The sequence below is a fragment of the Dromaius novaehollandiae genome, chromosome 4, assembly GCF_036370855.1.
Source record: "Dromaius novaehollandiae isolate bDroNov1 chromosome 4, bDroNov1.hap1, whole genome shotgun sequence".
Taxonomy (NCBI): Eukaryota; Metazoa; Chordata; class Aves; order Casuariiformes; family Dromaiidae; genus Dromaius; species Dromaius novaehollandiae.
In genome coordinates, this window is record NC_088101.1 from 13,078,822 (window position 1) to 13,361,703 (window position 282,882).

General features: G+C 48.8%; 3 protein-coding genes across 3 annotated transcripts; 1 reads left to right on the top strand and 2 right to left on the bottom strand.

The window, feature by feature from the left end:
• Nucleotides 1–9,228: 9,228 nt before the first annotated feature.
• On the top strand, nt 9,229–203,515 carry FRAS1 (Fraser extracellular matrix complex subunit 1). Its single transcript, XM_064510451.1, has 73 exons — nt 9,229–9,407; nt 13,525–13,556; nt 78,165–78,272; nt 81,511–81,603; nt 83,431–83,590; nt 84,500–84,633; nt 87,626–87,709; nt 88,348–88,449; nt 88,553–88,744; nt 92,833–92,922; nt 94,695–94,842; nt 97,140–97,283; nt 97,722–97,856; nt 103,048–103,191; nt 105,494–105,634; nt 106,064–106,204; nt 107,130–107,300; nt 110,101–110,241; nt 112,305–112,448; nt 120,001–120,153; nt 123,175–123,321; nt 126,850–126,996; nt 128,529–128,669; nt 128,897–129,037; nt 129,635–129,775; nt 130,441–130,711; nt 131,922–132,006; nt 134,631–134,957; nt 147,011–147,164; nt 150,964–151,142; nt 153,830–153,946; nt 157,903–158,017; nt 158,554–158,691; nt 159,337–159,369; nt 160,114–160,245; nt 161,020–161,145; nt 162,009–162,256; nt 165,325–165,473; nt 165,929–166,091; nt 166,775–166,910; nt 167,898–168,088; nt 168,498–168,651; nt 169,218–169,481; nt 170,355–170,543; nt 170,893–171,012; nt 171,464–171,643; nt 173,928–174,052; nt 174,754–174,894; nt 175,846–176,073; nt 176,345–176,458; nt 178,058–178,208; nt 178,816–178,975; nt 179,555–179,717; nt 180,769–181,015; nt 181,993–182,337; nt 182,634–182,794; nt 183,400–183,547; nt 184,477–184,682; nt 185,145–185,301; nt 186,040–186,240; nt 187,612–187,799; nt 188,005–188,280; nt 189,336–189,568; nt 189,972–190,132; nt 190,630–190,844; nt 193,056–193,206; nt 193,991–194,098; nt 195,537–195,696; nt 196,663–196,779; nt 197,215–197,381; nt 197,733–197,938; nt 199,750–199,896; nt 200,193–203,515. Exons 1-73 carry the CDS (start codon nt 9,329–9,331, stop codon nt 200,760–200,762), a joined length of 11,970 nt encoding a protein of 3,989 aa, XP_064366521.1. The 5' UTR covers nt 9,229–9,328; the 3' UTR covers nt 200,763–203,515.
• A 5,841-nt stretch (nt 203,516–209,356) lies between these two features.
• LOC135328295 (maestro heat-like repeat-containing protein family member 2B) lies at nt 209,357–226,438 on the bottom strand. Its single transcript, XM_064511358.1, has 42 exons — nt 226,414–226,438; nt 225,005–225,144; nt 224,677–224,799; nt 224,053–224,218; nt 223,575–223,673; nt 222,920–223,071; nt 222,563–222,706; nt 222,054–222,146; nt 221,708–221,777; nt 221,502–221,615; nt 220,972–221,042; nt 220,575–220,694; nt 219,868–219,975; nt 219,519–219,678; nt 219,328–219,368; nt 218,897–219,038; nt 218,273–218,325; nt 217,892–217,999; nt 217,614–217,733; nt 217,288–217,410; nt 216,954–217,106; nt 216,683–216,709; nt 216,208–216,330; nt 215,943–216,022; nt 215,709–215,844; nt 215,486–215,581; nt 215,102–215,206; nt 214,745–214,868; nt 214,477–214,586; nt 214,038–214,190; nt 213,370–213,524; nt 213,070–213,229; nt 212,619–212,812; nt 212,110–212,247; nt 211,804–211,915; nt 211,290–211,436; nt 210,803–210,985; nt 210,382–210,537; nt 210,076–210,198; nt 209,832–209,934; nt 209,630–209,695; nt 209,357–209,480 (listed from the first exon to the last, which is right to left on the bottom strand). Exons 1-42 carry the CDS (start codon nt 226,436–226,438, stop codon nt 209,380–209,382), a joined length of 4,917 nt encoding a protein of 1,638 aa, XP_064367428.1. The 3' UTR covers nt 209,357–209,379.
• Nucleotides 226,439–260,710: 34,272 nt separating this feature from the next.
• LOC135328296 (maestro heat-like repeat-containing protein family member 2B) lies at nt 260,711–277,680 on the bottom strand. The gene is made up of 40 exons (XM_064511372.1): nt 277,656–277,680; nt 276,243–276,382; nt 275,912–276,034; nt 275,286–275,451; nt 274,898–274,996; nt 274,167–274,318; nt 273,810–273,953; nt 273,381–273,473; nt 272,829–272,942; nt 271,902–272,021; nt 271,195–271,302; nt 270,846–271,005; nt 270,655–270,695; nt 270,224–270,365; nt 269,600–269,652; nt 269,219–269,326; nt 268,941–269,060; nt 268,615–268,737; nt 268,281–268,433; nt 268,010–268,036; nt 267,535–267,657; nt 267,270–267,349; nt 267,036–267,171; nt 266,813–266,908; nt 266,429–266,533; nt 266,072–266,195; nt 265,804–265,913; nt 265,365–265,517; nt 264,697–264,851; nt 264,394–264,556; nt 263,943–264,136; nt 263,426–263,563; nt 263,120–263,231; nt 262,606–262,752; nt 262,119–262,301; nt 261,698–261,853; nt 261,430–261,552; nt 261,186–261,288; nt 260,984–261,049; nt 260,711–260,834 (listed from the first exon to the last, which is right to left on the bottom strand). Exons 1-40 carry the CDS (start codon nt 277,678–277,680, stop codon nt 260,734–260,736), a joined length of 4,779 nt encoding a protein of 1,592 aa, XP_064367442.1. The 3' UTR covers nt 260,711–260,733.
• Between the last annotated feature and the right edge of the window lie 5,202 nt (nt 277,681–282,882).

The window sequence follows — 282,882 nt, forward strand, 5'->3', positions numbered from 1 at the left end:
ATCTGCTACAAACAGAAAGGTGTCCCCTAACAAGGAAGAAATTATTAATTAGAGGCCCGCAGTAGTGTGAGATAAAGGGATCTGATGCTCAACCTAAACCTGAGCATGCACAGGAATTACTTGCATTCAGAAAAACTTCAATCTGTGTAGGTCAAACTAAGTGCGGAGCTTAAATTACAGCACTGAGGACAACTTAGAAGATGTGGATAGGGATGTTGCAAATTCCCCATACAAAATGAAGCTGGCAAGACTAGCCTCTCTATATAGCTTTTTTTTCCCAGGGGTGTTTTCCGGGTTGCTAGCTATTACAATTAGCATTGGTCCCAGCATAGCTGTTCTGCAGTACTGTAACTGAACATAGTCTCCAAAGTAGGACCAGACTCATGTACCTCCTGAATTTGACTTGTCACATACAAACCATCTTTTGTTGGTTTTTTTTTTTCTTTTTCCCCCAAGGACAGAGCTGCAAAGTTCTGCTTGCGTGCACACTCTGCTCTAAAATTAAGCTAGTTTAGTATGTCAGGTTGAGCGATTAGTTTTGAGGCGGACAAAACTGCTGGGAAAAATCTTGGCCTGATGCAAAGCCTGTCCACGTGATTGCGCTTGTATGGAGCGTGATGTTTCTGAATGCTGAGACAGGCTACATCTGTAAGTGCCTTGAGATACATAGGAATGGTAAGAAGGTGAGTGTTGTGCTTGGTGAGGTACCATTTACAGCACACAAGGGGTCAATGTGGGGAAATAAGGCTGTTCTGAGCACCATGTGTTCCAAGAGGTCCGCCTTCATTTACAATGCTGATGAGAAAAACAGCATGTTTAAAAACTAAAAAGAAAGAGGTGGTGGAAGGGAGATCTGGCTGGCATGGTTGCATTCCTATCCTGAAGAACCATTGCTCTTGTCAGGCTGGGTTGTGGCCCCCATATTTTGGGTGAAGCTATTCTGTGGTCTAATTTTGTCAGTGTGGGACAACTTCAGTTGATCTAAATAGGAGAAAAATGAAGCCAGTCATAACTGACTGAAAATCATGTTAGGGATACACTTTTCCCCCAAGTTGTCATTTCTGTTAGCACCTAAGCCTGCAGATGGCTATGGACTTAATCCTGCAACCACTTAAAGGTTGAATTGTCAGAGTGAATTCTTAGTGCTGCTTTTCGCAGCAGTAATGTTTAGTGCATATGCAAAGAGTTTCAGAGTTGAGGGGAGCGCTACCTTGTCCAGGTGGGAAGCCAGTTTGGGAGGAGGGCTGTCCTTTATTTCCTATTGCAGTTCTTCCAAAACAGGCCTTTTTCTGCCTTGTGGATGAGCAGCATGGGAATCAATCCATCAGGGATTTGCATTACCAGCCTAATGTGAGGAGAAGGCTTGGTGAGAGACTTGACAACTGAAGTCAGCAAGTGTATCCAAGTTACTTAGCACCCTCTTCTCAGTGGCCTTCAGTATAAGCTGTTGGTTTTAGGTTTACCTTTACCTATGGTGGGTGGTGTTCCTCCACCTTATAGCAGAGGCAAGTTCTTGTCCATGAGGGTTTTCGGAACAAAGATCAGTCCTTCTGCTGAAATTGCCCATGAAAAATGTAAAAGCAATTAAGGCAGCAGCTCAGTGCTGCTCATTCTCCTTCTGAGCATTCAATTTCCTATTGTCAGATCCTGTTAAGCTGAGAAACAGGAAATGAAAGTCTTCCCTAGACCCAAGTGTACTAGGGAAAAAAAAAGAATAAACCCTGGCTTCCCAAATTGCTGGAAATTGGGAAAAGCTGAGTTAAGCTAAATTACTGCACAGGGTGACTGCAATGATGCGTTGTCTTAATCACTGGTAGAGCTAGACAGAGTTGCAACAGGAGCTGTGGTGCTTGCAAATTTTGTCTGGTGTGATCCTAATTTGGGCAGCAGGTTTCTTTTATGCCCTGTACATTATGCCAGGGGGCATCTTTGTTACAAACTTGTTCTGATGGTTTTTGTTTATGACTGGAGATGTGAAGGTCTTTCCATCTGTGTTGCTATTGTTTAAGTAGAGAAACATTTGGAGGACTGTTCTTTAAGGCTAAAGAAGGGTTTAAAAAACCTACAACAAAAACCTAACCCCCCCCCCCCCCCAAACTGCCTTGATAAGAAGGGTGGTGGTTAACACATACCTTCTCTCCTGAAAGCTTCATCTTCCCAGCAGGAGCAGTCCTAAGATTACAGTGCTACTCATGTGGCCTCTGTGAATCTTTAGGAGGGAAACACAGGAGTGGAAATAAGAGTAATAAGGTAAAGTGTATTTTTAAACCCTTCCCATCCTCCTGTAAGAAGCCAGTTAACTCATTTTCCAGCAGTAGAAAACTAAATCTGGTTATAATTGAGTTTGGATGTGCCCTGCATGCAAGCTAGCTACTATTCAAGATGGCATACATTTTGGACTGGGGCAGTGAGATATCCGGGCAAGGTCTCAGCTGGAGCTAAGTAGACATGTGTGTCGTCCAGTCGAAAGCAGCATCCTTGTTCTGATGTTTTTGGGAAGCACTTTCAGACTTGCTTCCTGTGGGCTGCCTGGTGGATGCTTCCCCTGGATTTTTGGCTAGGGGTATGTGTGCACACCAAGTCATGTGTATGTGCACATCTGTCTGGGCTATCCCAGACTGAAATGCAGGCACCCCTGTAAACAGAAGTCCAGTAACATTGTGCAGTACTGTCAGTGTGGAAAATTGTCACTTTTCTTTTTCCCCAAGGCCTTTAAACAGGGTTGGATGTAGATGAGGTAAGGAAAGATAGGTTATTTCAAGAGAATTCTTAATCATTTTCCAAATCCTTATCAGAACCCAGTATCAACCTATAGTGGCTTGAAAGATGTATGTTACATTTAATAGACTAATCCTGTGCATTTTAAAACTGCTAATGAATAAAACCTTTTAATACTGTACATTGTGCAAAGAAGTTTTTTTATCCCTAGTCTGTGTACAGAGAAACTGTCTCTTACGTTTCTGTAGTTTGTCATCTCAGATGTTATGTTAAGGGGCAAGACGTGTATGAAGTACAGAGCTTCTAGCCTCTGAAATGCAGACCTGTGTTAAAGCATGTCAAACTGGCCTTCGTATCATTATCACCTTTCAAAAGCCTTTGGCAAAAGGAATTGCAAAAGACTACCTAGCAAGTCAGTAAACTTGGAACTAAAATCAAGGATAGACCATGTTTTCTGGAGTATTAGGCTACAGGCAGCTATGTTTAAAAATGGTGCTGTTTCTCAGGAAAAGATAGCAAGTGGGGGGAGATGGTGCAGTGAATAATCTAGAAAGAGTAACTTCAAGTCATCATGTTAAAAATACAGCTGTTCTCTGCAAATATATGTATTTATAAATGAAGCAGTTCTGCTTACCTTTGACAGAAGTCTGACTGAAATACAATACTGAGCACTGCAGCATGGCTCGGGTGTGTCGGGCTTCTTGCTGCAGGAGAAAATGTAACCTCCTAGCTTTATCACTGCATCAGAGTGTTATGAGAGGAAGTTGTTTCCCCTGGTCAGATAAAACCCATTCTTGCTTTATCACACTTCTTACCTTTAGAATCCTTTCTTATAATTAAAGACACAACAGATCCTTGGGCCTTCTGGGTAAAACTATACTATCTATAAACAACTGAACACATTAATGTCAGGCCAAGCTCATATTCAATGGCAGTGTCTCAACATGCTGGGAAATGAGTTTAAGCACTTTCCAAAAAAAAAAAAAAAAACCAAAAACTTTGTGCCATTCCATACCACTTTTGTTTACTTTATAAATATGAAAACTGTGAACTACTTAAGGTGCAATTGCAGCCTCTGGCACATAATTGTTCTGTGCCAAGTAAAATATTCATCAGTAGAGATTTGAATTTGGCTTTGACAGGATTTGCTGCTCGGAGTTCAGCACAGAGCTGTTGTCAAAGCTGAATTGTCCCTGCTGTTTAATATTTGTTAGGAGACTTGAGCCTGGCATGCGGCTTTGCTTTTCTAGCAGAAGGGAGGAGGTACAGTGTAACTCCATTCTCTGTGGATCATTTGTACCCATCATAGCTATCGGTTCTTTCATCCACAATTGCTCTATGGAAAAAACCATCTGGGTTTTTCAGATGCTAAAAAGCTCTTGTCTCTTCAAGTACAGTGATGACATACTATTACTCATTGAAGAAAAGGTCTCTCCTGCTGTTCCCCCCCCCCAAACACCCCCCCCCCTTTTTTTTTTCCTTAATATCTCCTTTACCATTTCATTATACCAGTCTCTTACTTGACCAGGTCAGCTTATCTTCAGAGAAGACAGAGCTGAAACACACTGAGATGACAAAAACAATTCAGGTATGGCGAAAGGCTCCTCACAAGGCAGGCTGAGACTGTTAACGATCAGTGAAGGCAGGAGAGAGGTGTGTAAATTGTTGCCTTCTGCTCACTTTTTCAAGAAGAGCAATGACCAGTTTGACCAGGGGTTACAAAATGAATGTGGTTAAATGTAATAAATGTGTACATTTTTGCCTAATGCAGTTCTGTGGAACATGCTATGAAGCTTTCTTTAAGACGATAAGATTTAGCAGCATTTAAGGAATGCATATTTATATAAGGTAAGATTTTTTGGAGTTTTTTAACTGTAAGAGAAAAAAGTATAAGGGTTTCTGTAACTGCAGAACTTGGAAAACTATTTCTTAATTGTCTATTCAGCAGTGTTTTAGTTGTCCCAGAGAGCAGCTGGCTTGATACAGGTATTGGACTAAATCTGTGCCTATCTCTTTCTGAGAAGCTCCTACATAAAGGTCACAGCCCTCTTTGGCAGGCCTAACCCACAGATTTCTGAGCATAAGTCATGAAGGCTAAATTCCAAAGAATTCAGAACAGCCTAAGAAGAACCATCAGCCTTTATAGTTGGAAAGAGATCCTTTTCAGGAATGTGTTTCTTTTTCTGTTCTCTGTATATGTGTGCCAGCACATGCCCAGCTTTCAATGGATGTAAGCCATGACCGATTTTAATCACTCCAACTAGTGACTTGCATGCCAAATTGAGAGACAGTACCTTAATGTGAATGCGTGGAAAACTGACCTCAACTGAGAGATTCGATTAAAAAGATGCTTTAAAAACCACTTCTACGAAGTCTGACTTGTCATCCTTCTGGTTCTGAGGTGTGTGGTGTGTGTTCAAAGTGGTTAACCCTTGAAAAGCACACAGGTTCCTTCTCCACACAGGTTGGACTTCTGTGGAGGACTGCAGACTGGTACAGTGCTCCGAATATGTGAAGTATCTTAGCTGAGAGTTCTGTGGGTGGGGAAAAAAACGGTCTATTTGTGCAACACCTACCATAGTAGGTTCTTGATTTGGTATCTGAGTTTCTTGAATGTCATCAATGTGGGAATGAAGTAATAGCAACACTGCAGGTGACAGATCATTGGAAGAGCACATCTTGCAAGGCAAGCTTCCAGTCCTATTACTATCTCATGGCTCTCCAGATAGTCTGGAACTTGCTGTGAAACTTGGTTGCTGTCAAAAGCTCAGGTGGACTTGAAACAAAAATACTGCTCTTGCATTGAATTAGGGGTTAAAAAAAGACTTAAGACTTCATGAAACTTAAGTTCTGAAACACCATGGAAGCTTTGGTGCAGAATTTCAGAATTGTCTTTTAAATGTGTATTTTCTTTTCTAGAGGGAAAGGCTCTTGATTCAGGTCCTGAAGTGGACACATTTCTAACATCTAAACTATGGATCCTGATATCTTCTGTTGCTGACTTCAATAGCTGCTTTGGGGCACACTTTAATATTAATGTAAGTTATTTTCATGGTAGTCTCAAACTGTTTTAAAACTGTTACAGTCTCTGCCTTGACAGTTAAATGGTGAAGTAATTCTTATCTCCATGTGATGGTTAATCCTTTCGGGTTTTGTGGGAGTGTAACAGTGTGGACTCTTAACAAAAACCTCTTTGCTTCTCTGCGTAGACCTATTGCTGAGACAGGAAGGAATAGGCTCAAGTTTCTGCTGCCCTCCTGCATTGCATCAGGATTCCCCGAAGACCATATTCCCTTTGCTCAGCTTGGGCCTGCAGCTTGTCTTGCCTGCTGACTTGTCACGCTCATGTTAAGGAGCTGTCTTGACATCTTGCTCCTCAGCTTCTTCCTTATATCCCTTTGTCTTCTAAAGGGACTTAGAGATTGTGTGGTAGGACCCAGAAGATGTCATTTAGCAGAGGTGCCACAATGGGATAACTGGAGCTTGTGGGCATAGGCAATAGCTGGGATAAGGTGTTAGAGAGCGGATGACTCTTTGTGACAGATGCTGCTGAGACCATCCTGGATGGGTAGATGTGACTGTAAACAACACATGGAGTGTGAGCAAATATATTCAGACAGATGGGATGAAAGCTCACAGGTCTGAACTCTTCCTCAGCCTGATTTCTTCTGTTATGACAGTTTGAGCACGGAGACTGCGTCCTTTCTGAAGCAGTTTGCTGGCAGTGTATGTGCTCTCTTCTCCCACAAAGCAGAACATTACTGCTCTACAGCTGTTGAAGCAGCAGCAATTGCAACATGTGCTGCAGGATCTGTTGGATGAAAGATGCAAAGATGACAAAAGCCAGGTAGTGGTGTGGGAGGGCTGAGCAGGTCAGCACTTGCAAGATGGAGAGGAAGGGAAGGGGAAAGGTGAACCAAGCTCAGGACAGCAGAAAGCAAGGTGAGAGACAGGCTGCAGCTGAAAAAGGAAAAAAAACTGTAGAAGACAGAATGGTAGAAGAAAAATGGACAAAAATGTGAAATAGACCAAGAAAGAGCAGGTAAATCTTTCTCTGCAGGTATACCCCATCCCTGGGAAAACAGTGCAGGGAGAACAAAGCAGACTAGCATGGAAATGAACCCAGCAATTAAATATATATCAAAGACTAACAAAACTGACTTTCCAAATGGCGCTGCCATTGCTTAGTAACTTTTTTTATTCTGTCCACTTCTATGTTATACAGTAAGGAAGGACTCATTTTGCTCATGTTAATCCACTGATTTGAATCTAAATGTCATGGAGAGGATGAGCAGGTGGTAAATTCTTGTTTTTAGCTGATATACAGAGTGATCCTAATAAAATGCTTTACATATTACTAGATCACACTGTCCCTTGGGGCTTGTCTATCTCTTTCAGGCAGAGCAAGAGAAATGTCAGAGTTGGTGTTTCTGCATGTCTCTATGATCCAAAGCTAAGAGCCAGACTGGTCTGCAGCAGTAATTGAAAAGCAGATGTGCATTTGGGCAAGGTGGTTATATGGCAAGAAAACATGAGTGGTGTTCATACCATTGGTTAACAGAAAATGAGGGCAGCAAACAATCAGAAGTTTTCCTCTCCATTGCTGTGCTGTTGAATGTGCACCTGGTATAAAAGTGTTGGTATGCGGCAGGCATCTCTTCAGCTTTACACATTTATTAAATTAATGAATACTGTGTGCCTGACTCAGTTCTCACTCTTTATGCCTGCTCCATCCTGCTAGTGTGCCTTAGAGTTCAATAGAGTTGCCCTGACTTTCACCTGAGTACTTAAGAGGAGATTAAAGCCAATATTCATTCCCTTAATTGTTTCTAGTGTATTTTAAATTAACATAAAATATTTGTTTGGTTAGAAATTAAGTGCACACTGCAAGTTATGTGTCTCTGCTCCTATCTTTATAGGGAGTACCTCTGGCTCTCAGCTAATGAGTAATAACTTGGTAAAGCAGTGAGAAGCTCATGTGGATTGCTACTCAAATCTTGGATCAATGCTGTGCTGTACATATTTCTCACGTTTGTTGTAGGAATTATAGTACAACAATTAATGGCATTTACAATGCTGGAAAACTTTGGCCTCCTGCTCTGGGTTCAAGTATGTAGAAACTGATTGCAGTTGAACAGATGAAATTACCATGAAGAATTGCTATTAGATTTGCTGGTGTAGTTGTATTTGAACAGACTGACTTTGTTAAAAGCAAGTGGGAGGAAAAGACTTCACCAGTCCAGTGTTGTACAAATGATCAGCTGATTCTGCTAGATGGTAGGTGGGGTTTTTCTGCAAAATGTGTGTGCTGAACTTAACTGCAAAGTGAACTCCATTCGTAGACTAGTGGAACTATGATTTTTTTTTTTTCAGTTCACTTCTATTTCACTCTTAATGTTTAAATGACCAAGGTCTTGAGACCTGTGCTGGTTTTCTTTATCCCACCTTGGATGTGACTTAGAGACACAGTTTTCATACTGCCGAGGCACTTGAAAAAGTCAGCTCCAGTGTCTCCAGTTGAGTGCAAATGCTGGAGACCCCAAGTTATGAGGAGTTTTTTTGAGGGGACAGGAAATGGGGAAGTGGGATATGTGCTCAGGGGAGGGAGGGTGTAGGAAGAAGAGTGCCTAAACAAAGACAGCTATTGTACCAGGAGGAGCTGAACTCAAACTACCAAGGCAGTCTGTGTAGACTGAGTTCTTGGGGTTGACTTCTATGGTTTTCTGATCACTTTCTAGAAGCAAATTTTATTACAGATAAATAGCAAAGTGGATGGAGTTGTTGACTTGGCAGTGTTAAAATTCCTTGATTGTGTACCTATGCAACAGTGAGGTCTTTGTAGTAAACAGTGTGTCCCTTTCAGTTATGTCTCCCAGGCAGAAGTGGCATCCAAATAGTACTTAAGAGCTTCAAAAGGAAGCAAAGCTTCAGCAATGATGGTTTCTTAATTCCAGCCTGTGAATTTTGTTGGCTGCCTGACCAGAGTCAAGCCACCAAAAGGCTACCCAAACATGTTTGCTTGGCCAACCTTAAACTATGACAATGTGGTGGTTTTGATGCAGGTGGAAGGGCTTGCGGATGGACCGCAGTCCACACTGAGCGACACCACGGCAGGCAGAAGCTGAGGGCGAAGAGGAGAGGCCCGACTCGGCTGCGGCTGTGCTGAGGGGCACGGGCAGTTGGTGGTGCTCCTCGTCGCTGCAAGACGGGACGCTGGAGATGCGAGACGATCCAAGTGGATGGCCGCTCGGGTAAGCGCCTGTGTGCTGCAAGAGCGTTTTTGGTGGGGTCTGGACCCCAAACGCACTGCGGTCGAGCTCGCTGGGGTATGCGGGGGGAGAAGCGAGGCGGAGGGGGTGGGCGGGAGCCCCCGCCGCGGCGGGAGGCAGCCGGCGGTGTGCGGCCGGGGGCGGGCTGGGCTCGGTGGGCGGGCGGGGGACGGCGCTTTGCGGCGCCGAGCCGAGCCGAGCAGAGGGGAGCCCCCGCCGCCGGCGCTTTGTCCGCCCGAGCGGCGGCGGCGGCGGAGGGGAAAGTTTCTGGCGGCGGAAGGGGCCGGCGGCACCTGCCCGCCCGCCGCCGGGGTTCGGCTGCTCTCCCTCGCCGCGGGGCCATGGGCGCCCCGGCCGCCGCCTGGGTGCCGCTGTGCCTCCTCTGCGCGGCGCTGGCCGCCGCGCCGCCGCCAGCCGCAGGTGAGTCCCGCGCCGGGCCCCGTCCCGCCGGCGCGGAGGGAGGAGAAGCCGCCCCGGGGTTTCGGCCCCGGCGTGGGGGGTGGGGTGGGGTGGGGGCGCCCCCCGCCATTTTGGCGGCTTGGCCACAGGCGGGCGCGCCTCGCGGCGGGGGCGCGCGCCGACCGTTGGCGACCGTTGGGGGGGGGGGGGGGGCTCGCGTGCCCCCCGCGCGCTGCTCTGAGGGACGGAGCCGCCGCTGAGGGGAAGCGGCCGGGCTGTGCCGGGCCGGGCCGTCCCTCCCCGGCCGGGGCCCAGGGCCCCGGCGCTGCGAGGGGAGGGGAGGGGGCTGCCGTGGGGTTGTTTCTCGCCCCCGCGCCGCGGCGCTTGGGCACCTGCGGGTGCTCGAGGGCGAGGCGGTGTTCAACACCCAGGACGGGGCGGCGGGAGTTGAGGCGGCTGTAAGGAGCGCGTCCTGTTCGCGGCACGCCGGCGCTGCTGCGGCGTGGACGGACGGGGGCTTTGGGGAGAGGGGAGCGAGGACAGCCGAAGGTCGGGGAGCTGGGGTTACGGGGGTGTTGGGTGATGGGCTTTGCCTAGCGCGTGGGACCCGCTCTCAGGAATGGAAGGGGTGAGGGGGAGGCTTGGGACAGCGGTCAGCCCCCTGGGAAGCTGAGAGTAGGGTTTTCAGAAGAGGCTTTTTGTCTTGGATCCTTTTTTCTGGAGAAATGCTGAGCTTCTGGTGCCTGCACTTCATATCGGCTGGGATGAGCTCTGCTGCTGACTGAGCTCAGCCCCTCTCTTGTTTCCCTGGCCCTTTCCCATCCTGTGCTATTTGATGCAGCTGTGCTGCTCTTTTACCCTTTAATGCCACTGTTGATTTCCCCACCTTGTGCTGGTGGTCATGAGGGTGAGGCTGCTTGCCCATGAGACCTCTAGATGAAAAATGGGGTACAAGCTTGTACTCTGCCTGCTGAAGCAGCCCTGGTGGTGATAGCAGCAGTTTTGGGAAGTGGAGGGTAGGTAGCAGTCATCACCTTGCACCTCTGAAGAGAGCCGAGAGTTAAAACTTCATGTTGTGTGTATGTTGTGCTAAGTATAGCTAAGCTGTAGAGCATAATTCTTTTGTTACTAAAAAAAAAAAAAACCCTTATGGACAGACTTGTAAAAGGTGCCAAGTTTTATATGGTCTTGCACTGACTGTCAGAGAGCATGGGGTAAGATTATCAAATGTGTGAATTAGGGGGTAGGCTTGTGGCTGGACTTGTGCTCTTAGGGGCTTTACTTAAGTTTCATTTTGACAATATAATGCTTGGTGGTTAGGACCTTATGTGATGGGCTCCCCAAATACTGCCCCTGCTGTAACTCCGTGTGTGTCTCTTGCTATAGTTTTGGTGAATAAAAGTAGTTATTAGTTAGAAATAGCCATGTGGGAGTCGAGGCATTGTCAGATATGAATTTAGGAGATTTACTCGTGGGGCTGTTGCTTATGAGACTCGTCGTCATCTTTAAAAGAAGCCAACCCAAAATTGGGGAAAGCACCCCGCCAAGCTCCTGCGTCCAGGATGGACACCACAAAATAACAAGGCGAAAGGTTTGAGGATTTCTCCCCAAGCTTGTTCAATATGTGGAAGGGAATGTTTTGTTTTGAGGAAATCTCTTTCAGGTGGGCTTTGCAAACGATGGCTCATCACCCAAGTGCCTTGGAACTGCATGCAATGCCTGCTAACTAGAATGGAAAGCAAGGCTGTGTTAATGTGCACTGCGTGATGTCTTGGGGCTCACTCAGAACAAAGCCTTTGTGTGTGATGGTTCAGCACTAGGAATGATGGCGGGGAGCTAAAATGTACTTGAAAATGAGGATTTTGAGTTGTACAGAGCGAGGTTAGATCCTAGTATCCCGCTTAATTTGTGAGAGTTAACCACATCTTTGCTTTAAAGAAGAGAGGAAGAAGGAGACTTTCTGCTTGCCTTGTAGTTATGTAGAGGTTGGGGTGAGCCTGTCCCTACAGAGTGCAGTGCTGGGAGCAGGTTGTAGAGCTGAGAAAGATTTGGAGGTTTCTCACCCCTGTTGCTGCCTGGGCCATCTGTGGTGGCCTGGTCCCTGCTCTGTGCTGCACTGTGGAGGTGAGGGGCTTGTTGGCACAGGACACTGATCATTTTGAGTTGTTTCTTGCAATGTGTTACAATGCCTAGTGCAAAGGAGCTGTAGATTTAATGATAGCCTCTTGAAGTAAAGGTAGGAAGTGCTAGTTTTTATTGTTAATTTTTCCGTTAGCTTTTTGAGGTCTCTAAATATGGAGGGCTTAGATACAGTAATTCACTTCAAGATCTCAAATAATTGTTTTGGCACTTCTAAGGGACTGCAGGTGTTAAAGTTGGAAGAAAAATGGCAGTGAGCTGTTTTCAAGAGTAAAACCGTTGAGCTGTTTGCTTTTCTTAATCCACTGATGTTAAGTGCTGTTTTCTGATGTTTCTCAGAACAGTGTAGGATATATTGTGTTTTGCACTGGATTATGAGGTGCAACTGTATGATGACCCTTGAAGCTGTTGTGCCTTCTCAAAAGAAGGGTGTGGGAGATGGAAGGAGAAGGTGTGTGTGACAAAATAAGTGCAGTAACTTTAAGTCAGGAAAAGGTACTGTAAAATTCCCCCCTCCCCCAACATAATTGTCTTGAAAAACCAAGGAAATAAATGAATGGGCAGTTACTGACTCTGACTCTCAGTTGCATTCAAATCCCTTTGCACTGCCATTAAAACGAAGAGCTCCCTTGCCAAGTATGAAGTGGTTAACTTTATGGTTGAGACCCACTGGGGGTGCTACGAAGGGACCTGTTCAGAAGTCAGAATGAAACCCACTGTTTGGGCATTTAGCCCCTCCCCTGTACTCAGACTGCATGAGCAGGGCTTAACTAGTTTCCTGTCAATGATGGGAAAGGCACCTGCTGAGTTTGAAGGAAGCTTGTCTGGGATGTGGTCCCTTACCTTCTCAGCAAGGGAAAGTAGTTCCTGATGGTGTCTGCAGTCTCCTGTAGCTGAACTAAAGATGAGCTTGAAGGAGGAGCTCTTGATTCGAAGCAGTGTAGTTGCAAGGCTTTCTGTACGAATTTGTCTAGTCTGCTTCCATGGGAAATGCCACTTTTCTCAACAAGGAGCTTCTCTTAGTTCTCTGGGTGGTCCCTTAAGGTTACTTTTCCTGTGTTCTTTACTTTTCATTTTTGAGTTTCTTGGGTTGCTTTTGATTTCACATTCTTGTCACATTTTCAGTGGACAGATATATAAGGTTCTTAGAGAAGAGCTGTTTCCCAGAAAATCAATGAAGGAACTGTCATTGAACTTATTCATGTTTTAGTTCCAACCTTTTATTTGATTTATTGAAGTAGAATATATAAATCATGTTTGAATGGATGTACAGCTCTGTCACTTGCTTGGAGAACCTTTCCCTCAGCTGGCAGTGTCAATGATTAGGCTTGGATGTCATATGGGGGAGTCTTGTGAACCCGTCAGTGGGTGAAATGTGACTCGTTTGCACATACTGTGATTTAGGAGCAGGAATGCATGCTGGCTTTTCTCCTAGTGATTACTTTTTATGTGGGTATTCATGCACTTATTTGTTTCTCGTGTTAATGGTAGAAGGATTTATAGGAGTTTGGAGAAGAGACTACTCTCTAGCAGGCAGTTTAAATGCTGTGTAATCTTGCCTTTTTTAAGTGTCATTTTGCCCTTGAATAGCTGTGGCTTCCCTTTATTTCAGTGAGAGCTTGCTGCATGAATCGAAGTTGAAACACAATTGTAAGCTATGTCTTACATGTGTGTTGTAAGAATTGCTATCTTATCAAGAGGTAGCCTTTGTGGCACTGCAGGGGGAGAATGCAGGTGGCACCAGGTGTCTAAATTCTTCACCCACCTGAGAGGCTGTTTAGAGAGTGTGTAAGATGATTGTAGGTTGATATTTCACCTCTTCAGAGTGTACCTTTCTGCCTTCTTCATGCCACTCTGCAAGCATTTGCCTATTTCAGACAGTCCCTGACAATGCAGTCTGAAGGCTGCCAAACATCACCCTGCTGCATGAAAAATGCATTTGTTGTGTCACTGGCAGGTGTATTGCTACTAACCACCCGTTTTCTGTTTTGTCCCACAGGTGCCTGTGTCTACCAAGGCCTGTTGTTTGAGGTAGGTAAGCTTGAAGAGGGTGTGCTGGGGAAAGTGTTTGACCAAGAAGGTGCTCCTGAGCTTTCAAGCTTGACCTCGAGAGCTGGGTTCCTAGCTTCGTCACCTCAGCCACCAGGGGCCATCAATTCAGAGCAGGGTATGTTGCTGCAAGCCTTCAGCCCACCAGGAAACAGCAGCAGCATACTTCTGTTGCCTTCAGGGGGGTCAGCAATTCTCCTTGGACCTTTGACCCAACCACTGCCCTACTTGGTACAACTCTGCCTGCTTCTCAGTGGGGCTCCTTTGTTGTCCAGTGTCCAAAAAGGCATGTGGGGTTTTAAGGTTCCTGGAAGCCATGTGAATCATGAGTGCACAGTCCTTGGCTGGGTAGGTAGTGTTTTGTAAAATGTCTTAGCAATACTGTGGCATGTCCTGCAGTTTTGACCTAAACTAACAAGATAAGGTATTGATGACAAGAATTTAACACTTTCAGTTGATTATAGCAAAACTGTTGTGCCTTGACTCTCTTTTTAAACCCAATGTAATTTCTTCCATAGTCTTCCTGTTTTCATGCCTGTATTCTGAGTATTTTTTTAAATTGGAAAAACCTGTCTCTTCTGTAAGCTGTGTTTTGTTCTGTAACACTTCCCTGCCTTGGTTAAGTACTCTGGGGTAAAAGGAAATGGCTGAGCAACTTGCTCTTCTGCAGTGCTTTTGTACCTGACTCCTATTTGGGAGCAGGTTTTCTCTGTTATTCATTACTGTAGTCTGGAAAGCAACATGCAGCATCTGTCTGAAAGAGCCTAGGATTTTTGTTTCCCTTAGAGCTCCAACCTAAACATTAGATCTTGAAGTTTTTCTACCCAAAGGAGGGAATGCAGAGGATAGCTGGAGGTGCATGTCTTTGGAGGATGGTGTAGGGGGAAGGTGGGCCAAGACTGAATGTGTTAGTTTCCATTAATAAAGCATCACAATATTTTAAAGGAGTTGGAAAGCTTTGTCTTTGCAGTTTATTACAGTTGATGAAGCCATGTAGGTAGTTCTCTCAGTAAGGGCAGTAACACTGCTGAAGGGTTATCAAGTGAGGCGATACATCTGTGTCACTACTTGATATTGGCATGTTGTATGTGCTAATTTTTTTGGCCTTCTGTGGTTTCTTTGTGTTCTGTTCTTTTTTCCCCTTTCCGTGCTTCTGTGTGTTTGAACTGCTAGTGCAGATCTAAATGATACCTTTCAGCAACATCTGTATTTAAAGACTATGCGAATATCTGGATTAGATGTATCCTGTTCAAAGAATTTGCTTGCAGTATCCTTGATTTCCTCTTTATCTCCATATTCAGTAAGATTAAGTTTTTATTAAGAAACCACTTCTGTAACTGTACTAGTTATCAGCTGTACAAAAGAACTTACCTGCTGTGAAATGAGAGCAAATGCAATATTAATGCAGGTATATAGTTGATACTTTCAGTGGAATTAGTTTTAACAATTCAAGCTTGTCACTCTTATAACAAGCTCCTGTCCTATCTTTTGTTAATTATAATGCCTGAAGATTTGCCTGCTTTCTGATCTCTATGATATTTGCTGTGGGAATGGGCCTTCCATTGCTCTCTCTGGGAGTATTTCAGCATTTCTTTGTGTTTCATGTGCACTAATGTACCAGCTTTGGTCTTGATTACTCTTCAGAGTTGAATATACTTCAAAGGATGGGCTCTGCAGCTTGGGCTAGCAATCTCAGGACAGATACTAAATTCCTGTCCTTGCGACTCTGGTGGAGGGGAGGAAAAAATCCACATGCAGTGCACTAAACCTTTGGGCTAGGTACATCTGCTGTAATGCTGCTTCACTGTTTTTTTGACTGTTTTCCCTTAAAAAAAAAAAACTACACAGAAACATGGAAATTACAGACAGAAAAGAGCCTTTGTGTTTCATCCTTTGGCTGTGGTCCCTACAGTGGTACTGGAGCTGGCTTGATTAAGCATGGTAGAAACCACACATTAGAGGTAGCACATTAGTGAGTTAAAGCTGCTTAATGCTCGTAGCTTGGTGCATTTGGCTGTGATAGAGCTTAAGAACTCACATTACCTTTGCAGAAAGCCACTGTCTCAAAGGTCAGTTCTGAAGGGAAAGATGACAAAAAGAGCAGTCCTGCCCCCATCTTGGTCTCAGTTTTTTGGGAGAAGATGGGAGTTTAGGTGGAAAGAAAGTTTTCAGAGTGACTAATGTGGAGTGAGTTGTGAAGAACTGGAAAATAGTATGAAACTGAGATGGAGTTGATCGTGGGAGTGATGTTTAGGGGCCAAACTTCTGGTATGTGAACCAGTGCTGACTTTAAGGGGGTGGGCAACACTTACCAAGAGAAAATAAGCAGTTGGCAGGGCATGGCTACAGAGGGCTGTTGTCATGCCACTCATTTGGGCATTGTCTGAGATCTTTTATTTCTGGTCTAAAGGGAGGTTAATTAAAGTATGAGTGTTCAGTGTGTATTTTATTACTGTAAGTTGCAGGCAGGGGTCTTGGCCATTTGTGCTGCTGAATTGCCTCCCTGTGGAGCTGCATTGCGGCGTGCCTCCTCAGAGCTGGGTGCTACAATGCAAAACAGCACTTTTGAGATCAGCAGAAGTACTCATAGGCCCTCACTTAAGGGTCTTTGGATTGGGGCTTTGAAGTGTCAGGAATGATTAACAGCTTTTGCCAGGGATTATTTTGGTGTAGCTTTGACTTTAAAAATACTTATGTGGAAAAAGACATAAGACGTTTCTGTTAGATAGTGATGTTCCCATACAGTTACAGTGCAGAAGAACTAGGAAGAGAACAAGTGTCAGCTTCTGTGCTGGCATTTGGTTTTGTTTGCATCATCCTCCCTGCCTGTGGCAGTTCAGGTGCATGCTCACAAAGAGAAGAGCTTGGCAGCATCAGTGCAGAAGGGAAACTTTAGAAGATGAAGAGCAGTGGTTTGCTCTTCTGCATTCCTCCAGAACCTCAGTTCACTGTGAGACAAAGGAGGTGTGTTATTTCTTCAACAGCAGAATGAATGTGGTGTTAGTGGTCACTGAACTCAGATGGTGATAGCAATAATTTGCATATGTCTGGTGGTAGCAAGAAAGAGAGACCACTTCTCTAAAGGCAAAGAGTGGGGGAGAGCCAAGTGGTGTCATCAGGATGTTGCTGGGCTCTTGTCCTCTGTGTTTTGTTTCCTTGTTCTGTGTGAAAGGTTGGCAGCAGTCTTGCTATCTGCTCTGTTTGCTTGGAGCCTTGTGCCCAGCCTGTGCCCAACTGCTTGTGATGTAGATCACCAATAACATCTATGAGCCACTACAGACTTCAGCCTGCTGTGGGAGTGCAAATATAAATTTCTGCCCACCTTTTCCAGGCAGCTTAGGTCTTAGCATCATTTTTCTTCTCCAGTGGAGGGAGTGAACAGAGCTGAATGGGTTGGAATGGATTTGTGACCAGCCTTTTTGAAGCTGGTAGCCAGGAGGCCCAGGGGACGTAAGATCCCAGGGTGTACTCTGTTGAACAAGTCATCTAGATGTATTGAGATTTCTGTCTGAGCACTTGTAACAGGAAACTTTCAGGAATGTAAGGTAACCAGTAAATGAGGAAATGTAATGTATGTGCCGGTTTCTTATCTGCCTAGTGGCAGTGAACCCACTTAGTGCTATGTTAATGCGTAAGCCATTTGCAGTTTCCTTGGCCTCAGGATGAATGTTGTAATCAACAAACACAAAATCTGAAGATGCAGAGGGAGAAAAAATACATGTGAATCAGTCTGTTACATTAATCTTGGTGCTAGTAAAGCATTACTGCAGCCACCTGACAAATCAAGATTGGGAGCTATTGCCTGATGGCTTCCATCCTGGTACAGTTGCCTGCTGGAGCTGAGGAGAAGGTTCTTATTGCATCACTGGTTTGGGATTCTAGAGGTGTGAGTTGAAATGTCATGTCTGCTACAGTGTCCTCTTGAACACATTTTCCTCTCCTTTCTTTTTAATCCCAGATCAGGAGAAAAGTGGAAGTCTGTTATACCTGTAAGTTCTGTCTGTGTCTTGGTACTTAGCCCCCAGCAGTCTTACCAGAGAGACTGTCTTCACTGGTGGCCTCTTTGCACTTCCTCTGTGTACAGGTGGTGATGGATATGGTGTAGCATCAGTGGTGTGCTCAGAAGGATAATGGTTCAAGGTAGCTCTGGTGGCACTTGTAGCTGGCCTTGTGGGGGGCTTCTGGGTCATTCTTGTAACAGGAGGCCTTTGGGTGTGTGTGTTGAGCTGATGGATGTTTCTGTCTTTGCAAAATTTTCCAAACAGAGGCTGGATTGTTTATGGAATGGGGCAGAAATGATGCTGCTGTGACAAGTTCAGTCCCTTGCAGTTGGGTTTCTTTACCTGTTTGGTAATGTGAAGGCGGCCGCCTTTACTAGAGCCAGGGTTCCCTCCCCAAACCACCACTTAGCCTCCTAGTGCAGCTGATCTTGAACCTGAGCTTTTTGTTGCCTGGGATTTTACTGAAATTTTCTTTGTAAGCCTTTAGTCAAGGTGAGGGATGAGAAGCTGGGTAGGGGAGAGAGAGGAGCAGATGAACAATTATTCCTTCAGAAGACACAAGCTTCTTGCAGATGCAGCAGCTGCAAAAATGACATTTATGACTTGATAGTAGCACCGACAGGAGGAAGCTGTGGTGGTAGCATGGAACAGCGCCACTATCTATGAGTGAGTGTGATAATGATGTTACTTACCAGCTAAATGAAAAAGACAAGATGAAGATGGCTTCATGTTGTGGCTTGACAAAATTGGGCTGCTAAGGTGGCATGGGAGCAGGCTTAGTATTTTTTTTTCCCTAGCCTTCTTCCACTTAGCACTGTGCCAGAACAGTACATGATGACTTTGCTTTGGCTGGGAGTGACAGACCTGAATGGCTGCATCTGTAACCCAGATGTTACCTACACTAGCCTTGTAAGCTTGATTTTTGCTGCAAAAAGCCAGCATGCAAAGGGAGGCTCTGCCCTGGCCCGGGGATGTGTGGGCTCACAAGTATTGCAGCATGATTGAAGGGAAACAGAACTAGGCTCTATGTGGCTGTACATAGCAGTGCTCTAGTTGTTGGGGCTGCCTTTGCCAGACCCCTCTCTGCCATTGACTGTGGTGTGGGTTCAGCTGAGGGTTACAAGATGGAGTAGGGCCCTGATACAGAGCAGCATGGATGTATCTGACTGCAGAATTTGCTGTGAGATTGTTCACTATTGGTACTGGTATGTGCCCAGAGGAGAGCGTGGATGCGGATGCAGGGGGTAATTTTGCTGGGTTAGTGTTTGTATGTGACTTTGAAGTTGCATGTAAAAATTGTCAGTGAACAAATCCCAGTGGTAGGACAAACCTGCAAAATAAGAGTATCATCTCTACAGTCTGTTCCGGAGAGGGAATGTGCCTTCTGGTTGCATTTGCTTACAAACCATTCCCTTGCTGGAAGGGGGAGCGAGATGGCTCTTCTGAATGGCAAGGAGGCATTGAGCTGAAGCTTGCAGCCTCACCTGATGGGTCTTGCCTGGAGTGGCAGCACTGCAGTGTGCCTGTGGCACTAAACACTGCTCACCCTCCCCTCCACCCACTTGAGACATCTGTGGAAACTTCCTCGTCTTAAGGCTTAGAAATGGCTTGTTGCCTTTGTGTTCTGTGCTGTTCAGGGGTTTTCTTAGCATTGCAAGTAGTTGTAGGTGAGCTGTTCCTAGGTTCGTGTAGGAATGCTGGATGCTGAAAGTCTTGCTTTGTGGTACTTGGTTGTCTTGCTTGCTTCTGATGCAAATGGGAGCTCTTAAGTCACTTGAAAAACACTTGGAGCAGAAACCAAACATTGAAGTGCAGTCTATTCAACTGCAACCAAACTGTTTCTTTAACACTGAGGAGAACACTCTACGTCTTGCTTGACTGACTTAGCAGCTCACATATCAAGAGTCAACTTCTGTTCATATATGTCCTGTGAGAGGGGGGGAAAAAACATCGTTTGACTCCTAGCTGTGCTGAGAAGGCTTGCATTCTCCTCTCCTTCACCTCTGAGGGAGTTTTCAGCTTCACACAGCCAGCATAGCTGCTTCCTTTGTTTAGCAAAGGACAAAACAGACTCTTTTAACCTGGATGGTAGTGTAGGTGGGGACGAGACATTCATGCCATAGTGAAGGTGAATGTTTGGGGGAGGTGTTGATGAAGTCTGTCTCTGCCAGCTTGCTTGTGCCAAGAAGAGTTTTCAGCCCTAGGAGAAAGAGAGGAGAATGGGGCTGTGAAATGAGGAGGGACTTGGTTTAAATGGAAGATACGGTTTGATAAATGACAGTAAATGTCTGATGGACGCTCCAGTTAGGAAGGACAAGTTCAGCTGAGCAATCTCCAGTGAACTATTTTATTTTGGCTGTGTTAAAACATGAGTCTAGTTTGCTGCAACAGCTGCTGGTAGCACATGTAGGATGAATTTATGGACTGGGGGACTCTTCGAAGTTTAACAAGACAAATATGGGTCTCTTGTAACGAAATCAAGTGCTGAACAAACCCAGCAGCTTTTTTAAAAGGAAATACATTTTTTTGTGTTGGAGTTTGAATGTAGGCTATAGAGGTAATTAAAAGCTCTAATCTAACTGACAGTAAAGGGTACTGTACTTACACTTCTATGAAATTTTTTTCCTTTTGAAACTGCCTGAAAAAGCTTTGAAGGCAGTTGAAGTGTTTAATTGACTTGAACGTCTTAAAAGAAGAGACCTAGGTTTAGCAATCTGTCAAAAGAGCAGCATACTTGGCAGAAAAGGAAAAACAAATTGACTGTTACAGCTTTTCGGTAGTTATGCTTTTCATCTTTGTGATTCTGCTCTGCAATTAGTTTGTGGTAGGGCTCACAGAAATAAACATCAGATTGACAAATGTGATCTGTTGTATAAATGACTTCCATCAGCTGTATTTCCATCAGACCGTTGATTTCTTGTGTGCATTAATCATGCAACTTAAATAGCTTTCTGTAAACACTTTCAAGGAGCTGAGCAAATGGAGAACACCAGCAAAAGATGGAAAAAACAAAATCAGAAGCATGAAGCTATCTTATGCTGGAGGTAGCCTTTTGCTCAGCTCCAGGAACCTTTCTTACTGAGCCCTGTTTCCATTATTCAGTTAGCTTATTTCAGTGGCTAGTGTATTTGGAGTAGAGAGAAAAAGTGCCAGCTGACAGTTCTGGCGGCAGGACCAGACCTGTTGCTTGGTGTTTTTCTCCCATCTTCTAGTCTGTCTGAAGAAAATGTGGTAGGATTAAAGTATTACTTCTAAAACTTGAAGTTCATGACAATAAACAATTTGAAAAAATCTGATATCACTAACTGCATATAACTTGTTTCATAGAGCAGTGTCTCTGTAAATTAAACAATTATTTTGATTAGCTTAGACATCTTGAAGCTACATGTATGCATTTAATGTTGTTTGAATTCAAAAGGAAGTTTGGTTTTATGCATTTTGAATGGCATTGCTGTTTCTATGTGATGTTATTTGTGCTGAGTCATATGTAAAAGGATAAATGTAATTAGAGAAAGCATTTTTTTCCCAAACTTAAAAAGTAACTCCCACTGGATAGCTTCAATGCTGAGTAAATGAAGTGGCTACTTACAGTAAATGTGAGCAGGCACAGGACACTGTTCTTATTAGGGAAAATATTAAATTAGGGTAACAGAGAACCAACTTTTTTTAAGGGTACAAAGTTAACACTGCAAAATGAGATGACAATCAATGATTTGAAAATTAGCAGGCAAAATCTTCAATTTATGATGGCAAAAATGGATTTTGTAAAACACATGATTTATGTTTCTACTTAGCAAGGGTACATCCTCAGCTCCTCCAGGGAGCAAACCTATGAACTCCTCTTTGTATACGTTGTATGTGTATATAAATCAAACTTTGTAACTGTAAAACTCATAGCACAAATCAGCTTTCTGTACGATGTTCAAATGGATGTTTTACAGAACAGTACATCTTGCCACAAGGGTTCCTCTTTGAGTGCTCTGCAGTCCATGCTTGATTTGCTCTTCTGCTGTCTCCCACTTTCATATGAGTATTAGGGAGCTAATGAGTTACCTGTACTAGAGGTTTGCAAAATCCAGTAGTTTTTTCTGCTGGTACTTGGTGAATATATTCTTATAGCAGTATCAGTCAGATCTCATATCTACATACGATTTTTATTTTTTTGAACAAATGTAGTTAGATGCCTTGACTCTCCTAGGACTTTGTGGTAACTTTTGGTTTCAAGAGTAGTGATGGAAGAACACAAGGGGATCTTAGTGTAGCAGGGGCCTCATTCTGCAGTGCTGTTGGATCATTTACAGCTGCTTAAAGCAAGTGCATGACACTGTATTGTTCTTTCATACAGTGTGTAGGGCTTAATACCCACTTTTTGCTTTGCATGGATATGAATGGAACTGCAGGGTCATAGAAGATAGACCTCACTTCCTATAATTTGTGTGCAGCTAGGGGTTATTAATATTATGAAACATTTCACATAGGAAATACCATTCATTTGAGGCTTTCAGAAAGCTGAGAGAAACTGAAGATCAAAAATTAAAAGAAATCTATTTGCATGATAATTTTTTGAATAAAGCATGGGTTGTATGTGTGTTCCTTTTGTTTCTTTAAATGTGTCAGCATAACTTAGAGGTTTGGGAATAGGCTCTCTCTATCTTTTTTTTTTTTTTTTTGTGGTACCAGGTGAAAGAAGCTTAGAAGTATGATGAAGATTCATCTCCTGAAGATCTAGTGTAATCTTGTCTGTTAATCAGTAAAATTATATCTTTATGGATCAAGGCATACATTTTAATATCATGTAATTCTGCTTTTATCTTCTGTTTTTCATATGGAAAACTTAATGTCACTTTTATGGATTAAAACTATTAAAAATTTTATCAGCAAACACCATGCTAATACTACTGTTGAGGTTTGATATAGTCCAGGCTTTCTCTATTTCGTTATTTAGGGCAACCCTAAAAACAAACTTGTTTTGAATACCAAGTAACACAAAGTTAAAAACCTCAGCACTAGCATCTATTACAATTTTACATCTCAATCTAATATGTTTGACATAGGCTGATTGTCTTCCATATTCTAACTTGCACACTCTCTTTTTTAAGTTGTTTTGTTTTTGCCATTTTTAAAAAGTTCTTTGGCACCCTGGCCTCCTTCCATGACTACTGTTTTTATTTCTAACCTCTGTAACGAGGGTGCGGAGGTTAGCTATTGTCCCTTTCCTTAAATGTTTAGAAGGATCTGCTTAAAGGACTGTACCCCATCAAAGTTGCAGCAGTGCTAAATTATTTTTTACTTAGGCTTTGGACCTGCTGCAAAGCTTGTTGATAGCTGAGCCAGTGACTTTAGATTTTCCTGTTTCAGGGAAGTTCCCACATCACAAATGATCTGAGGGCAGGCAGAAGGGCAAATGCATGGCTACATGCATTTCAATGGCTACATGCTCATTTCAATGAAAAATCCAGAAAATGGCAGAAGTCTTATGCACAAAGGAAGGACATTCATAAAATACAAACAGGTTAGGTAACAGGTGCTTGTACATATGCCATGTGTTCTGTGTTTGATAGCCATGGAGCCAGTAGAGAGGAGCAGGGGTGGGAGTGCAGGCAGAGTGGTTGGGGATGGGCAGCAGTTGAGGTAGGGGGTGCTGAGCTGCTCCTATGTTTGGGGGCAGCTGCTTGTGTCCTACCAGTCTGAGTGAAGCAGCATCTCTCAATTCCCACCATGCTCAGAGCTTGGCAGGAGTTTAGGCTCCAGAGCCCTTGCCTCTAGGAGCAGCAAGTTGCATCTGCTGGGCAGCTTCTAGCCACTGTGAGTGGTGGTACCAACTCCTTTTCTTCAGGTACTGCTCTCTGGCAGTGGTGATGTCCCTTTCTGCAAAACATCTAAGCACTGATGGGGCAAGCTTCTCTGTGTCTAACACTGTACCTTAACACTTAACCTGGAGCAGCTGAAGAGCTGAGCTTCCATCTTTGTTTGCCCTGGGATGACTTGTTTATCTGCCATACCTACTTGTGAGATATGTTTCAAGCTTTGGATTGCTCCGCAGTGGGCTGCCAATACATTAAACTTTTCCGCCTCCATTTTCTTCCCTTCCTGCATGTGTGTGTAAGTGTGTAATTTTTTTCTTCATCCTATGCTCAGTTTCCATGAGCTGTCATTCTATTTTTCCTCTGTTCTAGCAGTCTAGGGCCCCACCATGGAGTTGCACACTCCTCCTCCCTTGTATATGTTTGTTTAGAAACAGCCTTTGACTGGGGACTTCAGCGGATGGGGTGCTCTTTCTAAGTACTTGGGCACACTTGGTGTTTGTGATGAAAAGGGGTTTTGAAATGACTTTTTTTTTTTACTCCAGGTAGCACAAAAGAAACATGGACAAATTAATAAATCAAAAGACACAACTCTGAGGTTTTTGAATTTAGATCAGAAAACTGCAGCCTGTTTGCAATCACTCTCTGCATCTTTTTTTTTCCTTGAAGTTATTAGCTTCTGCCAGTCACAGTATTTTGCTTCTGGTCTCTTTCCTCTCCCTGCTCCATCTTGGCTAGTGCAGGACTTGTGCTTTAATCCTCACTTGTGCCATGGGAGGTGATCTCAGATCAGCCTTATTTGGAGATGGGGGTGCTTACAAGAGCTGCACCATTGCATATTTTCCGTTTCGGTGGTCTTCCTGCAGGATAGCTATTCATCCACGAACACTGCCTTAAGTAGATGTTTAACATTTAATACCACATTCACAGGAGCTATGTGCCAAAACCTTGGCAGGAGATGTTGGACTTCTCGTAGGTTCATTCAGCAGTACAACAATTTGACAATTACCTAGCATTTATAAATTTCACAAATCATTGTGCTTTTCCTCTTTCTGGATACATTTGAAGAACCCTGTATAGGAGATAATCCCTTGTAATTTGCCGTTTACTTTTCCTCCTTAAATTCCCAGCATGAAAAATTCCTTTTTTCTTTGCTAAGCCACTAATTTAGATTGTGTTTCCTAATTCTTTCCCTTTCTTAAACCCCATCCAAACTTCTATCAGTTCCAGTTTCAATTTCCCCTTTAGAGTTGGGGCTGTGATGTCTAGTTAATTGGTAAAAGAAATGAAGAAATCAGTTTTTGCTAATGGAAAAAGCATATAATACATTAAAGGAAGAGGTCTGTGGTCAGTGCAAACAAACATAGCTATAGAAAGGTGACAGCTTTCATCACCTGAGGGCCTGCCTCAGATGTAGTTTCTGATGAGGTGAAATTGGCAATAAACCCTTGTCATGTTAAAGCACGTGCTTAACTTGGACTCTGCGTTGAAAAGTCTCTTGTTCTTTGGTGTGGGGGTGCAAGTGCCAGCTGTGGAGTTCGAAGCAGTGTCCCGCTGGGTGATGAAAATGGGATAAAATAAAGCAGCTATCTCCCTAGTGGGTTATATGATAAACCTGTGAGTAGAAAGTGGTAGTCAGCAGATCTGTGACTTTATTAATAAAACTGTAAGCCAATACTGTTCTGTATGGAATAGTGGAGTACATCTACAGTTTAGGTGAGAGGCAGGTTTGTTCAGTAGGGTTAGTACGGATAGGTTTATGTGGCTATAAATGAGTATGGGACTTGGTCCTTTTGTTTCTGTACTTCTTTCAGTTGTGCCTGGCAATGAGAGTGCCAAAGGCAGAAGAGGCAAGAGCTTATTCCGGTTGGGAATCACTGCCAGGTTTTCCAGTAGGGATTTCATCGTATCTTTCTGCGGGCAAACGTGGCATCATGTGGTTTTAGTTTTAAATAATGAACACTTGCTTTTCTTTTTTCTTTCTTGCATGTGTCTTAAATGACAACTCACTCGAAAACTGATTTCCCATCTCTTCTGTGCAGTAATTCTGAACTGCAAAAATCACCCAGTAGGGCATAGTTCTGAAGACAATCATCTTAAAATTTTTATGGTATAATGAAAAATATGTCATTGTGTTCCTGGGTCATAGCGTTAATGTTCATCGAATGACTTTTTAGGGTCTTTGAACTTAACAAGAATGTCAATATAGATTTAATTAGCCCCAGACATAAGATTTTGCAGAAGTGGAGCTTAGGCTATGAATATGCATATGTATCAGTAGCTTTAAGAGAGAAAAAATGAGACTAGAACGTTGTAGCAAAAAAAGTCAAAGGATTTTATGATTCAGATTTTGTGTTAGAAAAGAAATGAAAAGATCTTGCATTAGAAAGAAATATGAAAGTGCGTTGTCAAAAAAAGGATTCTGCAGAGGGTGATTTAAGCTCATTTGCTTGTACCTGAAAGGGGGAAAGGAGTATAACTTCTGGCTAGAGGCATAAGAGGAAATCTTTCTGTTTTCATCTCACTTTGCTGCTAGCACCCCCTGCGCACATGCACGCTTGCCAGCATCATCTTTGCATACATCTTTCTCATTGGCATATACAGGATTGTCGTGTTACTGTGACTGCAGCATATGCAGCGATGACATGTATGCACATATTGTACCCAGCAGATGGTATGGAGAAGTTCTCCACTCTGTGAATGGAGAAAAGAGTTTTGTCTGGCAGTTTTTGTGCTTTGAGAACACATCACTTTAGCAAAAGATCCTGAGATTTTTGTTTCCTTTATTTGCTACAGCCCTACTGGAGCAAGCAATTGCCTTAATGTGTGTGTCTGAGATGTACTTTCAACTTTATAAATATACACATACCCTCTTGCTATGTATCCCTTTGCACACGTGGGGGTAGGTCCCATTGAAGTCTGTTAAGATCCAGGAACTTAGGCTGTCGTCTTCTACCGTTCATGTCCTGCTGGAGGGCAGCTGTCAAGATATGGACGAGATACCACAAACACTGATGGCATTTTCAGATGAGTAGTGCTTTGCAGCCTGATATCTCCTAGTGGGAAAGCAACCTTACTTTTGACCGTTTCATTTGATCCAATGAGTAAAAACTGAAGTGATGCTAAGAGGAGAAAACCTGCAACACCTTCTCTGTGGCAGAGAAGGCTGGGTTATAAAAAAACAAGTAATGTAACGTCTCCTTCATCTGAGTGAGTGCTTGCTAGGGCTGAGCAGTGCATTGCTTAACTTCTGTGGGCAGCTGAAATTCCACCCTAATGCTTTTGCTGCAGGGCACCTTAGAAGATAAACACAGTATTTCTTTGCTTTGCAAGAGGGCTTCTTTTATCAGCAGCTCTGGATTCTGACAGTGCTTTTAATTTCCACTGTAATCCTAGTTTCAGAGGTTTATATCTCAACCCTGAAAGCTTTCTTTGGGATGATACTTCTTATATGAACAGTTTTCTGTCTATTTGCAGTACAGTATCTGTCAATTGACTTGAAAATCAGTCTGGACAGATGAAACAGCCTGGATTAGATGAGTCTGTGTATCACCAAATTACTAATGCCTAATGTTTTAAAAACAGTTTAGATTTGATCTTTTAAGCTGACTCTGAAAGCACTGGGCACCTATTAGGGCCGAGCTTTGCATCTAGGTAGCTGAATGGTCACGTAGATGGCAAAAATAAGTGTTTACTTTTGAAAAACCAGAATTCACCGCTCTGGTTCAGGAATGGAGGTAGAACTCTTTGGACTGGCATAGCCTAGAGAGGATTATCCTATACACTGTATCTTTAGGTGTACTTTCAGGGAGACACTTGAGAGAAAGGGCAACAGCGATGGAGAAAAGCTGCTGATAGGGAAACTGTGGGAATTAGGTCTGCTTTTGCATGTTATATTCCAGAGAGCTCCAAGAGAAAGGCAGCTTTGCACTGTCCCAGTGCCAAGCTGCACTTGCATATATCATAACCCAAAGATGTATTCGAGACCTTGTTCTTCTACCTCAAAAGATCTTGGGCTTACAAATTATGAGGAACTGGGGAATATCTGCTTGGCCTTTTGAAGTAGTCTAGGATATTCCTAGGTGTTCTCAGAAGCACATGTAATAGATGGAAAGATTCCCAAATATAAAAATCTTCCAGATGGTTGCATTGATTTTATATCACCTTCAGATCTGTCAGCCTTGAAAGTGGCTTTAAAGGGAGCAAAATGATGTTGTGATGCACTGAAGTTTATGATGCTAGGCTATCCGTATTTCTGCCATGCATATTAAATGGCTTGTAGTGTGAATATATACAGTCGACTTCTATTGAAGGAGCACTGTAATTCTCCTAATGCTGTGATTTACTGCTGAGCCATAAAGATGAGGGAGGCCTCTTAGAATAAAATACTTAGTGCTTACTTGATTTTTTAATCATTATAGGTACTTCAGAATCATTCAGTAATTAATCCTCTAATTAACCCTGCGAGCTTGGCATCAGAGGTATTTTTTTTATTACCAGCTGGAATACTATGGTTTAGTCATGGAGAGTAATAGGTATTTTCAGAGAATCTTAGCTGTGCTTTTCTGAAGATCAATGAGAAGAAATTCTCCCTTCCCCCAAATGAAAAATTGTGAACGTGACTTTTTTCCTCCTGTATTTGAATTTGAAGAATTTTAAACCAGATGTTTCCTTGGTTGAAAAAATTTAGAAGTTTCATAAACTACTTCCTGTGTTTTATGAAGATCAAAACTAAAAATTTTGCAGACTCAAATTGGGAAAAAAATCAGTGCAAGTTTGATACTGAATGTATATTTTTACTTACATCCGGGAGATGTGTTAGAAGGTTAGAGTACTGTAGTGAAATGATAAAGATGAGAAGTTTTGAAACGTACAGCTGTGTACCTATTTCTTTATCTTAGTCATCATAATAGAAATCTCATTGTTTCTAATGGAAATGTAGTCTCCCTGGAAAGTTTTTAACCCTTTCATTTCATGAGAATTCATCTGTTGGCCTACATTAAGAGATTTGGACATAGTCATGTTGAAATAATTATTTTTGGTTGTTGAGCCAGCATAAGACCAGAATTATAACTTACACAATATGGTATGAATCTTGACTTCTTTTGTGGTTCAGGGATGTCCTTGTTTTCAGAGGAAGTACAGGGGCAGTTGTTCAGTTACGAACTTGCAAACTTCTGCTGACTTAGGCAGAGCTATCAGTATTTACACACTAATGGCCAGTTCTGAGCTATTGGATGCAGTAAATCCTTTCATGCGTTGAGCCTGATAGAATGGTTTCAGGTGAAAACATGAGCAAACTTGCTAGCAATTTCTTTCCCACGTTTTTTGCAGTTTTATAGATTCTTATGTGTGTGTAGAAGACCTAATTTTCTTTCATCTTGAGTTAATTTACAGTTAACCTCTCAATATTAGAGAGTAAATGTAGCTTGCTGCATTTTTATTATAGTGGGTTTTTTGTTTTAAAGAATCAGAATTTTAGCGCTCTTCTACTTGGAAAGCATACATTTGGTTTTAAATTGGGTGCACTTAAAAATTGTGTCTATTCTTTTCTATCTCAGTTCCTCAGTGAGAGTGAGGGATCATCAAGCTTATGAAAAGGAAGCTGGAAGTGCCGAATTCCATCCGCTGTTGTGGGAAACCTTCCAAAACAATAGTGAATTGTGTGCTTCCACTGACTGATCTGAGGAGTAATTTTCAAGTCCCTTTTCCATGTTTCATTTAAAACATAGACTTCCCAAAATGAAACGATAAACTTAATGAACATCTGTTTAAAACTTAAAGAAGTCCTTAGGACAAAGCAGAGGCTAAAATGTACTTTCAAAGAAATCTGGAAACATCATATTCAATAACATGCAACCATCTGAGATACAATCAAATATAAATTGAGCAGAATTTGTTCCAGAATTAACTTTTAAGTTACATAGGTAAGTGAAACCAAGTGAAATGTATTTACAACGAAGCTTGGCTACAATCCAGGGAACTACTGAGATGTAATGTTCCAGAGCAAGAGAGACTTAAACATTCAGGTCCGTAACGTGTTCTCTCTGCAGATGAGGACTGTGTATGCATATTCTATGCATGTGGCTTTGTCTGTCATCGCAAATGAACTATGTTTGCTTTAGGGAAATTCAATGCTGTCAGACTGATTTAGTGAGGAATCTTACATTACAAACTTTCCTTTGAGAATGTAAACATCATCAGGAACATCTTGGTTTTTCTGCTAGAAATTATGCACAAAGCATTTGAATGGAATAGTAAGGCACTGTGCTGGAAGCAAAGCTACATGGCTGAAGAGTGTTGTACCGCAGGGAGCTGTGTTTTGGCTTACCAGATTTAAATAAAAAGGCAGTTCTGCTTCCTGTAAGAGGGAAAACACAGGGGTGGTATGTCGGAGGGCTGCAGACCTTTATCTTCTGTTTATGTTAATGTCTCATCAAAAGTGTGTTCCTTACTTGAATGCTGTATCCTGGCACAATTCTGTACAGTGGTTGGTTTAAGCAGAAGACTATCGTTGCCATCCAGTTTATATTGGGCAAATAGAAGGTGACACCAAGGTATTAACATCACGAGGAAGTTTCTTATTAAGACTCTTGATTCTGAAGCCATAACAAATGTGACTGTAAACCGCGTTATTATTATGCGAATCTGACAGCAGACTGCAGCTGCAGAAGTTTGGGTATGACTGTGATGCACTGTCTTGCTATATGTTTTTAAAATGCTTTGATTTTACTTCCTAAGAGGTTTTTGGATGCTTGAGTGTAATCTGGTAAGTGATCACATGTATGCAATGTGTGAGTGACGGGGTAAAATGAGGGCACATCCATGATCACTCAGGATAGCTGAGACGTGTTGAGATAACCAAAAGTGTAACTGAGTTTAATGTAATTATCTCTAACGTTGTTGGGTTTTTGTCTGTCTGGTCCATTAATACTTTGATTCAGGAGAGCAGACTTAATTAGGACAACACTATTCCTGCTGTTTCCTTTTGAAGAGGATGTGGCTTCAGCCCAGTCTGTCTTCCTTTGGCAGTGGAGCATAGGGTTTATATTTGTCCTGTCCAGTCCTCTTCGTCATTTTAGCAACCCAGTCCCAGAAGGTCATGGGATCCTTTCCGGTGAGTTTCAGAGGGATTCGCTGGCTGTAGAAGGATGGTGAGACCTCAGGATCTTAGGCTTTGGAGAGGAGTGTGCTGGAGTTGCTATGGATACTTCCATCTCCTCTGACCTGTCCTTATTGCAGCATATACTGTCTTACTCGTGTGGGGAAGATCTGAGCTGTTGATATCCTCCATCTTGCTTCAGAAAGAGAAAAATCTGTGAGATCAGAGGCAGGCCTCTTGGAATCCCTAGGAAAAGGCATCTTCTATTGTATTTTGCATCCTAGATGTGGGCTGTGTAGTTAAGCTGCTTTTTCTGCTGTGGTTAGCATCTAGATCCCTATGGCTTATCCAGGTATCTGTTTGGCATGGCATTTCTGTCTAGCACTAGTCAGCTTTGGGTGCCCACGTGTCACGCTGTCAGGATCCGGTTGCGTTGTCAGAAGCGTTGATTTTTAATGTGGAACCCTCTTCTTGGTGTTTTTAATTATTATTTTTATGCAAATAAAATATGAAATCTTGAATATTAAATATAAATTAGGGATGGTTCCTTCTAAGCAGAATATTTTTGCTGGACTGCCACTGCTTAAATGTCAGCAAGCAGTGCTTGATGCTTTTTTGTGTGTGGCTGTGTTAGGATAGACAAGATACAGGCAGCTCTGATTTAGAAACTGGACTCAGCCTATCTGTTATTAGGCTTGTTTCAATTTAGAAACTTGACATTTCTTTAATAGGTGAAGTGTGGATTAATTTTTTAGACGCTTTGCTTGTACAAAAGCCTAGCACAGTGGACCACAACAATCTGTTAATTAAGGATCATTTCCCTCATCTTAGTCTTGCATATGAATTTGTATTCTGCTTTGGAAGCACCAGCAAGAGGGCTGAGCTGATCTTCAAGGTCGTGTCTTTTACTCAGCCTCATGTTTTCCTAGATGCCTTTTTTATCCTTCAGAACTAGCTTATAAATCCACATGTTCAGACTGAGCAGATCCAGGGAGGAGCTGGTCATTTCTCTTGTCGCAGCATCAATAAGTAACTTCCTTGTTAAAATTGTCAGTAGTGTTGTCTATGTAAGAGCTGCTATGAGGTCTCTAAATATATTATTTTCAGTGCTTTCTGTGTGATGTCAGCAAATTTTTAACTTTACTGAAGTCATTTCATGCTCCTGTAATTCATTGTTTTTTTACCATATTTATAGAAGCTATTTTTTTCAAGCACCGCAGTAGAAATAATGAGAGCATCTGGTTAAATCCATCACATTTTGTAAAACAATCTCTTAACATTTATTCTCTGTTAGATGAAACAGTTATTCTCAGTTAGGGGAAGGAGAAAAAATAGTCTTGGTAATTGAGCCTTTCCCCCTTATATGGCTGCACCAATATTTTAAACGCTTTAGATATTTAATATAATTAGAGTGCCATAAGTGTCACCACGGTGCTTTTCTGTGATGGAGACAGCATAAGTTAGCTATGAGAGCTGTAAAAAAAGGCGTGTGTTTCAGTTTACACTTAGTTCCTTCTGTCTTGGCTCCAGGGACCTCTGTTTATAATCTCTTGTTTTATTATAACATGCTAAAAGAATGTGTGTGGGAGCTTTAATTTTTCTAAAAATATTCTTGTAAATTATTGCCGTGGCACTTTCTTTTGGGGAGTCCCGTAACTTTTGTGTCATTCCAGACCAGTGTGTACAAGCAAATCCACAAGTGGACTGAATTCAGCATCTTAGTCCAAATATATGACAAGATTATAAGTAAAGGAAAGCAGATTTGTAGAAGAAGACAGTGCCTCACCTGCATTTAGGTTAAAGCCTCCTAAGAGCCCTGAACTCAGCTGAGAGTTGAATAAGGATGTCATTCCTCTGGCTACATTATGCCTTTTCCCTCTACTGCCTCAGCTAAGAATGGGTCCATGTGGATGCTGCCTTGACACTTCAGAAGCTGCTTCCTCCAGAAGAAATCCCAGCTGTTTATTGGTGGCTGGATGCTGTAATTGTGTCACTCGCGAGGCATGTTGGGGACTGTCTGTGTAGGCTGCAAAGAGGGGTGGGGAGAAAATATCCTGCCAGCTATGGGAGGAAGGAATGTGTTGGCAACAGTGATTCACCAGGAATGTGGCCCTTCTGTGTTATCTCAGAAGGAGTTCCCAAATGTCCATGGTGTAGGCTGATGGTTGTTAGGGGAGTTGGAGTGACTGATGCTGCACTGCTGGAGATTTCTGACATGCAAAGCGTTCTCTTTTTCTGTGAACCTTTCCCTATGCTCCTCTGTAGTTTGGGATGAGTGATAATGCCGGTCTCCGGTGATCTTCCCTGGTGTTTCCATTTCTGTACAGTCCGTGGAGGGAGTGCGTTCCTTTGTTCTCGTCAGGGCTTTTAGTGTTATGTGCCTGTGATATTTTCAGACATTCACTCTCCCAGCAACATGGAAATGGTCTATTTTTGTTGGACTTATGTTATGGACTTAACCTGACCCTTGACTGAAAGATGATGTGGAAATGAGAAAGCTATGATTTGTTGGCCTTCATATTTGGAAACCTTCTTGAGACCATATTGACAGCAGCATCTGTCTGGAGTGACCGAGTGGGGTTTTATGAGGATTGCTGGGCAGGTCAGAAAGCTAAGAAATATCTGCTGCCTTGCTGGCATGGAGAGTTGATCTCTCTCTCCTAATCTTTCGCTCTCTGGAAAGTGATGCCAGGGTGATTTAGATGGCAATTGTGGACTTGCCAGTTTGCAGTGTTGCAGAGAAACTGGAGGTGAGGCCTGAGTCACGTATGGAAATGTGATCAATATTTCTATTTGGGAAGCCCATATTCCCCTTGTCTTCAGCTTTAGATGGCTGCGTCCTCAGCTACTGTAAATGACTGTAGCTGCTTTGATGTCAGTGGAACTGGGCATTTTACCAGCTGAGCATTTGACCCTAAAACTGGCAGTCAGCCTTCAAGCCATTGAGCTTATTTAATACTCAGAGCAAGGCTGTAAAGTGGGAACTGTTTTATCAGTTAGTGTTTTCTAAAGTGAGCATGAGTTTACCTTTTAATTCGACTTAAGAGATTTGCACCAGCCTCAGCCACTGCTCTGTCTCACGTTCTTTCCTCATCCTGTCCCTACCCTTGAAGTTTTGGTCCTTCCTTAGAGTCCAACTCACACATGTTCATACAAAGAAATGATTTAGCATTGGATACAAGTAAGTGGTTACAGAGGGAGCTGTCCTTGGGGAACATGTTAAAGCAGATAGCCAATGGCGGAATGAAGATTTCCTTCACTTGGCCATCTTCAGATGCCCTCCCCTCAGCTAGCCCTGCTGGGAACAGCCGTTTCCTCTGTTTCTTTTGTGCTGATTTAACCGTTTGTGTGGGCCACCGTTCTGACGTGAGGGGTGGTGATAGCTCTTTTGTGTTCTGGTTCTCTTTTTTAATTATAGGATCAAGATTACTCTGCTGGCCTCAGAGCTTGAACCAAAAGAGGGTTTCTGTTGCTGCTGGAGCAGGGTTCAAGTGCCTTCTAGAGAGTGACAGTCCTTCGGCTTTCCAGAACGCTGCTCTTTGGGGGAAAAGAGGCTGTTTTGCACACAGTCATTTACAGCATGTCTTCCCTGTGCGAGTATGCCTCTGGCCAGTCACTAGCTCCATGGGGTCTCCTAATTTAAACCTGCTGCTCCTACTTGTAGGCTGAGCCAGTAGCATGGCCTGGTGCATGGAAAGTCATTGGCTTCCCTGTGAAGTCTGCGGAATGTTTTGCAGCGTGTGCAATAACTTGTTTGTGTGGTTTCACGTGTACGGACATGACCAGGGGAAGGAGCCTTCCTGGGGGATGCTTGGAGCTGGGTGTGGAACAGACCCTTTGGGGCTGTTCCTCCCCAGCCACATGCCAGGTCTGCCCTAGTCTGTAGTGGCGGGGGGGAGAAGTCATTCATTCATTCATTTGTCCCTCCTCTCGCTGTGCTGTGCGCTGTCCCTGTGCGTATGAAGATACCAGCTCTAAAGCTTGACTCGTGGTTTTGGGCAACTTATTTTGTTCAGCCAGTCAGTGCTGTGTTTTCTGTGTACGTCATTAAAAGTCCCTCTCTCAGGGTGATGCTTTGTTGTCCCAGCTTCTGAGTACAAAAAATGGTTAAGTTGTGTGGGTTTTAACAAACTAATGAACAAAACAGTAAAGATCACATCCTGTGACATTTTGTGGGCATTGCCGAGTATTCAGGGCAGCCGAAGGCTCGAGGTTGAGCCAGCTGGAGCAATATAGTTGTGTTATATTAGGGGTGTTGGGGGTTGTATGTAGATGAAGCATTGTGGGCTGGCCTCCCTGCAACAGATGCCTTGGTGTTATCCTGCTGTCACGTATAGAGTCATCCCTGAGTTACTGTTGCAGACTGAGATGTGGATGACTCCATACTCTGTGTAAGCACTGATGAAGGCTCTATGTGTGATGAGGCAAAGCAGTGTCCCCTGCTCAGAGTGCAGGACTTCGCTACCAGTTTTTGCATGTGGTGGAGTGATCGATCTTCTATAATAGAGCATGATTATCCTTGCCTTCTCAGGCAGTTGTAGCATTGGAAATCTATTGGTGCTTTGCCTCTGGCTTCCTTGGGAACAGCTCTTTGCTCTGCTTTGTGTTCTTGTCTCTCTTTTCTGGCAAGGCAGTCACTGTGTCTGCTGAGCAGTCAAATGAGGTCTTTTACTGTAATTTTTTTCTTGGCATAGTCAGTGTGTGCACTAGGAAGTGATGATCTCCATGTGTCTAAAGGAATTGGAAGATGATGTTTTAGGAATTCAAAGGAAACTACATTTCTGTCTCCCTTCCCCTTCATTTCCTCTTTCTCTTAATCATCATTTTATGTAGGCTTCCAGAGGATTTTCTGATGAGTTTTTGGTCTCCTTGTGTTCCATTTGCTAGTTCATCGACTGCATTGACCATAGGGTGACCTTGAAATGAAAGCAATGCAGCGTAACTGGTGTGCTGGAGTCTCCTCCTATTCTTAGCACAGAAGAAAAAGCAAAAAACTGATCAGCGACGAGGGCTTTTTTTGCAGGAAGGTTCTTGGGGTCCTTTCCTTCTCCCACTCTCTTTCTTCTCATGTTTTCTCTGGCCTTTTAACACAAGGATATACATAAATAAATAAAAGTTCCTGCAGGCATTATGTTTGCTTGCACAGTGCATCTAAAGAACTACTATTATGGGAACTTGTTGCCAATTTTATCAGATTTCCTTACAGATGTAAGAAATGGAAAAGCCTCTCCACTGTTAGCTGCGGACTTTCACTGGGGGCCAGAGTTTAATTCTAGTAGGAGAAGATAGCTCCAAAAAGGGCATTGCAGTAGCACTTTTTCTGAATTCCTCTAGGAAGAGTGTCTGAGTTAGCAGCAGTTCATCTGCAGAGTCATGGGTATTTTCTGTCTATCGATGCTGAAGTGCCACCTCAGTGAGCTGATTTTGGGGAAGGAGGCATGTGCAATTGCACTTCAAACATCTGTTACGTGACTGAAAAAACAGTTAGGTTGAATTGTCCTCCAACCGTCTGTTCCACTGAGTGATGCAGAGTGTACAAATCTATGCAATGTGGTGGTCCTTGGAAGGTGCTAGCAGACAGGAATTCAAAGGCACCGAAGTTGATTTCTGTCCCCAGAGCCCTTCTCTGTAGTGCAGAATTAATCTGAGACAAGCCCTGTCAAAGAGAAGGAGGCGGGATGTTCAGCCCTGATAAGCTGTTGACAGGATGTTTTTTGCAAAAACTGCTGCTATGTCTGGAATCTGTGAAAGAGTTCACAAGGAGTGTGCTGCACACCCTGAACATGCTGAAAAATAAATGCCTGGGTGCTGAATCTGTTTCTGCAGGTAGGATGCAAGTGAACAGTATGAGTAAGGGGCTGGAGTGGAGGAGTGCTTGGGGGATTGCATTGCTCAGTCATGACCTTCCTTTCCAAATGCTCAGGAAAAACTCTAAGGAAAGATGTCCCAAAGGTTCGCTTGGTAAAGAACAGAGCAATTTTTTAAAACCTGCTGTGGATGTGAATTGTGAGGAGATGTGAAAGCTGAATAGGAATATAAAACAAAATTTCCCCCTTGGGATGTGCCACTGGGAAAGATTGTGGTGTATATGTGAAAAACAAGGTAACACTTTGAAATTGGAAGTACTTGTGGGACAGTAAAATGGGTTTAGTTGAGGGACTTCAGCAGGTGCAAGGTTATGATCTTTAGGCTTATTTCAGGTGAAACAGGTGAAAGGAAGTAACTTGCAGGGAAAAGTGCTGAAAGAGGCAAGCTGTCCTAACAGGGAAGTGCAAGTGAGGGTTTATGGTGTGCTGCAGGTTGCTGAGTGATCTGTGTACCCAAAGTTAATTGTGACTGAACAGTTTCTGAAAACTCTGCTATGACTTTGCTGCTATGCAGAAATGAAAAAGTTCAGAGATTAAAAGAACAGTTTTTGTTCAGCTGTTCTTTAAGTTAAGCAAATATTTGGTGTCTTTCCTGAAGAAATTTCTTTTAAGCTTTTATCTAAATTTCTCTCTTGAATCAAGACTATTCATTGATGTATTTTATAAGCCAGATTGCACTCAATTCAAAGCACATTTCCACAGAGATGTGCTGTACATCTTGGTTTGAAAAGCCCACCCTTAAGTTGTACACAAACTCGTATCAGTCAGAATGAAGTCTAACATGAGGAGAGAGAAATTCAGTGCTTAAAATCTATCCTTCATGCTTTGTGTTTTGTGTTTCATAGTTGCAATTCACCGTTAGTGGGGAGCCAAAGAAAGTAGGGAAAAAATTGGTTATGTGCTTTTAGAAGCTTTTTAAAAGATAAAGCATGAGTGCCTCCCTGGATTGCATCTCGTTGTTTGCTGCAGTAGAGATGATTTAGGGCATATCTGTATGGCATTTTAGTACAGCTCAGGAGACAACTTTCAAAACACATCTCCCAGTTGTGCCCCTCAGCTGTTCTTCGGTTCGCACTGTGGGGTGGTCTCAGCATGTGTGAGCTGGCTTCCTTTCCATCGAAAGGGAAAGAGGCGCTCCGTGAACTCAGCCTGCTGTGCTTCCATGGGACCTGACCCGAGCCAGCCTGACATGCGCTCCCTCTCCCCCGAATGCAAGCGGTGTGGGCATCAGCCTCTCTCAGTGGTGTGCTGTTAAGGGCCAAGTTGTAACGGTTTCAAAGCAGCTTGTATTCCCTTAGCACAGCTTTTTGAATTGGTCCAGGTGTTGCCATCCAGCTCCGCACCTCATTTTCCACAGTTAGTGAGGATGCCTAGTTTCAACTTGTATCACTTTGATCAAGAGGTTGTTGCAGTGTCCTTTTGTAAATTGCATGCCTGTGCTTGATACTAAATTTCTAGGGGGGGAAAAAACAGCTAAAAACTTTAAAAGGAAAACCTAGCAACAACAAACCCAAAACAAAATAAAACCCCCAAACAGAACTCTCTCAGTGAAAGGAATTTGAGTGCTGATGTGGTAGGTAAAGACCACCTGCGAAGCTCAGCTCCATGCTCACCTTTTAGTTCCTTGGGAGATATTTTAGGCTATATGTCTGCACTGGGAAGTGGTGTGGTACGGTAGGAGTGGACCTGTGGATCAAATGGTTGATGCAGAGATCCCAGCGTCCATCCTGTACACCTTGTGGAGGAGCGGAGGGTGGCTTACTCTCCTCTAGCTCCAATTCTTGATCTTCACTGCAGACCCAAGCAAAATCCTGCTAAGTACACTGAAAAGGTGTTCACTCCTCAGCTGTTATGTCACGACTGGCGTATATATGTGTATGCAGTGGTTTGGGAGGTTTTATGGCATCCATCTCTTTTTTGTGATTCTGGAGAGTAGAGTCTTTTGATTGTATAAAGCTGTTCTGTAGCAGCGCAATGATGAAATTCTCCTCTGTGCGGAAGCTGAACCTGAGGCCCGTGTGTCATTTAGGTCCCACTTGAACCCTCTTCTGCAGATGGGGAAGGGGACCAAACTGGGCTGTCTGTGTGGCACCGCGCTGGGTGGGTCTGCTGTGAAGAAAAGCCGGTGCTCAGGGATATCCACACCGGGGCATAGACCCAAACCTTTGAAGTGTAAAAAATAGGTATGCATTTCATGTGCCAGGTTTCTGAGAAAGGCATGTGTACCCTTTAAAAGAACAGCTTGGAAGCTGATCAGAAAACTTGTTCATTATATTTTTGTGCTTTTAGGTTTACTAGAGATTTCTTTTTTTCCCCAGAGGTTTTGCTGAGCTTATTTTGTGCACACAAAATCTGAAATGTGATTTTTGGTGAATGATATATTTTTGGTAGCTTTTGGGGATAACATTTTAAACTAAACCCATGAAATAAAACCGCAAGAATGTATCAGCCCAAACAAAAGAGATTGTGTTTAGAAACTTTTGTTTGTTTGTTTCCAAATTGTTTTTTTATTTGAAAGCTTTTGGTTCAGTGTCTTGACCAGCTCTGGTGAACATGGAACCAGCCTTTGCTATGGGACATGCAACTGAGGGGCTGTGAACGAATGTACTGCGGAGAAAAAGAAACACTTCTGCTGTCACTCTGGCTCTGTCACTGACCTCCCGAGTGACCAAGGGAAGGTCCCTACCCCTCTCCTAGCAGAACTGTCCTTCTTCCTTTCCGCTTTTTGGTTAGCTCTGTGGTGATAATGTGAAATGGCGCTTGCTGTGTGTGCAGATCACCTAAGCAGAGGGGACCTTGATCCTGCCTGGTTCTCCCAAACTCTGTAACACAGCTAAGAATTATTAGTAGAAGTTGTTGATGGCGTCCTTTGAGCAGAGGAGCTCATTTCTGTTGTTCTCATTTTGATAGTTTTATCAGTGCCGAGGTCTTCTTGCACATTTCTTTGGACAGCTGTGTCAGTCTCTTCAGATCAGGAAACATGTTTTTCTCCCCTTTGATTCTTTATCTATGTGTCCCTGTGTGACAGGAAAGGCCAAGGTACTGATCTGGCAAAGCCCCTTACTCAGATATCTGCCAGCATTTCTGCATCTCTCAGTGGTTTCAGAGGGCAGTAATTGTCCCTTTGAAGTGGATAAGGTGGGAGGCCTGTTTGTCTGTTTAAAAATGACCATGTAAATGAAAGCAGCTTGTCTCCGAGATTTCATGTGTCATTCACGTTTATCTAGCATGGGATCATTTGACAGCCCCAAGGAGAGGAAATTTCACTCATTAAAGTGAGCAAACTATAGAGAGGTTCAAAAGGTTAGGGGTTGCTCTGCATTGTTTGTGTCAACCAAGTTTGTGAACTAGAAATGTAAAGCTGAATTTGCCTTGGAAAGCAGTGATTTATTGTGTGGAGTCAATAAATGCATTTGCACATGACTTCTTTGAGCATGGTAATAGTTTATATCGGGAACCTGCCCCCAAAGCATTCATTTCTTCTTATCTTGCACCAGAGGCCAGGGCCAATTGCACATTTTTGTTTCTGTTGCCAAGGAAATAGCTGCAGGCAGAGATGAATTAGGGTGGAGAGGAGAAGCATTCAGGGCCTTTGGACATTCAGCATTTGACCTGTTTCCTCTACCTGGTTACCCGTCACGTTTCTCAAAGAGCAAAATCCTCCATCTCTTTTGCTTTATTTGTTCCCCAGTGAGGGAATGTAACACGCTTCACGGACACTTTCATAGTTCTTTTTTTGTATAAGAAATTAATGTGTGCTGCTAAAGAGAAACATCTATGAGCACTGTCTTGATAAATTTGGGCCCTAGCATATAGGAGAGGTTTGGTTTGAGAATGCCAGTTTTGGGGTGCATAGCTCAAGGCACCTTGAATGTGCCTTGCTTGTTTTTCAGCGTGTATTGAGCCTCCAGCTTGTAAAACGCATGCCTTGCAGGTCCATCCGTTGGAATGATCTTCCGTTCATGGAAGAGTAGCATTCAGTTTCCAGTCACAGAGCTGCTTTTAGATTTGTTTCTTCAGTGCATTTCACTGCAGAACTTCATTAAGGAGGAAACCTAGACAGAGCAGTCAAAGATGGAGAGGCCCTGATTCCACAGGGTTTTTTGTAGAAGTTTGCCTTTTGTTATACCAAATGGCTTAGTTACAATAAAAGGGACAGCTCTGTCAGCACCTGTATAAGACACTGCCTGTAGTCTGAAATTCAGGTTGTGACAGAGTAATTAAAAAAAAAAATAGAATGGTTTCAATTTGAAATTCTTTTTGAATATTTTTTGAATTTTTTTTCTCATAATAGAAATGATATTGAAATGGTCATTTAATGCCCAATAGGTAAGAATAGTCCCCACTAGTAAATGAGGGAAGAAGGATGGAGGTTATCAAGACCAAAGAAAACATAGGCTATTCTACTTCCAGGAGGAGTTGGCTCACCTTTTCTGCCTTCAACCCCTGTAGCCTCTCAGGCACTTCTGTCAAGTAGCTGGCTGGCTCTTATACTTGAAAACCACTGATTAATGTCAAGGTTTCAAGGTATCTAAGGTACAAGGCACCACAATGAGGTGGATGCATGGTTGTTTAACTTAGCCTCTGATAAACAATTGTATGGATCCATTTACTGCAGTATCTTTGCATGAAGCAATCCTTTAACACTATAAGAGCATCATTCTCATTCTGAGCAGTGGAACTCATTTGGGGTTAATTGCTCGTTGCTGTGGCTTGTGGCAAATAGGTCTTGTTTTACCTCTTTCTTCTCCTCATCCATATCCTCCCTCAGGTTGCAAGGCAGGTTCACGAAGTTGACAGTACTAGGGTGGCTGATTTCTGTAGATGATTTGACTCTCTCACTTCAGGAACCAGACTGATGTAAAGCTAACATGGCCTCTGTTGGATGGATTAAGATCTAGTTGGTGGGTTTAGGGAACTGCTCGCTTGCCTGAACCGATCAGCTCATCTTCCTAGTGAGCCAGCCCCACAGAAGTTAATTTTTTAGCATGTGAGCACTGAACATTTTATCAGTGACTTGGAAGAGGCCTGCCTGATACAGAGTCTAAGAAGGAGGGTAGGAACGCTATAGACAAATTAATAGGTGTGCTGCAGTATGGCCAGAGGCAAGGCAATGCATTTAGGAAGAGCAACTGTGGCTTTGCTGAAGTGGTGGGTGTCTCTGAGCCAGGCTGGAGTGCCTGTGGAAACATCTCAGGGCTCCTGGTGCGTTACCACCTGAGTCTGTAACGGGTGATGTAATCCGTTTGTGAATATTAGGGACTTTACAGTTCATGACAAAAGACTTGAGCTCAGTCTGAATCATTTCTCAAGGAGAACATCAAGGGGTGGCTTGGTCCCTGACTATAAAAGACTACAGAGGGCAGAAATTCTTACAAATAAAACGGTGTCCATCAGAAAATGGCGTAGCCAGAAACTGAAAGCTAGATGAATTCAGTTTAGAAATTAGGTAGATCAATTGTGAAGATACAGAATCACTGGAACAGTTCCCTGAGGTGTGCTATGAATTATTCTGTATCACTAGAAATCTTCAAGTCACGGTTGGCTTCTTTTACTTAAAGTTATGCTATGCTTAAATTGCAGCTTTTGGACCTGAATCGGGAATTCATTTATACAGTGAAGTTAAATAACACAAGTCTCCTTGTGTTAAAAAGCAGGCGAGCTCCCTTTTGGTATAAAATTTATGAGAGAAAGTATGGTAGTATAGGCAGTGTCATGAAGAGGTGTAGTATTCACCTCAGCTACTTTTTATTGTAACGTTAAAGGGGAGGCTGGAGTGCTGTAATTTCATTGTCTTTTTATTTCAGTAATACTCATGTACGTTGGGACAAGGTAAAAGCCTCACCTGTTTCAGCATTAAAGACTATGCCTTGAGCATGTGTAACTCTTGCTGAGGAAGCTGTATGCAAAATGTTATACAGAAATGGTCTCCAAACATAGAGTGCCAAAGCATTTACTTGCTCCCTTATTTCCTGCTCCATGAAAAAAGAAGAGCAAAGAAAAATGGGAAGAGAAAAAGACCATTCCTACGCATATGCAGCTCCACAACTTTTTCCTGCGGGCCTTGTTCTCCACTGGCTGGTATGAATAGGGAGTAGGCCAAATAAATGAAGCTAAAGAAGTTATGATTGCATAAAACTGATACGAGGTCAGAATTATGGAAGTTATAAGCTTGTACCACATTAGAAACACAGCTTGCAGTAACAAGCTGTGCAGCGTTCTAACTCCTGGGAGGATTAATTACAGATGGTAGCTGTGACAGCTAAATCAAGTACCTATAATGTTGTGTAAACCTCATTAAGCAAACTCGATAGCAGTGCTGTAATCTGTGAGAAATAGGTAGGATGACAAGGCAAGAAAAGGAAAATACTCTGTAGGAAGTTTTAAAATCTCTTCTGTGTCTAAATCTGTTGAAGCAATTTCTTCTACCTCTTATACTGTAATGATGGAGTCTTAAACCACAAGCTTTTAAACTTCTTATCTGGTAAAGCCTTGGTAGCCTGAATTAAGGATCACTTTTTGCTAATGCCCAAGTTCCTTGTAATCAGCAACTCCTGCTTTATCTGATAAGCTAAATCCTTCCTGATATTCTGCAACTGAGTGGATTTGATCAGTTCTTTCTTGCTCTTGGAAACCTGAGAGGAAAAAACATGGAAGACCAAATTTGTTGTTGCTGCTACAGTTGATTATGATACAGAGTTTACAGGAAGCTTTGATTCTAGCTTTAGCTCCAAGCTTATGTTTTAATGTAAAAGTTAGGCATTTGTGTACATTGATGTCATAAGTGACAGTTTCTAATTTAATTAAAAATCCAACAAATACAAGTACAGGCACATGCCAGCTATCACTGGTAATGTGAGGGTGTCATTTAACATTGCACCCAGCCTTAGGTAACTGTGCTGTTGCTGAAAGGGTTGGTCACATTTTCCCCTGCCTCCCTCAGAGGCAGAAAACTAAATCAGGAAAAAATGAGTAATTCTCTGCTGATTTAGCAAGTTGAATCTGTTCAGCCGAGGGTCCCCTGAATGCCAGAGCTGGTGCTGCAAAGTAAGTCATCCGGGAGGATGGGTCAGGGAGAGAGTTCACGACAGAGGCCACAGTTGGATTAGTTCATCTGTAACTCGGAATTTCACCCTTACCAGCTCAGTTATTGAGGTAGTAAGGAACTGAAAGGCCAGTTAAGTTAACTGAGCTTTTACTTTCAGAACGGAGAGAATTAAAGGATGAAAAAATGTCAAGCTTGTATTTCGAAGTGCTTCCACTTTACTGCGCTGTGCGATTGTTGCCAGTGCAGGAAGTTTGTTTGTTTGCGGACACAATGTATCAGGTAGACGTTTCTGAGTATACACTGCACATCTGTGTCCCTTTCTCAGTTCTGAAGGATTGCATGCTTAGTGACTTGTCCTTAAAGAAACCATGATAATAGCCAAGGGGAGATTTTTTTTTTAAATGTCCTCAGAAATAGCCCTATCTTCCCTCCCTCCTCCTGCAAAACCTTGCCTGTGTACAGCTGAAGGAAAGAATGACGACTTTTGTAGTTCCTCAAGATCAGGAGGCAGCTTGGAATTGCTTCTGGATCCCCATGGTTTAGATGCAGCTGAAGAGAGATGGTGGCCTTTGGGCCTCGTCAGATAACATGATATAGTCTCTGTGTTCAGCCGGTCAAGCACATGTTTTGGGGGGAATTGTTGGGATTTTTATAACTTTCTAATTTATCGTAAAGTGCTGCAAAATTCCCTTTTCTTTGCCTCGTGCAACTGTTTCACTAAAGAAAATGCTCAGTCCTGCTTTAAAAATGCTTTATAACTGATTATGCTTGCTTCTTTCGGTATGAAACACAACCGTGTTTGTACAATGTGTCATGTGTTAGAAGAACCAGCCCTTGCTTGTTCCTCCCCTCCCTTGTTCTCCTCTCCTCAGGTGCAGCACAGGAGGTCCGTGTGTGTTTTGTTCCCCATGTATCATTAAACTTGAGTAGTTTTACAAAGCTGATGAGTGGAGTATCAATGGGATCTCTGTTAGCTCGTTTTTCAGCAGGAAGAGACGTGGCTTTCCTAAGGCTGAGTTAGGCAAGCTGCCAAACCACCAGAGTACCAAAGATAATAAATTAATGAAAGTCCAAACCCAGACGAATTTCAAACAACTTTGAATGGTTGAGCTTTAGCCAAAGTGATGATGGATTTTTTGAGGATTTTATCACTTTTTTCCCATGGCTGTTACTGTGCCACATTTAATATTATTGTCTACAGATCCTGTTTTGGGATAGGCATTATCCGTTCACAGGTTAAGAATTTAACATTGATATTGGAGAGATAGGGCAGAGACATTTTTGCAGATAGGAAGGTAGGGCATGTTTGCCACTCCTATAAAATGGAGTACCTTTATTGTCAATATTCACATTATCATCACAATACAAAGCTGACATTCACCCTGTTTTACAGGTGAAATTCTGAGATGCTAAATAGTTTGCCCAAAGCCACTTTGTAGTTTGTGACAGAGCTGAAAACTTGTCTCCTGTAACTTCTGCTCTGTTGTGCAGCCTTCACGTTTATTTCCTTGAACTTTTCCACTCAGACTTGCTATGGCTGTGTGATTTTTGTGCATGCATGCATGAAATGATAAGCTGCTCTGTGTCTCTTTTCCCAAAGAGATGGGACATTTTACGTTTCTCCTGGCTCTTTTGCTGTTTTGTTGGTTTAAAAAGCTTCTATTTGTTTTTGTAGCATATGGCACTGTGGAGTTCTTCAGTACTAGCGTGTGGTCTCTAGGCACAATTGTAGGACAGATTGCTCTTAAAAGGAGCTCTTGCCTGGCAGAGATTGTTTCTTTGTTCATTGTTCATTACTTCTCCTAAAGTTGAGATAAAATGGTATATTTCTGAGATGAAGAAAAAGTAAAATCCTTGGTTGCCAGTGCAGGAGATAATACAGTTTGAAATTATTGTCTTTCCTATAAACACTAGCTAATACTTGACTTCAGTAAGCGTCAAGGACAGAGACTGTTTTATGTGAGAAAAGTAATTTTAAATAGTCCTAAAATCACAAATTACAGGAGATTGCAGTGGTCAGAGCAAGGCTCCTGTTGCAGTAAATACAGCGATACTTTTAAAACTGTGGCTGCCGTTTTTCTTTGGTCTGGGTGTTGGGCAGTGTATGCGCAGGTGTTGCTTTCAAATTCTAAGCTATTTGGAGACTGTAATGACCGAGAGGTTTTTATGCCATTTGCTTTTATAAGAAATATATCTTTCTGTTCCTTAGGGGAACAGTATGTTGTTTGATGAAATTTCAGCAAAGAGATCACCCCTTGTATTGGTGTAGCCTAAATTATGATTGCCCAAGAAAGGTGTACCCCCAAGCAGGGCTCTCTTTGCAGAGCGGTTGTTAAAAATGACTTTGCCGACAGTTCGCTGTTGCTGCTGCTGCCTTCTCCTGTGGCTCAAACCTGTAGTTACAACTGTTGGAGTGAGGCCTGTGGTGAATGGAACCGGACTGGGGGATATGCAAGTGCAAAGTAGGTGCTTTCAATAAAAACTGAGTCTGTGCAACTCTGAATGGTTCTTGAATAGGGAGGAATTCTTGGGCACACTATGGATGTGAATCAGCAGGAAAAAGACAAGAAGTCGGACTTTCCACAAGGGAAGGCACATATTATTTACAAGTTTGGGGACTGTAAAATACATCACTTTTTGGCTGCTTTTTTCCTGAGCGTACTGGCAGAGGTGGGAGATGCAATTGCAAAGCTGAAGCCAATTAAAATGGGTTTAAAGTCATTGCGAGGAAAAACCTTAGCATTTTATATGCACTTAGGCAAAATAATGTGTGTTCCAGTCTGGATCAAGTTATGTGCGATTTTAAGTTTTGTTTTAGGAGTTTTAGGAAGCAGACGTGAAAAAGCAAATCGATGAAAGATGTTCTGATAGAACAACAGGAAGGAAGGACACAATTCTGACAGTTTAGAAGGCCAGGTGGATAGAGATGACAGGAGGTTAGAGTGGCACATGTGAACTTTTTGTCCCTTTCACTTTTTTAATTGAGTTTTTTATACCTAAAATGAGATGAGGACTGTAAGGAGAAAGAGGAAATGTTTAGAAATTAAAAGCTAGTTTAGACATTGATGATAAGTCTAGTGAGAATGAATGGCGAATACGGGAATCTTTTTGGTAAGTGTTAGTGGCTGGGCTGTAAGAGACCTGGATTTAAATCCTGCTTCTTACTTGGTCTGTTGCACAGTTGGATAATGCCAGTTGGATGAACCATTTGCTGTTGAAGTTGTTCTACTGCCACGAGGGTTGACACATTATGTGGGGCTTTGTGATTGACTTGCCTGCTAAATGCTGCCACTGAAGCACCGGCCCTATTCCTAATTGTATAGGTGATAAACGGTCTTTAGCTAGCTGGGAAATGTTCAGGTTGGCTCCTTTCCAGTGCCAGCCCAGTGAACTTTACATCCAGCATAGTTTTCCCAACCTACACTTGCATTGCAACCCTATTATATGATTTATTTTGTGACTTGCAGAATTTCTGTCTGTATCTGCGGTGCAGGCTGCTGGAGATCAAGGCCATTCACTTTGGTGGCTGAAAACACCTGAGAGTTTAGTAGCTGTAACAATTGGCAAAAAAGGTACAACATCTAGGGATCAAGAGCCAAATTCCATGACTGGCTAAAAAGCCCAGATTCCTCTGAGAAAAATTAACCATTAATTACTGTATGACAAATATGTCACTTTTTTCACAGGATGCTTGCTTTGTTACTCTCTTACAGAGAGATTTGCGGGAGCAGGCCCCCATGCTCTACTGTGAAAGCGTGGTACAGGTATTTTGAACTACAAGCCCAGTTCAGAAGTAGTCCTTGTGTACATGGTTTGTGATAATTTCTATAACATTTCTTGTGCATCGTGCCTATACAAGAGAAGTAGAAATCTGTCAGTCCAGCTGTCCCTTGAATATTAAAGATACATCCAGAATAAAAATTTTGGTTAGTTTCCTTTAAATACCAAAGGATCCTCAGAGGGCATTCACAAACAGTCTTCTCCTCATCTGTCAAAGTGAAATCAAAAGATATGACCTGCAACAGGCTAACTGGATAGCTAAGACTTCATAGCTCCTTGTCTCCCACCTGATCCAGCAACTGGCTGTGCACTTGGCCTTTGTTCTGAAGTTTTAAACTTCCTCTCAGTTTTAAACTATAACTACGCCTTGTTGCACATGCTGTTAGAAATCGCGAACATAGGCCAGGAGAGTTTTATATGAACTGCGCTTGTGCAAATGGATGTTATGCAGTCTAACAGTATGCGACGGCACAGTTATATCTACTGTGTTTTTTAATAGGATTACATTAATTCCTGCTAAATCCTGCAAAGACCAAACTCGTGTCACTATTCCTATCCCTATTATCATACCTCAGTCATTAAGCTAGGGACATGTGTAGATCTTTGCCAGATCAAGGACTCTTTCTGTCAGAGCTAATCTTCCTTACAGCTGACCATCTAGGAGTGAGTGTGTCATGCTGTAGCACTGATTCTCATTTGAAGTGGTCAGTTCCCAAGGTACATATCTTGCGTGTGAGGTCTATGTCAAGCCCAATGTAAAGAGTTTTCTGCAGATTCCCCGAAAGAAGCCTCCTGGAGAAATTTTGGGTTTGCTGTCACCTATTTAACACCTTTCATTCCTGTTTCTCAGAGTCATCTGTATCACTGTGAATTCTGTCTGCTCAGGAAAGGTATCTTCCAGGAAGAGCATTTTCTTGTATTGAAGTTAATTATTCATAAGAATAGCACAGCTTATTCTGTCTTTTTGTTCTCATTCAAGTGCTTCATCTTAGGGGCATAGATGGCAATAGAAAAATCTTGTGTAGACCTTAGTTTTTTGCCAGTTGCTAAATACAGTCTTTTCCCTTGAAGTGGGAAATGGTTGTGTCTTGTGAAATCTGAGTGGCCCATTTGTTTTGTGTTGAGAACTGGTTCTGTGATTGAGAGACAGGAACATCGCTAAATTATTTTTTTGAGACTCCCCTTTGTGTAGAGCCATTGTGCCTAATAAATTCTGCTCATTGCTTGCTCTTTGTGAAGGTACTTTGTGTGGAATATGTCTAGCGCAATTAACGGATGACAGAATAAACTGAAGGATGTAGGGTCAGCTTACAAATATTGGCATCTCTTCAATGGAAAGCTGAGACACAAATCATGGTCTGGGTCAGACTGCAGTGTGCTCTTATTAAGAGCTGTGAATGGGATCACAGGTAAAGCTCTCTCATCCAAGCAAAGATACCAAAAAGGGCAGGCTGCCATGCATAGCTGATTTCGGTGAAACATCTAGGGATAGCTTGCCTTATCTTTTTCAGTCATGACTTACTGCATTTCCCTGCGGAAGATAACCCTGTGAGCCTTAAAAGAAGACCTAGCTAAAAGAACTGGTTTACTGGATTGTAAAGTGCAAAATCTGATGTTCTTCTGCTTATGATCAGGGAAACAATTATCTCACGTGACTGAAGAAGAGATCAGACTTACAGAACTCATGATAATACTTTTGCATTGAATCAAATTGTGCTGTCTTGTATTTTGAGACTGCTCTTGGCTATGGGAGAATGTTTATCGGAGGCATTTCAGATTCAGAGACCTCTTTTGCATTTGTTATTGGGCAGCAGGCAAGAAAGCTTCTGAGAAGGCTTCGGTATTTCATGACTGCCATCTTTTAGGGGAAAGCTGTATAAATGCTAGGAGACTTTGATTCATTCTGCTCATTAGCCATCCTTTTTGTTTATTTGGGTACTGTTGTAGACTTTTTCCTATGGCAGGGCTAGCAGTGAAAGATAATCTAGGCATTAGTAATTGGTAATAATAACCTTTACTTATTGTTGTCATTAGTCTTTGTTCCCCAGCCTGTCATTTTGTTAACAGCCGCTATGTGTGTTTCTCATGAGGTACCTTATACATCCAAATTTAAAGAATACGTATTTTAAATTTTTTTCTTTTTGAGATATCTGTTAAATTTATTGTTTTGTTTTTTATTTCTTGAGTCTTTCTAGAGCTGCAGACAGGCCTGTTGTAGTGCACTGTTGGGAACTGTTTCTCCCTGGAGTTCATTTGGTTTCTCAGTGGAGAAGACTCTGCACACCTATAGCTCCAAATCCCCAACTCAGCTTCTATTTTAGAACCTGCGTTGTGAAATGGGCATAACTGTCTGCCTCTGGCCAGCATAAATGGATATAGAGAAGGCAAATCAGTGGGTTGAAAAATGTCTGTTTATTGCATGTGTGCAACTGAGTTCTTCTGCTTGGTGGCAACTAGTAAGCTCTTTTGAAATGGCTGCAGTTTAAAACCAAAGATTTTCTGGTGCTGAAGAAAGTGTCCCAGAGGACATCTGTCCAAAAGAGACATAACTGATGGTAAAAAATCAGAGGAATAAAAAAAAAAAACTATTAGAAATGTTTTATGTGAGGTGGGTCCTGGAGTGACAATACAGGATGAGAAAAGGCTGTTGCTAGTGGGATAGGAGCTGATACAGACTGGAATGTGCAGGGTTAGATTTCAGTGGGAGAAGAGGTTCCTCCCTTTTTTATTTTTAGCTCCTCTTCGTCCAGAGTGAAAAGTAATTTGTGAGTCAGGAGGTTCTGTAGCAAGAGACATACGTTAGCAGAGGTTACACTTGAGAGCCAGCTGTGGCTTGGATGTTGCTGCATTCAGATCTGGTGTTTCCACTTCATCATTTCCTCTGGTCATTCTTGTTTTGGGTCAGTTTATTTGACAAAATAGCTGTTGGTACCATGCACATGCAGGTACTGCACAGTACTGAAATCTTCTAGGTGTAGACTTAAAGGTGTAATATTATTGTATGATCCTTTTCAAAGGGATGGGTGCCAGAGAAACTTCAAGTTTATAATCCCACTAGAAGCAGATCTGTAAAGACCATACCTCTGACTTCAGCAATGTTCAGTGGTCCTGTCTGTTAAAAATATCCTGTCATTACTTCCCTTAGGGAAACCTGCTGTGCTGAGAGTTAAGGTCTTTCCTCTGCCTTGAAAATACAAGGCAGTAGAATCTATGCAGTGTGCTGCTGTGTGGGTTGTGTGTGACCACCAGCCTGTCTTCCTTTCTACCTGAAAAATCCTGCTGAAGCTTGAAAGGCAAGAGGACAGCAGTGAATGTAGATAACCATTTCACAAATACAGAGAAGGGAAGAATTTGATGTGCAGACTTTTACATATCGGTAGTGAGGCAGGTGCTGAGAATCCAGCCTGAAATTGAGATTGTAGCCAGAAATAAAATCCCATTTACTTATGACAAAATGCTCCCTCAGCCTCAGAAGAACTGTAAAACGTGGAATTCTTGGAGAGCGTTTCCAAAAGTCTCTTGTCATGACAGGTACTTTGGAGTCAGTTTTATTCTTCTTGCTTTGAGAAGACTGAACTAGGTTTTCTGGTATTCTAGGTAAACCTTGTCTTAGTTTGCCTCCCTATTACCTGCCTTTGTTCACGGGAACCTTCAAAATGTCCCTGTGGTTAATTAGGGGAAACATTTAAAGGAAAAGGATTCAAAGAAGGATTGGTTCTGATAAGATTTTGACACTAGCGCTCATATGCTGGGAGTGTGGATTAAAGGAGGGGGTTACTGTATATATTTAGTATACATGGCTACATAAGTAGAGGGGCATGGTGGTTCTGGTCAGGAGCTGGAATATGTGTTGCTGCTTTGGGCAACAGTGAAATTACAGTTGGCTCTGCCCTATGTTTAAAGCTCTGCTTGGTGGGAGGTAACAAGCCGTACCTGCTGCACAGGAATGGAGGGGAAAGCGGCCCAGGGAGTTGCATCCGGGAATTGCTGCGTGGCTTAGAATAAAGCACTGGCTGCAGAACAAACCCCTCCGCTGGGCTCTCGCTTTAGGTAACTCCTCACCCATAACCACGGGATTTGCAAGGAGGAGTCAAGTTGTTTGGAGGACCTTGCAGGTAGTATGGGAAGCCGCTTTAGGGAGCCTTTGGGTAGAAGTGTTCAGTTGTCTCTCAGTAGCGGATGGTGTTGCAAAATGTCTTACTGGTTACATCTGCGCTGTTTGCAGTTTTACCAGCCTCAGATGAAAACTGACCTGTGTCTTTTCCTGGAATAAATTGCTGAGCTCTTACTCGAATGGTTGCCTGTTTCAGCACTGACAAACATATACGATAATGAATGTTGCATCTTGTACAACTGTGGTTGATGTCGTTCATTTAATTGCAAGTTCCTACAAGTAAGCAAGTAAATGATGCTTAGATATGATATAAAGGAATTAAATCCTAATGGCCTGACTGTATGATACAAAGCCCCATGACAACTAGATGGATGATAACGGTTCCCTCAGTTGCTGGAGACATAAACAGACACTTCACACACCATTTTCCCTGCAATTGTGCTTTAACTCAGCTTCTAATTGAAGGTAGTTGTCCTGAATTTAACCAGATGTGAGGAGGAGGAGAGAGAAGAAAAGAGAGAAAGCCTGTACTTGCTCATCTGTCTGCAAAACGCTGAGCACACAAAGATCAAGTAATTAAGACAAGCAAAGTGTTTGTACAAGGCCATTTTTAGTGTCCCCATCCTGAGCAGTACTGAAGTAAAGTTTGCCTGGGGGATAGGATGAAATGAGATGACTGTGGATTGGAGACTAGGCTTGTTTTATTTTGTTTATCTGGGGGAGAATCAAAGCAAGGCAAGGTACAGCTTTGATGCAGGGTCAAAAGTGGGTTTTGTTAACCGCAGCTTTTGCTTTTGATTCATTAGCTGGAAAATGAGGGAGGAGAACCTGCCCAGATGAACAGCAGCAGGAAATAATTGTTCTGCTAGGAGAAAAAGACAATCTGCCCATGGAGTATAGGGTGCATTTCTGCTGACTTTGTTGGATTCCAGTATTTAAAAAATGAGGGGTTATGACAGGTTCTTTATTTCTGCATTGCTCACTGAGAGATGCTAAAATGGCCCTCAGAAGGGCAGCTGTCCCTCATTACCCAGTCCTTTTTAAAGAATTTCTGGTGGAGCACCTTTTCTTCTTCCTCTTTACCATCTTTGCTCAAAGGTTTATTCTGGTTTGGGATGATGGAGAGTCCCTTTCGAGGGAGGTGTTTTTGGTCACTTTTATAATTTACCTCATATGGATAAGCACATTAATGTGTTTTGGAAAAGCTTGGATTTCTTTACTCCCCTTGAAAGTTAAGCTCTATGCCATAAAGAAGCACGTGTATTTAACAGTATAGTGTTTTGACCTCACTGGGAGCTGCTGAGTTCTCAGCAGTTGTGGGGATTGGGCAGCCTCTTTACGTGTTGAATTTGGATCAGGAATCCTGATTTCAGAAACAGAGTTGGTAGACTTTCACCTTTTGTGCTGTCTCCCCATTCAGACCAAGCGCTGTCTTTGGCCTCGTTCCCTCTTTCTGCTCCTGTTTCAGCACAGAGTAGTTCTGGCGCTGTAAAAAAGCAAGTAGGGTCCAGCCACCTTGTGATTGATTAGGAAGTCAGTCAGTGCTGGAGAGTGTCTGCATTTTAGTCAAGAGATGTCTATCAGTTGGCATTGAATGATAGGAAAGAGCTTCACTGCTGGAGTGATGAAATACCCTGATTTTTCCTATCCTATAAATATCAGTCAGGATCTTAACAGGAGCATGGAGGAAAGACAGTGGGGAATCCTGGTGAGTTTTCCATGCTTCACATTTGCGTTTTCCTTCTTCCTTCTCCAGAGCTGTTGACACCTTCCGAGCACCCTTCCGCTATGCAGAAAATGAAGTTTAGGTCTAGTTATTCACAAGGGAACAGAGTAATATCAGTTCTGGTCCTACAGCTAGGCTTTATCAGAATACACCCTTAAAAATGTAAGGAAGGAACAGAAACATGGAACATGAAAATGGAGACAAATAGACTATGCAAGTGAGGGTCGATATAATAACCTGAAGACAGGTTATTAGGAGAAAGAAAAAGTCTCATGTGATCTTTACAGGCTGATGTTGTTAGTGAGTTATTTGAAATGGAAGAGGAAAAACTCCCTGTTTTTAAGAGTGTTGGAGAAAGTTGGATGTGTGCTGGACTGTCTTGCTTTTAAATTGCTTTGGCTTGTTTCGGAGTTCATACAGTATCTGTCCAGTTTCCAGTGTGTATCTCTTTGAACTCTTCATATATTGACATAAGAGATGGCTTATATCTCACTGAAGTCAACTGGTAAATTTTCGAAATACTTGTTGTATCTCTAATTTTACAGGAATGTTGCTCATGTTTTTAGTGTGATAATCAAGAAAGCCTATTTTTTGAAAACAGCATGTATTATCAGAGATGTGAATAAAGTGGAAAAATGTTTCTGCTAGATACCAGCTCAGAAATACATTTTATTTTGAGTGTAAATGTTGTCAAATACTGGGGAAAATGAGACCAAATATGAGGCTTTATGGTGAATTTAATTGTTCCTCCTTCAAAACAAATGCTCTTGCTTAGGAGAAGCAATTTGCGGTAATTTGACTAGATGGCTGTTCACAATGAATCGTGCTTTTGTTAGAATAAACCTTATCTGTTGCATTAGTGAGATAATTTCCATGTTATGTGGCATATTGGTGATGCCCTACTGGAAGGAGTTTCCCATGACAGCCTTCTCTAAAATGAATACTGGGAAAGGATCTCATACCCCTTAAATCGAGGTGATGGAAGTTTGGAGCTGGAGTTGGAGAGTTAATAAAAATGCAAAGGCAAGCAAAGTACACAGAAGATAAATAGGAGTATTCTTTTCACATTTGCTCGTGATATAAAAAGACATGGGGATACTCAGGAAAATAAAAATAAAAACAAGTAAATGCTGTTTTCCGCCTTTTGTAAATGGTCTTTGGTGGTGTCTGTCACAAAGTATTGTTTGGACAAGAAAATTGTCATTTTTTGTCTGTTTTCCTGGAGCTGTCATTTAGTGGGCAATGAATTCCAGTTCTGATTTAGATATTTGACCATGTAGGAGTTAAGCTGATGCTAACGGCTTGTTTTAAGACGACCACCAAACAGGAATGACCGTCCTTCATTACCAGCTTGCTGACATAGAAGTGAAAAGCTCTACTTTTCTGCCCGTTCCCTAAGAGGTATAGTTCCTTGCTGTCTCCTTCCTTTGAATTTGTGCAATTTGCCATTACGTTGGAGCAATGGATGAAGTATGAGAATTGTGTGTGACAGGCTGCTTCTCCTAGGACTTCCATCTTGCATAAATCACTTTTCTTATCCCTCTCTATAAAATTTAAATGACATGTTGAAGGAAGGGGCTTGCCGGACCCATCCGTCTGAAATATTAAAGTTGTTTTGCATTACATTGGCATTGCACAAATCACAATCTCAGCTCTTGGGACGGGATGTGTGACCAGCTGAAAATTAGGGCACAATATCCATGGGAGACATTTTGGAGAGAAAAGGTAAAAATATTTTGCCTGGCTGCTAAGAGGGTTTGAGATTTTCCTCTGTCTTTCACTGGCAGCTGACTTGTTCATTCAGAGAGATGACTAGCTGCAGTCCTTGGTTTTTGGGTCAGCATGACTGGCAGGTTTGGGTCTGCCTGACATTTTGGTCCTTTAAGAAAGAATCGCGATTGCCAGCTTTGGCAGCTTGTGTGACAGGGGTGGTTACCTTCTGACTGCTTGCATTTTTTCCAGTGCTGTTTGAACAATTGGTTGCACTGAAACTGTAAAAGGATTTCAAACTCGGAACTGAGGAGAACAGCAAGTATTTTGCCATTGCATTACTGTTAGGTGTTGATGAAGTTGCATAAAACAATGTCAGAAATGGTTTCCCTTTGAAGAGTTAGATTTTGGAAACAAATTTTTCATCAGAAGAGACATTTCACTGGAATACTTCACCTTCTTTTTCTTGAGAGCTATTTCAAATCACCACCAAAAGGTGATCTCCTTTCAGAATGTTTTTGCATTCTGGTTTAAGAAAATTAAAAATTGCAAGACTCAAAAACTTTGTCATCTGATATTTTTGAAGACATTTGAGTAATGAGAGTGCAGCAGGATGGCAAAATGCAAATTCTCCTTTTGTCACAACAGCCAGTAAAGTTTTGAGAAGTTACAGAAAGGAGCAGAGTTGAACAACGAAACAAAGCCAGTGTAGGGGCAAACGGGAAAGGGCAGATGAAGTAAAATGGCCTGGATATTAATTGATTGTATGATGGCAGTAAGAAATGAAAAAATAGCAGGAAGAAGAAAGGAAGAAGAATGATGCAACAGGAAGAAATTACAGGAAGCTTTGGAAAATGTTTGTTTCAGTTTCAAACGCTTTGAAACTGAAATAACTCGGCCATTTTCAATTTTCTGAAGAGGTTTTCCATTTTTCCAAACCAGCACGTCGTCAGGCATCTGAATTACAGTTCGGTTCCTTGAGTGTGCATAGTGTGGCTTATTGGGGTCACAGCGTAAGGCAGGATTAACATTCTTTGCAGTCTCTCATTTTTGGGCAGTCTCGGTGATCTTTTCTTATCGCCTAGCGTATGTTTGGAACCATGTGCTGATGACTCCTAGCAGGTGACATAGCTGGAAGAGATTATCAGACGAGCCAGTCCATTTCGTTTACCCTGGCCGCGGCTTGGAGAGCTGACAGGGAGCCTGGGGGGCTGTCTGCTCTCCTCCTGCCCCAGGCATTCTTTCTTTTTGCTGGGATGATGCTCTTGTAGCGGGATAGGTCCACTTTAGCACGGCAACATGAGCAAAGGTCCTTCCTTTTCCGTCATCCTGGATGACATATTTTTCATTATACCTGTGGAGTCCTGAGTGTAAATGCAGCTATAAGAATGCATCAGTCATGCTGCTCTAAAATTTAGGTTGGGGTAACTTAGTCTCTTTCTAGAGAGGAATCTCTCTGCTTTGTGAATCTGTCTTTCCACAGTGGAAATTGCAGGGTGGGGAGGGGTGGGGGGACGCGATACAACTTGTGTGTGTACACAAGCTCATGAGCACTTTCATCTTGGTGTGACTGTGTCTACAGACATGGGAGTGGTACCCAGATTAATCATACTGCTAAGAGTTGCACAAAAACCTTTGTACTGGCTTGCGATTAGGCCAAGTATGCGCTGAGCTAGGCCCTGAAATTTTGTATCTTTTTGCCCCTCCTCAGGGGATAGGAAAGCTCTGCAGATTGCTAATGGGGTAAGGAGGAAGTTTTTATACCTCTTTAGACTCCTGTTTTCAAGTGCAGTGTGGTGTGGCTGTCTTAGTGTCTCAGTCCAGTGAGGGTGGGAGGGGAGCATGGGGAATGTGGGGTTTCCCTTGTGCAGTCTGCTTTTGCATGGAGAGCCCTTGCTTTCTTTAGGCTTTCCTCAGGCATCTTTCGTTGACTGAAAGAAGTGACACTGCATGCAAGCATCCGCTGGCAGCTACACGCTGCGCTTTGTAGGCTTTGCAAAGACTGTTGCCCTTGGTAGGTGGTGGTGGTAGGATGCTTTTAGCATATTGTGCTGAGGAGGGTTGCTGGTTGGCAGGTTTTCTTTCTGTAACCCTCCATGTTTTGAGGAGTCTGGTCTCGATTTGAAGATGCCTAGTGAATGTTTTCAAGGGGAAGGTTCTAAGTGGCTGCGCTCAGCCTTCACTGGTTCAATTCCCGCTTGGTCTAGGTGCTGTTTTAATAAGTTAGTCCTGGAAGGTGCTAATGTAACCACTTTCATCTGTCACTGCCTTACCTCTGTTCAACATTTCAGTGCTTGTGCAAGGACAGTTGTGTATCCCTTTAGGTATGAGATACCCTTAAAATGCACTGGTAAGACAGCAGTGCCAATTATGGGTGTTAAAATCTTTTGTACCAATAATGCCAAACCCTGCTGTATGATTGCAGCTGATTCTAAACTTGCATGGTATGGAGGCACAGATGCTTAAGGTAAATGCAACTCTAGGATAATAATTGGTGAGCTGTGAATATCTCCTTGTCAGAGGAGATTGCTTGAACTCTTTGGCAAAGGAAAGGTGACAGTGAAACTGTATATGGGTGCTCTACAAAGCGGTGTTCTCATTTAGGCTGTTGCTCAGTAATTGATGAGTTACATTTACGATAGCTTCTTTCAGGCTTTCTCAGCCTGCAGAACAAACCTATAAACCTGTACTTTGGGTCCCGGAACTTGAAAGTAAGATTAATAGCAAGACTTAAACACCTTATCAGTTGGATTTAAAGTGCAATATTTACTACAGTACAGGAGAAAGTACTGAAATACTTAATGTTCCCAAGCCACTAAAGAACAAACTGTCAGGCCATGACTGTGCATTATGATAGTTTCTTTCCAGAACCTTAAACAACATTTCTCACGGTGTTGAGCGGGAAGCATTAGGCACAAGTTCACAGCTGTGATAGGCACAAGTTCAAGGCGGTGATAGGGGCTGCATTTTCCACAGATTGTCCATTTAATCTGGGCAGCTCCAGAGAAGCTTGGGTGCATGCCCCTGCTCTGCTTCATTTCTGCAGCAGTTCTGCTGTCTTAATTACAGTCCCTCACAGATGCTTCCAGGTGTCGCATGGCAGTAGAGATTGTTGATTATATGTTTCTCTCCTTCCAGGATTCCTTGCATTCTCAAGTGTAATTTGTTATGCCGTCTCTACAGTGTGCCTCAGTGAAACCTTCAGTATGTTCTGTTTTAACATTGTTCAGTGTAATAAGCTTGTGAATCTGTGGTCTCTTCAAGGTCAAATCAATGCTTGCTTGCGTGGTGGTGCTTTATTTCTCCCCTTCCGCATTATCAGGCGGCCCCAGGGAAATATCCAACAGAAAGTGAATTCACTACACTTGCACCTCCCAGGTTAGTTTTATTTCTTTGGTAGAAAAAAAGAAATGGGGAAGAAGAGGAAGGAAAAATCCCCCACCTTTTTGGGCACGGGTCCCCTCTGTGTGCATGCCAGAGTGGGGAGGAGAGGAAATGAGTGGAAAACCTTGCTCTGGAAATCCTTGCTGGGGGTGATGCTGCTTGACTGATTCCTCTCTTGCCTGCTGATGCAGGAGTTTTTCTATGCAGCTGGCATTTGCCTGGAAAGGGCACCCACAAGCTTGGGTTTGTTTGGTCTGGGAAGAGAAGGATGGTTCAGTGGTAAGGCCAATTTTTTGCCCTTTACGAGGCACCTGAGGCATTTTAAGGCTCCTCTGTACGACCACAGGCATTGTGGGTGCAGACTGTGTCGGCCTAGCCTAGTTTGCCCTGGGCTGGATGCTGTTAACATGCAGCTGCCTGGGCTGATGTGTCTCATCATGTGGACTTAGTGTGGGCTCATGCCCAGTGCAGACTGCCTGCACTGTGTGTGGTAGAGCAAGCATGTGACTGCAGTTGGCTGCGGAGATGAGCCAATGGTCTCTTTCCAACCTCTCAGAAAGAGGGAGTATCATTATTTCTCCATCTGTGGGTACAAATACACTTTGGATTGATTACCACTACTGCAGTAATGGGAGCTACCTAGGCACAGGAGACAGACCAGGACACATGGTTGAGCTGTTGAGCAGTCATCCAGTGTGTGTGTTGCCTTCAAGTTGAGAGTCCGTGGAGATGTTAATGTTGATTTCATGAGTGACAGCTCTGCTTCATGCTTTCCTTCTCTCCTTTAGGAAGGGAAGTAGAGGATCTGGTAAAGAAGGAAACAAAAATTAGCCAAACACTGATCTGGAAGTTAAAACAACCTAAAAATATCAAGATTATTAAAACCTGTTCAGGAGTCTTTTGGACCTGTAGCATACAGAGCTATTAAAGGAGAATATTTTTCTACATCCCCTACCCTTTTACTGTCAGGTTGTGCTGTATGTTACTCATTTGAAAAACATGGAAAGTAAGATGTAGACAGACACTTGGAAGCATCAGAAGCACCAAGGCCTTAGTAGTGGGAACTCTCATCATCAAGGTCTGTGGAAGTGATGGTTGCACCGAGACAAGGCTTGTGATTCAAGCTGCTGAAAGTACTTGTCAGGTCGTGTAGTTCTGCAAATGCTCCTTTCTGTTTTGCCGCAGTGTTCTGAGAAATAGGTCTTGTGGAGTATTAGCCTACTTTTCCCTTGAAGATCTTCTGTCTTATAATTAAGTTCATCTAAGTAATCAGATAGGTCACATTCGTACCTCTTGTGGGATTCCTCTAGGAAGCCTCCAGGCTGCCGGTTCCATCAGCTGCATTTGTGGCGCAATGTTAATCGGGCAGATGAAAGTGGGGAATTGAGGGTGTGAAATATTCTTTTGAGGCATAGCTGTGTGACCGGAGACCTCTCCTCCCTCTGACTGTAGTTCAGACTGGCCAGACCAGCAATAGAACCCAGAGAGTTTTTCATGGTACGCTTTATTCAAAGAGTATTTAAGCGCCTCTAGGAAATGTGTTACTCAAACATTACAGAGGAATAGTGCCACGTTCACCCAACCTATTTCACACACCTGTAGTTGGAAATCATTGCTGTAGGAAGTCTTTGAAGCCAACCAGGTGCCAGGTTTTGAGGAAGGGGTTAGATTCTATATGTAGCTATTGAACTATTGCAGTTAGTGTGGGCAACGTTTTTGTAATGGTTATGAAACCTTGTGTCTGTGGGTTTAATGCAGTTTTGGGCTACAAGGCACCCAAGTGGACTTTTGTGAGAGGCAGATGTCTACCTGCTGCAGGGTTTTTTGTACTTTCCTCTGGACCATCTGGTGCTGTTCACTGTCTCTGGGTTAGACTGAGCTCTGGCTTGATCTGGTTCTCTGTTTTTCAGTTGCAGTTGATGATGTTGAAGGATTAACCCTTCCTAAAGACGTACTGTTGGCCAGACCATATTGCTCACATCAGTCAGCAGAGGCACCTTGCCTGTTTGTCGAGGGCTAGGAATAGACAATGCACGCCCTGTTATGGTGTTACTGCTTGGCTGTTCTGCACAAATCAGAGTTAGCAGAAACCTGCATGAGGGAAAAATTGGGCTAAACTTGAAAGAAGGAGGAAAAAAATGCAAATAGATTTTTAATGTGTATTGGGACAATACTTCGGGATTTCTTACTCTGTGTAACCGAGTAGTGCAAAGTGAACGCAATGCTGTGGCAGTCATCTATGCAGAAAGGGGGTAAATCCACTTTTGTCTTGGCACTTGAAATGGTGTTACTCATCCATCCGTTTGGCAAAGACTGAAGTGAAGCATCTGCCCACCATAACCTTTTCTCAGCAGATTGTCATTGTTGGCAGCCTGCGTGTTTACTTGCAGGATCCTATCTCCCCCCCCCCCCCCCCCCCCAAAGAAAGGATGAGCGTGGCAGCTCTTCTGCTTTGTGACTTTGTCACAGCCTGTAGTTGGCTGTGGTAGAGGTGTAAGGTAGATTTAATGTGTTGCTTTCCCTACAGCTGTACTCACCACAACTCTGGACTGTAGTCCTCCCTTTGAGCAGGTGGGTAAGGCAGGAGTGGAGCAGGAAATGCGTTCTCCATGCTGTGCTTGTCGTTCCTAATGTATTCATTCACTAGAGAGGACAATTCCCTAAAGCGATTTTCCTGTGTCACTTTTCCTAGGTCACTTTTCCTAAATTTCTTTGTTATTCAGGGAAACTGTGGATCTTTCAGGGCACAGGCAGGCCTCAAACACGTGATTCTTCCCAGACCATTTCGCAGCAGATGCAGATGGAGGAAAACTATAAGCCTTAGCAGAATCCTGCAGGGACCTGGCATCCAAGGTATTGTGTAGATGTTTCTAAAGCCCTGTTAAAACTATCTGAGCAAATTTACCTATCTTGGAAAATGGGATTTCCTCCTTCGAGGGAAAAATTAATTAAAAATCCCTGGACTTTGTAGCAGTTAATCTGTTTCATATCTTCTTAAAAAAAAAAAAAAGAAAAAAAATGACAGAGAAGAAAATTGCAAAGAAGAGTTACACCATATCACAGTGTCATTATTAAATTTGTAATGAGACAGCAATTATTTCTAGCCAAGCGTGAAGTAGCATGACAAGAATTAACTCACACCATGTCAGTGAATGATCTTCAAACTGGCAAATATCCACAGCAGCACTGAAAGTGATGTGATGAAAGCTCGCTGTTAGTGTCTTGTCTCTGAATGCTTGTGGACATTGATGCCTGGAGCTTTATATACCCAAGAGATGTGCTTTGAAAAATATATTAGCAAGCACTCATTTAAGCTTATTAAGGAAACAGAATTTAAATGATTCTAGCAGAAGTATAACAAAAGCAATTTTTCAGGTGTTACTTTCAGTAATACTCAGCCCATTCTGGAGTGACTGAGGATGGAGGGAAGATACCTGTTCCTCTTCGACGTGAAGTTGGAGGCATGCATATGTTTTGCCATTGCTAAATATTTAATAGAGCAGCTCCTGTAGGTTAAGACAGCACTGTAGTAAAGGTGATATATAAAGCGATATAAAGTGATCTGATAGAAAACTGTCCATTTTCTAAACCATGAGCATCAAAAAGATTGAAGGACCACCAGGTCTGTTTTCAAGAGTCTAGATAAGTGCATATGCGTGTACTTTTTCTCACACTTACTACTCTAGTCACCATTATAGGTTTGCTGTATAAATTCTTCCCAAGCTTTTATCACACATTTATTCTGAGCAAGGTGTTAAGTGCTGAAAAAGGGGTGAGAGAGAAAAATTTGTGTGCGTGAGCCTTAGAGGTTATGGTAATCTTTGTCTCTTATGCTGCTTCTATCCTGGAAAGTCAAGTTTTGTAAAATTGGCTTTTCTATGGAAGAAAATCTGTAGTAAAGGGAGCAAATTGGAGAGCTGTGTAAAGTGCATGTTGTATTTATTTTTAGAACAACTCCTGACATCACTCTGGCATTACATTGGAAGAACAGTTCATAGAATCATGGTGTTACACATTTTTATGCATCAAAAATAAATATGCTTTAGATAGGATTACAAGGCTTTAATTTTAAATAAATATTTTTTTTGCCATGACCTTTTATGCAGTGCTTCTGAATAATGAAAGCAAAATGAACTGTTCCAGCACGAGCCTAAGAAAGCCTGCAATTTATTTCCCATTGAATGCTGCCAGTTTTCAGTGTAAAATATGATTTATTTCTGGGTGATGGCCAATCATGCCAGTTAACATAACCATACTCCTTCTGCTGAGACCAATGGCACCGTGTTTTTGCTTATGTCTTATCTGACTCATAAGAGGGAGTTTAAATGCCTTACACAACTGTTTCTCATCCCTACCTCCCCCAAAAGCAATGGATCATGATTCGTCTGACTGCCCCTTCCAGGCCTGTAGTTCTTCCCTCCGTTGCAGCCGCTGATAGTGACTGCCTCCCTGGAGGCATTCGTAACCACTTCTTGCATGTGCTCCCTCGCTCCTCCTGAGCCCTTGTGGCTCTTTCTGATGCTGGCTACCTGGTGCCACCCTGAAATTCAGGGTGTAGACCAGGTCTAGCAGGATCTTGTCCGTATTTTCAGTCCCGTGAGACAGTCTCTCTCGATTTCTTTCAGAGAAAATGCTGATGGATAGCAATTTTGGCATTGCAGAGCTTCTGTGTTTGTTTCAGAAAAATGATGCTTGGCTTTGGCTTTGGGCGAGTTTGTAACCTTAACAAAGAACAGAGTGCCGGGTTTGACATCTGAGAGTAGCCTCTCAGACTGGAGTACAGCAGTGCCGAATGCTCAGCTGAGGTAGTAAAAGGTGGCTCTTACCCTGCTGTGAACTCATTATTTCAGAGGGAAGCTGCAGGGCAGTGAAGTATTTCCCTGCGTTACCACGAGGTCTGCGTGTTCCTTTCTAGGAACGCCTGCTAGTGCTGGTGACTGATCGCTCGCAGGAGCAGTTGCCCCTGGCAGTTGGAAATCCAAGAATTAAAGCTTAGTGGTCAGGTCGAACTTTTTTGCTGTCTCTTGCAACTCAGAGACAGCAAGGAAAATTAGGCTGAATCTTGTCCTGTCAGGAGACTTAAAGCTAAGTAAAAATTACCAGTAATATTAGTTCTATTTCTTAGGTCTTCAATGATCTATTTGTCATTCGCCATCTCGTTTTTTTGCCTTCACCGTCTCCCATCTTCCGCTCTGTTTCTGGCTGACTTCTGAGGCTGTCATGTAGAGTGAGTGTTGTTACTTTCTCTGCTGCTGAATATGTCCTCCATCAGAAAGGGATATTTTGGTTTCTGTAGCTCGAATGACAGATTTCATAATGAATGGTTGGCAGCGGACTTGGAATTCAGTGGCTTTTCTCAGGATAAGTGACATCTTGTTCATTAATCATGCTGTCACAGTTCAAGGCAGTTTACCATACAGTGTTCGCCTTTCTCTTCAGCTCCAGCTAGCCATGAGTGCGAGGCTGTGCAAGGCTATTTAATGGTGCAATAGAGAGAAAAAAGTTCATAAAAGCTGAATAATCAATAAAGAGGAAGGAAGGAATCTAAAGAGAATAAAAAATGCATTAAAAAAAATTCCCCAAGCAGGGTCTGGTGCTGCCTTCGTTACAGTTCAGTAGCAAAATCTCCCGTTAATGAAGGCGTGCACAGAAAGGTAAGACAACAAAGTGAGTAGGGTAACCTTAAACTCACGGAATTTCTTCTGTATTAGAGCAAGAGATAATCAACTGTAGTTTTCTTCAGCTTGTTTTGAATGGGGTACACTTTGTTGTAACTGTAAAAAACCATCAGTTTCCGAGAGTGCGGCACCCAGTGAACAGTAGGGACACGTTGCTTAGCTCAGTGGTTTCTTCTCTGCTTCCTCGCCCACTGCGAGAGGACCTGTCACTCTTGATCTGCACTGGCAATCAGTCGCAGCCCTGCTGCTGTAGACCTGCCTTTGAAACAGTTTGGACAACAATTTCAGGCCCGTGTAATTTTTCCTTTAGGCAGCTACGTGCTGGAGGAGATTATTGCTTTCATTGTGGTACGCACAGATGGAGGGAAAGAGGACAGAAAAATCTTTCTTTGTGTCTTCCTTTCTTGTCCAGTGATAATCTTGCTGGGAGTTACAATCTGAAATTACAGTGGGAGGTTCTGTTTTTTAAAATACTTGTCACTACTTGAGTGCTTCCCCCCCCACCCCCCCTTAAGGCAGCTGGGAAAGATAAGCCAGTTCTGGCATATTTCAAGGTGAAACGTGTGTGTGATGTTTTTCTGCACACTCGCTAGACAGTAGAATGTGCTGATAATGCAGATAACAACTGGACAGATGTAATCTCTAAATCAAACAGTAACAAGGAAAAATGTACTGCTGAAGGAGTCACTGTTTTTCAGATGTGCATATTGAGTGTTGGTATTAAGCTGTCGTAAGCTAGTACTCCCTCCTGCCCCAATATTTCACTCCAGTTGTTCTTTCCATTCCTTCTGGTCACTTGATAGAGTAACTTGTTTCATTGTTTTTAGGATGCCTAGACTGATCTTTTGGGAAAACTATATTTCTACGTTTGCTGGGGCCTTGAGATTTGTTCTGCTCGTACACATGCGCTATACCTGCTGTTGCAGCCTACTACCAATAGTACCCTTCAATGCAAACGTTGTTGTTGGACCTACTGTTTGATAGAAAATCCTTTCTTGCCAGAAATGCTAAGTGCATTCACTCAGTGCAGTCGCGTTTGCAGATGAACAGTCTTTTTCTGCCTGCTCTATCATCTCAGACTAGCCTCTAGCCAGATGCCAGTAGTTCATTTTCTCTTGGGGGCTGAACCGCTCAGTTTGAATTGCCCAGTGATGACCTACAGGGCATGTGTGTGCGAGAAAGTTAGCTAGCAGCATATTACACAACCTAATTTTATGAGGCAGTGCTTGGACCAAGTGCCCGTCCTCACAGAGCGCTTCAGGGCCGGGGCTGAGACAGACCAGCGCTTTGTCTGGGCTCTGTGGCCTGACTCCCCAGCTAGTGGCAGATGCTCAGGACAAGTGGATAGAAAACCAGGGAAGGTGTAAGTGTGAGCCTTCTCTCCGTTTCTGTTAATAAGCACTTCAGGGCATTAAGGAGCTGGAGTTTGAATCTGGGTAGTCGTATTTCATAGAGATGGATGAGCCTGTTTTTCACACAATGTATTGTCTTTGTTAATCTAGTTACACTTTTTTGGTTCAGAGAGAGACTATAGGGGTGGAGGGGGATTAATGCCTGGGGAGTTGATGAGGAGGAATGCTAGACACTGGCTCTGCAGAAAGTTTGTTATAAAATAGAGGAAATAAGGCAAAAGCTGGGTGGTGTGAAACATAAGTAGAACCAGTTATCTTCTGTTACATCTTATCTATCAAAAAATGTCAGAGACTTCTTTCCTTTGCAGAAGCACACAAATGCGTATGTCATCTTGCCCTTTTTAGGATGTTTTAAGTCTAATTTTTATTTCTGAGCCATGTGCTAAAGTCAGTTAATTTAATCATTTGTAACAGATGACAACGTTGAGCCCACATTTTCAAATAAAATACTAGGCTGTTACACACCTTTTGCTGACATTTATTTCAATTTGTTTGGCCATAAAATTACTACCTTGTTAAATCTTGACAGCTACCAATGAACCAGAGGCTCTTGAAACAATACTAGAGCACATGAAGACAGCCCACAAAATCCGTTTTTCTACAGGCCTTTCCTAATCATTTTTATTCAGTAATGAAACAAAGATTAATGACTCTGCAGGACTTTTGCAGGGGTCCCCTTCCCTCTTTGAAGGAAAAAGAGAGCCAGTTTATTAATCTGCTGCATAGGGAGCTCAGATTAAAGATAAGGACATAAAGGGCTGTATTTTCTGGGAGCTGTATGAGAGATTATTGTGCTTGGATCCACAGTAACAACAGTAGGATTCCAGGTACGTAATTCCTTGCTTTGTGCTTTCAAAGTATACCTCCTAAATATCCAGCTTGGAATTGGAAATATATATATATATTTGTTAAAGTGGCCTGCAGAATTGCTCTACGGTCTATTATTGCCTTCAAGAAACAGAAATAGAGTTACCTTTCCCCCAGTACAGTATTTGGAGGATCTGTTACAAATGACTTACTGAAAGATATTTTCTTTTTCTACTGAGTCAGCTGGTGGAGTTGCAATGATTTTCATGCCCTGATGTTTTTTGTTAGAGACGGGATAAAAGGCTCAGCCAATCTTGCTTGTTCTGCCCTGGCTAGATAAAGTTGAGATTGAAGCTTTTGGCCCAGCGTTGCCTGCATTTCAGCAGCACAACAGCATGAATCTGAAGTTATGCATCCTGCTGGGAATATTACTTCATCTTTTGATATAGTGATGTTGGGACTACAGAGGGTATTCCCTCCTCCCTTCGAAAACGTGAACTAATGCTCAGAAAGCCAACACTATTTTCTAGAAAGTATAGTCAGGCTCTGCTCCGCAGGGCATCCCTTATAATATATGCACTGGATTAAGTTAGTTTAATAGCCAGTTTCAAATCTGTGATAACTTTTTCAAGCTGTGGTTCTGTGCACAGTTGTTGACAGTGGTTGCCTGCAGCTTTACAGCCTTCAGCATTCAATGTTGGCTACTTACATCCTGGCAGCTTTCACGTGTTCAGTTCTCTTAACAAGCGGCGTCATTTTAAGGGAATAGAATATAACCCTTTTGGTGCTCTTGGACAGGTGAAGATGCCCTTTGCCTTAGCTGGACTTGCGTGCTGTGCACATATTCCATTGCACACCAGAGACTCTGACTCTTGCTGCTCCAAAGAAAACCATTATGTCACAATAAATTCTGTAATTAAAGCTGTGATCAAGTTTAGGTTAAATTAATCCCTTACCTCCCTTATTTTCGACAGCTGTTCAATCAAACGCTCCCAGTTTGATATCCTTTCAGAAGTCATTTTTGGGGAGGATATTTGAAATTTGTCGGTTGGCAGGTTATGAAATGTTTGAGTAAAGGGGTAGAAAAACAACAGAAGGAGAATTAAGGAGAATTGCTGGTGCGTCTGGCTTGTCAAACTTGGGCAAACGCAATTTGGCATGAAAAAATCCATGGCAAAAGAAGAAGAAAGCTTGTGAACTGGAGCCTTTTCTCGTTTCATGATCATCTCCCCTGTGGGCCGTTTGCAAGCTCAAAGGGACACGCACCAGGTGCTTGTTCAGGGCCCGATGGCACCGGCGGGCTGAGGCATGAATTAGCAGCGCTGCCGCTTCTCGGTCGGGCCAGTGTAGCTGCCAGGTCACCAGCTCCTTTTCAGTGAAAGGCAGAAGCGGACTCACGGGTCACAGAGCCGGTTGCTGAAAGACAAGAGCGTGAGGCTGTTTCCCATCAGGGGATGGAGGTCGGGTCGGATTGTGCTGCGAAGTCCACTGAGGTGTCAGCAGAGTGAAATGGCTGGTTGTCACAGACTTATTCAGAGATTACTTTTTCTTTGATTTATTCAAAACTGCCTGTCAGCATTAATTTGTCAAGGTTCCTTGCATTTTGGGAAGGCAGTTTGTCTCTCAAGAGTGGGATTTTTTATTTTGTGCCAGGCAGGAGCCGGAGAGCAGATATTTTTATTCTTTCAGCCTATGCTCTTGATAATTGCTACAATTCATTCTCTGCAACAGAGCACAAGACAGCCTCCTGTGCCCTAATACTGATTCCTGATACTCTCTGCGGCTGAAAATGGTGCGGGGAGCTGGAGCTGCTGCCCCACTGGTTAATGTTCAGAGGAAGGAGGGGACACCAGGGAGAGAGTCCTGTCCTTCTTGGTGTTAGAGCCATTGCGCTCTTCCTCTGTAGTACTTTTTAATTGTGGCTCATGGAGGCCTTGAGATCTGGGGCAAACCATGCTAAGGGCAGGAGAGGGGTGTAAGAAAGGCTAGTCCGAGTGCCAGGAAACTTGCAATCCGGATAGGCACAGGATGGGGAGGGCAGTGGAAACACAGAGCAGAGAAGCATCTTGCTGAGGTCTCACAGTAGTCAGCTGTAGCATTAGGAATTCAACCTAGGTCTCCTAGGTTTGTCCCTTTATCCTTTCCCCGCTCCCCAAGCTGTTCTCAGGTGCTGTCCTGGGGCACTACCTGCTCTCAGCAAGGATCCAGTGTTTTATTCTACCATTTGCCTGACGCCCTCTTTTGTCCCTGTTTCAGAACGTCTTTTAGGTCCCCACAAGGGAGACATTTTCTCACGCCATGTGTGGTTAAGCTCTGGAACTGTGCTGCAAGATGTTGTCGATGCTTAAAGTTTACTTGAGTTCAAGGGGAGACTAGACAAATTCACAAATGCAGAAATACTGCTTCTGACTTAGGAAGTCTCTGAGCTGTAAACCGAATGGGAAGTGTTTTGGGAAGAAGTATCATTTTCTGTATTTCTGTGTTTCTAGTCTCGTCTGTCTGATTTTGGCTGTTGTCAGAAGCAAGCTCCTGGGCCAGATGGAGCTTTTGCTCTCACTGAGCGCAGTGGTATTGGTATCGTAACCCCTTCCCTGTAATAATTGTTTTTACTATTAGCTGTTGTCTGCATCCTTTTATGGATGGTCCCAATGCGTGAAGAAAGTGCACAAGGGAACTGCGAGCTGTTTTGGGCAAACTTGTCCTTATCCTGCCATATCGTTGGTGCTTAAGAAAATGTTTTTAAAAGAAGTCAAGCTGTGAAAAAATGGAGTTAGGCAAGAATGACTCACTATAAGCATTCATACCTTTCATTTCTTAACTGCTGCAATGCAGTTTCAGGAGTAGAGTGTGCTGTTTGTGGTTAGGTGGGCAGAGCCTCTGCGTGCTTCCCTATGGCTGTGCTCTATGGCACTGGGCGGAGGGCTTTCTCACCTGGGCCTGCATGTTCTTATCTCAGTGTAAAGCAACCCTGTGTTGCCAGCTTTCGTTATTTTCTGGGAAGTCCTTGTGTTTGATTAGATAAGAGGCGTCCGGTTACTGACGTCTTGAAAATAGGAAATAATTTATGATTGAAGTCCGAAAAAACCCTGAGAAAAAGAAAACCAAATTCCTACTTGTGTGGCTGTGGATAAAAGCTTAAAAAAGGGACCACTTTGTACCATCCAGGCCTCAAGAGAACCTCATCATCTCATGACTTTAAAGTCAATTTTCTAGTTTGGGGGATGTTGTTAAAAATTGTGGGTTTGAATCTGTATTTTTTTAAAAAAATCTCTACTGATTTATGGAAAGGTGTAGAATACTAATTACATTTTAATTCAAGAGGGAAAGAGAGCTTGATTCTATGGAAGAAGATACAGTCTTCAGGCTCTCTCTTGCTGGGACAATGTTTTCTATGCACCTTTTTTATTGTATGCAGCATGATTTTCTCATGACTGGGCAAGGATGTTGTGTGTGTTCCCAGATTAATGAAGTCAAACTCAGTGCTTTCTGTCAGAGATTGTCAGATTTTGTACCTCAGCTTTCAGTAACATGTTTGCATGGAAAGCAGCTTCATCTCTGGAAATACCTCTCTCAGGGCACTTGGCTTTTGCTACTTTGTCAGGAAACTGGTGTTCTTCTTCCTCTGCACTGCCTGAAAAAATTGGAACATAAAACACACTGTTTTACACAACAGACTTTTACCGAATGAAAAGAGAGGAACTCAAACTTTTTCTCTTCCCATCTCCTTTCGCCTCCACTTCCTCTGGTGCTGATTTTATAATCCAGTTAAGTTCCTGGTTTTTACAACATAACTATAAACATCATGTAAAATTACTGCTCCCACAGAAGAGATCAAATACAGAATATGACAACTGGAAAAGTTAAGTCCTTGGATGTCGCTCAGATTCTGGACGTGTGTGCAGAAGAGTGTGTGCGTGAGAGCATGCGTTACAGTGGTCTTCCAAATATCCATTATTTATTGGTGTTTATGCTGAACACATGCTTATTTATGTATTGGTGCTAATACTGAACACCTGCTTAACATACTCTGTGACATTTTCAAATTTATGCCAGATATCTGCGTACATAGATGTAGAAGGAAGAAAGCATTAGAGTAGAAAACCTGTAAATGAAAAGATACAAAATTTGAACAGGTTTCTTTATTTAAATTGCATTTGTTTTGAAGAAATACATTTGAAATTATGACAAGCAGAAGGCATAAGCTTATTATAGTTTGTTAAAATCTTTCACATTAATGATAAAAAAAAAAACCAAATAGCATATGTTTACAGCCAGTTTTTTTTTTTAAAGTCAAACTGTCAAGGTTCTGGAGTTTTTTCAGTAAATGTACAGGAGGAGTACACTGCTAAACCAATTTCTGGCAATAGTAGCCCTTTTTGCAGGGGCCAAGCAAATAATTATTAGTTTCAGTCTATTCAACTAATTTATCCTTTTTCCTTCAAAACGAAGAAATTAACAGTTAAAAAGGAAGGAAAAAAATATTCTTTCAGGAGTAAAAGCTAGGCATGTAAAGCTGAAATCTGCTAGTTCGAAATCTCACAGTGGGGTACAACTATGTTGCTTGTAATTAATCGCTTTTAAATGCAAAACATTCTCCTGATTTTTTTTTTCTTTCGTACTCATCACAGAGAAAGTTACTTAGCTAATTAAGAGTACTTCAAAAGCAGTACTTGTGTTAATTTTTCATTTTACAAGTACTGATGTGAATTGATTAGAAAGGGAGAGGAAAGCATAAGAATCAGCATACATCTGTGTTGAGCTACACCGTAACTTAAATCATTGTACGTAGCAGTGTTGTTTCTTCCAGTCAAGGAAAAATGTGCAGTGGTTAGTGCAAAGGCTATATTTGAATACAGATGAATGCATTTTAATGGTGACCAGCCAGGGAGCACTAACCTTTGCAGAGGAACACAGCTGCAGAAAAATAATTGAACCTGTAGGTTTAAATCAAGATTTCTGTATGCTGATTCAAACCAGGATTATGACCAATGATTTAAAACTTCTGGTTTTAGTTCACGTACCCTGTTTCTTCACCTAGAATTCAGTTCATCTGAGCTCTTTCCTAGTGACTGCTTTTGTGTCTGTGTGAAAGATAGGATGAAGTATGCAAAAGCATGTAAGTGATTTAAGAATACCCATTTTGTAGTCTTCCTGCCTCTGAAATCCATTAGGACTGCTATGAAATTTTACTTGTAGCCTCTTTTTTTCCTGTAAAAGGCCCGGACAACTGGTAAAAGGCGTAATTAGAAAATCTAGAAAAGCAACAGAGTAATGAACCACATTTGGTACCTTGTTTTAATTTGTGTAACTTTTAAATTCTCTCATTTGAGGATGGGAATTAATAGTTCTCAGTTCCTGAAACAATATGTTAATATGAATGTGTTGTTAATCAAATTGTATGTTCTGCCTTAACTGCACTGCTCTGTCGTAGGAGCGTTAGGCTAAATATATTTCCATTGAGGTCAGCTGGATTTCGATTTGGTTTTAGGGACTAGGCCATTCCCATGTTGTTCTGCTAATAGGCCTGCTGTAATAAACCCATTAAAAGACCATTTTCAACAGGGTTTCATTACATGTGAGCACGTATCAGATTTGAAAACATACTCAGCATTGGCAACAATTTCCTCTTACAAAAGATAAAGTCTAAAGCTGAATGGGTACTAGGAATCATTTATATGTCTCTGAATTACTTAATGACTATCACAGCAGACCACATAGCACTCTCTCAGCTTCCTTAGGTTTGGGTTTATTCTGCCAATTGCCTAGTATTGTCAGCTAATTGGAGTGGAAATGATAAATGAAAGCAGTATTATTGAGCTGCCAAGTCTCCTCACTTGGCAGCTGGTGGGTGATGCTGGTAGTTGTTACCAAAAACGTGATTGCTCTGGGTTCTGCCTATGGTTGCAACAAAGCAACCTAATATTCTTCCTCCGAGACATCGAGGCATCGGATACCTGCCTTTCTGTAATTGTCTCTGGCGGAGAACAACATTTGAAGTAGATCCAACCCTGCATTCTTGGGCTTTTGGAGACTCCAGCTGCTGTGCGGACTGCTGCCCTCGGAGAGGGCTCGGTCCGGCTGCTTCGTTGGTGCGTCCTTCCCGGCAGAGCCGGCAGCTCCTCTGCCTGGGGTTTGCAGTGGTGTGGCTTCCCCCTTCCCCAAAGGCAAGGTGCCACCCTCACGTGCATCTCGTGGCCTGGAGACAGGGCAGCTGCTTTGAAAGTTAAAGACATCGAGTTTTACCGATTTCTCTTAAAAGCAGGAAGTGTAATCAGTAGGGCACATGATGAGCAATGGCAACTATGTTGTTTTCAGCAGGAAAGTAAAAGTTTCAAGTTTGATTCCTGGCTAATATTAGGCTCTTCAGCTGTAGATTCCTGTTTTCACCCTGCTTGGTAATCCCAGCAACGCCATCAACCAGATGACCAGTGCTACAAGTCTTGCATGTTACAGTGGAGAATCCAACATCCGGTGACATTTTATGGATTGGCTGAATATTTTCATGAAGCCGTAAGAAATGTGGAGGGGACAAAACAGCTGTTGCGCGCTTCGTGTTTCCCCAGTCACTGCACCAGAATAGAGCACAGATTGTTATTTAGTGCAACAGTATCCCATGTTAAGCTCCATTTGATCAAATTACTGAGGCTTTTTTTGTATTAGTAGCAGGGTCCCATTAGTTTTAATTTGATGTTTTTCATTCCTGAGGTAGAGGAAGAACAGATGCAGCCATATGAATTTGTGATATTGAGTCAAAAAAGCCATGTTCATAAAGATTTAGGTCTTTCTGTGCTCCAGTTAATATGATGGTGTGACAACAGCAAGCCGTGAGGGCTTGCAGCTGTGCTGGGTTCCCTCTTCTGCTCTGTCTCTGCCCTTTTTCTCTCTAGCTTACTCTTTGCTTCAAGCCTCTTTTGCAGTGACTGTCACTGTCTTGCTTTTCCTTTCTTCTCTTCTTAGTCTATCCTTAATGTCTCCCACCTTTTTCTCCTCATCAGTATTCTCCAAACCTCCCATGTACTTGTGCTGTGTTTTGGATTTTATTTTGTCTCATCTCTGGGTGACTGTAAGGTCTAAAGGCATGGGAATATATTTTGGTTTGTTGGCCCATGTTGTGCAAACCAAACAACTAATTCAGATATCTCTCTGCTTGCAGCTTGGCATTATAAACTTCAGTTGAATTAGATATCTTTTGCTCTTTTGATGTAGAAAATTCAGAGAATTTATTAATTATACTTGGACTATTTGGCATGTAAAGACTGCTTCCTATCTTCAAAGTGCTCTGCACGGTATTTCATTATTTATACTGTTAATTATATTAGTACTGTAAGGAAGAAGCTCTTTAAATACTCATTGATAAAAGTAGACTCTTAACAGGATAGGAATTCCACACTTCAATTGTAGCAGATAATTTATCCACTGAGGTATAGTGCCTTAGAGAAGATGTAAGGAGGATTTACAGCAGTTCTTTTGAGTGTCTGCTGAAGAGTCTTGCTTTGTCTCAGAAACAGTCATAATTGGGAGCTTTCAAGTTCCTTTGTGAGTGCTATGCAACTGCTAACGAAGCCTCACACTGCAGGAAGGGTAAGTAGGATCCTCATTTTGCAGCTAGGTGTTTGACATCTCCATTCCCATTGGTAAAGTGACTTAGGAACCTTTCTTATGTGACTGAGGCTTCTGTATCACTTTCAAGCATGTTATCCTAGCTCGAGTTGTCCAAGATCTCATAGTTAGGGAGGGGCAAAACAGGGAAGAACATTCACAAGCTTTTGGCCTATGTTTGGTTGCCTTAGCAATAGAGTCACGTTTGAAATGAAAAGGAAAAAAAAAAAGAATAATTAAAATACTAGTAATGAAAGATAGCAGTCTGTGTTCTCCAGGTCCTAACGATTCTACATACATGCCCATAAATCTTTCTATGCTTTTCCATGTGAACATTGTTAGATGCAATGTAAACAGGGAACACATTAAAATTAATTTGGAATTTGATCCTGCATTTGTCTGCACCCAGCCAGACCACCACAAGTAATTGTTGCAATAACTTCCTAGTTCTTTTAAGCATTTCCACCTTGTTTATGAGGACGTGTTATGATTTTCTGCGCCATCTCAAAGGAATTAAAAGGCTTTGCGCTTTAAATGGCCCATAGCCTGAGAGTTGCTTTTTGCTTGGTTTAGTGTAGCTATAACATTATGACATTTGGTAGTATTATAGAGACTAGAATGCTCGCCTTTCTGTAGATAAATCAGTAAAATTACTGTAGTCAGGAGTCTGACTTTTCCAACCTGAGTGTAGGTCTGTAGCTCCATGGCTAGGAACCTTAAAGTAAAGGTTTGACTGTCAAAAAAGCTGAACACGGAGGTCTGTCAAACCAGACGGAGGATTATCACATCTGAAAAATCAGATGGTAGTTTCCTGACTATCAGCTGGAGTCTGAATTCTTGAATCTTCTGAAGCGATGTGCAGATTTTGTCCATGTTATCCATTTGCCAAGTAACAGAGAAGTGCAGATGATTCCAAGACTACCCCACGATGTTTTTAGAAAAAGCTAATCAGAGCCCACAAACAGTTGCCAGCCTGCTTGGGCTATAATAGAAAATGGAGGAGGGAGAAGACTAAACAGAACGTTGTTTTATCAGAAACTTCAGCATTTGGGTCTCAGAATGTGACTGTGCTGCTCGCTTTCCATATGAACCCTTTGGCTGTTATTCCATTTCCGATTCCAATAAATATTTGTATTATAAATATTTTCACTATGGAAATATTTCTTGTTTTATAAAGCAGAGAGACCACAGGGTGAAGGCTTGGAGGAGCTACAACTGTCCCTTGCAGACAGCCATACGTACATCCCCGTGTGATTACGCTTGCAAAACGAGGAGGCACTAAATCTGCTCTCTTCCTTTCCCCTCTCCCTGTATCCAGTGGTTATCCAGTAGCTGACAACTTCCTTCTTCTGAGCCTTTAGCCTTATCTTCCAATTAACTTAAAAATGCAGAATGCTCTTCAATGTTGGTACCATTTTGGCCCAGATTTCCTTCTTTGCCACCCACTATTTTGGGATTCTCCTTCCAGCAGGAAGCAAACAAGTGAATGAATAAATCAATAGGTAAATCAAATGGTTTAATTAGAAATGAAACATCACTTTTTGCTGGTGGCAAGCTGTTTGGAGCTCTTGGTATTATCATGAGCCTTAGAATGGAGCTGAGTATGATAAAGCTTTGTTAAAAAGAACAGAATGAATTAACTACAGTGCATGTGTGTTAGCTAAAGCTTGATGCACATACAACTTACTCTGAATTGATTCTGTAAGTATACAGCAAAGCTGCTAGCAAAACCAGTTTCTATGTTTCTGTTCTACAGCCATAGCCGGGCATTTGTGAGAGGAGAACCAGCTGTATTATCTGAGTAGAAATGACCATCTCTCTGTCATGTCGATTCCTTGCATCACGAGCTGTGCAGTTACTGCCGTCTCTGACTGTACTTAGGATTAATGTTGCAACTCTCTGTAATAGAGAATCTGCCAAAATTTGTGATGCTGCTGGAGCGCTCGTTGGTCATGCATGAAGTTTTCCATGTAGGAAGAATACAGTTTGATATAAGCAAAATGCTTTTGTAAAGCAGTGAACAGAAATAATGGTTTATTAGTATCAGTTCTGGTTATCCTACTGTATGCGGATTTGGACCGTTGATTCAGCGTCGTAGAGCAAGCCATTTTGTTTCGACACAGAGCACGGGAGGGAATTGGGCTTTTCTGCCTGTCTGTCTGCACTGCATGCAGGATGGGTCAAATAAGAGAGAGCCTCCACCGGTGCCCTCTCTCAGTCGTGCAGGTGGGACAAAACCTCCTAAGACAGCTATGAGTTGACTGTCCCCATCCTTTGCACGGGTTGGTTTGTGGCACATTAAGTGTGGCTTTTAGAGTAGCCCAGCACCTGGCAGTTTCTGTGTAAGCACCTGAACAACTGGCCAGATTTTTTGAGATATTTTTGGTCTTGTTTAGCTGTTTAATGGGCCTTTAGGGCACATCTCAGTGTTTTATCAGTGCGCTTCACAGTTTTAGTAGTTAGCCCAAAATGTGTTCTTACTAGTGAAAGGTTGATCGTGTTTTCCGATCTTAATTTGGCTAAGTAGCACTTTACACTGTGAGTAAATTGGCTTATTGGAGTAAATCACTAAAGCATGTAAATGAGTGGCAAAATCTGGTCTTCTTTCAAATCAAGTTAAAATAAGGTTTAACAGCTTGGATAGTGATTATCTGGGTGGCATAAATTTAGCCTGGTGCCTGCAGAGTAGTTGTCTAATGGAGAAGAGCTGTTCAGATAAGAAACTGATCTTTCCCTTTCCATTTTCTTAACGTGGAATTAACTGAAGGCTTTTAAAAACAGATAATTAACTATGGGTGTAGCAAATATATCATTCTTAATGTACCAGTTGCTTTTTTTGAACTGCTGGAGAAGGTACCTAGTTGCCATGGACGAACTGACAACTGCAGAGGAGCTGAGTGCAGGCAAGAAAAGAAATTTCTGCAACAGAGGCAGTAAATCACTAGTCTTTTGGTTTAGCTGGTAAACATCACACTAGCAAACTATTGCTTAGGTGAGTTGTCCTATTGAGTCAGTAAGACTCTTTCGGGAAGAACAGGCAAATTTGGCTATTGAGCTTCTAGGTTTACTCCTGGTGAATGGAAGATGGGCTCCTTTCCTGGTTTCTTGCCTTCTCCTCAGAGCAAGCCTGGGTGATGCGTTTCCACTGGTGTTACCATGGTCTTCTGAGAAAGCTTATGCATGACATTTATGCCAATGACTTCCCGCTCAAAGCAAGGCAAAGCAGCATTAGCAGGAGATCGTCTTTTTGTGCTCAGTTCCTAAGCTTACATATTTTGCTAGGCTGAATCATCTTGCCAGGCAAATCTGACCCAGCAGCTAATCCAGCCCAGCTGTGTCCCGCTCCTGGCATACCCGTTGCTCATAATATGGTGATTATATTGGCTAGCACTGTAGGAAGATTGCCTGACATCCCTGTATGCATTGCATTTCACTCTCTATTTATCTGCGCCATGCTTTGGGGTGTGTCCGCGGTGCAAGCCTTGTGTTTCGGAGGCTGTCATCTCCTTGAGGAAGAATCCCCAAGCTCCGTCAGACAGACTGTTCACGCTGACCTGGTGCCAGGACACACTGCCGTTTTCTCTGCGTGTCGCACATTTGGCTGTGGCAGTGGTTGCCCTAAGTAGACGCTGGCACGGGGCACGTGTGAAGCTTCCCTTGTGCTCAGAGCAGTTTTTCGTTCATCGTGCCCATTTTCACAGGAAGAGGGGCGGCAGGCAGGCTTGGCTGCTTTTCTGGGATGCTGCTGATGCTGTTTGCTGTCAGCATGGCTGGAAGTCCGTGTTCAGGAGTAAAGGGAAGGAAGGCTTTGTTTTGCAAAAATCCTACCAAAAGTAAGGAGGCCCAGGCAAATGCTCGGGCCTTGCAGAAACTGGCAGGAGGCAAGGAAAAGTTCTAGTCTGGCAACTGTCCAAGCAACTGGATGAGGCCCGAGCTGGCTTATGAAAGCATGGTGGTGGCGTCGGATTGTGACCTCAGTGCTGAAGGAATGGAAAGGGGTCAAGAAGGGGTCGTGAAAAACCTTGCAAATTAGCTGTGGGTTTCCAGTCGGGTGCACTGATCGAGTGATGACGACAGCCATTTCCAAATCTGCTGGACCGTCTGCTCGGTCAGAGTTCCCTCCATGACATTTTGAAACAAAAGTGATTGCATAGAGCCTGTTTATACCTGGCCATGCATTCAGCTTTTTTTTTGACAACACCAGTTTAATTGTATGATACGTTCTTTAGACCTTTTCTTCCATCTCACAGCCTAAAGTAATGAGCAGTTTCTTTTGTGGTTTTGACACGAGAACTTTTTCTTTCCGTGTTCCCGCAGGCTCAAAGTTTTGAATATTGCGTTCAACAGCTGGGAGCTCTTTGGCTGCCAAGGGTGTCAGTCTTTACTTGTATTCTCACACAGTGCTGTTTGCTGCCACAGCTGTGTGTCCAGGTGTGAGATGGCCTCAAAGCTGGCTCAGGTGCCTTAGTACAAGCTGTGATCATAGCTGCAGCTTGGACAGCCTAAACCTTTTTTTATAGAAAACTGGTCTAATTTAAGAACTTATGTTTGTTTGCAGAACAACACAATTTGGAAGCCAGATTCTTGCCAAGACTGCAGTTGCCGTAATGATATTGTCACCTGTGAGCCTACAGTCTGCAAACACCCTCCATGTGACTTTCAGAAGGTAAGGGGCTGAAACTGCCCAAACACCTACTGGTCTGTTTTGTATAGTGGGAGAAATGTCAGGTTGCTCTGGACTTCCCTGCTTTCCCCATCCCGTGACCCTTGGAATAATTATGGGCTTGTCAAAATGCTTGTGTTGGAACACACACAGTGTGTGACGTGTAAAGGTATGGCATGGGCGGTTGGGGTAGGGGGTTCTACAGTCCCCATGGAGGCAAAGCTCTTGTATTAATTGGGACGCAAGAAGAGGATGCAGCATGAGGAGTTTCCCCGGTGGAGCTGGCAGAGGTGAGCTGGTTGCGTATCTCTGCACGCCACTGTGTCAGCGTTCTGTGCTCGGCTTCCTCTGTGCAGCTCCCTTTGAACCTGAGGGGCTGATTCACAGCGGGATTTGGGGGAAGCAAAAGGGACCAGTGAAATCACACTTTGTCTCCCAGAGTGAGTGTGACTGCCAAAGGTCAGGCATGTTCCCTGTGTCCTTTCACTTCTCATTGATGCAAGCCCATGGAATAAAAACACAGGCGAAGCCCAGCGTGTGAAGCCTTTGTCTCCTTGCTGGCACTACAGCCAGAGCTTGGTGCTGGAGCAGCTTGCAGGCTGCCTGTGCTCCAAGGGCAGTCTGGTCCCCGAGGAAGACCCTGAGCTGGGTTTGGACCTCCCAGCATGAGCCCAGCTTCTAATCACCCTTCATTTGAACGTGTAGCCAGGTCACTGTCAAACAAGCAGATGGACGCTTTCCACTCTGATGAACAACAACAGAGCTGAGATCGTCTGTCTTTTAGTTTCTTGTGCCTTGTGGTGCTTGTTAAGCTTTCATTGTTTCTTGTTTATCTTTCTCTGTCAGAGCCTTCATTAATGGTTATAGCTAATTGGCCACAGAAGTGGTGTTGCATTAGCATCTGGATTACTGGGGTAGTGCACATGAATGACAATGAAAATTAGTGTTTTAAAGAGGGACTGCCAATACAATAATTATATAGCTTTATGAAGCAGGTTAAAATGTTTTCCAGTATGACAGTATTAACAGTGAAATAATTTTTGATCCTTACTATTTTTCTCCTTTATTAAGACTGTATATTGATTAAAGGACAACTGAAATATTAGGACTTTTTGTGCTAAAGAGGAGAGAGGAAAAAAAGAGTGCTGTCATTGGACAGCTAATAATGAGTGGGCTAGAGAAGATACTGTCATTCATAACAAACAGTGTGGTTAAGTGAAAATGAAAAGGTAGCAACTATAAGGCTTATAAAGAGAAAAAGGTTTACATAGTGTAAAACAAAACTGTAAACTCCTTGACATGGGAAATCATCAAGGTCAAGAGTTTAGTGTTTCAAAAAGGTTTGGCCACTCCAATGATGAGAATTATTATCAAGGGTCTCAGAAGAAAAAATCTGATCATCCTTCAAGCATAAACCGATCACAGATCAGTGAGGCCAGAGGCTCTGTCGTTTATTTCTTATTTGCTCATTGTGAGATTTCTGCAAACTTCGCCTATCTTGTTTACAACAACAAGGCATAAGCAGAAACTGGCAGTCTCTCCAAAAAGCATAACAAGTGGTGTTTTAAACATTTGTTTATAAAACCTAATGCCATGTGTGCATATATTCTTTGTACACAGGCAGACTGAAAAAAAGAATGTATTAGGTAGGTGGCAAATCAGCAAAAACTATTTCTCTTGTGTGAATTAAGAAAAAAAAACCAGAATGGTTTCTTCTCCTACCAACTTCACAGTTGAATGAGGTTTAATGGTTTAATCTAAATGAAACATTTAATTTTGTATTCGGCCTCCTAAAAATATGACATTGAAGGAAACCTTGAAGTGAGAAGCTTTTTTCAGTTTGAAAAATTAAAATGTTTCTTTTAGAAAATATAGAAAGAAAACTTCTGTGCTTTTATCACACCAATAAACAGGTGACAGGTAAGATGATGTTTTTGTATTACACGGTCTTCATTTTTTATTATGTTACAGCAAATAATTGCTCCCTCTTGGTCAAGAGCAATGCCTTAGAAGTTGGCCATACCCTTTCAAAGGGGCAAGGATGAAATATTTCTCCTGAGAAGCACCTTTGCAGTATTTTAAAGGTGACGACTTTATGGGTAGAATTTTTCTTCATTTCGCTTCCTGAACCTGTGATGTTCTTCCCTGCTTTTGTTTTTCTGTTTCAGTTTTTTCCTTCTCCAGCTGCTGTGCTCAGATAACTAAAATTGGCTGGTCTTTCTTTTTCTTTTTTTTTTTTTTAATTAGCTCTAGGGGAAAAACACTGAGAGATCCATGGTACCTCCCAGGTGGTGCCAAGGGCTCTTGGTGCCGTTGCCCTCAATGGCACCCCTGCAAAATAAGATCCTGCCACAGCTTATGCCGTTGTGTCCATGGGGCACTGTGCCAGGCCTGAGATATTTAACACACAGCTGTGAGCGCTGGAAGGAATGTGGGAGCTTTGTTTGCAGAGTCCATGGAGACGTTTCAAGGAAGGGAGGCCCCAAGGTCCTTCCTGGTGTTGGCTGATGTCTTTACTGATGTGTTTTGCCCTTGGTCTGGTGTGGTACCCTGAACAGTTGCTTCCATCAGCATCATCTGTTTCCCTGCTGCCAACATAATGTAGCAGGCAGGCAGCTTGCTAAGTCCCATGAACATGCAAAGCAAAGTGTTAGCAGTATCATCAGAGTGTGCTGTAGTTGGAAGTGGTCGATAGTTAATTTTTAAATACCATTGTTCAAAAAAGTGGTGGTTATTAAACCTAAGAAGTACAGCGGTTGGATGCATATTCTTTCTGCTTGTCAGAAAAATTATTCTTTCTGCGTTTCTGATGTAGAGAAACATTAGAATGAGGTCCATCCCGTACATGTAGAAAACATTATTTAATAAAAAACATTATGGCTGTAATGCATTCTTCAGAGAATCTTCACTGAGTAATTCTTATTTTTGTCCTGAATAAGTGTTTTCCAGCTATTCTTTATCCTATCTCGAAAGCTAGTCTTGCTGGGGACTTTCTAATTACATGGTTAGGGGTGCAAATTCTCCTACTGTAGTTTTGACCATAAAATACCAAATTTAACATCCCAAGATAACGTGAAATCTCTTGGCAAAGGGATCTTCTGTAACAGCATTACATATTTCCCTTTGCGCATTAGGTCCTTAAACTGAAAGCAATGGCATCTGTCAAAGTCCCCTGTCTGTCCCTTCTGGTTAAGCTTCCTATTTTGTGTGCACTGCTTATCGGATTCTTGTATCTGTCTAGGGAGAAGTGCTCCAAATAGCCCCCAACAAGTGCTGCCCGGAGTGTGCCTCGCGAGCTGAAGGATTTTGCCAGCATGAAGGACAGATCCATGGCGTGAGTGCTCTGTCACGTTCCTCGACAGGGGCATTCCTTTCCAGTTTTTAGCTCTCTGACTGTTTGCTTCATGTCAGTGAAGGCTGCTTAGCTGACATGAGGAAAAAAGATCGTTCGTTGTCACTGTTTCCATCTCAGCTATATTCTGTCACTATCAGATAATGTAATATATAGGGAGTTTAGTCTGCAGGGTTTGTGAAAAGGTAATGTGTCATTGAGCAATCGTGTCCTGTTTGGCTTAAGGGGAGAAGTTTTCTATCCATTCATTCACTTTGCTGTTGCTGTGGGTGTCTGAGACTATATAGTAATGTTAGGAGAAGCAAAATACATTGAACTTGACACATTAGCTGTCCTGAAAGCAGGTTCTTCTATCAGCAGCAATCTGTGCTGGTAGAAATTGATTGCTCTCATGCGGCCTGGGATTATGATACCCTGAATTATTCAAGAAGCACGTTACAGGATGCGGTTTCACCTAGGGGACCTGAAAGGCCAAAACAGTAAGACTAAGTGTCTACAGGAAAGAAAATGTGGTGATTCATGGCTAGTAGTTAATGACATATATCAAACAATAGGCAGATGGAGAAGTATGTCCTAACTGTGAGTCCAGGGTCTAAGCCTCTGGTCTCTTACGGACTTCTCTGTCAGACAAGAAGCAAGTCAGGTCTAAATCTTCAGAAATCTGCTGAAATGCCAAACACTTTTGAATATCTGGTATGCTCTGCATCTCAGATGGATATTGTAGCTCTCTCCTTTAGCGAGGTGGCATGACCAGCACAAATCTGTTATGAGCCGGATAGAAAAGACTGGAATAGGAGGGATAGCCCATCCATCCACTTCTCATCTTTATTTGTACATGTGATTTGGGTGATACTATATTATATCATATTACATTCTATCTCTTGTTGTTACTGTTACTGTGTTCCAGCTCTTGCCTTTGACTCTTTATAAGCCTGTTTTTGAGACACAACTCAGGGGAATAAGTATCGCCCTGTGCGATGTGTAGCACCCAAATTCCAGAGTGAAGTGGACATGAAACAATTTTTTGGCAACAGAAAGCCTCATCCTGATGGTCAGCACAGATTAGACAGGAAAGATGTTTTTTCTTTTGTCAGTAAGCCAGAGTAATGCTTTGTCACTTAAACTTCATTCTAGAGGTATCTAGGTAGCAGCCCTAGTGGTAGCTCCATCAAGAAAACCAGTATACTCCATCTGACAAGAGCTTTTTCCTCCAAGCTTGATAATATTGCATGTTTTGTAAAAGTTAACATTCACCATTTTTTGGAGAGCATTGCAATACATCAACACGTTTTTTGGGGGACCAAATTTTTTTCACCCTGCCTCAGAAGAGGAGTGCTGTTACTTCATTAATTCATTGACTAGATTTTACTCACAGTGAAGTATTTAACTATATGGGGCTCAATGTTGCGGTCAGGTGTGCGTTGGGGCTCCTTTTGAACAGTTCAATGGAAAACATGCAGGGACAGCCGAAGCACGTCTCTAAAGAGTCCACCCGACAGAGACTGTGGTGGAGAGGGTATACCCATTAGACTGTGACTTCAGAGGTGGGGTGTTACTGGTTTCCCCCCTGCAGCAGGAAGGCAAATTAGGCTGATCTATGAGTTTGCTACTGTCACAGTTTTAGCTTCTTTTTTGCCCCAACAGCGCAGCCAGGAGTAAGGGCTACAATGTACAGTGCTTGGCTACTCCTGCAAAAGAGGAAAGTTAAACAGTGGTGTGGGGTGGCTCAGCCAGGAGAAGACAATTTGCAGGTCTCAGCAGTTAGATGCATGCATGTTTTTCTTGTGTGTTTTTTGTTGTGCATTGCAGCATGGCACGCAGTGGGCCAGCTCTGGATGTGTCCTGTGCTCCTGTGTCCATGGGAAGGTGAACTGCACCCCCAAGGTCTGCCCAACCCTCACCTGTGAAAGAGGGGAGCTGCAATACACTGCTCAGGGAGCCTGCTGTCCCAAATGTGTGGGCTTTGGCGGTGAGTATCTTGTGAGAGTGGGACACCATCTGGTTTCAGTGATCCGAGCAGCAGGTAACTAGCTGGAAATCTCCTTTGAGTCCCAAAATATGTCAAGTTTTCTTTTCTTGCTCAATTCTGTTGGGAAAACACCTAGGTCAAGTGCGTCTCTTAATTCTCTTTCTATCCTGTTACTGTATTTACATTTGTAAGGGCTTCACCCATAGGCCAAAGGCAAGTAATAAACCTTCAGCAGTGAGAAAATGCGCCTAATGCTCTATGTTTGTTTTGAGACTATGATTTAGGGAAAAGAATGCAAATATTTCCTGTGTGGTGAGGGTACTCTTGGCACTTGCAGATTTATGCTGCAAGTTCCAAAAGTGCCGGAGCTGTTGGATACTTCTCATTCAAATCCAATGGGAGCAGTACATCCAGAGCTCTTAATTCACGAGTCTAAAGCCCTTGAAAACAGTTGGAATTGTTACAATTATTTGCTACTTTGAGAAACCAGGATTTTGAATTCTAAGATGTACAAAATCTGTTTTAATTATTCTAATCACTCTGGCTTGTTTTCAAAGATATCATTGTGCCTTAGGCGTATTCATGAATAAAGACTCCTGATGTACATTCTTTTTTCTTTCCCCAAAGTACTGAGGAACATAATATCCCCATATTGCTGTAGTTCCTTTCTGTATGCAACAGCTGCACCTGCTAACACACAACAGACTTTAACAATGTGAAATTTTTGCAGCAAGTGAGAAGCTGCAGTGACTGTGCCAGCAAACACAGTGCATTGTGCAGCAAGCCCGTACAGAACCTGATATCCCCTTGGGAACAGCATGTATGCTTGCAATGAAGGGGAATGGGCAACGGAAAGGGATTAAAGGACATGTGAGAAGAGAATTACGCAATGTCTTAAATTTCTCTTAGAGTCGTGCTCTTTTGATGGCCGCTTGTTCCGGGATGGGGAAGACTGGCATCTCGGTCAGTGCTCCAAATGCATCTGCAGGGATGGCGTGACTCAGTGCTTCGTGGCTTCCTGCCAGCCTGTACTGTGCAGTCAGGTCAGGACCCATTGGCCTTCTGGGGACATTATTCTTGGCTGTTTTCTTTTCCTTGGCATGATGTACAAACTAGCAGGCAGATCTCCTATGTGGAAAGTGGGTGATTTGAAAAAGGGAGTTTTGATTTCTGGAAGTATGGAATGACAGATAAATCTGTTGGTATACACAAGTGCTGTCTCTCTCTTTCCCAACACATTCTCTCCCCACCATTTTACTCTTACCATGCGTTTGCTGGCTAACTAGGCAAAAATATTATCTAGAGAAACTGTGATTTTGGTTTTGTACTAAAACAATGATGCAGAGTTGATCAGGAAGTGTTTGTATTTCTCTGAGGGAAGGAATGAAAGAACAAGGGTTTTAATGGGGATTTGTCTTCACAGACTGCAGCTTTTCATTTCAACAGCTTTGTTTGCAGTTCTTGTTTATTTTGTTTGCAAGAACTGTAGAAATGCAGTTGAAAATAATCAAATGCTGATGAGATTCCCCTTTTGACTAAAAAGGCTTTAAAAATAAAAGACAGTTTCAGCTGGAAAAAAAGTCCCAGGCCACTATTCCTTACATGTGCTTGTATTTCAAAAGAGGTCCGCAGATCAGTGAAATTGGTAAGATAGCTTACCCAAGCTCGAGTAGTGACTTACTTTTCTAGCGCAAATGAGAGAACTGGGACATTTCTGTCTCAAAGGTCTTTGCCGTGGACAGTAATGATGAATTCTTAGCACTTGTGCAGTGATAAAACCAGCCAAAACACGATAGGATTATATACAGTGTTAACACAATGGTTAGTAAAGAAAGCAGACTGTATACAATACTCTGTGCTCTATACAAGTGACTAGATTCTTTAAATTCTCTTTATTATATTGCAAACCAGAAATGCTTGAGGGTGTGACTATGCTCTTTGGATTTCTTTCCATTCGGCCTGTTGTACCAGTTTTCTTGGGCTCCTCAGCATTCTCATTTTCAGCAGCATACCATGCCAACGACATCTCTGAAATGCAGGATCTGGCCCCCTGGGAGTTCCTCTTTTTTGTCTTGACTTCATGTCATAGAAATGCAGTTTCTCCAGCACTTTTATCTACTAAACTTACTCCAATGGTGAATCAAGAACTCTAGTTCCCTTGAAATGTGCGCTCTGGCTCAGCCTGACTGCCCTGTAGCCCTCAGTAAAACAAAAGCACTAGTCATAAACCTTTTTTCTTGTTGATGCTTACCCAACTTTCTATTACGAGACTAGACAGTTGCGTAATTAACAGTGTTTTTTTCTTGTTTGAAGGAAAGCTCACCTGTTACTCTGCATACTAATCATGTATTGTTTTGTCCTAAGATACTCAGTTAGTAAACCGCTGCAAATGCACCAATGTTGCCTGCTGACTGATTGCACTAATATTTAATCAGCTAATTGCTGGGATTTAATTTGTGGAAATGGAAATGACTTTGTTGTTGCTGTGATGAATGTGAGAATAATTGGCTGAAAACATCCAAGTTAATGCAGCAGAAAGCTAATTGTAATGGTGCTTCAGATATTTGCTGACAAGGTGCGCACTGGAAGGGGCATTGGCAGTACATGCAGGAGTTCTGCTTAATCATACCTGTCCTTGTTTTGCATGTGCCTTTATCCCTGTCTCTTCCTACTCCAGTCCCTGACAAAAGCAAATAAATAACTTCTCCCAACACAGTGACAACCAGTATTAAACTCATCTTACAGCTTTCAGATAAGTGTGCCCTTTCCTCGATGCTGAGGGGGCACAAGTTCAAAAATGCTTGTTGCAGGAGAGCACCTGAATGTGTCAGCCATAGGAGAAGAGGAATTGAGAGGCAGGGCAAGTGCTCACTTTTAACTCAGTGCCAAGATATCATGAAAAAAGCCAGGAGTGAAGAATGTGCTTTCTGGGGGTATGTTTTCTCTGAACATGCAAGCTTGTCAAGTCTGCCCAGCGTGCTTGCTGCTTCTACTGCAAAATTAAATGAATGTCTGGCAGTTTCAGCTCACTCTGCTTGCTTGTCTCTAGGGAGTTTTGCCGCCAGTTATCTCTGCCCAATAAGCAGTCACCAGAGCCAAAGGGAAGGTCTCCATTATGCTGTACCAACAAAATCCATGAAATAACTCTTTTAACTCTGCTGGGAAATCTATGGTTGATCACTTTTATACAAAGTCTTCCACTCTTTCTTTGAAAACTAGTGATTTGCACTAACAAAGCAGATGAGATAATAGTGGTTGGCATTTCTACATGATTTTCAGTCCACAAGTCAGTCTTCTGTTCATCTTGATGTGGCTGGAGGGAGGTGTTGGTGAATGATGCTATGCCCATTACAAATCAATAGATGTATGTGAAATTGCAGCAGTTAAATTACATACACATTTTGGACCAATGGAGCTGAGCCGTGCAGGAACTCCTATATTGATGTGAACTGCCAGGCTATTCCAGTGTAACTTGTATCAGTCATGAAAAAGTTTAAACTAAAATAATCCAGTTTTAAGCATAATTTAACATCTGTACAGACAGTTATGCTGCATGATTTTAACTTAGACAGTGCAAATGCCTGTGTACAGCACTCCTGAGATGGTGAGTGTAAATCACACATTCAAAGCCTGAAAATGTGGCAGTACCAGAAAAGAATCTCTCTCTCCACATTCTTATGCTTTAGCGTGCCTCTCTTTGTAGCTTTATGTATATATTCTCTGTATATCTGAATATATGTGTGTATATACTTTTTTTTCTGTGGTGTGTGTCTTTATCTGTGTCTATGTATCTGGGCCTCGATTGCCATCCGAAGAAGCATAGAGAAAGAAGTGTAGGGAATATCTTTGTTTCTAGCCTTCTACATTGATCTCTCAGTGAAAAGACGGCCCCAGATACTGGAGCCAAAATCAAGTCCTGAGTGACTGTGGGTTATCACACAGACGTAGAACGCCTGGAATTCCAGGCAGCGATGCTGAGCCCCATGTTAACTATTCCTACTCTTGTTCTGTTTGTTTCGCCTGCTTTCTATTTAGGATGACGTTATGGTAATGTCTCCTGGAAAATGCTGCCCTGAATGTGTTCCTAAACCCTGCTCCGCATCAGGAAGAGTGTACCAGGTAACCTTTGATAAGCTACACCAAAAGCCAGCTGTTCACAAGTTCTGGCACATCCTTCTCCCTTCTCCATAACATCTGACTTTCTGCCAGCACTGACAGCTTAGTACGACAGTTGACTTTTTCTTTCTGGAAAGCCAGAACAGTTGAAAGAAATTAAGACTAGATGAGAACTTACTGGCAAACACAAAGGAAGTTTGCAGGATGAAGCAGATGAGGCACTTTCTTTTCACACTTTTTTGGAGGAGAAAAGTAAAAAGCATTGGTGAAGGTCAAAGTATTCATAGCTTTCATTGTATCACCTGGAATTAATTTAATGTATTATTTAATGAATGTGTGTGTGTATGTGGGATTTACTGTTAATGATTATTTTTTGCTAATGATAACAGTCAGGGTTTTACCAATGTCACTAGCTAGCAGTTGATGAGAAATGCATACCTCTGTCATCTAGACCTCATATTTTTTCTTTGCGTTGCTGATCATGCAGTTATAAGCATTTTTTAAGAAAAGTTTGCTATTGCATACAGACCTGCGGAAGAAACGATTAGGTTCAATAGGAAGCACAGATTTCTGGAGATAATTTGGGTATCTGTGAAGGATGTTTAATGACTGTATACATCTCTCATGTTCTTTTTGAACAGCATGGCGAACAGTGGAAAAAAAATGCCTGTACTACATGTGCATGTCACCGAGGGGAAGTCAGATGTCTAAGAGAGACGTGTGACTCGATTGCATGTGAGAAGGTAGTTAAAAATCATTCAGCTCTGATACCCTGGCTGCATGTGTCACTCTGCCCTTGTGAAAGGGTTCAGAGAATCCTGCTCAATGGTTATTGACATTTTGTAGGGGGAGAAAAAAGTGCAGCGTTCTGGGAAGTGCTGTGAGGAGTGTGTCTCTGCCAAGGGAAACTGCTTTTATGATGGCACCATCAGGTACCACAGTGAGATGTGGAATAGTACTCGCTGTGACTTCTGCATGTGCGAAGGAGGGCAAGTCACTTGCCAGAAAGCAGAGTGTGCCAAAGTGGAGTGTGCCAAGGTAAGAAAGGTTTTTCCTTTCAAAATATATCCCTCAAGTCCTGTGATCCCCCTGTCCTCCTCCCCCTTTTTTTTTCTCCTTTCTTGACTGATGTCTTGAGACACTCAAAGAACCTGCTCTTCTCTAGTGGCCTGTTTTGTACGATTACCTTGAAACACTTCACAGAAAACAGGAGTAAGCTTGGGATTTTCCCATGCAAGCTTGGCTGCTCAGTTGGCTTGCACTATGAAGAAAGCCAGTGAGACTCAGTTACTAATTTAATTTGGATTGCCTCCCACACTGCTTCCACACTGTTGTGGAAGGCAGTGTTCCACTTTTCTCCATTTTTTCCATGCCTTTCTGAGCATGGAAGTGAAACTGCTAAGGCATTTTATTCCCGGTGTGGTTTACTCCAAAACAAAATCCCCTGACAGGTTATATTGTAGTTGCTCTATAATGAATATGGAAAAGGCATTAGATAGGGTTGAATGCTCTTCCCCCCACCATCCACACACACATGCGCACGCGTACACACACACACACACACACACACACACACACACACACACACACTTTTTTGCTGTACTTAACAATTAGTTTGGATTGCCTTCTTCCAGTGGGACAAAACTTCTGTGTTGTCTGTCACTGCATTTGTTTTAATCAGTAGGCTAATATCTGCTTTATCGCAACTACTCCACAGAATCAGTGAAGAGAAGGGAAGGAATTGTAGCTTTCTGAGGTTACTCTCTCACTGACCATGCTTTTCTGGTGACTCTGCCTGCATGGTAAATCTCGTGTACCAGGACCCTTGTGTTGTGCCTGAATTCCAGCCAAAATCTGCATGCTACACATAATGGCTTCACTGGATTAGATCGCTTCAGTGGCTGTTCCAGAAAGTTAGAATCCACATGCACGATCCCAAATGATAATACATCATGCAGAGGTGACATATGTAGGAATAAAAGTGTATGCTAGTTCATCTGAGGTTGTGCCTTCTAAATAACAAAAATGCATTCAGCATGGGATTCAAACTCTTGTCACTGAGTGTAGTACTGCTGATGATCATATAATCTTAAACTGCATGGAGAGATTTTGCTGGAATGGAAGTCATGATTATCATAAAATCTTGTGCACTTGCATCTGTTTCAGTCAGCTTCTTGCATGTTTATGGCTGTAAATTGGATCATTTGCACTAATGATGATGGCACGCTGTCATGGCTCAGTAGGGAAAATGATTTAATATTCATGTTCCTGCCTTGGGTTCTGATGAGGAATCCATTATTCAGAAAAGCTGGGAATACTTTACAGGACAACAGCTGAAGATGTTATCATATAGGGTTAAAAACAGAGTGGGATTCAAAAGCAGCTCTATCACATGTGCAGTTTTTTTTCAAACTTGGAGTGTCAAAGGTAACCAGCCCGTTTGAAGCCTGAGCATCTAAAAAAATGGTATTATTTCTCAGGGTACAAGTGGCTGCTATTCTGAATTCAGTGAAATGTGATTACCAGGAGGACAGCAGGAGGAAAGCACTTGATAAAAGATATTTGCCCAAGGATTTATAATCCTGCATGGCTTCCCTCAAGATAAACTGGCTTCCTCAAGACAGTTGCAGTCATAGTTTAGCTCAATAGTACAAGGTGCACATTAATTTAATGCAATAAAATATTTACTCAAAAAGCATATAAATTATTTTCTTTTTCCCTTCTCTTTTTCTCTTTGAGTTTCAGGTCTTGTTTGTAAGCACCTGCATCAATAAATCAGAGCTGAGATGAAGCTAGAAGCATTTGGATTCATCTCTTCATTAAGGCACTATTAGTTTTCTGGTCACATCGTCCTGTTTAAAGTGTAATGAGGCCACAGATTTAAACTGCAAATCCTGGACAGCTTGACATAGTATAGCAGTATTACATGAGGATAGGGCAAAGGCTTAGCTTTTAAACCCTTTCAAACAAACCAGTCCAGCAACTGCAGAATGAAAGTGTCTGTGGTGATTCTGAGCTAATCTTTAAAAAAAAAAAAAAAAATTTCAGGAGGTTCCTGGTGAGCTAGGAATGGAAGTTACATGGCAGGCTTGGGGTAGTTACGCATGTTGAAGTGGGTGCGCTCAACGAAGACTGCTTAAACTGCCAGAGCATCATGTAGTCCTGCTGGCGCCCTTCTCCAAACCCCTGCTAAGATAGCACCCTAGTGAGACTGTTCAGGTACGACTCTGAGGAGGACAGGTCCCGGGTGCGTGGAGCCTTGGTTGCCTACTCTGGATACAGCCCTGTCGACCCCAGCAACTGCAGGGTCCGTGAAACAGGTATTGCAGGATGCTGTGTGACTAACAGTCAGCAGCCTGCAGGAGTTACTCTGATATTTTGAAGAAGTGGAGCTAGGAAGTTGGGAGTTATGGATGGTGCCTGTGGATGTAGATGTGTGTGAGCATGAGAGATACTTATATAAACTGTTTTTTTCCCGTTTCTGCCTCCCAGCCCATCACTGCCTTTCAACATTCTCAGCTTGGTGTGATGAGTAATCTCTCTTCAGCACAGCCACGAGTGGCCTGGTTATCTCACATAGTCGCTCCCTCTCCTGAGTCTTGGCAGAGCAGTGCGGTTGCATTTCCTTCTGGCTAGGAGAGCCATGTTCCATGCCTAGCTGTTCTCGGTTTTCCTATAGTGTGTGTGCTTATGTGTGGGGATGGGGATGTGGGCAGGGGTGGGAATGGGAGAGTTTACAGTACATAGCAGTGATGTGAGATCCAACCACAGCCAACAGCATTTTGAAGTAGTGATTTAAGTAGCAAAAATGTATAGAACCAACAGGGAAGGATTTAGGCTGTGTGTGGTCCTAGGTGAGTAAAAACCATATGATCTCTGCTCTCTTACCCATTCCCAGAAACATATGAGAGTCGCCCAAGTGTGGCCTGGACTAGCTGTTCTGCCTTAGCTAAGCTAACAGCATCTGGGGATGTTACTGCACTGTATAGGTATAAAATAGTTTACATATACAGACTGCTAGATGTGCTAGAGTGGAATGGCAAAAAATATGCTGGAGTGACTGTATTGGAACAGATGTCCGGGTGGCGTAAATCAGCAAAGCGACTGGGTAAACTTGGTGCTCAGCTGCATTTTGTGAGCCCTCCAAAGAAGGTAGCTGCGTGCTGAAATGGAAACCAATAAAATGTGTGACTTCATTGGGTAATTGGGTCCCTTGCAGACAGTTAAGAAACAGTCATGTATTCTCTGCTTTGTGATAAATAAGTAATCGCCCTGATTGTAAAATTAGAGAGAGAATGCCCAGAGAGATTTGGGACAAGTATCAACACTGACATTTTTTGGGGAAAGATTTAACCGGTGTTCAGGGCACCAAAATATCTACTTTAGTCATTCATTTGTAACTTTTGTTATTGTGATGTTTTCTTGCCTGCATTTAGCATGCGTGAGAATCTTGTCAAGACATTGAAGCTGTTTCTTTTTGAGCTGTTTGTTAACACCTTAAGAGAAAGTCTCCCTTTCTCATAAATATTCAGCTTCCGCTTAGGAGCAAAAAGCTGTGACAGATCAGGGCACTTCATTCCCTTCCCCTGCTGTAAATTCTTATCTTCAAAGCAAAGTAATTTCAGTAAATTCTGTGGAGTTGTAACAAAGAACAGGCTTTTTCCATCTGGGATAAATAGAGCACGTGCTTTGAAATTTGCCTTGACCATTTTTGGCCTTTTGTCTTAGGAAAGAGTAGAATGTTGAAAATGTAGATAAGATTCTATGCAGTGACATAGTGATGGTGGCCTAAAAATCCTGGAAATTCACCATAAAAATAACACTCCTGTTCTCTGTATTTTCAGTGGACTGTTTCAGAGGGTTCTTTCTCTGCAGGATTTAGGGATGAAGCAATGGCCTTACCGCTGAATTCCCTGACCTTTTCTGAGGTTTGTTCTGCAACTGCAGTGTTCGTTAAGCACATTTTTTAGGCTGCACATATAGAGATGAAGTAGGATATAGAGGAGATAAGGTGAAATTAGATATCAAAGATTGCATTCCAGGGCAAGAGCGGTTCTGTCTCTGCATTCCACAGTATTTTGGTGGTGTTGATTCCATCTGAACTGGTGCAAACTTTCTCTTCACAGGGTGAAGAATTAATTCACTTAGATGGGAAGTGCTGTCCTGAATGTATTTCAAGTAATAGTTACTGTATTTACAGAGAACATACCAAAGATGTGAGTATCCTGGTACTTTGGAGCGCATAGAGAGTTCTGCTCGTAAAGTTTTGGAGAAGTGGCTCTCCCTCTCCAGTTCCGAGGATATTATTTGCAAGTGTAGTAGAAGAACAATCCACTAATATGATCTCCAGGCTGCTTTTAAAATTTACAAAACACACTTGTTTATAATGTGTATGTCTGCTTCAGAATTTAAGTTTGCCTTGCTTTCTTCTGTGTGGTATAATCAATCATTCCTCTTTAATAATTAATACACATACTCATTGGTTTCCTGTGCATCTCATGGGCGTTCAAGATGCCTGACTTTCATGCTATACATTGTAGGCTACAAAGCAAAGGCAATGTATAGCCTTCTGATAATGTGTTTCACTGATGATAATTTTCACTGCAGCAGGAGTGCCTTATTTTATGAACGTTTTCAAGGAACTTCCCTTCTCAAGTTAAAGAAAAAGGAAACCTTAGGTTTCTCAGTTGAAATACACCAGTAATGGACTTTTCATTGCTCTGACAGATGAGTACCCTACTGATGGCTGCTGTTTGCCAACATGTGTGGGAAATGGGAAGTTTAATGCTGGTTTTCTTTCTTTTTTTCCCCCCTTAATGCTAATACCTCCCTTTCCTTCTTTAGATCTCTCCCTCTCTGACCCAAGGGAGGTAAAACAGATTGAGGTGTCTGCTTTATTCCTGTTTGTCCTTTATCCTTTTTGAGAGAGGAACTGGCACGAAAGCTTCATGGGCATTTAAAACGCTTGCCGACTCTTTTCTGCCTTTTGACTTCCTCAGAAGGAACCAGCAGAGGCTCGGTGGTTGAGAGCTGGTTCTGTGTCCTTCGGAGCAGACCTGGGGATGCTGATTGCAGCAGGCAGCGGGGAGACAGTGGGTGGAAGATCTCTCCCCTCCACTAACTAGTAAAAGTAGAAAGGTGTCAGACGGGAGGGCTGGCTTTTGAAGAAAGCAGAGGGTACCTCTTCAGTCTGCTGGGGTTTGCATGGTGTGTCAGCCAGTCCTCAGTGATGGAAAACAAGGCAACAGAAGAAAGGAGGAGAGGATGCAAAATGCTGTCAAAAGTTAGAAAGAGATTTAAAGTTTGACAAATAGGTGGGATGAATCGTAAGGGAGGAGAAGGTTATAATGACCCAGTAGGTCATTATGCAAATATATAAATTCAGAACAGATAAAGGGTATCGTTCAGATACAAAGCAGATTTAAGCACTCGTTACTGGGCTGTAAAAAAGAAGCGGAAACAAGTGAGGCAGCAGAATTTCGAGATGTGAGAAAATGATTTGAGTCAGAGAAAATGAAAGTAGATGAAGAAGCAGAAGGTATGTGCTGCTACCTAAAAAAGCACCCCACTTTGGAGGGAATATTGTGAGGGAATGTATATTCAGGAGCCGCCACAGGCCAAGGACCCTTCGCAGTTGGCACTTTGCAGCCTGCCTGGTTTTGCAAGGCAAGAGGGTTAATCGTACGGAGGTGGGCAGTCCCGTGTCACTGGGCCTCAGTGCTGGAAAAGTCCCAGAAATGTTTACTTTACTACTAGTACTGATGTCTTTAAGTTTATCTGGAGATTTCTGTGCATGGGAAAAATACCTTGTCTGTGCAAAGGCTCTCCGTTAATGCTGAAGCGGTAAGCAATGGGGCATTCTTGCTGGTTGGCAAACCGGGTGTCTGTTGCCCAAAGCACAGTCTGGACTCAGCCTGATGGCAGAGCTTGGCAGCTGTGCTGGAGGAGCGGAGTACTAATGCTGGCCATTTGGTGTTGTCCTGCGCAGGATGGAGAGACGTGGAGAGAGGGGCCGTGCAGAGAATGTGAATGCCGGGATGCAGAGGTGATCTGCTTCCAGCGCTCCTGCCCGCCTTGCCCGCTGGGCAGCCTGGCTGTCGAGGTGGAGGGGGAGTGCTGCCCGCGCTGCGAGCCAGGTACAAACCCAGAGTCCGTCACCTCTTACTATCACTTGGGCTGGGTGGGAGCGTATTGCGTATGCCTCTGGCACGAGTGGTGGTCTGGGATCCTTGTGGCCTTTGTTTCCCCAGTTTGATCAGTGTTGTTCTGACACCTGCATTGAGTTTTAACTTGTCTTTACTTCATTCCCTTTGCAATTGCTCATTAACTGGTTTCCATATAATTTAATTAGGGTTTCAGGAGAGCTTTAGGACTCCATCCAAAGGCTGCGGCTGACTTCCCTTGGTTTAGATCGTACCCTTCATCGCTTTCCTTTGGCAAAAGAGTCTCTGGAAACCTTTTGTGTTGTTTTTTCCTCTTTTTCAACACAAGAAGTTTTCTAAGGCAGAAGGCTGCTATTTTCTGCATCTTAACAAGGGTTTTGGAGTTTATGAGTTCATGATTATTTCTTGGGAGGGGGGAGGAGAAGGAACCTGCTTACACTGTTTATGCCACAAGCTCACTGGGGCTGAATGACTGCCAGTTAATAATTGTTTGGAAAGATTAGAGTAGCCTTAGCTATATGTTAACTTTGCATATAAATTCATTTTTCTCCAGGATGTTGTCATTCTTCTTCATTTACATTTCATAGTTGGTAGGCTTTATCTGTGGTTTGCTAATTTTTCGTATTGGTAGCTGTTCTTGCTGCATTCATCTAACTTTGGTTTTATCAGAGTGCTCCAGTTAATGGTTTATCTCAGTAAAAAGAAAATAGCTCCACAGTCTAATTATGCTGTCATTTGCAGGAGTGGCTTGGAGCACTTGCCATATTAATGTTTTAAAGCTTGTTATTTACTGCATGCTAATAAAAATGCAAAGCATTACAAATTGAAAAGTGGGGAAAACGGGTTTTGGACAGTTCAGACAAAATCATTCTGGATTTTCAAAAGAGAACAGCTTCTGCACAGACCACTAAGCAGACGATAGATTATAAAGTGCTCTCAGCACCCATCTGTTCTCTTTCTTACCAAGAGATGCCACCACATACTGGTTACTCTTGAGAACCTGACCTCTTCTAGAATAGTAACACTTTGGAAAATATAAGCTTTGAAGTCATTGTATTGGACATATAGAGCTAAAACTGCATTTCTGGGTCTTAAAAGGTAAATGGAAATTTCTTTTACTGAAGCCCTGCAATTATCTCTCTCTCTCATCCCCTCCAATGCAAAACAGAGAAACAAATGCAAAATCCAGCCTGTTTAATCTGTAAGCCCAGAGCTTTCTAGGCTCTTTTGCAGAACTGACCTCCACTTTCTAAAATTATGGAAGGAGGGAGACATCAGTACCTAACGCATCTGTTTCCTTAAAGCCAGTATAAATTGGTTGCTTCTTCTCATAGATATGCTGAAAGAAGCATGCAGAAAGAACCCATTCATTCTCAATTGGTATAGAGCATCTAGCCCTAAACAAGCTGTAGTCAGTTGAAAACCAGCTACTGTGCCTTCTTGCTGGGAATGTTTGGATTGGAGAAGAGGGAATGTTTCCCTGCTTAGGGAAAAATTATCTATTCTGTACCTCTCTGAGCAGTCAGTTCATTGTCAGGCAGTAAGGATGGGCTGCAGGTATCTTTGGAAAGTTGTTGGAAAGAAATGGTTAGAGACAGAACCTCCTATTCATTTCTCTTGTTTTTCATTTTAGATTCATTGTTACCCTTAACTGTCTGTTTTCTGTAACTCCTGGTTTCCTCCCTTAGGATCAACTCCTTGGAAACTTGTAGGTTTAGTGTAAATGAAGGAGAGTTTTTAGAATCTGGACCCTTTTTTGCTGACTCTTCAGGGAGGAACAGACAGTTTTTCTTCCAGAAAACAAAAGTAACTCAGCATTAAAGAAGATTTAGTCCCTCTCTTGGCCTCTGCAGAGAGACCAGCCATGCTATCTTGTTACAGTGCTGTGACATAGAGCTTTTGGCTGGCGGGGGGAATCTGCCACCTGGACTCTGACCTGATGTGGGCATGCTCTTCTCTTCATTGCAGGATATGGCTGAAGGAAACTCAAATTCAGGTTGTTTTGGGCTGTTAATTCCTGATGACTTAAAATTTTTACTGCTGAGAACAATGTGAACAATGAATATACTTTTTATCACTAGTGTAGAAAACCTGAGTCTATACAATACCTTCCCAATATATTGGAATGCAGCAATGTAATATTTAAGTCTTTTCATGACATTTTGAAAGAAAAACACTCCAAAACCAATGTACCTTGAGCTGCCTACAGAAACCTTCCTGACTGAAAGCACTGCTGATGTTTTTGCCTTTGTATCTTTTCTTTGTGATAGTTGAGTGCCACCCGGACTGTTTGACCTGCTCTCAGTCCTTTGATCACTGTAACGTCTGCCGTGATGCAAGGAAGCAGCTGCAGAACGGACGCTGTGTGGAGACGTGTGAATCAGGCTTCTACCAGGATGCAGGGACTTGCTTAGGTAACCCCTGCAAGGGGTTTTTTCCTGTCAGATGACTGTCTTTCCACTGGCCTGCCATGCTTTTGTTTGTAGGATCTCACAGACTTACTGTCTGGGTTGCCCCGTGGTTTGCTTCCTACAGTCTCCCATTGATGTGAAGGCAGATCATTAGGCTCTGTTTGGAAAAGCATTCAGGCAAACACTGCATAGTAGCCATGGGCTTATGACTTTAAAAGTTTTCAGATGGAAAAGTTTTCACTGAAAATTGTAGATTCTCAAATTCTTTTGCCAAAATGAGACAAAGTACTTTATGAAAGGTAGCGGTGGGGAGACCAGACTGAGATGGACTGAATGGAGGTACTCCATGGACTGTCTCCTTTTATCGGAGCAGGACAGTCTTGCTGCCTCAAGACATTTGGTATTAATGCTTCTTTCTTTTTCTTTGCTTTCTGCCGAAAGCCTGCAACAAAACATGTTCAACCTGTACCAATGGATTTGAGTGCTCCTCATGCCAAGCATCCCTGCTGCTGAAGAACGGGCGGTGTGTGACTTCATGTGGGCAGGGGTTCTTTCAGGATCAGCTCTTCTGTGCAGGTAATGCAAAAAAACAAAAAGACTTTGTTTGTGATACTCTGTAATAGCAACAGAGCAGACAAAGCTGTAGCCAATCTCTTAGACATACTCTTGGTTGAGGGATCTGCCGTTGACATAGGTGTTAATGTTTACCATAGAGTAAAGCAAGGAGTGAACAGAGGAACGAAGTCATACTGTGTAAAATTGAATACTGGTTGGGGGAATATTCATTAAAATTCCTCAGTGGATCATTTCTACTGGTCTAAAACTCTCTGCTCTTTAACGACACAGTTTCAGTTTTTTCACCGCTGTCTTTCAATTCAAAATTCCCTTTTGGAAATGTGACCGTGTGTTTTGTGATGTTGAAGTGTCAGGTAGTGCAGGATGTATGCACTGATTTTACTACGAATATAACACCCTGAGCCAGGGCTGGCAATCTGATCCATTGGGGTTTTCTTTGAGTTCAGTGCAGACTAAGCTGCGGCTGCTAATGCCAAACCTCTCAAGAGGCAGTGCTTTGCCGTGTTCGGAGAATTACTAGGAGGGATAGGGGTTTGGAGCCAAAGAAAAATCACAGAAAATACTGTTTTGATGTTTTTCTCTTTGTTTTGCCATTTATTTCCTTCATACAGTCCTCTCTTCCCGAAAGTTCATTGGGCTAACTGTTCTCAGGAAAAATATTTACAATGTAAATTAGTAATTCCACACAATACTGAGATGTGCTTAAATCCTATATCTTTGTGATTTCAAAGATAAGAGATTGGGAACTGAGATTAAGATTGGGAAGTTACAGGGTTCTTTTTGATGGAACTATGACAGTGTTTTTATGAGCTTCCCCCACTCCTTTGGAATATTTGTACTTTGTCCAAACTGGTAGCTGCTTTTTCCTCCTGACAGTTTTATTGTTTTCTCTAAAGTTAATACTTTTCTCCTCTTGAAATTGGCCTTTTTAGAAGGCTTTTAGTTCCTTCTGCAGCCCTAATTCAACAAAGGACTGGAGCACAGGCTTAACTTTTTGAGCCATCACTTTAATTTCTTTGGAACTAGCCATCCTGCTTAAAATTAAATATAGGCTTAGGGCTTTTGGCAGATTTCAGGGGAAAGCACTTCAGATTCTAAATCCAGCTTCCTTTTCTAATACGGTTTGCCTTGAAGAGCTGACTATTTGTTTCAGGCTTTGAAACTTTGAAAAGCCTCTACCTTCCAGCAGTGACCATAGACTAGGGCCCCATTGTGCGTGTATAAGTACAAAAGAGAGACCTGGTCCAGAAAAATTTATAGTCTTAAGTATCAAATAATCTTCTACTTCATTTGGTTTTATTTTACCATTTCCCTTCCACCTGCTCCCGGTGTTTTAACTGGCAGTGCCCATGTACTGCTGAAGTAGTAGGGAAAGGCTAATATTTCATTTTATTACCGGTTTGTGGATTACTGATTGTACATTCCATCCAAATTTGCAGTCACGCATGCTTGTAGCTGAAAGTTGCTGGGAAAATTTGTTCCTGTTTCCTCAAGGGAATTAAACCAATTTGCTTTAGTTCTGCCTGGCTGCATTTTCTGCATAAAATAGAACCAGTCGAGAAAGCCTTAAATTTCAGACATAGACCATCATTCATTTCCATTCACCCTTTCTTTGTATGCTCTCCATTTTACAAATGTGTAATCTGTTTGTCCAAACTGGCTTTAAACTGTTCAGGAATATTTTTCTCATAATGGTTTTAACATTTGTGATAAGCATGTCCCAAAATCACAGAAAGGATGAATGAGATTGTGTTAATTGTTATAGTTCCAATAAAGTCTCTCTTGAGGAATTAGCTTTGGAGTTGAAAAAGACCTATAAGAACTGGTTACTTAATCCATCCTGTTGTTGAGACACTGTCGTCTGCATTGCAACAACAAAACGCAATGAATTCATCTTTTGTCCATTTTTTATAATGTCTAGTCCAATTGAATCTAATTTGAATTTTGGAATGAAGTTGTTTGATCTTTTCACGATTCTACTCTTACACCAGGGTTATTACTCTCCCCCACCCTCCATTCTGTAAAGTATTGAAACCATTAAGAGAAAGGAGATTTGAGAATAAAAGGTGGCAGGTTCAGGTATGTAGCAGTGCATTTAATAATCATGGGTCAGTTTGAATCCTGCGTAGGGCAGAGTGATAGATGAAGTCTTTGTGCTGGAAATGGGCCATGGAAACAGTTAAGAAAAAAATCCAAAAGCCAAAGCAAAGTGAAGGAGAAAAAAAGAAAAGAAATCTGCCCAGTAAAACAGAAGGGCTCAAAGGACTTGGAGTTTTCAGTGCTCTCACTGCATTTTTCCAACTTAATTATTTATGTTTTCAGGATTATTCAAAAGCCTAGGCAGAACTCAAGTGTTTCTGTTTTGATCTCCCAAAGTGCAAATATTGCAGTGTGTAACTTGACACTAACAGACCCAGCTCACTCTGTAGCAAAGCACTTGGATTTCTATTCATGTCCCGTTGTTTTTCTCTGCTGTGTCCTGGCTGCAGAGGCTTACCTTGAGAACAAATGATTGAATATGAGTAAGCTAAGCTTGCCCAGCTCACAGTGAGGACATGTTAGAGGTGGTTCCTGCTACCACACAGCACAGAGCTGTTGGAACCCACCTGTGCTTTCCAAAAGCCGGGCAACAACTTCTCGTTGTGTTCTTGGTGGGATGCCCTTTGCACTGGCCTGCCTCCTGCTTTCGTCAGGCCTGTGAATGTTGCACCTATGCTGATGCAAAAAAGAGACTGTTTGGTAAGTGGAGCTTTCAGTGATTTTGGTCAGCCATGATCGAACAGAAAGGCAGAGCATGGAAGGCAGTCATTGTTCATACCTGGCACTGCGCTTCGTGTCTGAGTGCTGTAATGAAATGTGTTGGTTATGCCAGAGTGACCAGTGATTTGGGGCACTCGGGGTAGTCTGGGATGCAGCAGAGTGCAGACACTGATGCCTGCATGTGCTGCTTTTGCTAAAGGGAACATGCCCTTGCAGAAAGTCCTGTCTTCTAAAAGCACTGGGCCTCTGTCACTTCTGTGCAACTCTTAGTTTTTATGCCTGGAACTCCTGAGTAACAGAGCAGAGAAAGAGGCCCTTTGGCTCATGAGCCTTGGGGTGTTCCTGCTTTAACCATAAATGAGACCCTGGAAGTTTAGTCTGTTTGCATTGATTTTCTGGAAAAACCTGTTACTGCAGCTTAGTGAATGCCCTCATGTCAGCTGAGGCAAAGTAACTGTGCATCCTGTTGAAACTGGAAGGCCAAATATATTATTTTGAACATCTTTCATTCAGCAGCAGTGTCTGGTTAAGCTGCAGGATCTTGCTTTTGTGGCCAGTATCCACGCTGAGGAGAGGAGAGAGTACAAAATGACCCTTCCCAAATCTGAACTGAAAATAACAAGAAAAGGTGAAAACAGTTTCCTGGCAATGCAGTCACTTCTGCTGATTTATTTACAGACATCCACTTAGTTGCTGCAGGCAAAGATATTTCAGCAATTTTTACCTCGGGATGGGATGTCTGGTATTGGTTGCATTCTGCTTCAGCCACAGTTACATGCACTTGATAGTGTTGACATTGTGCTAGTTCACCTTGCCCTGCTACATTAGACACGGTCCTGGAGCGGAAACATTTTCAATCTCACCTGCTATTGGGGAGAGGATGAACTGTCTCTCATTTAGGGATTTTTTTTATTGGAACGGGTTTGTTCGTGTAACTTCCATACGTAAATGTGTTCTGAGTTAAGTGCATTAAGCCTCCTAGAGAGCATGAGTTTTCTTTCCCCAGTGAGCTGCTGCTTTGTCTGCTGATTCCCTATTACGCTGAGACTACTTGCAGAAGAGTTTTTCTTGGGCAGCTGCAGCTTTAGACGTGTTCATGGATACAGGGCAAATGTCATAAAGTTCTGTTTTCTCCCACCTGCCATGGTCTGGGAACACAAACACATACATGTCTCATTGCAAAATAATAAATTTATGAATGTATTTAGAACCTATTTGAATGTAATCAAGAAAAAAATGTAATAGCTTAAAGAATTGTAATTTGCACAGTTTATGCAAGCAGTAGTAGCACATTTAACATATTTAACATATGTCTGCTGCACAAATTCCATAAACACTAGCCATGGTGTGGGAATTTCCCTCACAGCTCAACAGTTTTGTATAAGGCTGCTCATTCAACATTTTTTGGGGAGGCAGAACTGATCTCCATATAGTTATTAGTTTACTTGTAACATTTCACACCTTGAGTCACTGTGCTCGAGCATCACTCTCTTCTGCCTGTGTGTTCCTGTGCCAAGATGCCGGGGGGGGGGGGGGGGCGGAATTTCTACAGCCTGCGTCACAAAATGTGATATACTTTAGGAGTACGTAGAACATCACTGTGCACCAGCCATGATACATGGCTCACCCTGAGAGAAACGTATCTGACTTTAAACTCAGTAAAGAAATGTTCCTTCTCTTCCTCTGGCAATGTAAGGGATAAGACTTGCAGTCTTGCACTGGACTGTACCTGGAACCCACTGCCCGCCTGTCCCCAGGAATTTCGGAGCCTGAGTGTGTGAGGATTTCTGCCCTACTTGGCTGGCAGCAGCCAGCAGTCAGGGTCTTGTACTCCGGTGCAGAGTCTTGGAAGGGCAGAAGGAGGGATTTTCAGGAGGAGGCCGTCTTGCTTCAATTTTGCAAGATCTTGACTGCAGCCCTGCAGTCTGATGCTTTATTCATTCGTGAAGTGCTGTTCATGTCAGTAGTCACTCTGAGGATCCGACTGTAGCCTTATTTTTAAATAGTGCGCAACAGGGGCTCTTTACCCTTCCCTTCACTTTGTGCTCGTACAGCACCTAGCACCATGAGGAGAAGGACTTAATAGTGTTACCAGCCCTCCTCCTGTCTGGTTACCAACACATCCCTACAGCTACCTAACTGATGTTTATTGTATGTCATCTTGCAAGTACAAAATGAAGGTGTAAGATGTACCCACAAGATGGCTTGGATGAAAATAGTAACACAACAAAGCAGTGTTTTTTTGTTTTCTTTTTCTTTTCCTTTCCTGAAGTACTGAAAAGCCTTCAGTGTTCATTTACGCTGAAGCAGTGTAAACGCCTGTGAATATAAGGAAGAAAAATTGCAAAAAAGTGAATTCCTGCAAACTCTTTATTTTGAAAAGTCAATTGGAAGTTCATCATTCATTAATTCTTTGCTTTCTTTCCTGCAGCTTGTCACAAGTCCTGTTCCTCATGCTGGGGAGCCGCTGAGAACAATTGTTTGTCCTGTAAAGACACATCACACATGCTAAAAGCAGGGCTATGTGTGGCCAGCTGTGGACAGGGATTTTACTTGAAGGATGGAATCTGCAGCGGTAAATACCTGGTTTTTTTATTCTCCAATTGCAAGAAGTTTGAGAAATGCTCTGCAAAAAGGGAATCAATATTTCATTTAGCCAGGCAGCAGCTGTGATTTTATTCATGTGTAAGAAGCCAGATGCACCTTGTGCATAAATAATAGGATGGGGAAAGCTGCTGTTTGTAAGATTATTAATTCATTTAAGGTAATCAGATGCTGAAAGGTTTAAGGTTGTTTCCCTCACTGAACAGCATAAAAGCACAACTGACATGTTTCTGAGGGCATGACAAATCCATTTGTCTGCGGCAAGAGAAATGGCCCTTGCCAGCAGGTTTCTGTAAATTGTATTATAATTCAGCGTCACAGTAACTAATACCTGCACAACAGATGAGACTTGGGAACTGGAAAGGTTAGTTAAAAGAAGGGGAAAGGAAGGCTGGAGGAAATTAAGGACCAAGTCAAGCAGCTGATGAAGGAAAAAAATCTCAGATAAATAAAGAATCTAAATTTTGCCGCAACTATGCAGGCCAGGTCTCTGTTTCAGCCAGCTCCAGCTGCTTTGATGGAGTGTCCAACAGAGTCAGTAGTAGTGATGCAGGGGTTGCCTGTCTTCATGCAAGTCTGTCTAAGCTACAGCTAGTTAGAAAGGGCTTAAAACCTGGAGCCTGTTGAAAAAATTTTGCTATTATGGCCACTTCTGGCTGGATTTCACTTTTGACCAGGTTCCCTTTTGCTTTGGTTGATGTTTACACCAGTAAATTCTATAAGCATGTGTTCGAAGTGCACAGAGTTGAAATTTTACATCTTTAGCTGAAAATCATCTAAGCTGAGAAGGAAGTTCTGTTTAGATGCACCTTGCCCATATTTGCAGTTTTACTGCCAGTGATTTCTCAAAGCTGCATAGTTGCTGCTCAGAACCTCCAGAATTCAGGTTTTTCCACTTCTACCTACAACATGCATTTCAGTGCCCAAGTGGAGCCCTGTAAGCTGTTTTAAAGGGAGGCTCTCAACTGGAGAAAAGAAGCAAAAACTGTACAAGTAAAATGCTTGGCCCTTCTGAATATTCAGCAGCAGTAGTGCCACTGACTTAGAGAAGCCAGAGTTTCATACTGCTTCTCTCATTTAAAGGTCATCATATAACAGGTAACTTAACTTCAGAAGTGAATACCAGGGATAATATAGACCACAAAAATTGACTGAAAACATTATCATGGCTGATTTTTGATGCATTTTCACACTCAAAATTTTGATTTGAAGAAAAGAGGAAGAAGAGAAAAAATGATCAACTCTCAACTTCCCCCTATCTTTCAATTCCTGAACAGCTTGAGGACTGATGCTTGTTTTGCAAAAATCTGTAAAGATTTATGACATGATTTTCACACATGAAAGTGTTCATAATGATGCTCCCTGTTCACAGACCAGTGGTGAACAGAAAAAAACCACATTTACTGGAGCGGTTCTTCTGTATGTCCTAGGACATATATACCTGTCTCTAGATTCACTGGATAATTGTTAGAGATTTTAATTAGGAAAGAAAAAGAAGAGGGTTTAGTGTTTGGTCTACATGCAGATATCTATGGTACTTTTGCACCGTACAAAGCTGACGTGTACTCTCAGCCTGAAATGCCACTCAGAGGCAAAAATTACAGGCAAAGAGAGCCTTGTACATTGAGTTTCAGGATGTTGATATAATTATACCTCAACAGTCTAGCTGGTAGCATTGCTGGTGGAAAGAAAAGCCTTGCAGACTTGAAGGGTGTGCAGACCAAACGGAGAGCAAGTCTGCTGCAGACAGGGAAACAGAAGCTATAAGGCAGCCATGAGATCATCCGTGCCCCTTTGCACTCTTGTGCTCGGAAATGGAAATCTTTGGTGCTGTTAACAGTAGATCCAGGCACAGCCAGACACGGAGATGCAAACTTTTTTCTCCAAATGCCCCGTTACGGGAACAGGAGACTGGTGGGATTTGTAAGTCTTCCTCTCCCTAAGCTGCCCCAGGTATCTGGGCTGTAAGTGCCTGGGCGGCCTCACCTATGCCAGCGGGGAGGGGGTGCTGGTGTAGACCTGCTCCCGGTACCTGCGCTTTCTCAGAGTCCTAGACAGGATACAGGGCAGTGAATGCATGTCAGCGCTCGCACGTCTACCTCTGTGAATGTCACTACGTATTGCAGGGAAGTGCGAAAGGTTACTTGTGCTGGAGAAGACCATTTAAAGATATATTTCTGACAAAGAAAGAAGAAGGCGTGGTTTGCGTTACTTTATGTGTGTAGCCAGGTTTTGGTTAGTGCTTTTGGTTGATGAGATGTCCTCTTTGTCAGCTTGTGACCAGTCCTGTGAAACGTGCTATTCAGACCAACCAAAATGTTTAACCTGTGCTTCGGATAAGATGTTACACGATGGGAAATGCATTTCAGAGTGCCCAGATGGATATTTCCCAGACAGCAGTGGAAGATGCAGAGGTAACAGGCATTTTTGCATGATCTTTCTTATGGCTCTCAGGGCACCCTCCACATGTTGTCTTCTTTTCCCCAGATGTGTTCCTGTGGGGAGGGAACTTTAAGAGTGTGAAATTGAGGGTGGGAAAAGGAATTTCCATTTTCCATTTCTTTCGTTCACTTGTGATGGATTATTTTAAATAACCTCTTTGGTTTGTGAAGTGCATTGAGACATACTGAGATACATACTCAAAACACTGTGAGTGGGAGTTATTATTACTATGTTACTAGTTATTAATACTTGTGTGCTTCTACTCTCATTACTTCACATAGCTGAATGTCCTGCCAGTTCTGAGCTTTCATTGTTGGCTGGAGGATACTGTAGCCAGCTACACCACCTGCAAGCAGAATAAATGGAATATTTCAGTTCCATGTGCTCTTTCTCTTTTTCAGCTTGTCATGATTTGTGCTCCACCTGTGAGGGACCTTTGGCCACCCACTGTACCTCCTGTTCCCTTCCTCTGGCATTGCGTAAGGGACAGTGCCTGCAAGGCTGTGGAGAGGGTTTTTATCAGGATCAAAATGTCTGCAAGGGTAAGCCATGTAATTTGGGTAAGCTCCTTGGTTGCTGTAAATCAGTCTGTCTATATTGGCTGTTGGTGTGCTGTGCTTGGAGTATCCAGCTATGCTTCTAGTCCTTTTTCCTATGCCGAACTGGTCAAGGAATGAGTAATTTCCATGATTGTCTACTGATTGTTTTCCACTTTGAAGAAAAAAAAAAATTTATATTTGAGCTTTGTGGTTTCACCTGCTCAGGATTTCATGATCTTGGGGATATTTTATCCATGTGCTCTGGAAATAAATGTACATTCCTAGCACTTCAAAATTTTTCTTGACACAAGTTAAGAGGCAAATGACATTTTACACTTACCTAGTGAATTTGCTAAGGTTGAAGTCATTTTGCAGCAGTGAAAAAACTGAAAATTCAGGAGATGAATTTGTGCTACCCATGAACCCTTTCAGACTGTAATTTCTTGACGTCTATCCTAGTGAGGTTGTGTTCACCTTTGCAATTCTAGAAGTTAAAGGAAAAATTTGAATGCCTGCGGCATAGAACTGCAGGTTTTTTCCCTCCATTATTTGTCTATCTACTTTATTTATTGAAGAAAAGAGCCATTATTTTTTATTTAGGAAAAGATGGCAAAATATTATTTTAAAAATCCGGTTCCGTTATAGAAAATGCAGCATGCTGTCTGATTTTTGAACAGATTCTTTAGCGTACGAGTTGCTGCAAGGTAGTTGTGCACTCTTTGCTGGCTGTTTGACCGTTGGATTGTCTGCAATAATGCAGAACTGAAAAGTGGGATGACCAAGAAGGCCCAAATCAGTGTTTTCTTCCCCTTCTCTCTCATGTTTAGGACAAGATGCTCCCGTTTGCACAGCTGTTGTGCCTTGTCCATCTGTCTCAGAAAGCTGTTCTCAGAGCTGTGGCTCTAACTGTTCTCTTACCTGCGCACAGGTTGCCACCCATCCTGTCGCACCTGCGTCGGCCCAGAGGCCTTTCATTGCGTGCAGTGCAGGGTGCCGGATGTACTGCAGCCTGACCAGCACGTGGAAGGAGCCATACATGGCCTTTGCCTCTCTCACTGCCAAGCCCGGTTCTACCTGGATAGCACAGGAGTTTGCAGACGTGAGTAGAGATGTGAACAGTTGCTCAAGGCCTTCAGCACAGGGCTACACTGGGCTTTGGATGTTTGGGGTGGTCTCATACTGCGTTTGCTTTTTATGTGCTTTGAGCTCTAGTGTTTGCCTTGTGACAGTCATGAAAATTTAAGCTGAGTAACTCTCAGAATGGCATATGGTAGTACTTCTGAAGGAAAATATGCTCTACAATAGTTTGTAAGTAAAGGATTCAGTTCAACCTTTCTAAATAACTATGTTCAAGTCTACAGTAACAGCTTAGCCTTCTCTTCGCTGAAGTTGAGGATGCAGCTTTTACCACTGACTTATTTTGGAGCAGAAACAATCCTTAAAGGTGAAAATAGAGTGTGCGTTTTCAGAAAACACTGAGCTGTCTCCTTATTATCCCCTGCAGCAGGTCAAGACATCCCACAGCAGTCTTTTCTGTTGACAGAGCTCTTCTGATACATGCTTCAGCACACCTTTCAGCCATTGCTACGTTGCTGCTCCTGAAATCCCAAATAGGAAGCGTTTCCATTGAAGGCTAGAGTTTGGAAGAGAGGCTCAGATGGTGTGCGTTCAGGACATTTATGGTTTCCCGCTGCTCTGAGAAAAAACTGTTGTAGGCTTCGACTAAGAATGTTTTCTGGGTAGAGCAGCCAGTCACTCAGTCTGGCAGAGTGGTGCTGGTGGCAGCTGCTGTGTGTGTGTGTACAGAAGAAGCTTGTTGCAGTATCTTGAAAACAATGAGATGAGAACAGACTGAGAGGTTAGACTGGATGTCTTGAGCCAACACAGCCCACCTTAAGCCTAGAGAGAAATGTTATTTTCACAAATGGGGATCCCCTTTGTGGAAAGAACAGTTGTACGGGCAGTCACTCTACAGCACTTAAATAATAGTAATAGTAATAATAATAATAATGCTACCGATGGCTGTTTCTACCTGCTCAAAAAATATTTTCCAGAAATGGACATAATTTAGGATACATTTATGTTACTTTTTTCTCTTCCTCTCAGCTTGATGGAGGGAGTCTGTAGGAGCTCATTTCTTGTCTTAGGGCCCTGAAGAAGGAAGAAATGCCATTTTTTTGCAGAATGATTTTGTCTAAGCAGTGGACTGCACAAACTGTAATGGGTCCAGTGCTTTAGTTGGTTCCCAAAGGCATTAGTGTAGAGTGTCCAGTCCACATTCCAGTACTTTGCAGCACAAGCTTGAAGCAAAAAGGACCTCACGTGTCCAGAGAGTTAAGCGTTTGGACTGGGAGAAGGGAAACTCTCTTCTGTAAATTTCTGTGACAGCTTTTGAAACGTAGTTCAAATCACCTTTGAAAATAATTGCTGGAAGAATGTTGTCTTCCATTTTTCCTTAAGTGAAGAACATTCCTTGTTCTCTTACATTGCTGTGAAGCACGTAGAGAAGAGTCACCGCAGTTTCTGTGTTTCTTTATTTGCAAAATTACATGGAAGCATCCCCAGTCAGCATGAACTACCATATCCCCATTTAGGTCAGTGGAGAGATGGTACCTTATAGCAGCTGAGCCTCTGCCATGGAATGTATTTGCTGGCGTGCTTGGAGAGGCTCCAGACCTAATTCCGGGACTCTTGCATGCAGTGCCTGCCCCTTGGCAGGTGATGGATTTTCTTGGCTGACTCTAAGTTATGGTATTGAAACTGAATGAAGAAGTCCATATACCACTGCTTTGAATTGGGGAACGGACCTGCACAAACAGGCCTGAGCAGAGTTCGGCAGCAGTGCTGGGTTACGTCATTGGGCAAGAATGCCGACACAGCCCTGTGTGTTACTAGTTCTGCTGTATTAGTAATGGCATTAGAATAGTTGTTTGATTTATTGCACAAGGGTGTGAAGACTCAATATTTCAAACTTTGAGTTTCCCTCATAAAATATTAATGCAAAGTGTGTAGATGCACCCTTTTGAAAATGTAAACCCACGATAGATGTGTACCATGCCTGCAGTATCTGTTCAGAATAAAAATGTGTTCACGTGCAGGTTAAAGCATTAGTTTAGGAAGTTTTGCCTGCGTGGTTGTGAATTTCTCACAAATCCACAGAAATATTTCTCTACATGTTCTTCTAATGTTCTAGTCACTGTCATGATAAATATTAGTTCTTTTAGGTAATCAGTTTATATATTTATTTAATCAGATTATTAGTTTAAGCTGGCTCATTTTAGGATTGGGAGCAGTAAAGGCCAGGGTGAAGGAATCTAACATTTCAACTCTGCGCCCTTAATTACTCTCTTTCTTTTTCCCCGAATAGTCCTTTTAATGAGGGTTCAATAGTTTGTTTCAATTCAGTTCAATTGTTTGTCACCTGTGAAGTCAGGTGATGAGCCTGCCACTGTTACTGCTCCAGGATGGACGATGACCTAAGCCTACTGTGCAGCTAGATAGAAAATCCTTCCTGGGGTAACTGCGGGGTGATAGCAAGAGCTGATTTTAAACCCTGGTCAGCTGGCAGGAGCCCAGAGCTCTTAAAGGCAGGCGATAGGTATTACATTGCTTGTGCATCTCAGCTTTCTGTTTTAGAAATTCAGGAATGAATTGCATGGGTGCAAAGACAGATTAAATATGCAGCTATCTGTGCTTGCTCCTTATCTTCAAGAAATATGCTGTACAGCCTTAGCCCTTTTGCCCTTTTTGCATTTCACAAGCAGAGAATCCTATAAAGCAAATACCTTCTTGTTTTCTCAGGGGAGAAAGCAATCTAACTGGACTCTAGGACAGAAACAGCAGAGAGAAGCTAGAAACCAATTGTGCTCTCTCTGTCTCTGTTTTTCCCTTTCCTGCAGGGTGCCACTCCTCCTGTGCAGGCTGCATGGGGAGCGCTGCCCAGGACTGTACAGCTTGTCCGTCTTCCCACGTCCTGCTTGAAGGCCGATGCCTCTCTGAGTGCCCAGAGGGGCTGTTCAGCCACGAAGATCACTGCTACTGTGAGTGCGTAGTGCAGGCACCTGCAGCTTAAACCACAAATTTCATTGCGTGCATGTTTTGTAATGCATTTCTCACTGTAGAGATGCTGTGAGATTATATGACGCTAAGTACTTTCAGGGGAGAATAGTACAGTCCAATTTCAGGAAATGGAATCCCCTTCTAATGGGAGAGAGGCATACGCATTGAAACAGAAATTATAATCAGTTTTGCTCCCCTGGATTGGTTTCCTGAAAATATTTTGCTTTTTATTTCAGTGAGCTTAGGTGATATTCTTAGCCAGCACATTGTGGGTGAAGAGCTCTTTAACATACTGAATAGCACTGAAGCATGGACTGGTTTTATTAGTCTAGATAAGTATATTGTCCATATGAATTAGATTTATTTTTAATTCACTGCTGACTATAGGGCAGGGTTTAGGAGGAAGAAATTCTGCAGATGTGGGAGAAAAAAACATTACTTCTATGGATATGCCTGATTAGGAAGGGGGACAGCATTACTTGTTTGTGTCCTAGGCTTGCCCATCAGTCAGCATGTGGCCTTTATTCAGGCTGTTTGATCTCATCTAAGCAGATGATTGCAGCTGCTGACTTTCAGAGTGACTGCAGCAATTCAGTCCCCTGTGCCTCTTGCAGAGAACTGGCATTTGGGGCATGCCTGCCCTTATTAGCTGCTAAGGACAATGGGTGAGGAAAGCAGGCATTTGAAATCTGATCAGTCCCTTCAAGGTCAGCTGAAGGTTGTCATTTTTTTTAATAGATTTATTGGATCAAGTGTCCGTGCATCTGTCCTGGTAGTAGGAGAAATTTACTGAAGTTATATTGGTTGCTTCCCCAGGAGGCCTCAAATTTAGAGAGAGGGAACTCTAGTTCTGAAGTCCATCATTCTATTTATTCAATCTATTCATCCAGGGGAAAACTCTATGAATATATTCATTTGGCAAGCCTTTGTAAAGATTCATCAATTCTGAGGTTGTGTGCTGCTACCTAAGAGTTGAGGTAACTGCTGAATGCTGCATTATACTGCTTCAGATCCCAGGCTTATGTAAACGTCTTGGGAACAAAATTTCACTGTCAGGAAAGTGGTGGCTTTCTGTATGCTGCCAGCTTAGATCTCCTGCATTTTTTGAACAGCAAGGCTCGGTTAATATAGGTGTGTTTAGAAATTTGACGCTTCCTATCGCTTTTACTGAACAGTGAAATCATGGGCATAATTTCTGAGAAGCTGAGAGGGTAGTGGGAGTTGATGTGTTAGGTCTTAAACATTGGAGCCTTACATTGTGGCAGCTGTGAGAACCCCAGCTTCCATGGGGAGAGGGAGCAACCGTACATAGCCTAGGGGAGTCCTGAGGTGAGAGACTTTGAAGTTGTGTGCTTTCATTCACTGAAGAGTTTATACAGTAGTTTTAAGAGGTTTTTACAGATCATTAGCTGTAGTACCTCAGATCTGTAGTGTGGAAATCATGGAAATAAGGCATCTGGCTTTAAAGGTAGAAGGATACAAAAACAGTCCAAGTGAAATATTTTTGAGCAATCTTAATCTCTTTCTCTGCAATCCTTTTGTTGAGCTTCTGCCAGACACAGAATGACTAATGAGATGACATGGCATTTAGGTTTTATTGGTTTCAGTTTGGGAGGGATTTGTGCAGAATTCACTCCTGGTTTTCCCACTCATGCATATCAAACTCATACCCACGATAATTTTTATATAATCCCAAGATGCTTAATTTATCTATCCCTTGCATCCCACTCTCTTTCTATATGCACACACATATGCTAGAGGGAGGAATAAATGGGCTGATAACTGTATTTTGTATAGATCTATACCTTGATTTTATTCAGAGAAAAGAAGCAAAGCTTTTAATTTTCAATGCTTTCGGCATCTCATTTATTTAAAAGAAGAATGTCAAAACCTTCCCAATTAGAACTCTCCAGTCACTTAGGCTATCAACATCATTTTGTGTCCATGTAAGAGTAAAAACTTACTAGAGGAGCTGGATTTCTGGGGAGGGTGGAAGGTAGGCTATACTGAGTGCGTAACAATGAGTGTTCGTTTTCTTACCCAGCCTGTCATCCATCTTGCAAGACATGCCATGGCCCTGCTGACGTGGAGTGCATAACCTGTCATCCCCACGCAACTCTGGCTGGTGGAAAGTGCAGGACTAGCTGCAAGGAAGAGCAATATCTCAACCTGGTGGGATATTGTGTGGGTAAGTAAGAGAAGATTGCATGGGTCGTACAGAGTGATGATCTTTCTGCAGCAGTGGCCAGGTATTTCAGTGCACACCACGAAAAAATCAAAATGCTTGCTATGAGAAGAAAGTCACACTGATGAAAATACCATTAGGAAATTCTCCAGTGTAAATAATGTATAGCAAAACCACTTGCCTCTGCTGCTGTGCACATCTTCACTAGAGCTGTGTGAAGCCAATTGCAAATTGTGTAGGGCAGGCAGGAGAGAGTGGCAGAGAAGGCTGTCTTCTGCCAGGCTTGCTGCTGCTGGTTTGGTGAAGGCTTGAGATCCCATCTACAGACGAGCACTTCTGGGAATCAGTGGAACAGTCACATGGTTAATAATATTGTAACAAATAAGTTATTAACAATAGGATGGGCTACAGCTCTGCTCCGTTCAGTGGTGATGTGCTCACCTTTGGTTGTGCACTGCCGGTTCTCCAGTCACCAAAACAGGCCAGATACTTAACTGCATCTTGCTCCAGTCTGAGCTTTACAGCCTGTCACCGCATTCCCTGGTCTTCCAGTTTGTGTGAGAACACCCCGCACTCTGCAAAGGCAGGGCGCTTGCTTTCCTCATTCCCTGCAGTCACACGGAAGCAGAAGGGCACCAGCTTGCCCCGCAGGAAGGAGCAGTCCCAGATGTCTGTAATGTCTGAGATGGTGTTACCTAGCAGTGGCCAGGAATAGGGTCCCTTCTGAGGGTAGAGCCAAGCTTGGTGGACGCAGGGACAAAAAGCTGCTTAGGTCCGGCACAGAGCAAAGTGAATTAAGGGAACATTTATTATGAGAAGCAGCTTACGGGGCCCTAAAGAAAAGCTGGCGCAGCTAGGATTGCTTGTGCATTTTTGGGAGATAATAAGATTTATACACAGGGGTTATACTCTGTGGGTGCTCTGTGCCTACGCTTAAGCCTATCATCAGAAGTCACTAATTGCATTCACCTATTTAAAAAGAGAAATCACTTTTAATCCATCATGCAGGCATGTATAAACATATCCTGGGAACCGCTCCAACAATTTTTGAGCTTTATCAAACCACGAAAAGATACAGTGTTTGAGGCTTATGCCAGGCTGAATAGTTCCAAATTGGATAAGCCTAAAAAAAGGGAAAAAATGCAATAGACATAATAAATAAATCCATTGAGAGGCAATCATTCTCAATGTAGTCTGGATGACTCCCCTTCACAGAGACTTCTTTTTGTTTACAGATATGTGTTTGTGTATATTTTTTTTTCAAAAAGCTCATTTCTTTGCTCTCCACAGATTAATTTTATGACCTGTTTCTTCATCTTCTTTTGAACCAACAGTTATTCTTTTACCTGATTACAGCACAGACAAAAAAAAGGAGGGAACGAGGTGTCTGAGGAGTAGGAAAATGTCCCAAAAGTATTGTACAGCTCCTTAGGTATACAAGAAGTCAGACTGAGGAATCAAGCTGTTTCATACAGACCGGTGATCACAGGATGGAAATTACTCAGCATTTCAGTGTCGCGAGCTGTCTCTGCCCTGTAAAATTTCAGGGGATATAACAATGCTCATTAATGTCCTGTAACATCATAGCTGTATGCATTTTATTTCTTCCGCCTTATTTTCCCATTACTTTTCAATATGCTTCCTGTGAAAAGGCCCTTGGAAATGTGGGCTTCCAGCGGCAAGTTTTAGTCAAAAAAAAATAGTACCATTTATCACAAACAGAGATTTTTCCTGAGGTTTTTCTTTGCTGCTTCCTTTGTGTTATGTGCTTTAATTATCCCTTTTAGGCTGCTGTTTCCTGTAAATTTGGTGAGGTGTCATGGAGCAATAAGCGTACTCCCCAAATCTCAGGTGATTAAGTAGACGTGAGGGTGCCTGGCAGTAATGAGGACTAGAAATTGGAAACAATGGGGTCACTCAGGCATTGTGGAGGGCATGGTTTGGCCTGGAGACTCTCTATGCTGACAGTGATGAATCAGCTGGAAAGGACCTTGCTTGACCTTATAGACTCCAAAGCAATTGCAGTCTGGTAACGCATCCTTTTTTTTGCAAATTAAGCAAGTTTTATTTCAAAGCCCAGTAGGCCATGAACATGGGCCACTGTTTGTAGAGTCTTCTTCTCAAAGTAGAAGCATGTTTTCAAGGCTTGGTTCACAGTGGCTGGAGTCACTGAGTGTCTATGCTCTCAAAACAGGAGAGAAGGTTTTGCAGATACAACATAGTAAGAGGATAAGGAGACATCTTTCCTCCTCCCAGCTCTGACCATAGTCATGCTGTGTGGCTGACTCGTGTCACTCCTGTGGTAGAGAGGCCAGTATAAATTTTTGCTTGGTCTTTGTAACTTGTGGACCTTTAATGTCTATGTGCTCTTACAAATAGATGCAGTGATGTTTCTTTGTTTAACTGAAGTTTTAAAGATCCTCATAGAGGAACATTGTTATTTGTTACCTTTAGAAAACAGCTGTGCCTTGGTCTTGGATTTGCAGTTTAAAGTGTGTTGCTCCTTGTGCCAAATTTATGTCTGATGTTTAAGGACATGGTAAGTGTTGCTAGTTCTGCTACAGATAAAGAGCTCCTCATCCAGGCTGTTAAGTTTCACTCATTTGCCTCGTTCAGCACTGATTGAAATGCTAAATTTGCCTTGGCAAGTTATTAATTACCAGTTAAAGAGCAGCTGTCCCATAAAAGAAAACAATGAATCCCCTGACACTTGTGTAATACACGATTTGCATCAGAATCTAACAAAGCTTTTTCCTTTGCTTCCCAAAGCAATCTTTTTTTTTATAGTTATCTTCCCATCTATCTACAGTTCCTGCTCCTCCAGGCAGAACCGTGTTGTGATTATAGGGACTGCTGTGCATTAGACCTGCGAGGAAAAATCTTTCATAGAGGATGGAGAAAACCAACTGTCACTTGAAACCATTGCTTGTGAATGAATGTTTTTATTGTACATGTTACCTGAATGAGGACTGGAACATTCACCTTGTTAATAGAAAAAAAAAGTCTTGTTTTTAGCAGTTTGTCAAATAAGCATTTCAAGTGTAAGCAGAGGAATGATAAAATGGCGTCAGATTTTAAAGGATCAGTGACTTTCCAAGCTCTTGTTTGGGAATAATGAACCTGTGCTGTCTTCTGGAGAGTGCTCAGTTTATGCATTTTATTTTATAGTGTATGCACAGGAATGTGTGTGTGGTTTTAGCCGTCCTCTATTGAGTCTCAGGTCTTCTGTGTTTTGTGGTTTCCCACTTTGTAAAGATTATTTGATTTCCCTCTCCCTCTCTCAGCTGTTCATCTGAGACAAGTTTAGCTTCAGGAAATGTGGCAGTTACCAACCTAGAAAGCAGCCGTCATTCAAACTGTTGTCCTGCTTATAAAACCCTGACCTCACTTTTCTGTTTTGAAAAAGTCATATGCCTGTCTTGAGGCTTCCTCCTTGCTCTTCTCCTGACTCAGTGGAAGGACAACTAGAAACATGCAGAGGGACTGCACAGCAGATGAAGCAAGGAGTTCACGGATAGAGCTCTACTGGGCAGTCAGCTAAGGAGTAAACAGATGCAAAGGTTTTCATAAAAGAATTGGTAGAAAGGGCAGCTAGCACAAAACAAAAATCAAGACGCTCTGTGATAAAGTGTCCCGCGGGTTCTTAACTTAGAATTACATCCTTCTTGCCAAGAAACTCCCAATCCCCAAGTTCAGCTGCTCAGGCCCTTGCTTGCTTTTCAGGCTGTGTGTGATTGTAAAAATATTCAAAGACAAATGAGAAGAGCTCACTTAGGAGGATGCCTATAACAAGCCTCTCTGCCTTGCTCTTAAAAGTCCAGTAGAAACACCCGCAACAAGAAATACGCTCAGCTGCTTGTAGAAAGAATGAGCTGTTGCCGTACTCTTAGAGAGACATTGATAACGTCCCAAAGAGCTGGAGTTTCTCCAAGCAGAGCAAGAGGGAGGCTTAGCTCCGCTTAGTCACTGGTGTGCAATCTCCTACAGAAATTATCAGCTGAATTGCTAGATGAGGAGAATGGAAGATTATTTCCCCACTTTGATTTGGGCTCATTTGTGCTAGGCACCATCCAGCTGGACCTTATTCCACCTAGAGAAGCTCTCACCCCTTTCAGAAGGTGCAGGCATCTCCCTGCAAACATGATTTCACTTCACCAGGAGTTCATCTCACTAGTTTATATGACAAAGTCCATTTCAGCTCTTTTAAGAGAGAGGCAAAAAACCCTCCGAAGAAACAACAAAACAAAAACCCTCGTCAGTCCTAGGTGTCCTTCTGAATCAGCTACAGTGATTTCTCTTTCTGGATATATTGTAAGGTGCTGCAGAATGTTTGCATGCTGACACACCTGTAAATTACATGGTTTTAAAGTAGTGCCCTGTTGTAATCCTCATACCATACCTTAGTCAGTATAACGTGAAACTTGAATCAGGGAAAAATTTTCAAAAGAGCCTTAAGAGGGGAAGTGTGTTTAAACAATACAAGTGGTTGATTGTTTTGCTAATGGAGGAACTGAGAGGTAGAAATGCCTCTGGTTTCCTTTATGAGCATTCACAAACACTTTAAGGACAATTTTGGCTTCCTAAACAGCTCCCCTCTGTTTACAGGCAAGGAAACAGTATATAGATACTTTTCCGTATAGGGAGGGCACTATTTTCTTTACATTTTCATTACACGCTAAGAAAAAGCTGAAGAGAGTGTGGTGATGCACTAGCTGTGAAAATTGAAATCTATGAAGCCATGATATCGTACGTTATGTCATATAACTTGCTTTATAGGAAGATCAGTGATATGTAAGATTTTGCACAGGTGACTGAATTGACAAAGAGGAAATGTCGAGCGGGCTGAAAGGGTAGCAGGGAGCAGTTTTGTCTGGGTAGTGGGAGACAGCTTAGTAATCTTGAAGAGATGAATGAGGAGGCATTGGGACTGTGAGCAAGAAGTTGTCTAAAGGAATTGGGTAACCAAAGTGACTCTCAGCAAACATGGCATGTGAGGCCCCTGACACTCAGGCAGCTGACTACATGGAGCCGCATCCCATCTGAGCGGTAGTGAGGACTGACAGGGAGAAGGCAGAAACAGGAAACAAATATGAATGTGAGATATTGCTGGGAAGCATAAAGAAAATACTCTGCTCCTGCTCCTTCAAAGAGAGCCTGCTGTGAAAAATTTAAATAATCTTTTCCAATACAAAGTCCTTCAGTTCTTCCTTTCCTCTGTCACTAGTTCCCCAAGGCCCTTCAGATTCACCACAAGTGTCAGGGGAGTTTTGTGTTGTGTGCTCTTTGATCTCCAGGTTTTCAAAGGAACAAGAGAGGTATGGACTGATTTCTCATAAAACAATAAATGAAAAAAAGACCTCTTTCAACATACAGGATCACAGATAGAGGCTTTGGAGAGGAGGAGAGTGTGCTGCAGCAGCACCTGGCTTTTTAGATACTTAAGCCTTTTAAGCATTGCCTTGGGAACGTCCAGTTATTTACAGTAGATTCTGGTTATTTGGGCCCCCAACATTTTCTCTCTTGCATTTTTATGCTCTGTTTATGGAACATATTGAGCGTACATGAGTCTCTTTTCTTCTTGGTTACTGAAGAACTAGTTATGAGTTTGATTACGTATTGCATCTAGCCAAAACTCTCTGCTGCCAGTGGCTGCCGTGAGAGATTAAACTGCAAGAGTGTTATTTTGACAAGATGAGTCCACGTATTGCTGGGTGAATTGGAAGCATGAGGGACTAGCTGGAATTATGTTAACTTTATTGAGTATGAGCACGTAAAATTTTCCCTCCCTCCAGCCCTGCACATGCAAATTACATATGGTGTCCAGGGCCTTTTGGATGACATCTTTGTCATCCTTGTCCCCTACGAAGAGCTGCGTGTGAGCAGAAGATCCTTTCTGGCCTCAGTGAGGCTGCAGGTAGATGACAGGTCTCTGTCCTCTGATGCCAGTGCAGGTTTGGGACCTCGGCCTACTTTGGCTGTAAAGATGTACACGCTCTTCGGGCTGACACTGTGGGCATTGAGTTCTTCGCCTGTGCAGAATCAGCAAGGTGCAGTGTGATAACGGCTGTAAGCAGGAGATTTTGAGGTTTGTCACTGAATGCAGGAGCACCACCACATGTGCCGCTTTGCTCTTGTTATCACTGTCCTGACTGAGGTGGAGTGAGAAGTTACAGGGTTGCTATCTTATCGCTGGTCTTTGTCCTTGCTCACCTTTACCTCCCCTCTGGCTGCTAATTTCCCGTCTGCAAGGTGGCTGGGGAGGGGCAGCAACTGACTACGTAGGTTACATATTCTGTAAAGTCAGGAGGGGAAGGAGGCAACTGCTTTAAGGACCTTGAATACTGTATGCAGTCAGGCTTGTATTTATTTCTGAGCCGCATCTGTGCTTTCTCCCCAGTGTCTGGTGAGACTTGTCTGTTTGTAACATTTAGGAGAAATCAGGCTAGGGTTAGACACTAGCTGCTGTTGCATTCTTGCAGGTATGGGTGCAGAATTCCCTGGAACTCCTATGTGACCCTGTCTTCAGGTTGTAAAATTAGGTTGCCTGACAATCTGTAGTAATGCTTTCAGGAGAGACAAAAGACGGAAAGTTGAACCTTCAGTAGAAATCTGACAAGAGGCCAGGTACTAGAATCAAGCCTCATTATTACATTTCTTTCAAGACAGTCGTCATTTCCTTTATAATTTTCTGAATTACCGTAATGAGGATTAATTTGGCTTCCAGGTTGCCTTACACTGCCCTGTTGTGCATACAAAAGGCTTGTTGTAAAACCTTTTGAAGCGCCCAAGTTCAGATAGAGGTCAGGAGACATACGTTTGTGTGCTGCTGGGGAAAAAAGAAAAAAGAATGTGCTGCTGGGGAAAAAAGAAAAAAGAAAAGGTTTTGAGGCACTCTCATGCAACTCTAAATTCCGCTTTTGGCTTGGCTTTGAGGTATGCTGTGGCCTTTTTGGGATATGGATGTCTCAGTTGTGTGGGAAAGTCTGAATGGTATGAACTATGGGAGAAGGTGATAGCCTATACAGGTTGTATTCTTCATTTTTAAAGGGTGGGAGCAAAGGGGAGTGAATGCCTATAGCTGGCAGCATAGTTTTGTCAGAGAAACTTGTAGGTAGACATACCTAAAAATCAAAGAAAGGACTGGTGAAAATAGAGTGCTTTGAACTGGCTTCTGACAAAGCTTTCCCATGTTAGTTTAAACAGGGAAGGGAGGGAAGATGCTTGAATGGGGCAGGAGAGATGCAGAGAATATTCAAGCTGTGTATTTGCTGAGGCTAAGTGAAGAGACCGTGATACTCAGGAAGAAAATTACGTAAGGTGGAAATGAGGGCAAAGGGAAAGGAGTGCTCCTTGAATGCAGATCATCCCTCTTGCAAACATGTGGGAGTGCAGTGTTTAGCACCTGATCTCAGCTCTTGTACACCAAAGAGCAGTAAGGGGCTCTGAAAGTTACTCCCCTAATGTGATCCTTGAGTTCTTGGCAGTGTGTTTCCCCATTGCGGTTCTGTTTTGTTCATCCGTGGTCACAGTATCCATTATTCCCTGCTTCCTTTAGACTGCCATCCTTTGTGTCGTCAGTGCGTGGCCGACCTGCGGGACACCGGTAGCGTCTGCCTGAAGTGCCAGAACGCCCGTCACTTGCTCCTGGGGGATCACTGTGTTCCTGACTGTCCAGCGGGGTACTATGCCGAGAGCGGTGCCTGCAAAAGTGAGTAGTCCCTACGGAAGCCACAGGTAGCAGGAAGGCGGCAGGGTCTGTCTGGATCCCTGCGAGATGTCACATGAAGTGGCTCTTCCTCAGAAGAGAAGCCTGGTCCAGTGGGCAGATGCTGCAGTGGAGGCTGGGGGTGTCCTTCCTGGCTGACATCTCTGCTGGATAGCTGGGGACACTCTGTGTGCTATGCCTCCTCTGTGTCTGTTTTTGGACAGTGAGTTCTTTAAGGCCAGCACTGCCCTACTGTCCTGAGCTCATGCTGAGGCTAGTGGGATGTAGCCCACTATTTCAATACATTGATAACTGTAGTGAGTACCAGACAGCAGTGTGCTTGTGAGGAGGAGGTGGAGGTGAGTTTCTATATGTCTCTGGTAAGTCCTGTCTCTCAAAGGTGGTGGCACAGAAAATAGCGTGTTCTGTGTAGCAGTGACTGCCTTGAGGTTGCTCCTAGGAGGAAATGGGCTATTTAACCACAGTCAAGGATAATTTCAAACAGAGACTTTTCATGTGCCCACCACTGAGTCTCCAATTTGTGTGGTGCCAGCACAGTTCTGGGTGCTGGTCCTTGAAGATACTTTCTGGACATGTGCTGCAAGGAGCTGTACAACTTCTGCTCATAAAAGACAGACCTCTTAATGCTAGGAACTTTTCCAGAAGTCTGCAACCTGAAGTGGAGTCATCCACTAGTCATCCTAGCTAGGATCTCCATGCAGATTGCCTGATGCTCCTTGAGCATTGCCTTGCTACAATAATGGTCCAAAGGGCCATCATTCCTAGCAGCCTCTGACACAGCAAAACAGTTTCATCAGCCTGCATGACTGGTCAATGCAGCACTCTGGCTCTGTAGGTGAAGACAGATTGATAGCGTATTCTGTTCTCTAGCTTTTTAGGTATTCACCTATCCCCGAGTCTGCTGCAGTTTTTGTTGTTTATGGTCTTGCATTTCAGTCTTTGTGCTGTTTTACGTTTCTTGGACTCTTCCTAGAAGGAAGTAGGTTGCTTTGCTTGTTAAGTGGCCTCCAGAGCCCAGTGCATCTTAATCTGAACATAGAGTATGGCAGATTATTTTAAGAGAAGCAAATCAAGACAAGAAATTCTGCACATTAAAGTTAAGATGTAGATGTCAAACCTGCTCCCTTTGCAGGAAGTGGCATTACCTAATCTTACCTGAATGTTAATGGTTACTGTTTCAAAGCTCCTGTCAACACTCCAGGAGTTGTGTGTTTATTTACCTGTTTTTAGCAAATGAAATCTCTGAGATATGAGTTTTTCCCCATGTCATTTAATGGGAAGGCCCCCGAGAAAGAAATTTTGCCTCCCTGGAAATCTAAGCCTAGGGACAGCATTTCCTCCCTTTGTTATAAAGATTTCATTTAAAAGCAGTGTTACATTATTCAGACTGTCAAAGCTCGTATTGCATTTTGTGCTAGCTTTTAAGATCTCCAGCACAATGCAGTGCAGTTGCTCCTCTCGATTTCTTTGCCCACTCTCACTCATGATGAATTTGGCCTGATAGGTATAATGATGACATCATTCTTTAGGTAAAGGCTCATGAAATTGAACAGACAAATAATTTTGTGTCTATGTTTCCCCTTTCAGGAAAGATAATAGGGTAGATTGGCCTCATCTACTGCAGGATTTTAAATCTCTTCAGTCAGATTAGGTAGTAGAAGGACTGGGAGAAGAAGGGATAAGGATTGAAAAGAAACAGGGAAAGGGAAAGAGAAGGGTGACATAAAAATATCTCTTTAAAAATGTAGGGAAGGAAAAAGGTAGTAATGTACTTGCTTATTCAAACCAGTCAGGGGGACTGCTGGCTATGAAGAATTGCAGAAGGATCTTGTAAGACTTGGAGTGTCTGGGCAGTAAGGCAGAACGTGGAAGTTTAGTTTAGGTAGGTGTAACAGTGCACAAAGGGTTCACCTGTTCTAGCTTCACAAGAAAATGATGGCATTCTTGCAGTGGTAATGATCGATCACTGTGTGAAAATGTCACCCCAGTGTCCAGCAACATTGAAAAAGCAAATCAAATGTCAGGAGTCAGTTTAAAAGGAGCAGAGAAATAGAAGAGTTCCTTCTGCTGCTGACTGAAGATGTTGAATACTGTGAGCAGTTCTGCTCCTCTCGAATGGGAAGCGGTAGAACTGGACGAGCTTCAGGGAAGGGCAGCAAAGATGAGTGAAGGTAACAGATGGCTTCTCAACAGTGAACAACTGAGCAGACTACAGCTCTTCAACTGGAAAAGAGATTGCTTGGTGGGGAGGATGTGATGGAGGCCTACGAAATCATGAGTGAAATGGGGAGAGGGTGCACAGAGATGGACAATTCACTGTCTTTCAGGGCTGCTTCTTGCAATAGGTAGTACTTGTGCAACTCCTGCTGAAGGGATGGATTTAGGTCTTCTGGGATGTGTGGAAAGGTCAGAAAAGCACTTGGTGGGGTTCTAAACAGATGAAGCATATCAGGCTCAGGATGAACTGGCCTGAAAATAGGTGAGGGGAAGCATGAGAAGGAGGTACTGATATATGATTGCCCTGTTTTACTGTTCTCTGGTACACAGGTCTTGGTCTGATCCAGTAGGGTTATTTGCGTGTTCTTAAAGGGAAGAGAAGGTTGAGCAAAAGAGGAATGGGTAAAAAAAGAGCAGAAGAAGAGAAGAAGGGGAGAGAGCTAGTGCACGTGGAACACAAAGCATGGATAAACTCATTTAAGCCCTCCGTCACCTCCCGGGGGGACAGTTGTGGTGCTGGTAGGGTATTAGAGCTGCTTAGTTCACTGGTATAAAGTGGTTATAAAGGGCCTCTAATGTGAAGGAGAGCCTCCAACAGGCTGAAAGTGGCTGTAAGGCCACTCCTGAGTGCTGAGCACCAGTAGCTGGCTTAGAATTTAGTGAGAATTTTGGATACTTAGTATTGCCATGCTTGGTCTCTGAGAGTGCTTCTGCTAGACCTCGTGAAATTTGCTTAAAGATCTGCTTTTCCTTGGACAGAAACATTTGCTCTTGCTGTCCCTGCAGGATGTCACCCCTCTTGCAAAACCTGCAGTGGCAGGGGCCCTTTCGCCTGCTCTTCCTGCAACAGCAGCCTGGTTCTGTCCCACACCAGCATGTGTGTTCCAGTCTGTTCCCCAGGATACTACAGAGATGAGAGCCAGACCTGCAAACGTGAGTGTCTCTCTCCAGGCCATCTCTCCTTTCCACAATGTAATCGCCAACATGTGTTTTCTTGCTCCTTTGCTACTGTTCCTATTGCCAGGAAGAGACTTCAGGTGCCTGAAAATTCAGAGCGAGTTGACAGAAGTGATTAGCTGCCTGAGACGCAGAGCCTGCAGAGTGCTTTAGATTGGAACACAGTTGCAGTTTTATTATTGACTTCAGAAACAGGAGGCCTTGGATTTCATGGTAAAAATCTGCTAGAGAGCTTGTGTAAGGCTCCCTTCTAACTGACCAATGCCCCTCCTCACTGTACTACCTGCCAATACCTGCTGTGGAAGATCACTGAAATTTTAGCTCTGCTAAGACCACAGCGTTTAGGGCAAATTTTTCCACTGGTGAAAACTCCAGTAGAACTTAGGTGCAGCCTTGTAGACACATCCCTGGCTGACGTAGTTAAGCTGTGATGTTTTTACTGTCTGATGATCTGATGCAATTGATCTGATGTTAAGTCCAATAATATTTTCTCCTATGCCTGCTATCATACCTTGTGAATCACCCAGGTGTTTCTTTGCTTTTATTATTCTGTGTTTTCCCTGGCCTTGACATCAGTTGAGTGATTCCTCACGTAATTATTGGGCTTGATGTTCCAAAACACCAAATTTTATAGCCCAGAGACATAAAAAATATTAAAACGCCTGCTTGAATTGACCCACTATAATACACACACCTAAAAATGAGTTCTTAAATCGTTTGCTTGCTCTGAACCTGAACACTCAGATTCGTTAAGTCCTGTGTTACACTAATTTAAATTACCCTGATTTGTGATAGAATAAGTCCGTTACGCTGCGTTGAGAGTAGGTATCACTGTCGTCCTATCTAGGCCCAATTTCTTTGCTGATGAGGTCCTGTAGGAAGAAACCGATATGGTTGTCAGCTTTACCTGCCTTTTGCTGAGATATATTGTTCTCTTGAAACTATTATTTCCATCGTATCAGCAGAAAAGGAGACACCTTGCATAAGTTCAAGGAAATAGCCGGAACAGTTTGTACTATTCTTTAGTTGGCAGAAAAAATGCTATTTAGTAATAAAAAAAAAAAGAATAAAAAAGTAAATAAAAAAGGAATAAGAAAACAGAATCAAAGGATTCTCACTGTCCAGCCTAGTTTCATACTAGCTCTACAAGATGTTCACTGTTCCCTCCTGCTGTATGGATTCTCTTATCACTACTCCAGAATAGCCCCCTTCCTAAGGAAAATGCCCTTTCCTAATGAAAACTTTCCTACTGATAGGCCCCCTCAGGATATCTTGGTAGAAGTGGAATGTTCCTGAGAACTGCGCCCTTCCTGAATTTGGTTTAGTAGCTCAAATGCAAATAGATTTTTGCAAGCAAACTCACTACAAGGAGACATTTCTAATCTCCTAGCTGGCAAATGGCTTTTTAAGAAGTGTATGTAATCCTTGTGGCAGGAGGCTTAAGGCAAAGTGTGTTGGTGCAATGGATTTTTGTCATTCCAATTGTCACTTGTGCCTTTTCAAGTGAAGTACTGCTGATAAGCCATGTAGATATAAACTGTCCCAGGCTGCTGCAAAACTACTGCTTAGAGTTAATGAAGTTTGTTTAATCAGAGGTTGGTTGTTAGGCTGAGAAATTTGGTCTCTCTTCAATGTTTTCTTGAGTCACATTGCGCTTTTGAAGAACTCAGGTTTGGAATGGAGTTCAGAGAGATACTGAGTGCATACATGTGCTCTCAGAGATATTTTTAAGGTCACTGACATACTGGCTGAGGAACAGTGCAAAGCTTAACAAGCTTTTCTCGGATTTAAAAATGTAGATATGGAGTCATGCTGATAAAACAAACAAATGTGATTGTTTTCAAATGTAGTTTTTGCTTACTGTTCAGGAATGCCTCTTTGGGTAACTTGTATTCTGTATATTTTCACTTCATGTGGTATGTTGTCCATACTTTTAATAGTTGGCTTTTCATAGCACTTTATGAATAGTAATTATTCCATGTAATATTCTGAAGTTAGGTGAAATGAGACTGGCCCTAGAGCACCTGAAAAAGATTGCTGGATTCTTTTAAGTAAACATTTTGTTAGAAATTCATTTGTACCTCAACAAAATAGAGGTCTTCTGTGACATTCTTGAGATGAGATGAGAAGAGATAAAACAAGTAATTGTTTTGAAGGGCACATTGGACTGGGTTTCAACAAGAGCAATGTGGGTGTTTTCAGCTGTGTTTCTTTATTTTGAGGTTTGTGATTGTAAAACTCAACCTTGAATTAAAAGCAGAGGGAAATGAATTTCCACAAATAGCGTATAACTAATGGAAATGAATTTCCACAAATAGCATATCTCTATTTAATATCTGCACTGTAGCTGTGTTAAATCCTGTAAGAGGTTTTGTTTTGTTTTTTCATTAAAAATGGTCAGCTAAGCTTTATTCTTTAGTTTAAATGCTTGGGTTTGGGTCTTCAGAACTTGCCTGATTTATCATAAGTACAGAATTGGGTTTGGGCAAAAATTCTGATTGCATATGGAGTTAGCAATGCTCACCGGTACTTGGTTAGGTATCTGACAGTCCTTTTACACTTGCCATTGCAGTATTTGCCAGCATGGCGATTACAGTTGTCTGTGTAAAGCAGACATGTGAATCTCCATGAGTTTTGTCCACAAGCAGTTGCGATGTGCTGTGAACCTTCGGAAATGATTGATTATTTTTGTAAAGTTTTGTCTCAGCACTATCAGAGTAGGCTTTCAGTGCATAGGGGCAGAGTGCTAGGAAATATTTTTCAGTCCTTCATGGTACTATTAAACCTGCTGCTGTGAATTAGCTAAGAGCTCTGACATCACTTGGTTGTTAATATAACCTCCTGAGAAGTTCAGACCCTGGGCACCAAAGAGGTGAGTTGAAATATTCTGAACCTCTGGACTTTGATCCTAGATTCAATAATTCCTGCATTTTTTTTTCCTGGCCTCTTTATTTGCTTCCTAGAACTCCAAAATTTCAAACTGTGTCCAACTGCAGAAATAGGAAACAATAGGTGAAATTCAGGGTCCTTCGCTTCCCCTAAGGGTTGTTAACTTGATTGTAGCAGTACATTATGGTCTCTAAATGTGTGTCTTCATGACTTAAAGCTGTAATCATTTGGAACATAGGATGCTTAAAGATAACAACAAAAACAGAGACAAGGAGAGCTCTTATTTGGAGATCTGAATTCAAGTTCCATCTGTTATCCTGGCCTTTGCAGAGGAGAGAAAGCAGCAGCATGACCGATCCTATTGGCTTCTTCTCTTAAGCACTTAGGAGCAATGTTAAAAGTTCTATGAGGAGATGTAGAAGTCTTTTTCAAATCGAGGGACACTTTTAACATTTTTGAAGTTGTCAGGAGGGATGCAAGAAGTGGAAACTGAAGTCTCCACAGGTGTGTCTCAGAGAGGACCTGGAGTAGAGAAGCTACAGGAAAAAATCATTTTTACTTGTACAGTTGGCTGGTACATCAATAATTACAGTTATTTTCTTTGTCTTTCCACAGCTTGCAACAGCCAGTGTCTGAGCTGTGAGTCAGCCACAGGCTGTACGTCTTGCAGAGATCCAGCTAAGGTCCTGTTGTTTGGAGAATGCCAGTACGAAAGCTGTGCTCAGCAGTATTATCTTGATTTTTCCACCAAGACGTGCAGAGGTGAAAAATACATTTCTGGCTTAAAGAAAAAAATAATAATTGTGACTAACTTGGCTAATAATCTGTTCTACTGCAGCATGATCTGTACAGGTGGCCTGCTATAAAAAGCATGTGTGAAGGAGGCAGTTGTTTAGTAACAGACCACTTGGGAGGTTTTTACAGTTTTCCTCTTTTTCAGCAGTCTGCTGTCACATACTTCAGCCTTTCAGTGAAAAACAAGATTATTGCAAATCCGTCTCTTGTAAATGATTTAGTAAGTGAGACAGCAAACTTTTCAAGGGTCAGGTCCTGCAATTCATTTAGTCATGGGTCAGCTGAATAACGAGTGAGCTTACCAGGCTCTTCTTTTAAAAGTGCTTGTAGGGCCTTGTGTACTTACCTGCTTCTCTTTGACTTATTAAATACTGCATCACTGGATGACTGCAATAACAACATTTGAGAGTGATTTAAAAGACACATGACTTGAAAGATTTCCAGAACTCCCAAGGCGAGTGTTCCATAATGGAAATAAGTGAGGATAATGTGGCTTTATTGCAGAATACCACCACCTGAGGATTTAATACAAGTGATTTGTTGTTCAGTGTTCATTTTTTCCTGGCTCTCTCAGTACCTGAACCTAGCTTAACTAAGTCATATCAGTCCCCTTAACATCACAGTACTTCAGAGAGGTGACAAGATGTAGCATTTAGGGTGCTGGAACGAGGCAGGGCTCCTGTCCTCGCTTTGCCTTGGACATGCTGTATGGCCTGGAGTAGTTCAGCTCACCTCTCTGAGTGGTTCTTTACTCTCTCTTCTCCTTGGCCATTTGTCTGTCTCATCAGCCAAGTTTTTTGTTACTAATTGCTGATTCAGGCCCTCTAAGTGCCGCCAAATTACAAACAGTAGCATTGGCAACGTGAATAGTCCTTGGACACACGTGTACAGTGGGACTCTGCTGAAGACTGAGGGGGAATAGTGCAAGGGCATCTGAAGGCATATGTGATCCCAGCTCTATCCGGTGTGTTTCTGGCCAGTGGACTTCTCAGAGGGGCATTTGGATGGCAAGGGACAGTGATTTCATTCTCATGTGGTCAGAGTGATTAGAAAAGCATTTGGGATCCCAGAATGCACTGCGTTTGAAAGGGATGAGATTGATGGAGTGGGCTGGATAATTGTTAATGAACAATAAACTCAGTTTTGGCAGAGAAGGAACGTTGGCACTTCCAGGGTAAAATCAGGCTTTACAGGCTACAAAGCTGCACCACTGTTATGGGGGTCTGAATGCTGAACAAGAGCTAAGCCTGCTTGAATCTGACATAGGGCATGCTAAGTCCAAGAGGTGGAAAAGAAAGGTTGTATCTTATGTTGTAAGAAGTCACTCAGTACAAATCATACTTTCTTTTTTTTAGTACCTCTTAAACAGTTCTTTCTTTGCTCTTTGCTGTTTGGGCTTATCTTCCCATAGCTCATAGGTCCCACTGTGCTAGGCATTTGCACAGGGTGAGCTGTGCACCCTGGAGAGGGCTGCCCTACATTAAATTCTTTTCTTTCAGAGTGTGACTGGAGCTGTAATGCTTGTAAAGGCCCCCAGAGGACCGACTGCCTGCAGTGCATGGATGGCTACGTTCTCCATCAAGGAGCTTGCGTGGAACAGTGCCCCTTTGCTTTCTACAAGGAGTCAGACACGTGCCAGAGTGAGTTCTTCTCAAGCATTGCTTCTAATCACTGCTACCAACATGTTACCCCACTTGTCTCCAATTTGTGCCTATCTTGCATTCAGAAGGCATACTCTCACCTCAGATCTCTCGCTGCCTGCCAGCACACACGTGCAGCAGAGCTCTGGTTCCTAGCAGGGTGACAGCACAGTGCAGGAAGCAGCGGGAGGTGGAGTTGTGCTGAACTCTTTATACATGGCTTTTAGGGTGTGATGAACACTGTCTTCAGTGTCACCAACCAGATGAGTGCAGCCTTTGTGAAGCCTCGTTTTTCCTCTTGGACACTCATTGTGTTCTCGATTGTGGGAGGCGATATTATGCAGACAGTGCACAACGAAAATGCACAGGTAAGCAAAATGGGAGTCAGGTGGTGGAGAGGGATGGGGGGTTGTAGTCTATGTTCTGTATGCTGCTTTCTCTCTCTGAAAAGTTTGGGCAAAGAGGAAGCGCTTCTGACGCTGTGTTAAACTCATTGTCAAGATGGTGCAGTCAACTTGAGAATTAAAGAAGAGGCAGCATGTGCATTCAGACATGCCTAATTCAGGATGAATGAGATTCAGTGTAGATAGCTAACCATGGATAACCAGTAATAAAAACACACTGTTTGAAAGGTTTCGGTTGTATTTGTGGGTTAACAAGCTGTGTGGGACTAGAATATCTTTTTGGAGAGTTTTTTTTAAATTGGTAGAACTTAAACATGCTTCTTCCATTTGGAAGATTGTTTCGGTTTCTCTGTAGTCCATGGAAAGTACTGGTCAAACAAGGAAGGAACTTCTCAAAAGCTCTTTAATCAAAACTGGCCCTTCTTTTTCGTGATTTTTGTCACATAGGTAAGACACTAAAAAGAGCGGTGTTTCTGTTATGAGTCCCGGGGACAGTTCTGCACATCAGTGGCTGCATTGTTTGCAGGATCTCAATGGGGTTGTGCTTTCCATCCAATTCAGCTTGTACTCATGGATGCTTGGAGTGTGTCAGTGACAGCGGGTGCCACCTCTGTGACAGCACCACCTTCCTGAAGAACAAGATTTGTGTTTCTGCCTGTGGCCAGGGTTTCTATGAAAACGTGTGGACCAGAGAGTGTGAAGGTGAGTGTCTCTTGTGATAAGGCAACTGAACTGGCAGGCTTCCAGCAAATGTTAGGATCAGAGATAAGTGTTTGTTCAGTGGCATTTCTGGAACTGCTTTGCGCAATGTCGTGTTGGCCACTAAGAGCTGGCAGCTATTTTACTGCAGCATTTTTAATGTATAAACGTGCATGAACATGGATTTCTAAGTGAAATTATCCAGTTGTGTGTGGGTCTTTTCAGTCACAGCATCATATTTTTCCCTATCATCAATCCAAAGCATCAATAAAAAATGTCCTGGGGGAAATATGTTATTGAATCAAGTGTAATACTTACCTTTTATGTGTTCCTGTTAGTACATGGACATTTACTGGTCCATCTGCAGGGTGCGTCAATGTATGTTGGTTTTTGGTTTTGGTGGTGGGAACTGAAGATGGGAAGTGAGTTGCCCAAGTCCCTCAAAATCATAGTGGGGATTGGGTTTGTCTGCCTTTCTTCTTGAGATGGTGATTGTCCACCCAGGTCAATGATGAGCAGGGCATTAGAAGGATTTGGCACTCTGTCATCCAACAGATGGTAGGGACAGGCATTGACATTTTAAATACAGGCAAGATGCTAATACAGCCCATGGCTGTGAAATGAGGAACATTTGTTCAGTAATATTTCTCCCTTCTCTTTCTTTTTAGCCGGCAAGCATCACTTGAGTTTCCAAGTGAACAATACCCTCACAGTAGGGATTGGTGGGGTAAAGCCCCTAGACCTTTCCTTACTAGGCGTAAATGACATGGGTGGTGACACAGGACAGCTCTTGTTCCATGTCGACAGCGCTCCCTCCAACGGCAAGCTGGTGATGGTGGCGAATGGCCAAGAGGTGCAGCTGAGCAAAGGCGACCACTTCAGCTGCAAGGATGTGAAGGAGAACAGAGTCCGCTTCGTGCACAGCAAAGAGAAATCCAGGTGACTGGTGATACTTCTTTCTAAACTCTTGCCTTAAGAAAATGGGCGTATCTTGAGAACAGGTATTCCCCTATCACTTGGAAATGTTCTTATGGTGAAGTGCGTGTCTCACTGCTACTAAAAATATTATCGCTGTATTTCAGAGATACTGTGCCATAGTATAAAGGATGGTGCAAAACTTTTCTGTATATGGAATAAGATTTCACTGTGATCCAGCTGCCAATCTGTTGTGCTTTGGGGATGCAGAAGTCTATCTTGTCTTTAGTGTACTTTTGTTGAGTGATAAATACTGGCATATTGTGCTGGCTCTTACGACAATTTCTTGATACTGTCAGGAAAACACTTAAATAATGTCACCACGGTGCTCTACAGCATAAACTGCTATTTTGCCTGCAACATGCACTCTGTTAGTGTCTTGGGACCATTAGAGGTGATTAGCACCTGGCAGTGCTCACACTGTAAGCGTATTGCAAGGAAGCAAATTTCCCCTGACTGACAGGCAATGAGCCAGTCATACTGCCAAATTTTACACTTGCTTTGCATCACCATAAAACCTTGGGACTAGACTGAAATCAGTGGAGTTGTTCTAGATTTCTGCTTGTAAAAATTAGTGTGCTTTGACCCCCTATTTTCAATAAGACTTTCAGAGTGTCCTTCTGATCCCAAGGATTAGCTAATGCTCACTAGGCTTAAGGCAGCAGCATGTGGTTTTGTATCAGGCTTTTTTCTTTTCTGTCTGATCATCACAATAGCTAACAGGATCTTCTCTTGAGAAAAATAGTTTCTTTATGTTCAAGGTGTTTTGTTCAAGGGTGGCATTTTGAAAAAGTAAGTAGGAAGCAAAGATACTAAAGAGTGGGAACTGCTGTGCTGAAGCCAGGTAAATGGCATTTTTCTTTAGCAGAGATTAGCTGACATTTAGAATCAGCACTTAATCTTGGACCAATCATCTGTATAGGTAACATTAGTTAAAGGGAAATGAGGGTATGTTATTACACACTTGAAAGGAGATGACAGTATTTTAATACATGTTGTGAATCTTCAGAAAAGATCCTATAAAGACATAACTGCAAAGACTTAATCTAAAGCATCTGTCACTATGTGAGTCATTTTTACTAAATATATAATAGTTTATCATTATTGTGTCCTGTGAGAGCACTTCATTCATTTATATTATCCTGTGTTTTGGGGTTTTTGGGGACTTGTTTAGGAAAGGGCAGTTTTCCTTGAAGGTCAGCGATCAACAGTTCTTCTCCCATCCTGAGGTGGTCAACATTCAAGCACTTTCAACACAGGTAATATAACAAAGCTTGGAAACAACCTCAATTTTTGTACCTTTTGGAGCCCTGGTTTCTTGCAGCGATAACAAAGGAGCTGGTTAGAACAGTAGCTGGTGTTCAGGTCACATTAGACTCAACTGTCACTTAGTTGCGAGGCAGTCGAGAGTGATTTGGAAAAATTGGACTGGGGTAAGTGAATGAAGAAGCTGGCCCATGTAATTTTGCTTGTGCGGGAAATTGTAGCTGTGCAATCATAGAGCAATTATCAGTGAGGTCTAAGGAGTCCCTACTGTTTAAATTATTCTTTGGATCAGTAGATGGTCTAGTTGCTCAGGCTCTTACTGCAGGGCAATTGAATGATGATTGATCCCTATGGTAGGGATGCTTTGTCAGTTGAGAGCATTTACTTAAATGCTTTGTTCCAGGGCAGTTGGGAATTAAATGAGCACGGGCTATTTCAAGTGGCGCTTTCTCCATATGTGTGTCTCTTAAACTACTCAACACTGTAGTCAAGTTGATGGTACTGTCAAGTGTCCCTGTCTCGTTACTGTTATTTAAAATCTGTAGCGCAGTATTATGTAGTGGCCTTCCCAAGAGGTTGTATAGAGGCAGTACATACAGGACTCCTTTTCCAAAGCTGGTCTCTCTAAAAGACAAAGCATAAAGAGGTGCATGAGATATACATGCAGGGCAGAGGCACAGCATTACAGAAAGGGTGAGTTGTTCAAGCCCAGCCTATCTCATGGGCCCAAGTCAGCCTATCAAAAATCATCCTATCCCCTCGGAGGTTCATCGTTGATTTGAGCTGCTGGCTACGTTCCTACTAGACAGCATGAAGCACAGGATGGCACCAGCACCTTCACACACAAACCCACTCACCACTGGAGTGGTTAAAGAACTTAATTTCTTAAATTACTTCACTGTAAGGATGGATACTGAGTCAAGCTTGTAGGCAATAGGGAGTCAGCACTAAAAGAAAAAAGGATAGCCAGATTTCCAGTTGCAGTCAAGCTATATTATGTCCCTCTAAGTGTAAATGGACCTGACTTGCTCACTACATGCCATGATGGAGGGGTCCAATTTAGTGCATTTAGTGTTTCTTAGAGGCAACAACTCCTTTTGAGTTGCAGAATCTCTGTGGTTCTCTACCAATCTTGAGACTTTGCAGTGCTTGACATCTTTCCATATTGGGGTCCTAGAGAAGTGGTAGCTTCAGGGTTAGGAATTATAATTATTTTTAATTGCATTTTGTTGCTTTTAACTGTTATATTTTGTATGAGCCATTTCATAACTTTTGAAATTCGAAGAGTACTAGTTTGACCTTTAGTACAAGACAAACTCAAGATTTTGATCCTGTTGCATGTATATTGATTCTGGTTGGTGCCGAAATCTTTGCTCAGTGTGATCTCTTGTTTACCTCAGTAGGACACGCACCTAAGGAAGAGCTGCAGTTACTGCCCCAGAATACATAAGTGAAGTTTAATAATAGGAATTTTGCCTGTCAATACTTAATAATCCTGATCAGTTGTATGTAGGTGAGGTGGCAGCAGTTAGCTCCCCAATGAACGTTCCCAGGGCTTTGACTTTGTCTCTGCAGGATCGTCCCCCCTCCCAAGGCAAGGTATTACCGATGGTAAATGGTGTTTATTGAGATCAATAGAGACTACAGGTTTAAACATCTTCACAACTTTCTCGACAATGAAGTACTAATGAACTAGTCTGAACCTTGAGAAATGTGGACTGAAGCTGATTTTCTTTCTTGGGTGAAAAAGGTTGTGTGGAGTCTTTGAAAATAAGTAAGCGATGATGCTGATGACACCCAGTCATCAAAGCTGACTTTTTGTTTTGCTGTCTTTGAGGTGGACTTTATCAGTTCCAGACAAGCAAAAGTGTATCCTTTGGTGTTAATCGATTGACTCATTTTTACTTAGAAGCATTATTCAAGCTTCTGCCTCTCACTTTGGCTCACAGCTGTGTAGTATTGTTCTTTACTTTTGTTTTCCCTTCTCTACAAGCCATTTTAAGCAGATGCCCTGAATGTGCAGGTTATGCTGGGTCTTAATTTCAAGCATTCAAGCAGAGAGGTCTAAGTTATCAGAGGTGTAGGTTATACGTTTGGAAAATATGGTATGTCCATCTTCCCCAACCCTGAACTTATTATTCACACGAGTAAGTCTTCAACATCCGAAGTGTCTGCATTCCAGTTGGGCCTGCTGACATACACACATAAAGTGTAGTCCTTCCAAAATGTTTGGGGTCCACACCTTCATTTGAATTTCCATGGAAAGCAGTAGAGCAAAACTGTGTCCCTTGTCTGTTATCCATGCAGACAGCAAAGGAAGTACAGACTCTGACTGATAACTGAATTGCTTTCTTTATAAACGTCCTGAGGTTTTTTCTTGCTGTAAGCTTGCTGTGGCATGAGAAACCTCTTCTGATGTAATTAAATCAGTCTAAATTGCTAGATATTCTTAGATCTGCCCATGTGGGAGGAAGTGTGGAGAGTGATTCCCTGTTGCTTAGAGGAGGTTTTCAGAGATGAACTAATTTCCTTAACCCCACATCTTTCTTTCCAGTGTTTGATCATCATCAAATTGCTATGGTTTAGCAAACAGCTAAGAGCTGCTTTTGTGTTTCAGGTCCCATATGTGCTCAGAAATGAGGCTCTCCTTGTCAGCAGAGGGGAAACTGGAACTATAACAGACGTGTTGCTGGGTATGAGAGACGGTGACAATCCTCAAGATGTAGTGCTAATAGTTTTAGAGCCCCCACGCCATGGGCAGCTGGTCAAACCTCCTGGGGACTCGGCCTCTGCAGTCCACGTATTCCACCTCGATGACCTTGCCAGGGGATTCCTACGTTATGCGCATGATGACTCTGACAGCCGGGATGACACGATGCTTTTGCAAGTGAACGATGGGTACCACTTCCAGAACATCCTGTTCCACATTAAGATTACTCCCAAGGTATGTGCTATGACATAAATCCTCTCAGGCAAATGAGAAGTCTAGAGAAGTATCACTGTATCCCTGAGGTGTCACAAATCCTGCATTACTGGTGGGCCCTGGTCAGAGGTAGTGGAAAGTGGTGGATTGATGGAGGTTTGCAGGTCACCTGCGTTTTTGGTTTGCAGCAGGAACAGTTCAGCTTGAACTGTGCAGCCTTGAAAATTCAAGGGCCGCAGTTGCTTGATAAACAGTTCTTCTGGAGTTACAGGTGAGAGTTTGGTTGCCTGGTAAGGGCAGTGAATTTGAGAATGAGTGGATGGGGGGGGAGAGAAGGCTAGAGAGGTAATAAAACCAGTCACTGGGTTGGCGGGAGTATGATGTGAGAGACGGAGGCTCGCTAAAATTCTTGCATCTGAATCCAAAGTCCTGCCAAAGTCGAAAGAGGTACATAACAGGGAATTGGGTCAGCAATTTACAGTGCTCAGGTTCTAGAGCAAGTGTTAGATAAGCAACAGTATTCGAACCGCTTCAGCAGGTGGATATGTTTGTGAAACAGGGCCATTTCTGCCCAGGTTTGAAATGAGCATTTGGACTGACTTCACAGATAGCAATTAGACTGTTCAATGAAATGAGGTCAGGAGAAAGGTAAGGAAAGGAAACCCCCATGAGAAAAGAAGGTTCCTCTGTCATAGGATGTAACACAACAAATGAGGATTCTGGAGTCAGACCTGCAGTGTGAGAAGAGCTGGGTTCACATGAAGGATGGACAGCTCTCAGGGAAGGAGCAGGAAAAGGAACCTGCATGAACTACACAGCTTGGTTATAAAGACATATCGTTGGTACTCTGACCGTGGTGACATCTCCAAAAGTCAGGGCCTCAGCTCTTCACTCAGTGTTGCTCCACTGAAATCTTCCACTTGATGCTTCTTTATGCTTGGTAGATTTCTTAGGGACAAGGCACAGATACCTAGCATTCAGCAATTATTGTTAAGTATTTTAGTTTCTGTTTCTTGCTTTTACTGCAGTTCATAATTAAAAAATGGTGGTTCTTCTCTTCTGTATTTGGACATGGAGTGTCACTTTGTATTAAATTCTATAGGATAGAAAGTAGAACGTAGAAACAGTGGTGCTTTATTTGTTTGTTTCTGAAACAGACCCCAGCCAAACAGAGCATGCAATATATACTATTTGAATGATGGACTCTCAAAAAAATAAAGTTGCTGAAGTGCATGCAAGCATATCGGTTCTGGTTTTGTGGTATTGTAATAAAATATGCAGAAAACCTGAGAATTTGCTTATCTCTTAGTAAATGTGAAAGAGGAATAAGAAAAAAATACAGGTACCAGAGAAGAGGTCCACTTTTTGGAGTCTTTTTGTGCATCTGGATCTGAGAATTAGACAATCTTTGTGTGCACCCACTCTGTAAAAAGGGGCTAAGAGGGAGATGATAGTACCCTTCTGTCTTCTTTTCTGCTGTATTAGATGTTGTTGTCCGAAAAGCGGATTCGTTGCCCGGTGTGCAATGAGCCAATAATTACACACTCAGGAGAGACATTTATTTATTTATTTCAGAGTTGCGCAAGCCTGGGTGCTCGGTGGTTTCCCACAAATCAAGCACACCCCCCCAACTTTTCAGGTAGCATTTATACAATCAAATTTGCCATATTTGTGACTTCCTTCCTCTTATTGCCATATTTGTGACTTCCTTCCTCTTCTACACTGATTGGTTAATGATTTCTTCACATTTCCCTGGGTCCCACCCCTGCTTCTCAAGGTTCTGATCAATTAATTAACACTGCCCCAGCTGGGTCAGTAGGTGTTATCTTCCAAGGCCCTGAGGAAGAAGACATAATCCAGACCCCTTAATCATCACTGTTTTAACAGTGAGAGGAAGCTTTTTACTTCCCAAGGTCTTGGCGCCCAAACAGGCCTTATTTCTCAGCCTTGGCATCCTCCCTTCTGGAGAGTGGGGCACAGGAATGCAGACTGCTTGTAACTCCCTTATCTCTCCAGCCTGCACCAGCTCTGAGGCCTTTTCTTAATGAACTAGGAGCACGGCCTAAGGCTTCAGCAAATTTAGCTACTTATGCTAAGCAAGTGTGCGGCTACTCATGCTAAATAAATTCTATCTAAGATAGAAGTTATCCAAATCTACCTACTTCAAACATTCTTTCTGAGCTTCTCAGGGTTGTCTTGTAACAATTCCCCCCTTTGAGACTTACATGATCATTTTCATATTAGTCTCACTCTTTTAAAATCTTTCCCATATTAGTTTCATATAACACTTAGAAATACATTGAATCACTACATAAACGCATACAAAAACTACTAACACCAATCCTAAAATTATTAAACATTTTTTAACCCATGAGCTCACATCAGGGAACCAGGAAGTCAACCATTTCCATATTTCTTCAAATCCGAAAGAAGTATCATCTTTCTGAACCTCATGTAAGATTTCAGTCTGCTTCCAGATTTCATTTAGATCAGTAGAAATTCTCCCGCTTTGATCCACATATACACAGCAACTAGTATTTATTACTGTACATACTCCTCCCTGAGATGCCAATAACATATCTAGAGCCATTCGGTTTTGGGTACTTATTTTAGCAATTTCTGAAACCTCCTCTTGTAAAGCTGCAATGGCATCAGAGGTTTTATTCCCTATTTTTTCAATAACTGCTGAAATATTTACTATTGCTTTTTCAAGTTCACTCACTCCCAATTGTGGAAACAGCCACCTTACAAATGACTGAAACCTAGTAGGTCGATCTATTAAAGGATTATTGACCCTCTTTTGTCTCCTCATGAATGTTCTTAGCCAGGATTTTTGATATTTATTACTCAGTTCTTTTCTTATAGTAACATTAGGGATTATTGCCCCTAAAGTACATGCCCCTGACCAATTAGGAGGTAGCACTTTTCGTGCCTTGTTCCCACACAACCAATACCATCCACTACCTTTCGGAACATGCCACCCATTTAGTTCCTTACTTGGCCACTTATAACCTATTTCAGGTATATGAGAGCAATTTTTATAACCTCCCACCTTAATGGCTCCAGTACAGTTGATCGGTTGCTTTCCATAGGGTACAGTTTTTTTTCCCACCATCTATTACTATTATTACATCTTCGGATACATTGGTAATAATCTCCTGTCACACTCTGGACTTCCCATTCCTGTTCGGTTGTTTCATTATATTTCGTTTGATCACTATCATTTCTTATCTGCCTCATAAATTCCATAAAGGAAAAATTAAGAGGCACTCCAATTAGGGGGAAGCCCTTGTTGGAATGTTCAGGGAAGTGGGTACACACCCAGCAATCCTTCTGGTTAATTATCTTCATAGATTTCATAATTACTTCCAAATGGAGATTATGGCTCCAAAATCCTTCCTGATTCCCTTTAATTGTTTGGCTCAGGTAACTTAGAAAAACTAACCACCACATTTCTCCCCTGGTTATTTGGGAGAACATCATTTTTACACAGATACCATAGATACCGTAACAACAATATTAACCCTATTCCTAACAAACAGATTAAAGCAATTCTTTCCTGAATACAATCTAAATTTAAAACCGATTCGCTTCCAATACAACTCATATATCTTTATGTATTTTTAACTTTAGAGGTTGAACTTGTTCAGCTTTCCACGTCTCTCGAGGTACTGCTTTCACTCGGGTGTAGTGGATCCAGGAATCAATTCCCTGCAGTTTCACAGCAGTATTTGTTGTTAGCAGTACAAGATACGGTCCCCTCCACTTTTCTACCAATGGCTCGTCCTTCCAGGTCCGAAGATACACTTGATCTCCTGGCTGGAATGAATGTACAGGTGAATCTAAAAGTACAGGAGATCTTAACTGGATGTACCTACGGAGAGAAGTAAGAACCTTTGCCATAGACAAGAGATAATCACTTAAAATTTGATCGCCCTTAACGTGCATTTGAATTTCATTTCCAGTTAAATTTACAGTGTAAGGTTTACCATACAGAATCTCAAATGGACTAACTTTCTCCCTAACCCTTGGGGTTATTCTGATTCTTAATAATGCCAGAGGTAAAACATCAGTCCATTTCATCTGAGTCTCCTGACACAATTTTCCTACCTGTCTCTTAATTGTTTGATTCATTCTTTCCACTTTTCCACTGGATTGTGGCCTCCAGGGGGTATGTAAGTCCCATTTAATTTGTAGTATTTTTGAGATTTGCTGTACTATTTCTGCTATAAAATGAGGTCCTCTATCTGAAGAAAACCCTTCTGATACCCCAAATCTTGGTATAATTTCTTTTAATAACATTTTTACTACCTCCCTGGCCTTATTGGTACGGCACGGGAAAGCTTCAGGCCATCCTGAAAAGGTGTCAACAATCACCAACAAATATTTATATCCATTACATTTTGGTAATTCAGAAAAATCAATTTGCCAGTAATCCCCAGGCATGAAGCCCCTTTTTAATTCCCCTGGGGGGGGCTTCTTCTGAAACACATTAGTCCATTTTCCCTCTGATAATTCCAGAGCCCGGGCTAAAGCAATCAGTTCTGCTTTCTGGGCTGATGTATTTGCTGGTAGTGATCTTGCTTCGATTTCTCCTTCCAAAGTGACAACAGCGTATCCAGCCCTTCTTTCTCCCTTTATTATAAATCTGCTCCCATTGGTAAATAATTCGCAGTCTGGATTCTGCAATGGAACATCTCTCAAATCTGGACGGCTGGAATATACTCGCTCAATAGTTTGCAGACAGTCATGAGCCAACCTCCCCTCTTCATGAAATGGTAATAAAGATGCCGGATTAAGGGTATTAGACACCTTCATGGTTACATCTTCTTGCTCAAGTATCACTGCCTGGTACTGCACCATCCTACTCGGGGATAACCAGTGATGCCCTTTTTGTTCTAAAACTGCTGCAACAGCATGTGGCACATAAACAGTCACTTTTTGTCCCAACGTCAATTTTCGTGCCTCTTGTATTAACAGCACAGCAGCTGCAACTGCTCTGAGGCATCCTGGCCACCCTGCACTCACTTTATCCAGCTGTCTTGAAAAGTAAGCCACAGGTATTTTCCAATTTCCTAAAGTCTGTACAAGCACTCCCAAAGCCTGGTGCCCTCTCTCATGTACATAAAGGTTTTTTTACAGGCAGGATTGGAGTATTGTACTCGGATTGACATTCTCGCAACAGTCTATACTTTAAGAAATTATTAATCATAGGCTCCAGTCCAACACGGGCCTCTAACTTCATGGGATACTGTTTTCGCCTTACCGGTTTAGCTCCTTGTTTTAATTCCACCTTTACCAGTTCTGCACATCTGGCTCTTCCAGATTTCTCCGTTGCCCACACAAAAGGGATTACTGCGTCCATTACTTCAGAGGGAATTTCGCTTGGTCCATCCTCCACCTGTTCGGAATCCAGTGCTTTCTGCAACATATATGCTTGTGCCTTCCAGGCGTTACTTTGTGGAATGTGCACCTTAACTTTGTTTTGATCAAAGGTTATCTGTGCCCCCAGTTTATTCAGTAAATCCCTCCCCATTAGGGGTAATGGGCATTCTGGCATGTATAAGAATTCATGTGTTAACACTTTATTTCCTATTTCACATTTAATTGGTTGACAGAAAGGTTTGACCTCTCGCTTTCCCGTGGCCCCAATTACTGGCATAGAGAATTTACTCATTGGTCCCTTACAGCTATTTAGTACTGAGTATGCTGCTCCAGTGTCTACTAAAAATTTAACTGTTTCGTTCCCCAGCTTTACTGAAACCAGGGGTTCGGCTGGGGAATCCAGTTCCTCAACCCCCGGTCCCCGTCAGTCTGAATCCTCTGTACCGAACACGAGCAAATCTGCCTCTGGAACAGATGCAGACTGAGGTTTCCAATGATCTGTTTGTCTCTTCGGGCACTCATTTTTCCAGTGCCCCTTCCCCCTGCAAATTGCACACTGATCTCTCCTTAGCGGAATTCCATCTCCCAAATTCCCTCTTACTCTATACCCTCTTCTACGTCCTTGTCCTTTCGGAAAACTCCTTCCCTGAGAGGGAGTTTATGCTTGGGCAAATGCAGCTGCCAAGATTGCAGCATTTTGCCTCTTATCTTTCAGTTTCTCCTTTTGTTTTTCCTTTCTCTCCACTTCTTCCCTGTTATTGTACACCTTATATGCAATTTCTATTAATTGCGATATTGACATCCCCGACATACCATCTACTTTCTGAAGCTTTCTCCTTATATCTGTTGCTGACTGTCCTACAAATAATGTAGTAAAAGTCATTTTATTTGCTTCGTCCTCGGGATCCAAGTCTGTCCATTTTCGGGCAGTTTCACATAACCGCTCGTAAAATGCCAAGGGATCCTCATTCTTACCCTGTGTGACTTGATATAGTTTTGCAATATTTTTGGGCCTAGGTACTCCATGCTTTACCCCATATAATATTAACTGTTGGTACTGTTTAGTCATTAACCTGCCTGCCCCTGTGTTTTGATCCCAACCCGGTTCCCGGGTCGGCATAAAACGGTCTGGTCCGTCTCTGGCATTTTGCCTTTCATTTTCCTCTTGAGCTTTATCTAATACCATTCTTTTCTCCTCAGGTGAAAGCAAAGTATTTAAAAGCACCTGTAAATCCTGCCAATCTGGATTATGATTTTCAATTATCATTTTAAAGGATTGATACATCTTTTCTGGATTTTCTCGGTACGACCCGGCAGACTCCTTCCAATTCATTAAATCTGTAGTTGACAAAGGGACCTTCACATACACAGGCATCCCGTCTGGTCCGACTGCTTGACGCAGCAGGGCCTGAATCACGGGATTTTGTTGAGCCCGAGTAGCCCGAGTTCTGCCTGCAATCGGGCTACATGCCTCACTTCCCTTATTTCTGCTATTAACACTATCTTGATCTCTTTCAGGAGAGACCAATAATTGTACATCCTCTTCCTCATCACCCGCTTTTAAACATCTTTTCCCAATGCTACAAGCAGAGCAACACCGAGACATTTTCTCTTTGTTTCCCATCATCATTAACACATTTGAATCAGAGATCAACAGCTTACATTTTTTTTCTAGTTTCATGATCATTTCTCAGAGAGAAGAACAAATCTACATATGGGACCTCATCCCATTTGTTCTGTCTTCTGCAAAACAACATAAGTTGCAAGATTGTATTATAGTTTAGCGTTCCCATTTCTGGCCATTTTTCCTCATCCTCCAGTTTATACATTGGCCACCACTGAGTACAGTATTCCTTTAATTTTCTCCTTGTTAAAGGATTCCCACCAAACTTTCTCCAATGTTTCAGGATGCATCCTAAAGGAGAACAGGAGGATACCCCCACAGATTGTCCTGTTCCCATATTACCACCCTTAAAAGAACGTTCTTACCAATTACGCTTTCGTACACTCCAGTCGTCACTGTCCAAACGTGTACAAAGCTTACCTTTGGTTACCACAACCAATTACCCTTGTATCATACCCTTTATGCAATGTCTCTTAATAATTACTGCGTTGCACCTTTGAGTCGCTTACCTGTTCCGACCGGGGAGGGTGCTCACGGAGTCCCCGAACAAAACGGTCGGTGCGCGCTGGAGTCCGATGAGCAGTGTCTCCCCGCCGGAACTGGCAAGACGATCCGGGCAAGGCTTTACAGCGAGGTCCCATCTGGGTCGCCAGAAAACTGTTGTCCGAAAAGCGGATTCGTTGCCCGGTGTGCAATGAGCCAATAATTACACACTCAGGAGAGACATTTATTTATTTATTTCAGAGTTGCGCAAGCCTGGGTGCTCGGTGGTTTCCCACAAATCAAGCACACCCCCCCAACTTTTCAGGTAGCATTTATACAATCAAATTTGCCATATTTGTGACTTCCTTCCTCTTATTGCCATATTTGTGACTTCCTTCCTCTTCTACACTGATTGGTTAATGATTTCTTCACATTTCCCTGGGTCCCACCCCTGCTTCTCAAGGTTCTGATCAATTAATTAACACTGCCCCAGCTGGGTCAGTAGGTGTTATCTTCCAAGGCCCTGAGGAAGAAGACATAATCCAGACCCCTTAATCATCACTGTTTTAACAGTGAGAGGAAGCTTTTTACTTCCCAAGGTCTTGGCGCCCAAACAGGCCTTATTTCTCAGCCTTGGCATCCTCCCTTCTGGAGAGTGGGGCACAGGAATGCAGACTGCTTGTAACTCCCTTATCTCTCCAGCCTGCACCAGCTCTGAGGCCTTTTCTTAATGAACTAGGAGCACGGCCTAAGGCTTCAGCAAATTTAGCTACTTATGCTAAGCAAGTGTGCGGCTACTCATGCTAAATAAATTCTATCTAAGATAGAAGTTATCCAAATCTACCTACTTCAAACATTCTTTCTGAGCTTCTCAGGGTTGTCTTGTAACAATGTCTAGCTTAGCTCCTTGGGCCTGAGAATTTTAAGGAAGGTTTACAAGCACTGTGTGCGTCTGTATGTAGCTAGCACAAGGAGGGACTGATCTCGTTTGGACCCTGTGGGTGCTCTTGAAGCAAAAGTAGTAATTAATGATAATTAGTGGTATGACTCACACATCAGTCTGGAAATCAAAACGGGGTTGCTTAGAAGGCTGGCGCGGAGTTATTCAGACTCCTGGAATGAGAGCAGCCCCGCCTGTGGTTTCCTTACCCAGATTACTTATGTGGCCCTCAGGAGCCTGGATGAGATGAGGAGGACTATAAAATGCTTGGAAACCACTCGGTTTTAGCACTTTTTTTTTTCTGCTATTGATTAGGCAGGTTCTTGTTGTTAATGCCAATGAGGGTGAATTGCTGAGTATAGTTTCTTTCACTAGCCAATTTTGCACTCTCTTGTCTTTCATTATCTTTCCAAGTCTCTCTGTACAGCAGTCCGCTATGGAGAAGAATGAAAGCAGTGATAGAGGTGAGAGCAGAGCAGCATTTAGTGTGAGGGTGGAGCTGGCAGCCACCCAGCTCCTGCCTCATCCTCATTATCGTCTCTTTGCAGTAGCCTTGGGAGATGAAATGGATGCAGGGTTTATTTCTGAAAAGATGCTGTTGAGACGCACATGCAAAGACACATTTTTCTTCTCCTAGTTTTCATCCAAAGACTGTTGAAGAGCCCGGTACGACCCTGGCTGGAGGTGTGCGGGTTTGGGGTTTGGTTTCTAAACCCGGATTACCTACCTAAGTACATGGAGCTTCTTATAGTATACTGCTGAATGGTTTTATATAATATGTGCTGGTGGGAAAGGACATTTCTAAGATTCCTTTTTACTGGGCTAAGAGAATATAATTTTAAGACATTAATCTGTAGAAGCACTGCAGTGTGAGTGCAAAAACATAAAAGGAGGGAGAACATAACCTTTCAAGTGTTATGGATTAGAGGGATTTGTTTGCTTGCAATGAGTGTGCCTTGTTTTCTGCAAGGTGTTTTTTTAAGTCCCTTTGGCTGCTGACAGCATGATTTTCCACATTTGCCCCTGTCCAAATGCTTCATTTGATATACTGCAGCCTGAACAGTTGGCCTCTATTTTGAGAGCTCTTAATAATGTTTTGCACTGCTGTATATTTCTTTTGATGTTCTCTAACAATTGCAATTTCTGTGAAGTTAATCTGAGACCTGCTGGTGCTTCTTTTTTGATGGAAAACTTGCTTTCCCACCAGTGGTGCTCCAATGGGGATGAGTGAGCCCATGTCCTAGAAAATATGGTCCCAGGCCTTGCAGTACAATGAAAGGAGGTCAAGCCTACTTGCACGCGATGTGTTCATTGCTAATGGGATATGGAACCGTTTGCTTTCTGAGGGGCTGAGCTGAATGCAGGAGAAGGACAGAAGAGGCTTATTTCAGGTGTGTGTCCTAGCTCTTGTCAAATGGGCAGGTAGTCTCAGTTCACTTTGTGAAAGCCTGCGGTCTTCGAGAATGTACCCAATCTACCAAACCTATCCACCGCTTCCACAGCTGCTCTGTGGAGCACACTCATTGCCAATTGCGGTGGGATGACACAAGTGTGCATGGCTCTAAAGGCTGAACTGTCCTTGGACTGCTCGGGCAGATTCGTCTAGGGAAGGTTTCAAAGATACTGCAAGGCAATGTGTCTTGCCCGAAGCATTGAGCAGGGAGGATGTTAGCCTCCGGGCACTCTGAAAATGCCTTTCCTGAGCAATTAATTGATTCGCATGTTTGCCAACTATGTACTCAGGCACCAGTAAAAAAATTTAATGCGAGTCTAGCTGTTTTGCTGAACATGGGGTGAGCATTCAGATCAGGCAATAACTTGTGTATATAAAAAGATTACGCAGCGAAAAGAGCTGTCTCATGAATGTATTTTTATTAATCAGCAGGATCGCAGCATCAAAGCAGGTAGAAACACTATTAGAAAATGCCTGACTGCTCTAACATGGCCAGTAAAGTAACATTTAATCATTTAGTTACCGAAAAGCAGAAGGGTTGCATGTTTATAGCAAAATCGTGCCCTTGTGTTTAATTAACATTTATTTAGAAGTACTTTATTTCCAAAGAGTGGCTTTTGCCTGTCACACTCTGAAGTATGGCTAGTCTCTCTTTTCCTTCCTCACACAGTAAACCCAGGGACCCTGCTGACCTTTTCAAGTTGTTTGTTTTCTGTTCCAGAGTTCCACTTTTCTGTTAAAGACCCATCTGTGTCGTGATGTGATCTAATCGATAAGGTCAGAGGAAAGTTATTCTATATATTGGCAGGGTTCTCTTGGCTGCAGCTAGGTCTGGTTTATTTCTTTATAGTTCTTTTAAAAAAATAAAGCAACCATTGTGCTGATAAACTGTTGACCTGACACAGTCTAAGACTGTGTGGCATTTGAAAGTTAACACTGCTCCAAATCAGTATGGTCTGTGTTAAATGGATGAAAACTAGTCAGCAGAAATCTCAAAATGGCGATGGGAAATCATCCTTTAATGTGTTCCTTTCTCACAAGCATCTTTCTAGCTCTCTCTAGCATCTCTTTTGCAGATTCGGAAGAAAATAGTAATGGGTTGTTTGTCAGTTCTAGGGGTGTCATGTGGTTATGTGGAGTAGTAGATGCAGAGGAAGATAATCACTTTTACGGAGCAGTCAGGATTTTGACTAATTTTGCAGTTCACCACAACCAGTTTAAAAGTGAAATCTGTAGAAATCAAGAATGGAAGTCACATTTACAGCAACTGGGCTTATAAGAGAGGACCACGGCACTGAAGAGGTCACGAGGATTTTGGTGGCCTGTCCAACAGAAGATGAGCTATCAAAGAAATGCTGCTGAGCAAAATTCATAAATCTGATTTCCAGTTGGAAAACTACTTCTGTTAAGCAAGGGATGGAATAACTTCATAGTTATGTTTCTGCCAAAATTAATCATCATCAGCATGTGCATACTCTTAAGTCGACTAACGTATAAACTTACACATACAAGACTTCTGTAGTTGCAAAAAATTGTCAGGAATTAATGGTGAAAAAGAAAACTTTTCCGTGTCTTCTGGTAGAAAAGCATGAGGTTGGTTCTGAACCTGGATTTGCTTATGGAGAAGGGATAACAGTTACAGGTGTGTGTAAAGATACCGGAGGTGTCATTTGTATGTTCTTTTGAATGGGTGCAAAGCCTGTTGTTTTACAAGTGCACTTGAAAGGTGTGTATTTTTAGAAATAAAATGGAGAGGTAAGAGACAATGTGTATTCAATCAAACTAGAGCAGTGGACTGGATAATTATTTTCCAGTGATGACTGTAGCGAATTTTCCACTGTGTCATGGAGATAAATTTCGTGAAGACATATGTCAAAAGACAAGTGGGTAGAGACTAAAAATGATGGTAAAGGACACAATTTTGGAGAGGTGCTGAGATCAGGAAGGTTTAAGGTCAGAGGTAGAAAATTAAAGTCTTGGTGGACAAGATCAGTTCTGCAGAGGGAGAATTAGGTCCTAGGGATATAGATTAAAGATGCACATGCTTTTCTTAAAGCAGACAACCAGGGCTGAATGCATAAGAAATTCCAAAATACTCTGCCTCATCCTTTTCACTTCAAAATGTTTCCATCAGCACGGCATAGCTGACATTGAGCTAAGCGCTTTCCTGCCGTTCTCCTCACATGCAGAGTGACGGACGCCCTCGGCTGGTGACAAACTCCCTGGTCTGGGTGCCCCAGGGAGGCATGCTACAGATCTCCAACAGAATTCTGCAGGCCGAAGTACCCGGTGCCCGTGACTCCGAGATAATCTACAGCATCATCAGGGACCAGCCAAGATACGGTAAATTCCTCTGAAATTTTACTGTCAAAAAAGAGCTGTAGTTTGTTACTTCCTCCCCACATGGTCCCAAGTCTCCCACCACTAAATAAAAGTGCAGGAGTCTTCTTACTTCTGGCAAAGAGGATGTTGTGCACAGACATACTGGACTGTGATTCTTTCATGGTATTTTGTTCACAACTAGTAGCATTTTAGGGTATATTTCCATAAAATACTATACTAAATAAGTGCTGCTAACCTCATCTTGCTTTTGTTAGTTCAAATGAGCATGTGAAGTAATGAAACACTATTGTCCTTCCTAGCAACTGTGTTTCTCTAAGGGTAGTGGTGTTCTGGTGGCTTTACAGCCTTATGAGAGCAGAAACTCACTCACTGCTGAAAGGTAGTGTTCTGTAATGAATGTTTGGTTTCAGAGCAGCATGGAGTAGCATCTTTCTCTGGAAACGACTGAGCAAATTTACCTTGAACAGTTGATTTTTAATAATGGAAGGGGTTATTGACTCGAACAGAAATTGGTGACATTTGCATCTATATATAATTCTAATCTCTGAACTCCTGTTGAGAGGCTCTGATCTCATATTTCAGAGTAACTGCTTTCACAAGTTTGCGACTGCTTTCCCCATTCTGTAGAATGGCAGCTTTCAGAATATCCTCTGGACCCAGGCCAAGAAGGGTGGGAGGTAATGGGATTTGTGACTGAGATACAAATTCAGAGAAGCTGGATGGAAAAGACAAGACATATGTGGAGGGAAAGGAAGTATGAGCAGAAAAGAAAAATGGTATTTTTCCCATCAGAGTTATCATTTTCTTCACTAGAACCATGTCTCTAAATAACATGCTTGGAACTTGCATGAAACGGTATCATTGCTCTTAATTTGCTGAGCTGGATAAGATTAGTGAGTCAATTTAACAACACCAGGCCTGCGTTTTTAACTTTTGCTGTAAGCATAGGCTTGTTTCCATAACAGCTGTCAGCACCTGATGGAAACAGAGATTTTATTATTCCTGCAGTTTAGAAGAGAAGTAATTAATTTGTATTCCCCCTTTAGTTTTCTGCAGATGAAGAACTATCTTCTCATTTTTAATAAGCATTTACATGAAAACAAGATTTTTTCCCTGAGGAGTTTGTCTCCTGCTGCCTAACCCTAACCAAAACTTGTAATTTTGTATGTGTATCATCATAATTATCTCTTCTGTAATTAATTGCAATAACACAAACAGGTTTATAGCTTCAGGTGAGGAATAAGCAGCAGGAATCCATAATCTTCAAAGTTTCATATAAAATATTATTTCACGGAAAGGAAAAATTAAAAACAGAGAAATGTAGAAAATGGATCCTTAATGAAGGAGGGCTTATCTGCCTATCTCAGTATATGACTCATGGAAAAGATATTCATACCTATAGAAAATACATCATTGGATTTTAGATAAGAAAGGTTCAGAATCAGCTACTGCATTTCTGTAACACAAATGCATAGACTAAGAATGCTCCTTGTCCTTTACTTCAAGACCCTGCAACCAAATGAAAGGGTTTGACTTGGGGAAGAGAAGACCTCTGTCTCTGCCCAGATCTTTTTCTTCTGCAGAGCTGATTTGGTTTTGTACTGTTGGGTGCCAGGGAGCAGTGAGTCTTTCTAAGGATCTCTTTTTGGTAGACCTCTTGTCTTGACGCTAGAAATAGAATCACTGTCCTCCCTGGCTCTCCTCTAGGCATGTAGGATGCCTTAGGATAGTTTTTTTGCACATTTCTATATGAGTAGCTATTGTTATACCCTGAGCTGTTCCATGTGGCATACATCCTTGGAGGATGAAATCTCTAAAGCCAATGAAAAATGATACCAGTGTCCAGTCTCTTAAAAAGAATGGGACCACGGTGCCTAAGTCCTCTAGACAGCTCTGGAAATTGCAGCTCCATAAACTCCATGTATTTCAGGCATAAATTGCCTGTGTGTGCACAAACTTTATGTTCATGTGTGTAATGTATCAATAGGTGCTTTTCTGTTCAATTTTTTGTTTCAATTGAAATGGTCATTATAAATTAAGCAAGCATCACAGAGTTGTTCTTTATGATTGAGTTAAATATTCATTTATAACAAGGCACATAGACATGCATCTTCCTTAAAGCTCCTATATGTTCCAATTGTTTCTGCTCTAGCTTTTGGAGGGGTGAACCACTTGCAGGTCCTAACTTCTTTGGGTATGTGAGTAACATCTTTAGAAATCACTCAAGATTAAGGTAGTGAACTCTCATGAGCAGAAGCATCAGACTGGAAGTATAATTAGGTTGGTGGGTTTCACTGATAAGGGAATATTAGCACAGAGTTTGATGATAAAATAGAAGTGTGATATTTCAGCTTGTTGAATTATTTTTTTATTACTCTCACTGTTTGAGTGTGGTTTAGGGAAATGAACTGAGAGAGCTTATGATGGGTATTTTGCATAATAGAATGATTAATGCTGTAAGGAGAGTGAAAGTGATTTATAATATATGTGGTTCTGAATTGGTAGCCATGTGGGATACTTTCAAAGTCTGTTAGACCCTGGCAATGCGCAACGAACTCAAGTTATTTAGATAGCAGTTAAATGATATATAACCAAGAATAGTAAAGATGGAGGAGATTTATAATTTTTTCATAGATTATATGTTAACACCCAGACAAGCAAATAACATTGTAAAATACAAAAATATGTCATATATTTTGATAGTGTAGCTCTTTGTCAGGTTTTAAGTTTGTTCATGTATGTGTTTTGGAAAAATGTTTGCGTTGTGTGTGACTTAGTGAAATTGATGACCAAGATTTCGATACCCTTCTTGTAGTGGGTAGCACTTGACTCTCTGAGTATCGTATTAAAATGATGTTTTTAGATTAAAGTCTGTTGAAAGTTAGTGGCAACATCAAAATCCAATTCTTGAGGCATAAATGAGGAAAGCTGATAAACAGTGGGATGCGCCTCCACCCTGCTGTTCTCTGGCATATGTCCAATGAAGCCCATGAGAGCTCAGTCTAGCTGAGAATGTATGTCTCAACAGAAAATCAGAAATAAAGTGAATGTTACAGGTATAAAAGCTATGTACTCTTTTGAGCAGGAGCTATAAACCAGGACACAGAGCTTTTCAGCAGCCTATGATAGCTATACCGTATCTATTCAAGAGCTCTTCTTCAACTGAAGATTTACATCTAGAGAAATTGGATGAGAATGCTTTTTGGGGATAAAAAGTACCCAGAAGAGCTGGAAAAAATGTCCTTGAAAAAATTAGTACGGTGTATACTGATACCTAACTTGTACCCTTGCAGAAAAGAAGGATAGCCTACTGCAATGATTCTTCACCCTGATTGTTTCTGTCTCCCTTCTCTTTTGTCCCTTCAGAAGGGCTCATGAAAGTGAGGAGTGTCCTTTACCTCTCTTTTTCTGCTCAGTTTATTGGATGGGCACATCTCAAGGTCGAAATGTGCTGGTCAGTGGGCAGAACTACATTTTGAGAGTCTGAAGTTCCAGATTCTGCTCTTGACATTCCTCTGTGCAGTTTTCTGGGCACTTCTTCTGTGTCCTCACCCAGGTTACTTGCTCTGCCCTTTGCCAAAACAGAGAATAACATTTCCCTGCTTCACTTGGATGTTGCAAGGTCCATTAGCGATTCTCAGGAGCTCTGCTGTTATTTTTGCTAGTCATGCTACACAGAGAAGACTAAGAGCAAGTGAGGACACTTGTCTTCAGATGCTCAATAGTTGGTGAAAAGGCGTCTTGCTCCCCCTTGTTTTCTCACAAGTGTACCCTGGCTGTTCATCTCTGCTTTTCGCAGGTGAAGTAGTGCTTCTGGTCCCAATGCCGGCAGACGGCCCAGCAGACTCATGGCAGCTTTTGCCTGATGGAAGAGCAGTCTCGCCTACAACGTCTTTTACCCAGCAGGACATCAATGAAGGCATTGTGTGGTACAGGCACTCTGGGTCTCAAGTGGAGAGTGACTCCTTCCAATTCCAGGTACTCGTCATACTCACAGCGGGTTCCAGAGCAGTTCTGCTGGCATTTTTCTCTGAGATTACTCAGTCTGCTGTTCCCTGAACGATAGTATTTTGTGACACAAAGTTTTAATATATGCATATATACATGAATATATGAACATGCACACAGAGAAACATGCATGTAAATATATATACATATTTAAATATAGATGTAATGTGTATATATTTGTGCGTTGTTTGTATGTAAATGTATATATGTGTGTTTGTGTGTCTGAGTTGACGCACCCCATCATTGTATTTCTGGGAGACTCATTCATACCCAAGAGAACTTTTCCTGCATGTGGATCGCCAGGTTTGACCTGTGGCAGTGGAGCCAGCCAGCCAGTTCCCTGCAGTGCTGATCCTCATGTGATGACATTAACCTTCTGGATGTCAAATCACAGGCCATACTGCAGATCTGGGGAAAACTGTCTTTCGAGTAGCATCTAATAGTTGACTTGTTAACATAATAGCCAGCCTGATTTTCCCTAGAAAAACTCCATATCAAGGAGAAAGGTTCTGTAGAAAAGGAATGACATTGCCCTAGTGCCCGCCTGCTAGCTTGTCTAGGCAGGAAAGCTTCATGAGATCAAGAGTCCCCAGAGTGAATAGGCAAACAGATGTGCACTTGAAATTACCGCAGGATGAAACCAGCAGACTTGTTTAGGGTAGGTGAGCATGGCACAGTGTGTCTAGAGACTGATTCTTGCTGTTGTGGTGATCCCTTCTCCACCAGCTGTATGCCTGCGGGGAAGGATTATCCCGTGGGGACAGTCCATCTTTTCTGGAACCCTGCTGATGTGCTTGGGGTTGGCATGAGGAGAGCTGTTCTGGGAAGAAATAGGAACAGGAAATGGGTTTTGCCTGCCACTCTCCCAGATATCTCTGTGAGGAGACTTTCCCATGCAAGGTGTGTTACTGCAGCTCCTAACCTGGAGGTTTCGATGCCCTCATAACTATTCAGTTGCATTTGCGCTTCAGACAGGAAGTTTGACCTCTTGGTTCTGCACGACAAATACATCGTCCTCTCCTAAAACCTGTCGTATTTACTCCAAGCGCAAAGTGTTCGGAATAATTTTTTCCTAATTATGTTTGTTTTGTAAGCCCCCAAACAAAGCAGCCCTCCTGCTTCTTGGAGTCCCTCAACTAATACCTTAATTTTTGCTGCAAACTACCCTCCTTCTTGCAAACAGACAAAACAGTACAATACTCTCCAGCAGATGTAATACTAAAATAAATCCCACCTTCCCACAGGCTTAATGGCCATAAAATTCCTCAGGCATTTTGCTTGGAAGGTTTGCTTGGAAGGTTTAACAGCCTCCCATAATGCCCAGCCAACATGAACACTCGCATGCAGTATTTGTTACAATTTGGTTTACAACTCAGAAGCTATTCCTGTAGCACCGGAGAGGCAATTAAGGTAATTTCTAAAGTAATTAACATAAGCGATAATGAGGAAGTTGTGAGTGTCGGATGTTGAACAAGCTAATTTTTAATTTAATTGCTGCGTTACTATTATAGAGTATGCATTTTGCATGACTTGAATGTTTGTTTTTAGTATCTTGGTGCAGTAGCAATAGCTGTACGGAGAGCCCTACTGAGAGAGGAAGCCATAATTCTGCAGGTCACATCAGGAGACCGTAACACATCTGTCTGAGTCTTGAGTAGTGGATTAGGGCATCTGAGGAAAGGCTGACACGTTTTCCTCAGTACTTTGACAATTACTGTTCAGACAGCAACTGAAAACAGGTCCAGCAAATGGCTGAAATAATTTTATTCAATTCAGCAGAGCAGTTTTATGCATTTTCTTAAATGTGTGTGCTGAAGCCCATTCTTGTTCATGAAGGGCTTAAGTTCTATTGTACTCAATGGCGGGCGTACATACCTACCAAAAGATAGACCTGTAACTGAGTCTAGCAAAGAGGGGGCTGCAGTTCTTTGGATGCTTGCCTTATCTCAGGGTTGCTGTAAACATTTGCAGGCTTATCTCTGTGGGATGGCTTTGGTCCTCTGAATTTTTAGAAATTTAACTTTATTTGCTTTACATGTCATTATTGCAAGCGTGCTGTGATAAGTTGGATATAGCTGGATTAATTTTGGCATTGTAGTGGTGTCTGGAATCTGCATGGGTCTCTTGTGTCAAACCCCAGCGCAGCCTCTCTTGGAAGGTGCGTCTTTGTGGGGATCCCTGCCAAGGATTGGTGCTGCCATTGTTAGAAGACCGCTTATTTTCAGCTTCGCAGCACACCTGGTGGTCATTTTGAGAGTGGGGGGGAAGGTTAAAAACCCATTATCATTTCTGTTTCTGTGCTGAGGAGTTCCATTAAGACATGCAGACAGTTGAGGTAAAATTCAGCAAAACTGAGGCAGGGGCAGGGGGAAACAGGCATGAATAGCTGAAGGTAGGGAACTGGCAGACAGAGATGTCTTTCAACATGTTAATAAAGAGATAAACCATTTACAGATTGTACAGGAAATAAAGGAGAAACTGATTACTATTTAACAGCCTTAGTTCCTAACAGTCATCATCTATTTATGCTTGGTATCTGCTGGAAGGGTGTTTGTCTTCGCCTTCCAGGAAGAAAGGAGAGGGAAAGTATGAAACTGGTCTAGAAATGCAGTGGTATCCTTTGTCAGGCATCCATTCATGTGATCTTTCCTTCCCAGGTGTCCAGCTCTGCAACTCCACCAGCCAGCTTGGAAACCCACATGTTCAATGTTGCCGTTCTCCCACAGACACCCAGAGCGCCTCAGCTTTCACTGGGCTCCTCTCTGCACATGACTGTAAGTGTGAACTGAAACGACTGACTGCCGTTTGCTGTGTTCCCATTCTTGTTACCTTAGCGCACAGTGAGCAGAGCCTCCCACAGAGTAGTAATAACCGCTAAATATTGATTCCTTTGCTTGCTATTGTCCATGTTATTATGCCTGATTCAAAGATTGAACTAAATCTAAGGAATACAGGTTGTGCACCAGATAACTGGAGTAGAAAACAGACCTAACTGAAAAAAAGTCTAGACAAGTTAGAAGAGGAAATGGTTAAAAAAAAAGAAAGAAAAGAAAAGAAAACCCCCGCAAAAAAGTTGAGAAACTCATATTAGTAGAAGTGATGAATGTGTAAATTGGAAGGGAGAGGGAGAGAGAAAAGAAAAAATATTTTTAACAACTTTTCATGGAATTCTTAGCATTTTCAAAACACTCTTTCTTGAGAAGCTATTAGGAAGGGCAAGAATGAAAAATGGTGGGTTAGAGAAACTGTAATGAATAGATCTTGTCAGTAATTCCACTTCAAACTTTATTTATTGGAATTGTAGCCCACCCACATCAGAAAGTTTTCATCCATCATCCTGACATCAGGAACACAGATTATAATGCATCTGGAAAACATTCAGACAAGCTCATTATATCTGCGTCCATGGAACTGAATTACCTTTTCTTGAAGCATCGACTCTGGAACAATCGTTTTGTTAACACAGTGTTCTCTCTAATGTGGTTGTTTCCCTGATTTAATTTAAAAGATGACCTCCAAGTTTAAAGTTGACTTTGGTGCATGCCTCCTCCGTGTCCTCGGTATGGGGGGGGGGTGGTGAAGTCCAGCTTTCTCCCTTCATTTTCCTGCCCTCCCCTGTGCTTTGATTCTGCAGGGAGGGAACCCGAGTGTGTGGGCTGGAGAGGAGCTACGGGCCTCTGCACCCAGGTCGCCCATCGGGATGCTCAGAGAAACCAGGCTAAAGGCAGGGGCTTTGGTTTAGGCATCAGCTTAGCCATGCAGCCTTGCTGTGGTCATTGGGGTTTCAGAGGAGGGCCAGGAACATAATCCACTGAACAGCTGTCTTGAGCTGACGGGAGTGAGCCAGGACAGGCTGTGAAAAGAAAGCAGAGGGAAGCACTTGCGAGAAATGTGAATGGAGCTGAGGCCAACTCTTCAGGCAGGAGCTGTGAGCTGGGAGAGCTGCATCTACAAGCTCAGAGGTAGTGTGCAGTCATCTTTGGCATTATTCATTCCTGATGATTTATTTAGAGCGTGCCAGCAGGATGCTTGGCGTTGCCAAACAGAAAGCCCATGCCCTCAGGAGCTCCGTGGCAGACAAAAGTGCTCTGAGAGGCCCGTGCAGGAGAACAGACATGGCAGACCTCCCGGGGGCAACCGGTCTCCAGGAGGAGCCTCCTCAGGGCAGGCGGTGGACTCATAAGCCAGCAAGGCCTGCCAGGCGTGGGGCCAGGAAGGGCAGAAGGAAGCCATGGAAGAGAAATTAGTGAAAAGTCCATGACACAAGGGCCTTCTCAGGGTTTAAAATAGGGGCAACCTTTCACAGGCAATAATAAAACACCCTCAGACTGCTACTTGGAGCGATAGCCAGTAGTGTTTCTTTCTCTTTTTGACTTTTTGTTGTTGTCACTTGACAAAATTCATGGGAGAAGTGTCTGACTGAGCCATGCAGTGCTGGATTTTATAGCCAATTACACAGCACAAAATTCAATAGTGCCATAAAACATGTTTTACTAAGGGGATGGCTCACAACCTGCAAGTGTTACCTCTGAGAGAGACAAATATGCCTTGGAGACAACCAGGAAGCAATCATAACCTTAAATCTTTTCATCATAAAAATTGCACTTCCTTGCATCAGTGTGATTGAGTTCTGTTAATCTGTCTTCAGACTCTTTCAGAATTAAGCTGGCTTCCCTGCTGAAGAGCAAGCACAAAATGTTAGGTCTTCCCATATCTGAAATCTTGTCTTTGCATGTCCCGCAGAGAAAGGTCAAAGAAAGTGCAGTGCTGCTTTGATGGTTAAACTGGGCATACATCTATACTGTTTCCTTCTTCAGTAGTGCATCAAGTTACCTGTTTCCCCCACACTGATAGGACTGGTGATAGGAGCGTGAGCTTCTCTCTAGCTGAATGCAACGGGAGATTGCCTTTGTGAAGGAGAGGGACAATCCTGCAAGCATACGGAGAGGTGCTCCTCCACACTCTTCTCAAACTGGCTGTATGAAAGGGACACTACTGCTAATTTTACGCCTGCCCTCTTTATACAGGGCTGTATATAGCAATGCCAATATCACAAATAAACTTTTTGGCTTTTGATTCTGGTTAGGTATATGACACTTCCACATCTAAGAAGGATTGACAGGGTTTTATTTACTGTGTTACAAGAGTCACTCACATACTGTGGTTTCTCTTCTAATGTGTTTGGGTGAAAACTGAAGAGAGAGAGATGAACTGGCACTGCCTTAAGTTGATCTGGGAGATCTGTGGCATTTGTGATGAACGGAGCTGCTCTGTCAGGAACTTTTGCCTTGCTACGGTGTCCAGGCCCACAGCTGGTTTGGCACGCGAGGCCAGCAGAATGGGGTGCAGGTTTGGTAGGGTGGCATCACAGTCCTCTCCATGTCAGCATTCAGTGGGCTGTGCAAGACGTGGTAGGTGGAAAACTAATTTGTTTCTGAGCTGCAGCAAATGATCATCTCCTTTTCTGAAGCAGATGAATCAATTGCCCGTATCCTTAATTTAGCTTGTACTCTTCATATTTTGTTAGTGATTATGAAAGGTGCTGGAGGCTTTTCATACCCAGCTGAAGTATTAAACTCAGTGGTTTCTCATAGCTGTTAATTCTGCAGGATTAAGGTTCACAAATGTGTGCAAGTTAAATACCTTTGTGCATTTAAGTCCGTTTGTGCAGCACCATGACTCCTATAACACACTGCCCACCTTTGATTAATGATACTCTTGGAATGGAAGGAATGGGACCTTTTTAGACAGATCTAAGATGAAAGAGAAAGTTTTGATTCCTCTGCATTTCTGTGGAAATGACTGAGATATTTTCAGGATTTCTTTTAAAAGCAAATCCACTCAGAGCACATCAGACTAGACTGGTAAACTACCTAGGGCAAGAACTGTATCTTCATCCAGTGGGTTTTTAGTCCATTCAGATTTTCATTCATCGGTTCTTAGTTGCTGTAAGAGGAAAAAAGAAACTCTCCTCCAGCTGTGAGAGTGCAGGCTGCACATTTGCAGAGGACAGCCCAGTCTGCATAATCCGTGGTGACATTTCCTTCCCCTCGGTGTGGGGCCCTAGTCTTTGCTGCTGTCCTACGGCAGCGCCAGACTGCAACACTGAGCCCTGTGTCCTCCTGACTGTGTGGTTAGGGTCATCGCAGTCAGTGCCTCTGCGCTACCCCTCTGCTGCCTGCTCAGTTGAAGAAATGGAGAGTGCACTAAAAACACTGCTGCTTTCCTGGGCAGCCTGAAAGTAGGAGTAAGCTCAGAGTTAAATAAAGGAAGAGGTGGTTGTCTCTTTTATGCATAGGTTTTTAGCCCCTTTCTCATTCTCCAGAAAAGAAAGATTTAACAGAGGTGGTCCTCTGTAGTGCTGTCTCCTGTTGAGCATGGTAATACTGAGTTTCTGCATTACAAACTCAGTTTAGTTTACAGATGAACTGAAAGTGAGTTTAGATGGTCCCTAAGACATGCCCTGGATCTGTTGCAAATTTTACTCATTATCAAGCTTCACTGTCCTCTCTGATCTCGTTGTAGGTAGTCCCTGCTCTGCAGGAGTCTGAGAGCCTTGCTAAAGGTTCAGCTAGTCCCATCCCATGTTGATTTTAGGTCTAAAACCAGTAAAAATTCAAAGACTCTCTTGTATTTAAGTATAGCAAAACAAATTCTCTCTCGATGCATTTCTGGGTGGACCTTTCCGTGTCTTTGGCTTTCATGCTGATGGTCTAATGTGTTTGTTGAGGTGCTGGAGGACCGCGTGACAGTGATTGAGCCCCATCACCTCTCCTTTGTAGACCCGGAGATTTCCAGTGAGAAAATCCTGTTCAACGTGACTGTTCCTCTGCTTCCTGGCCAAGGCAAGTGAAGCAAGTGAAGCAATCGGAACATGGCAGCTTTTGTTCTTGCAAAATGTCACTTCAGTGCTGGCACTTACAACCTTCTGAATTTATTGCTGTGCTTCTAGCCTTTTTCCCAGAGTGTCATTCTGTGGAGGCATCTGTTAATCTGTTCGGCCTCCTTCATCAGCTTTCAAGCAACTTGTTTCTTAACTGGGTTTCTTAGGCTTGTTTAGGAGTAATCAGCAGTGCGCAGACTTTTTTTTTTTTTATTATTGCCTGGAATATATTGAATGTTGCACCCCATGGCTTTCTGCTTTTCACCTCCCTAGTGAGAGGCATTTGAAAAAATTAATAAGTGAGGAATCTCTGTTTGATTTCTGATGCCTCATATACAGAATCTGTCCTGGGTGCAGATCCATTCACTCATTCAGCAGCTGCTAAAGATGTAAAAAGAAGTACCTGGGGAGAGAAAAATAAGCTCTGGTCTTTGGTATCTTGTCTTAAAAAAATAATAATAATAGTAATTCCTACTGTTAATAGTGAGCTCTTTGTAGGTATTGTGGAGCACAGAGACAGGCCTCTCTCCCCAGTCCGGTATTTCAGCCAAGCAGATATAAACAATGGCAAGATTGTGTATCGTCCGCCAGCTTCAGCCCCACACTTGAGAGAGATCATTGCATTCTCGTTTGCAGGTAAGTAGCTGGACATTCGTTCTAGTGCCCGTCATACTGATGGAGGTAGCTGAAGTGCTGGTCCTTCTCCAAACCTGGAGTTACTTCATGGTTATGTCCAGACATACTAAGGCATGAGGCCTGAATGATACCAAGGACATGGGAATCTGTCTTGTTCTCATTTGAAATCAAGAAGAGTCTTAGCTATTTCAGGACAAGGCCAGTTTAGGCTTGCTTTACTATTTCCAGGAGTATAATCCACAATTTCTCTGGAAAACACTTTCTCCCTTTCCTGCCAGTGATTCAGTCTGTGTTGGAGAGTAGAACAGGAGAAAGCCAGCTGTCTTCCCTCTTCTCTTGTCCCGCAGTGCCTTGCCTTTGCCTTTGCCTGGGAAGCTGCGTTACAGTGTGTATGGGAATGTTCCAGGAGTTCACCACTGCTTTTGGTGACTCTGACAAGATTTCCCCTTGGGGGACAGTATAGCAGCATTCAGTGAGTTTTGGGGATATGACAGTTCACTGCAGCGTTTAGCATTGCCCATGCTGATACCGGGTAATGCACCAGGTGAACCGCTGAGCTGCTGCTCTGCAGTTAGGAGCTGCCCATCAGTGTGTGCTTTCCTGTCCTAACCTCAATTACACAAATTGCTTGTGTTTTCCCTTCAGGTCTCCCAGAGTCAGTGAACTTCCGATTCACAGGTAAGAGAGTCGTGTGTTCTTTCCTGGCCAAAAGGGTTTTCCTCCCTGTGCCCTTCAGATTGCCTGTTATTCCCTGGCCTTTCAACCACTGCAGGCACACCAATGAGTGCTCAGTAGGAATTTGTGAAAATGGATGTGCCTGGGGAACGTTCATATAGTTGTGTCCCAACAGTGTTTGTAGGAGCTAGGATATAGTTCAGTAGTAGCACCTTTTTTCCAACAGTTGTCTAGAATTTGTCCTGCAAGGCTGCAAGGAAAATGTTCCTGCTTTTCCCTCAATGTGTAGATGTACATCAGAGTTTTACTCTTTTTTTTTTTCCCCTCAGTATACCACAGAAATATTTCCACAGTTAAATCACTACTGATAAACCACTTCCTTGTTTAACATATCTTTCCCTTTCCATGTACTGTCTTGGACAGAAGTGCAAATGATCCACTAGCAAGGAGAACCCTATTTTCTGACTTTGAAGTGCACCTGATAGATATATGGGAGATAGTATGTATACATGTGCACACAGAGATTCTTCCAAGTTGTGCTTGTCTTACTACGGGTGGTCGTAAGGGCAAAGATGAGTACTGTTGGCGGGATTTCTGAATTGTGTGTATGGGTCCATAAACAAAGGGGTAGATTGGCAAGGTGGGAAGTCACTGATGTGGCATGGTTATTTGTGGAGAAGGGTGAATTTTCCCGGTAAGTCCCTGAAAACATCCCTGCGCTCAGATGTGGTTTTTGTCTGTGTCTAGTGTCGGATGGAGAACACACAACCCCAGAGATGGTGTTTGTCATTCATCTGCTCTCTGCGGAGCAGCAGCCTCCAGTTTTCCAGATCACTGCTCCGTTCCTGGAGGTCAGCCAGGGGGGCAAGGCCACCATCGGTGAGTAGAGTGGAAGGGATGGGGTGGCAGAGCTCTGCCCGAGCCTTGGAGTTTATTGCGACGAGGTCACCCGGATGGAGCTGGGTAGAGTTTTAGTCTCACTCACCTCTATCCATTTAGATAAGAAGCTGTGCTTGTGTGAGTGTAGTGGGGGCCACTGAGAAGACTCAGGTACATTTGTTGGCTGAGGCATGGGAGAGCAGGCTCAGGGATCTGTTTCTTCTCTATTTTTTCTCTCCTTAGGCTGTTTTGCAATCTCCATGTTTGCTGGCCCCTCAGCTGGACTGTGCGCAAGGGACAGGGTTTGTCATCATTTCCCTCAGGTTGCATTTGCCTTATGAGTTGAGGGGCAAGTGTGAGCTGTTGGTTAGTGATATGATCTGTTGCACTGGATTGTTTAGGATCACCTACTTTCTGGTGGTGTCAGGAGGTTCTGTGGGGTTCTTACAGATACCCCCCTGCTATATGCACACACACACAATCTCTTTCATAAGCTGCAGGTTTGCATAGCTGTTGTTTGTGAGCCATATTGGCAGTAAGTTCTGTAATACAACCTCTGACCTAAGCATCACCAGGGGACTAATTATTTCTGTGAAGGCAGCACGTGCTTTCCCTAGGACTGCTCCAGAATTATTTGACTCTTCGGGTACTGACTGAATTCAGCTTTTTGGCTCCATTCACAAGAGTACATCACAAAACCTAAGAGATCTCTCCTACCTAGAAGAATGCAGCGTCTAAGGATGCTGAAGCTTGTGCTCTCTTTCCCTGGCACAGGGATCAAGTTGGCGGTGAGCGACACAGACACAGCTCCCGAGGGTCTCTTCTTTGAGCTGGTGGAACCTCCCCGCCACGGCGTCGTGCTCAAGTACAGTGCAGGAGTGCAGGAGCGCATAAGAGTGGGTGAGTTGAGCAGAAGCCTTTTAAAAGGTGGAGAGGGGTCAGCGTGTGCTTGACCACACAGACAGTTCAGTTGACCAGCAGAAGATGGAGGCCCGAAAGTGTGCACGGAAGACGCTTCCCCTTTGCTTTAGTTTGTTGTCTAATTCTTGGCTGAGTCAGGGCATTTCCTCTGCCAAGTGTGTGTGAGCTAGTTAACACACACAGTCTTGTGATAACTGTAACTAGGCATTAATCAGAAGGGATGTTTGGTTTTACATGGGAAGTTAAATCTGACGTAATACTTAGCGAACATTTCTCCTGAAGCCCATGTCCATGTAGACCTGTTGTGAGCCAGTGGTCAAAGCTCCTGTGGAGTTTTACTACAGATTTGGTGGCAGCAGTTTCCAGTGTTTTCAGATGGACAAATATTGTCTATAGGGGAGTGGAGCGAGCAGAAGATGTGGAGATGGAAGCGTTATCTAGCTATGACAGATGGGAGCTTACAGAGCAGCTGGGAAGGAAGGAGGGTCTCTGTGCCCTCACATAACAGGGAAGAGTCACTGTCTGTGAAACTGTGAAGTTGTAGCTTTTCTTCTGCCCTGCATCTATTAATAAATAATATAATTAAGATACAACATAAATATATATAATATAAATAATATAATATAAACATATACTATAATATAAATATAAATCATACCAGTAATATAAATGATAAATAATCCTTAATAAATCCCCTCATAACTCACACCTCCGTAAGGATGGTATTAAATGCCAGTTAAGCATGTGATTATGTTTTTTGCTAAATTGGAGCCTTAGACAAGTTGAATTGGATCTGTGTTCTGAACAAAGTCAGTCTGACTTGTGCATTTCTTTTTGGGAAGGTGACACCTTCACCTATGAGGACGTCACTCGAAATGCTCTGCAGTACGTACACGATGGTTCATCGACAGCAGAGGACAGCATGGAAATCTCTGTCACTGATGGTGTCACCACAGTGACAACGGTGCTGAGGGTGGAAGTGTCCCTGCTGGATAACAACGGTCCACAGCTGGCCCCAGGCTGCTTGTTGGCAATGACTGTGGCTAGTAAAAGCTCTGTGACTCTCTCTCGGTTGCACCTCGCTTATATTGTAAGCTTTCATCTATTTCTGCCTCAACCCAATGAGTGCTGCCAGCATCCCTCTCCTAATCCCCCCACAGAGCTTCACAGCACATCCCTGTCTGCAGCCAGTGTGGATTCTTGGCAGAGAGCTCAAGTTTTGAGTGTATGCTAACTACTGCTGCCAAAAAGGGGATAATGGGCTCTTTTATTCAACAGGGTTTAAAGCTCTCTGTGTTTGAGTGAAACAGAGGTGAACTGCCATGCTAACATGATAACTGAGTTAATCCCAGATTTAGGTACCAAACAGACTTGCTAATAAAGCACATGTATTTGCTCAGTGATAATCCTTAGACAATTTCTGTCTACCTGTTTTGTCCCTCCTGCCTTTCAAAATTACCTGGTTCTTTTTCTGGGCATGCTTGAGGATTTTTTAAGCAATCCAAGATGTTGCACTCCTTGGCAGCATGGAGCTGATCCCGGGGTTTCTCTGCTGTAGACTTACACTGCTGGTGAAATTCAAAAGAAAGATGTCTTGCTCCTAGCAGTTGATTTAGCAGTGAAGACACTAGCAGTGGGTTACAGGTATGCACATTTCTCCCCTTAGGGAGGAGGTGGGAATGAAACCAAAGCACATGTGAGTGGCTGTAGAGACTTAATGTAGTGGCTGTCAGAGAGGTGCATAGGGAACTGCAGGGGATGAGGCAGATGAATGTTTTTTCCAAGGGGTACAAGTCTGTACCCAGGAACCTGAGCAAATCTGCACGGACGAGGATGTTAGCATGTGCACTTGAGATGTAGCCCTGTTTTCATGTGGATCACATCACCCCAGCTTCTGGTTTTGTGGTGGCTGCTTTCTGAGCAGTCAGGTTGTAGCTAGCCTGCTCCAGTAAAAATGCATTTCAGCTGTAATCAGTGTGCTGGCTCTGTCCCTGTTGGCCACACTGTTCCCATTTATGCAAAGTTGTGAGCTCTCAGATGGCCAGAAGATGCTAGACTGACCCATCCTTAAGAGACTCATTCGCTGTCCTGATAGCAGTGATAGAAAGTTGTTGTGTGTTTCAGTCGAAGCGTAGTAAGTCCTAGAGGACTAGTCATATCATGTTGTTCCTGCTCCTCCACTAAGGAAGGTCTGTGTTGTCCGGGCCCTTCACACTCAGAGGTATTTTATCTGTGTTGTGTCAGACTCTTTTCTGACAGCAGCAAGCTGTGCTCTCCTGGCTGGCAGCAGGTAACATTTTCAAAAGCTACTGGGTGAGTCAAAGACCAGTTTGGCTTTTTTCACAGTATTGCCACTCCTGTTAACATGAACTGTGCTTGTCCCATACAGAAATAAGCTGTAGGAGTACGTTATCTTTCTAGCAGTGTCTCTGTTTCCACTCACAGGAACATTCACAGCCCAGTCTCCCGTCTGGACTTGACTGGTTTGATTGCTAGAGCTTTCCAGCACAGGCCAGCTTCAAGGCCTTGTGCTTCATTACAGCAGAAAGTTTTACTGAGTAGTAAACCAACCTCTCCCTCAAAACAACTTCCTTGTTTTTAACCAGTTTCTGGTTCTGGAAAAGGTGAATCATGTCAGAAATACTTTTGTAAAATAAATCTTGGTACAAGGAGATGCAGTGAGTTTATAGATCAGCAGACCTGTTTAGAGAACGGTCTGTATAATCTGGCTTTCTGGAGCTTTCACCAAAAAACGTCAACAAAACCAAGAAGAGCAGTTGGGAACGAGTATTTTTTCCCTGTCCAAGATAGATATCTAGGTTAGGTTTGCCAAAGTTATGTGCCATAAAAATTACAACTTTACAAAACATATGAATCAATTTTACTGAGTCAGTAAACCACTGAAACTTGAACAATTCTTTTCTGACTGATTAAAGTGACCCTTCAGAAGTCTTTTACGCTTGTTAACAGCTTGGATTGCTTTGCTTTTAAATGTCATACCTGTTGCATACTCCTTGTACCAAGCAGCCAAAAAAGGCAGATATGGGCTCAAATACCTTCCAGCACGGCCTTTCCAAGGCTGACTGGATTTACAGGTATCCCTAGGAGATTGGCAGCCAGTGCTTTATTTTCATAGTTATTTGGCAGCAGACATGCAGAGAGGCATATCATTGAGGTTTGCCAAAACGCCTCGGCAGGCGAGACACAGAATTACTCATTAAAGCGAAGTGCAGTTAGGTGCCTGTCCTAATTGAATACTTTTATAAACGCAGTTGGCATTTTTTGGTATCTAAATTAATGCATAAAAATGGCTTCAAGGAACAGTGTTGATATATTGACAATCTCTGTGGCTAAGCCAGATGGAAGTGATTTTTCAGAATTTTACCCTGTGCGTGTATAACTTTTCGCACAGAATTGAGTCTTTCCTGTTCTCCTCTTAGAAAGGAAGGCTGACATGGAAGTTCTTCAGGTTTATTCTAAGGCAGGCAACAGTCACAGAAAAGAGGGTTTGGCTCCTGATCTATATGTTGAGGATACGATGATTTCTGCTTTGGGTCTTATCCTTCAGGACACCAACAAAAACTTTAGGAGAAAGATGCCACCTGAGTTCTGATATCATAGACATGGTTGTACTTCATGTAGTTATAAGGAGCCAAATTGAGCATTTAGTTTAATGTGGATCTGTCTGTTGTAGCATTGCTCTAAATTTGCCCTTTTTTAACTAAGAACTGAGCTTAGCTCTGTGTCTCTGTCTGAAGCGTTGGTTGGCAGCTCTCTGCCATGTATTAGTAACGTTTTGGCTCAGTTTATGTGGAGCCAGCAAAAGCATATTACATAAATGGTCCACTAGGAGTGTAATTTGAAATTAATAATACCAGACTTATCTCTCGGAGAATGTGTTGGTGTGATACAAGGACAGAGAGAAAACCTCTTGGTGCTGAAAAAAAAGCAAAATGCATTTGGCATTGGCATGATGGCAGATCCTGGGGATGTACATCCAGCTGACTCTTTCCTCATCAGTAGAGCTTCTCCGGTATTCAACAGCTGAGGGTTTGACCCTACTAGCTTGATGCATTTCCCTATAAAACATTTTCTTCCTCCTTCCATCTAGTGGAAGCTAATCCTGTTTTGTTTTTTGGTTTTTTTTTTCACATTTAGGATAATAATTCTCCTGACGCAGAGATAAGAATCCAGTTAATATCTCTGCCCACGTACGGCACCCTCTTACGGACATCTGGCTCTCATGATGAAGAGTTTTCCAAGGTTTATAATTTCACCATGGAAGACATCAACAACCAGAGGATCAGGTATCAAAGAGCTCTTCTCCTTCAAGCCATGCTAATTAAAAGCTTAGTGGGCTCTCTGCAGGGAACTCAGGGCTATACTATATTAGCGCAATGTATCAAAGATATTTTGTCCTTTCTAGGCTATTGTTTCCTATGAGATTACAAATGAGGGCATTTCCTGTGTACAGAAATAGGTATCTCTGCATGTCTGAAATGCCAGAAGTTTGTCTAGCTAGTTGTCTAGTGGAAACTGTGAGGATATTTTTCTGTGTCCACAATGTCATGGTGATATTTTAGATATGCAACACTGAAAACAGTGATTTAAAAGAACTCTGGGAATGAGTGGGAAGGAGAGTTTGGAACTGAAGTGCCACCTCTCTTTGAAGAAGTGTGTGTTCATCTCTAAATGCAGGGATGAGACACTTTTGCGATTGTTGTGAGACTCACTGACCCAGATGGTGTTTTGACTTGCACAGCTACTCCACTGTGTTTGAGACCAGCAATCAGCCAGTCACAGACCTCTTCCGCTTCACTGTTTTTGATGCCGATAACAACCGACTTGACAGCCAGATGTTTACCATCACTATCACATCTGCCCAGACAATGCCAACACTCGTTGCTTTTGCTGACCATATTACTGTAAGTGGCCACCAAGGATACTGGGAACAGTGTCAAGAATGTGTTAGATGTGAGGAACTGAACAGCCTTTTCCTGGATTGAGGGCAAATCGCTGTGGAACTATGGTGTTACACATGCAATCTGTGAGTGCAAAGAGTTAACAAATTACTCGAAGGCCAAAGGAGGCTGACGGTACTGCTGCATCCCTGAACCTCAACTGTTTACTTCTGTTCTGGTCAGGAGCTGGGTCCAGAAGTTGAGTCTGAAAGCATCTGGGGCTTTGCATTGATACAAAGCATTTCAGTCTCCTTATCAGAGCCTTTTGAAGTCATCTCCCTCTTTTCCAGCTTTGCATTCCGCCTCCCTTACCTTCAAAAGCTTCCCCTCAACAAGAAATGCAGATCTCGCCCTCCAGGAGGTCAGCATGACTCTGCCAGTCCTCTTTCTCCCCTGATAAAGCACTCGTAGGCTCCTTTTTGGGGGCCAGGTAGGCTTTGTTCTTCCCATCCCACCCCACCTCCCAGCTGATCTCGTGTTCAAACCATCTGGGGGAGGATGAGACAGGACTTCAGAGAAGTGAAGATGCAAGTACCTGGGAAGCCTCCTCCACAAAGTGACTGTGCAGAGTTTTTCAGTAACGATTCGTGTGTTGCTGTGTGTTGTGTGCATTGACTATAGTTTTGTTGTATTCTTTTGTTTTCCAGGTGGATGAGGGGGGCAGGATCCCGTTGTGGGCTCATCACCACTTAGCTGCTGATTATGATACCGCTGTCAAGGAAGACCTGCGGGTCACAGTTATCACTCTGCCTGTGTACGGCTACATTGAAAACACCAAGACAGGTAAACTGCTTGACTATCTCTTCTTCCTCCTGGCCAGTGAAAGGGAACGTAGGAAATGCCATGCTGGAGCAGACTGTAATTTATCTCATCACAGTTCCTCTCTCCAGCTCTGGTTAGTGTCAGCTGATCACGAAGAGCTCTTAAGTCAGTATTACAAGATAATTTCTTTCTGGAGAGGCTGGGGCAATGAAAGCTTTTACAAGCCCATGTGTATTTCCAGCATGTTTTACTCTGTCTGTCCTTGTAGCACAGAGCAATCTTTGCTGAATTCCACCAAGTGTCACAGTGAACTTTAAAGCTGGGTGATCTGTGGCAGAGCATGGCTGGTGACACTCTCTTAGCTCACTTTGTTACTGAGAAGAGGTAGGATTCCTCTCATATTGTCCAAGGACATACATCCAAGGAGATTGTCTGCTCACTCCTGTGTGTCGGTCCTAAGAGAGGTGGCATTTTACTTAAAGCATAATTTCCCTTTCTAAAATATCACCATGTGTTGGCCAGTGTGGTGGCTTGTTACAAAAGTTACTACATTTCTCCTGGAGCGCAGGAGTTGCTAACCATTACATATCATCCTTCCTGAATGAACTCTGGTTTGTGCCATTTTGGTAATGATGGGTCTCCTCTCCTGAAACAGGCCGTGGCTGGGTATTTTTCTTGGCCGAGAGACGTAGTTTTTCAAGGTAAAGTTTGATGTAGTGATTGTGTTGAGGGGAGACGTTAGTGACTGTCTCATCACCGAAGAAAGCCTAAGTAATTCTGGGACTTGGAATCACTTGTACTGTGCATAAAAATGCAACTTCCCAAATGCCTGCTCTAATGCAACAGAAATTGCTTTTTACGTAGGTTCACAAGATAAGTAAAAACCACATTTCAGAAATGAACATCCTTCTGCATCTCACAATGTATCATTCTTCTCCTAATTCTGCTTTTTTTCGTCTGTTTATTAGTGAATCAAACCTCCTTTCACTAGTGACATGCTGTTTGCAGGTGAGAGTTTTGGCCCGCAGGGTGCTGTGGCCACGGATGCATCCTTCTCCATTCAAGATGTTCTAGAGAACAGCATTTATTACTTCCAGAGCATCCATGAAAGCATCGAGCCAACAAATGATGCTTTCAGCTTTTATGTCAGCAATGGCTTCAGCCGGTCTGAGGTGCACAGCATTAATATCACCATTCAGGTACGCACATGCTCTCTGGCTGCTGAAGCCCTCTCTTCCCCCAGACACAAGTGGCTTTTAAGCTGCAACTCCCTCTATTTGTGAGCTATGCTCACCTCTTTGTAACACACGTGAGGGGGATTAAAGAGGGATTTCTTCCTCCTGTTTCCTTCCCCTAGTACAGGGGCATAACTCGCCATCAGGCCAGGGAACAGTTGTGCATTGCAGCCTCTTCCCCGAGGCTTATTTCTCTGGTGTCCCTTCCATCTCATAAGCAGCCACGATGCTGGATGGATTTGAAGAGACTGATGTAGCCCACCCATGTACCGTGGCACCAGTACTGTTATTTCAGAGCTTGTATTTCATTCCGGTAGGGAACAGTCATTTCCCCTTTTGCTTTCTGTGACTGTCTGCCTTTGGATCTGTACAGCGGCAGAACGATGAGCCCCCAAAGATGGTGGTGGAGCCTGTCAGAGTGCAGGAGGGCTCAGGTGTGGTGGTTACCAACGCCTCCCTCAACCTGCAGGACTTGGACACCCAGGACAGTGAGCTTGTCATTGTGGTTACCAAAACTCCTGACCATGGTAAGTCCTGACAAGGGGTGTGTGTGTGTGTGTGTGTGTGTGTGTGTGTGTATAACAGCTCCTGATGTGAGAGAGAAGCCTGGCACATTCACATAAAGCACATTTGTTCAGTGTGGCCCAGCAGGCACACGGGGATTGCCCATCAGGACAGACCTGTTCTTTTGAGAGGTTTCCCTCACTGTCCGTGGGAAGGGGGGAAGAGGGGCTGAACACACTTCCCTGGGAAGTTCCCTTTTGTGCTAGCCCATCTTAGTGCCATCACCTGTTGTGGGGTTCGGTGTCAGAGAGCTGAGCAGCTCATGAAAAGGAAGGCAGGGTGTGTAGGGAAGGCTGCTTTGTTTTGTTAAACCAGTGGGAGCTGTGTGCCCCCTTTCAGATCTCCTATAAGCAGCCAAATTCTTACCAGCTTTGGCAATAAGCAGAAAATTGCCTTCAGCTCTCCTGGCAAGGCGCTGCAGTCAGGAGCTGTAAGGCCACATCCACCTCTGTGCATCCCACTGAGAGGTGGCATGCAAACGGTCCCCCGACGGGCCATGTTCTCCCTGTAATTTTCATGTGTTTGTCAGGTTATCTCCGCAGGAGGCAGACTGCCAGGGAGCCCATGGAGCACGGGCTTGTGCTGTCCCAGGGCTCATCCTTCACCTACCAGGACATTTTGGATGAGCTGATCGTTTATACTCAGAGCGGTGCAGCAGCGCAGACAGACGAGTTTGGATTCTCCATCACAGACGGTCTTTACACCCAGCTGGGGAGGCTGGAGTTCTCCATGGAGCTGCAGAAGAACGAGCCACCCAAACTAGCCGTCAACAAGGGCCTGCAGCTTCCCGCTGGTACGGTATGAGGAGGGAGGATGGTATCTCGTGTTCAGCCAACCCACTGGGAGATGTGGGCATGTGTTTCCCTCTGGCTGTAATTGCAAGGTGTAGGTGTGTGCTTACACCTCTGATTTGACCAGGAAAGTCTCTTTCAAATGTTCTTTTCCCCATAGTTGGGCAAGGAGCAGTGATTTATTGAAAGGGAAAGGGATGGGGGACAATGAATTACACACATAGATGACTGTGCTCTGTCTATGCAAGTGTAGGAGGACATGCTGTAGTTAAGCCCTTGCATCCCAAGAACAAATGTATAGTCTGTAGCTTTATATCCATTAGCGGGATATATGGGATAAGCATGAGCGCATCTAACCACAGTCCTGACAGATTGCTGCAGTCTGAGAGTGCTCACCTTTCAGAAACTTTCCTCTGCCTTCAGCTATATTTTATATTTTTGGAAATGTGACTGCCAAGGTTAAAGTTGTTAAGGCTGTGCTGTGCTGATATGTTAGTGAGAAACATGAAATCACACAAGCCACTGCTCCATGTTCGTGAAGTGCCCTGTGTGGATCCAACCCGTCTCGTAGGCCTAGGCTCCCCAGCAGGCCTGGTGTCCAGGCACGCAAGACAGGAACAAAGCATATGCCTTCAGTGCTGCTGTGCCAAGTTGAGCATCCAGGTAGAGGCTTTGCATGGCTACTTTGGGGATCCTTGTAGATGAGCCCTCTGCTTGTTTTCCTTGGAGTGGAATTCCCCTTGCCCTCCCCCAAAAGTACAACTCCCAACTCTGTAAAATATGGCCTGCTATTTATAAACTATATGGGCCAACCTAGACAAGTCACTGTGCTGGATTGGGTGAAGACATTGATAGGTCTTCTCTCTCCGGTGCAGGCTCCGCAGCACATCTCACAGATCAGCACTTGAAAGCGACAGCTGTTTATTTGGATGACACAACGGTCAGATTTGTCATGAAGAAGGATCCCAGCGTTGGAAGTCTGCAGTTGACCAAAACTGATAATCCAGTCCAGATCTCTGTCAAAGGACCAGTCAACAGTTTCACCCAGGCTGATATAAATAAAGGTGAGAGAGTGCCTGATTTTAGCCGATCACTGAGTCTAACGGCCATCTCTAAGTAAAATGTGGCCACATCTTTATGTTAAGGGGAAGATGATTTGAAGCCGGGAAGGGAGAGGGAAAGAAGTAAAATAAGGTTGTTGTTTTAGGGGAGAAATGCATGTCATAAAGCAAGTACTAAAATGTCTTTTTCAGCAGGAGAAAAAGAACAAAGAGAAAAAGTCATTAAATCTGAATACAGAAGTTCTGTCAAGCCCCAAGATCCTTGGCTAACAGTGCCAGCCTCGTTCCAAACTAAGAATGAAATGATACAGCCTGTAATAAACTACCTCTTTTCTCCTGTCCCTCTCTCAAGGGCAAGTGACATACAGTCACAAGAAAGGGGATCCCAGCGGAAATTTTGCTTTCACCTTTGATGTGATCGATGCAGATGGCAACAAACTGACGGACCAGTTTTTCTATATTAGTGTATTAGGTAAAACATATTTCTGAAGTTACATTTTCTTTGCTGCAAAGCTCAGGCCTTAGCAGAGTGAGAATCCTATCCCACGTGTATGGCAAGTTAAGATGTAATTCTTGAGATGCAGTTTTTATTCACTGTTCATTCAAAAGCCTTTGACATCTGGGCATGGGAAAAGTTCACTGATACAAGGATTAGTTCTTTGGTTTGTGACAAACTCACTGAAAAAGGTAGAAGAATTCCACTTGGCATCTTAATGCTGTCTAGACATTATAATGTTACTGTCCTCCCCTTTAATGCCTGGGCCCCGAATACTCATTTGGAATTACTGGTCTGGGAGGATTCCCTAAGAAGGGGGGGTGGAGGGGTGTTGTGTTTTGCTTGCACACAAGTAGGTGTGAATAATACCAAGGAAAGGAGGCTGCCTGTCTCCTAACTCACTCCATTTTGTACCTGACCATTTTAGAGGACAGGCTCCCCCCCTCCATCATCGCTAACAAGGGGCTGGTCTTGGATGAGAACTCTGTGAAGAAGATCACGACCCTGCAGCTCTCTGCCACTGACCAGGACAGCGAGCCAGCCAAGCTCCGGTTCCGGCTCACCAGGCAGCCGCAGCTGGGGCACCTGGAGCATGCCACCTCCCCAGGTGGGCAGGAGGGCTTTTGGCTCTGTCGGGCACTTCTAACAGCAAACCACTGAAGCGCTTTCGAGCCCTAAAGGTTCACTGTGTGAAAAATGTACTTGGAGGGGGTGGGAATTATGTTCTCCATCAGAAAGCAGTCATCAGTCAAGAGTGTTGCAGAGTAGGGTCACTGGAGACAGGGCAGCCCAATAATCAGCAGATGAGGGTTTATTCAGCCACTCGGTGAGTTTATGCCCCTTTGTAACCTCGCCTTGTGGGCCTTGCAGATCAATCTAACTCACCACTGTGTGAATCTCCTCCTTCAGGACCTATGCCGCATCTGCATGGCAGGCAACCCTGCCTGTGACAGTGTACAATGCAGAGCTCAAAAGAATCCATCCCCTAATGTCCATGGTGACAGAGTATCCCTTGGTGAACAGATAACTTGCTTTTACTCCCCCATTTTGGCCTGTAATGTCTCTTGATCCCTTAACTCCAGCCTCTTCTCCCAGCAGTGCTGCAGAGTGGGAGGGAACTAACCACCGAGTTAAAAGGAAGATAAGTTGCACATATCTGTGGTGTGATGGATATGCAGAATAATGAATTCCCACAGACTCTGTGAGAGACTGTGTTAAACAGCACTGTGCCCCTTCACACACCCTTCCACTTCGACCCTCCAGATTCTGGCAACCTTCTGGTAATTCAGGGTTTTTTGGTCAACCTCGTGAAACTCTGAAAAGAATTCCCTGCAAATCTGGTCTAAATTTTAGAGTTGCCTTCCAAGCCCAGTTATCCCCTGATAGTATGTGTGTCCCTACTCTTTTTTAGTCTAAAACTGTGCTGTCATATAATACGCTCTTTTGGTGTAGATTACACTCACCTAAGATTTTATTTCTTCTTAGAATTTGATTTCTTCTTAACATGAGGTTAAAATGTAAATCTCTGCTGTGTGTTTTCAGGATGCAGACAGTCCCTGTACAGCATAGTTTTAAAGTCTAATCTTCTCACAGTGTAAGATGTCGTCTGACAAACATGTTGAGAGGGTAGGAATAATGGATGAAAATTATAAATAAGCAAACTTCCTGCTGAGAGAAAATTAAAAACTTACAATGCTTTTGTCTAAATTGTAAACCAAACAATGACTCTCATACTTATGAGATCTGAAGGAGCTGAATTAAGGTTTTATTCCTCCTGTTGTTTAAAACGTGATGATTCCAATTTCTTTGCTTTTTTAGGTCCTTGAGGGACTAAGAAACATATAGGCTCATGCAATGTGAAAGAATTGTTCTCGTGGTTTAAATGACCTAAACCTAAGGAGAGAGTACTGGAGTGCTCAAAAGAGCATATATTCTCACAAACTTTAAAACTAATGAGCTCCAAGTAAACCTTGGCTAATCATCCATTTTTGGGTCATTCATTTATACCAGTTCCCTGCATCTTTTGTAGTGTGGCCAATACTTGTCAGTAGCCATTTAACATGTTAAACTAGTGAAAACTGTTATTTTTTTTCCAGGGTTTTTCTTGTTGTTAAGAGCAGTAAAACTGTCAAATGCACCAATGAGAGTTAAAGGCTCAAGTGCTTTTTAAAATGCTTTTTGGGAACCTTTCTGTGACCATGTTGCTCCTAATGACCTGTAAAGTTGTCACTATAAATCAGTGTTGAAAATAGGGTTTGGACTGTTCTGTATGCTGGGGTACTAGGAGGGGAAAAGAGCAGATCGTGACCAGGCTCCTGTGCTCTCCCTCCTGAGGGTCTCCTCCGGTGCTGCTGCAGACAGTGCCAGGCCAGGTAGACCACTGCTCTATCCTTGTGGGACGTTTCTTATGTTCTTGTTTCTTACGGTTTTGAAGGCATTTTTGAAAACGGTGAGGTGAAGTTATTTGTACACCACCTGAGGCTCGGAACCTTTTGCCCGTACTGAGCGATACCATGGTTAAAGCTGTCCTGCTTGGCAGGGAAAATCAAAGCTGTTTCTCACAGCATCTATCTCGCTCTGCCCTGCGTGGCCCGACCCTCACAGGGTACCCTAGCAGTGTGAAGCACCATCATATAATTTGAAGTCTGTGAAGAAGTCTGTACTCCTCTTTGCTGAAGAGGGGCTGTTGTGTTAATTTAGAAGTTGTGGAGTAGAGTCTTCAGGAGACTGTGCCAGCCAAAGCCCTGGCTCAGTTGAGCTTCATGGTACAGTCTGAATGAGAGCAGAGCAAACCAAGAGTGAGTGCTTATGGCTATATGTGTCCAGCTCCTTGTGCTTTTCCCTGTCTCACTGTTCCTGTTGCACATTTTTCTTTATTGTTCTTTTTCTAGGGACAAGAATTAGCTCTTTCAGCCAGGCAGACCTGGCCTCTCGCAACATCCAATACGTCCATACCAGTGCAACTGAAAAGCATGCCGACACATTCACCTTTTCTGTGTCTGATGGAACGAATGAGGTAGGTCCCAGCATGGTTTCTCCCTGAGTCAGAGCAGGCTCTTGGTTCTGTAACATGTGGTGGGAGTCAGTTTTCCTCCTGCATGCTTGCGAGAGAGAGATACACTGAGGCAAAGGAAATGAAACAAGCCACGTGTGGGCTTGTAACTCTGCAGTGGTGGATACTCTTGCTTCTCTTGCTGTCAGAGATCTTACATACCACAGGAAGGAAGAGAGCCCTTTGCACAGAAAGTGGAGCAGCCTGAGATGTAGCCCCTTCATATATGTTTACCAGGATTTCAGTGTCTGATTTTCATCTTCTGCGCAGTCACTGCTGGAGCTTAGCGTTCATCCAATGCACTGACAGAGGGGCCAGAAGTATGGCTAAACCCTTGAGAAATGTCTCCTCCCTACTTTCTGAAGGGGAGAAATCATAGCTGCAGAGAGAAGGGGACAAAGCAGAGCTGAGTGACAGAGGAAAAAGTGTGCCTCCATAAATACCACAGAAAGGTGATGAAGGAATTATTGGGGAGAGGTCGTAGAGGTCATATTCACATGATTTGAACTCAGAAGCTCTTGTTTACTCACAGAAGGAAAACAAGGCCAAAATAGAGAAACTCATACTCGGTGGTTACTGTGGTCTCCTCATAGCATTATCGTTTCAGTTGCGTTGCACTCTTGGTAGACTGCATTTGTCAGGAGAGGCTTATCCTTCTCTTCCAGGTGAGCCAGACATTTGACATCACCATTAACCCTGTGGATGACTCCCTGCCCATAGTGCAGAGCCCTGGGATGAGAGTTCAGGAAGGTGTGAGAAAAACCATCACAGAGTTTGAACTTAAAGCAACAGATGCTGACACAGAGGTAAGGCAGGACTCCCCCCTGCCTCCTACCTACCCTGTCCTCCTGCACATCTGGGATATGAGAAGAAATGGGCTTGTGTTCAAAGAGAGAGATTATAATGAGTGTCTTCCCTCCCTGCTTATACCCTGTCTGATCACAACTTCAAACAAACAGCTTGTGGGAGGCCCGTTTGTATATAAATAGATAAATGATAAATGAGTGTTTGAGCAAAGCAAAGTCTTGGCTTGAGAAACGTTTACTTCATCTGGAGTGTCTCTTGGACACATAAACAACAAAAAATCTGCATGAAAAATATTGACAAGTTACTGTGATCAGAGCTAGTCTTTGCCCTGTCCTCGCCTCCTTCTGAACGTTGTGGACTTGACCTGAGTAGCACTGAGCTTATACCTGGCACAGGTGAAAATGGCATTTCCTCCTCCTCATTCTGGGTCTGACTGGAGGTTAAGCAGTCCTGTGTTGGCTGTACCTCATTGGGCTGCAGCTTCCTCAGAGCAAGAGAGCTCCTGGCTCCCTGTTACTGCTCTGAGCCAAAGCAGATTATCACTGCTTCCACAGAGCAGCTTTGCATACATGCTACCCTGTGCTAAAGCAGCAGGGGCCATGGTTGCTTAGAACAGCTGCAGGAGGAGTAACTGCTCTTGTGTTTGAGGGGTTGTCACAAGGGTGAGAGCTATCTCAGACCAGCCAAGCCAATAGTTTGGTCTGATGTGTCTAGCCTAGCTCTCCCTAATTGAGGTGTTGTGTCCTGGGAGAGGGATGGGGCAGTGCCAGGGCTCAGAGTGAACTGTTTCAGTGTGCAGTGCTGCCTTTCAGCCCCGGTTGGGCATACTGCACTAGAAAGGCTGGCTGGGTGTGGAGAGTCGCTCTCCAGGTCTCTCAAGCTAGAGTGACCTGCCCGTCCAGGTCCCGGGGGCACGTCCTCACCTTCGCCACCCTGTCTCCTTGGTGCAGGCTGAGTCAATCATGTTCACGGTTGTGCAGCCCCCCCGGCATGGCCTGATTGAACGCACTAACAATGGGCAGCGTTATCACCAAGCCACCACCTTCACGATGGATGACATCTACCAGAACCGCATCAGCTACAGTCACGATGGTAGCAACTCCCTGAAGGATCGCTTCACTTTCACTGTGTCTGATGGGACCAATCCCTTCTTCATTGTGGAGGATGGGGGAAAGGAGGTAAGGGGAGGAGGAGGGAGGTGAGGGAGATTTTCCATAGCTGGTAGGCAGCTCCTCTCAGAGGAAGAAGACGCAGCTTCCGTCACTCCACTGAAGATAAGGGCTGAGTATTCTCAGTTATGTGCTACCATGCGTTTGTCCCCTGGTGTCCCAGCTTGGCTTTTGTGTGTGCAAACTTGCTCCCAAAGAAGCTGAAGGGAGCCAGACTGATAATACGGTAGCCAAAGCATTGGTTGCCAAAGTATCAGCCATGACTCTGAACATTTGTCAGGTTGTGACAGCAGCACCACAGCGCTTCAAAGTGGACATTCTCCCTGTGGATGATGGGACACCCAGGGTCATCACCAACCTGGGCTTGCAGTGGCTGGAGTACATGGACGGCAAGGTAACTGGCTGCCTGGGTTCGGCTTAGGTTGTTGCTCAGGCTGTTTCAGGAGAAGGGGGTTCACAGGCAAACATCCTGACCCTTTAGCATTGTTACCATTTTGGCAGAAAGCAGGTGCTCCTCTGTGCTCGTGGAGCGTCTTGGAAAAAGCAAAGATTTGCAGGGACGCCTGTGCTGCAGCTCTGTTAGCTAAACCTAGGTAGAGAGAGGGCTGGTGCAGAGCCTGTGAGGGGAGGGTTTGTGCTTAGAGGGCAGGGAGCGTTAGGCTGGGAGATGCTCCTGCTGCAGAGTCAAGAGCCTCGCTGGCTGCAGGAAGCTCTTTCCCAATGGAAATGGGGGAAAAGCAGTGCAGGATCCAGGGAGTCTCCTTTGCTGTGGAGCTCTGTGATGGCAGAGGCAGCTTCAACCTTTTGCACGGCCAGCGCAGATGATCGCCTGGGCTACCAGACTACCAGGGGCAGTGGGTTTTCCACCTGCTTTAATGTGCCAGAGTGCTGCAGAACTGGGTGCGTTGCTGGAGCTCAGGGAGGTGTCTTGGGGCAAGGGGAAAAGCTGCTTCCTGACCCATCTCCTTCCCTCACATCAGGAGGAGCAGCAAGCCTGACTCTTTCGGTTCTCTCACAAGCTCTCACAAACTGTCCAGCTCAGCACAGCCCCTCTCCCTTCTGCCACCCTTCCTGGGCAGATTTGTCCTGCGCCTTGTCCCTCATACCTGGGGCGGCTTATTTTCAGTTTTGCTGGTGGCTGAGAAGCCTTCACTATGTGCGGCAGCAGCCACCGTGGAGATGACATGGCTCCTTACCATGACATACCTTTGTTCTGCTGAAGTCCAGACAAAACCCTGGGGAATAATCTCTTGTGCTCATTTTTGAGGACCCAGCATTAGCTGCAAAGAAATAATCCAGTTCTTTCCAGGAAAAAGGAGCTGGATGACAGGGTATTAAGAAATGGCAATCTCAACTCAAATTCCTGACTTAGGAGAAAGCATTCTTGCAGCCACAGGCAGTTTAATGCTCTCTCTCTCTTTTTCTCCACCCTGTTAAAGGTGTTTTCTCTTTAAGGAGAAAGCGAAATGTGGTGGAGCTGAGGCATATCTACATGACGTTATTGAAACAGGATTAATACAGACTCGCTAAAGCAGTGTGAAACATTCTGAGTGAAACCCTTAAACTTGAGGCCATCTACAAATGTTTTTGGTGAAGGCAGGCATCACTTGGGCATCAGCCTGGTTCATGGAGGGGTGGTTTCCAGGTGAAACCAGAAGGTTTGCCCTAGCTTTTAGTCCCAGCTAGACAGGGCTTGGCAGCTTGTTCTAAAATTGCTTTTGCTTGAGCCACAATTATTTTTTTTTAAACCAAATCTGAAGCAGAATTTGAATCCTTCCTGTGCTGTCAAATATCATGTGGAACATGACTAGATCTCTACAGCTTCTGTCTGTTCAAGGCCATTCTTTGTGGCCAATACCCTTAAATCCCCTAGCTCTTCCCTTATGGAGCACTGTTTGATAGAAGGATGGTTGGACTTTTCAGATGGGTAGTCAATCAGACTTGCACTGCTGGATCTCCAGAGTTTAACTCCCTTGATTTGGCTTTTACCCAGGCAACCAATGTAATCACTAAGAAGGAATTACTGACGACAGATCCTGACACAGATGACAAACAGCTGATCTATGAGATAACAACCGGTCCCAGACATGGTTATGTGGAGAGCAAGCTGAAACCAGGGACAAGTGTGACCACCTTCACTCAGGGTATGGAAGTTGGGCTGCATGTTGTTGCTTTTTTCCTTTGGCTGCCTGAGTTTATCAGGTTAGCTTGTGTCTCATCCTGTACAAATGCAGTCAGCGCTTCTGCTCTCCCTTCTCTTCAGGCCTTGCCAGCCAAGCCTGGCCTCCCTTGGGCTTGGTAAGTGCAACCAGAAAGAATGGAAGAGGCCTATTATTTTGGGGCTGGAGCTTAGGAAAATTACTTTACACAGCAGAAAATCAGAGAGCCCTGAACATCTCAGTGGGAAAAAGGAGCCCTATTAGGACATACGAGCTTATAGACCAGAGATGAAATATCTGCTGCTTAGGCAAATTCAGATTCCATATATTTGACCAAAGCTACTTTAAATTTAGTTTATTTTTATATGTGAGCCATTACAGATAAAGATTAGGCAAAGGAATAATCTGTCACAGCTTGTAGGCTGGCTTCTGTCACAGATAAGACCGTGGAAGCTAGAAAAGCTCCAGCAGCATAAAGCACATGTACAGGACCCAAGCTGTGCAGCTGTGTGCATGCATGCATGTGCACTGCTTATCTGTAAAAATATGGTTGAATTTCTGGGTTGGCTCATTGGATGTCTCTTCCTGGCAGAGGATGTGAACCATGGCCTCATTCGGTACGTGATGCATGAGGAGAAGATTCAGGAGACTGTGGACAGCTTTCAGTTCCTAGTGAAGGACAGCAAACCCAATGTGGTCAGTGGCAATGTCTTCCATGTCCAGTGGTCTCTCATCAGCTTTACATACACCAGGTAAATGACATGGGGTTTACAGTATTCTTCGGACAGGTGGGCTCTTATTCAGAGCAAGGCAGGTTGAACTCTGTAATATGTGATCGGCCTGCAGCATGCAGTGAAAATTCTGGGACAGTTACCGTCGCTTATGACTGTTTTACTTGTAAGCTGTCAGGACTGAGGACTCACTGCCGTGCACTGTAGTTCCACGCATGGCAGTCCCACCATTGATTTCCAGGTGTGTGGAGGGGGCAATAGCAGCCAGTATGGAAGAGGGAGTTCATGCGTTTGTCATTGAGGAGAAGCGTCTGCTAGGTTAAACCATGGAGCAGGGTTGCTGAATAGCTGACATCTGCCCAAGTCCCTGGTTTGGAGAATACCGTGAATACCATTTGTGTCTTGGTTATCAGTGTCCCCTGGACTTTCTGTAGAGGCATCAGTCAGCTTGAGTTTGTGGGGCTCAGTATCAGTATTAACACACAGGGTTTGCTCCCCAGTCTGACGGTCCTAATCCCCGCACTCCCTGTAGCATGTCAGTGCCATCAGCTAGTCCGTTAAACAGTGCCTGGTATTTGTCCTGGTTTAATGTGTTTTCAGCTACAATGTCAGCGAGAGTGCAGGCTCTGTGAGTGTCACTGTGCGGCGGATTGGTAACCTCAACCAGTACGCAATCGTCTTGTGCCGCACAGAGCAGGGAACAGCCACCTCCAGCGCCGGTTCACAGCCCGGAGAGCAGGACTACGTGGAGTACGCAGGGCAGGTAGGTTGGGAGCGCTGGGAGGAGGAAGGCCTGGCTGTGGCACGTGCCAGCAAGCCTGGAGCAATGGTGAAGATGGGAGGGCAGGGCCCACTGGGAAATTGGTGGGAAGCAGAAGCGTCACAAATAATTGCTAGGGTTTTTCTCTGTCCCCAGCCATTTCTTCCATTAGAGTCTTTCTTAGAATATGGACACTGGAATTTCATAAAGTCTGTCTCTGCAGTGCTGCATATGGGATAAAGCTACCCCTGTTTTCCCATTTGCTGTTTTCCTGTTTGTCCATCTAATGATTGTGTTAGTGATCCTCAACATAGCACTGGGAATTCATACTGATGTCTTTTCCCCAATGGTTTGCTAAGAACTTTTTCAGAAAGCCCACTTTTCCTGGTGATCTGCCGTCCTTCGTCTTTGTCCTCTACAGCTTTGGGAGCAGCCAAAAGCCCTGGGTTTCGTAATTATTTGATAAAGTGTCATGATTTTGAGCATATTTAAGCAGTACTACTACTTTTTTTTTTAAATTGAAGTAGTTTTTGTGATTCCTGTGACCCCAAGAAAGGTCAGCAAGGTGTTTGTGCATGAGAGCTAGAAACACTCTCTCTTTGTAAAGCTCATGGTGCCTGTAATGCTAAAGAGTCGTAGTAGAACTGATGAAAACATGATGGAGACTGTCAGAGTATTTCATTTCTAAAAGTCTATGTTTTATTTCTTTCAGAAAGGGTCTTTTTTTTTTATCAGGGCTTTATATTGGCAGATAGCCTTTGGGGCAGTGTTTTGATAGACCACAAATGTTACAGGCTTGCCTAGGCAGGATTGCCGCTAATGGTCATGCAAAAGGCTAAAACCGTGGCTGAGATCAGGAGAGGTAGGGACCCAGGCATTGCATTTGCTGCTGCCTTTCACATTCAGTCATCCTTTATCCTGGCCGTAAGCTGTTGCATGACACTGCCCCATGCACAGGACATGAAGGGAAGGGGAGGCAGGAAGGACAGAAAATTTCGATCCAGAGAGAGCAGTTCACCAATGACCGCACATATTGCTGCCTTCTCCCTTCCAGGTGCAGTTTGAGGAGCGGGAGGACACCAAGGCCTGCACCATCGTCATTAACGACGACAACGTCTTTGAGAGCACGGAGAGCTTTGCTGTGGAGCTCAGCATGCCGGCCTACACTCTGCTGGGAAACATCACCCGGGCCACAGTCTTCATCACTGATGCAGAGGACGAGCCCACCCTCCAGTTCGACAGGAAGATGTACCACGTCAGCGAGAGCGCTGGTTTTCTCTCTGCTGCCGTTGAAAGGAAAGGTGGGTCGAGCCAGACAGAGCAACTGTCTGTGCTCCTGTGAGATCCTGTGGCACAGGACGGAAAGTGGCTCTGCAAGCACCGAGCGCTGTGGGGGTGATGTGCAGAGCCTGTGCCCGTTCTGCAGAGGGTGGATGGGAAGTTCTGGAGTCTGTAGTCAACAGGAAGGTGACAAGTGACAAGTGTAGGACCTGCCAGTGTCCTGTGAAGTGCCTGTGGCTGCCTAGAGCTTGGCTTTTATTTCTGTACTTTATAGACAACAGAAACAGTTTATTGAGTGTATCCTGCAGTCTTTTATCACGAGTAGGATCAGTGCAAAGCCACTGAGGAGTCTTTGCAGTATATACCTTTGGCAGACTCAGGCAAAGTGCTGTTGCCAGTTGCCAGGCAAATACCAGCGACTGCCGAAACAATTGGTGTTCCCTAAGGATTTGGTTTGGTTTGGATCTTTTCTTTCTTTCTTTTCTTTTTTTTTTTTTTTGATTTCTTCAGAAGTAGTTTTATGGTGCAACTGAAATGACAGGAAACAAGGCAGGGCAGATAGCTTGATTTTTTCTTTCCCAGGCTTGTTTCAAGTCTCACTAAGCTAAAGTTCTCTGCTTTTGGATCCATTTCTCCTGCGAGTGTGAGCAGAAGCAAACCTTTGTTTCTGTTTGCTTCTTCCCTGTGATCTAGATCCTGTGCTCTGTGCAGACCCTGTCACTGTGCTGTATATTCTCTCATAGGCAAGCGCCATCGGTTCCCAGAGAGTAGTGACCGAGAGTGCAGGTTTGTCGTACACGTGGAAGTCAGACCTAAGCCTGCTTTTGTGCTAGTTTAGGAGCAAGGATGGTGTTGTTTATACTCCCCCACCCCTTTTGTGAAAGGTGCTTTTTTAAAAATTAATTTATTCATTATTTAAATGAGTAATGTCTAACTTCTCCACCAAATAGAGTAAAAGAATTTGCATAGACATATGGGTTTTTCTGTTGCATCTTAGGAGACTCCAGCAACACCGTGTCTGCCATTTGTTACACTGTCTCCAGATCAGCCAGGGGAAGCAGTATTTATATGCTGGAGTCTGGCTCCGACTTCAAGTCCCGGGGGATGACAGATGACAGCCGCATTGTTTTTGGGCCGGGTGTCATCATGTCAACATGTGACATCACACTAATTGATGACAGCGAATATGAAGAAGAGGAGGAATTTGAGATCGTATTGGCTGATGCTTCCGATAATGCCCGCATTGGAAGCCTGGCTTCAGCCAGCGTCTTCATCAGTGGTCCCAACGATGCCTCTACTGTGTTCCTGGGAAATGCTACTTTTACCGTCAGTGAGGCTGCAGGTGAAGAACAGCAGGGGCTCCCCAGGAGCTGCTGTGCAGTGTGTGGGGTGCTTACCGTGAATGCACGTTTTCACCAGAGTGAGGCACCAGAAAGAGGGGTCTAGTGCACTTCTGCAGATCGTAGAAGATTCTTGGCGGGTTTCTGTACTTTCCTCTGCCCCTGAGGGAGGGCTGGGGATTGTTCTCTGCAATGGTCTGTGCTCAGTGCAGGGGCAGTGATGAAGGGAGAGGAGGTGGTTTTGTGGTGTCTGTCTGCCTGCTAATCTTGGCTCTCTTGTGTGCAACTGATAATACAGGAAACATTGAAATTCCAGTCCTCCGGCAGGGACCTGATCTCTCCATCCCCATCTCTGTGTGGTGTGCCACTCGGACATCAGACCCTCCATCTGCCAGCCCAGGAATCGACTATATCCCCAGCTCCAGGAAAATAGAGTTCAGGCCAGGCAGGACAGAAGAGGTAAGGAGCCCCTTCAGTCGCTGATGAGTCTGCTCAGTCTGATGACACTGAGTAACTCAACACTGGTTAGGTGTTTGACAGCAGATCTTGAAGGACATTGTTCCTGCGTCAAGAGGCTTGGACAATGGATTTTTAAAGGATCATATAGCAATGGATTCTTGACTTCTGGTCTGTGTTTAGCTGTCTCACACCACCCATGCATTTAATGGTCTTTCTGGATTCCTAAACATGAGAGATGAGGATGGGAAGTGCTATACAAGGAAGGGGTTTATAAAGGAAGCTGAGGGTTAATGCATGATTACTGTGTGCCAGGTACTGCTGCCTGTTAACAGCCTCAAAGGAGGTGAGGCAATTGGATGGTACGTGAGAAGTGTTAATGAATCTGTCAGGCACAGATTCGCATCAGGTCAGTGCTCCTGCCTGCTTCACTGAGAACATCCTGCGTGATTGATCTAGAACATTGTTTCCAGAAGAACAGTCACTGGTTAATGAACATAGAAAAGGCCTGAATGGGATACCCAAATGCGAGTGGCAGGAATCTCTGCCTTTTCACAGAAGGATGAGAGACTGCATCTCTAAAAGTGGGATTTCTGCTTTCTTTTCAGTCCTGCACTCTGACGATCCTGGATGATGCTCAGTACCCGGTGATAGAAGGGCTGGAGACATTTGTTGTATATCTCAGTTCACCCCATGGAGCTGAGTTGACAAAGCCTTTCCAAGCAGTAGTGGCCATTAATGATATTTTCCAAGATGGTAAGCTATCCATGGCAACTCTGGTCCATCCTAGGCTCATCTTCAACTCTTCTGCACAGCGGGAGACTTGTCCAAGTAAAGTTACTCCTAGGCTGGATTTAGCCTATGGTTTTGGGATCCTCCCATTCCATTTGGCTACCCTGTTCTTTCTGTGCATCGCTGTCCACAAGAGCATGGAGTCTTTGGAAGTGCAGAATGAATTGTCCAGTAGGATTCCCTTGCTTTCAGGCAGGCTTTGTCTCCTCTGCTCAGAGCTCAGTCCTCATTCATGCTGTCTGTGGGCCACAGTCCCTACTGTGTGAGAATGTTTCAGGGTATGTTTCCTTTCTCTTGTGTTTTAACCTCTCTCGTGTTTGCTTGGCTGAAGAAAGCCCCACCTGCATAATCTAACTCTGCAGTAGACTGTAATCACTCTGCCTTTATATCTTCTGTTGCGGTCTGCCCTCCTTGCTGCAAACCATTTATTTTATGTCTGTCCACAGACAGCGACGTAATGCTTTGAGACCAAGCACCTCTTTCAGTACTGAGTCCTCATATAATCCCTTCCTGACATGCCTCACAATCACACCATCCCTACGCTTCCAGGCCTGTCTCGTTCTCCAGCACATTGGAGCAGCACCAAAATGTTAGGGAAGAAACAAGTTTCAGCAGCCTTTGGAGTAGGTCATTAAGAGACATACCATGTCTTTTCTGAGGGACAGCAGGGTCTACAAGTCCTGTTGTCCGTGGAGGGCTCATGGCAATAAGTCAGTCACTGGTTTGTTTAAACCCAGATCCTTTACTGAGGCACAGTGAAGCTGTCATTTCATTCTCTGGCTGTCAGACTCCATGCAGCAGTTCTCCAAGAGTTTACATGCCTCCATTAGCTCCTGTCTCTCTTGGGGTGGGGGGGGAGCTCACTGCTGCTTGACTCTTATTACCCCCTGCAGTACCCAGTATGCAGTTCAGCAAGGATGTGTACATGGTGAAGGAGAAGGAGGGTGCCCTGCACATCCCTATCTTCCGCACGGGAGACCTGAGCTATGAGTCTTCTGTCAGGTGCTACACCCAGAGCCAGACAGCAGAAGTCATGGAGGACTTTGCAGAGAGGAGAGATGCAGAGGAGTCCCGCATCACCTTTTTGAAGGGGGAGAAGGTGAGTTGAACCAATCCTATAGGGAGAATGAAGAGCCGTGGATGGGAGAGGTTCCAATCTCCTCATCGACTCTCTGGTGTCTGAGGCGTTCTGCAGAGCTGGTTCCACAAACGCTTAAAGTCACAAATACTCTGGTTCTGGATATATGACAGGAGTCTGGAGGAAGTCTTTGTTCGTGATGAGACTGGTTAAAACAACAAAAGCAAATCCTCTATGTCAATAGGACTAAGGACTGTTATAGCAGAGAGCTCTCGATTTGTGGAAGTAGATGTGTTCGCTGCTGTGTCTCATCATGTAACTATGCTGGTTTTCCAACCTTAAGAAATAGCCTTGGAAATAAAAGAGTGCTTCTTCCAGGGTGACAGTACTCGGATATTAAACGCTAGATGGTGAGGAAGCAGTCTGGCCTTCCAGTGGGTTCAGGGGATTTATGAACATTTCCTGTTTTCTCCTCCTTGTTAGGTGAAGAACTGCACTGTTTACATCAGTGATGACTCTGCCTTTGAACCAGAAGAGCAGTTCCGGGTCTATCTTGGTAGCCCACTTGGAAACCATTGGAGTGGAGCTAGGATTGGGAAGATGGATATGGCAACTATAACTGTCACCAATGACGAGGATGGTAAGTGAGGAGGTGCCAGAAGGATGTAGGAGCTGTAGCGCAGGATGTAGTTCCAAGTAGTCAGCACAGTCTCATCAGCAGTTCTGAGTTCCATTCAGTACACAAGGAATGCCTTCAGTCGCATGATCACAGCTTTGGTTTGTTGTCACGGAAATACTGGTCTGTGTGCTGGGGGACCCACTGATCTATGGGCAGGACCATCATGTGGTCACTGGTGTGGGGGCTTTGTGCACTGGTCATGGTGTTACAGCAGGGATTAAATAACGGGCTTGCACGCACCCATTTGTCCCACCTCCCATTGCCCTGCAGTCGCACAGGGAGCTGCTGTGCTTCATCTGGGAGCTGTTGTGTTCCCTTTGCAGTGCCACAGCCTGGAGAGATCTGTGGGGAGAGAGGGGAATGGTATGTCCCCACGGTGTGACCAGGAATGGGAACCATGTCTCCATCACATAGCATGGAGCAGGGACATGTGGTTCAGCGGGAGGCTGGGGGTGGAGAAGTCGTGTGCCTTCCTCTGTAGCCCAGTGCAAGGGAGAGTTTTGCCTCTCCCTTGCCCTAGTTCACACTGAAACCTTATAGCTGCAGTTTTGGCCCTTGCTTTGAGGAGCCCCTGGCTCTGAAGAGGCATAGATATGCTCTGAAAGGGGCTTACCCCAGGTTCTGAAGGGGAATGTACTTCATCTATAAACAGTCAGCTGTGGTGCAAACCTGGCTTTTTCTTCACTGCTGTTTCTTTAGCACCCACCATTGAGTTTGAAGAAGCTTCATATCAAGTGCGGGAACCGCCTGGCCCGGAGGGTGTTGCTGTTTTAAATATCAAGGTGGTCCGGAGAGGGGATCAGAATAGGACCTCAAAAGTCCGCTGTAGCACCCGTGATGGCTCAGCTCAGGCTGGAGTGGATTACTATCCCAAGAGTCGAGTGCTCAAATTCAGCCCAGGTAAAGGATCCTTGGAGGGGAGGTTCGAGGGGGGATGTGACCAGGGATGTTTTGTGCATGTGGGAAAGGAACAATGAAGATAAATATTCAGGAGACTTGGCTTGTCAGGAGACAAGGCCGCTTTTTGCATGAGGCTTACAACATCAGTGTCGGTCTAACTGCTCCTGGTGGAGTGGCTGCATCAGCTATAGGAAGGTAATACAAATCCCTTAGATGTATTTTTGATTTGAGGTTTGTTCTTGAGCTCATCACAGTGTTTGTGGAAGGGAATGCTGTGCAGTTCTCCAGTGTGTTACAAGTGGGTTGCAAGACTTTTCCCCTTTCTGTGTGTTAGGCATGTCCCTTCCCCTTTCCTCCTCGCCCAGTCTAATCATTCTCAGCTCAGACCTCCCATGATAATGGCTTCTGTTCTGAGCACCAGCTCCTCAGAAGAGAGAATGAAAGCCCCAAGACATTAAAAAAAACAATACTGAGCAGGCTGTAATTGTCTAAGGAAACAGAAAGATGGTTGAGACTGTCTGCTCACAGGGATTCATGTCACTTGAAGACTTGAAGGCCATCCCAAATCTTGCTGTGTTTCCTCTTGGGTTCCACACTTCATCCCTTTACAGTGCCTGTGCTGGATAAGAAGGGTCCTTTTCTTTCTTTTGTTTTTTTTTTTCCCCCTTTTGAGTGTTTTTTCTGTGTTCTTGGTAATATATTTTAAATATACTACATAAGGCCCTGCCATGTGGTCATCTTTAAAGTAAGTGCAACTCCCCTGGGCTGCAGCCCTGCACTTTGCTACAGCTAGAGTATTGTGATGTGAAAGGGCTGAGGTATTACAAGAAGGGTGATCAGAACAGAGAAAGAAGCACTAGTGTCTGCCAGGTGATGGTAAAGTGGTCCTCAGGGAATGTAAGGCTCATCAGAAGTTTTTCAGGATCCTGTAAGACTGCTCAGACCATGTTGCTGAGACCAGGAAGCCCTCACCAAGCAGCTCTGCATACTGTCATGAGAGTCGGAGCAGAGATGCTCACAGCAGGGATGGGGTGTACTTTGGACTGTAGATTTTTATTACAGACAGCTAATATAAGTCAGGCTTTATTAATCCTGTGATGGCATCTGCTAGTAAATCTATCACCTGATCAATCAGATTAGTTGTCATAGTTGGAGTTTTATGTATAGAATAGATTCCTATGAGGAAGGGGGGGGTCAATTATTAATGGAAATGAGTGGAAATAAAACCCATAATGCATACTTTATCATAATGTTTCAGTGGTCATGACCTAGACAAGCTGTTTAGTATTCTGTGGGAACTTTAGATCAATATCTGGTTCATCAATGTGATGAATTGAGTTCTTTCTGTTTCTCTTACATATACTCTCACAGGTGTGAACCACATCATCTTTAAGGTGGAGATCATGTCCAATGAAGACCGGGAGTGGCATGAGTCCTTTTCACTGGTGCTGGGTCCAGATGACCCAGTGGATGCTGTTCTTGGAGATACCAGCACTGCAATAGTAACTATTTTGGATCAGGAGGTGGCGGGAAGCCTGATTCTTCCAGCACCTCCTGTGGTAAGTTCTCCGTTGCGATGAATGTGATTTAGTCTTTTGAGTACAGACTGAAAACCCCAATGGGGTTTATGAAATAAAATTAAGAGGTGCAGTAACGTGGCAGGCTTGGAATGTGTAGGAGGAAGAAGGATTGCCTTTGTTGCTCTTTCCCTGAACCCCCGACTGTCCCTGTCTGACTGAATGCTGCTGTCTTGCATCCATACAGGTCGTCACCCTGGCTGATTATGACCGTGTGGAAGGAGCAACCAAAGAGGGTGCTAAGAAATCCCCTTCCCCAGGCTATCCGCTCATCTGTGTCACTCCTTGTGACCCTCACTTCCCCAAGTATGTGGTCATGAAGGAACGCTGCAGTGAGGCTGGGATCAATCAGTCTTCAGTACAGTTCAGCTGGGAAGTAGCGACCCCCACGGACGGCAATGGGGCCAGGTCACCTTTTGAAACCATCACTGACAACACACCATTCACTAGCGTCAACCATAAGGTATGTGGCTACGTGCTGGCACGGCAAGGGTACAAGAGCACATGACACAAGTCAGCCGAGGGCTTGTGGCAACTCAGTCAGTGAGCTGTGTGATCACTCACATGTGAAATTTGGTTGCATTACTGCAGCTGAAAAGTCATGCGCTTGGAAAAGTGGCTGTGCCCAAATGACAGCTCAGTATGCTGATGTAACCTGTATTACCAGGGTTCAGCTGAGTGATTGCCCGCTTTCTTTCCTCTCTTCTTATGGTACAGGAGGGGCATGGCTCAAATTATGAGCCACTGTTCTTCAGGCGCTTGTTTGGCCCCGTTGCTCTGTGTGTGGCCCGAGACCTCTGTGTCTCTGGATGGTTCATGCCCTGCTCCACAGACAGAATTACTTTTTTCCTTTGGGGGATTTTCCCAGTTGCTCCCAGCTGTGTGTGGTGTCTCAGTGCTTTTCAGGCATCCAGGGGTGTTTCTGAATCATGCCCACTTGTGCAAGAGGGGGAGTCTGAGCAATGCATCGTGGGTGGCATGCACTTCAGTTACACAGAGATTCAGACGTAAAGTCTCCTTGGACTTGGGAACTGGAGTGAAGCATGGGGGGCCTGTTTGGGGATTTGTTTTTTCTTTAGGCTTCAGAAAATTTAGTACTATTCTTCACTGAGCCTGCTGAAAACACCACTTCTGTTGACTTGGGAAGCAGCTGTGAGCACTCAGACACTTCAGTAACTCTCTGGTGCCAGGGGACAGACGGAGTTTGACAGGTTATGACATCTCAGGCTCCCTCTTCCCCTTCTTTCAGTATGTGGGCAGAGTTAGGCAGCTGTAAAGCACATGACATATTACAGTGTGTTCTGCAGCATGGATAAAAAGAGGCCAGTTGTGCTTGCGTGCCAAAACGGCCAGGCAGGTGCCAGTATGTGCATGCTCCTAGTCTGCACGTGCAGGCGTGTGCCTGTCCTCCGTGCCACATCAAAGCACCAGGGCAAGGTGGTTTTGGGATGCGGTAAGATGTCACTGCGAAGGTGCTTTTGACCCCCATGCGTGTTTGTCTCTCCTCATTGCCTGCAGGTGCTGGACAGCATTTATTTCAGCCGGCGGTTCCATGTGCGCTGCGTGGCCAAGGCTGTGGACAAGGCCGGCCATGTGGGGACCCCCCTGAGAAGCAACATAGTTACCATAGGGACAGACAGTGCCATTTGTCACACCCCAGTAGTAGCGGGAACGGCCCGAGGTTTCCAGGCACAGTCGTTCATTGCCGCTCTGAAGTACCTGGACGTCAAACACAAGGAACATCCCAATAGGTGTGAGCTGGGAGCAGGGTGCGTGCGCGGTCCTCCTTGGAGCCCCTCGGGGTTACAGAGCTGGTCTGGGCCACGAGGAGAGTGCGTGTCCGAAACCGCGTCCCTCCGTGCAGCGTGCTCTTGTGAGCAGTGCAGGGTGTTCAGGGCAGCGCTCGCGCTCTCCTCTTTTCGCCCCGCTCCACCGCAGAGGTGCTGTTCCCCGCAGGCAACGACCTGGGAGCTGGTGGGACAGTTTGAGGAACAGAGGCATAGACAAGGAAATCCCGCTGTACCTAAATACCAGACTGCCACTACCAGGCTTACCCTGCCCATGCACTGCTTCCGTGTGGCACAGGGTAGCGCATGAGGCTCCCGTGCCTGCCAGGGCTGCTTTTTCTGCCCTCTCATTCACCGTTTGTTCCAGGATCCACATCTCGGTGCAAATTCCTCATCAGGATGGGATGCTGCCCCTCATCTCCACCCTGCCACTGCACAATCTGCATTTCCTGCTCTCCGAGTCCATCTACAGGCACCAGCATGTCTGCTCCAACCTGGTCACCCTCAGAGACCTTAAAGGCATCTCAGGTAATCTTTAAAGCCAGCTATTGCATTCTGAATCTGGGGGCTGCCGGAAGCCAGTAAAGAAATGCAGAGAGGGCTCTGTCTTCCTCTGGGCACTTTTGATATTACGTAAAAAAGTAATTCATCTTCCTCTACTAACAGCTGTGAGCAGAGTTTCCTGACAATCAGGGTAACGTGGTCTGTGAATGCAGCTTGCTTCACAGTGGGCACGGGCTGTTGTACTTCACACTGTTCATTTTATACCCAAGTTGTTTTGCATTTTTTAAAGTTTAACCTTTAATGGATAGGTTTGTAAGTTTGTTACCCATTCCTGTAACGTTTTTACCCGTGAAGACCAGTACGTACTCAGTTTGACCTCTAGGATAATGGAGAGGAGCCATTAAGCCCTAGTACAATAAAAGGCACTGACATGATTTGAGAGTGAAAATGGGACCTCAGTACTTGCCTTCAAGCTGTTGAAAATCTGGAGTGATAAGTTCCCTGATGTCTCTTGATCCCAGAGGCAGGATTCCTGGATGAAGTGACCCAGGATAGTATCATTCTTGGTCCTGGGTATGATCGTCCCTACCAGTTTGACCCCACGGTGAGGGAGCCAAAGACAATCCAGCTCTACAAACACCTTAACCTGAAGAGCTGCATTTGGACTTTCGACGCTTATTACGACATGACCGAGTTAATTGACATTTGCGGAGGCTCTGTAACCGCTGACTTCCAGGTGAGGTGCCATGTCTGAAGCTCTTCCACCTAATCGAGGTCTTTGCCCATTCTCAGGCAAAGCTCCTCCATGTGGTTGTGAATATTTATTAAGTTTATCTTCTGCTCTGCTCTGTACAGCAGAGGCATGTTTGGGTTTGTTTTCCTCTTAGCAAAAGAAGAGTAGTTCTTTGTGAAATATATCTCATTCATTTATTTTGGTTGGGGTAGGTAGGTTTCATTCTCTTACTCTACAGAGTAAGAGCTTATAAATATACAGTGCATTTTTTTTTTTTTTTTTTTTTAAGTATAATGGGGTACTGGAGCTACAAAACATTCTCGCCTGTGATGTATTCTTTTAGCAGTTTTGACTGCATTCTTAGCTGTCATAAATGAGCAGAGAACAGGGAGTAGAAGCACATCAGTTTGTACCCCCCAGTAGTTCAGTGGAGAGACGTCATGGGAATTTTGAAGACATTTCTTAGTTTACTGACTACAAGCCAGCAACATTCTTTTGTAAAATAGTGTCTTTCCCTGCTTTGGTGTGTCCCACTGCCCTCTTATGGACGGATTATACACGCAGATCTCCCTCGAGGGAATATCTCCCCTCCATTAGAGTCCTACCGTAAATTCCCAGTCAGAACGTTATGCCCAGCATGGTCTCTTTTAATTCCTGCCAGTGTGGAATACTTTAACTTTCTTTTTATAGCTCCAGTTGTCTGCACAAATGCAGAGGAGCTACTTGAACTGAATGACTGCATAATTTAGCATGTGGAGGCTGGCACCAGCCAGTCTGGGAAGTGTCTCTGGGCTCTGCGAGGGGCTTGCAGAGTACGGCTGCCTTCTGGAGACAGTAAATGGTGTATATTCAGCCAGGATGCTGTGCTGTTGCAGATGCTTTTACAGGCAGTTTGGAGCAAGCCAAATTGCTTTTTTTTAATTCATGGAATTAGAAGCTTTTTTTTTTTTCGGAGATGAAACTGTGACCACAGCTCCTTTTGTTTGGGGTGTTAATGACAACAGTGTGTACTTTAGCATTAGGAGAGATACACTTATACGTATTTAAACTGCATCTTTGTCCAAAGTACCTACATAAAAAGGTAAAGAAAGTTCACACAGTCATCTCTGACTTGTTGTAGGGATTTTGTAGCCTATGAGGAGCGCTCTGTATGTGCGTACCTTTTTTTCCCGACAGTTTTTCATGATTATTTTTCCAATGGCGGTCCAGCGATAGCTTTTTCGAAAATGAGCTGGTTGTTTTTAGTGTGAATTCCAGCACTGCAGTGAGTTTGGAAAACTTGCATGCCTCTGCTTACCCACAGAGAGACTGTCTTCATTTATGCCCATTGCACATATTCAGATCCATGTATTAATGGCTCTAGAGTGACGCACGCACTTTGCGTGATGTAAGAGAGCGCGCCGGCAGCAGCTTTCCCCACGCTGGGCACGCCAGCGCCGCAGAGCGCGGTGTGACGCGGAGGTGGTGAGGGTGCTGCGGGGACACAGCAGAGCGCCGCGCACCGCGCTGAGCTCTGTGCCAGCGCAGCTACACGGCCCCGCGGGAGTTCGCCTCTTGCCCTGCTGCGCTGCAGCACGGACGCAGACCCCTGATTCTTGCAGTGAGCAGTTTGGGCACTGAGGGGGAAGGGCTCGCCTCCAGTGCATACACGGGTGAGCACATGCCTCTGTGCTGTGAGTTGGAGAAGAGAAAAAGACCTTCCTGAGCGGCTATCCCAGAATGGCAGGGTGTTAAATGCTTTCAAACTTGCTGTTTTTATCAGTTATTCCTTAATGTGCAGCACGTGCGTGTGTGTGTGCAAACAAATAAGCTAATATACATCATGGCAAGTAAAAAGCTGTTCTCACCACCCTGCAGTACCTCACCCAAACATTAGAATAATCCCTGCTCCAAGGGAAAAGATTCCTACCCTCAGCCGTACTCATTCATTACTTAGCAATAATGCCTAGGCTCTGTGGGGCAAAGACATTCTATGGCCTTAGGGATACTTCTTCCTGACATTGTCCTCCAAGCTCTTAGGATATCTGTGATTCCCCCTGTGGAGAGAGAAGCTTTGATACCCACAGGGACCAGAAGAAAGGAGGCTTCCCTTGCCGCTCCTCTGGCTTTTTTCCCATTCACAGAGCAGAAGCTGAGCACAGTGGGTGCTGTGAGTGTGAGCCAGTGTCAACCCTCCAGCCAGTGCATAACCACCTTTTGGGGTTTTATTGGCAGGTACGGGACTCTGCTCAGTCCTTCTTAACAGTCCATGTCCCACTCTACGTGTCCTACATATATGTGACGGCACCGAGAGGCTGGGCATCTCTGGAGCATCACACCGAGATGGAGTTCTCCTTTTTCTATGATACTGTTCTCTGGAGAACAGGTAGGTCTGAGGGATTTGAGGGGGGCTGAGGAAATTGTTTTGTTCTTGGTTTTTCTTCTTTCTTAGCTGTTGCCCTGCCACCGCCCCTCTCTGTTAATTGAAGCAGTTGTCACTGAGCCCTAGAAAGTGGTGCAGGAAAAGGCCTGTGTTGTCACCTAACTCGCCACCACCAGGCAGAAGCTGCTCTCTATGGCACATCTGGAGTTTTTTCTCCATCACTTTCCAGTGATTCCCGTGTGGGAGCTGCAGTCATGTTCCTCAACCTCCTGGCTCTCATCGGGAGACTTCCTTCTCATAGTTACCCTTGTCTGTTAAAACTGTGGTACTCCCAGCGGTGAACCCTATGTGGCCCTCTCCTCTGCTGGGGACCCTCCTTTGCCTTGAATTTTTTTCTGGCAGTGGTGATACTTAGTATTTTGGAGGAGGGACTCGCAGAGCTTGGTATTAGGAGGGACACTGGGGAATTAAGGCAAGGAGTGCACAGAAACAATCATCTAGAACGGTTACCTTGATATGTAGCTGGTGTAAAATATGTTATATTCATAGAGTAGTCAGAAGGGGAAGTCAGTGCATTTTCTTCCTTTATGCTCCAGTAGGACTTAGGCAGCATATGTGAATAATGGAGGAGATCTGTAACTGATTCACTGGAGGATGATCCCAGTTGAACTGTGCCTTTCCGGACCTCCCACAAACACATCTGGGGCTACGTGGGGCTGGCAGAGCTCGCTTTAGGGCCTGCTGGTCCACGCAGCCTCTAGTGACTTTGTTCTTGCTGCACATGCAGGGATTCAGACCGACAGCGTGCTCTCGGCCCGGCTGCAGATCATCAGGATCTATATCCGCGAGGATGGCCGCCTGGTGATCGAGTTCAAGACGCAAGCCAAGTTTAGAGGTATGAGTATTAGTCTTGATGGAGAAAGGGAGCACCATATAGATACGGGCCTATTCTGAAAACAGAGGTAGGAAAACAAGCTATGGCTGAGGACAGGATTCATATTCAAAGGAGGTATTTCAGCCCAAGAGCCAATTTGCTCTTTGGTATTTTTTTTCTTTTAATTTTCTGTATGTCATTTCCCTGTGCCTTGCCTGCATGGAGAAGAACTTGAGGTCTTCTGCTTGTCCTGGGCTGGCTGCAGGCAGAACTCAAAGAGAGGTCGTTTAGAAACCTGCTACTTCATTAGAATAGTCCTTCTGAACTATCATGTTGGAAGGTTTTGGAAGTTGCTCTTGGAAATATTGTCTGTTTGTGCAGGCAGAACAAGCTTTAGGTTCAGCACCCTTATTGCCAAAACTGCAGAAGGGTCTTAATAAGCAGACCTCATAGCTGGCTGCCAAACTCACTAGGTAGCTAGCTAGATTTATATCTAGTAATTCTAGCTTTATACTTTGAGTTAATATTGGTTATTCTGTCACGTAACGTTAGTCTTAAATGAGTCATCTGTTCTAAAAGTATCAAACACACAGTGTTGCTCACTGTGGACTTCCCAGCTATTTTGAAGATCAGAATCAGATTTCAGTAACACAAGGACACCCGATGTTCAAATATCTTTATCACTCAGCTTGCTAGCATTGCAAACCCAACCCGTAGATACGCTCCATGGCTAATTGCTCTGCTTGTGCAATTACCAAGAACTTTCTTATATTAAAATGAAGGAGTATATGCAAATTTCATTTTAATACCAAGCCTCCTAATGTCTTTATGCCTAATATAACAACTTAGCCAGCTGTTTAGCTAGGCCTCTCAGAAACCCTGGCTGGTTTGGGTTTAATAATTTCCATTATCCACTAGATTAAAAGCCTTAATCTAACAACAAGTACCTCACGTATGGACTGTGTTCATCATCATCTCTTGTCCCATGGGCAGGTCAGCTCCATGCCCTTTACTACCATCTAACATGAATGTGCCACAGCTCCTGCTTTAAATAGGAGATTGGAGCAGCATAGCATCATGTCTGGGAAGGGGGGACAGGGGCATCCGCTGCCATTTCTGGAACAGCTGGTATTTGGGCAGCAGCAGGCTGCAGAAGCACTAGAGTTTGTCTTGGTCAGCAGTGTGTTTGAGATCTGCCCCTAGCGTGCTCCAGCCAACCTGCTACTACCAGTAGCAAAAATTGCTCCTGGACATGAGGCAGCAATAGCGACTCTGCTGTGCTGGCTCTCCAGTCTCTCTTAATTCGAGAGCTGGGGTCCCCCTTGCCATGGGGAGTCCCACTGCGTGAGGTGTGCAGCATGGGGGCTCCCAGCACTCTGCCTGACCTGACACCTCCAAGGGAGAGGTGCAGAGCAGTGCCAGTGGCAAATCCCTGAGGGATCCCTTGTCCTCCCCGCAGGGCTTTTTGTAATGGAGCACCACAGCCTGCCAGATGTGAAGTCTTTTCTAAGGACGCCAGAGCACCTGGGAGGGATCGAGTTTGACCTGCAGCTGCTGTGGAGCGCTCAGACGTTCGACTCGCCCTATCAGCTCTGGAGAGCCACCAGCTCCTATAACAGGTGAGGACAGCGGGTTCAGACGCCTGCAGCAGACGGTCTTCAGAAGCGACAAATGCTTGGGGAAGTGACAGCAGCAGCACCGCAGGAACGATTCATACTGCCACACTGTTCCTCTGCTCACCATCATAGCTGTAGTTGCTGGTGTAATTGTCACCCGCATGAGACTGTGCATGCGTGTGTTTGGCTCTACTAAACTGTACCTGGTGGCATTTGGTCTCTGTTCCCCCTGCCCTGCAGTGGCTGAATTTAGCTTTGGTTGGCCTGACGGCCTCTTTGTGCTCTTCCTCAGGCAGGGTCCAGTTTGTAAGCCCCTAGGAAGGTGTTCTTTTCCCTCTCCTTGTCCGTGTTCACCCTGGAGTGAGCCTGGATGAGAGTTGTGCTAGGGGAGGAGGCCCATTGTATTTCCATGCAGTGCTGACAGCAGAGCTGCTCTTAGAGCCAGCTCCTGGCAGGCCAAGTAAAGCTATTCAACTCTGGCGTTGTGTTAAGAAACTATGGATCCCTTCTGCTAGCTCCTTGCGACAGTGACCATCCTGGAGACCCTGGGAAATGGATTTGGTGGCTTCAAGTCCAGGCCGGAGAGAGCAGTTCCTGTTGCCCTTTCGTCAGCCACAGAGCCACCAATGGAGTGGTCACGAGCCGGCCTTACTCAAGGGTTCAGAGCTAGAGCACGCAGGTAGCAACTGGCAGTGCTGAGACCCCTGCTCTCTCTGTTGTAGAAGTAGAAAAAAAGTAAGTCCATCTTTTAAATGCATTTTTCTAGGAATTACACCAGTGTCTAGGTAGACACCAGTGGTGACACTGCTAGGGTAAATGGAGGTTTCTGAGTGTGAGTTGAGTCCTGCTCTGAACTTTGTCTCCCTCGCTTGCGCTAATTAGAAAACGGTGGGTTTTAGGCAAGCGTTTCAGCCGGGTGAACAGCTTGGAGTTGATCTGGTGACCACAGTGTCTCCTGTTCCTTTCCAGGAAGGACTATTCTGGCGAGTATACGATCTTCCTAATCCCCTGTACCGTACAGCCCACACAGCCATGGATCGAGCCTGGAGACAAGCCCCTGGCCTGCACAGCTCATGCCCCTGAACGGTAAGGAGTTGCGCTCAGCTCGTCAGCAGGACAGTTTTAGCTGGCTTGGGCTGTTTGCCTAGTCCCAGCAGGCATGTGGCAATGCTACAACAGCTGCAGAAGGGGGAGGGGACAGGCCTCCTCTTCGGCTCAGGCATCCCCCTGTGACCGAGACCGTCCCTTGTCAAGGCAGTAAAAGATTGTCCCCAGACACGAAGGAAAGCAAACCTGTCGTCAGCTGGCTTTGACTGGCTGCGCAGGGCCCTGCGCCGTTACTGGAGAACTGGGCAGGGTGAGGGCAACCGGTCAGCTTGGGTTGAACACCATTGTAGTGCGGGCTGCTGGCCCGCAAGTAATAAAGCAGGAGGGAGGGAAGGTAAAGTGACTACATAGGTGTGTAACTTCAGAACAGCCCAGACTAAATCTCTCCTTTTTCCCTCCCTGTCCCAATTTTAGATTTTTGATCCCGATTGCCTTCCAGCAGACAAACCGCCCAGTTCCTGTTGTCTACTCCCTAAATACAGAGTTTCAACTCTGTAACAACGAGAAAGTGTTTTTGATGGATCCTACCAAATCCGAAATGTCCCTGGCAGAAATGGATTACAAAGGGGCTTTTTCAAAAGGTAGGATTTTTTCTCTTTCCTGTACCACATGTATCTAATGCTTCTGTCTTCATCACTTCTGCTTCTGTGAAAGAGAAAACCCAGATTTGGTTTTGCCTCTTTTGCAGCAGCAAATAGCATTTTAAGCACATTGTGGATCTGTAATAGTATGACCAGAAGACAAGACAGGAATGTGCTTATGGCACGATATTCTGTCATCTGCACATGCAAATCAAAACCCATCGAAAACCAGATCCATTTCTAGTTGATGCATTTGGTTCTGGGAAAGGTTGTCTTGCTGAATTTGTCTCGTCGCCTCCCTGCTGTCCTTCAGAGAATTTAACCTGACCGTTCTTCTCCCAACCTCCTCAGGTCAAATCCTCTACGGCCGCGTGCTCTGGAACCCCGAACAAAACCTAAATGCTGCTTATAAGCTACAGCTGGAAAAAGTCTACCTCTGTACCGGCAAGGATGGCTATGTGCCTTTCTTTGACCCAACAGGAACCGTCTATAATGAGGGACCCCAGTATGGCTGTATTCAACCCAACAAGCACCTCAAGCACAGATTTCTCCTCTTAGTAAGTTTTGTGCTGTGGACAAAACCATGATGTCCGGCATTATATGTGATCGTGTCTGGAGAAGTCTGGTGATACCTCTTGTACCCTGTGTGAGACTTGTGTTTCCTTGTCCCCTTCAGAAATTTTCAGAGGAGGGGACTCTGAAGGACTAAATCCATGTCACAGTAGTGTAGAACAGATCTGGAGACTAAATGACCTTCCAGCTTGTGGAGAGGGACTGCACATCAGGGAGCCAGTGCAGGGAGCACTATATAAAGAGGGAAAATGAAGTGTGTTTAGCAAAAACACTGACTAACACCTCTCATTTTGAAAGGACAAAGTGTTGCTTTGCTGGGTCTAGACAAAAGACATGCTAGTTGGCCATGAGAAAAGGTGAGCGTCCCAGCAACTAGCAGAACATTTGCTACGTGGTACTGGGTCTGCCTTGTCTGGACAGGATCTGATTGTTTGCATCTTGCTGGGCCTAATCTGGGGATGAAACAACCACAAACTGCAAGATCAGATTCTACATATTACACCGCTGTTAGCTTCCTCCTCCTCTTTTCAGAAGTACTTAGTGCTCAGACTGCTCATGTGATATTTAGCTTCTATTAGCTATTTTAGTCTGCAGTTTTAGCTATTTTAGCCTTTATTTTTTCTCACTATGCTGACTGTCCCAAAGTACTCAGCACTGCTGCTTTTCCGTCTGACTTCCCTAGAGACCCCCAAACTGCACAACACCCTGCAGAGTCTCCAGGCAGACCATGCAACCCCTCAGAGCCACCAGCTCCTTTGGGCGGCCATGGAAAGCCAGAGCCCCAGTAAAGTGTGTTGCCTGTGCTAGACACGTCCCTCGTCTGTGAGCTGTCCTCACGGAAATATCTGCTTGCAGACCTGGCGTCTGCTTCTGCTTTGTTGTTGTTTTTTCCCTAGTACAAGCAGAGTCTGACTGCAGAGGGAAGAGAGATGAGTGCGGTGGCTTTTTGTAGTGCTTGTCAGACAGGTCTGAACCGTGAAGCCCAGATCAGTTTTTCCTTGGTCTTTACCCGTGTGTATTTCTTAGTCTAAAGGATAAGGAGATGAGAAGGAAAAAAAGTGATGTAGCAAACTTTTAAAAATTCCCTTGATTTCTGTTTATACCATGACTTGGGAATGACAGGACTGGCAGCATATAAAGGGAGATTTATTTATCACTTACCCAGAAATTCTTCTTTGTATAAAGCTGTGATTAGTTCCCACGATGCATTTAGCTCTAATTACATGCTGTGAAATTAACATTTGCCAGTGTCCTCACCGGCAGCCTCATTACCACTTCCAGTACAAGGGTGACATTAATGGTTTTGGCTTGCGCAGATGAGCAGGCTGGTTAAACTCTTCTCCTCATGTTCACTTCAACGAGCCTAGTGTTGAAATGGTAAGTGCTAAATCAGTATAAAGGGATTACAAATCATACAGGTTATAAATACTTTCTGTGCTGTAACCCACATGTTTAAACAAATGTATATGTCCACTTGGGGGGGGGGGGGCTGGCTTCTGGCTTCCCTTTGGAAAGATGTGCAGAAATGCCAGGCTTAGCCTGAAAATTCCTGAAAATGGATTAAAATTTATGTGGAAAACAGAGGAAGCAGTTTTAAGACTAGGGAGGGTTTGTCCCCATTTGGATTAGCATCAGCGAGGGTTTCTGGGAGGGAGAGGACATCTTTTAATGGTGTGTTCGGCTTGAGGGGTGCTCTGCTTTGTATCGTCGCTGAGGCCGCCCTTGAAGGTCTGCTCATTACGTATGTGTTGCTGGTAGTGTGCGTTCCTGCTCTTGAAGCCTCTCTGCCTTCCAGGACCGAAACCAACCAGAAGTAACTGATAAGTATTTCCACGATGTCCCTTTTGATGCCCACTTTGCTTCCGAATTATCTGAGTTTCATTCAGTAAGCAGCATGCCTGGAGTCGATGGATTTACTCTCAAGGTGGACGCTCTCTACAAGGTACGTGGCAAGGGATGTCAGTAGCTGAAAATTAACTTCTCTGCCCCTGTTGTCCCAGGTGCTCTGTGAATTACAGGCTCTGGGCCTGACATTGCCTAGGAAAAACAAATTCGTGCTAAGGTAGATCCTGCAGTCTTCTGCGATAGATATTACCACAGGTGTTCTAGAAGCATTGTGAGCATTTTTGTCGATATCTGCACAAGTCAAAAAGCTGGTCAAAAAAATGCAACCAGCTCTACCTTTACCTAAAAAATAATTGCTTTATTTCCTGTGTGCATGTGTTCCCTTTCTTAAAGGTGGAAGCTGGGCATCAGTGGTACCTTCAAGTCATCTACATAATTGGTCCAGAGAGTATTGCGGGGCCTCGTGTTCAGCGCTCTCTCACTCACCGCTGGAAACGTGGCCGCAGGGACTTGGTCGACAGCGATGGGAGGCTGATGCTGGACGACTCCTTGGTCTATGACAATGAAGGCGACCAGATCAAGAACGGCACCAATATGAAATCGCTGCTCTTGGAGATGGAGGAAGCAGTTGTCGCAGCCTCCTTATCGCAGACAGGCACTTCCCTCGGGAGTGCGTTTGCTGCCGTCATGCTGCTGCTGCTGGTGCTTTTGGGAGTTTGCTTCCTCACCAGGAAGTGTCGAAAGCTGCAGAGGAGGAAGGAGGCTGCCAGAGTCACCGTGGAGGAGCATCCCCTGAACACCAAGGTGGAGCTGCCCAAGGGAGCGAAGAAGGCTGTGAACAGCCAGTACTGCACTGTGCGGAATATTAATATCCTGAGGGAAACTGGAGGTGGCGGGAAGGTGAAGCAGGTGAACTTAGAAGTCAAAGTGCACAGCAATGTGCCCGATGGAACAGAAGTTTAATGAGGTGCACACTTTTGTAAAAGCTTTTTATAAATTTCAAAAAACGAAAAAAAGAAGAGGAGAAAAGATAAGAAAAACTATGCTGGTATTTTTATACACGTCTGAGAAAAATGGGTGGCTCTCGCTTTGAGTGATGATCAGCAGTGCACGATCTCAACCCTCTGCTCACGACTGAGCTCCCTCATTGCCCACAGCTGTTGGAGCCAGGCAGGGCAGATGATGCTGAATTCTCCATGTGCCTCTCTACCATGCTCCTTCACTTCGTGCTTTGCCACCTCCATAACTATATCCCTGGGAGCCAAACACCTCCGTCAGGAGCAGGGCAGCTCGGGCAGGGCGGGTTTGTGCCGCTCCCTGCATTTGTGCCGGGGAGCGATGCTGCAGCCTCGTGTCTTGCTCGGGGCCCAACGCAGGAGCTCGACCTGCTGGTTCCCGGGCTGAGCCGCTTCCCTGGTTTTGCTGCTCCCACCTCTGAGAGTGGAAAGCGAGAAGGAGAACCAGCGCATCCTTGCTGAATGTCCAGGGTGAGTTTGGGTGGTTTTCTTTTCTGCAGGCAGGAAAATGATGCAGTCAGGCAGCCACAACCGTGGTGCTCACGAATTCAGGTTTGCTCCGTGCAGGCTCCCCAAAGAAACGGCCCAGCCCCTTGCCCTGCCCAGCCCTGCGCGCAGGGGCCATGAGCCCCACAGGGGACAGGCGGCTCACGGCAGGGTCACCTGGGGACACGACGCATCGCAGCGTCACGGCTGCGAGTCCCTGCCAGCAGTGGTGTCGTGTCTGGCCTCACTGTAGAGTGCCAAGGGACCGTTCGCACCACCTGTGACTGGGGCAGCCTTTCCCTGTGCGTCCCCGTCTGTGTTTTTCCTGGTGCAGCACATCACGGATTTGTCCCCTTTGGCCTCCTTTTCTGGTAGCTCAGGAACTGGTGCTACTTTTACATGCGTAACTTCAAAAACCAGGAAACGGCTGTGAAGGATTTGTTAATGTCTCTTATACTGGATATATGCACTTGGCTCTGGGTTTTTATCTCCTTTTCCTGTTTCACTGACTCACTGGCAGCGGGACGATCCCAGTCAGTCTGTACTCGGCAGCCGGTGCCGGGGCTGCTCCAGGGCTGCCTGTGTGGCAGGGCCTTGCTCAGGGCGGTGGGGGCCACCGAGGGTGCCCCGGGCCGGGGCTGCTCCTGGCTGCTGGGGCTGGTGGGAGCTCTGCCTGTGTCACGGCTTGCAACGAAATACACCGTGTTCGCAGCGCTGCGTTTCCTGTGGTTTGCTTGGTCCCGGGCATCGCGTTGCCCCTCTAACGGGGCTCCCCTGAGCGGAACGACGGCCTGGCCGGGGGCCCCTCCGTGCCCGCCCGGGGGAGGCCGCGGGCTGCGGCCGCTCTGCGTCCCGGCGGTGCTGACCGCGGCCGCTAGGCGGCGCCGCCGTGCGCGGGCGGGCGGCGCTGCCCGCGCTGAGGGGCGACAGGTGCGCGGGGCCCCGGGCCGGGCGGGGCGGTACCGGAACCGGCGGGGCGGTACCGGGAGCAGCAGGAACGGGAGCAGCAGGAACGGGAGCAGCAGCAGGAGCAGGCACCGAAGGCGGAATGCGGCTGGGCTCTGCCGAGAAGGTACCTGGGGACGCTGGGGGCTGCAGCGAGCGGCAGAGGCCCGGCCAGGCCCGGCAGCCGCTGGGGCTGGTGGGAGCCGGGAGCGCCGGGCCGGGCTGAGCTGCACCGCGGTGGGGGGAGTCGCGGTGTCCCCCCTACCGCCCCTCTGCCCCGGGCGGGGCGGCCCCAGCCCCCCCGTGGCACCTGCAGGTGGGCGGCAGCTGGGCCAGGAGCGCTCCCGGCCTGGCTCTGCCCTCCCGCGGGAGCCAGGAGCTGCGATGGACAGACGGCGCAGAGTGAGAGCCGCCGGGAGCCGCGACGGACCAGCCGCCGGGAGCCGGAGCCACCGGTACTACTCGGGCCAATGCCCTGGGCCGGAACTGCCGGCTGCTGCCTGGCGCTGTGGGCTGGGGCCGCTCGGGTGCGGGGCCCCGCGGGAGCGACGCGGCCGGGAACCAGCTGCTGTCCCCAGGCAGAGGGTGTCACCGGGCCCCCCCGGGGCAGCCCTGGGCCCAGGGAAGGGGGTGTGGCAGCGCTCGCAGGTGCTGAGCGATGACAGCCACTGCACTCGGGGACGCAGCAGCAGCGCTGAGCAACCGGCTCCTGCGTGTTGGATCAGCACTGACTGATGAGCTCCCAACCACCTGGTGAGTGGTGACCGATTTGCTGATGTCCCTCGAGTCCGGACTGAGCGGCTCGTGAGCACTGAGCCCATGTTGACTAAATCGCTTATGTATATTGCCAGTTTGCTTATGTACATGGAATTAAGGGTGACTAATGAGCTTCTGTATATGGAATCACTATGGACAAAGCTGTTGATACTGATTCAATAACTAGAAGCTGGTTGGTTAATTGGTTAATTAATATTGGAAGTGTGGACAGGGCAATAAATCAATCACTGTCACAGCCTGGGGATTGGTTTCATCATTTAATGGTGGAACAGCATTGAACAAAGAGCCGCGGTGCCCTGGGTCAGCACTGCCTGAGGAGCTGCTTAATACACAACACCTGTTGATGAATTTGCTTATGTGCAGTGACTCTGTGCTTATGTATATGGAAACAATGTTGACTAATTAGTTAAGCTACAGATATTGAAGCAAAGCTAATTGCTTAGTAAGCACTGAAAGTACTGGATGAACACTGAATAAAGGCTGGAGGGGGAAGACGGTGTCTGCTCGTGTTTCCTCCCCAAAAAGCGCTTTCGCGCCAGAGACTATCTCAGACGCGAGGTTCGGCCTGGTGCATGCCAGCCTCCCTGCTGCCGGGGCGCTCGCGGATGGACCCCCCCCTCCGGGGAGGGTCCACGCGCCCTGCCCACCCCTGCCTCCCCCCACCCCACAAGGGCCCCCTCGGCCTCCGCTTGGGGGCTGGAAACAGCCGAACTCGCCTCTGTTTCCGAGTCCCCAAAACGCAGCACTTAGTCTCTGTTTTCAGCCACAGGAACAGCCCCATGAGCCTCCACGGGTGGCCCTCAAACGCAGGACTTAGCCTTGCTTTTGGATTCCAAACCCAGGGCTCATTTGCCTGTGCTTGTGCTTGAAAACAGGGAGTAAGATGCTCTTTGTGCCCCCAAAACGCAGCACTTAGCTGCTGCTTTCAGCCCCATGAGCCTCCACCCGTGGCCCCCAAATGCAGGACCTGGCCTTGCTTTTGGACCCCAAAACCCAGGGCTCATCCACTTGTGCTTGAAAACAGGGAGTAAGATGCCCTTTGTGCCCCCAAAACGCAGCACTTAGCTGCTCCTTCCAGTCCCATGAGCCTCCACCCATGGCCCCCAAATGCAGGACTTGGCCTTGCTTTTGGACCCCAAACCCAGGGCTCATCCACTTGTGCTTGAAAACAGGGAGTAAGATGCCCTTTGTGCCCCCAAAACGCAGCACTTAGCTGCTCCTTCCAGTCCCATGAGCCTCCACCCATGGCCCCCAAATGCAGGACTTGGCCTTGCTTTTGGTCCCCAAACCCAGGGCTCATCCATCTGTGCTTGTGCTTGAAAACAGGGACTAACCTGGTCTTTGTGGCCTTAAAACGCAGCACTTGGCTGCTGCTTTCAGCCCCATGAGCCTCCACAGGTGGCCCCAAAACCCAGGACTTGGCCTGGCTTCTCAGCCCCAAACCCAGGGCTCATCCACCTGTTCCTGGGCTTGACCACGGGACCAACCTGCCCTCTGCGGCCCCCGATCGCAGCACCTGGCCGCTGCTGGGAGCCCCGGGGCAGCCGACCTCGCCTGTGCTTCCCAGGCCCAGAAACGCACGACCCGAGTCTCCATTTCTGGACCCCAAAACACCCGACCTGGTCTCCGCTCCCAGCACCCGGCTCCGCCGCCGCTCGAGGCCCCAGGACCCGGGTGGCGCCCCGGGACCCGCCTGCACCCCAACCCCCCCGGAGCCCGTTGCTGCCCCAGCGCCACCCCACCCCCCCCCCGGCCCCGCGGCCGGGCTCCAGCCCCGCTCCGGCGCTCGCAGACGCGGCCCGCGGCCTCCTGCTCCCGGGCTCCCCGCGGCCCCCGCACGCGGCGCGGAGCCCCTCGGCCGCCGCGAGCACTGGACCTCGCCCCCTCCCACGGCGCCAGGCTCGGCCCCGCCGCCGCCGCGCCCCGTCGCCGGGACGAGCCCGCGCGTTCAGCCCCGGCAGCGGCCCGTGCGCGGGGCCCGGGGCGGCGGCGGCGGCGCCGGGCCGCGCTCGGGACCTAGGCCGGGGCGGCGCCGCGGGGAGGAACCGGGCCAGGGGCAGCGGGGGGGGGGGGGGGGGCGCCGGGCTCCGGCCTCCGCTCCCCGGCCCAGCTCCAGCGCCCCCGGCCCGGCCCGGCACCGCGGCCGAGGCCCCCGCTCCTCACCTGCCGCTGCCGCCGCCGCCACCACCGCCCTCCCGGCACCGAACGCCCGGGCCGCCGCGGAGCAACGGAGAGAGCACCCACATCGCAGCCGCCGGGCACCAGACTGAGCTCCCGCCCGTGGCGGGCCGCGCACGCGCCCTGGCGCCGGCCCCACCCCGGAACCCCGCTCCCGCCCCGCGGCACTGGCCCCGCCCCACTTCCGGTCCCGCCCCAGCCGCACTGACCCGCCCCACAGGTCCCGCCCCACTTTTCCCCCCCGCCGCCCCGGGTGTCGCCAACGCGCCGTCCTCGGCGGCACCTCCCCGCGCTCGGCGCCCTCCCAGCGGCGCGGGGCGACCGGCGGGTTCCGCTCCGCCGCCGCGGGTCCCGGCTGCCCGTGCCCGGCCCCGGCGCTGCCCCCCCTGCCCGCGATCCCGCCCCGCCCGGCGGCGCAGCGGCTCCGCGCCGCCTGCAGCAGCCGTGGCGTCCCCGGGGGCGCCCGGGGAGCGGCGCTGGCCGCGCCCGGAGCCGGCTGGGAGCGTCTGGGGGGGGCGCGGGCGCGGGCGCGTCCCGGGCGGGTCGCTCCGTGTCTGCCGCACATGGGCGGCGGCCCGGGGCTCCGCGGCGGCTCTGTCCCGAGCGCAGCGGGGCCGGTCGCGCCCCTGCGCCCGGCCCGGCCCTTCCCGGCGCGGCACCTCGGGGCCGCGGGCGCCGTTTCTGGGCGGCGCCGGAGCCGCTTCTGGGCGACAAACGCCCCCCGCGGGCTCGGGCCGCCGCCGCGGGGACCTGTCGCCGGCGGCCTCTGGGCGCAGCGCGGCGGTGCCCGCTCGCACCGGGGGCCCCGCGCTGGGGTGCCCCCCCCGCCCCCCTCCCCCGCCCGCGCCCTGCAGCGGCCTCCGCGCGAGCGTCGCTGAAGGGCGGAACCGGGCGGGCCGGAACCGGAATCGGAATTGGAGGCGCCGAGCCGGGCAGCGGCGGCAGCGGAAGCAGCAGCAGGTACCGGTACCGGCGGGGAGCGGGGTTCCCTGGGGGCCGCAGCCGGGTTGCGGCGGGGGGGGCCCGGGCATTGCTCTGCCGGGGGCGCCGGGAGAACCGGGGCGGCCCGGGTCTGTCCGCGGGGCGGAGGGAACCGGAGCCCGGCCCGGCCCGGAGGAGCGGGCGAGGCCGCGGCGGCGGGGCCGGGCCTGGGCGCTGCCTACGGGCAGAGGGGTCTCCGCGCTGCCCCCGGGCCGGGCCGGGGCTGCCCGGGGGTCTCGGTCGGGCCCCCGCGCTGCCGGACGGGCCTGGCCGGGGCTGGAGGGGCCCCGGGCGGCGCGGGGGGCTGCGAGGGCTCCCCGGGCTCCTTTTCCCTCCTTCCCGCCTGAGCCGGAGCCGCCGGGACGGACCGAGCCGCACGGAGCCAGAGCCGCCGGTGCCGCTGGGGCCGATGCCTGGTGCCGCGGGCCGGGGCCGCTCGGGCGCGGGGCCCCGCGGGAGCGACGCGGCCGGGAACCAGCAGCTGTCCCCGGGCGGAGGGTGTCACCGGGCCCCCCCGGGACGGGGACGCGGTGGTGAGCGACGAGCCTGCGCAGGCGGCACCCGCACTGCCGGTAACCGGTTCCTCCCGACGCCGCGGGTACCGGCTGATGGACTGACCTTGGGCAGGGCCCTAAACCAGCCGCTGCCCCAGCCCGGAGGTGGAGGGCAGCTGCCCCGGTGTGCAGCACTGCGGCTGCGGCTGCGGGCTGCGGGGTCCCTGGGGACTAATTACCCCGGGGGGGGATTCAGGGAAGGCTGAGACAGGAGCTCAGGGACCTGCCCTCAGGGGTGACCAGTGACTTACAGGTGTGGACTCCATGGCCACTGATGGGTTACGGAACATGGCTCCGGGGATTGTAAGGGATGCGGTTACTGAGTACTGAACGTGTGGGGTGAATGTTAACTTGTTAATGTTAACTAATGTCAGCTCACTGTGCACTGCTTGAACTAACTGAGCATTTGGCTCGTGGATACTGCATGGACATTGACTCCCGGGTCAGTATGGATGCAGTTCCCACAAGCTGACTGCTTGGTTGGTGGTGAAAGTGCGGGGTGAACACTGAATAAAGGCTGGACTGGGAAGACGGTGTCTCAGTTTGTTAACGGTGTACATACTCCATGCACACATTGAATAAAGAGTCCAAGTCTTGTACAAATGGGGAATAAACAGTGGAACTGGAAGACGGTGTCTGCTCGTGTTTCCTCCCCAAAAATCGCCTTTCGCTCCAGAGACTATCTCAGACGCGAGGTTCGGCCTGGTGCATGCCAGCCTCCCTGCTGCTGGGGCACCCGCGCGTGGACCCCCACCTCCGGTGAGGGTCCACAGGCCCTGCCCACCCCCCTCCCACCACCCAGCCCAACCACCCTCCTCCCACCACCCACAAACAGGCCCCCTTGGCCTCTGGTTCTGGGGCTGAAAACAGATGGCTGAATCTCTGCTTTCAAGTCCCAAAAACGCAGGACTTAGCCTCTGGTTTCCAGGCCCAGAAACAGCCCCCTGGAGCAGTTTTCAAGCCCCAGAAACACAGGACTTAGTCTCTGTTTTTGAGCTCAAAAACCCCAGACCAGGCCTCCATTTTCAAGCCCCTAAAATGCAGGACTTAGTCTCCATTTTTGAGCTCAAAAACCCAAGACCAGGCCTCTGTCTCCCAGCCCCAGCACCTGCTTCTTGAGGCCCAGAAATGCAGGACTGAGAAAGGGAAGCTAAACCCTGCCTTCTTGCAGCTCAACCACAGGTCTGGGGGCTGTTTAGGGGCTCAGAAATGGACTCTGAGCCCCAACAGCAGCCCCCTGGACCCACCTTTGAGCCCCAAAACCACAGGACTTGGCTTCCCTTTCCAAGCCCCACACCTGACCCCCATCCTGCTTCTCCAGCCCCAAAGAGCCCCTGAACCTGTTCTCCAGCACCAAAGCCCAGGACTAAGCCCCCCCTTTCTGAGCTCTGACACCAGTCCCAGCAGCCTGGGTTGAGCCCCAGACCCGCAGGATGAGCCTCCATTTCGGAGCCCCCAAAGGAGCCCCCGGAGCCTGTCTGGGAGCACCAGACACGCAGGACTCAGCCTCCATCCCCCAGCGCTGCGGTTCTGGTGCTCCCAGACAGGCCCCGGGGGCTCCTTTGGGGGCTCTGAAGTGGAGGCTGAGCCCCCCAAACCCCCCTTCGCCCCCGCCCAGCTCCCAGCCCTGCACCACCCCCATTTCCAGCCCCGCAGCAGCGCCCCGAGCCCCTTTCGCAGCCCCCAGGCACCACGGGGGTGTTGGGGGGGGGTGGAGATGAGCCCCCCCGGCCCCGCGCGGGTCGGGCCGTGCCGGGCACCCGGGCCGGGGGGACCCTCCGCTCCCCGCAGGCAGGGCCCAGCCCCACGGCGCTGGGCAGCCCGGGCCGGGCGGGCGCTGGGCTCCGGCCCCTCGGGCTTCACTGCCCCGCGCCGGCCCCCACCGGCCCCGCAGCCCGAACCTGGCCGAGCGCGGCTGCTCCCCCCCCCACCGCGGGGCCCGGGCCGAGCTGGCAGCGGGCAGCACCCGGCAGCAGCACCGACGGGCGGGCACCGGGCCCGCAGCTGCCTCCCGCCCCGGAGCCGCCTCGCCCGGCCGGGCAGAGCCCCCCGCCCCGGCCCGGGCAGCCCCAGCCGGGCCCGCACCGCTTACCTGGGGCCGGGCCGCCCGGCCGGGGCAGCGCTCGCTGCTGCCGCCCCGCCGCCTCCGGGCTGCGGCAAGCGGGAGCCCCGCGCCGGGGAGGGGGCGGCCCGGGGGCCCCGGACACCCAGCGCCGACGCCCGCCCGCGGCCCTGGGGGCCGGAGCGGCCGCGCAGGCGCCGGGAAGGGGCCGCCCGGCTCCGCCCCGTCCCTGGCCCCGCCCACTGCTCTGGCCCCGCCCCTCCCGTGGCTCCACCCCGCCCCCGGCATTGGCTCCGCCCACTTAGGGGGTCTGCCCCGCCCCTTTTCTGGCCCCGCCCCTTTGCCCCGCCCCACCCGCGGCCTTGCCCCGCCCCTTGTTCCGGCCCCGCCCCGGCCCCGCCCCGCCCTTCAGCCCCGCCCCCGCCGCAGCTCTGGCCCCGCCCCCTTCAGCCCCGGGACAGCGGCCCCGGCCGGAGCCCCGGGGACCCGGCGGCCAACGGGGGCGGCGGGGGGCGAAGCGGCTCCCGGGCCCCGGCGCAGAAACGCCCCGCTGCTGCGGCAGGTTCCCGGCGAGGTTTATTTCAGCGCCGCCGCGGGGGCTGCTCGAGGCCGGTGTCCCGGAGGAGCCGAGCGGCCGCCTGCTGCACCCGCGGGTCCCCGTCGCTCCGCAGCACCCGCAGAGCTGCAACGGCACCGGCACCGGCGTCAGGGCCGCACCCGGCACCGGCCCGGCCTCCCCGGCAGGGCCGTGCTGCCCCGCGGCCGCCGCCATGCCGGGGCCCAACCCCCCCCCAACCCCCGGGCCCGGGGCGCCAGGGCCCCGTCACCTACTTGCTGAGAGCGGCATCGCTTCCTCCCGCGTCAGCCACTCGAGGCCCGCGTGCTCCACGAGGACCCCTGCGCGCGCAGAGCGACACACCGACGTCAGGGCGACGCACCGACATCAGAGCGCCCCCGGGACCCCCGGCCCGGGCAGACGGGGACAGCGGCGGCGCGGGGGCAGCGGCCGCAGAGAGCGCCCGCCCCGACTCACCGGCGACGTCGAGGGCCGCAGCCTGCAGCTCCCCGCAGCTCCCCAGGAAGCGGCGCCGGGCGGCGACGTACAGCATCTCCTGGTGCTCGGGGCTCTCCTGGGCCTGGGGGACGCGGGACGCGCCGTCCTTCTCGGCCGCAAGACGACCCCGCCGCCCTCGGCGCGTCGCCCGCTCCCTCCCTCCCTCTCCCGGGGCCGGCGAGGGCCCCGCGGCCCCATCGCGCCCGGGCGCGCGGCTCCTCACCAGCTGGCTGCAGACGTCGCCCAGCAGCTCGGCCGCGCTCAGCCGGGTGGTGACGGCGAGGCCCTGCCGCACCCTCCGCAGCCCCAGAAACGGGGCGCACAGCCGCAGGGCGCCCTGGCACGCCTGCCAAAGAGAGGTGAGCCGGGGCGCTGGAGTCGCTACCCTGGGCGGCGCAGGGGCCACCGCGCGGGGACGCGTTCGGGGAGGCTCTGCAGGGACCCTGCGGCTGCCGAGCAGGCGGCAACGGCAGCAACGTCCCTGCGGCTGCCGCCCGGCTTCGCTTCTTGCTCCCCCCGGGGCTCTTACCATGGAGGCGCCCGGGTCGGGGTCCCGGAGGTGCAGGACGAGGGTGGCCCACGTGCTGCCCAGCTCCTCCGTGAAGAAAGACCTCCACCTGCTCGTGGCAGAGGCGGCCAGCACCCCGTACAGGGTGAAGGCCGCCGAGCGCAGCGACGCCTGCTCCTGCAACCAGAAACCCCGGCCCTCAGGCGGGCGACTGGGACGCCGCGTACGGCTGTTTCTGCAACACCCGGCCGCTGCCGGTCGAGCACGACGCCCGGAGAAAGGACCCCCACGGGGGGCACAGAGAGCAGCTCCTCCGCCCGCCCCAGGGAGAAGCGTCTTCCCCGAACCCTCCCGATCCGCAGCGGCCCCTGCCCCCGCCGCCCCCTCGGACGCGCCCGCGAGGGACCCTTCGCGCAGGCGCCAGACACCGCCGCTCACTCACAGCATCGAAGAACCCCTTGGTGGCCCTGGCGATGTCCCTGAAGGCGGAGCCCACAGCCTTCCCCTTCAGCTCCGTCACCACCTTCGCCAGCGCCAGCAGGCTCTCTGCCACCACCTCCGCCGCGGCCGCGTCCTCCAGGCCCCTCCGCAGCGCCTCCAGCACCGCTCCCTTGTGCTTTCGCAGCTGCCGAGCGTGACGCACACGTGAGCCTCCCGCTAGCCCTGCCTCCCACCGCCCCTCTTCCCCGTCGCCTCCAGGGGCTGAAGCTCTCAGAAGCAGCCCCCGAGCACATCGCAGCCCGAGGGGCCCGTCGGCACCTCCGTCCCCTCCGCAGCCCGGCTGGTGCCCCAGAACAGAGCGCCCTCGGGGCAGAGACTCGCAGCTGCCTCTGCTGCGCTGCCCGCTCTCTCTCATCCCCCGCAGCTCCCCGCCGGCATCTCTCCGGTCGCGCAGGGCTGCGTTTCGCGCGGAGCAAAGCCCCTCTCACCTTCTCCGGCGCCCCGCTGACCAGGTTGCCCAGGCCGCGCGCTGCCATCTGCCGCACGGTGCTGCTCGAGTCCCGCAGCTTCTCCAGCAAGGCCCTCGCGATGGGCTGGAGGCACCTCCACTCCCGCAGCGCCGGCTCCTTCATCAGCTGCAGCACAGCAACCCGGCCGTCGGCACCCGCAGACGGATGCGGACCAGGCCTGGGAGCAGCAGCCGCCCCGGGCTCCGCACGAGGAAGCCCCGCCAGCCCCGGCCGACCGCCCCGGCGCCCGGCAGCTTCCCTTGGGGCCCGGCCCAGGCTGCGGCTTCGGCCAGGCCGAGGGCAGCGCTGCCCTGTGCCCGGGGGGCTCGTGGGTGGGTGGGGGTGGGCAGGGGCCGGGGAAGGGCAGCTCCTGAGAGAGCTGCTACGAGGGGGGATCTGCTCCCGCCGGGAACGGGACACCTTCTGCTGGCACCTTCTTGCTGGCACCCTGAGAAAAGCCCTCCTAAACCTCCCTCTCGCGCCTCTCCCTCACCTCCGCACAGAAAGCCGCGGCCGTGACCCGCAGGTTGGCCGAGGGGGCGTCCAGCCACCGGGTCAGCACCAGCACCAGGGGCAGCGAGACGGTCCCGGCGCGGAGCAGCACCCTGCGCGCAGAGCACAGGCAGGCGACGCGCGGTCACGCAGGGCGGCACCCGGCCTCGGGCCCCCGCGATCCCCCCGCTCCCACGCGGGCTCCGCTCGGCCCCTCCGAGACGCCCGGGCCCGGGGGAAGGGTCCCGCCAGCCCCTCCCGGGTCGCGGCCACCCCGGAGCAGCGAGGCGCCTCCTCGGGCTCTCACCCGGTCAGCAGGCAGACGCCGTCGTGGTGAGCCCGGGGGTCTTCCAGGGCAGCCCAGGCGCCCTGCTGCCGCAGCAGCCGCAGCCACTTCCCGTCGAGGCACGTGCGCAGCACCGCCTCCAGGGTCTCCAGGGAAAGCCTGGGCGAGGAGAGAGCAGCGAGGCCTCAGTCACGGCGACAGGCGAAGGAAACGCTGCCGCCCGCGAGGCCTTCGCTCGCTCGTGCTGCGAAACACCCCTGGAATGACCTCTCACAACCCTGAAGCCCGACAAGCTCTAAGACACCCGGCCTAGGGACCCCAGGGACCGTCGGCTCACAAACACGCCAACAGAGACCAAACCAACCAGCACACCAACACTCATAAAACAAGAACTACAACCAAACAGACAAACCCAAACCAAAATAGAGCCCAGGGGAAAAAACAAGTCTCCCTGGGGCACCTTCCTCCCTGGGAATCAAGGTTACGGGGACCCAAGCCCGGCCCCTGCGTCTCTGTCCCCCGGCTCCTACCTGCAAGGATTGTCGTCGCTCGCGTGGCCCTTCAGGAACAGCTTTCCCCGGGTGATGAGTGCGGAAGACGGCATCTCCTTGCCCACTGTGGCGCTGATCTGCTTCAGCAGCACCGGCAGCAGCTCCGGGAGCAGGCGCAGCACAGCCTCCGGGCTCTGCAGCGCTGACACCACCACAGAGATGGCCCGGGTCATCTGCAGAGAAATGCAACCCAAAGCCGCCTGTGAAAACGAGGCCTTTTCCCACCTGTGCCCTGCCCGCCTCGGGGACCTTCACTGCCTGCAGTTCACTCCCCTGCAGCCCGGCAGCAGCAAACGCTCTCGGCTGCCAGCGCTGCCCAGGGCCCGGCACGGCACCGGCCCGGGGGGCTCAGGGGTGTTCGCGGCGTGCGCGGAGCTCCCTCAGGCTGAAGGGTGATTTGGGCAGTCAGGTACGAAGCCGGTGCACGTACCTTGAGAGGCTCCAGCGCAGCCTCCTCCTCTGCCTCGGGCTTGGCAGAGCTGGTCCTGGGCTGGTCGCTTCCCGAGTTCTTCAGTTTTTCCATCAAGACCCGCAGGACGTGGTCCACAAAGAACTTCCCCCCCAGGACCCTCCACAGCTCCTCGGTGTCACTGCAAGGGAGCAGAAGTTCCCCCGTGAGCCCCCGGGCTCTGGCACCTGCGACGCCCTCGGCAGCGCCAAACGCTCTCCTGGCCTCCACGGGGCTGGTGGCGGCTCCTGCCCGTCCGTGGGGCCGGGGCAGTGCACGTACCTGTCCATGGGCAGCTGCTTCTGCAGCAGGCTGTCGATGACGGCCCCGGGGTGGTAGAGGGCGAGCAGGGACACGGCCTCCAGGAGGAAGTGCCGGAGGGTGTCCTGCTGCATGGTCGGCATCCGGACGTAGATGATGCTCAGGATTTCTGGCACCTGATCGCAGACCACAAGAGCCGTCGTCTCCATCCTCTCTTGCTCCTCCCGCACGGCCCAGGCACCGCCACTCGGCCCACGAGCAATTCCTGCTCCCCGACCAGTTCTCGGGACCCAGCCCTAAAGCCCCAAGGCTCTGCGCAGCGGCGGGGGGACGCCGGACCGCCACGGGGACACATCTCTGCTGCCCACCGAGGGCGACGCCGAGCAGCCACCCTGGGCTCCTCGGGCCGGGAGGGCTGAGCATCGCGCCCGAGAACCGGGGAGCAACTGGGCACTTTGGGTGCCTCAGCTCTAACTGCCTCCGTCGTGGGAGCCACCGGGGTTTGGCCCAGCAGGGTCAGTGCCACCGGACGAAGAACCACCCCGGGATGAGGCGGCCGGCACTCGGATTCGACAGAGCCCTCGGCGCTGCGCACCAGGGGCGGCGCTTTGGCCCCCGGCACCTGCACGAGGTGCCCGGCAGCGGCGGAGGCGGGAAGGCCCGAGCCCCCGGGAAAAGGCGTCTCTCACCTCCGTGAGCAGCTGCCCCCCGCACGTCTCCAGGAAGGTGAGCAGCCACTCGCCCGCTGCCTGAGCACACGCGGACTGGGCCGACAGCATCCCGTCCAGGGCGGCAGAGAGGAAGTCCGTGGCCTGCGCTGGCGGGATGTGTTTGCAGACGATCTGGGGAGACATCAGAAACGGGAGAGGCCACGTCGCAGGTCTGCTCCGGCCCTTCGGAAAGGAGAGGAGACTCGAGCGCGCGGCCGGCGGGGCAGTTCGCTGGGCCCGCAGGGTGCCAGGGCTTTACGGGGCAGCTGTGCAGGCAGGGCCTGCCGTGCTCTGTGCCGCTCGACAGCCGCTTGCTGCTCCTTTGGCTCTCCCAAAACGCAGCGGGGCCCCGGCAGCGAAGCAGGGAGCCGCGCGGGAGCCCGGGCACCGGCTCCCCCCGCGCCGTGGGGCCAGGCACCTTTCTGAGTCTGGAGGAAGCCTGGCGCAGAGCCTCGGCGTCTGGGGCGCTCAGCCGCTGGCACAAGGGCTGCACCTCGTCCTCCTCGGCCCCCGTCTCCAGCGTCCTGCCTGCAGGGAGCACCAGGAGAGAAGGGCGGCGATGGCGACGGAGACCCACCTCTGGCCCAGGGGCCGAGAGGAAGGAAGAACGGAGCCCGGCCCCGCGCAGTCGTGGGGCGCGGGGGGCAGCGGGGGGCTGGCCGAGGCCGGGAGGGGGCTGCCCTCACCTTGTATGCGGAGGAGGTGGCCGAGGCAGGCCCCTGCCCGCTGGCAGGACGTGGCCAGCGAGTCGCAGGTGAAAGGCGCCAGCAGTCCCACCATGGAGCCAAAGGGCCCGAAAGAGGTTTCTCCCTGGGGAAACACAAGGACGACGAGGAGGTCGCGGGCAGCCCTGGCGGCCGATCTCCCTCTCCCGGCTGTGCTGGCGCCCGAGCCGTGGCAGGGCATCGGGGCAGGCAGCGGTGCAGCCCCACAGCCCGGGAGACCCAAAACCCAGCGCCCGGCGTGGGGCAGAGCTCCCTGCTGGGGCCGCAGCCAGCGGGGAGGGGGGACACGGCGTGCGGGGGTGGGGGGTCCCTTCTCACCGTGAGCTCGAATCGCTCCTCGAAAGCGCCCAGCAGCTGGGCGCAGGCCTGCAGGGCCCTCTCCCGCTCCCACTCCTTGGCCGAGGTGAGCCAGTACTCCAGCACCTGCGGAAGAGCACACCCGGCTCACACCAGTCCCCCCGGCCGTCCCGGCCTGCCCACCGCCACCCCAGACGCCTCCCTCCCGCCCAGAGTCCCGCCCAGGAGCTGCCGCCTCGGCAGCCGGTGGCGCGGCCCCTTGCGTCCCCAGCAGCCCCTCACGGAGGGCACCGGCGCAGACCTGCCCCACGGCCACCTCGCGCTGACCCCGCCGCCTCCACAGCCCAGCTCTCCCCACGCAGCCGGCACTGGTGACGCCTTCCCCGTCCCCCCATGGACACTCACGTGCAGCATCTCCGCGAGCCAGTCCGAGCTGAGGTCTTCCTCCAGCAGGGCCGTCAGCAGCTCGCCGAGAGCCCCCATGGTCCGCGCGTGCAGACCCTGAGCGCGGGGAGAAGGACGGGCGTTGGGCCGCGCTCGGAGACGCCCAGCTCGGCCGCAGGGGCAGAGCGCGGCGCGTGCTGCGGGGGATCCCCGGAGAGGCCGGCAGAGAAGGGCCGGCAGGTACCTGCACGTGCCCGGCGTCCGCCGCCGTCGCCCCCTCCTCTTCTGCCGGCTCCAGGGCAGGCAGGGGCATCACGCTCCCCACACACTGATCCAGGAGGTCGCGGTTTTCCTCCCGGCTCAGCGATGGCTTCAGTTTGCTGGCAGAGAAAGAGGGAAACACACACGCGTCTCACTCCCGCTCCCCAGAGCGGCGGCTCAGATGACACCCCCCGCAGCCCCGGCGCACAGACCCTACCTCAAGTGCCCCACGGCCACAAACGCCTCCCGGCGCACGGGGGACGCCAGGCGATCCCGGGGCTCCCCCTGCACGAAGCCCTGCAGGTCACGGAGACACGCGCACAGTGGGCAGCGGGCGGCCGCCGAGAGCCCTCCCGCCGGCACCAGGCTCCGGGCGCTCCAGAGGTCGCGCGCGGCCAAGGCGGAGCATCGCGCCTCGGGGCGACCGGCCTCGGGGCTCGGCCCCGACCTCCCCGCGGCACCGGCCCGGCCCCGGCACTCACCAGCAAGGTGCCCAGCAGCTCCCGTTTGCGGCAGAGCTCCACGCCGCGGGAGCCCCCCGCCACCCGCACGGCCCGGCTGACCTCGGCGACGCTCCGGATCAGCGCCAGCTTGAGCTGCACGTCCTGCGTCCCGGCACAGGGAAACACGGCGGCGCCGGTGAGGAACTCCTCAGAGCGCCGAGGGCTCAGCGAGGAGCACGGCGGGCAGCCCAGCCCCAGAGCACGGCGCGCAAGGGCCACTGCGTCTGCCCAGCGCCTCGGGCACCTCGGCTCGGCACGCGGGTCGCAGGAAGGAAACCTCCTCTCCCCTCCCGGGAAGAAGCTCCCCCCGCGGAGGCACGAGCTTTCCCGGCTACCCACCGCAAGGAGACCCCCGGCCCCCGGCCCGGGGAGCGGGAGGGCGAGTCCGGCACGCCTGCGAGGGGAAAGGGGTGCGGGAAGGGCCGCGAGCAAGGCCCCGGGGGGCAGGACTTACCTTGGTGGAGAAGGAGAAGCCCAGCACCTGGAAGGGGAAAGGCGGTGGGGTGAGAGGCAGAGAACCAAGGCGCACAGACGCGGGACACGCAGCAGCGGCCCCGGAGCGCACAGACCCCGCGGGGCAGCAGGGACGAACCAGGGCTGCCGCGTCCCCCTCCGCCAGCACGGGCAGGGCACAACCGCCCCCGGGGCGCTGGGGGCAGTCGGCGCTCGCGGGAGCTTCGGGGAAGACCCACGTCTGCGTGGCCGCCCTGCGCCCGCGCACCCACCTGGCAGCTGGCGCGGTAGTGCCGCAGGATGCGCCCCACGACGTCGCTCTCCACGCGGGCCAGGAGCTGCTCCGGCGGGGCGCGGAGCGCGATCCGGCCGTAGGCCAGCACGAGGGCCGCGTGCCTCCCCGCTCTCTTCCCCTGGTGGTATTCCTGCGCCGCGGGAGAAGCCGCGAGACGTCAGCCCGGCGCCTCCGTCGGGCCCCGGCTCCCGCTGCCTCCCGGCGAAGGAGCCGCCCCGCTTTCCACGCAGCAGCCACCCCTGGGCTGCCGCTGGTTTGCAAGTGGAAACAAAGCAGAGGACAAAGGAGCCAGGACGCCCGGCATCCTTTACCTTCAGGCGTTTGAAAGCCCCGGACACTGGTCTTTCCTCCATGGACGCCCCAAACTCCTGCAGCACCTCCAAGGCAAGGTGGAAGTGGCTCTCGGCAGAGCCGGCCACAACCGAAATCATCGCCTGCAACACAAGGGAAAGGGTGAGGCGGCCTCTGGCCGACACTCACCACGGCAAGCTCCGAGCGACACTCGCGATATCCTCCGACGGGAACAGCAGCGGCAAGGAAAGGAGGAGAGCCTGGAGCGCTCTGCTCGGAGAGATCGCCGCTCCCCTGGGAATACCGAGGGGCTCCGGGGAAAGCAAGGGGAGAAGAGGAAACTCACCTCTCTCTCAGACACCTCCAAGTAATTCATCCTTAACAGATACTTCTTCATTTCCCCGCGGACGTAGGGGACGTGCCGACACGCTGCCAGGGACACCCCGACAGCTTTATACAGGAAGGCCTGAAAGACAAGCGGCCACCCCAGACGTGGTCACGCACGGTCTGGCGGCACAGAGCCGGCCGCGACGCACCAGCTCGCACCAGGCCCGGCTGAGCTGGCCGCGGCGCCCGGCCGTTCCGCTCGGCTCCCGCAGAAACGAGGCCTCGGCAGGGACCCACCTGCTCCCGGGACGGCCGGGGGTAGCTGCCCGTCTGCTGGCTCAGCTCCAAGCTCAGGCCCACGGTCCAGGCCTGGCTCTCGATCGTCTCCAGCGACGTCCTCAGGAACTAGGGGAAACACAAGTTGAAGCGAAGCCCCCGCAGAGCGGGTCACGACGTGCGACGACGGGACACGGCACAACACGACACGACCCTCTGTGATCCACAGCTGTTTGCAAAACAAAATCCCCAGGGCCTTTGCAGGGGGTCTTTCCCGTGTTTCCTGTTTTCTGAACAAAACTGGCATTTCCCTGCTCAGGGCTCCCCTGCTCCTGGTTACCTTTCCACCCACACCTTCCCCCTTCCCCACCGGTAGTTGCTGCCCTCGCGGCAGCGCTGTACCTTGAGCAGGAGCTGCTCCCACTCGGCAGAGTCCAGGCAGCTCTCGCTTTGCCCTACAAAGCCGGAGCAGGAAAACCCTCCGTGTTACTTAGCGCCAGAGAAGAGCCCGGGGGCTCCTTGGCACTCAAACACCCTCCGGCTCCCACGCCAGAAGGGGCCCAAGCCGCGAGGCTCAAGCCCTGATGCCGAACTCTTGGCCGGGCCCAGGACACCTGACGGACCCTGGGGACGGGGGACAGGGGCACGGACTCAGCTCAGCCACACGCCCGCCGGTCCCAGTCCCCATCGCTCAACTGCAGCTCCAGAGCAAACCAGGCCCTCGCACGAGGGCTCGGACCACGCACACACATTTGCATCCCTCCCTCCCCGTCCAGCCCTCCCAAACACCCACGCAGCGAGGACGCCGGGGTGCTGCCACACCTGCTCGTGGCAGTGACGGGCAAGAAAGGCCCCGTCCCCCAGATGAACTGCTCCTGGGCGTCAGCGCTGCTCCCTGGAAGGGCAACGGCTGCAGAGCCGGCGCTGAGAAACCCAGGGCCAATTCCCCTCCCTCACGCCTGGACGCCGCCTTCTCCTGCCTCCCCTTCGGCCTCTCCAGCCTCCTCCTCCCCGACGGCACGTTACCTTCCAGGCACTGCAGCAGGAAGGGGATCTTCACGGCCCACACCATCCCCAGGGCGCCGTGGATCTCTGCGGACAGGGCCCGCAGCAGCCGCAGGGCAGCGACGCCGCAGCCGCCGCCGGCGTGAGGAGCCGCCGCCACCACCTGGGAGAGGGCAGGCGAGACCTGGGCTCGGGGCGGCCGGAGGAGCCGCAGCTTCTCCCCGCACGGAGGGCGGTCGCCCGGCCCCGGCCCAGCCGGGAGCTTCTCCCCGGCGCCGCCGGCTTCTCCCCCGCGCAGCAGCAGGGTCCCGCGGGGCCGGGGAGGCTCCGACTCGCTCCCGCACGCCGCTTCCTCCCCGCGGGCTGCCGGCCCCGGCCTGCGACGCGGCTCTGCCCCGACCTCTCCCGCCGCCTCCAGGCCCCGAAGCGCTTTCCCCGGGGCCCCTACTCACCAGCAGGCGAGCCAGCAGGGCCTGCGGCCTCGGCAGCTTGGCTGCGAGGAGACAGAGAGGCCGGTGAGAGCGGCGCGACCCGCCGTACCCTGCCCCTGCCTGGGCTGGGCAGCCCCCACGCGGCCCACGGGCTGGTGCCCCGGCCCCGGCACAGCCCGACACGGCTCACGGCGAGAGTTTCGGCTTCCTACCTCGCTGCCGGGAGGCCGCGACGTTGGGCTCCTCCTCTCCGTCCTCGCCCCCTGCTCTCCCCCGGCTCTCGGCCAGCTCTCGCAGGCACCGGCAGAGCGGCACCAACGTGCCGGTGTACTGGGCTGGCACCACGTACTGCAGCAGCCGCGGCCACAGGAGCTGCAGGGAAGGACGAGGCCACTCAGCACGTTGCGGTTCCCACCTCCGTGCCAGCTCCAGCTCGTTTCAGCTCCGAGATGGAAACGACGCTCTGCACTTCCACTCGCCTTGTGCGCCTGAGGGGCTGCTCGGGGAGCACTTTGGGGAGAGCGGGGCAGGGAGGCAGCAGCAGGGCGCGGGACGACTTACTTTGGTCATCCCCCGGACGGAGACGTCCAGGGAGCGCAGGATGTCCAAGCACAGGGCTTGAAGATCTGCTGCTTCCTGCGCTTCTGCCTCAGACAGCTTTCCCTGCGCCTGCAAGACACGGTTGGGACAACACCAGCATCAGCCCCTGTCCCCGAGACGGCAGGTGAAGCCTGAACCACCCAGCGCTGCCGGGATGCTCCCCCGGGAGCCCCCATCTCCGGAGGCAGGAGAGAGCAGAAAGTCCCACGGGAGGGGCCAGATCCCAGGGGAAGGAAGCACTAAACAGGCTGCGACCAGGGAGACCCGCTGCTCCTCGGGGCGGTCGCCAGCGTCGTCAGTCGGGGTGTCGGGATTACGAGCTCCTCCGGGGCCCAAGCGATGCCGCAGCGGCACCGAGCCGGTGCAAGGAGGTTGCCCTGCGGCGGGGCTGCGCTCGGTGACAGCGCTGAAACGGCAGCACGCACGGCCCAGCGGAGTCACGGCCCAGGCAGCGCCGCAGTCGGGTTTGTTACGTGCTGGTGGGAGGCCAAAGCACCCCCCGGCCTCCTCCGAGATCCCCCCGGGAACGGCGGTGGGGACGCCGCTCGGCCCTCTGCACCGGGGACTGCAGCCCTGCTGGGGGGGCTCCCCATTCCCAGGGCGCCCGCAGGGGCTCCCCGGACACCCCGGGCACACAGCAAAGCCGAAGCGCCGCGCTCTGCCCTCACCAGTCTGCCGGAGGCCTGGCTGAACGTGGCGAAGACGTGGGCCACCAGGTCCCAGGCCGAGCAGCTCTGGACGCTGCAGCCCAGCAGCTCCTTGGTGAAGCGCAGCGCTGCCCTCGCCACCTGCCACGGAGCACGTTGCAGTTACCCCCTCTGCTCAAAAGCCCGGGGGCAGACGCCTTCGCACCCACCCAGCCCCTGAGCCCCGCGCGGAGACCGTGGGGGTGCGGGAGGCCCCTCTGCTCCCACAGCCACGGCCACGCAGGAGCATTTCCACGGGGAAACGCTCCCCTAGGCTCGACCCCCAGCAGCAGCCCTGCCGGGGGCTGGCCAGGCTCTGCCCCCAGCAAAAGCTTTCTCTGCCGCCCACCGCGGTGCCGCCCCGCGCCAACCAGCTCACCTTCCTGCTGGGGTCTCCCAGCGCGCAGCGCACCGCCTGCACGAGCAGGGGCAGGCTCTGGCCTCTCTCTGCTGCTGGGAAAGACGGGGAGAGGCGGGCGCTCAGGCAGAGCCCTCGGGTCAGCAGGGAGCTGCCAAAGCTCCCAGCTCGCTCACACACGAGCGGCACCGAAAACCCAGGACAAGACGGTGACGGCCGAGGAAGCAGCAGAGTCCCCCAGCGACTCCGTTTACAGACACGACTGGGTGACGGGACCGACTGTTTTAACACCACAGAGCGCTGCAGAAATGCGATGGGTACATGTAGCTCATGTCCCTGCCCCGTCACTGAGTGTTGAGCACCGTCACCGGTGCGTTGCCATTTACAGCTGCCCCATCACATCCCTGTCCCTGCAGCTGCGTAGCAGCTCGGCTGGGGAACACGCGCTTTGCAGCTCGTCTCGGGCATTTGTGCATCACTTGCAGTCGTGTCTGCCCCCAGCCCGGCAGCCCAAACCCCTGGCCGGCCTCGCTGCGCCCCGCGGCACTGACCTGTGGGGCGCACCAGGGCTCCGAGCAGATCCAAGGACACCACGCGAGCGGCCTCGCTCCGACTCCCCAGCTGCGAGCGCAGAAAGGCCACCGTGTCCTCAGGGCAAACTCGGGCTGCGAGGGAAGAGTCGTGCTCTGCGTTAGCCAGAGGGTCGGGAGAGAGCAGCGAGGGCACAGCGGTGTCCCGCGGAGTCTCCTCCCCTCACCCAGCAGCAGGACGCAGGAGGACAGCTCCGACCGGTGCTCCCCGCTGTGCTGCTTGCTCCCGTCACTGAGCTGTGGGAACAAGGGGCGCTTTAGAGAGAAGAGCACCAGCTCCGAGGGGGCTGGAAAGAAACTGCTCCCTCCGCTCTCGCCTCCCCGGGGGCTTTGGCTACAACAGCCTCTGGACACCGCAATGGGAGGTGACTCCCAAATATCTGCACAGACCTGGCCTTAAGGTAGGTCCCGCTGCAAGGACGCTCTGCCCGGCCGCCCAGCAGGACCTTCCTGTCCCCGTGGGTCAGGTCTGCGGCACCCAGCGCAAGCGGTACGGGGTCAGGCTGCCCTTACCTGGCGGTGCACAGCGGTGCCGATGGCCTCAACCTCGTCCTGGGGGATGGGGATCTGCACTTCCCCCAAAACCGCCAGGAAATAACTCAGAGCCTGCAAGGGAACGGGGGTGGGAAGAAGAGCGGGGCTGTCACCTAAAGCAACGTCTTAAGAAAGGAAACCTGGCGTTTCTGTGATGAACTCCTCCACTCCAGGCCCCAGGAAAATAACCTAAACTCTCGACGGTGCCCGGGCGTTAGAGCAGAGCCCCTCGCGCGCGCGATGCCCCAGGGACGGGGGTCGAGGCCTCCCTTCCCGAGGAGGTCGGCCCCGGGGATGCTCAGCTCCCTCCCGGCCCCACCTGCGCTGCTCTGGCGCTGCCCGAGAAGCCCAGCAGGCCTCAAGCCTCCCCTGCTCCCCCCCTTTCTTCTCAAGGGGTCCCGGCCCCTCCAGGCACCCCACAGACCCCCAGCACCTCGCGGCACACGCACAGACCCCACAGCCTCACCGTGCCCCACACAACGCCTCACCTTGGTCACCCGGAAAGTGTCCTGGACCTGCTGGTACTGGCCCAGGAGCCAGGGGAGCTGCTCCCACACGCGCTCGCGGTGCTCTTCCTCGCGCACGAGGAGGCCCATCATGGCAGCCATCGCCCCCAGGACGGCCTGCTTGGCCTGCAGGCAGGGCAGTGAGACGCTCTTCAGCGGGGCCCCAGGTCCTTCCCCCCCGACACGGTCTGCCCTCCCCACGGAGAGGCAGCGCCCTGCTCCCCTGGAGGAGAAGGCCTTGCTCCGGAGGAGAGGGCACGTCCCCACCCCGGCCCCCCCGGATCCGGCCCTGCCCAAAGGCCCCCGGCGTCGCGGGGCCGGCGCGGCAGCCGCTCTCACCTCCTCCTCCTCGCAGCCCAGCCAGCTCCCCACCGCGTGGCCGAAGAGCGGGGAAACGCTGCTGCAGAGCTGGGCCTGCCCCACGCGCGGGAAGCTGCACTGCTCCCAGGCGCCCAGGTAGCTGTTCACGGCCTTCGACCACTGCTCCAGGACTGCGGCGAGAGAGGGCGCAAGGGTCAGGGAGAGCCCGTGGCGGGGACGAGGCCTTGCTCTGCCGCCCCAGCCTGCCCTCGGCCGCAGCCCCCCGCTCGCCGCGGCTCCTTCCGAGACCGGCTCCGGCTCCAGGCACAAGCCGCGCGGTGCTCGGAGGTGCCCCGATGGAAACGCTGCGCTGTTGCTCTCCTCCTCCTCCTCCTCCCAGCCGTGCTCCCCTCCCACGCTTCCCCCTGCGTCCCTGCCCCAGCCGTCCCAAACACTCGCCCTCTCCCCCGAAACCCCCCAAAACCAGCCCGCCCTGCACGCAGCAGGCGGGAGGGAGCCGGGGCAGAGCTCGGAGCCCGGCAGGTCGCACCGGGAGCAAAGCGCCGCAGCAGAGGCGCCGAGGCTGCCCCTGCCCCTGCCCCTGCCCCTGCCCCTGCCCCTGCCCCTGCCCTGCCCCTGCCCCTGCCCTGCCCCTGCCCCTGCCCCTGCCCCTGCCCGCGGGGCCGACACTCACCGCTGCAGACGGCGCGCAGGGTCCGGCTGCTCCCCACCTGGCTCAGCATCGTGCGCAGGGCGAAGAGCGTCATGCCCACGAAGGGGACGCACCGCAGGGCTGCGGAGAGGGCCGGGCAGAGGCGCAGAGAGCGGCCGCCGTCACGGGGAGCCGGGGCAGTGCACGGGGGAGCCCCAGGGGAGCGCGGCGGGGGCCCAGGGGGGTGCCAGAGCTGCCGCAGGGGCTGGGGCAGGCCCCGGCGTGGGGACGGCTTGCCGGGACTCGATGGGGTGCTGGTGCCTGCCCTGAGTGGGGAGCGGGGCAGCCCTTCGGGGGCCTGGGAGGGCGGCGGGGGCAGAGCCGGCCCCAGCAGCCAGCGAGGGGCACCGAAACCTTGCAGCCTCCAGTTCAGCACGGAGCATTTTGGGGAGATCGGGGAGGATCCCTTCTCCCGGGTACCGCAGACCACAGCCCCGAGCCGGAGGCCGAGGGGCCCTACCGTAGCTGCTGGCCAGCTTGCCCAAGGTGACGAACACGAGGTCCTCGGAGATCTCTCCCAGGGCCCTCAGGCGGCACTGCAGCTCGCACATGACGCTGTCGAAGTGGCAGCGGGCCAGAGCCACCAGGACGTCGCTGGCGGCCGTCCGCACCTGCTCCGTCACGCCCTGGCGAGAGCCACGAACCTCCCTCAGCGGGAGAAAGGCCCAAGGCGCCGGCAGCGACCGCCTGCCTCCAGCTCTCAGTTCCTGCCTCGGCCACCTCCCCGCTCAGCCCCGGGCATCGCCCCCCAAATCCACTGCAGCGACGAGTCCCCAAGGCCTTTGCCTCCAGGAAACACTTGCTGGTGCAGAAATCGCGGCCCTGCACGTCCCAGCTCCGCCACCAGCCCTGGGCGCAGGCGCCGCCGGCACAGGCAGCTGCTCTGCTCTGCGCTCCCTCTGCAGCGGGGCTGGACACGGCCTTTTCTATCGCGGAGCCGCATCCGCGGGGAAGGAGCTGTCACGGGGCTGGGAACCTCCGACGGGGCTTAGTGCTAGACACGCGTCCTCAGAGCCCTCCTATGTTTTACCAAACCGGGCTCTAGCCAGGCGCCTCTGGCTGCCTTCAGAGAGGAGCAGCTCACCTGCGCCGCTCTCATGTCCCTCGAGGCCGCTGCGATCACTCTGGCCAGGACAGCGCTCTGCACGCGGCCGTCGTCGCCCTGCAGGACTCTCTCCAGCTCTCGGTAGACCTCCGCTCTGTCGCCCTGGGGACACGGCCCAGAAGGGAAGAGCTTGCCCTTGCCTTTCCTCAGTGCCAGGGAGCCCCAGAGCCGGGGACACGGGCCCCGCCAGCGGCAGCGTTTGCAGCACGCGCGGGTGGCAGGAGGGCGGCGGCGCCCTCGGGAAACCAGGGGCCCTGCCGGGCACCCGCAAACCCAGGCCCGGCACAGCGCGACGCCCCCGCCTCACCTCCTCCTCTTGCAGGCGGTTTGACAGAGAAGCCACTCGCCCAGCAAAGGTGGGGACGGCTGCAGGGACGGACTCTGCCGCCCTGCCTCCATCCTCCCGAACGGGAGGCCGGGACCAGCAGCCTCCACAAGTGAAGAGACCTGCAAGGAGAGACCCAGAGGATTAGCACCAGCTCTGCTGGCCTCAGCTGCCTGCGCTGTTTCGGGGCAAACGTCTCCTCAGCCTGCAGAGAAATCCTTTTCCCCAGCACTAACACCGCAGCCAGGGCTGTGTCAGCAGGCGGGCAGCCAGCAGGGCAAAGGCAGGGACTCCTCCCCTCTGTGCAGCACTAGCGAGACCACCCCGGACGCTGGTCCAGCCCAGGCTCCTCAGTAAAAGACAGACACGCTACAACGCCGTGATATAGTGGAGTGAGTCCAGAAGAGAGTCATCAGGATGGCTGGGGACTGGAGCACGTGATAGGCGAGGGAAGGCTCAGAGAGCTGGCTTGGGGCGGCCTGGAGAAGGGGAAGGGAGAGCAGTGCCTTGCTGCACTAGGAAGAGCATTGCCAGGAGGTCGAGGGAGGGCATCCTCCCCCTGCTCAGTCCTGGTGAGGCCACTGGAGGACTGGGTCCAGTTCTGGGCTCCCCAGGACAAGAGAGACATGGAGCTACTGGAGAGAGCCCAGCACAGGGCTACTAAGGTGAGGAAGGGACCGGAGCATCTCTCCTACGAGAAAAGGCTGAGAGAGCTGGGCCTGTCCAGCCTGGAGAAGAGAAGACTGAGCGGGGAATCTTATCCATGTGTATCAGTATCTGAAGGGAGGGTGCAAAGAAGACGGGGCCAGACTCTTCTCAGTGGCACCCGGGGACAGGACGAGAGGCAACGGGCACCAACTGAAACACAGGAAGCTCCGTCTGAACACAAGGAAAAAACTTCTTTACTGCGAGGGTAACCGAGCACCGGAACAGGCTGCCCAGAGAGGTTTTGGGTCTCCATCCTTGGAGATACTCAAAAGCTGTCTGGACACCATCCTGGGCCAGGTGCTGCAGGTGACACTGCATGAGCAGGGGGTTGGACTAGGTGATCTGCAGAGGTCCCTTCCAACCTCCAGCAGTCTGTGACTCTGTGAAGGGGGTCACACCCCGGAAGAGGCACCCAGGGAGGCTGGGGGATCTCCATCCGCAGAGATCTGCCTCGCAGCCAGGGCCCATTAGCTCCTTGGGTGGAAAGCCCGTGAAACCAGAGCCTGGAGGGAGCTGCATGGGAGCGAGGAGGCGGCTTTCTCCCGGGGAGCTGGTGCAGTTGCAGGGTCAGGGCAGCTCTCGCAGCGTCAGAAACGGCCAGCCCTGCTCAGCGGTGCCGAGCACCAGGGGTTCGCGCTGGGGATCTCCTGCAGCCCCGGCCCAGCCCCGGCCCAGCCCCTCACCTCGGAGCGCCCGGAGTCTCCGCATGGCGCCGGGCCAGGGACAGCGCTGCTGCGCCAGCCCTGCCTGAGGACAGAGCGGGACCGCGGGGACCCGCTCCTGCGCGCCACCCTCCCCGCCCCAGAGCGCTGCGGCCAATGAGGGCCTGCCCCGGACACGCCCGCCTACATCACAGAGGGCCCAGACCAATGGGGGCCTGCTTGGGGACACGCCCCCGCCCATCACAAAGGGCTGCTGGCCAATCAAGGCTTGCCCCAGCACACACCCCTGCCCATCACAAAGGGCTGCCAGCCAATAAGGGCCCTGCCCCAGGGCCACGCCCACTCAGGGCAGGGGGCCAGAGAGGGCAGCAGGCCAAGGACCCCACCAGGCCCCCAACCCTGCCCCATCTCCCTCCATCACTGCCACCCCCTGGGTTTCCTCCAAGGGGGCTGGGCACCGACCTGGCCTCAGCAGCCCCTCCCAGCCCCACAGCCAGGGGCGACTGCTCTCCAGGGGCTGCTTCGCCCTTTTCTCTCCTCCGCCTCTTTGCCTGCCTTTCTCCAAAAAGGAGCCTGCTGCAGGCTTGTCACCTGGGTACACGCCTGTCTGTGTCCTTCCCTCTGCTCCCTCCACCAAGGTTTGCACTCCCTCTCCAAGGAGCACAAGGCTGGACCCAGAATTGGAGGCCTCAGGCCTGTGACAGCCTCCAACATGCCATAAGAACAGGGCTCAGGGGAAGGAGAGAGGCAGTGCACATCCTAAAGGAAAGCTCCTATCAGCTCATATTGTACAGGAAAACCTAAGCTCCCCTTTATTGGACAGGAGAAAATTTCAGCAGAAGACAGACCCTGCAGATCAGGAGGACTTGGGGTCTGGGCACATAGGCCCCCACGCCAACAGTCAACTTACTTGGTTGACTATAAACTCCCTGCTGGCATGGCCTGACTGGATCCAGGCCTAAGCTCTTACTCCACACTGACTGCAAAGTGTAGCTCCACTGCCACAGCCAGCCAAGAACATGAACATCTCCCAATGCAGCAGCACTGAGTCACTCTGATGGAGGGCAATAAAAGCTAGTGTCAGATGCTCTGCAACTGCATCCTAGTCTTCATTTACTGGTTGCATTTCAGCAGTCTGGAGGGCTGCCTTCCTCTGTCAGCAGAGCCCCAAGTATGGCCAAGCTGCTCCCATCTTTCTGCAGAGGACAAGGGGTGTCTACCTCCAGAGCATTTAGCCTTGTCCTGGACAGGGAAATACTGTCAAGGAAGTGATTTTGGTGAGAAAGGGTTACTCCTCACCAGCCACTTCACCTTGGGGGAAAAAAAAAAGGCCAAGTGCTGCCCTGTAGCCAAGGCTGCCTGCTAAAGCTGTGTGAGTTCTGTCTTGTGACCAGTCCTCTGCAAACTGAAGAGCACATCTGGTCAGCTTTATTGTTTGAGTTGGCATGTATTCTTTTTTATTATCCGCTGTTGTCACACTTAATGGTATAGGACACATTTACCTTTGCAACTATCACAAAAGACAACCACCAGAAAGCAGCACCCATTTTTGCTTGCAGGGCCTGCTGCCCACTGGTCACCCAGGCCAGCCCCCAGCTTCGTGCTAAAGAAGGTTGGCCTGGGGCTGTCTAGAGGCAGCCACTTAGCACCACTTCTCTTAAACTTACTTAGCATGAATAGCTCAGTTGGGTGAAGCCTTATGCCACACTCAGAACATGAGGGACTTGCACCCAGCTCAGGAAAAGAGGCCCCAGAAGCAGCTCCAGCTGGAAAAACAGGGACATCACAAGCAGCCTGTATCCCTGTGTCTCACACTCCAGAAGGGAGGATGTTGCAACTCTGAAATAAGGCATCAGGACCCTGAGAAACAAAGCCTCCTCTCCCTGCTGGGGCAGGGAGAATTGTGGGGTCTGCAATTACCTCCTCCAGATCCTGAGACACAACAACAGGACCCAGCAAGGAACAGGAGGACCCCAGACCTCAATATTACTCTTGGTGCAAACTAGGGTGTGAAGGGTGGAGAACTTAGACCATAAAGTGACAATTGCCTACGGCTTCCTTTGTTCAGGTCCCTCTCCAGGGGCATCCAGCTTGAGCTGTCCTTTGCTGCTGTACCACTTAGAGTAACTCAGTTTGTGGTCCTCCGTGTCTGAGGCTCTGCCTCAGGAAACCCAGGGTCAGGGACCTTCTTGAACAGACTGGTGACCAGACTGGGTCACCACCACCAGACCTTCCCATCTCCAAACATCCAACTGCCAGCAGCAGGGGAGGTCACCTGGGATCTCGGGAGCAGGCAGCACCCAATGGGTGAGTGCTAAAATGCCCTGAGCAGGTTCAGAAAAGTTAGAGGGGGTTCAAGGGCCCCTAGGAAGGAGTGTCAGGGTGGGTTCCAGTCCCTCCCTTGCTGCAGCTTTCTTACGGGTGCGCAGCCTGATAAGCCTAAGGTGCAGTAGGCAATGGGGAATGCACCTGGCATGGAGAAGGGGACACCCTTAGCCAGGGTACAGGAAAACTGGGAAGAGATTGATGGTACGTCAGCCTGTCAAAAATGCACATGGTTATGTTATGGCAGGAAGATGAGCCATTTGCAACAGAAGATGGTAATCCAGCACAACACTGGCCACAGCAAGGGACTTCTGATGAGGAAACATGAACTTTCCTGCAACATCATCTAGAAGAGAGGTTTCCAGCTCAAACAGATTACTGGCACATTTGGGATAACTGGGCATGGGCACAGGAGCATTCCAGTCAGAAGGGAGGGAGCAAAGAAACCCTGCCACAGGTAACACTCACACTAGCAGATCCTAGTACCCCAGACCATGCTCCAAGAGCTCCTGCTCCACCTTATATGCCCGACAACCTATCTGTCCTTCCCCTTGCCCTGCTCCTCCTCCCTCTACCAGCTGCCAGACTCTGTCCTAGGATCTCCCGTGTGCTGACTGATCCTGCCACTGTGCAGCCAAGGGGAATGCAAGGGGCCAACCCCCCTCCTCCTGTGCTGCAGCTGTTTACTAAGCAGCCCTGGAGCCCCAGCCATCTCGCCTTGGGGGCGGGGGGGTGGTGGGGTTAAAAGCCAAGATTAAGAGAAGGTGCCAAGCCATGTGCCCAGTTATTTTCTACTGTATGCACCAGGTAAACCAAACCATAACCCAACCTGGAGCGACTCCCATATTCTTTTGAGGGCATTATTTCAACCAGATGAACAGGAGAAGGTAACAAACCAAGATGCAGAATTAGCACAGCAAGCCAGGGGAAACAGAATCCTCTAGCCAGCAAATGATCCAAAGTGGGACTATAATAAAGCAGGAGACAGAGCCCTGTGTCAAAGAGGACTTGGACATTTAGTAGAAGCAGTTAGAGCATGCAGAGAGTTAGGAGCAAATGGGACCAGAGTGCAAGGTAGACAGTGATTAGATGGGCACCCCAGTGACTTCTGGGGGCAGCTGCAGCAAGCTCTGCTGAAATATGGGGAAATGACACCCCACAAAACTTCAACAATGCACTCAACTAGCATAGCATAGATCAAGGAGCCCTTGATACACAAAAGTATTTTAAAGAGCATGCGCCAGGCTGGCAAGGGGAGACTTTATGAAACATTTCAAGTGTAGCAGTATTCGTTTATGATGGTTGAGAGGAAAAACAAAGCTGAGCAAGTAAAAGCAAGCAAGCAAGCAAATTCACTGGCTACAGCTCTAGCAAGGAATTTACAAGTGAAAGAAAGGGGTCGAGGAAGAGGAAGACCAAGCCCGGGGTTCGGCCGAGGCCGTGAAACAAAGGAAGGAGGATAGGGGGAAGTGAAGGGAGAGAGTGTTATTCTTGGGGGGATTTAGGACGTTTACAGCTGGAATGTCCCCTTCAGCCTCAAGGTCTGACTAGAGACATCAACTACCCATGTCAAGAATTAGCTCAAGAAAATAACCATTCACAATGGCCAGAGGAAGGGAGCCCTGATGACCATGAGGAGGCAGCAGGGTCACAAGTTTTTCTTATGTGGGGAATTCATTTAGACAAGAAGGGACATAGAGCTGGTAAAGTAGAAGGTCAAGAAGCTGAATTTTTAGAAGATACAGGAGCCACGTTATCTCCTTTAAGTTTTACCCCCAAAGGATCTAAAACTGAAGACGAGTTTCTAACGCAGTCACAGGAGGAGGGGGAAAGAATTTAAGCAAGCCCTTGTTTTTAGGAAACAAAATAGGAAACAATAGGAAAGGAAAGCATATGGGGGAGACTCCTATTAGCAGCAGACTCTCCACCATGATTGCTAGGAAGAGATCTTTTGCAAAACCTAGGCATGGAATTACACTTATCCCCTGAAGGAAGGGATCTAATAGTTATGGGAACGACTGTAATCACTGAAAGCCCCAGCCCCAGAGTAAAAATACCAGAATTGCTAAAACCTGTACCAGCAAAGCTATGGAGGAAAACTGGTACTGACATGGGGTTGAGCTGAGACTAACAATCCACAGTTATAAAAACCAAGGGAGGAAGCCCACCAGCTGTGAAACAGTATCCAATTCTCCAAGAAGCCAGGAAAAGCATACAAAAGCAAACAGGCCAATATTCAGCCGAGAGGGTTCTGAAACTGTGTTTCACCATAGAATACTCCCATCCTCCCTGTAAAAGAGAGCAAACCAGATGAAGATGGGGATCCTGAAAACCGCTTTGTACACGATTTGCAGGCTATCAATCAACACATGGTGACTCCTTACCCAGGGGTACCTGATCCTTCTACTCTACTTCTACAAATACCACATGGGCAAAATGTTTTCCTGTAATTGATTTAAGCGCCCCTTTCTTTAGTATCCCACTTGGTGAAAGTAGCCAACCCTTATTTGCTTTTACAGGCAAAGGGCAACAACAAACATGGACACATCTCCCACAGGATTTCACAAGGTCTCCCACCCTTTTTTCCATGAATACTGGGGAATGATGTAAAGGATACCAAATTACTGGGCGGGGGGGAATTAGCCCTAGTGCAGTATGTAGATGACTTGCTGATAGCAAGTAGAGATGAAGGTACTTGTCCAATAGACTCTATACATCTACGTATGGCTTTAGGAGAAAACTGTCACCAGGCATCTCCATCTAGTCTCCAGCTGTGTCAAAAGCAAATAGACTACTTGGGGCTCATTCTGAAATAAGGGCAACGACTACTAGACCCAGAAAGAGGAGATGCTGTAAGAAAACTCCCCCATCCAAGAACAAAGAAACAGTTACAAGGATTCCTTGGAGCTGGGGGATTTTGCAGACCATGGATTCCTGGGTTGGGAGAATTCACAAAACCCCTGACAGAGGCAACCCAGAATGAAGAAGCAGAACCCATTGCATGGAGCCCCAAAAGGCAGCAAGCTTTTAGAGCTATGAAAGGAGCTTTGGCATCTGCACCTGCTCTCAGGCTCCCAGATTAGACAAAGCCCTTTGATTTGTACATACACGAAGGTAAGGGGATTGCCAGCAGAGTAACAATGCAAGAATTAGGATCCCACCAGAGACCAGTAGCATGTTATTCTGCTCAGCTAGATTCAGTTGCAGCAGGGGTGCCAGCCTGTACCAAATCTGTGGCGGCAGCAGCAATAGTGAAGAGAAACCACCCTCCCATTCTGGGACACCCCGTAAACAGTTTGTCCCACACAAAGTGGAGATACTGCTAAAATATGCAACCCAAGCATTATCACCACAACAGGCACAGAGATATGCACTGATCCTCCTCATGGCAGATCATGTAGTCTTAAAAAGCTGCAATGCCTTGAATGCAGCAACCCTAATATCTCTGTCTGGTGATGGAGAGAAACATCCCCAACATGAGCAGGTAATGCACACATCAAGCAAGCCAAGAACTGATTTAACTGATGTTCCTTTGCAAAACCCAGACCTAGTTCTATTTGTAGATAGCCCATCCTACTAGCTGCACGGACAGCAATGAACTGGGTATGCTGTAGTCAGCCAGGAACAAGTCATAGAGGCTGAACCGCTTCCCACACAAATGAGTGTGCAAGGAGCAGAACTAGTAGCCTTGACACACACAGCACACCTGGGAAAAGGAAAGCAAGTCAACATCTACACCAGCTCTCAGTATGCCTTTGGGATATGTCATGCAACTGGGATGTTATGGAAAGAATGAGGACTTTTCACATCATCAGGAAAGTGGCTAATGGAGAAGAAACACGCAATTTGCTAGAGTCAGTCGAGCTGCCTGAAGAAATTGCTGTAATGCACTGCCCAGCCCATACTAAGGACACTGCAGAAACTAGGAAAGGAAATGCTTTAGCCAACACTGCTGCGAAGGCTGCAGCCCAACAACCTTTGAGAGAATGTGCAGTTGCAATTCCAATCAGGAACCAGAGTGAATGGCTGAATTTAATACACCCCAAAACCATGTGTGAAAAGGACTGCTCAGGAGCAGAGAAGAAACAATGGGAAAAGCAGGAAGCAAAACAAAATGACAATGGAATATGGACAGTTGGGGGAAAACATTCTACCCACCCCCAAAAAAGTAATCACTGTAGCTAGGTGGTTTAACAATAAAGCTTATGGGGGAGCCGAGGCAGTAGCTAACCAGGCACACAAAGGATGGGCTGCTCCAGATATGGGGTTCCAGAGTCAATGGAGTCACACAGGGGTACCCATTTCACAGCAAACATAATCAAGCAACTATATACATCACTAGGAATAGAGACAAACCTGCATACTCCTTTATCACCCAGTCTTCAGGACAGGTAGGAAGAATGAACAGAACATCAAAAGAAAAAATAGCAGGAATATGCACACATGCTAGTCTAAAAGGGCCAGAGGCATTGAACTTAGCTCTGTGGGAGGTTTGAAATGCTCCATGACAACCCACAGGACTAACACCAGCAAAAACTCCCTTTGGGAGACATTTAGCCATACCAGGGCCTTATATCCCTGCTAAGACCAGCCTGTTAGAGATGAACAAGTGACACAACATGTACTAGCTTTGCAGGAGCAGCTTAAGGCTCCACAAAATCAGGCTCCATGGTTTCAGCTAGTACCATCAGACATTCAGGTACATGATAGACAGTCTGAGGATGAAGTTTTAGTTAAAACATTTCTACAAAAATCCAAGTCAGAACCTAAGTGGGACAGGCCATATACTGCCATGCTTTGTTCTTACTTTGCTGTTCAAGTTGAACTGTACTTGTATACATTGGAAAGACGTGCATGTATGAGAACTCTTGGTAGTCTTATATTCATTAGATACCATTGCTGCAAATACAAGTAATGACTCAAATATTTGTGTTCACAACTTGACCAAAATTGTGGGATGTGACTTCAATTCCTCAGCTCCTGTTAGATCTTATCAGTTGTTACCATCTAATTATACATTGACTCAGAATTTACTACCAGCCCCACCGGAATACATCTTACACTGGTGAAAAAGCTACTACAACATGACAACCTGCATCGACTGCTAGAAGGCATCCAAAACAATGGACAAGAACTCTAATCACCACTCACCAGGATACAGAAGAGATACACCATGTCTTAGAAAGGGTAAGGAAGGATGGAGACCACCATGGGTGGGAAACTCTTTTAGGATGGTCACCAACCACAGCAGGGATTTATGATCACCTGCTGCACCCAGTAGTAGCTGTGTTAAGTTCAGCTGTGTCCTGCCTATCACTTAACCATATTATACATAAAATTATGGAAAGTGATAGTATGCCTCAAAAGACTGAGGACTGTTTCAAGCGTTAGCAGGGATGCTTAATAAAAACAGAGAGGACTGTTTAAGATTATTGAACTGAAACTGTCTAGAGGTAGGTGCCCATCACAACTTTTATAAAAACTTAGCATGAGTAGCTCAAGTTGCTGAAGCCTTAGGCCACACTCAGAGAACATGAGGGACTTGTCCCAGAGGCAGCTCCAGCTGGAAGGATAAGGACATGACAAGCAGTCTGTATCCCTGTGTCTCACACTCCAGAAGGGAGGATGTCACAGCTTGGAAATAAGGCCTGTGCTGGGCATCAGGACCCTGAGAAACAAAGCCTCCTCTCCCTGCTGGGGCAGGGAGAATTGTAGTCTGCAACAACCTCCTCCTCCTCAGGACCTTGAGACACAACAGAGGGACCCAACAAGGAACAAAGGCACATCCCTCAGCAGAAACCACACCAGTAAAGGTAAGGAAAGAAACAGCCTGCCCAGGGACAACAATGAGACCCAATAAGGAACAGGAGACCCCAGACCTGAATATTGTTATTGGTCCCAACTACCCCACAAGGGGTGGAGACCTTGGATTGAAAGGTTATAATTGCCCAGGGATTCCTTTCTTTAGGGTCCCTTTTCAGAGGCACCCAGCTCAAGCTGTAATTCCTGCACGCAGGCCATTAAAATTCATTTCATTCACTTGGATTTGGCTCCACACTTCCCAGCAGGAACCTAGGGTCAGACCCTGCTGTGGTGGGCAGCAAACCTAACCTTCCCTAACACTGTTGGAGCAATACCAACTGCTGGTTTGAGCCTCTTTGGGAAGCCCCATGCTCAAGGTTTAGTGTCATGCCTGACAAGTTTTCTGCTTATTACCCGAGGGCTTTACCTTGCACAGGATTTTGAGACAATTCAATAGTACTAATGATTTAAATAGGGCCTTGTCTGCCAATACTCTTCCCCCCCTCCCAAGGGGGCTAACTCATTCTCATTGGCTGTGGAAATAATTCATCCCTTCTCAAACCACCCAAAGTGCCCTCACTCTCCTTTTGAGCCTGTGTTCCAGCCGTCACCAGAAGGGCAACATGCTGAACCCCCTGCTCCTCCCCCAAGTCCCTCCTGGCCCCACTGCATTCAGGAGAGATTTGGACTGTGCCCACAAGAGCTCACAAAGCAGTCATGTTGAAACACACTGCCCTAAGCTCAGGAGTCTCCTGGGGGGCTGGTAGGGGCTAGTTTTACACACCACTCAGTTTCTGCACACACCCTATAGCAGACAGGCAGCTGGGGAATCTCCTTGACAGATAAAATAGCTTTAGGTAGTCCCTGAAGCAGTCATATTTTACTTCCGTCATGTCTAAAAAGTCAAAGCGACACGAGGCAGACAACATACCAGCTACATTTTTCAGCTTCTGATGGCAGCCTTCGGATCCCAGTTGTCTGCCTTGCGAGCAGACCTCACCTTCTGATGTTCATGAGCTCGAGTGCTCTTCTAAGACCTGCAGGGGAAAAGTAGAGTCAATCCAATTGTACCAATGATTAGCTACAGGACTTGGCGTGTCACATACTTGAACACAGGGGCAATCACTACACTGTTGTACCTCCAAGCAAAGCTTGTTCAGAGGGGCTTATTTAAGCCCATTAGGGGTGATCAACACCCATGTCAATGGACTAGGCAGAGACTGGAAACTCAAAACATGCAGCAACTCACCTCACTGGATGGCTCCTCTGACAAGCCAGGAACATCTCAGGCCCATCGAGCTTCACAACTTGACACGAGAAAGACTAAAAAGGGCTCTCCAAAGAGCACGGGGCCCAGGAAAAAAGCCCCCAACAAGCAATGCCTGTGCCACGACAGCATGTCTGGCAGGAAGACAGGGGACCGCTGCCTGCTGAAAGGAGCCCCCAGGCACTGTCACCTGCTGCTCCCCCTCAGCACATCACACATCAACACACATAACCTGCACGAGCTCCTTCCAGAGCCAGCTGCTTTCCCAACTGTCCTACCAGGGCTTGCTGCCCCATTCGGCTACTGGGCACAGGGCCCTGCCAGACCCCCGGGTCAGCAGCACAAGCAGCCCTGCTGCAGCTGCCGGGAGCTCACAGCCTCCTAGCTCCAGCCTCTCCCCAGCCGTCCCTCCTGCCCTGCCCCTGGGCTCAGGCACTGACCTCAGCAGAGCTCTGCAGAGGGGTTGGTGTCCCCAGCTCCTGCCCCCGGTGCTGCACAGCCCCAGCGCCTCCTCCCCGGCCACCCACTGCCTCCAGCAGAGCAGGGGTCCCACAGGCCACCCCACAGGCAGCCCCAGAAGCTCCTGGAAGGAGAAAGGCAGCCTGGAGGCAAAGGGCCCCTAAGGCAAAAGAGGGAATAACACCAAGAGGTGCCCAGGGAGGGGACACTGCTGAGAAGCTCCAAGCACCCACTTAGAGACACTGGAAAAAAGCAACCCCACAAGCAACTTCTGGGAAGGAGCCACCTGCCTCAAGCAGCACTGTCCCCAAAACAGGGAAGAAAAAGCATCAAAACCACCTGTCAAAAGCCAGGAAGGGGAGAAAATCCACACCCTGGCAGAGCACACACAACAGTCCCTCCTCCATTATCATGGGAAGGGGTGACGGGGGGGAGGTCACACTCATTTCCTTCCACCCTTCGGTTAGTGAAATTCAGGCAGTTTTGTTACTCACCAGATCAGACCTGCTGCTTTGGGGCAGTCAAGAAGCACCAGGTCCCACTGGGACAACCCTGGGGGCTCATGCCAGGGGCTCCCCTTCTTGCCTTCCTGCCCACCCCAGCCCCTCCGTGGCAGGAGAATTGGAGGCAGGATCTGGCTGTGCTACAGCTGTGAGGAGCTCCCAGGAGCAGACCCAGGGCACCCTGACTCCCAAGGCCTCCTCACCACTTGCCTTGACTTGGAGCCAAGACCTGGCTTCCCATCACATTGGGTTTCCACTCCAGGGCCTGAATCAGTTCAGTTTGCTGACCAAAAACCCAAGAAACACCTTGTGCATGGGAGAAGAGCTCTTCACTGCCTGAGGTTTTCACTACTTTGTTGTTAGTTGACACTTGTTGGCTGAGAAGCCTTTACTTAGACTTGCTTTCTTTTTTTAAAATTAACAAAGTTAAAAGAGATAGCACATCCTAATACAACTACCCCCAATTACTGCTCATTCAGTAAGAGCCTGGATGCTCTCTTCCAGGCCACTGTTTACTCCTCTCCTTCAATGCCTGCATTCCAGTTTTGACAACAACATGAATTTCAGAGGATTGTTTTCTCTTACAGAGCAGAGAGGCCGTGTGCCAGTTCTGGCTACCACTTGCTGCTCTGACACAGTCCCTGCTCCATTTCCCCTCCCACTCCAAGGGACTCGGAAGCAATTCCTGACAAGGACACAACAGTGTTGTGTGCACCAGCAGCACTGGGCATTAAATGAAACCTTGCTTTAAGAGAGTTTTAAACAAACCAAGCATCTCTTCCCAAATAATCCTGTTCAATTAATTATCAGCTCTGCCAGGGACACCTCAGACACAACAAGCAGCTCCATTTGTTCTTTCTGGGGAAACCATACATTGGAGTTTCAAAACAGTACTTCACTCTACATACCCATAAAGCTAGTCTAAGCAGCAAACACATGCAACACCTTTTTAGTTTTGCTTGGATGCTTGCTCTTCTTCCATAGAAGCAAGAAATAAAGATTTCTTTTCTTTCCAGTGCTCTTCTTGAGACATGCAAAAAGCCCTGAAGGGAGTCAGAAGCCTCAGCGCTGGAAGGCTCTGGCATGCCCTGTTTGCAACAGGCCCAGGTTGCCTGCTTAGAAGTATCACTCTTCAGTTTTCAAGAACATGCATCAAGGGAAAGTGACAAACTGTTGCATAAACAGAAGAGCATGGGAAGACTGTTTGGTTTGTCCTCAGTGGTCAAGTGGTACAACCCACTATCTGACACTTCAACACCTAAAGTATTTCCTGTTGAAGAGCACTGGACTGGGGCTGTCTAGGGGTAGCTGCTTAGCACAACTTTTAAGAGACTTGCTTAGCATGAGCAGCTAGATTTGCTGAAGCCTTAAGCCATGCTCAGGTAACTCATCATGTTAGGTGAAAGACGGCCCCAGAGCTGGTTCAAGCTGGAAAGAGAAGGAAGTCACAAGCAGTCTGCACTCCTGTGCCTCACACTCTGAAAGGGAGGATGTCAGGACTTGGACATAAGGCCAGTGCAGGGCACCAGGACCTTGAGGGACAAAGCATCCTCTCCCTGCTGGGACAGGGTTAGTTGCTGTGGTCTGGAATTACCACCTCCTCCTCAGGACCTTGGGAGACAAGGGCAGGACCCAACAAGGAACAAAGGCACATCCCTCAGCAGAGGTCACACCAGTAGAGAGAAGGAAAGAAACAGCCTGCCTAGGGACACCAATGGGACCCACAAGGAACAGGAAGACCCCCCCACCTGAATATTGCTGTGGTCTCAACTACCACACAAGGGGTGGAGAGCTTAGATTGAAGAGTTACAATTGCCCAGGGATTTCTTTGTTCAGGGTCCCTCTTCAGCAGCACCCAGCTCCAGCTGGAAATGATGCACATGTGATATTCAATATGTTCATTTTCCCTCTGACTTGGCTTTGAACTTCCCAGCAGGACTCTAGGGTCAGATCCTGTTACAATGGCTAAGCCCACACAGTTTTTACATAACATTTATTTCAGTTCAACCAAGGCTTTCATGCTGTTTCAGGTACACAAGTAAATAGTAGCTTACCAACCATTCCTGGGAGAGAGTATATGAGCACCCAAGCTCTTAGCTAGGGCATTTCCCCAAGGCCTCCAAACTGCTTCAGGGACATGAAAGAATTCAGCAACGGATAACTAAAGTCTGAGAACAGGAACACTCCCAACCTCCCTCAGGCTACTCAGAAAGAGTGAAGAGAAAAAGCCCTCACAACTCAGTTAGCAACTCTATATTTCACCACACTTGATCAAAGGCCTACATGACTAAGTAAAAAAAATAGGTTAGATGCTGCAGAAAAAGGAGCAAACACCTCAAAAAAAACTTTCACACCACAAAAATACTGTGACACACACAGCCACCAAAACCCTGAAAAAAATAGGGTAGCACATCCAAACTGAAAGTCTACATAAAGAGATAAATTAACATTGAGGAAGAGGAAAGCAGAGGAAAACCCAAAACTTAAACAGAAATAAAAGAGGCAGCCAAGAACAGGAGCAGGAAAAACAGCACAAAGCAGCTCCAAGAACCACCCAGAAACTAGAACAACTAGACAGCTTTAAGACTTATCTGAAAAAACAACACTAAAAACAAGACACACAACTCACAACACAAACAACACCTCAAAAACAACACCCAGAACACCCACAACCCCAACACCAGCCAAACAAAGCCCCCACCCCCAAGGCTCAGCTTAAATACAGCCCTCAGGCCAAGGGGCAGAGGGGCCGTGGCTGGGGCTTCCAGGTGAGGCTGGTCAAGGCAATGTGGACCTGGGTGTGTGGTCAGGGTCTTGACAGCACAGGCAAGAATGGCAAGGTGAAGCCTTTAAAGGTCAACAAAACAGCTAGAGAGGTTTAACGTTTGCTGAGGAAACACCACAATGTTCTGCCAGAGAAGAAAATGGCTGGAGAATGTTTGTTCTCTGCTTCTTGCGTTGTAGGGACTAAAAAAAGCCCCTAAGCAGTGCTAGCGAGGGCCAGGCCCAAAGCACGCAAGAGATGTTTCTTCACATGATGCATAATTAGACGCTGGAGTTTCTGGCTGGATGTGAACAGTTCACATGGGCTCCAAAAACGCCTGGACAAAGTCTCAGGAAAGAAAAATCTGTGAGGGATGTGAAATGCAGAGGCACCACCTCTGCTGCTGGGAGTGCTTGAGCCACAGACAGCGAGATGCATGGCACCTGCAAGAGGAGGATTACTGTCTGCTCGCGCCGCACATCCGGGCAGGTACAGCTTCTTGGAAGTGCTGGGAAGGCTCTCGACACCCAACACCAGCAGGTATCAAAGGAGGCTTTCACGACCATCGTACCAAAGGCCTTTGGGGGCAGGTGACACCAGCTCCTTAGAAGATCTACCCACCTAACAAAATTGTCCTGGTTAAGCTTTGTTTCAGTGTGAGGTGCTCCAAGGGACTGTCACTGGTCACACAGAAGAGCTTTCTTGCCTTGGCACTGGGCTCCTTGGTGCAGCAGGAGGCCTTAATTGCCCTGACCAGGCTCAGCTGCGGCTTCGCTGACCAGACTCACCTGGGGCTTCCACCCACCCGTCCTCCACCCGTTGGCCAGAGGGCTGCATTTAAGCTCGGTCAGGGGGAGCTTGTTCTGCTTGGGTGTCCTGGAGGGAGAGTGGGGTGTTTTGTTTATCATGTGTTTGTGTTGTGCTGGGTGGGTGGGTGTGTTTTGGGGGCTGGGTCTCTAGGGTGGTGCTTGTGCTTTGTCTGTTTAATGCTGTGTGAAGCTCTCAGTGAGGTGACTAATAAATTTGTTGTTGTGGTGCCCTGTTATTGTAGGCTTGTAGCTGTGCAAAGGCTGCCTCTGTTTCTGTGTGTGTTCAGATCACCCCGACTTCTGAGCTCCTCTTCCCTTCTGGAGTCCTTCTGTGTTTCCTGTTCCCTAGCAGGTAAGTATGTAACCAGGGCTGAGGGCTCCTTGCTGGGAGCTGTTTTATTATCGGAGGGGCCAATGCTCCTGATCTCCTGAGCAGTCCCTGTTCAAAAGCTGTGTCCTTCAGCTTCTGGTGGGATGCTTCTTGGGCTGCTCTTTTCAAAAGGGAAGAGTGTCCCCCCAGGTAAAGCTTAAAAACTCCCAGTGTCCTTTCTTGGAAAGCAAAGAGTGCTAAGCTGCAAAAGCTGGTCAGATGTACAGTCTCTGCAGCTTGAAGGGCTTGAGTTCGTCTTTCATGTAGCTTGTTCACTGCATCTACTTACCTTGCAGGAAAGGCTGTTTTATGTGTCTGGGGGATGGTTGGGGAGGAGAAGGTGGGGAGGTTGTAAAAGATGCTTAAATCATCAGGTCAGGAGGGAGTTCTCCAAAACATTGTTTTCTGACCACAAAAACCAGTTCCTGTGATGGAATTGGGTCAGAGTCATTCCTTGACTATGCCTGTGCCTTCTGAGATGGAGGTGAGAGTGTTTTTTTCAAATGTCCTAGTACTTAAGTCAGGTCTTCTCAAAAAAATCTTCACCCTTAAAGCCTAAATTAAGCAGTGTTGTTGTATTCAAGCCTAGCAGAGAAGAATAAAAGACAAAATGCAAAGTGTTTAAAGACCTCCCAAGTCTGGCCAGATAGCTTCACAGCCATGTTTGGCAGATGCTTGGCAGTACTATGCTTTGAGGAGAAATGAGTGTCTCTTCTCTTTTCAGCTCCCTTTGGATGCTCTTGTTTCTCTCTGGAGCTCTCCAAAGGCATGTGCAGTGCTGCAGCTGAGAAGAGAGAAGCAGCTGTGGGACAGCTCTGCTGCAATCCCTGGGCTTCAAAAACCTGAGCTGCTGCTAAAGACATGGCCTATCCCCCCAGGACACAAAGGGGGCCAGCTGCCACATCCTGGGTAAGATGATAGGACACCCTGTGCTGCCCAGTGTGCAGGGCTTTGCTTCTCTGGAAGCAGCTGAAAGTGCGAAGCATGGCTCTTGGCAGGCTGGCCTTTTGGAGGGGTCAGCACTGCTCAACTCCTGCATCACGGTGAGTTCCTGTCTTGCTGGACTAAGTGATGGTCAGGGTTTCCTTGTGGATTCTGTCTGATGACACAGAGGGTTTTCTTGTGGTGAGCTCAAAGCTTGGGTTGGGATTAGTGCAGTCACATGGAAATGCTTTACAAGCAGTAACTAGCAGTGGGCATGCCACCCACTCAGTGTCCCAGCTGTGAGGGTCTGGGGGGGTGAGGTGGTTGACAACACCTGGCATGTCCCAGTGAGGTGCACCTGCAAGAGCTGGGGGATCCAGTGAGGTGCTGGGGAGGAGTTCTGGCAGTGACTGGGAGGTCTTGGTGTTGTGTGACAGGGTCTTCAGACACTGCTGCTCTTCAGATGCTTGAACTGAAGAGACCAATATAAAAAAAGACAAATGGCTTTGAAAGTGTCTCAGGTGGGTGGAAGTTTTCTTTTTAAGGAAAAGCTAGACTCCACTGTGGGAGGGTTTGACCTACAAAGTGGCTGCACTCTCAGGCTGATGTCTGGGTGTGAATGCAAGTTAAATGTGACAAGGCTGTTAAGCTGCTAAACAGTTCAGTGTATCCAGTGTTAAGCTGAAATAAGTGAAACCAAGCTGTTGCAGAGGCTTGGCAGTCTGGAGCCTGGTTAGAGGGAAGTGTGCTTGAGGGCTACTGGTGTGGAAGACATGGTTTCCTGTCTCTCTCCTGCCCTCACAAAGGGAGGCCTGCTCTAATCTTGCAGCAGGGCAGCACTGGAGCTGTGGGTTGGTGGGTGGGTGTGTGCAGGCTGTGTCCTTGCTGATGAGGGAATCCTGGCCCCTGCCCTCCCCTTCCATGTGATGTGACATGTGGATGTATGGAGTTATCCAGCCACAAAGGGGGTGGGGAGGGTGACAAACCAGTCACCTGTGTGGACATGCAGGGGAGCACTGGGGTTGCTGCAGCTCGGAGCAGGGCTGGTGTTAAGCACAGGCCTAGTGAAGTTAACCATCCACGAGTCCTGCCTGGAGCAGGGACAGGCCTAACACAAGCATGAGACTCGATGCTCCCACCCACTCTGTCTTGTCTCCAGCTCTGGCCTTGCTCTGGAGGACAGAACTGAGTTCTTGCTTTTACTGCTCCCTGGCTTCCTAAGATGAGGCAGAGGGACTGCTCCCATTCTGCTCCTCTTTCTGGTGTTGAAATGCTCCCTTCCTAGAGGGCTCTGGCTTGGGAAAGTCCTGTTAGGCTAGTCTTATTCTGTCAAGGATTATCCTGTCTCTTTCTGTAGTACCTTTAGGTGTGTAACTGCTTTAAAAACAACTGGAAGCCTTGGTGACTTCATGCTGTTGTCCAGGGGAAGCAGCTCTCTGTTGGAACTGGACTTGCTGGGCTGCTTTGGAGTTCCTTTGTGAGAAACCCTTCCTGGGAAGGACTTCCTCTTCCTGAGGACAAGGACTCTTTCCCCTGAAGTAGTCTGCATTGTTTTATCAAAAAAATGAAGGTGCCAGCTTCTGCTGTATTAAGGTAGAGGCAAGAGTCTTTGGGAGGAAACTCTGCTAGTTTGGTGCTTGTTCTCTTCCTATTCCAGTTTAATGCTGTTGCACTTGCCTTGCTCTGATGCTGTCATTTCTTCCTTTGCTAGTGCAAATCCAGTTAGCAAGAGTGCAAATGAGGGTGGAAAGATGGTGAGAAGGATGAGTGGTGTCCGTGGGGGTGTCCTAGATCCAAATGCTGTCCTGTGTGTTATAGTAACTCTGTAGTAGAGGTGCTATTAGCAGGATTGAGTTATTGCTATTCCATCCTGAAAAACTTGGCCAAAAATCAAGGGTGATGTTTGGGCCTTGTTGAACTGGTGGAAGACTTGCCCTGGCTTGAGGCCAAGCAATCAGCTTGAAGTGCCCAGGTAGAAGAAAAGAGAAGGTGGGGGGAGAGGGGAGGGAATGAGTGTATTGCATGTTGCTTTTTCAAGGAGAAGTGGGAAGAGAGTGCCTGGAGTCAGAGCTGGCTCCAAGGGCCTGAGGCCCTAAGTCACACATGGGTGAGGATCACCTCACCAGGAGAGAGGGTGTTTCTCCTTGTGCAGGCCTCCCACTAGCAGGAGCAGCAGAGAGGGTTGGTTGGCCTGCTGGGGACCCTGAGAGCTGCCAGAGCATCAGCCTGGCAAGTCTGTGCCTAGCTGGGGGGTCATGGAGCAGTCTTTGACAAGGAGATGGGCCCTTGACAAGGGGGGGGGTGGTGGTGTCTCTGCAGGCTCTGCACTGGCTAAATGAGAGAGCAGTTGCTGCAGAACCTGCTGTTCCCTGTGTCTTGTCCTCAGGTTGTCAGCTTGTGTCACCTCCCTGTCAGAATGTGGTGTGCCTCGACTTCCCAAGGGCTGAAGCAAGGCTGTGTTGGTGGCAGCTGCAGGCATCAGTTCTGGATAAATAGCATCAAGACAAGTCAGTCAGAGAAACCTTCTTCCCAGCAAGTGAGGAAACATGAAATGCTAAGGATAAGACCAGCTGCCTTGCAGTGTTTTATGAGGCTGTGAAAGGTATACATGTTTTATGCATCAGCATAACTTCCAAAAAGCTGCAGTGGAGTTGGGGGGGGGGGGTGGAGTGGAGAGGAGAGGCTGATGACAATTATACCAAGGCAGTATATACTGGAGACAAGAGGGGCAAAAACTGAAGGAAAATGAAATACTGGCTGGACAGTACTTGCTGCTGCAGTTACTAGCATAGCTGCAGTCTGTCTGGGCATGCTGGAGAAAGCTTGTGTGAGAGATGAATACAAAGTGAATCTAGTGGATCACTTAGAATTTTTTGGGGGGTAGACCTGCTCTCCCTGGGCCGCGGGGTAGACCTGCTCTCCCTGCGCCGCGGGGTAGACCTGCTCTCCCTGCGCCGCGGGGTAGACCTGCTCTCCCTGCGCCGCGGGGTAGACCTGCTCTCCCTGCGCCGCGGGGTAGACCTGCTCTCCCTGCGCCGCGGGGTAGACCTGCTCTCCCTGCGCCGCGGGGTAGACCTGCTCTCCCTGCGCCGCGGGGTAGACCTGCTCTCCCTGCGCCGCGGGGTAGACCTGCTCTCCCTGCGCCGCGGGGTAGACCTGCTCTCCCTGCGCCGCGGGGTAGACCTGCTCTCCCTGCGCCGCGGGGTAGACCTGCTCTCCCTGCGCCGCGGGGTAGACCTGCTCTCCCTGCGCCGCGGGGTAGACCTGCTCTCTGCCCCCCCCCCCCCCCCCCCGCTTTTGTGGCAGCACCCGTGGTGGGAACAGGTCATGGCCCTGCACAAATACAGGTGAAGTCATGGTCTGTGTCCTAGGCAAAAGACAGGGGAAGAAACCTGCAGTAAGTGGTGACAAAAATAAAAGCCAAGTCTGGAAGACACTGCATGAGCTAACAAAGCCACTAGTGTGCTGCTGTCATCTTCAGCAGTGCAGAAACACTTGTCAGAAAACTGAGGTTTTTAACCATCCTTGGTCTGTACAAGCAGAGAGGCCAAGGAGAGAGTCTGCAAAGCATGATAGTAAGTAAAGGTAATGCTGGGCATTTCAGGCAGGGCCCTGTCCCCCTCCATGCACATGCCTGCAGAGACTGGCAAGGCCAAGAGCCTACAAATGCCTGTGGAAGGAGCAGAGCAGCCCTTCAGGTGGGGTCCCTGGCTGGGCCAAGGTCATGGAGAGAGCTGAAGGAGAGGGACCTTGAACTGTTCCAGATGGGTTTGAGAGGGGCTATTGCAGGAGCAGGTCCAGCTTTCAAGAAAGTGATTTTAGCCGTGTCAGTCTGTATGGAATCAGCTTCCCAAGTTTTGCATTTCTGAGGGTATTTTAAGAGGCAGCCCACTGAATGTCACTGTGTCCCTTGACATGTGGTGTGGGAGAAGTAAGTACCTATGAAACTCTTCACCAAGATGTCTTTTTCCTTAGCAGATGTGCTGGAATTCCTTACGGCTGTGGCCATATCTTGCCCTTGGCCTGTCCTTCATATGGGGCCTACTAAGAAAAGGGCAGAGCTCTTCAGCCAAGCCCTGGAGCTGAAGAAGAAACGTTTCCTCGGTGTGTTCCAGTCAGCCTGCGCAGCCAAGCCTTGTGCTTCTCAAGCCTGGGTATGACTGAGGCAGCCGTTGGGACCCAAAGCTCCTGCAGCACTGCTTGGCCTGGGCATGTTCTGCCTCCTCCATGCAGCTGTGTCCACAGTGTGGTCTGAAAAGCCTGCTGTGGACAGGGACTGGGTGTCTCATTCTTGGGCCCCCAAACAACTGTGCTGCCTGTTAGCTCCTGGAAATGCCAACGCAGTGCTTCTGGCATTTGGTGATGAGCATGCAAAACACTGGGGGTTGTTCTGGAGCCTGTGGAAACAGGAAAATATCCTTTCAGGCCAGGTGCATGAGTTGCTCTTGGGTTGTTTTGATACGCATCAAACCAAGACTAGTAATTGAACTGGGCTTTGGCTGAGACAGTCTGATGGATGTTCTCCCAGGAAACCTTATGGCATTATCTACCTCTTCCAAAGAGGGTTTATGGAAAGAGCATGTCTTTAGCAGAGAAAGCTACACATGGGGATTGTTTCTCTAGCCTTCAAACCATAAGTCATTCCACTTTCTGATGCAACTGGACTTCATGGAGCTGTGTTTACTGCCTTAAGGCCTTGTGATAAGTGTTCACTGATGATGGATCATGTTTCATTAAAAACCACCAAGCATAAAATGAAACCTGAGTGGAAAGGGTGCCTGAGCAAGGAGGTCTGCCAGTGTGGGAGCCCTGAGGTTCCTGGAGCCTGGACACAGTGGGGAAGCCCCCAGCTGCTGTGGTGTGGGGGGCTGAGGGGGAGGCTGCATGGGGAGCATGCTGGGTTCCCCCCTGAGGCTGGACCCCTGGGTGGGGTAGAGGGTGCAATCAAGATCTCTGCTGCCTGCCCCTGTGTCCTGACCCACTGCACAAAGCTCAAGCTGGCAGCCAGGTTCCCCCAGCTTTTGCTCTCCCTGTGTGCCCAGAGAGACCTAAATCCAGTTGTGTCCTGCACACGAGGCCCAGGAGGGATCCTCCTGTTCCCTGGAGAGCTCTGCCCTGATCGCCAGCAGTCTTCCTCCTCGCTGTTCCTCCTCTGTTGCCCACTGCCACCACGAAGCCCCATGTAAAAGACTGTCCCTGCTGAGCGTGGGAACTGCCTGCAGCTTCCCGTGGGTGTGAGCGCGTTTTCTAGAAATGAGCCCGTGGGCCTGAGCCCTGCAGTCCTCCCCTTCCCCCTCAGCTTCCAGCATGAGCATACGGGGGGCTGGGGGGGCTGGAAAAGTGAACCAAAAGGAAGCTAAGGTCTGCTCTGGGGTCCCGGCTTTCAACAAGGCTGCAGAAAAGACTGTGGGCCTGGGATTTTCTGTGAACTGGACGTGCCCTCTTAGTCCCTGCTGGCGGTCTAAAACTGATTCATGGCACTGGCAGTGCGAGGGATGGATGTGAGTGGGCAGGAGGCCTAGGCAGGTGCGTCCTGGCTGGGTTTCATAGTTGCACTCATCATGATGACTGGTAAGTGTAAGACCTGGGAAAAAGGCATGGTGTGCTTACTTGATTGGGGTAGGTGACACATAGGTCTTGTTTCTGTTGCTGCTGTTTCTTCATCAGTCCATAGAAGTTTATAGGAAAGAGCATTTTGGGAGCAGAAGTCCTTAGGTTCAGCAGGTGATAATGGGTTTTCTGCCTTTCCTAGGTATTAGCAGTAGGCAGGTGGCATCCTATCGTGAGGTGATCAGATGTACCAGGGGTTGTATTTAATGAACTTGTCTGTGTTTGTTTATTTCAGGTGTAAAAGAGTTCACCCAAAAAGTTGCTGGAAATGGAAACACTGCTTTACCTGTCTCAGCATCCAGGGCGTTTATGCTCAGCATGCCACCTCCTTGTCAAGCATCAGAGTATGTAATTTTTTGGACTACCTGAAGGATAAGGAGCTTTGCCCGATCCAGCTGACCGCCAAGGAGTTCACTTGGCAGTTGAGTTCTGTGCTTTATTTCCTTTAAAACAACACGGTTGTTTTTATCTAGCAGTGATAGCAGTGGTTTTTTACAGTGTAGCTCTTCTTTCTCGCAGAACCCCGGTAAGGAGGAAACGCACCTTCCTTTGAAGAAGGATGGAGAAGGGGCTCCCCGAAGCAGAGTCCAACGTTGTGCTGACAGGATGGATGGGGCGGCTGCAGAGGTTTGTCGTGAAATGGGGAGTTTTCGCCCCCTGCTCGTCGGCTCCGGCCCAGCCCAGCCAAGGTGTCCGCCTCGGGTCTGTGATGCGCTCAGGAAGGTCCTGTGGCGTGTGAGAAATGAGTTTTGTGACTTTAATCCCTATTGCAATAGGCAGGTGCCCGTGTCAAAGGACTGCCAGCCTTGCTGGTTTGTTCAGTTGACGTGAAGAGTGGATTAACCTAATGTGACAAGTCTTTGCAGAGCAAGATCAGGTATATTTGCCCAAAGCACCTCGAAGTGCTTGTCTCCAGAGCTATCAGGACTCATCTGGAGCAGCTGTTAGCACTTTTCATAAGGAAACAGATGTGCACTGAAAAAAGCAGGGAGGACTGCAAACTTCCCCCCGTCCTCACAGCTGCTTATCCACCCTCTGGCCCAGCGAGGTGCCAGTCCTGACTGTGGCTTCCCGAGGTTCCCACGAAACAAGAGAGAAAGGTTTTGGTGTTAGGCTGCAAAGCGGAGAGACTCAGACCCCCTGGCAGTGACCCTCTGCTCTGTGCAATGCTGCTGTGCTGTGGAGAGGGGTCAGGGTCACGCAGTGCCTATTTTTATCCAGATTTCTTCATGCAAATCTGTGTTTTAGGAAAATACCCTTGAAGGAGGAGAGAGAATTAAAAGTAGTCTTTGTATTTCAAAATAACTGATGTTGAAAGTAGGAGAGAGGCAACTAGTTTTTAATTGAACCACTTACTGTAAAGGCTGTCTTGCAGGATTAGACGCTTGGACTACAGAGTTGTAAAGAGCAAGCCACCCAGGCTGATGGGCAAAATTACCAGGTTTTCATTAAGGAAGAAATACAGTTTAGGTGTGGACAAGTGTGTGTATATATATATGGGGATCAAAGAGCCACAGAAATTATTACTATATTTAAATTATTATTATAGTTATTATAATGGGAACTTACTGTACCTAGCAAATCCTGCCTTGTTTAGCATTTTCATTAGATCAGAAGTCAGAAAGTGAAGACCAGGTGGATTCATGGCTCTGTCTGTATGTTGTGCACCATTTGATGTGTCCCGTGTCCTTACGGCAAGGCTTCAGGCTTTTCCTGACAGACTCTGTCCTCCTCTCCGGATGCTCCGCTGAGCAGAACCAGCGCATCCCCTTCCCACAAGTGCTCTTTTCTTGTCTCGACTGGCAACGGGTGCTACCGGACATAGAGAGAAATAGCTTCTTTAAAGATGTGTTAGATAAAAGGTTTCTCTTTTTCAGACTTCATGCATTTCACTGGGAGCTAAGCTTTTCACCTGCTCTTTGAAAAACCAGACGCCTAAGACTTGGAAACGCTTTGGCAAACATGGAGGAACACGGCTTAAAGCTGTGCTGTCATTTGGAGGGGGGAAATAAAATACGAGTGTTCCTCTTCATGCTGTGGCAGAGAAAGTGGAGCTGCTGAGATGATGTGATGGGTGGTCTTCCTCTTCAGTTTTATGCTCCTGAAAGGAAATACGAGGTACGCTGCAAGCGCGTACTCGCAGCATCCGCCAAAGGACAAAATCTTTTCCAGCAGCAGCCCCGAATCCCGGAGACTGAGGTGAGGACGGGTGTCAGCCACGAGCCAGAGCCGCACTCCAAAGGGAAGGGGCTGCCTTCCACAGCCAGAGGACGAAAGAAAGAGAGAGAAAACAGTAGCGGAGCAGCTTGTCAAGGACAGGGTCGTGGCTTTCGTTGCTTCTAGTTTTCCCACCCCGAATAACTTTTTCCTCCCAACAGACTGCAGCCAAAACGAGCAGCAGACACTAATCCAGGCAGTCCAGGAACGACGGGTCAGACGACAAGTGGATGCCGGTTCGTCCGCTGTGGAGAGGCGCAGAGAAGAGTCCCTGCCGCAGGTACGATGGCCCTAAATTGGACACTCCTCCTGCCCGCTCTCCGCACGTGCGGGCCGGGCGCCGGGGCCGGGAGCTGCTGCTCGGGCAAGAGCCGGGTCCTGCTCGCTGTGGCCGGTCCCTCGTGAGGGCCTTTGCCAGCGCAGGTGATGCCACGTGGGAGCAGCCGAGCAGGGAAGGCTCAGCCCGAGCCGCGGCGAGGAGCGCAGCCCCGATGGGGGGACGCCGGCGCGGGAGGGAGGCGGTGTCCGGCGAGTGCCCGTGCCCGGCTGCTGGCCGGGAAAAACCCCTTTTGCCTCGTGGCTCCTGGCCGCTGTCGCGTGCATGGGGTGGTCTGAGGGGGGTCGGCGCGCGGGTCCCGCTGGGCTCGGCGGTGCCAAACGCGGCCGGGGCGCCCGCCCGCCCGGGGCAGCGTCTGCCTTCCCCGAGGCTGCTGCCGGGCTCAGGCCGAGCCCCGCGGGGCAGCTCTGCGCGGGGAGGCTGCGGCAGGGCCGCGGTGTCTGTGCCGCAGCCCCAGCGCTGAGCGTGGGGGGCCGCGGGGCGCCCGGCGGGGTGGGCACGGCCGAGCCGGTGCCAGGGGGGGCTCGTGGTGGTGCTGGGCCTCTCCTGAAACGCCCTGCACTTCCTTTTTTTGGTTGTTTCTCCTTTCCCTTTTTTTTGTTGTTTCTCCTTTCCCTTTTTTTGTTGTTTCTCTTTCCCTTTTTTTTGTTGTTTTTCCTTTCCTTTTTTTGTTGTTTCTCCTTTCCCCTTTTTTTGCTGTTTCTCCTTTCCCCTTTTTTTGTTGTTTCTCCTTTCCCTTTTTTTGTTGTTTCTCCTTTCCCTTTTTTTGTTGTTTCTCCTTTCCCCTTTTTTTGTTGTTTCTCCTTTCCCTTTTTTTGGTTGTTTCTCCTTTCCCTTTTTTTGGTTGTTTCTCCTTTCCCTTTTTTTGGTTGTTTCTCCTTTCCCTTTTTTTGTTGTTTCTCCTTTCCCTTTTTTTGTTGTTTCTCCTTTCCCTTTTTTTGGTTGTTTCTCCTTTCCCTTTTTTTGGTTGTTTCGCCTTTCCCTTTTTTTGGTTGTTTCTCCTTTCCCTTTTTTTCTTTTTTCCTTTCCCTTTTTTGTTGTTATTCCTTTCCTTTTCTGTTGTTTCTCCTTTCCCTTTTTTTTGTTGTTTCTCCTTTCCCTTTTTTTGTTGTTTCTCCTTTCCCTTTTTTTGTTGTTTCTCCTTTCCCCTTTTTTTGTTGTTTCTCCTTTCCCTTTTTTTTGTTGTTTCTCCTTTCCCTTTTTTTTTGTTGTTTTTCCTTTCCCTTTTTTTGTTGTTTCTCCTTTCCCTTTTTTTTTGTTGTTTCTCCTTTCCCTTTTTTTGTTGTTTCTCCTTTCCCTTTTTTTGTTGTTTCTCCTTTCCCTTTTTTTTGCTTTTTCTCCTTTCCCTTTTTTTGTTCTTTTTCCTTTCCCTTTTTTTGTTGTTTCTCCTTTCCCTTTTTTTGCTGTTTCTCCTTTCCCTTTTTTTTGTTGTTTCTCCTTTCCCTTTTTTTTTGTTGTTTCTCCTTTCCCTTTTTTTTGGTTTCTCCTTTCCCTTTTTTTGTTGTTTCTCCTTTCCCTTTTTTTGTTGTTTCTCCTTTCCCTTTTTTTGTTTCTGCTTTCCCTTTTTTTTGTTTCTCCTTTCCCTTTTTTGTTGTTTCTCCTTTCCCTTTTTTTTGTTGTTTCTCCTTTCCCTTTTTTTGTTGTTTCTCCTTTCCCTTTTTTTTGGTTTCTCCTTTCCCTTTTTTTGTTGTTTCTCCTTTCCCTTTTTTTGTTGTTTCTCCTTTCCCTTTTTTTGTTTCTGCTTTCCCTTTTTTTTGTTTCTCCTTTCCCTTTTTTGTTGTTTCTCCTTTCCCTTTTTTTGTTGTTTCTCTTTTCCCCTTTTTTTGTTGTTTCTCCTTTCCCCTTTTTTTGTTGTTTCTCCTCTCCCTTTTTTTGTTCTTTTTTCTTTCCCTTTTTTTTGCTTTTTCTCCTTTCCCTTTTTTTGTTCTTTTTCCTTTCCCTTTTTTTCTTTTTTCCTTTCCCTTTTTTGTTGTTTTTCCTTTCCTTTTTTTGTTGTTTCTCCTTTCCCTTTTTTTTGTTGTTTCTCCTTTCCCTTTTTTTGTTGTTTCTCCTTTCCCCTTTTTTTGTTGTTTCTCCTTTCCCTTTTTTTGGTTGTTTCTCCTTTCCCTTTTTTTGTTGTTTCTCCTTTCCCTTTTTTTTGTTGTTTCTCCTTTCCCTTTTTTTGTTGTTTCTCCTTTCCCTTTTTTTTTGTTGTTTCTCCTTTCCCTTTTTTTTTGTTGTTTCTCCTTTCCCTTTTTTTTGTTGTTTCTCCTTTCCCTTTTTTTGTTGTTTCTCCTTTCCCTTTTTTTGTTGTTTCTCCTTTCCCTTTTTTTTGCTTTTTCTCCTTTCCCTTTTTTTGTTCTTTTTCCTTTCCCTTTTTTTGTTGTTTCTCCTTTCCCTTTTTTTGCTGTTTCTCCTTTCCCTTTTTTTTGTTGTTTCTCCTCTCCCTTTTTTGTTTCTCCTTTCCCTTTTTTGGTTGTTTCTCCTTTCCCTTTTTTTGTTGTTTCTCCTTTCCCTTTTTTTTTGTTGTTTCTCCTTTGCCTTTTTTTGTTTTCTCCTTTCCCTTTTTTGTTTTCTCCTTTCCCTTTTTTTGTTCTTTTTCCTTTCCCTTTTTTTGTTGTTTCTCCTTTCCCTTTGTTTCTCCTTTCCCTTTTTTTTGTTGTTTCTCCTTTCCCTTTTTTGTTGTTTCTCCTTTCCCTTTTTTTTGTTGTTTCTCCTTTCCTTTTTTTGTTGTTTCTCCTTTCCCTTTTTTTGTTCTTTTTTCTTTCCCTTTTTTTTGTTGTTTCTCCTTTCCCTTTTTTTTGTTGTTTCTCCTTTCCCTTTTTTTTGTTGTTTCTCCTTTCCCTTTTTTTGTTGTTTCTCCTTTCCCTTTATTTTGTTGTTTCTCCTTTCCCTTTATTTTGTTGTTTCTCCTTTCCCTTTTTTTTGTTGTTTCTCCTTTCCCTTTTTTTGTTGTTTCTCCTCTCCCTTTTTTGTTTCTCCTTTCCCCTTTTTTTGTTGTTTCTCCTCTCCTTTTTTGTTGTTTTTTCTTTCCCTTTTTTTTGCTTTTTCTCCTTTCCCTTTTTTTTGCTTTTTCTCCTTTCCCTTTTTTGTTCTTTTTCCTTTCCCTTTTTTTGGTTGTTTCTCCTTTCCCTTTTTTTGCTGTTTCTCCTTTCCCCTTTTTTTGTTGTTTCTCCTTTCCCCTTTTTTTGCTGTTTCTCCTTTCCCTTTTTTTGCTGTTTCTCCTTTCCCTTTTTTTGTTCTTTTTCCTTTCCCTTTTTTTCTTTTTTCCTTTCCCTTTTTTGTTGTTTCTCCTTTCCCCTTTTTTTGTTGTTTCTCCTCTCCTTTTTTTGTTGTTTTTTCTTTCCCTTTTTTTTGCTTTTTCTCCTTTCCCTTTTTTTTGCTTTTTCTCCTTTCCCTTTTTTTGTTCTTTTTCCTTTCCCTTTTTTTGTTGTTTCTCCTTTCCCTTTTTTTGCTGTTTCTCCTTTCCCCTTTTTTTGCTGTTTCTCCTTTCCCTTTTTTTTTGTTGTTTCTCCTTTCCCTTTTTTTGTTGTTTCTCCTTTCCCTTTTTTGTTGTTTCTCCTTTCCCTTTTTTTGTTGTTTCTCCTTTCCCTTTTTTTTGCTTTTTCTCCTTTCCCTTTTTTTGTTCTTTTTCCTTTCCCTTTTTTTGTTGTTTCTCCTTTCCCTTTTTTTGCTGTTTCTCCTTTCCCTTTTTTTTGTTGTTTCTCCTCTCCCTTTTTTGTTTCTCCTTTCCCTTTTTTGGTTGTTTCTCCTTTCCCTTTTTTGGTTGTTTCTCCTTTCCCTTTTTTTTTGTTGTTTCTCCTTTGCCTTTTTTTGTTGTTTCTCCTTTCCCTTTTTTGTTTTCTCCTTTCCCTTTTTTGTTCTTTTTCCTTTCCCTTTTTTTGTTGTTTCTCCTTTCCCTTTGTTTCTCCTTTCCCTTTTTTTTGTTTCTCCTTTCCCTTTTTTGTTGTTTCTCCTTTCCCTTTTTTTTGTTGTTTCTCCTTTCCTTTTTTTTGTTGTTTCTCCTTTCCCTTTTTTTGTTCTTTTTTCTTTCCCTTTTTTTTGTTGTTTCTCCTTTCCCTTTTTTTTGTTGTTTCTCCTTTCCCTTTTTTTTGTTGTTTCTCCTTTCCCTTTTTTTTGTTGTTTCTCCTTTCCCTTTTATTGTTGTTTCTCCTCTCCCTTTTTTGTTTCTCCTTTCCCTTTTTTTGTTGTTTCTCCTTTCCCCTTTTTTTGTTGTTTCTCCTCTCCTTTTTTTGTTGTTTTTTCTTTCCCTTTTTTTTGTTGTTTCTCCTTTCCCTTTTTTTTGCTTTTTCTCCTTTCCCTTTTTTTGTTCTTTTTCCTTTCCCTTTTTTTGTTGTTTCTCCTTTCCCTTTTTTTGCTGTTTCTCCTTTCCCCTTTTTTTGCTGTTTCTCCTTTCCCCTTTTTTTGCTGTTTCTCCTTTCCCTTTTGTTGTTTCTCCTTTCCCTTTTTTTTTGTGTTTCTCCTTTCCCTTTTTTTTTGGTCTTTCTCCTTTCCCTTTTTTTTGGTGTTTCTCCTTTCCCTTTTTTTGTTTCTCCTTTCCCTTTCTTTGTTCTTTTTCCTTTCCCTTTTTTGTTGGTTTTCCTTTCCCTTTTTTTTTTCTTTTCCCTTTTTTTGTTGTTTTCCTTTCCCTTTTTTTTGTTGTTTCTCCTTTCCCCTTTTTTGTTGTGCTTTTCCAGGGACAGAGGAGCCCCAGCAGGGCTGTCCGGGATGGCCAGTGCCAACGCCCCAGCATCGTCCCAGCGCCGGCTCTGGGACGCTGCCGCCTGCGCGCAGAGCCTGGGACAGCGTGTCCGGCAGCAGGGGCTGCGTCCCGGCCCCTCTCACCCCCGCGGGCACCTCGGAGGCGCTTCCTGGTGAGCCGGGGGACGTTTCCCCCGGTGCCTTCTCCCTGAGGAGCCTGGGGGGTTGTGTCCCTGGTGAGTAACAGCTCCAGCCTCGCTGCCTGTCTCTGTGTCCTGGCCAGGGGCTGCCGACACCGCGCAACGGCCTCGCGCCTCCTTTCTGCGCTCCGCAGCGAAGCCGGGAGCACCGCGGCGCAGAGAGGCAGCGCGAGGTTTGTTTCCTCCCGGACAGAAGCCGCCCGGCTCCCTGCTCGCAGCAGGACGATGCCTCCGCTCGCCTCCCTCCCGCCCTGCGCGGGGCCCCGCTCCTGGCTGGGGACGACCTGCCTGCGCCCGCCTGGCTCTGGGCCTCCTTGGGAGCCTGCTGGGAGCACAGCGGGGGCTCCTCGCAGCTCAGCTCCGGCTCCTTAGGGCTCGGCCTCATTACAGCAGTGGTGGTGACTGACAAGGTCGTAAATCAATCACTGTCACAGCTTGCGTATTAATATCATAGTTCAGTATTCCATACATACTGCACAGTTAGTTTATTAACAGTGTACATACTCCATACACACATTGAATAAAGAGTCCAAGTCTTCTACAAATGGGGAATAAACAGGGGAACTGGAAGATGGTGTCTGCTCGTGTTTCCTCCCCAAAAGTGCTTTCGCTCCAGAGACTATCTCAGACGCGAAGTTCGGCCTGGTGCATGCCAGCCTCCCTGCTGCCGGGGCCCTCGCGGACGGACCCCCACCTCCGGTGAGGGTCCACACGCCCTGCCCCCACCCCTGCCTCCCCCCACCCCACAAGGGCCCCCTCAGCTTCTGTTTGGGGGCTGGAAACAGCCGAACTCGCCTCTGTTTCCGAGTCCCCAAAACGCAGCACTTAGTCTCTGTTTTCAGCCACAGGAACAGCCCCATGAGCCTCCACTTGTGCCCCCAAACGCAGGACTTGGCCTCGCTTTCTGACCCCAAACCCAGGGCTCATGGGCCTGGGCTTCTGCTTGAAAACAGGGAGTAAGATGCCCTTTGTGCCCCCAAAACGCAGCACTTAGCTGCTGCTTTCAGCCCCATGAGCCTCCACCCGTGGCCCCCAAATGCAGGACTTGGCCTTGCTTTTGGTCCCCGAAAGCCAAGGCTCATCCACTTGTGCTTGTGCTTGAAAACAGGGACTAACCTGGTCTTTGTGGCCCCAAAACGCAGCACTTGGCTGCTGCTTTCAGCCCCGTGAGCCTCCACTGGGGGCCCCAAAACCCAGGACTTGGCCTCGCTTCTCAGCCCCAAACCCAGGGCTCATCCACCTGTTCCTGGGCTTGACCACGGGACCAACCTGCCCTCTGCGGCCCCCGATCGCAGCACCTGGCCGCTGCTGGGAGCCCCGGGGCAGCCGACCTCGCCTGTGCTTCCCAGGCCCAAAAATGCACGACCCGAGTCTCCGTTTCTGGACCCCAAAACACCCGACCTGGTCTCCGCTCCCAGCACCCGGCTCCGCCGCCGCTCGAGGCCCCAGGACCCGGGTGGCGCCCCGGGACCCGCCTGCACCCCAACGCCGCCCCCCCCCGCCCCGGAGCCCGTTGCTGCCCCAGCGCCCCCCCCGCCCCGCCCCAACCACGGCCGGGCTCCAGCCCCGCTCCGGCGCTCGCAGCCGCGGCCCGCGGCCTCCTGCTCCCGGGCTCCCCGCGGCGCGGGGCCCCTCGGCCGCCGCGAGCACCGGACCTCGCTCCCTCCCGCGGCGCCGCGCTCGGCCCCGCCGCCACCGAGCCCCGACGCCGGGACGAGCCCGCGTGCGCGGGGCCCGGGGCGGCGGCAGCGGGGCCGGGCCGCGACAGCGCTGCGGGGAGGGACCGGGCCGGGGCCGGTGGGGGGGGGGGGGGCGCCGGGCTCCAGTCCTCCGGCCTCCGCTCCCCGGCCCGGCTCCGGCGCCCCCCGCCCGGCCCGGCCCCGCGGCCGAGCCCCCCCCGCTCCTCACCTGCCGCCGCCCTCCCGGCCCCCAGCGCCCGGGCCGCCGCCGAGCCACGGAGCAAAAGCGGGAGGCGCCGCCCCGCAGCCGCCACACACCGCACTGAGCTCCCGCCCGCGGCGGCCCGCGCACGCGCCCTGGCGCCGGCCCCGCCCCACTTCCGGTCACGCCCCGCTTCCGGCCCCGCCCCGCTTCCGGCCCCGCCCCCGCCGCCCCGCGTGTCACCATCGCGCCGTCCTCGGCGGCGCCTTCCCGCGCTCGGCGCCCTCCCAGCAGCGCGGGGCGACCGGCGGCTCCCGGCTGCCCGTGCCCGGCCCCGGCGCTGCCCGCCCCCACCCCGCGCCCGCGATCCCGCCCCGCCCGGCGGCGCAGCGGCTCCGCGCCGCCCGCAGCAGCCGTGGCGTCCCCGGGGGCGCCCGGGGAGCGGCGCTGGCCGCGCCCGGAGCCGGCTGGGAGCGTCTGGGGGGGGGGCGCGGGCGCGGGCGCGTCCTGGGCGGGTCGCTCCGTGTCTGCCGCACATGGGCGGCGGCCCGGGGCTCCGCGGCGGCTCTGTCCCGAGCGCAGCGGGGCCGGTCGCGCCCCTGCGCCCGGCCCGGCCCTTCCCGGCGCGGCACCTCGGGGCCGCGGGCGCCGTTTCTGGGCGGTGCCGGAGCCGCTTCTGGGCGACAAACGCCCCCCGCGGGGACCTGTCGCACCGGGGGCCCCGCGCCGGGGTGACCCCGCCCGCGGCCGCCGGGCGAGCGGCGCTGAGGGGCGGAACCGGGCGGGGCGGAAGCGGAACTGGAGCCGGGAACCGGAGGCGCCGGGCCGGGCAGCGGCGGCAGCGGGAGCAGCAGCAGGTACCGGTACCGGCGGGGAGCGGGGTTCCATTGAGGGGGGGGAGACCGGGGCACCTGCTCTGCCGGGGGCGCCGGGAGAACCGGGGCGGCCCGGGTCTGTCCGCGGGGCAGAGGGAGCCGGAGCCCAGCCCGGCCCGCGGCGGGGCCCGAAGGAGCGGGCGAGGCGGCGGCGGCGGGACCGGGCCTGGGCGCTGCCCGCGGCAGAGGGGTCTCCGCGCTGCCCCCGGGCCGGGCCGGGGCTGCCCGGGGGGCTGGGTCGGGCCCCGGCGCTGCCGGACGGGCCTGGCCGGGGCTGGAGGGGCCCCGGGCGGCGCGGGGGGCTGCGAGGGCTCCCCGGGCGCCTCTTCCCTCCCTCCCGCCGGAGCCGGAGCCGCCGGGATGGACCGAGCCGCACGGAGCCAGAGCCGCCGGTGCCGCTGGGGCCGGAGCCACCGGGTGCTGCCTGGCGCCGCGGGCCGGGGCCGCTCGGGCGCGGGGCCCCGCGGGAGCGACGCGGCCGGGAACCATCCGCTGTCCCTGGGCGGAGGGTGTCCCCGGGCCCCCCCGGGACAGGGACGGGGACGCGGTGGTGAGCGACGAGCCTGCGCAGGCGGCACCCGCACTGCCGGTAACCGGTTCCTCCCGACGCCGCGGGTACCGGCTGATGGACTGACCTTGGGCAGGGCCCTAAACCAGCCGCTGCCCCAGCCCGGAGGCGGAGGGCAGCTGCCCCGGTGTGCAGCGCTGCGGCCGCGGCTGAGGGCTGCGGGGTCCCTGGGGACTAATTACCCCGGGGGGGGATTCAGGGAAGGCTGAGACAGGAGCTCAGGGACCTGCCCTCAGGGGTGACCAGTGACTTACAGGTGTGGACTCCATGGCCACTGACGGGTTACTGAACATGGCTCCGGGGATTGTAAGGGATGCGGTTACTGAGTACTGAACGTGTGGGGTGAATGCTGACTAACGGGGTCATATATGTCAGCTCACTGTGCACTGCGTGAACTAACTGAGCGTTTGGCTCGTGGATACTGCATGGACATTGACTCCCGGGTCAGTATGGATGCAGTTCCCACAAGCTGACTGCTTGGTTGGTGGTGAAAGTGCAGGGTGAACACTGAATAAAGGCTGGACTGGGAAGACGGTGTCTCAGTTAGTTTATTAACAGTGTACATACTCCATGCACACATTGAATAAAGAGTCCAAGTCTTGTACAAAGGGGGAATAAACAGGGGAACTGGAAGACAGTGTCTGCTCGTGTTTCCTCCCCGAAAATCGCCTTTCGCGCCAGAGACTATCTCAGACGCAAAGTTCGGCCTGGTGCATGCCAGCCTCCCTGCCGCCGGGGCACCCGCGCGTGGACCCCCACCTCCGGTGAGGGTCCACAGGCCCTGCCCACCCCCCTCCCACCACCCAGCCCAACCACCCTCCCACCCCTCCCACCCCCCACAAACAGGCCCCCTTGGGCTCTGGTTCTGGGGCTGAAAACAGATGGCTGAATCTCTGCTTTCAAGTCCCAAAAACGCAGGACTTAGCCTCTGGTTTTGAGGCCCGAAACAGCCCACCCGACCAGTTTTCAAGCCCCAAAAACGCAGGACTTAGTCTCCATTTTTGAGCTCAAAACCCCCAGACCAGGGCCTCTCTCTCCAAGCCCCCAGCACCTGCTTTTTGAGGCCCAGAAACACAGGACTTGGCCTCTGACTTTGAGCCCCAATACAGCCCCCTGGAGCAGTTTTCAAGCCCCAAAAACACAGGACTTGGAGGCCAGGTCTTAGGTTTTTGAGCTCAAAAAGGGAGGCTGTCTCCCAGCCCCAGCACCTGCTTCCTGAGGCCCAGAAACGCAGGACTGAGAAAGGGAAGCTAAACCCTGCCTTCTTGCAGCTCAACCACAGGTCTGGGGGCTGTTTAGGGGCTCAGAAATGGACTCTGAGCCCCAACAGCAGCCCCCTCGACCCACCTTTGAGCCCCAAAACCACAGGACTTAGATTCCCTTTCCAAGCCCCACACCTGACCCCCATCCTGCTTCTCCAGCCCCAAAACAGCCCCCTGAACCTGTTCTCCAGCACCAAAGCCCAGGACTAAGCCCCCTTTCTGAGCTCTGAGACCAGTCCCAGCAGCCTGGGTTGAGCCCCAGACCCGCAGGACCAGCCTCCATTTCGGAGCCCCCGGAGCCCGTCTGGGAGCCCCAGACCCGCAGGATGAGCCTCCATTTCGGAGCCCCCAAAGGAGCCCCCGGAGCCTGTCTGGGAGCACCAGACACGCAGGACTCAGCCTCCACCCCCAGCGCTGCGGTTCTGGTGCTCCCAGACAGGCCCCGGGGGCTCGTTTGGGGGCTCTGAAGTGGAGGCTGAGCCCCCCAAACCCCCCTTCGCCCCCGCCCAGCTCCCAGCCCTGCACCACCCCCATTTCCAGCCCCGCAGCAGCGCCCCGAGCCCCTTTCGCAGCCCCCAGGCACCACGGGGGTGTTGGGGGGGGGGTGGAGATGAGCCCCCCCTGCCCCGCGCGGGTCGGGCCGTGCCGGGCACCCGGGCCGGGGGGACCCTCCGCTCCCCGCAGGCAGGGCCCAGCCCCACGGCGCTGGGCAGCCCGGGCCGGGCGGGCGCTGGGCTCCGGCCCCTCGGCCTTTACTGCCCCGCGCCGGCCCCCACCGGCCCCGCAGCCCGAACCTGGCCGAGCGCGGCTGCTCCCCCCGCCACCGCGGGGCCCGGGCCGAGCTGGCAGCGGGCAGCACCCGGCAGCAGCACCGACGGGCGGGCACCGGGCCCGCAGCTGCCTCCCGCCCCGGAGCCGCCTCGCCCGGCCGGGCAGAGCCCCCCGCCCCGGCCCGGGCAGCCCCGGCCGGGCCCGCACCGCTTACCTGGGGCCAGGCGGCCCGGCCGGGGCAGCGCTCGCTGCTGCCGCCCCGCCGCCTCCGGGCTGCGGCAAGCGGGAGCCCCGCGCCGGGGAGGGGGCGGCCCGGGGGCCCCGGACACCCAGCGCCAACGCCCGCCCGCGGCCCTGGGGGCCGGAGCGGCCGCGCATGCGCCGGGAAGGGGCCGCCCGGCTCCGCCCCGTCCCTGGCCCCGCCCACTGCTCTGGCCCCGCCCCTCCCGTGGCTCCACCCCGCCCCCGGCATTGGCTCCGCCCACTTCGCGGGTCTGGCCCCGCCCCTTTGCCCCGCCCCACCCGCCGCCTTGCCCCGCCCCTGGTCCCGGCCCCGCCCCGCCCTTCAGCCCCGCCCCCGCCGCGGCTCTGGCCCCGCCCCCTTCAGCCCCGGGACAGCGGCCCCGGCCGGAGCCCCGGGGACCCGGCGGCCAACGGGGGCGGCGGGGGGCGAAGCGGCTCCCGGGCCCCGGCGCAGAAACGCCCCGCTGCTGCGGCAGGTTCCCGGCGAGGTTTATTTCAGCGCCGCCGCGGGGGCTGCTCGAGGCCGGTGTCCCGGAGGAGCCGAGCGGCCGCCTGCTGCACCCGCGGGTCCCCGTCGCTCCGCAGCACCCGCAGAGCTGCAACGGCACCGGCACCGGCGTCAGGGCCGCACCCGGCACCGGCCCGGCCTCCCCGGCAGGGCCGTGCTGCCCCGCGGCCGCCGCCATGCCGGGGCCCAACCCCCCCCCAACCCCCGGGCCCGGGGCGCCAGGGCCCCGTCACCTACTTGCTGAGAGCGGCATCGCTTCCTCCCGCGTCAGCCACTCGAGGCCCGCGTGCTCCACGAGGACCCCTGCGCGCGCAGAGCGACACACCGACGTCAGGGCGACGCACCGACATCAGAGCGCCCCCGGGACCCCCGGCCCGGGCAGACGGGGACAGCGGCGGCGCGGGGGCAGCGGCCGCAGAGAGCGCCCGCCCCGACTCACCGGCGACGTCGAGGGCCGCAGCCTGCAGCTCCCCGCAGCTCCCCAGGAAGCGGCGCCGGGCGGCGACGTACAGCATCTCCTGGTGCTCGGGGCTCTCCTGGGCCTGGGGGACGCGGGACGCGCCGTCCTTCTCGGCCGCAAGACGACCCCGCCGCCCTCGGCGCGTCGCCCGCTCCCTCCCTCCCTCTCCCGGGGCCGGCGAGGGCCCCGCGGCCCCATCGCGCCCGGGCGCGCGGCTCCTCACCAGCTGGCTGCAGACGTCGCCCAGCAGCTCGGCCGCGCTCAGCCGGGTGGTGACGGCGAGGCCCTGCCGCACCCTCCGCAGCCCCAGAAACGGGGCGCACAGCCGCAGGGCGCCCTGGCACGCCTGCCAAAGAGAGGTGAGCCGGGGCGCTGGAGTCGCTACCCTGGGCGGCGCAGGGGCCACCGCGCGGGGACGCGTTCGGGGAGGCTCTGCAGGGACCCTGCGGCTGCCGCCCGGCTTCGCTTCTTGCTCCCCCCGGGGCTCTTACCATGGAGGCGCCCGGGTCGGGGTCCCGGAGGTGCAGGACGAGGGTGGCCCACGTGCTGCCCAGCTCCTCCGTGAAGAAAGACCTCCACCTGCTCGTGGCAGAGGCGGCCAGCACCCCGTACAGGGTGAAGGCCGCCGAGCGCAGCGACGCCTGCTCCTGCAACCAGAAACCCCGGCCCTCAGGCGGGCGACTGGGACGCCGCGTACGGCTGTTTCTGCAACACCCGGGCGCTGCCGGTCGAGCACGACGCCCGGAGAAAGGACCCCCACGGGGGTCACAGACAGCAGCTCCTCCGCCCGCCCCAGAGAGAAGCGTCTTCCCCGAACCCTCCCGATCTGCAGCGGCCCCTGCCCCCGCCGCCCCCTCGGACGCGCCCGCGAGGGACCCTTCGCGCAGGCGCCAGACACCGCCGCTCACTCACAGCATCGAAGAACCCCTTGGTGGCCCTGGCGATGTCCCTGAAGGCGGAGCCTACAGCCTTCCCCTTCAGCTCCGTCACCACCTTCGCCAGCGCCAGCAGGCTCTCTGCCACCACCTCCGCCGCGGCCGCGTCCTCCAGGCCCCTCCGCAGCGCCTCCAGCACCGCTCCCTTGTGCTTTCGCAGCTGCCGAGCGTGACGCACACGTGAGCCTCCCGCTCGCCCTGCCTCCCACCGCCCCTCTTCCCCGTCGCCTCCAGGGGCTGAAGCTCTCAGAAGCAGCCCCCGAGCACATCGCAGCCCGAGGGGCCCGTCGGCACCTCCGTCCCCTCCGCAGCCCGGCCGGTGCCCCAGAACAGAGCGCCCTCGGGGCAGAGACTCGCAGCTGCCTCTGCTGCGCTGCCCGCTCTCTCTCATCCCCCGCAGCTCCCCGCCGGCATCTCTCCGGTCGCGCAGGGCTGCGTTTCGCGCGGAGCAAAGCCCCTCTCACCTTCTCCGGCGCCCCGCTGACCAGGTTGCCCAGGCCGCGCGCTGCCATCTGCCGCACGGTGCTGCTCGAGTCCCGCAGCTTCTCCAGCAAGGCCCTCGCGATGGGCTGGAGGCACCTCCACTCCTGCAGCGCCGGCTCCTTCATCAGCTGCAGCACAGCAACCCGGCCGTCGGCACCCGCAGACGGATGCGGACCAGGCCCGGGAGCAGCAGCCGCCCCGGGCTCCGCACGAGGAAGCCCCGCCAGCCCCGGCCGACCGCCCCGGCGCCCGGCAGCTTCCCTTGGGGCCCGGCCCAGGCTGCGGCTTCGGCCAGGCCGAGGGCAGCGCTGCCCTGTGCCCGGGGGGCTCGTGGGTGGGTGGGGGTGGGCAGGGGCCGGGGAAGGGCAGCTCCTGAGAGAGCTGCTACGAGGGGGGATCTGCTCCCGCCGGGAACGGGACACCTTCTGCCGGCACCTTCTTGCTGGCACCCTGCGAAAAGCCCTCCTAAACCTCCCTCTCCCGCCTCTCCCTCACCTCCGCAAAGAAAGCCGCGGCCGTGACCCGCAGGTTGGCCGAGGGGGCGTCCAGCCACCGGGTCAGCACCAGCACCAGGGGCAGCGAGACGGTCCCGGCGCGGAGCAGCACCCTGCGCGCAGAGCACAGGCAGGCGACGCGCGGTCACGCAGGGCGGCACCCGGCCTCGGGCCCCCGCGATCCCCCCGCTCCCACGCGGGCTCCGCTCGGCCCCTCCGAGACGCCCGGGCCCGGGGGAAGGGTCCCGCCAGCCCCTCCCGGGTCGCGGCCACCCCGGAGCAGCGAGGCGCCTCCTCGGGCTCTCACCCGGTCAGCAGGCAGACGCCGTCGTGGTGAGCCCGGGGGTCTTCCAGGGCAGCCCAGGCGCCCTGCTGCCGCAGCAGCCGCAGCCACTTCCCGTCGAGGCACGTGCGCAGCACCGCCTCCAGGGTCTCCAGGGAAAGCCTGGGCGAGGAGAGAGCAGCGAGGCCTCAGTCACGGCGACAGGCGAAGGAAACGCTGCCGCCCGCGAGGCCTTCGCTCGCTCGTGCTCAACCTCACCGAGGGAGCTGCAAACACCCCTGGAACGACCTCTCACAACCCTGAAGCCTGACAAGCTCTAAGAAACCTGGCCTAGGGACCCCAGGGACCGTCGGCTCACAAACACGCCAACAGAGACCAAACCAACCAGCACGCCAACGCTCATAAAACAAGAACTACAACCAAACAGACAAACCCAAACCAAAATAGAGCCCAGGGGAAAAAACAAGTCTCCCTGGGGCACCTTCCTACCCGGGAATCAAAGTTTGCAGCTTTCCCTGCGTCTCTGTCCCCCGGCTCCTACCTGCAAGGATTGTCGTCGCTCGCGTGGCCCTTCAGGAACAGCTTTCCCCGGGTGATGAGTGCGGAAGACGGCATCTCCTTGCCCACTGTGGCGCTGATCTGCTTCAGCAGCACCGGCAGCAGCTCCGGGAGCAGGCGCAGCACAGCCTCCGGGCTCTGCAGCGCTGACACCACCACAGAGATGGCCCGGGTCATCTGCAGAGAAACGCAACCCAAAGCCGCCTGTGAAAACGAGGCCTTTTCCCACCTGTGCCCTGCCCGCCTCGGGGACCTTCACTGCCTGCAGTTCACTCCCCTGCAGCCCGGCAGCAGCAAACGCTCTCGGCTGCCAGCGCTGCCCAGGGCCCGGCACGGCACCGGCCCGGGGGGCTCAGGGGTGTTCGCGGCGTGCGCGGAGCTCCCTCAGGCTGAAGGGTGATTTGGGCAGTCAGGTACGAAGCCGGTGCACGTACCTTGAGAGGCTCCAGCGCAGCCTCCTCCTCCTCTGCCTCGGGCTTGGCAGAGCTGCTCCTGGGCTGGTCGCTTCCCGAGTTCTTCAGTTTTTCCATCAAGACCCGCAGGACGTGGTCCACAAAGAACTTCCCCCCCAGGACCCTCCACAGCTCCTCGGTGTCACTGCAAGGGAGCAGAAGTTCCCCCGTGAGCCCCCGGGCTCTGGCACCTGCGACGCCCTCGGCAGCGCCAAACGCTCTCCTGGCCTCCACGGGGCTGGTGGCGGCTCCTGCCCGTCCGTGGGGCCGGGGCAGTGCACGTACCTGTCCATGGGCAGCTGCTTCTGCAGCAGGCTGTCGATGACGGCCCCGGGGTGGTAGAGGGCGAGCAGGGACACGGCCTCCAGGAGGAAGTGCCGGAGGGTGTCCTGCTGCATGGTCGGCATCCGGACGTAGATGATGCTCAGGATTTCTGGCACCTGATCGCAGACCACAAGAGCCGTCGTCTCCATCCTCTCTTGCTCCTCCCGCACGGCCCAGGCACCGCCACTCGGCCCACGAGCAATTCCTGCTCCCCGACCAGTTCTCGGGACCCAGCCCTAAAGCCCCAAGGCTCTGCGCAGCGGCGGGGGGACGCTGGACCGCCACGGGGACACATCTCTGCTGCCCACCGAGGGCGACGCCGAGGAGCCACCCTGGGCTCCTCGGGCCGGGAGGGCTGAGCATCGCGCCCGAGAACCGGGGAGCAACTGGGCACTTTGGGTGCCTCAGCTCCAACTGCCTCCGTCGTGGGAGCCACCGGGGTTTGGCCCAGCAGGGTCAGTGCCACCGGACGAAGAACAACCCCGGGATGAGGCTGCCGGCACTCGGATTCGACAGAGCCCTCGGCGCTGCGCACCAGGGGCGGCTCTTTGGCCCCCGGCACCTGCACGAGGTGCCCGGCAGCGGCGGAGGCGGGAAGGCCCAAGCCCCCGGGAAAAGGCGTCTCTCACCTCCGTGAGCAGCTGCCCCCCGCACGCCTCCAGGAAGGTGAGCAGCCACTCGCCCGCTGCCTGAGCACACGCGGACTGGGCCGACAGCATCCCGTCCAGGGCGGCAGAGAGGAAGTCCGTGGCCTGCGCTGGCGGGATGTGTTTGCAGACGATCTGGGGAGACATCAGAAACGGGAGAGGCCACGTCGCAGGTCTGCTCCGGCCCTTCGGAAAGGAGAGGAGACTCGAGCGCGCGGCCGGCGGGGCAGTTCGCTGGGCCCGCAGGGTGCCAGGGCTTTACGGGGCAGCTGTGCAGGCAGGGCCTGCCGTGCTCTGTGCCGCTCGACAGCCGCTTGCTGCTCCTTTGGCTCTCCCAAAACGCAGCGGGGCCCCGGCAGCGAAGCAGGGAGCCGCGCGGGAGCCCGGGCACCGGCTCCCCCCGCGCCGTGGGGCCAGGCACCTTTCTGAGTCTGGAGGAAGCCTGGCGCAGAGCCTCGGCGTCTGGGGCGCTCAGCCGCTGGCACAAGGGCTGCACCTCGTCCTCCTCGGCCCCCGTCTCCAGCGTCCTGCCTGCAGGGAGCACCAGGAGAGAAGGGCGGCGATGGCGACGGAGACCCACCTCTGGCCCAGGGGCCGAGAGGAAGGAAGAACGGAGCCCGGCCCCGCGCAGTCGTGGGGCGCGGGGGGCAGCGGGGGGCTGGCCGAGGCCGGGAGGGGGCTGCCCTCACCTTGTATGCGGAGGAGGTGGCCGAGGCAGGCCCCTGCCCGCTGGCAGGACGTGGCCAGCGAGTCGCAGGTGAAAGGCGCCAGCAGTCCCACCATGGAGCCAAAGGGCCCGAAAGAGGTTTCTCCCTGGGGAAACACAAGGACGACGAGGAGGTCGCGGGCAGCCCTGGCGGCCGATCTCCCTCTCCCGGCTGTGCTGGCGCCCGAGCCGTGGCAGGGCATCGGGGCAGGCAGCGGTGCAGCCCCACAGCCCGGGAGACCCAAAACCCAGCGCCCGGCGTGGGGCAGAGCTCCCTGCTGGGGCCGCAGCCAGCGGGGAGGGGGGACACGGCGTGCGGGGGTGGGGGGTCCCTTCTCACCGTGAGCTCGAATCGCTCCTCGAAAGCGCCCAGCAGCTGGGCGCAGGCCTGCAGGGCCCTCTCCCGCTCCCACTCCTTGGCCGAGGTGAGCCAGTACTCCAGCACCTGCGGAAGAGCACACCCGGCTCACACCAGTCCCCCCGGCCGTCCCGGCCTGCCCACCGCCACCCCAGACGCCTCCCTCCCGCCCAGAGTCCCGCCCACGAGCTGCCGCCTCGGCAGCCGGTGGCGCGGCCCCTTGCGTCCCCAGCAGCCCCTCACGGAGGGCACCGGCGCAGACCTGCCCCACGGCCACCTCGCGCTGACCCCGCCGCCTCCACAGCCCAGCTCTCCCCACGCAGCCGGCACTGGTGACGCCTTCCCCGTCCCCCCACGGACACTCACGTGCAGCATCTCCGCGAGCCAGTCCGAGCTGAGGTCTTCCTCCAGCAGGGCCGTCAGCAGCTCGCCGAGAGCCCCCATGGTCCGCGCGTGCAGACCCTGAGCGCGGGGAGAAGGACGGGCGTTGGGCCGCGCTCGGAGACGCCCAGCTCGGCCGCAGGGGCAGAGCGCGGCGCGTGCTGCGGGGGATCCCCGGAGAGGCCGGCAGAGAAGGGCCGGCAGGTACCTGCACGTGCCCGGCGTCCGCCGCCGTCGCCCCCTCCTCTTCCGCCGGCTCCAGGGCAGGCAGGGGCATCACGCTCCGCACGCACTGATCCAGGAGGTCGCGGTTTTCCTCCCGGCTCAGCGATGGCTTCAGTTTGCTGGCAGAGAAAGAGGGAAACACACACGCGTCTCACTCCCGCTCCCCAGAGCGGCGGCTCAGATGACACCCCCCGCAGCCCCGGCGCACAGACCCTACCTCAAGTGCCCCACGGCCACAAACGCCTCCCGGCGCACGGGGGACGCCAGGCGATCCCGGGGCTCCCCCTGCACGAAGCCCTGCAGGTCACGGAGACACGCGCACAGTGGGCAGCGGGCGGCCGCCGAGAGCCCTCCCGCCGGCACCAGGCTCCGGGCGCTCCAGAGGTCGCGCGCGGCCAAGGCGGAGCATCGCGCCTCGGGGCGACCGGCCTCGGGGCTCGGCCCCGACCTCCCCGCGGCACCGGCCCGGCCCCGGCACTCACCAGCAAGGTGCCCAGCAGCTCCCGTTTGCGGCAGAGCTCCACGCCGCGGGAGCCCCCCGCCACCCGCACGGCCCGGCTGACCTCGGCGACGCTCCGGATCAGCGCCAGCTTGAGCTGCACGTCCTGCGTCCCGGCACAGGGAAACACGGCGGCGCCGGTGAGGAACTCCTCAGAGCGCCGAGGGCTCAGCGAGGAGCACGGCGGGCAGCCCAGCCCCAGAGCACGGCGCGCAAGGGCCACTGCGTCTGCCCAGCGCCTCGGGCACCTCGGCTCGGCACGCGGGTCGCAGGAAGGAAACCTCCTCTCCCCTCCCGGGAAGAAGCTCCCCCCGCGGAGGCACGAGCTTTCCCGGCTACCCACCGCAAGGAGACCCCCGGCCCCCGGCCCGGGGAGCGGGAGGGCGAGTCCGGCACGCCTGCGAGGGGAAAGGGGTGCGGGAAGGGCCGCGAGCAAGGCCCCGGGGGGCAGGACTTACCTTGGTGGAGAAGGAGAAGCCCAGCACCTGGAAGGGGAAAGGCGGTGGGGTGAGAGGCAGAGAACCAAGGCGCACAGACGCGGGACACGCAGCAGCGGCCCCGGAGCGCACAGACCCCGCGGGGCAGCAGGGACGAACCAGGGCTGCCGCGTCCCCCTCCGCCAGCACGGGCAGGGCACAACCGCCCCCGGGGCGCTGGGGGCAGTCGGCGCTCGCGGGAGCTTCGGGGAAGACCCACGTCTGCGTGGCCGCCCTGCGCCCGCGCACCCACCTGGCAGCTGGCGCGGTAGTGCCGCAGGATGCGCCCCACGACGTCGCTCTCCACGCGGGCCAGGAGCTGCTCCGGCGGGGCGCGGAGCGCGATCCGGCCGTAGGCCAGCACGAGGGCCGCGTGCCTCCCCGCTCTCTTCCCCTGGTGGTATTCCTGCGCCGCGGGAGAAGCCGCGAGACGTCAGCCCGGCGCCTCCGTCGGGCCCCGGCTCCCGCTGCCTCCCGGCGAAGGAGCCGCCCCGCTTTCCACGCAGCAGCCACCCCTGGGCTGCCGCTGGTTTGCAAGTGGAAACAAAGCAGAGGACAAAGGAGCCAGGACGCCCGGCATCCTTTACCTTCAGGCGTTTGAAAGCCCCGGACACTGGTCTTTCCTCCATGGACGCCCCAAACTCCTGCAGCACCTCCAAGGCAAGGTGGAAGTGGCTCTCGGCAGAGCCGGCCACAACCGAAATCATCGCCTGCAACACAAGGGAAAGGGTGAGGCGGCCTCTGGCCGACACTCACCACGGCAAGCTCCGAGCGACACTCGCGATATCCTCCGACGGGAACAGCAGCGGCAAGGAAAGGAGGAGAGCCTGGAGCGCTCTGCTCGGAGAGATCGCCGCTCCCCTGGGAATACCGAGGGGCTCCGGGGAAAGCAAGGGGAGAAGAGGAAACTCACCTCTCTCTCAGACACCTCCAAGTAATTCATCCTTAACAGATACTTCTTCATTTCCCGGCGGACGTAGGGGACGTGCCGACACGCTGCCAGGGACACCCCGACAGCTTTATACAGGAAGGCCTGAAAGACAAGCGGCCACCCCAGACGTGGTCACGCACGGTCTGGCGGCACAGAGCCGGCCGCGACGCACCAGCCCGCACCAGGCCCGGCTGAGCTGGCCGCGGCGCCCGGCCGTTCCGCTCGGCTCCCGCAGAAACGAGGCCTCGGCAGGGACCCACCTGCTCCCGGGACGGCCGGGGGTAGCTGCCCGTCTGCTGGCTCAGCTCCACGCTCAGGCCCACGGTCCAGGCCTGGCTCTCGATCGTCTCCAGCGACGTCCTCAGGAACTAGGGGAAACACAAGTTGAAGCGAAGCCCCCGCAGAGCGGGTCACGACGTGCGACGACGGGACATGGCACAACACGACACGACCCTCTGTGATCCACAGCTGTTTGCAAAACAAAATCCCCAGGGCCTTTGCAGGGGGTCTTTCCCGTGTTTCCTGTTTTCTGAACAAAACCGGCATTTCCCTGCTCAGGGATCCCCTGCTCCTGGTTACCTTTCCACCCACACCTTCCCCCTTCCCCACCGGTAGTTGCTGCCCTCGCGGCAGCGCTGTACCTTGAGCAGGAGCTGCTCCCACTCGGCAGAGTCCAGGCAGCTCTCGCTTTGCCCTACAAAGCCGGAGCAGGAAAACCCTCCGTGTTACTTAGCGCCAGAGAAGAGCCCGGGGGCTCCTTGGCACTCAAACACCCTCCGGCTCCCACGCCAGAAGGGGCCCAAGCCGCGAGGCTCAAGCCCTGATGCCGAACTCTTGGCCGGGCCCAGGACACCTGACGGACCCTGGGGACGGGGGACAGGGGCACGGACTCAGCTCAGCCACACGCCCGCCGGTCCCAGTCCCCATCGCTCGACTGCAGCTCCAGAGCAAACCAGGCCCTCGCACGAGGGCTCGGACCACGCACACACATTTGCATCCCTCCCTCCCCGTCCAGCCCTCCCAAACACCCACGCAGCGAGGACGCCGGGGTGCTGCCACACCTGCTCGTGGCAGTGACAGGCAAGAAAGGCCCCGTCCCCCAGATGAACTGCTCCTGGGCGTCAGCGCTGCTCCCTGGAAGGGCAACGGCTGCAGAGCCGGCGCTGAGAAACCCAGGGCCAATTCCCCTCCCTCACGCCTGGACGCCGCCTTCTCCTGCCTCCCCTTCGGCCTCTCCAGCCTCCTCCTCCCCGACGGCACGTTACCTTCCAGGCACTGCAGCAGGAAGGGGATCTTCACGGCCCACACCATCCCCAGGGCGCCGTGGATCTCTGCGGACAGGGCCCGCAGCAGCCGCAGGGCAGCGACGCCGCAGCCGCCGCCGGCGTGAGGAGCCGCCGCCACCACCTGGGAGAGGGCAGGCGAGACCTGGGCTCGGGGCGGCCGGAGGAGCCGCAGCTTCTCCCCGCACGGAGGGCGGTCGCCCGGCCCCGGCCCAGCCGGGAGCTTCTCCCCGGCGCCGCCGGCTTCTCCCCCGCGCAGCAGCAGGGTCCCGCGGGGCCGGGGAGGCTCCGACTCGCTCCCGCACGCCGCTTCCTCCCCGCGGGCTGCCGGCCCCGGCCTGCGACGCGGCTCTGCCCCGACCTCTCCCGCCGCCTCCAGGCCCCGAAGCGCTTTCCCCGGGGCCCCTACTCACCAGCAGGCGAGCCAGCAGGGCCTGCGGCCTCGGCAGCTTGGCTGCGAGGAGACAGAAAGGCCGGTGAGAGCGGCGCGACCCGCCATACCCTGCCCCTGCCCGGGCTGGGCAGCCCCCACGCGGCCCACGGGCTGGTGCCCCGGCCCCGGCACAGCCCGACACGGCTCACGGCGAGAGTTTCGGCTTCCTACCTCGCTGCCGGGAGGCCGCGACGTTGGGCTCCTCCTCTCCGTCCTCGCCCCCTGCTCTCCCCCGGCTCTCGGCCAGCTCTCGCAGGCACCGGCAGAGCGGCACCAACGTGCCGGTGTACTGGGCTGGCACCACGTACTGCAGCAGCCGCGGCCACAGGAGCTGCAGGGAAGGACGAGGCCACTCAGCACGTCGCGGTTCCCACCTCCGTGCCAGCTCCAGCTCGTTTCAGCTCCGAGATGGAAACGACGCTCTGCGTTTCCACTCGCCTTGTGCGCCTGAGGGGCTGCTCGGGGAGCACTTTGGGGAGAGCGGGGCAGGGAGGCAGCAGCAGGGCGCGGGACGACTTACTTTGGTCATCCCCCGGACGGAGACGTCCAGGGAGCGCAGGATGTCCAAGCACAGGGCTTGAAGATCTGCTGCTTCCTGCGCTTCTGCCTCAGACAGCTTTCCCTGCGCCTGCAAGACACGGTTGGGACAGCACCAGCATCAGCCCCTGTCCCCGAGACGGCAGGTGAAGCCTGAACCACCCAGCGCTGCCGGGATGCTCCCCCGGGAGCCCCCATCTCCGGAGGCAGGAGAGAGCAGAAAGTCCCACGGGAGGGGCCAGATCCCAGGGGAAGGAAGCACTAAACAGGCTGCGACCAGGGAGACCCGCTGCTCCTCGGGGCGGTCGCCAGCGTCGTCAGTCGGGGTGTCGGGATTACGAGCTCCTCCGGGGCCCAAGCGATGCCGCAGCGGCACCGAGCCGGTGCAAGGAGGTTGCCCTGCGGCGGGGCTGCGCTCGGTGACAGCGCTGAAACGGCAGCACGCACGGCCCAGCGGAGTCACGGCCCAGGCAGCGCCGCAGTCGGGTTTGTTACGTGCTGGTGGGAGGCCAAAGCACCCCCCGGCCTCCTCCGAGATCCCCCCGGGAACGGCGGTGGGGACGCCGCTCGGCCCTCTGCACCGGGGACTGCAGCCCTGCTGGGGGGGCTCCCCATTCCCAGGGCGCCCGCAGGGGCTCCCCGGACACCCCGGGCACACAGCAAAGCCGAAGCGCCGCGCTCTGCCCTCACCAGTCTGCCGGAGGCCTGGCTGAACGTGGCGAAGACGTGGGCCACCAGGTCCCAGGCCGAGCAGCTCTGGACGCTGCAGCCCAGCAGCTCCTTGGTGAAGCGCAGCGCTGCCCTCGCCACCTGCCACGGAGCACGTTGCAGTTACCCCCTCTGCTCAAAAGCCCGGGGGCAGACGCCTTCGCACCCACCCAGCCCCTGAGCCCCGCGCGGAGACCGTGGGGGTGCGGGAGGCCCCTCTGCTCCCACAGCCACGGCCACGCAGGAGCATTTCCACGGGGAAACGCTCCCCTAGGCTCGACCCCCAGCAGCAGCCCTGCCGGGGGCTGGCCAGGCTCTGCCCCCAGCAAAAGCTTTCTCTGCCGCCCACCGCGGTGCCGCCCCGCGCCAACCAGCTCACCTTCCTGCTGGGGTCTCCCAGCGCGCAGCGCACCGCCTGCACGAGCAGGGGCAGGCTCTGGCCTCTCTCTGCTGCTGGGAAAGACGGGGAGAGGCGGGCGCTCAGGCAGAGCCCTCGGGTCAGCAGGGAGCTGCCAAAGCTCCCAGCTCGCTCACACACGAGCGGCACCGAAAGCCTGGGACAAGACGGTGATGGCCGAGGAAGCAGCAGAGTCCCCCAGCGACTCCGTTTACAGACACAAGCGGGTGACGGGACCGACTGTTTTAACAACACAGAGCGCTGCAGAAATGCGATGGGTACATGTAGCTCATGTCCCTGCCCCGTCACTGAGTGTTGAGCACCGTCACCGGTGCGTTGCCATTTACAGCTGCCCCATCTCATCCCTGTCCCTGCAGCCGCACAGCAGCTCGGCTGGGGAACACGCGCTTTGCAGCTCGTCTCGGGCGTTTGTGCATCACTGGCAGCCGTGTCTGCCCCCAGCCCGGCAGCCCAAACCCCTGGCCGGCCTCGCTGCGCCCCGCGGCACTGACCTGTGGGGCGCACCAGGGCTCCGAGCAGATCCAAGGACACCACGCGCGCGGCCTCGCTCCGACTCCCCAGCTGCGAGCGCAGAAAGGCCACCGTGTCCTCAGGGCAAACTCGGGCTGCGAGGGAAGAGTCGTGCTCTGCGTTAGCCAGAGGGTCGGGAGAGAGCAGCGAGGGCACAGCGGTGTCCCGCGGAGTCTCCTCCCCTCACCCAGCAGCAGGACGCAGGAGGACAGCTCCGACCGGTGCTCCCCGCTGTGCTGCTTGCTCCCGTCACTGAGCTGTGGGAACAAGGGGCGCTTTAGAGAGAAGAGCACCAGCTCCGAGGGGGCTGGAAAGAAACTGCTCCCTCCGCTCTGGCCTCCCCGGGGGCTTTGGCTGCAACAGCCTCTGGACACCGCAATGGGAGGTGACTCCCAAATATCTGCACAGACCTGGCCTTAAGGTAGGTCCCGCTGCAAGGACGCTCTGCCCGGCCGCCCAGCAGGACCTTCCTGTCCCCGTGGGTCAGGTCTGCGGCACCCAGCGCAAGCGGTACGGGGTCAGGCTGCCCTTACCTGGCAGTGCACAGCGGTGCCGATGGCCTCAACCTCGTCCTGGGGGATGGGGACCTGCACTTCCCCCAAAACCGCCAGGAAATAACTCAGCGCCTGCAAGGGAACGGGGGTGGGAAGAAGAGCGGGGCTGTCACCTAAAGCAACATCTTAAGAAAGGAAACCTGGCATTTCTGTGATGAAATTCCAGCCCCCCGGAAAAAAAAACCTCCCTTCCCGAGGAGGTCGGCCCCGGGGATGCTCAGCTCCCTCCCGGCCCCACCTGCGCTGCTCTGGCGCTGCCCGAGAAGCCCAGCAGGCCTCAAGCCTCCCCTGCTCCCCCCCTTTCTTCTCAAGGGGTCCCGGCTCCTCCAGGCACCCCACAGACCCCCCAACACCTCGCGGCACACGCACAGACCCCACAGCCTCACCGTGCCCCACACAACGCCTCACCTTGGTCACCCGGAAAGTGTCCTGGACCTGCTGGTACTGGCCCAGGAGCCAGGGGAGCTGCTCCCACACGCGCTCGCGGTGCTCTTCCTCGCGCACGAGGAGGCCCATCATGGCAGCCATCGCCCCCAGGACGGCCTGCTTGGCCTGCAGGGAGGGCAGCGAGACGCTCTTCAGCGGGGCCCCAGGTCCTTCCCCCCCGACACGGTCTGCCCTCCCCACGGAGAGGCAGCGCCCTGCTCCCCTGGAGGAGAAGGCCTTGCTCCGGAGGAGAGGGCACGTCCCCACCCCGGCCCCCCCGGATCCGGCCCTGCCCAAAGGCCCCCGGCGTCGCGGGGCCGGCGCGGCAGCCGCTCTCACCTCCTCCTCCTCGCAGCCCAGCCAGCTCCCCACCGCGTGGCCGAAGAGCGGGGAAACGCTGCTGCAGAGCTGGGCCTGCCCCACGCGCGGGAAGCTGCACTGCTCCCAGGCGCCCAGGTAGCTGTTCACGGCCTTCGACCACTGCTCCAGGACTGCGGCGAGAGAGGGCGCAAGGGTCAGGGAGAGCCCGTGGCGGGGACGAGGCCTTGCTCTGCCGCCCCAGCCTGCCCTCGGCCGCAGCCCCCCGCTCGCCGCGGCTCCATCCGAGACCGGCTCCGGCCCCAGGCACAAGCCGCGCGGTGCTCGGAGGTGCCCCGATGGAAACGCTGCGCTGTTGCTCTCCTCCTCCCCATCACGCCTCCTCCTCCTCCTCCTCCTCCTCCTCCTCCTCCCAGCTGTGCTCCCCTCCTGCGCTTCCCCCTGCGTCCCTGCCCCAGCCGTCCCAAACACTCGCCCTCTCCCCCGAAACCCCCCAAAACCAGCCCGCCCTGCACGCAGCAGGCGGGAGGGAGCCGGGGCAGAGCTCGGAGCCCGGCAGGTCGCACCGGGAGCAAAGCGCCGCAGCAGAGGCGCCGAGGCTGCCCCTGCCCCTGCCCCTGCCCCTGCCCCTGCCCCTGCCCCTGCCCCTGCCCCTGCCCTGCCCCAGCCCCTGCCCCTGCCCCTGCCCCTGCCCCTGCCCCTGCCCCTGCCCCTGCCCCGGCCCTGCCCCTGCCCGCGGGGCCGACACTCACCGCTGCAGACGGCGCGCAGGGTCCGGCTGCTCCCCACCTGGCTCAGCATCGTGCGCAGGGCGAAGAGCGTCATGCCCACGAAGGGGACGCACCGCAGGGCTGCGGAGAGGGCCGGGCAGAGGCGCAGAGAGCGGCCGCCGTCACGGGGAGCCGGGGCAGCGCGCGGGGGAGCCCCAGGGGAGCGCGGCGGGGGCCCAGGGGGGTGCCAGAGCTGCCGCAGGGGCTGGGGCAGGCCCCGGCGTGGGGACGGCTTGCCGGGACTCGATGGGGTGCTGGTGCCTGCCCTGAGTGGGGAGCGGGGCAGCCCTTCGGAAGGGAGGATCAGGGAAGATCCCTTCTCCCGGGTACCGCAGACCACAGCCCCGAGCCGGAGGCCGAGGGGCCCTACCGTAGCTGCTGGCCAGCTTGCCCAAGGTGACGAACACGAGGTCCTCGGAGATCTCTCCCAGGGCCCTCAGGCGGCACTGCAGCTCGCACATGACGCTGTCGAAGTGGCAGCGGGCCAGAGCCACCAGGACGTCGCTGGCGGCCGTCCGCACCTGCTCCGTCACGCCCTGGCGAGAGCCACGAACCTCCCTCAGCGGGAGAAAGGCCCAAGGCGCCGGCAGCGACCGCCTGCCTCCAGCTCTCGGTTCCTGCCTCGGCCACCTCCCCGCTCAGCCCCGGGCATCGCCCCCCAAATCCACTGCAGCGACGAGTCCCCAAGGCCTTTGCCTCCAGGAAACACTTGCTGGTGCAGAAATCGCGGCCCTGCACGTCCCAGCTCCGCCACCAGCCCTGGGCGCAGGCGCCGCCGGCACAGGCAGCTGCTCTGCTCTGCGCTCCCTCTGCAGCGGGGCTGGACACGGCCTTTTCTATCGCGGAGCCGCATCCGCGGGGAAGGAGCTGTCACAGGGGTCTGGGAGCCTCTGACGGGGCTTAGTGCTAGACACGGGTCCTCAGAGCCCTCCTGCGTTTTACCAAACCGGGCTCTAGCCAGGCGCCTCTGGCTGCCTTCAGAGAGGAGCAGCTCACCTGCGCCGCTCTCATGTCCCTCGAGGCCGCTGCGATCACTCTGGCCAGGACAGCGCTCTGCACGCGGCCGTCGTCGCCCTGCAGGACTCTCTCCAGCTCTCGGTAGACCTCCGCTCTGTCGCCCTGGGGACACGGCCCAGAAGGGAAGAGCTTGGCCTTGCCTTTCCTCAGTGCCAGGGAGCCCCAGAGCCGGGGACACGGGCCCCGCCAGCGTTTGCAGCGTTTGCAGCACGCGCGGGTGGCAGGAGGGCGGCGGCGCCCTCGGGAAACCAGGGGCCCTGCCGGGCACCCGCAAACCCAGGCCCGGCACAGCGCGACGCCCCCGCCTCACCTCCTCCTCTTGCAGGCGGTTTGACAGAGAAGCCACTCGCCCAGCAAAGGTGGGGACGGCTGCAGGGACGGACTCTGCCGCCCTGCCTCCATCCTCCCGAACGGGAGGCCGGGACCAGCAGCCTCCACAAGTGAAGAGACCTGCAAGGAGAGACCCAGAGGATTAGCACCAGCTCTGCTGGCCTCAGCTGCCTGCGCTGTTTCGGGGCAAACGTCTCCTCAGCCTGCAGAGAAATCCTTTTCCCCAGCACTAACACCGCAGCCAGGGCTGTGTCAGCAGGCGGGCAGCCAGCAGGGCAAAGGCAGGGACTCCTCCCCTCTGTGCAGCACTAGCGAGACCACCCCAGACGCTGGTCCAGCCCAGGCTCCTCAGTAAAAGACAGACACGCTACAACGCTGTGATATAGTGGAGTGAGTCCAGAAGAGAGTCATCAGGATGGCTGGGGACTGGAGCACGTGATAGGCGAGGGAAGGCTCAGAGAGCTGGCTTGGGGCAGCCTGGAGAAGGGGAAGGGAGAGCAGTGCCTTGCTGCACTAGGAAGAGCATTGCCAGGAGGTCGAGGGAGGGCATCCTCCCCCCTGCTCAGTCCTGGTGAGGCCACATCTGGAGGACTGGGTCCAGTTCCAGGCTCCCCAGGACAAGAGAGACATGGAGCTACTGGAGAGAGCCCAGCACAGGGCTACTAAGGTGAGGAAGGGACCGGAGCATCTCTCCTACGAGAAAAGGCTGAGAGAGCTGGGCCTGCCCAGCCTGGAGAAGAGAAGACTGAGCAGGGGATCTTATCCATGCGTATAAGTATCCGAAGGGAGGGTGCAAAGAAGACGGGGCCAGACTCTTCTCAGTGGCACCCGGGGACAGGACGAGAGGCAACGGGCACCAACTGAAACGCAGGAAGCTCCGTCTGAACACAAGGAAAAAACTTCTTTACTGCGAGGGTAACCAAGCACCGGAACAGGCTGCCCAGAGAGGTTTTGGGTCTCCATCCTTGGAGATACTCAAAAGCTGTCTGGACACCATCCTGGGCCAGGTGCTGCAGGTGACGCTGCTTGAGCAGGGGGTTGGACTAGGTGATCTGCAGAGGTCCCTTCCAACCTCCAGCAGTCTGTGACTCTGTGAAGGGGGTCAAACCCCGGAAGAGGCACCCAGGGAGGCTGGGGGATCTCCATCCGCAGAGATCTGCCTCGCAGCCAGGGCCCATTAGCTCCTTGGATGGAAAGCCCGTGAAACCAGAGCCTGGAGGGAGCTGCATGGGAGCGAGGAGGCGGCTTTCTCCCGGGGAGCTGGTGCAGTTGCAGGGTCAGGGCAGCTCTCGCAGCGTCAGAAACGGCCAGCCCTGCTCAGCGGTGCCGAGCACCAGGGGTTCGCGCTGGGGATCTCCTGCAGCCCCGGCCCAGCCCCGGCCCAGCCCCTCACCTCGGAGCGCCCGGAGTCTCCGCATGGCGCCGGGCCAGGGACAGCGCTGCTGCGCCAGCCCTGCCTGAGGACAGAGCGGGACCGCGGGGACCCGCTCCTGCGCGCCACCCTCCCCGCCCCAGAGCGCTGCGGCCAATGAGGGCCTGCCCCGGACACGCCCGCCTACATCACAGAGGGCCCAGACCAATGGGGGCCTGCTTGGGGACACGCCCCCGCCCATCACAAAGGGCTGCTGGCCAATCAAGGCTTGCCCCAGCACACACCCCTGCCCATCACAAAGGGCTGCCAGCCAATAAGGGCCCTGCCCCAGGGCCACGCCCACTCAGGGCAGGGGGCCAGAGAGGGCAGCAGGCCAAGGACCCCACCAGGCCCCCAACCCTGCCCCATCTCCCTCCATCACTGCCACCCCCTGGGTTTCCTCCAAGGGGGCTGGGCACCGACCTGGCCTCAGCAGCCCCTCCCAGCCCCACAGCCAGGGGCGACTGCTCTCCAGGGACTGCTTCGCCCTTTTCTCTCCTCCGCCTCTTTGCCTGCCTTTCTCCAAAAAGGAGCCTGCTGCAGGCTTGTCACCTGGGTACACGCCTGTCTGTGTCCTTCCCTCTGCTCCCTCCACCAAGGTTTGCACTCCCTCTCCAAGGAGCACAAGGCTGGACCCAGAATTGGAGGCCTCAGGCCTGTGACAGCCTCCAACATGCCATAAGAACAGGGCTCAGGGGAAGGAGAGAGGCAGTGCACATCCTAAAGGAAAGCTCCTATCAGCTCATATTGTACAGGAAAACCTAAGCTCCCCTTTATTGGGCAGGAGAAAATTTCAGCAGAAGACAGACCCTGCAGATCAGGAGGACTTGGGGTCTGGGCACATAGGCCCCCACGCCAACAGTCAACTTACTTGGTTGACTATAAACTCCCTGCTGGCGTGGCCTGACTGGATCCAGGCCTAAGCTCTTACTCCACACTGACTGCAAAGTGTAGCTCCACTGCCACAGCCAGCCAAGAACATCAACATCTCTCCCAATGCAGCAGCACTGAGTCACTCTGATGGAGGGCAATAAAAGCTAGTGTCAGATGCTCTGCAACAGCATCCTAGTCTTCATTTACTGGTTGCATTTCAGCAGTCTGGAGGGCTGCCTTCCTCTGTCAGCAGAGCCCCAAGTATGGCCAAGCTGCTCCCATCTTTCTGCAGAGGACAAGGGGTGTCTACCTCCAGAGCATTTAGCCTTGTCCTGGACAGGGAAATACTGTCAAGGAAGTGATTTTGGTGAGAAAGGGTTACTCCTCACCAGCCACTTCACCTTGGGGGGGAAAAAAAAAAAAAAGGCCAAGTGCTGCCCTGTAGCCAAGGCTGCCTGCTAAAGCTGTGTGAGTTCTGTCTTGTGACCAGTCCTCTGCAAACTGAAGAGCACATCTGGTTAGCTTTATTGTTTGAGTTGGCATGTATTCTTTTTTATTATCAGCTGTTGTCACACTTAATGGTATAGGACACATTTATCTTTGCAACCATCACAGAAGACAACCACCAGAAAGCAGCACCCCTTTTTGCTTGCAGGGCCTGCTGCCCACTGGTCACCCAGGCCAGCCCCCAGCTTCGTGCTAAAGAAGGTTGGCCTGGGGCTGTCCAGAGGCAGCCACTTAGCACCACTTCTCTTAAACTTACTTAGCATGAATAGCTCAGTTGGGTGAAGCCTTATGCCACACTCAGAACATGAGGGACTTGCACCCAGCTCAGGAAAAGAGGCCCCAGAAGCAGCTCCAGCTGGAAAAATAGGGACATCACAAGCAGCCTGTATCCCTGTGTCTCACACTCCAGAAGGGAGGATGTTGCAACTCTGAAATAAGGCATCAGGACCCTGAGAAACAAAGCCTCCTCTCCCTGCTGGGGCAAGGAGAATTGTGGGGTCTGGAATTACCTCCTCCAGATCCTGAGACACAACAACAGGACCCAGCAAGGAACAGGAGGACCCCAGACCTCAATATTACTCTTGGTGCAAACTAGGGTGTGAAGGGTGGAGAACTTAGACCATAAAGTGACAATTGCCTACGGCTTCCTTTGTTCAGGTCCCTCTCCAGGGGCATCCAGCTTGAGCTGTCCTTTGCTGCTGTACCACTTAGAGTAACTCAGTTTGTGGTCCTCCGTGTCTGAGACTCTGCCTCAGGAAACCCAGGGTCAGGGACCTTCTTGAACAGACTGGTGACCAGACTGGGTCACCACCACCAGACCTTCCCATCTCCAAACATCCAACTGCCAGCAGCAGGTGAGGTCACCTGGGATCTCGGGAGCAGGCAGCACCCAATGGGTGAGTGCTAAAATGCCCTGAGCAGGTTCAGAAAAGTTAGAGGGGGTTCAAGGGCCCCTAGGAAGGAGTGTCAGGGTGGGTTCCAGTCCCTCCCTTGCTGCAGCTTTCTTACGGGTGCGCAGCCTGATAAGCCTAAGGTGCAGTAGGCAATGGGGAATGCACCTGGCATGGAGAAGGGGACACCCTTAGCCAGGGTACAGGAAAACTGGGAAGAGATTGATGGTACGTCAGCCTGTCAAAAATGCACATGGTTATGTTATGGCAGGAAGATGAGCCATTTGCAACAGAAGATGGTAATCCAGCACAACACTGGCCACAGCAAGGGACTTCTGATGAGGAAACATGAACTTTCCTGCAACATCATCTAGAAGAGAGGTTTCCAGCTCAAACAGATTACTGGCACATTTGGGATAACTGGGCATGGGCACAGGAGCATTCCAGTCAGAAGGGAGGGAGCAAAGAAACCCTGCCACAGGTAACACTCACACTAGCAGATCCTAGTACCCCAGACCATGCTCCAAGAGCTCCTGCTCCACCTTATATGCCCGACAACCTATCTGTCCTTCCCCTTGCCCTGCTCCTCCTCCCTCTACCAGCTGCCAGACTCTGTCCTAGGATCTCCCGTGTGCTGACTGATCCTGCCACTGTGCAGCCAAGGGGAATGCAAGGGGCCAACCCCCCTCCTCCTGTGCTGCAGCTATTTACTAAGCAGCCCTGGAGCCCCAGCCATCTCGCCTTGGGGGCGGGGGGGTGGTGGGGTTAAAAGCCAAGATTAAGAGCAGGTGCCAAGCCATGTGCCCAGTTATTTTCTACTATATGCACCAGGTAAACCAAACCATAACCCAACCTGGAGTGACTCCCATATTCTTTTGAGGGAATTATTTCAACCAGATGAACAGGAGAAGGTAACAAACCAAGATGCAGAATTAGCACAGCAAGCCAGGGGAAACAGAACCCTCTGGCCAGCAAATGATCCAAAGTGGGACTATAATAAAGCAGGAGACAGAGCCCTGTGTCAAAGAGGACTTGGACATTTAGTAGAAGCAGTTAGAGCATGCAGAGAGTTAGGAGCAAATGGGACCAGAGTGCAAGGTAGACAGTGATTAGATGGGCACCCCAGTGACTTCTGGGGGCAGCTGCAGCAAGCTCTGCTGAAATATGGGGAAATGACCCCCCACAAAACTTCAACAATGCACTCAACTAGCATAGCATAGATCAAGGAGCCCTTGATACACAAAAGTATTTTAAAGAGCATATGCCAGGCTGGCAAGGGGAGACTTTATGAAACATTTCAAGTGTAGCAGTATTCGTTTATGATGGTTGAGAGGAAAAACAAAGCTGAGCAAGTAAAAGCAAGCAAGCAAGCAAATTCACTGGCTACAGCTCTAGCAAGGAATTTACAAGTGAAAGAAAGGGGTCAAGGAAGAGGAAGACCAAGCCCGGGGTTCGGCCGAGGCCATGAAACAAAGGAAGGAGGATAGGGGGAAGTGAAGGGAGAGAGTGTTATTCTTGGGGGGATTTAGGACGTTTACAGCTGGAATGTCCCCTTCAGCCTCAAGGTCTGACTAGAGACATCAACTACCCATGTCAAGAATTAGCTCAAGAAAATAACCATTCACAATGGCCAGAGGAAGGGAGCCCTGATGACCATGAGGAGGCAGCAGGGTCACAAGTTTTTCTTATGTGGGGAATTCATTTAGACAAGAAGGGACATAGAGCTGGTAAAGTAGAAGGTCAAGAAGCTGAATTTTTAGAAGATACAGGAGCCACGTTATCTCCTTTAAGTTTTACCCCCAAAGGATCTAAAACTGAAGACGAGTTTCTAACGCAGTCACAGGAGGAGGGGGAAAGAATTTAAGCAAGCCCTTGTTTTTAGGAAACAAAATAGGAAACAATAGGAAAGGAAAGCATATGGGGGAGATTCCTATTAGCAGCAGACTCTCCAGCATGATTGCTAGGAAGAGATCTTTTGCAAAACCTAGGCATGGAATTACACTTATCCCCTGAAGGAAGGGATCTAATAGTTATGGGAACGACTGTAATCACTGAAAGCCCCAGCCCCAGAGTAAAAATACCAGAATTGCTAAAACCTGTACCAGCAAAGCTATGGAGGAAAACTGGTACTGACATGGGGTTGAGCTGAGACTAACAATCCACAGTTATAAAAACCAAGGGAGGAAGCCCACCAGCTGTGAAACACTATCCAATTCTCCAAGAAGCCAGGAAAAGCATACAAAAGCAAACAGGCCAATATTCAGCCGAGGGGGTTCTGAAACTGTGTTTCACCATAGAATACTCCCATCCTCCCTGTAAAAGAGAGCAAACCAGATGAAGATGGGGATCCTGAAAACCGCTTTGTACACGATTTGCAGGCTATCAATCAACACATGGTGACTCCTTACCCAGGGGTACCTGATCCTTCTACTCTACTTCTACAAATACCACATGGGCAAAATGTTTTTCTGTAATTGATTTAAGCGCCCCTTTCTTTAGTATCCCACTTGGTGAAAGTAGCCAACCCTTATTTGCTTTTACAGGCAAAGGGCAACAACAAACATGGACACATCTCCCACAGGATTTCACAAGGTCTCCCACCCTTTTTTCCATGAATACTGGGGAATGATGTAAAGGATACCAAATTACTGGGCGGGGGGGAAATCAGCCCTAGTGCAGTATGTAGATGACTTGCTGATAGCAAGTAGAGATGAAGGTACTTGTCCAATAGACTCTATACATCTACATATGGCTTTAGGAGAAAACTGTCACCAGGCATCTCCATCTAGTCTCCAGCTGTGTCAAAAGCAAATAGACTACTTGGGGCTCATTCTGAAATAAGGGCAACGACTACTAGACCCAGAAAGAGGAGATGCTGTAAGAAAACTCCCCCATCCAAGAACAAAGAAACAGTTACAAGGATTCCTTGGAGCTGGGGG

Excerpts from the sequence above, each read along its gene's own strand:
- FRAS1 (XM_064510451.1), top strand. The coding sequence starts at position 9,329 with ATGGGCGCCCCGGCCGCCGCCTGGGTGCCGCTGTGCCTCCTCTGCGCG. Across the intron at positions 190,133-190,629 it reads AGACCTTAAAGGCATCTCAG|AGGCAGGATTCCTGGATGAA; the intron begins GTAATCTTTAAA and ends TCTTGATCCCAG. Across the intron at positions 197,382-197,732 it reads CAAAGGGGCTTTTTCAAAAG|GTCAAATCCTCTACGGCCGC; the intron begins GTAGGATTTTTT and ends CAACCTCCTCAG.
- LOC135328296 (XM_064511372.1), bottom strand. The coding sequence starts at position 277,680 with ATGCGGAGACTCCGGGCGCTCCGAG. Across the intron at positions 272,943-273,380 it reads GCACCGCTGTGCACTGCCAG|CCCGAGTTTGCCCTGAGGAC; the intron begins GTAAGGGCAGCC and ends CTTCCCTCGCAG. Across the intron at positions 271,303-271,901 it reads GCCAGGCCTCCGGCAGACTG|GCGCAGGGAAAGCTGTCTGA; the intron begins GTGAGGGCAGAG and ends CGTGTCTTGCAG.
- LOC135328295 (XM_064511358.1), bottom strand. The coding sequence starts at position 226,438 with ATGCGGAGACTCCGGGCGCTCCGAG. Across the intron at positions 221,778-222,053 it reads GCACCGCTGTGCACCGCCAG|CTCAGTGACGGGAGCAAGCA; the intron begins GTAAGGGCAGCC and ends TTGTTCCCACAG. Across the intron at positions 216,331-216,682 it reads GCTTCTCCTTCTCCACCAAG|GACGTGCAGCTCAAGCTGGC; the intron begins GTAAGTCCTGCC and ends GCCGGGACGCAG.